Source organism: Denticeps clupeoides, chromosome 6 (genome assembly GCF_900700375.1).
Source record: "Denticeps clupeoides chromosome 6, fDenClu1.1, whole genome shotgun sequence".
NCBI lineage: Eukaryota > Metazoa > Chordata > Actinopteri > Clupeiformes > Denticipitidae > Denticeps > Denticeps clupeoides.
The window spans coordinates 16,216,384-16,463,086 of record NC_041712.1 but is presented as its reverse complement, the minus strand read 5'-3'; the positions used below and the strand labels follow the sequence as shown (position 1 = coordinate 16,463,086).

At 41.2% G+C, this 246,703-nt stretch overlaps 1 protein-coding gene across 7 annotated transcripts; it reads left to right on the top strand.

Moving 5' to 3' along the window:
• The first annotated feature begins 21,124 nt into the window (after positions 1 to 21,124).
• Positions 21,125 to 238,219, top strand: ntm (neurotrimin). 7 transcript variants are annotated; one of them, XM_028983216.1, is made up of 10 exons: positions 21,125 to 21,386; positions 174,750 to 174,840; positions 206,689 to 206,921; positions 223,823 to 223,948; positions 232,325 to 232,456; positions 232,879 to 232,999; positions 234,266 to 234,417; positions 234,583 to 234,618; positions 237,111 to 237,188; positions 237,512 to 238,219. In XM_028983216.1, the coding sequence occupies exons 1-10, from the start codon at positions 21,326 to 21,328 to the stop codon at positions 237,610 to 237,612; spliced, it is 1,131 nt and encodes a 376-aa protein (XP_028839049.1). In that variant the 5' UTR covers positions 21,125 to 21,325; the 3' UTR covers positions 237,613 to 238,219. The 7 variants fall into 7 exon arrangements, with proteins under 7 accessions (XP_028839049.1, XP_028839047.1, XP_028839048.1 ...); XM_028983214.1 differs by lacking the exon at positions 21,125 to 21,386 and adding an exon at positions 174,270 to 174,414 and having other exon boundaries at positions 174,497 to 174,840; XM_028983215.1 differs by lacking the exon at positions 21,125 to 21,386 and having other exon boundaries at positions 174,270 to 174,840; positions 237,120 to 237,188.
• Positions 238,220 to 246,703: the final 8,484 nt, after the last annotated feature.

The following is a 246,703-nucleotide window of genomic DNA, read 5'->3' as shown; positions in this document are numbered from 1 at the left end:
TTTACCTGCTGTAAAGAATACTTTGTTCTTATCGGTTTTGTATATTGTTTGCCTGCAGGTTTGGTATGTATCATAGAGTCCAGTCAGATGTGACAATTTTATAATAGCTAAGCTGCCATTGTTGTAGACCTTTTATTAAAACTACAATTTAAAGTGTTGCTGTTCAATAATCTGTTTTATAAAAGATAAGCTATTTGTTCATAAGGTGCAAACAAACTTTGTTAGTCTTGGTTGTAATGTGCACACGTCTCTCAAAGATCAAAAAAACTTTTGATTTACTCTTCCTGTTTATCCCCATATGGATAAAGTGTGTGTATGTCTGTGTGCCCACATATTCTGTGGTGGTTAGATGGAGAATCCAATGCAAAAACAGTGTCCTCAGTTTTGTTCTATGAAAATAGAAAAATGTAGAGAAAAATATGCACACACATACGGGGTGTCACAATACTCAAAAGAAGAGGGGGACCCAGGCACTGATTAATTGCAACAATACTTTATTCTCACCTTTAATTCAAGACACTCAACTCACAAATACAAACCAGATTAAAACATAACTAACTCCAGATGCACGCTGAGGCACGCTGCCTCTGACCATAACCAAGATTTCCAACAAACTCATGAGGTTCAGTACCGGAACCCGGAGCACAGATGCAGGCACAGATAAATAGGGGGCTATCTGGTGTTGGGATTCAAGGGGGTGTGGCCTGCAATCAGCGCTCTGGGAACAGTCATGAGTGTCCAGTTGTCCCAGGATCCAAGGTGACACAAAGTGTCATTTGTCATTGTTAAACACAGCACAGCACAACTAAATGAGTCCTCTGCATTTAATCCATCACCATCTGTTAACGCAACTTTCTTCTTCGTCCTTTGGCTTCTCCCATTAAGGGTCACATCAGATGTTTTTTCGCACAATTGCCCTGTCATGTGCACATGTGCACATGTCACTTCGGTCACATGTGCTCAGTGTGAAACAAACCTTCTTGCCACAGCTCGCATTGATATGCCATCCTGGATGAGCTGCACCACCTGACTTGTGTGGGTTGTAGGCTCTGTCTCATGCTACCACTAGAGTGAAAGCACTGCCAGCATTCAAAAGTGACCGAAACATCGGCCAGAAAGCATAGAAACTGTGAAGTGGTCTGTGGTCACCACCTGCAGAACCACGCCTTTATTTGGGATGTCTTGCTAATTGCATAAAATTTCCACCGGTTTTCTATTCCATTTGCACAACAGCATGTCAAATTGATTGTCAATCAGTGCTGCTTCCTAAGTGGACAGAAGTGTTATTGACTTGGATTTACATTGTGTTAAGTGTTCCCCTGAAATTTTTTTGGGCAGTGAATTTAGTGAAAAGATTACTCAAGTACTGAATAAATGTTTGATCGTAATATCTCATTATTATTTTTTAGAAAATATATTCAGAGAAAAAATATATAAATGTGCTAATTCTGGTATTTCCTAATAATAATAATAATAATAATAATAATAATAATAACTTATCGAAGTATGATTTGTAGTTTGTAGTTAATGGACTAAATCTGAGCATACAAATGATCATATATATATGTGTGTGTGTGTGTGTTAGCATTCATATATTAAATAAAACAGCGAAACAGTAACACTTATTACTAGCTAATTACTAAACTAGCTTATCGCACCATAAACAAAATGTTTATGAATTCTAAAAGGGTCTATACGAAAGACCAGGATTCTGTAATCTTACTGTAACCTTTGTTTTTAGCACTGGAGACAGTTGCACTTGGCATATTTCATTCCATGTTTGTGTTGCTATGGCGCCACGTTTGTGTGTGTGGTCTTGTGACTGTATGGCTATGTCTGATTGGTGAAACAGCATCATGTGATTATTATTGTTATTTCTGAAAGGTGAAACAAAGTGGTGGCCTAGCAGTGGTGTAAGGTGGCCAAGCAAGTAAATAAAAACAGACCCGTCATCAGAAGGTTGCCGGTTAGAATCCCGAACCGCCAATGTGCCACTGAGCAAAGCACCGTCCCCACACACTGCACCCATTGCACCCAGCTGCCCACTGCTCACTAAAGGTGATGGTTTAAAAGCAGAGGACACATTTGGTTGTGTCACCGTGTGTTGTGCTTGCTGTGCTTCACAATGACATCATTTTTTTTTTTTTTAGTCATGTGTTAGATCTACTGGCGGCATCTTTCCAGCAAAAATAAAGCATATCTAAAGGATTCCATTAATGGATGGATCTAATAAATGGTTTATAATAAAGTAAAGGGTTGAGTGTTGCCCAATGTAGTGTAGTTTCTAATTTACAAATGTACTCAAGTAAAAGTGAAAAGTATGGCGTTGTAAACCTGCTCTTAGAAGTCTGTTTTTTTCAAACGGTTATTCAAATAAATGTAACAGAGCAAATGTAACTTGTTACTACCCGCCCCTGAAAACGACATACATTTTAAACAAAATTCATCCCCTCATCAAAATCTCAGCTCAAAAGCCAAAGAGTCACCAGCAAAACCAGTATCCAAAGGACATTTGCAGGCCTATGCCATTTGCCCACAGGATGGACGTTTTTTTAACATTAAATTTCTCTAAAGCCCAAATTGAGATACACTTAGTTGAAAGTCACAGAAGGCAGAGACGCTAAAAACTACTTTTGACTGTAGAAATGCACTTTTGTCATAAGAGTGGCCAGCATTTTCCTTTTATTCTGAGTTTCTTGCATTTAGACCACCCTCTTTTGCCACTTTCACTGAGGCAGCTGCTGTCTGCTTGCAAAAATGGGTTCCTTTCACCATTGCTGAGCGGCAGAAAATATCTGTATTTTTAGCTAAATTTTAGAAATACAACAAAGCCTCAGTACACATAGAAAAGGTTTTAAAGGGCATTCATTGTGTAAGTCTAATTACAAACAGCATTTTTTTTTAAAAAACTCGCCAAACAATTTTTTTAAAAACTTGCCCAACCACATGATTATTCTCTCTCTTTTTATTATTATTAATATTTTAAAATGGGTTCTGGAGGGGTGGGGTGGAATTGTCATTCATTTGTTAACTAACAATAACTGAGCAGAGTTCTAAATGCAATTTGTACCTGTTTTTTTTAGTGTTGTGCAAGTATTTGAGAGACTCATGGACCAAAATTATGCAGCCAGACAAGTATTTTAATAGAGGTTGCACACATGGATTTGATGGTGATCTACAGCTCTTCAAATCTTACTCACCAGTCAGTGCATTCTACATAGAGAGAGGTTTCATCTCAGTTCTTGACTGATGTCTCCTGACTGCTTGGTTTTAATCTGTGTGCAACTTGAATGAAATCTGTATCAAATCTATGCTATTCCAAATGAAAGAGAAGTGAGAAGTCACCTTTCAGATTTATAAATCTTTTACTTCTGTAAAGCTTTTACTTTTGAAAAGGAGTAAAGAAACAAATCCATATAAGTGCCTCATGTCCTGCAAGCTAACTGATCATTTGTTAAAATTTCAGTTCACCTATGAAAAATCTGCCTGTAGACAAAATCACCCACAGAAGGTTGCCATGCCACAAAATTGTAGGACCCAATCGCAGATGACTTCCATAACCTTCAGTAACAACTCAAAAGGACAAAACGCCATGACAGGTGCTTACTTTGCTCAGTGGCACCTCAGTGGCACCTTGGCAGAGCGGGATTCTAACCGGCAACCTTCTGATTACAGGGTCGCTTCCTTAACCGCTGGGCTACCACCGCCCCGCTAGGCCAACACTCAGACTTGACTATGACTCAGACAAGGGAACACAATCATTTTAGTCACATCCAAGGCGATTGTGGGGTTCACAGTGAAATACCAGAAACCAGTGCAACCTTATAAAGTGATGGGAATCAGAAGGGCGTGGCCTACATTCATTGAACGGGGAATTCATGTCAGTGGCATGAAGTTCCATTTAATAACATGTTTATGCTTATGCATTTTTAGGAGCATTATTATGACAAAATATTTGTGATACTGAAGGTAAGGATGTCATAAGATATAAAGTAAAGTAAAATTTAGACTGTCCTATGATGGTTCATGATGGTTATTTGCTGGATATTTGCATTCTCCAGTGACTGCCTTGCGATATGCAGAATTAATTAAAACAAGAATAAAAAAAAAACGATTTTGCCAAAATAATTTTTCCTGGCTGATTCTTTTCAGCAACATCTTACAGTACTTCTACAGTGCTGATAATTTGGGTTTTTACTTTTACATCTTAAATCTCAGGAAAATTGTTTTACTGCTTCCAGAACCGGCCTTGGAAACCAAATAGACTTCCAAGTGCCATCTATTTATTTACATTTACATTCATCAAATTCCCTTACCTAGAGTGACCTACAATCAGTAGTTTCAGGAACAGTCCCCCTTCAGACACTCAGTGTCTTGTGATCTTCTGGTTCATAGGCGAGTGTGTTACCCACTAGGCTTTTAGTTTTGATTGCTTCTACACTGTAGAACAAACCTGAAGACTCCAAATTCATGGTTGGTTTCTCCACAATCTCCTTCACTCGTGAATAAGCATTTCATGAAGCTGCTTATGATGATGACAACAGTGTACAGAGTTGTCATGAAGACACAGAGAAGAGTCTGAATCTTTTTCTCTTTTTTTACAATATTCAAAAACTCAATTATTGTCACCATAGCACTGGTGTGTTGAAACTTCTGACTGGCTTATAACTATCTACGATTGCCATGTCCTGGACCTTCTAACACCATAATTCAAGACAATTTCATGCCAGCCGCTGAGTGCGATAAGACGCCTCCATTTTCTCACAGATTGCTGACAGCGGGGTGCACCCTGCCGGTCCCTCTTTTCAACCTATGGCTGTTGTGATGTGACTCTTGTGATGTCATAAAAATTGCTGAAGAGCACAGATTCACCTGTGTGCCAGACTCCACCATGTCTGGGTTTTGTCATTGATGGACGGAGCCCCCCTCCTCCAAACCTTAGAGAGGAATCTCGAGACTCTTATCACGTCAGAACTGCACGGCTTTGATGTCGACCACATCTTGCATAATCACAGGAACTGCGGTGGTGAAAAATTTACTGCAATTTAAGTCTCTACTGCGCTGCAAGTGAGCTCCAGTTTGGATAAAAAAAACAAGCCCTCTGCCAAGATTCAAACCCTGAACAGGCCTCAGTGTTTTGTTGTTTTGTCTGATATGCAGACTTTTTTTTATTATAAAAAATATTATGAACTAAACCATGGGAAGATAAGCTGTTGAAAGCAGCTCGTCAAACTATGTCGCATGTGTCTTGGAGGAATTTCTCCCCTTCAAAGTCATCTTCCCAGCCCAGGTCCAGCAGAGGCACCATGCTGGGTCCCCAGAGAGATGATCCCAGCAGGGCTCCACTCAAACACACACTTTAAATCCCCCAAAGTCTTTGTTAGGTTCAATTCCTCAAAACGTCTTGTTGGGAATGCTGACCACCCGAGGAGCATCTGTAGTGCTGCATTGTCGCATGTTTTGTCTTTTTTTTTTTTTTTTAAATCAGCTCTCTTCCATTATTCAAATTTAAAAAATACTATTCTTGGAATGGTTTTGCATTATTTTATTATTTTGGTAAAAAAATGAGAATTTTCGAAAAAATGATTTCTTTTTTAGCTTTATTGGTAACAGTTTGACATGCATGTTTCTGCATGGTCTTCTGCATGTTTCTACAGGTTTTCACTTCCATAAATAAGACAAAATTCTTCAATCACAGTTGTCTAATATACCAATCTGCTACTGCCACCTAATGGCCATTTTTGAATGGAGTGCAAGGGTTGGAAACCTCACCACTGCCACCTATGTAGGGTTAATGCACACTATCAGTAGGTTTGGGCACTCCTATTCATTTATAGGTTTTGCATTTTTTAAATTATAGAGCAAAACAAGATATAGGACTGTGCAGTAACACATCGGAGGCCATGTAATAAAAAAAGTTGAACAATTAAGTCCCTCCAAAAGCAGGAAGCATTTGTTGTGAGGGCAGCATTTCATATTCTTGACATCTCTCCATGTTATGTCCCAGGGTCTAGGGGTAGAGACACAACAAAGTGGAAAGGAGCGACGCCACACTCAGCAAGATGAAAAGTGTTTTAGATTTTGGCCAAAAATTAGGGGAAACCCAAATAAAAACTACACAGCTACACAAATTCTGCAGCTGTGGCCATGACAGCGTGGTCCTCAAGGAGTCAATTGTGCTCAAACCACCTACAATCCTGCATGGAACACACACAGGAAGAGAGAGAGAGAGGAAAACAGACACAATATCACAATGGGACATCACATGCCACCATTTTAAGTTAGACAATGGGGACGATTTTCCAACAATCCTGAAGGTTTATGCTAAACACTTTCTTATCATTCACATCTCATGAAGCGGCCTTTGATGATGACAATAGTGAACAAAGCAACCATGAAAAACAGATTCATCAAATGTACTTCATGTTCTCCTGCTACAAAAAATACTTGTTTTGTCCTTTGGCCCATAGAGTGGTTTGGGGGTGTTCTGTGTGGTGTGTGTTTCCCTTTCAGACTTTTTCTAGGTGGAGTTCTTTGCTGGAAATTGACGGGACCCATCCCTTCATGATCAGTCTACCAATCAACCCATCAGACAGGAGCGTTTAAGGACAACTCCAGCCACCAGACGGGGCCCTTGTTGTTGAATCACATGGGGACAGAGAGGCGAGTTTATCACTTCATCTGTCACAGAACAACCTCCTGGATCCAGTCTGGCTTCAGAACAGACTGAACTTCTGGCTGTTTCTGAGAAGCTACATGCAGCCAAAATTGTCGTCTGTACTTATTCTTCTTGACCTCTCTGCAGCAATAGACACAGTTAACCACAAGACTCTCTTGTCTATCCTGAAGAGGCTTGGAATTTGGGGCTCAGCATGGTAGTGGTTTGATTCCTACCTTGATGAGCGATCTTACCAAGTGACTTGGAAAGGATCCACCTCTGCCTCACGTAGACTCTCCACTGGTGTCCCTCAAGGATCTGTACTATGTCCTCTTCTTTTCTCCCTCTACATGAGATCACTTGGTGAGGTAATTTCCTCACATGGATTATCCTACCACTGCTATGCCAACGACACACAACTCATCTTCTCTTTTACTCCCTCAGATCTACATGCTGCTTCCAAAATCTCTGCATGTCTAACTGACATTTCATCTTGGATGAGATCTCTCATCAACTCAAACTCAGTCCCACCCAAACTGAACTAATCTTCATTCCAACAGATTCTTCACCACGTCAGGACCTTGCTATTTACCTGGACAATTCACAGCTCTCTCCTTCTACAACAGCCCGCAACCTTGGAGTAACAATTGACAACCAACTCTCCTTCACATCAGTAATCTTTCCCGCTCATGTAGATTCCTTCTGTACAATATCAGAATCTCACGACTGGACTACTGCAACTCCCTTCAAGCTGGTCTACCTCTATGTACCATCCGAACTCCAAACCTTCCCAAATTCTCCCACACCGCCCCTCTGCTACGTTCCCTCCACTGGCTCCCAGTTGCTGCACGCATCAGATTCAAAATACTGATGCTGGCCTACAAAGGCAAACATGGAGTAGCACCATCCTACCTCACAGCCCTTATTACACCTCGCACTGCACCTCGTATACTCCGAGCCTCCAGTACTGCTCGCCTGGTCCCTCCATCTCTGAGGGTAAAAGGAAGAATTCATTTAGACTCTTTTCAGTCTTGGCCCCTCGGTGGTTGAATGAAATATCCCTCGAGGTCAGAACAGTTCAGTCACTGAGCACTTTCAAATGGCAGCTCAAGACCGTCCTCTTTAGAGAATATTTAGATTTACTTGTAACCTTCTTATGTATATAAACTACAACAGAGTGAAAAAAAAATTGTATTCATAGTTGGGGGAATTGAACCGGAATTGGTCACAGAGTAGGTGCCTTTTGACAGTTAGTGTATATCTTTTTATGAATTTCTGATCAAACCAGCAACCATAGAGGGTGTGTGTGTGTGTGTGTGTGTGTGTGTGTGTGTGTGTGTGTAAAATTTCCACTCAACAGGGCTAGATTGGTTGCCATCGCAGACAAGATATGGGTGCCATTTTTACCGTCAAGGTTTTTAAAAAATTTGGTTAGTAGAGAGCCTAAACTCCTCTGACAAGATTTTAAACGTGTACCAGCGTATTTAGGCATCAAACATGGAAGTTCCCCTGAACAACACTTGATTCTTTTTTCCTGAGAAATTGGACATGTTTGAAGAAGACACATGCAGAGGTAAAACTTGAACCAAATGATGTTCTCTTTATCGCTGTTCCCACAGCACTGCAAGCAAATGTAACGGATGCACACCAGCATCCAATCACCCATGCACATCAGTTGGTGTCAAAACAGAGATTTTATTTCTGTGGGAACACAGCAGGGTACAGTCAGTGGCTAACGTTCACGCGCGTCACGGCCCTCCTCTCATCCCCTCTCTGCTCCCGCAGCACACTGAGGTAACTGCACGTGAACGTGAGCTATAGAGTGCGCCATTAATGTAACCCTGACCACACAAACAATGTGGAACCAAAATTTTCGTTCCCACACACAAATACACAGAAAAAAACACATGAACCCCGTAGCTTACAATTACAATAAGTTTTGTTGGAGTTCACGACATACATACAATTATCTTACATAACATCCCGGCCACACAAACAATCACAGTTCACACATCTGTCCTCATTCAAATATACATCCAGCGGGTGGAGACGGTACCTTGCTCAATGGTTCCTTGTGGACCCGCAAAACTTTGGTTACGAGGTTGCTTCATCAATCACTATGCCACCACTGCCCAGCCTTCCTAAACCTTCCAGGATTTATAGATGTAACCTCCCATTTACCCTGGGACAAGAAGAAATCAGCCAAGATTCAAATGTTTTGCTGCTATACAGCATATATTACATGAATAATTGCAATCAAAACACTAATAACTCAAAAATAACAGATTTTAACGATGGCCATGATGATAATTGTGGGTTTTTACATTTGACAAAGGATAAAAACTGGTTTTGGGAAGACCATTGTAATGCTTCAATCAGGCCACAAGAGGGAGTACGCATCATTTCTATTTACCTTATGCGCCTTTTTTTCCTGCACACGTTTCTAGTATTTGTCTTTACAGTGTTTCTTTGTATTATTTGGTCTTATCAAAAAAAAATCCTTGAATGCATTGTGCCATGCTTGCGCTGTGAAGATTAAAGACCAGTGTTCATTCATTGTTCGGCCGTTCCTGTTGCTACATTCCAAGTGCCAGTGTTCTGGAGATGCATTTTTTTTGTCAGTTCATTATGTTTGAGTAATGCCGGATATCAAATATCAAGAAAGTACAGTCATATTATGCTGTTCTGTAAGCACAATAAAATAGCCTTTTGTGAGTAAGCGGTTCGTTTGTTAGGGAAATGCTTTCAGGCTTCATGCAATTTGCATGATTTCTAAATACAGTTGGATGGTATTTGTTTTGCGTCATCTGTTCTCCAATATTCAGCAAAAGTTAATAAAAGCCGTGCATGGAAATGTGGAAATATGGTAGCATGTAGATAATTTCTGACAGGAGAAAGTTGTATGAAACTGCAGAACTACGCTTCGTCACCAGATATGCAGCTCGCTCAAATGAACTTGTCAGAAATATTTGCACTGTTTCCAGAGCTAAAATACGCTTTTGTTTTTTGTAGAAAATTACACTCCACAAATCACAGTGGTGATTGTGGGGCAGTGGTGACCTAGCGGGTAATGGAAATGGACCCACGATCAATTGGAATTGGATTGGAATGGATGGAAGGTTGCCGGTTCGATTCCCGAGCCGCCAAGGTGTCACTGAGGTGCCAGAGAGCAAAGCACCGTCCCCACACACTGCTCCCCGGGTGCCTGTCATGGCTGCCCACTGCTCAGCAGGGGTGATGGTTAAAAGCAGAGGACACGTTTCGTTGTGTTCTGTGTATGACAATCACTTCACTTTCACTTAAAAAATTACATTTTTTAACAAATAAGAAAATAGGCCTTTTTCAAATTGACCAGTTTTGACAATTTTGAAATGTGCTTTAACACTGTCACAATGCTTATGCCTCAGGTTTATGCAAATGGAACTGATTAAACACACAGAACTGGCTTTGTGTGCTCTTTCTGATACAGACACACCTCAAGGCGCCGTGCAACATAAGAGGCGGAAAGAATGACTAATGAATAAATAATCAACGTCTTCTTAGAAGACTGAAATTCAGACACTGCTGGAGCATGACAACAGGAAGCTAATGTGATTTGTGCAACTAATTCTGAGAGTAATTGCCGCACACTCCTTGGGGTCCTATGAAAATGCCTCTCCACTTATGTTCTGTTGAAAACGTTGTCCTGTGCAAAATCTACGATGGGTATTACAGTCGAATTCCTAGGAAAGCCTGAAACGGACGGTTCGTGGTTATCCTTTCATTTTCAGATTCACACAGCCAAAGAGTTAAATTCAGTTCGGTGCCCAGCTGATGATCCATGAGAGGAGTCTCCAGAATTTTAGAATCAGCACAGTTAGACACAGAGAGAATTCGTGAATTCATCTCTCTGAGCTGTTTTATGTCTTTGGTTCTGCTTTAATAATGTAGTCGGAACATATTTTCCCTCTAAAGTCCCACCATTCCCAGCTCCAGTGACCTGTGGATTGCAAATCCAGTGGTGCAGCATGCATGAGTCCATCAGGCTGTCTCCTCCAAACCCATTTTATTCCAGAACACCGGGTCTCACGTGTGCATATTCTTGGATTACTCGAGATTACAAAAATATGCCTGTAAAAACCCTGTAACCATAAAAATATAAAAATATTTTTTTATATTTTTATGGTTACAGGGTTTTTACAGGCATGGATTGTTCATGGAACGAAAAGAAAAACGGTGTCAGTATGGCAAATATTGTCTTTATCGCACAAACTGAAAATACATGGTGACAGAGCTTAAGGAGTGAGAACATTCTTTAAATTTTTTCTGCTGGTTCAATTTTGTTTTTTACTACTTTGTCACCTTCTCCCGTTCACCCTGCGAGTCTGTGGGTTCTTTTGTACGTCTAACTAAGCAAGAGCAGCTCCCATCGAGCTGTATTTTGCCCTCTAATGATATTTTGTTCATTTTTTAAAAAAGGAGGCGCATTACTATTGCACTGTATGAATAGCTGACCATACTTTTTTACTCCACTGGGCTTTAAATATGAATACAAAATCCGGAGAATTATATAAATATGAGTCTTGGTACGTAGCTTTGAGCTGCTTCTCTAACTGTAGGCTATGTTCTACCTTGGGGATTGTGAAATACCAATTTTTCAGGAAAATCATAAAAGACTTTTTGATTTTCCTTGTCTGCACTTTTCATTCACATTTTATGGGATGGGTCGGACGGAGGGGCAGAGTTACCGGGTTCTTCAGAAATAATTCCACCTGTGTCCAACAACGCTGGACGATGGAAGCAACACAGACAACTCAACATTCCACGACATTTCGGCATTGCTAGCAACGGAAACAAATTCGTAACGTTAATAATGTTGTGCTCAGTATTCTTAAATAACAACAAAGGAGCTGTCCAGGCCTGACAGCCAAATCTGCACGTGTCACATGAGTCAAACTGGAAAGTAACATTTTGGGATTCCATTGTAAACTACAATGTTAGTCACAAAGGGTAATTTAACCAAATTTAGGCCCCAGATGCCCTAAGCATTTGGTTGGGACATGGGAGGCAGGGGTGGCTCCAAAGAATTTGGCCTTTCACTGAGGGTGAGGTGAAATTTAGATTTCCTGACTATGTTGTCACTGTTTTTATTACACATTTGTCACATATGCTCACACGTCATCCCACAGATAGTCTTAATAGCAAAATCAGTAAACTAAAAATGATCTCCAAAGTGGAAAATCTTTCACTTAATATTAGAGGTTTTTATAACATCTTAATGTGCCTGTTGTGTTTTAGTGCAAAGGCATCAACGATTTTGTCACAGTCACTGGTCTAGAGGTCTATAGGCGCTTGAGTGTAGATTTTCTTGTCTGTGTCATATAAAACATTACTTGAGGAAAAGCTGTGGAGATCGTCGAGCCCACAACCTGGCATGTCTGCCAATTAACCCTGTACACATCCATCTTCAATCGACTACACATGTTGACATTTATGATGCAGAAAAAAACCTTTGATGTTCAGTTGTTTTATGTTTAAGTGCGGTACTTTTTCAGGCAGGGTGTGAAAGCTCTAAGGTCAAAAGTTAAATGCACTCTCCAATCATTGGCTGATTTTTTAGAATTCCTGTTCCATTTGATTTTAAAATTTTAATCAGCCTTTGAATTTAGAAGACTGATTTTATGGTATTGAAACTATGTATCTGGATATTTGCCTCCACAATTTTTGCTGCAAATAATTTTAGTGCATTTTTTCCAATTCCAATACATACAAAGTAAAACATTCAAGCATCAATATATCAAATAATATTATTCAGCATGCTCCAATTCAAATTGTGAAATTTAGGCTCAGAAACTCACCTGCAAAAAAAATTGTGTAATCATCCAGGAAATCGATAAAGCATCCAACCAATCGAGTTAAGCTACAACCGTCACGTGACATGAAGATGATGGTGGTTACAAATTGACTGGTGGCTATGTTAAAAAAGCCAAGTAAACTAGCTTGGGATTCAAGACTATGTTCTATCAGGACGCGCTCATGTTAATTGTGTTGGTCACATTTTAACCTGGACAACTGGGACATACAAATGAGAAAAAAGCTCAGGGCCCCAAGAATTATGGAACATATAAATATATAAATAAACACCTTCCCAATTTTTGCGGCATTGTTGAAACTTGAAATATGATTATTCTCTATGTGATGCACAGGACATTTTGATAACACAACTTACTTTATACCCATTAATTATCAGAACTATGAACAAGTGTGACATGTATGATATTCAGTACTAAGAGTAACAATACCATAACATATTTATTTATATAACAGAACAAAATAGGTAATTGCTGACCAATTGCTCATTCTTAGTCTGCTGGGTGATTACACAAAGATTTCGCACTTGAATTTCTGAGCCTGAATTTAATTAGTTAAATTTGAGTAAACTGAAAAGTTTTTCTGGAATTTTCTTGAATTTTTTTACTTTGAAATTATTGGCAAAATATAGACTGAAATTATTTACAGCAAAAAATTTAAACATTGTTTTTTTTGTATTGAAATATTTTTCAAATGCTAATAATATTTCAAAATCAGATGAAGCAGGTTTTCTTGTATAGATTTTCTAAATTATAATTTTAATTGAATGAACATAATATTTACAACAAATTTGCCATCCCCTTAAAACTTGGGGGGTTCCATGTGGGTGCTCTGGCTATTCCAGCATCCACTGTCCCTGATGGGAGGAAACTAAAAATGTCTTATCTCTCAACAAGTAATTAGGTTAAATAGGGCATGTTATCACAGCAAAATAAAAACGGTGAAAGTATGTGGCCCCTGTGATACTTAATAACCCTAATAATTCCAATCTGAACACAGCAAAATGGCTTTGTTCAATAGTCCATTAGTGGCCAAACGACCTTGTGATTAATTGAAAGAGCTAGTACTCAGCGGTCAGCCCCAAACCTCAGAGAAGGCTGCTGACCTGCTGCAGTACAGTCCCTGCCAACTCATCCTCTGATGTGCTGCAGTCTTCGTACTCCGACTCAAGGCCCCCTGGCAGTGGCTGTCTGTCTAATAATGGCTTCTAATCTGCACACACAACTGGACCATTTATTAGAAGACTTCTGGTGACTGAAGCATGTTCTGTTCCAGATCACTTTGTCCCTTCAGTACGTGACCTTTAGGGAGTGTTCATCAATTGTAGACATTTTGGGGGACCTTCTTATGTGTTTTCTTTTTTGACTCCCTCACTTATATCAAATATCATTTTTGACAGTTTGAAAACCACTTCTTGAAAATCCAATTGGCAGGCTATTGCTCACTGGCTCTGGTGTTATTGCTGTAAAACCGTAATTTTTATGTCTGTCGTTGTGTGTCAGCTCATCCTTTTTGAAAACTGTCATCAAGTCCCTCCAGTTTTGCTGACATCTCTAGTGTATCTGTTGGACATGACAACAATTAGATCCTGTCTGTCTGATTAGTTGACTCATAATGAGTAATAATAAAAAAAAAAAAAAAAAAACTGAATGAACATAAAGTCTTGGGTCCAAAGATGTTAAGAAATTTGTTGAAAGAAACTTTAAATTTTAAATGTATTTTATTATGTCATAATTAATGGTATGTCTCTATTGAGCAAATATGCACTCATTGTGAAAATGCACTTATTATGTATAGTAATGTGAAACGCATTACACTCCAATACAGACCAATACAGTCCTGTTTACCTAAGATTTGTAAAGGCAACAAGAAAATGTTTCAAATATTGATTTTGCAAGTTGCAAGCTTTCCTCATTTTTATGCATAGGGGAAGAGACAAAAAAAAACTTCAGAGCTATTGTTCTCTGAGATTTTATCCAATACTGTTTTCCATATGCATATTTTTGCTCATTGGAGGTTTCCTGAGAGTTCAGCCTCTAGCTCTTTTAGCAGATCTCTCTCTATGTAAAGAGTCATTACTGTTGCTTTCACTGTACTTTTGTGTGTGTGCTTTTTTTTGTGTGTTTTTTTGTCGATACTTCCTAAACTATGTCAGAGCTGCAAAGATTAAAAATCTTTAAATACTTTCACAGACTTTTGCTGGCAATTGTATATTGCACAGTATATTAGAATACAGCCCTATCTGAGAACATATCAGTTTGCTCTACTTGAAAACATTCAAATCGATCTGGCTGGAACGGTAACGTCACCAGAAGTGAAAACACACTGCAAGCATGCACTGAATATCAATCATGCAAGTACTGTGCCTGAGGACAGAGGTATCAGAACACTTGCGAAATCTGCATGGCTCTGCTTCGTTCTGTGTTCCGCCTCAACCTTAAATTATTAAAGAGGGGCTGAGAAAACAGCACTTTGTGACTTGCATTTTTCCCTGTGTGCACAATTAAAAAAAAAAAGCACCCTGACAATAGTGTAGCCATGATGCATGGATTAAGTCCATTCGCCCACTTAGGAGGAAGGCTCACTGCAGATCGATGTGAAGTGCCTGTGAGTGATCACCTTCACACAATGATGAAACATTTCTAACCTGATGGGAGTTTTGATTTTTACGGGAAGATCAACCCCAGGATTTCAGACCAAAGTTCTTTAGAACTCCCTGTGCCTACTGATTGTAAGTATCTCTGGACAAGAGTAAATGCAGTGACATAAAAAGCATAACACCAAATCAGAACACCAAACAAAAAAGACTTCTCAGTACAAACCATTTTTGAATTGATTCTGGTGCCTGAAACTGGACACGGCATATATTAATAAGGGCTGTACAAAACATTTCAATGGTGTGGCCTATTCACACATGTCACTATCAGGGGCAGTGGTGGCCTAGCAGTTAAGGAAGCAGAAATGTGTCCTCTGCCTTTAACCCATTACCCTTGTTGAGCAGTGGGCAGCCTCGACAGGCGTGTGGGGACGGTGCTTTGCTCAGTGGCACTTTGGCGAATTCGGATTCGAAATTGCAAACTTCTGATTATGGGGCTGCTTTCTTAACCGCAAGGCCTCCACTGCCCCTTAGATGCCACTGAGCAAAGCACCGTCCCCACGCACTGCTCCCTTGGCGCCTGTCATGGCTGACCACTGCTCACTAAGGTTGTTGGGTTAAAAAGCAGAGGACACATTTCGTTGAGTGCATCCTATGCTGTACTGCAGTGTTTCACAATAACTATGATTTCACTTTGATATGTATCGACTGCTTTGGTCTTTTTATCTTGTACCCTTTCACAAAACAATCCCAGAACTGTAATTCACTCTCATGGTTCTCATGGTCAATGATCATTGAACCACACTACACAACAGATCAAGGTGAACAGTGGTAGGACCAATAATTTCATGGGTTCAGTTTGTCTGCTTTTCAATGATGCCACTCTGATTATTCCCACTCTACAACACATAAAAAACACTCATTCACTCATTTACCACCCATAACTGCTTAATCCTTATCAGTGAAAGCTTTTTTTTTTGTTGGCATACTAAGGCATATGTGTCTTGGGAACAAGCCCAAGAAATGAAGTCACATCTGCCATCTGCACTGCATGTGGAGCTGATTTGCAGTCTTGCCTGGGGAAATGTATCGAATCCCCAGAGTTCCAACAGGTAATAATTACGTTCCTAAAGGTGCTCAAGCAGAGAGCAACAACAAAAGGACAGATGGGACTGAAAACCTGTGAAATTATGGATTAATTTATACTTGTTGCGTCACGGTTATTATTAACTACTGGTTTATAGTTAGCAAGAAACTTATGGAAACTGTGAGGATAATGGAGTACACCATAAGCAAAATATGACTGAATGCTCAATTATGTTAAAATAATTTGTGGATTGCATGGAAGAAACCAAAAAAAAACCCCATTGAATTCAAATGAATCACTTTCAAAAATGACCTAAAGAGGGAGCTAAAGAGCCACAGAGCAGAACCTGCTAACAATGTACAACTGGGCTCTTCACTTTATCCAGTTGCATCGTGGATTATGTATTCACTGTCAGTATCCATGACACCACACCTCACCGTACGATGTCATGTCATCTCAAAAGCCTGTTGTGCTGCGGCAAGCGGCACAATGGCCCTACAGTACCGCCGAGAAGATTGTGTTGTCAGTGTCTTTGTTGTGAGCGGGCTGGACAGATTTGCTCATTTTCTCCTTCTCATTTCTGGCTGACGTCGAGGAAAATGAAAAGAGCGGCAGAATGGTGGATGGCCCCAACCCAATGCTTGTTTGTCCCAGTAGCAGAAAGCACCCTGCACTCATTCTGCAGTGACTTCTGGGATACAGCAGACCATGCCTCCTCATTTATCACAGCTTCGGTGGAAGAAGATTAATTGCAACCACTTTTTTTTCTGAGATGCGCAATAGGAATTTCACATTATTTATTATGTATGAATTCATTCTGTGGACAACAGCTGGATAATGAGATTCATAATGTGGTACAAAAGGGCTTAGCTTGATAAACAGTAACAAATGATCAGACCTACCTGCTAAAGCTGAGGAGCAAGCTGTTTGAATGCATTGTGAAATGCCCTTTAATTGTGCTTGACAAATAAATCATAGTCTAAGATTAGCGGACGTTACATCATGTGCATCTCCCTAATTTTCATAAATGAATAGAAGCAAACAAGTCAGAGTTGGTCAATGGTTAGTCACAGCTGGGAGGGGACGAAAGCAAAGCCAACAAATTTTGTTCCCCTTATTTGTTCTGTGTGTGATGCCACTTAAAAAAAGCACTGAAAATCCCAACATTTTCACAGCCTTGAAACTCTTTCAGTGGTATAAGTGAAGTCCACCTACAGTCTGGGTAGTTTTTCACTGCTTGTAGTCCGTGACCTTTGGCCTTTTGCATTAGTGGCATGATTCTAGCCATAACACTATGACGACCTAATACTGAGTATACCTCTGAAGGCATGCTGCGGTATCTGGAACCAAACCGTCAGTAGCAGGTCCTTCAGGTTCTGTGAGCCGCGAGGTGGTGTCTCCGTGGACCTGACACATCCAACACGTCCCACAGGTGCTGAGTTGGACTGAGATCTTGATGATCTGGAGATATTGAGAGCCAATGCTTTATGTGTGTGGAGCTCTCTGGTTTTCGCCCACCATCCACAGGTATTGGTGTAGGTGTGTGTGAGTGAACGGTGCCCACGCACACACACACACCCTCGACTGCCCTGCCCAATGAGCATGGATGGACCCCGGCAGCTGAGATCCTAATTTGGACATTTATGGAGTGAATGAATGTGGTCATTACGTTATGGCTAATTGTCATATTTATTTCATTTGGGTTCATAGTAGCTAACCGCACAACATTTAATATGCGATTTGTAGTCAGTACTAATGTCCCACAACAATTAACATAAATGTCAGAAATGTCACTCCCTTCACCGGCGTCCCTTAGCCAAAATGCTGTGTCATTTACCATGAAAAATGGTTCATAATGAGTGAGACTCTGGGGAGTGCAGCACACCCATCAGCTGCTCGAAACATGAATTAAAAATTCATCAGAATTCAAAAGGCCTCGCTGCCGAAGTGTGTGGGGTAAACCTCGGTGAGGACCCTCTCTGTCTTTCTCCTTCCTTTTTTTTTGGCCTTTTACTTTGCATGTGTGTGTGTGTGTGTGTGTGTGTGTGTATGTTGGCGAGCGGGAAGCTTACAGAACACCGCTCCCCACCTTCTCCTGGAGGTCCTGTAATCCCTCGCCGGATCCCGGGGACACAGAAATGCAGATACGGATTAATGAGGCGCGGTGGCCGCTGTGTGCGGTGGCGCTCTGTGCGCGTTGAATAAAGATTGCGTTATTAAATATGCACCTCCTTGGCCAGACCTCTGAGCGCCGGTCTGTTCCCGGAGATTCTCGACCACAGGTTGCGTGAACGCATAACCTCGGTATTCCTAATCGCTGCGTCCTTTTTGTACAACACAAATCGATTTCGTCTAACACCCCTTTGGCTGTCATAATTGGCTTTAGAATTGATTTATTTTAATTTGATTTTTTTTTTCCCCTGCAGTTGTGACTATTGGTGAGAACGTGTGTGCATGCTAAACGAAGCATGCGGTGGTTCGGTGACTAATTGCGGTCGCCGCAGGAACAGGATAAGAGCGTTGCGGGTTCTGCCTGGGCTAGTGTGCATTAGCGCAGGGCGCTACCGATCCAAGCCTGGAAGACCAAGCATTTTCATACCACGCCGTCTCCCGGAAGCACTCATTTCACGCCGTCTGTCGACAAGTGGATCCACTCTTCATCCTTGACACTTCCCGAACCCTCGTAAAGCAGCGGCAAACCTACAGAAGGCCTGAAATATGCATGAGCCGCTGAGCATCGTAGGGCCTGCTTGTGGTTCTTCCTGGAAAAGATGTATGTATGGGCCGGTACAAACGACTTGAGGTGCCCATCCGCCCCGACAAATTGCACCCTTACGTTCTCTGCGGTTCCAGCTCCAGCGCGTCTCTTTCCGGGACCATTAGTGGGAGTCCTGCTGTGTCTGTGGAGGTAGAAGGCAGTTTCTAAGCCATGCGGGCGGAGCGTCCGTGTTGGCCAATGTCAACGAATATAATCATCTTTATTGCCTGCCTTCACAAAACACCACTTTGCCCTGCGAAAACGGCTCATTTTCCTGCCAGCGGCGTGGAGGGATCTGCCGGGATTTGCCACCAATTCGGAGAATTATGCGAGGGATTGCCTCAGCGCCGGGAGTGCCAGTGGGTTTGTGTCATTAGGCTTGGGAAACCTTGCTCCTCTCCCAAAAACTAGACACGACTTTCAGGCCGAGGCCCGATTTGTTTACACAATTAGGGCGGTGCGCTTCGACGCAATATTAATCCGCCTGCAATCGCAGCGCGGTTTTATTAACATGTGCAGCTATTTAATTGGCTGCTGGCCCCCCCCCCCCCCCCCCCCCCCCGGCCCTCGGGAACTGCGGCCCGTCTCGGAGCGGGTGGCGGTTTCCTTTTTGTTGCCCTGGGCGAAGGAACCTTCATCTCTCCAGTGATTATTATCATGCAGCGACTGCGCCGACTTGCTGCAGGGGGGCATCGCCGCCTGCGCTGCCGAGCTGTTACGGCTGACACTAGTGCCCCGTTTTTTTTTCTTTACCATCGAGAGTGACGGCTGATTACTGTAATTTACATCCACGTCGCATCGCAACAAAGGACCGGCAAACACTCTTACACTTTGCTTTCAATGGCCTCTGCTCTGATCAGCGAATGAGGATCGTGATTTCCGGAACATTAAAGTTATATGTGGATTACATTTTAATACGGAGCTATTTGTGAGGCCAACTGTTGCTTCCCCTTTAGAGAAAACAGCACTGCTTTGCATTAATAATTTTTTACCGGTAACCAGCCCAAAAACGCACAAATTTTACATTTACCAGACGACCTTATCCAGAGCAACAGTAGTTACAGGGACAGTCCACCCCCTGGAGACACTCAGGGTTAAATGTCTTACACAGGGACTCGATGGTAGGAAGTTGGGTTTGAACCTGGGTCTTCTGGTTCATAGGCGAGCGTGTTACCCGCTAGGCTGCTGCCAGCTCTCACCACAAATCTTCCATCTCAGGACGGAACTTGCTAATGTGGGATTTCAAAATTTTTCTGCAATTTGTATGAATATTACAAAACTAATACTGTCTAAAAACAAACAAAACACACCAAATATTGGTTATACTGTAAGACCAGCATTTACCCGTCAGCAGTTTAAAACGGTATCCAAGGTGCTCATTTTGTTCAGCCATAAACCTGGGAATGGAGCTGTCCAGTGCCTGAACTAACAAGGGGCCATTTTTAAAGGGATTACTGCCTGCAAAGTATTACTTTTTTATTTATAGAAAGGTATGAATCTGAGGGATATACATTCAGTTATCTAGTAGCTTATTTATACAGTATCTAGTCAACTAAGCCAAAAGGTGTGGCTGTATGGAAGTAGTTAAAAAAATGTAGAGTTATGTACTTAACAAAAAGTGGAGACCTGGCCTCCACCGTCACCGGACCTGAACCCAATCGAGATGGTTTGGGGTGAGCTGGACCGAGTGAAGGCAAAGGGGCCAACAAGTGCTAAACACCTCTGGGAACTCCTTCAAGACTGTTGGAAAAGCATTTCAGGTGACAACCTCTTGAAGCTCATCGAGAGAATGCCAAGAGTGTGCAAAGCAGTAATCAGAGCAAAGGGCGAGGAAACTAGAATATATATATTTTTTCAGTTATTTCACCTTTTTTTGTGAAGTGCATAACTCCACATGTGTTCATTCATAGTTCTGATGCCTTCAGTGAGAATCCACCAACGCAAATGGTCACGAAAATAAAGAAAACACACTGAATGAGAAGGTGTGTCCAAACTTTCGGCCCGTACCCGGTCCGCGCTCCGGGGGCTGCACCATCAGCATCAGCGCCACCATCCTCATCCTCAGCGGCGTGTTTAGTAAGCTGCGGCGCGCTCTCGCAGACCGCAGCCAATGTGCTCTGCTGAAGGAGGGACTTGTTGGCGCGCGAGCGCGCGCGCGCGCGTTGGCGACGCCGCCGTCACGGACGCAGACGCACGGAGCGGCGCCGCTCTCCCCTTCTCACCAATTCCCACTTATAATAAAAACAGGAGGGGGGAAAAAAAAAGAGAGAGAAATAAACCGAGACCTCTGGCCATACTGTCCCGGGAGGGTGGCATTTTATTATTCTCCCCGCGAGAAGAAGGAGAAGAAAAAGAAGCGAATAACTTCGCGTCGCCATGAAGAATCCGGTGTGTTGGGTTATCCTGTCCGGACTGGCCTTTCTTCTCGTCCAACAAGGTGAGGACACGAAGAACCTTCTTTATTTATATATATATATATAAAATAAAAAAAAAAACGAAAGGCTTTTTCTCACGCCGGTCTCGCGTTCTCTGACGGACGTGCGTGGGACCCGCGTTCGACGCGCCGAAGTGGCGGATTAAACGAGGCGACCCGGCTGCTCCGGCTTTTATTTCCCTTCGTGACCGTGCGTGAAACTTCCCCACCACGCGTTTTGGAGAGACGACTTTGGGGGTGGGGGGGGCGTTTAAAACTGGCCGGTGGTGGTGTCGAAATGTCGCGTTTCAGTCTGTGTTTCTTGTCTGGGTTATAAGACGTCAAGTGGCGCGTCTCGGCCGTGGGTGAGAATTGGACGTTAATCCTCGACAGCGTGTTCAGGTCATCGATGTTAAGCCGAATTAAGCCCTCAGAGGGGATTTTTTTAAAAACCACCACCACCACTAACATCTATAGTCATGTATTCGGTATTCCACTACAGTAATGTATTCAGAATGCTCGCAGTGGCGGCTGGTGGATGTGATGTCAGATCAACGTGAATATAAATTATTATGGGCCGTCGTCCGCATTGTCCCTCGAGCGCGTGGAGCTGCAACGCGCCCTTGAAAGTGGTCACGTGTTTTTTATTTATTTATTAATTTATTTTTATTTATGACCAATTAAGTGCAGAAGTACAGTGGCAATAAGTCCAATGTGGAACTAACCCCATTCAACTCCCCGGCATCAACATGCATAGTCTCTAATATAAAACAAAAAAACAAGTACATGTTCTAAATATTGCCCTTCATCAAATAATAATCCATTTTTGTTTTCACTGTTTGCTGTCTGCATCGATCCATGGTGGCGGGAGGGGGGGCACTGCAGTAAATGCCCAATTTACCCGATTAGAAGATCAGCATCGCGCTGAAACGACATCAAAGTGGTCCAGGTCCTTCACCTCAAAGCACTTTCAGTCCTTAGAAGATAAATCGCAATGTTCTGCTTTTCATCACGAGGAGCACTTCCCAGTGAAAACTCCCGCTCCAGCCTGTAGCCAAGCCGAGGCCGGGATGGAGGAAAACACTGGAAAGTTGCAGGAGGGTCGCCCTCATAGTAGGGGAAGTTGGTTGTCAGGGCGCCGAGGAGGTTTTTTTTTTTTTTTTCTTTCTTCCTTCGTTCTTTCTTTCGTTCTTCCCCTTCTCCCCCCCCTACTCCCCACCCAGCTCTTTTTCTTTTCGTTTTTTCGGACTCTCAGTGTGACTGCGAGGTGGCTCTGGCATTGAGAGCGTTGCCAGGATGCAGCACATATTCCTGCGCCGCTCGGGCCAAGATCCTGCAGGCCTGTCTATTGTGCCCTTCAGTTCCTGCGCTGCCAGCCCGTCTCAGCCGAGGCCAGAATTTTTTTTTTTTTTTGGTGATTAAAATCAAAAAACATTTTGGAGCAACAGCTGCCGTTCCATTTCCCACAGTGTTTTGCACCCTGAAATAAATAAAGAAACGAAGTGAGGAAAATTGCTATGCATGGAGCCCATCAGCCCCCGTGAAAAAAAAATGACGCGTGTCACTGCTACGGGACACATAATGGCCGCCCCTCCCCACCCCCTAATGGAACACAGGGAGCCGTACGTAATGCCGTTTACCGCGCCTCAACGGGTGACGGAACGGTCGTGACGTACGGCCAGGTCCGTGTCCTGGTGGGACGGTTCTATCCGTTGCTACCGGTGCCAGCTTTCATTTCACCACACGTGGAGTTTTTGTCATGAGAAAGTGTCCTCTAATGTGGAGAATCAAAGTGTGGCCTCGTTTTTTTTTTTTTTTTTTTCCGGAGTGACACTTGCCTAGCGCCTCACAGCACGATATGTTATTAAGCAAATTAGGCACATTAGGTGTAGATGATGACTGTGAATAATTGACATCAGTTAGAGCCCAGATGTGAAATTGCCACTTTGCCCGTTTCATCAAAAGAACATGCAGGTCGGATCTCAAAGAGCAAATTAAGAGGTGGAAGATCGAAAGATTTCTTTTCTTTTCTCTTTCTGGTCCTTTCAAATCAAAAAGTTATTGTTTGCTGCCATGTTCCTGAAACGTGTTTACGTGCCAAAAATACCCTTGGCACTCTAAGCAGATTAAGTTGACACATGCCGCAGGCTATTTATGTCGTATCCCCCTTCAACCCCTTTACCGTGCGAATGGCGCATGTTCGTAGACAGGCGTCACAAGGCAGGATCTGGAAATGAAGGCGGCGCGGCGCCGTGGGGGGCCGGTCTGCCGGTACGCGGCGCCTGATCGCCCCTCACGCGGCACGTAGGACGCAAACACTTTCAACCTGTAGCATTAACCATGCCACTTTATTTAAGAGTCTTGAATGGGAAACCTTTATTCGCAATAAAAGGAAATGATACCAGGCACGAGGGCCGAAAACCAAAAGGGGACCAACATGAACTGACCTGCCGGCGTGTGGCGATTGCCAGAACTGAAAAATTATGCACAAGTTTATTAACAACAGCGCTGTTTTTCACGTGTGGATTTTTAAAAATCTGATTCACTTTTTTTTTTTATTTTTTTTATCTGATTTATATGCGATTTATAGCGAACATCATGATGTTTAAACCTTGAAGTATGGACGTGTTCTTCTGTAAAACTATTAATAGAGCCGTTTCATGTGGTTAAGAGCAATCTGCCAGGTGCCCTGCTGACAAGTGCACCGTTAATGCGTATTCATACCGAGCGGGGAAGTCGAATTCTCACGATCTGCAGATTTCTGTTGGAACAGGCTGGTTTGATCACCGGAATGTTAAAGTTGGTTGGTTTTGTTGAGTTGCTGGGTGGCACTTTATGGGGTAGTAGTTGGCTGGGTGGTAAGTGGGGGAAGGGTTTAATCCATTTAATACTCAAATAGCCCTAAAAATGCCACACACACAACTACCAAAGGCGGGAAATGAAGCTTCGCTGTTCTGGACGTTTTTTTTTTTTTTTGTGATGATAAGAGGGGCAACATAATGCCACATGCTGGAGGTCACTTTAGTGGACAGCTGGGCACTTGACTGCAGGACGCCCGGCAGATTGCTCTAATCCACACGAAATGGCTCCTTCTCCATTTACTCTTTGGCCATTCGGTCACCGAAGACCTGCACAGGGTAGACCCTGGCATTAATGTCGTGACATCCATCATCCATTTCAAACTGTGACCAGTCTGCCTAATGCACTGTCCCGGCCTCAGTCCCCTGACAGTGGCGGCCGTTCGCTGTGCGCACTTCCCGACTTAAGGGGCAGCAGGACGGGACTTTACTACACTTCATTAACATTTCCCTCCACGGATCTGATCCCCCGCATGCAAACAAGACAGCCCACACCGTTAATATATGATAAAAAATGATTTTTGTTGTGACACTATTTAATGTTAGGACGGATGGCGAGACTGCTGAATAAATAGCCAGTCGGTTTTTATTTTATATATTCATTTTAAACCGGAGACGGAGATGCCAAGAATACTAATTTGTGTCGCCGGCAAATTCAAAAGCAAACCACACAATCGACGGCAGAAGCCATCCAACATGCTTCTGCTCACGCTGGCGGTTAAGTAAGTGAGCCTCAAAGTGCTGCTCTACATTTTTGCTGCATAACAATAAGGCAGTGAGCGGTGGCACTTTTTGACACTGTTGCGGAATTAAACAATTATTTGCCTGCTATGAGTGTACATCTCTGGGTTTTCAATTAATTAAAAAGAGAGAGAAGAATATGCTCTACATATTCATACATTCTTTTAAATATATTTTATTATCTGATTACAATCTGGACACTGAAATATTGCAGTAAGATGGTGAGTTTTGGGAATTTTGACGCCCTTTGCCAGAGGTCGCCAGAGTCTTGGTCATATTTATTCAAGCTGTTATTTGGCTTCTCTTCATGCAGCCGGTTTACTCAACTCTCCTGACCTCTGGGTCATTGTGATACACAGCAGCACAGCACACGGTGACACAAAGAAATGTGTCCTCAGCATTTAACCATCACCCTTGGTGAGCAGTGGGCAGCCATGACAGGCGCCCGGGGAGCAGTGCGTGGGGACGGTGCTTTGCTCAGTGGCACCTCAGTAGCACCTTGGCAAATTGGGACTCGAACCGGCAACCTTCTGATTACGTGGCCGCTTCCTAAACCCCTGGGCCACCACTGTAGGATGCAAAACTTTCTAATGCCAATCATCAACAGCTGCCTTCATCTGGTCCTGTTTGTATACATGTATGTATATTAATGCCACCTAAGCCATTTTATCATGCTTTTCTTTGTCACATGGTGCAGGCATGTAGGGTGGTAGTAGCCTAGTGGGTAACACACTTGCCTATGAACCAGAAGACCCAGGTTCGAATCCCGCTTACTACCACTGTGTCCCTGAGCAAGACACTTAACCCTAAGTTGCTCCAGGGAGACTGTCCCTATAACTACTGATTGTAAGTCGCTCTGGATAAGGGCGTCTGATAAATGCTGTAAATGTAAATGGCGGCGTTCGGTCTGTTCATTAAGTTGCCGTTGTAACGGTAAACACAGTTGATATTTATTAACCGTGGAAGCTCTTTTTTAGAATTAGTAGCAACGCAGTTTACTCAGATGAGTGGCATGGCGAGTCTTCACATTAAGGACCTGTTGAGAGTTAATGAGGCAACAGTACTGATTAATGCTCAGCGCAGAGGAGAACATCACACGGATACGCTCGTGGGTTGTCATGCCAACGGGGTGCTGGCCTTATATGAGCTACTGTTTGGCCACAAACAGTGTAATTGCGCCTCGGCGTAATCATCCCCTTAAACGGGAATGTGTTTTGGGAATAGTTTGACCAGAGCAGATTATGTGTGTACCCCTCCAGTGCAAGGGTAGAGATGTTTAAAGCTCAGCCCGTTTACTGTGGTTAATGAAATGCATATTAGACACCAAATAAATCCTTACCCGGTCTGGAGCTCGCCTGCCGAGGTCAAAGTTTTATCCCGTTTCAGGGAGCCTGAAGGTCCCCAAACACAGACTTGGCAGGCGAAGGCAGAACTTTTCCTGTGACTTTTCCCCCATTTCTTATCGCGTTTGGTATCTGATGCAATGGCATGGAGGGTGCAGAGTAGGGGTGTTAGAAAATGTTGATACAGCAATGTGTTGCGATATTTTACGTGGTGATATTGTATCGATACAGGGACATCAAATATCGATAATTTTGTTAACAAGTTTGGTTCATATTGGGTGGTGCATTCGGCAGACGCCCTTATCCAGAGTGACTTACAACGTGCTTTCATGTTACCATCAATGAAGTGATCAATTCCGGTTCACTAGGACCCCCAACTATGAATACATTCTTTTTATTCACTCTGTTGTAGTTTATACATACGTCAGACAATATGAAGGTTACAAGTTAACCTAAATATTCTCTAAAGAGGAAGGTCTTGAGCTTCCATTTGAAAATACTCAGTGACTGAGCTGTTCTGACCTTGAGGGGAAGTTCATTCCACCACAGAGGGGCCAAGACAGTAAAGAGTCTAGATGAATGTCTTCCTTTCAGAGATGGAGGGACCAGGCGAGCAGTACTGGAGGCTCGGAGTATACGAGGTGCAGTGCGAGGTGTAATAAGGGCTGTGAGGTAGGATGGGGCTACTCCATGTTTGGCTTTGTAGGCCAGCATCAGTATTTTGAACCTGATGCGTGCAGCTACTGGGAGCCAGTGGAGGGAGCGTAGCAGAGGGGTGGTGTGGGAGAATTTGGGAAGGTTGAAGATCTTTTTTTACATTTTCAGTTAACTGTAGAATATCTCAATATGTACAGTATCACAATATATCGTGATATAATCGCATCGTGTATGGTGATATGTATCAGGAGATCATTGTCAATACACACTCCTCGTGTAGAGGCAAGACTCTGTACTTTTGATGCTAAATAATGATATAATAATAAATAATTTATGTAAAAAAAATTCTATTTTGTGAAGAAGTCTGAAGTCGAAAGTAGCGTTTTTTTTTTATTCAATGCAGTGCCGGTCACATTGTCATTATCGAGCCTCCAGCGGTTATTCAGCGCGCAAGATTGGTCTGGTTTGAAGTGGATGCCTGCCTGAACGCTTTAAGCATCCTCTGCACTGAGCGGAGGATCGCGGTGTCACCGGGGTTCCACACTGTCTGTTCTTCTTAATGTGGAGGACTGACGCGGAGCAGTTCACCGCTGATTGCTTCCTCAGAGCTCTGCACTCGGCGAGGAGCAGGAAAGTTAGGGGCAGCGGACTGGCGGTAGATGTTAGCACAGCAGATGGTGACGTTGGTTGTCCGGGAGCACATGTTTGGGAGTTAATCCCTGCGTTTGTGATTACTGAGCGCCTGTCGCGCGAGCGGCTTCGGCCAGGGCTGCTGGAAAGCACAGACATTTCAATTAGTGCTATCAGCGATTGTGTCAAAGCCACACAAAGCCGTGATTAAAATGAGTGCAGTAATCTATGAGAGTGCCTTTAAGTTGGCTTTTAAGGAATTTGAAGCAGAATGCATATGTCAGAAAATGCATTATGCAACCTACTTTTGCGCTGTAATCCTGCATAAATAATAAGGAATAAGGGTACATGTTGTTTTTCCCCTTGCAAATGTATTTTTATTCTCACTGTACAGGCATTTTGTTAATAATAGGATTTGCTTTCAGGAGGGCATTAAGGGGGCTAATAACAGTGGCACAGTAGCTTGCTTCGTGGCCTCCCACCTCCAAGGTCGGACTACGCCTTTTTTCACCCTGGAGCTTGCACACTCCCCCCCTGTGCTGGCGTGGGTTTACACATGACTCTCCGGTTTCCTCCCACCACACAAAGGCATGCGCACATCCACAGCAATATGCATTCCATTTGCACATTTCAACAGAAACCATGCATCCATTGACTTTAAGCAAGGCCAGGGAGCCGGACACGCCTCGGTGCAGAGTATAAATCGGCGAATTCAAAGCCCTGTCAGGCCTTCAGTGAATTCCCCCTCACAGATGGCCCTGCTGGCAGGTATCCCACTGCAGACACCGGCACCGTGTGTTCGCTAATCAAGGTGCTGCTATTCCGAGAAAACATGATAATTGACCAAAGATGAGAGCCCGACGCCTGTGAATCACCTCCGCGTTGGCCTGCAATATCTCCTTCATCTGGGATTTGCTGACGGGGCTGGATTCTGTGTATTTGCTGTTTTTTAGGGGGGTGAATGGGGGGCGCTTCCTGTTCCTTAAAAGTCTTTCTCGACAAAATACATGCTTACTTTAGGGGTTTTCTACCCCCTCTGGGAAAGTCCATGCTTATTTTGGCGACGTGTCGCATACACGGTGTTAAGAGAATGAAGACACAGGTGCAAGGAAGCACACTAGATAAGATAGGACTCGTCCACAGTGTGGTCGCATGGAGGCATTAACAATGCAAAGGAAGGTGCTGCACCTCAGCAGAACAAGAAACTGTCTTCTGATGCTCTGGATAGTGCTTCACAAGGCCGAGAGATAATGATCCAGAAACACAGCGCCAACCAGTTCGCCATGGATAACACCGGGCGTAAACTTTTAAATAGGCCGAGACAGTCTCTCGGCTGGAAAAGATATTGTTTTTTTATTTCACGCCGAGCAGGCTTCGTGGGACAGTGAAGGTACATTACGTATCCCCCAAACCACCAGTAATGATGGCTGGAAACGCTCTGTCCAATTTTACCCTCCACTTCAGGTGGAGTTTAACAGCCCCTTAGTTTTGTAAGCAGTTGCACTCGAGAGCCTGCATTGCTGGGGAGTTAAAAATACAATTACGAAAACATTGAAATGTGAATGTTGACTCAGCAGCTCATATTGAAATATTTGCAAACCATTTTCACCCTCAGAGACTTTGCGGTGCTCATTGAATTTCATGCAGGCTTATGGGGATCCTCATAATTAATGTTCAACGCTTGAATGGCAATCTTAATAGTCTTTTTAGGTCAATATAAAAACAAATGTTTCTCATTAATCACGGGCCCTTTTGTTGGGGATTTTGTGTATTTTTATTATTTTTTTTACCTCCTTTACTTTCAATGGTGGTATTAGTCTAGTTGGGGGGTGGGCACCATTGAAATGGAATGGTGCACTGGCCCATGGCTTTTATCACATTTTACACATTTCTGGACGTGACCGTCACTGGACAGCGGCTACTTTAAACGCCGCCATCGCTTGGATTCGGATGGTTTGAAAGACTGTCTGTTTGGCGCAGGGAACAGATATGTTCTCCGTTCATTTGTTTTCCCTGTATGGGTGTTGTTCAGCATCTGTCCACTTGCCAGGTGCATATATTTCCCCGCGACGACCAATAAATAACCTTCACAAGCAACGGGCCGGGCAGTTTGTATTACTCCTCTTTCCAATTCTGCGTGATTTATTACTGTACGTCTGTGTGTTTTTCACACAGGTTCTAAAGGCACTTGTCAGGTCGCCGTTCCACCATTCACTCTTGTCGCCCATTCTGCATTGTTTCTATTTCTCCATTTTTTTGTAATGTTTCTTGAGTCAAGACACCGAACATCAACATCCATAATTTGACATTTGATGAACGATAATTTGTTGGTATTCTGCCATTTGCATCGCATTTTTTGAACGCTTCATACTCGGTGCAATTCCATCTCCTGCTTAAATCACAACAGATTGCTTCTGGCCCCATGATAACACATCTTAAACCTGACATTTAATCTATGTTCATTTGAAATAAACAGTCCCCCAACAGTAAGAAGTGAGATAACATTGCATATTGCATACTAAATGGAAATCCTTAATTAGTATGCAGAACAAGAGGTAGTGTTTCTTTTTCGTTTTTAGGCAAGTTTTTGTTGCAGAAAATGCTAATGCATATTGTGCTTTCTTATCCTACGGCATTTCATTTAGCACAGTATTCATATTTTCACAGTATTTTTTGTTTTAGTAATCTAATCTCAACTGTTCTATTTCAATATATTAATGTATGAAATGTTCTGGAAGGATGCATTAGTTGCAAATATTAATATATATGAACCATTAATATGTGAAGTAATATGTGTCTTGAGGCGCTTTATCTGCTGGCGTAACAAATTCAAACAAAGTTATTTAGTTATTTTGCTCTGCAGTCGGATTAAACTGAAAGCGGTAGGCACAATTCTGCCAGTACACAGAATGCCCCAAAACGCCCCATGCCTTCTATAACTTAATCCATCGGAGAAGCTGTACGGGTATCTACGTGTCTTTGTACATGGTCTCAAACACGCATTCATATCTGCGACACACGACGTATCTCCTGGCAGGAAGGAAGAGTTTCCTGAGCAAAGCGCCTTCCAAGATAAGGTTTATCACAAATCAGATGTAATCTCAGGATCGGCTTGCGAACGGTGTCCGCTGCACTGGATGAATTAAGATGCAATAACGACTTCCATGCTGGATCACGGTATCATTTCATTGAGCTAACACCGCACTAATGAAAGTGTCACGTTATGGACTCCTGGAGACTCGCCGCGGTTTAAGGTGGGAAACGTGGCGACAGCGTTACCGACTCTTACTGTCGTTCTTGGCAGGTGAAGTGCTGCCGTCAGCCGTATATCTCTTTCCTGTTGCTGCTGCCTGCTTTAGTTACAGTGAACCCCGGAGCCTGCGGCCGATGAAAAATCGGTGCGCCCATACATAATATGGCCATAATTCAAGGAATATCTTTTTTTCAAATGACTGCTTTTATTATTTATTCATTCGGAACTGCATAGACGCACACCCATCATAGATGATATGTTTGATATGGTCCTTCAGAGAGGCATATCCTAATGCGGTGTGGGATGCAACGGGCGTCACATGTTGACATTTCTCACAATAAAGCTTTTGTTATTCGGAAGTGGAAGTGGACAAATTGCCTTTGTCTGCTTATTTTGTGCAGAGAAGAGAGTGTAGGACAGGATAGAATTTTTTTATGGATTGTTACTATATAAGCCACGTTTGAACATACACACTTATGTGTGAATTTGGTGCTAATCTTTTGAATCGATTGTCATTGTGAAACACTGCAGCACAGCACACGGTGCACACAACTAAATGTTTCCTCTGCTTTTAACCCACCTTTAAAAGCAGCACCTTGGCGGCTCGGAATTCGAACCTGCAACCTTCTGATTACGGGGTCGCTTCCTTAACCGCTAGGCCACCACTGGCCCCTAATACTTGCTACTCATGCTACAAAAACTAACCTTCTGTCATTTAGACCGGGGTGATGTCTTTGCCGTTCCCTGTGTAACCATGCACTGTTTTATTCCCTGTTTTTAGCTTTTATAAAAGGCCCAACAGTCAGAAGTATTGTCAATGGGGTGAGAATACAGGCTAAAATAACATCGACATCTGGAAATCCTCCGTGTCACGCTGGTTTCTGAGCGTATTTTCCATGCTACTTTTTTAAAGTTGAACTCCAAAAGACTCACGCTGTATCTCTCCCCACAGATGCTGAGCCGCTCAGAACTTTTTTCCCCCCTCACCTTCCTGCAGGGCTTTTGTGCAGCTAGGTGCTATACGTGCGAAGAAAAACGGGCTTGTGGATGCAAAGGTGGCCCACGTGTTGCACTAGCCGGCTCGAGTTTGCAGAATGTTTAATTCCAACGAGAGGTGTTGCCGAAACGAACAAGTCGATATGCCGTTTTGATGCCACCGTAGTGCGTCTGTTGTCCCTGTTGTTTGCGTAGTAATTTGCCACATGGGTTCCTGCAGTAAATTCCGAAAGTAGATGGGAGTGATGCTCATTTATAATGATCAGGCGTGAGTCCTTGTAAACAGCCATAGGAGACTGCCGAAATCATATTTGAACGCATTAGTATCCGTATACATTCATTTGCATTTGTGAAATGGGTCTCTGGGCGCAAACCGAGGGGCTATTTCAGTCCTGCTCAGCCTTAAAAACACGCCAAGCATGAATAAACAGAAATCAATGAAGATGGACCTCGCCGCGTTCCCTTCCACTCGAACAATTATTAGGTGCTGTGTAGGGCAATTTGTGCAAAAGTTCAGAGAAATCCTGCTTTTCTCGCAGCTTTCACCTGATTGATTTTTTTTTTTTTTTTTGTGTGTTTCTTCCCTGGGGCGGAAGCGTGATTATCACAGAAAGAGGGAGTCTTCGTCAGTCTCCTGGGTTTATTTTGTGGTCGCGTGACGCCTGGCCGGCTCCGAGTGATTTAATTAAGAAATGCATCAGTCGTGAATGTTAGCTGGAGATTAAAAATGGGATTGCAGCTGGGACAACAGGCAGGACATGTTGACACACTCGCCCATGCTGTGTTTGTCCCCCCCGTGCCTGCTTCTTTAGCATTCACACGGTAGTTCAGCAGCTCAGCATACCTTTTATAGTGACTTGGAATATCAGGAGCCCCCCTTTTTTTAAAGGGGTGAAAACGAATGAGCATCGCAGCGAATGAGGGTCCGGTTTGCCGCAATACAGCTTCGTAATGCAAAGCTTCTTTTGGGCGCGTCGTCATGGAAGATTCATGTTAAGACATTAGGCGAAGGGGAAGCGCAATAACCGGGATGTTTCAGTGGAGGAGCCGGGCAATGGAATTAGCTCCCCTGGGGTGAGCTGTTCTTTTCTTAACTGAGAAGAACCTGAGAATAAAGGGATTTCAGCAGGAGCTCTGAAAGTGATAAAAAGACTGATAGCACATTAGCTGTTATTTTAAAAAGGTCTCCTTCATAAAGTCCTTGCAGTACATTTCCAGTGATGCCTTTTAGAACACGAAAGAGAACATGAAGAACCCTTTAACGTGTCAAACGTCTTTTAGCTTAAGGTCCTTTAAACTAAGCAGTTACATTCTTAGTGGCACAAAGTTGTGCGAACCTACTTCTGAACTATGTGATGAAGACTTTGCCGTCTCCGCAAGTTAACATGACACCCGGATCAATGAGTGATGAACGAGACCCTCCAAATGAATGCCTGCTCCGCCCTCTTTAACCTGCCTTTATCGACGGCCAGCAGAATACAGTGGAAGGGAATGAATTGTGCTCAGGGTATCAATATTAACCCGGGGTTCAGCTCAATTAAGCTATTTTCACGCAAGATGCAGTTGATTTGTAGGCCCCCATGCAAACTTCCTTCACCAGGGCGGTATTGACAAATCACTGATTCTTCCGGTCAAAAGTAAAGACATTATTCCCCCAGTGGCATTAGATAATGGCATAATTACATTGGAATGAAAGAATAATTGGGCATTTTTGGTGGATGCTTCGTAGCTCTCTAGAAGAATATTGGTTGGCGATTATACTGTAACATGTCCTGGGAGCCATTTGTTCTTACAGATGAAAACCGAATTGAACTGTGAAGATTCTGGAGAGGAGTGCCCCTAAATCTCAGTCCTGATGCAAATCAAATGGAGATTTAGGTTTTCATCATAGACCTCGAAAGGAGTCTGCATAGATTGCACATCCTTAAATAGAGATGACATCAGATTCAATCATTTTTTTTCTTTGCTTTTTCTGTGATTCTTCTGGTCTGATTTTTGTGGTCATAGAAGCAGGATATGACTTATTCTTCAGTCTTAAATGCCTTAGTTAGCCAATGCTTTATTAGAATGTTTTATTGGGCACAGAAATAGCAGGTTCATTCCTAAAACTGTCATTTTATTCAGTGCAAATTTGCATATTATGCATATGTGATGTTGGTTAATGCACATTTGAGATGACAGTTCTTGCTGCAGTCGTCAAAGTTTCAGTTTGAGAGAAGATTATATGGATCTGTTTTATATGGAAAATACGTGTGCTCACATTTGCAGCTGAAAAGTGCCGAGGAAATGCACGACAAAGTGATCTGAAGAAGAAGAGCAGAACGCGCAGGAAGTCAAATCTCCAGTCGCCCCAGGCAGCCTCAGTCAACAATGACTTTTTAAGCATGAGAACACAAGCTGGGACCAGAGCTAGTTTGGCAATTAATGTGAGCTGAAGCCCTGCCGATGTGAGTTTATATAATGACTTTCTGCACAAAAAAAAAAACTCAAAAGACAGTCGCATTCATCAATGTTCTCTAAAGTACGGATACTTGAACCTGTTCCTCAGGGCCTCCCTACCAGACTGCTTTCATTCCAACCAGTGCTTAATTAGGAAGCGGTGATCGTTAACAACCTAATGGAGCATGTGACAGGTTAGAAGCATAAAAAGTTCGAATAAAAAATGCAGGACTTGGAGGGTTTAGCAGCAGAGCAGGTAAATTCTGCTGCTGTAGCTTGGTAAAATTCAGTATCAAAATGTATACTGTTGTCTGAGATTATTGACACAAAAAATCTGCAGGGCAGATTTGAAAAAAAAAACACACAGTTTTGCCACCAGATTTAATGCGTTCTTGCAAACAAAACTTACTTTCTCAAAAAAAAAAAAAGTCAGTCCCAGGCTTTTGCGTATGGTCACAGTTAATCTGTGACTGGTGTTTTTCAGCAAACTGAACCTCGAGGTCCAGAGGATTTTTTTTTTTATCTTGAGGAGGTGCCAATTATTGTCAGTTGAAAAGAAAGATAGAAAAAAACGAGAGAAAAACCTGGTGCTAAGTGGGGTAAAATTTACAGCAATGCTTACATACTGTAACGTGGGAAAGTTGAAAAGGAGCAGAATGCCTGACTAATGATGGTTTTGAAGCTTTTCTTTTGAAGTATTCAGGTCAGTCCTAGATTCTGCTACAAGGCAGTGTGTGGTGTGTAGCTCTTTTTTTTTTTTTTTTTTTTAATATACACCAATCAGCCACATCATTCAAACCGACTGCCTAATATGATAATGCTGAAACACATCTAATAGGGGAGGGCGATATATAGAATATACTCAAGGTATCTCAGCGTGTTCTGCTACATTGTGACCAGGGGGGATAAATCCTAGTGTTATTCTCCTGGTGTGAAATTCTTAATGTTATTGTTAAACAGACAGCATGTACTTCGCTTTCAAGGTTCACTTCTCTGCTCCATCAAAGCAGACAGATCGCTCCCCCGTCCCCATCGTGGAGAATGAACATTTTGTACTGGAATAACAGTGGAAAGAAGCAAATCCGCAGAGATAAGCGATATCCCGCACAATTTCAGATACTTTAATTGTAGATTCAGGTAGACGACTTGGTTCCGAAGAAAAACAGCTAACTATTCTAAATATTCTTTAAAGAGGAATTAATTAAATTAAAGTGAAGTGATTGTCACATGTGATACACAGCAGCACAGCACATGGTGCACACAGTGAAATGTGTCCTCTGCATTTAACCCATCACCCTGAGTGAGCAGTGGGCAGCCATGACAGGCGCTTGGGGAGCAGTGTGTGGGGACGGTGCTTTGCTCAGTGGCACCTCAGTGGCACCTTGGCGGATCTGGATTCGAACCGGCAACCTTCTGATTACGGGGCCGCTTCCTTAACCGCTAGACCACCAGGTCTTGAGCTGTCGTTTGAGTATTTTCAAACGACAGCTCAAGACCTTCCTCTTTAAAGAATATTTAGATTAACTTGTGTACAGAACTTGTGTACAGAATCTACAACAGAGTGAATAAAATGATTGTATTCATAGTTGGGGTCCTAATGAACTGGAAGTGATCACTTCATCTTGAAAGCACGTTGTAAGTCGCTCTGGATAAGGGCATCTGTCAAATGCCGTAAATGTAAATGAGCAAAACACAGTTACCTGCAAGGTATGCCAAAAAGTCCAATGCCACAAAATGTTTTCATTTCCTGAAAATCAATCCACTGCTAAATTTTGGTTTAATGTTAAACATTGGATTACTATATAATACTTGGTTCAAAATTAAAGCATTTACGATATCCATTTATGCAATAAAGAGCTGGATTTAACATTAGCATACAGTGATTTAGAGGAAATGTGAAGCTATTGAGATATATATGATGTATCGTGATATCAAAATATTATTTTTAGGCCATTTATATATTGCCCAGCCCTAACCTCTAACCTTTCAAGACATGGGCTTTTAGGCATCTGGCACTAAGAAAGGAAGTACAACATCCTTTAAGATGTTAGACATTTGGGGAATTTGACTCCGTGAAGTCATAATGTTCATATTATTCCTGAACATTTATGCAGGGTGGCTGGGTGCATTATCCTGCTGGCACGAACGGGTGTTTATGTGATGGGTGGCACGTGTGATAGCATTCCACACTACATTCCTACAGATGCAGCGCCCAAGGTTTCCCAGCAGAACATTGATCAGAACATCACACTGCTTTTGTAGGCTTGCCATTTTCCCATTGTGCATCCTGCTGTCAGCTGAAGGACACAGAAGCAAACTTTATTAGACAAAGAAGCCTTCTTCCAGTGCCCCATGGTCCAGTTTTGATGTGCAAATGCTCACTATAGTCACTGAAGGCGATAGATTGGGGTTAGTGTTTTTCAGATTTTTCTGCTGCTGGAACAAGCCGTAATGTACTGTGGGATCTGTATCGTGACCAGAACTAATGTTATGCGCAGTTTGCGCTACAGTATCTTCTGTGAGATTGGAACAGGCAGGGTAGCCTTCACACCCCATGGGCATAAGTTATATAAAAATTATATATCACTCACTCATGCACTATCCATCAGTGCTTATTCCTAACTAGAGCCCATCCTGAGGTATTAGGTTCAGCCACCGCAGACATACTATACATAATACACAGAAGAGTCTTTCTAATATGATATGACTATCAGTTAGTTTAATAAATAGTTATATATATTAAAAAAACTAAAGCCATGCAAATCTATGTTTTTATTGTACAATTTATTCTATAATTCATAAAGCTCAAAGAGGTATATGGATACCAGATTGCTTAATAAAATCTTCATGAATTTTGTGTTAACCCATGGCTGTTACCTAGAAGGGCTTTCAGTCAATGTTTTGTACAATCCAAATTCCATTTGGCCCAAGCAAATAGCTGCCTTGATTGCATTACAAACAGACCCTGGGATAGTCACAGATTTCACTCATGGTATCAATATTCAATTAGTTTACGAATGACACTGAAATTGAACCTGCAGGATATTTTGCCATTGTGTCATTCTGTCTTCTCACCCACATGTAAGCAACTCTAGAGCCATTTGTCCTATTCCAGTGATTTGCACAAGATGCTATTGATGAAAATAACTATGGTTCTGTCCCATTAGTCACACTGTGCTTAGGGCTTAGTGTAAGAGAACAACTGTGTCCCATTTCTCAAAGAATAAGGCAAGGACCCGTTGCAATTAATGTACTTTTTACTTTTTGCTGAAATGTGCCACATGGCCCAAAATTTATCACCAGTAAAGAAGTAAGAAATATGGTTCATGAACAAAATTCAGATGAATTCTGTTAGCAATGTTAGACTTACTGAGGTAAAGCTCCAGTCACAGCTTCAGTATTTTATACTGCGTATTGCTTGAAAAGCATGGGCCAAATGTACAAAGCTTTCTGGTAGTTAATGAAAATGTGAACAATTTCCCACCGATTTTGCATTTAGCGGCCAAGCAGTGACAGAATGCAGTCTTCAGTTGTTTAAGGAGGACGTGAACCCGGTGGCCAGGTCATGGAAAAGCGCAACACAAGGAAAAGGCACTTATCTTATTTAGTGCTGTGGCACTGGGTAAACACAGGAAGGGGGCAAAGCTGATTTACTGTCAGGTTCTGCTCTTCAAAGCAAACTGTCCTTGTTCCTTAAGTGCCCTATATAGGTGTCACACAATGGTTTCCGTGGAAAAGGCTTTAGTTGCTATATACTGTACCGCCCTTCCCACTTGAGAAAAAGTGAAAAACTGTAGATTATGGCTAGGGTGCCATATCCATATGATTTTTTGTGCAAATGTAAAGGCTTCTGTTGCTATATCACGTGCAAGTGGGGATATAATAATAATAATTTTTATATTTATAACATGCACTGTTAATAGATTTGTTTGAGGAATGATTTGGCACAGACTCCCTTGTCACAGGTTGTACATGGTTATTTTGCTACAAACAGAGACACAAGTACTGGCAGGTAACTTCACTTCACAGAAAGTCTGGCCAGTAATTCCAAGAGGGACACTCCTCAGAACCAAGTCGAGGAACAAGGCAAAGTTCAATGTCCAGAGAAGCATCCAGTCCAAAGGATTACCCAAGTTCCAATCCAGAGGGCAAAGTGAAATAACACAGTGAACAAAACCCAGTAAACAACCCACAGAGGGGGCCATCAACTGAAAAACCATGGCGAAGTGTTGAGAGCCCGGCTCAGCATCTTTATATCCAGCTTGGCTCGGAGATGTGTGGTCATCTAGGGCGGGTGGTGGAGGCATGAGGCATGGGCGCCACCTGGTGGCTCGGAGGTTGATACTATGGATGATTTTATGAACAAGTACTTGATGTCTGAATTCCTATTAGATCAACAGGTAGCGGAAGAAAAGAGAAAAGCATTTGAATATGCCACTGGAAGAATTCCGATTTGGCAAGTCATGTTATTCCAAATTTCCCAAAGAAAGTCAAATATGACGTTCATGAAGAACAGTGGTTCTGCTCCACACCCAGCTACCCCGTGCCCTTAATGTGCTGACTTAACTTCAGACGGCACAAATGCAATCCTCAATCGAAATGCATTTTGGATATGAGGGCACAATAATAAGTGCACTCACAGCCAAAAAGTGTCAGTTTTAAACGTTGAGCTCGTGTTAGATGTCTTACGTGTTTTTCTATTCACACCCGTCAAAAATATGTCCGTTTGGAAACGCCCGCTGTTTGAATTGCCTCGCACATGAAAAGAGGCTCAAAGTCGGCTTTCAAGTTCAGCATTTTACTCCGGCTACGTGTGGTGACCCCCCCCCCTCCCTCTGGTGCCTGTGTGACTCAGCAGGGGTCTGCGACACTCGGTCTGATCCGCTCCCGTGCTGCACACCCACCCGCAGTGGCCCGCCGCCACACGCTTTTGCATCCTGAGTCTCCGCGTTTGCGACCTTGTGCTAATTTGTGCAGCCTGCGGTAGGCTGTGTTGCTGTACTGCTCAGCAAAGCTGGGGATTATATTTTCTGGATGCCACACGGAACAGTTCCTTCTGTTATTTGCTTTGAACTTATTAAGATTCCAAATTGGTGTTTGGAGATTGGATTTTCATTATCTTTTGTTATATATTTATATATATATTTGTCTTGATATACTACGTGAGAGAGCGAAACAGGTTGCTTTTGGGTAGAATGAGCTAAAATAATTGTATCACATTTATTGCCATATGTTGCCATAAATCAAGCCGTAAAGCCCAATGTAAGAACAATACTTACAATACAAAACCAATTTAATTCAAAGTATCATAATGGCCCATTTATTGTTTACTGTGGTAAGAGAGAGAAGACATTTAAAGTATTCCTCACAATGTGAAGCCCGCAAAACTCAGCATTAAAGACGCTGTCATTATGATATCTGCAAGTGTTCATTTTGAAATGTCAATGTAGCATCATGATTTTTTCTGTCACATTTTTCCATTCTTTCGTGCCCCCCAAACAGCCTCTAAGGCATAAAAGATAAGGCAGCAGGCAGGAACCAGGTTTATGATCTTTGCTGTTTTCTCTGCTGTTATATCAGGAGATGCGGCAGAAAGTGTCATTGATTTATAGTAATATAGGAACTAGAATACTTCGGCTCCTATATGTATATCGTTCAAGTTGCCAAACGTCTACACAGTTTACCGCGTAGAGCGTGTAAAAATCTGGTGTCCATGAAAAAGAAACATCCCTCTGTACTCCTCGTCTCTGCTGGGTAGATGTAATACGATAGGAAAACGGGGCCCCCAGACCCGCCGTAGTCTGTTTGAACTGTCAGCTGTACAGCCGGTGAGGCACGAGGAACAAATGAAGTGGGAGAAGAGGGCCCGAGATTATTCCGAGTGTCAACACACAGCACAACGTTGTTTGATGAGGAAACACTTTGGGTAGAATCTTCTGCTCCGAAATGTGAAAGAGGTCCCCCGCTGGGCGGCACCCCTCCTCCCCCTCAGCGACTGCAGTGCGAGGGCTTCTGGGAAGGACGTGTTATCCGCCATGGGTCTCTTCCTATTAAAACAAGGTGTGCTGTCTTTGCACCTAAACCCACCCACTCCTGCAGGCCATTGCCAGAATCAACTCGCTTTGATGAAGTTTCTGTTATTTAAGAAGTGATTTAAGAAGTAACGCCCACTCCACTTCCAGTGTCACATATTCAAAGGAACAGACACAGTTCTAAAGGCTTACCATCTAACAACCTAAAGATATTTTTACAACCTCATGTATTTACACCCCACAACAGGAGCACATACAGCGGTATGCGGCACAACAATACATTTAAATCTTATTTTAAATAAACTCCGTGATAAAGAATGATGATTGAGAAGATGTACTGCAGTAAAAATACCTGAGCCCCATTTTCAAAGCACTATAATAGATGTTATTGTGCCTGGGGGCGGGTCAAAGGCATTCTCAGGATTTACATATATAAATATATGTAACTAAATGGATTGTAAGGGAGAAATTGTCTCCCAGAAAATGACATTCAATGATGGTTAAATGAGTTTAAAATGGGAGGAGCCCATGGTGACAACCCACACCCACCAATACATCACACTCACACAAAATACAGCTAGCTGTGTTTCTGCTTGTCCAAAAACACACAAAACGGCATACTCTGTATTTAAATATGTGAAGTAGTTAACATTCCTCAATACCGAATACAAAAGCACAAAGTATGGCAACACTGAGCACAAGGTCCTGTCCTCCTCTCTCTTCTTCTATTTACCTTTAGTGAACATCTCACATTTTCTAGCAAACCTGCAAATCTCGACGATCAGCTTTGGGCATTTTTTTTTTGGCTACTGCGCCCCTGGAATTCGGAAGCAGCGCATGCAGTGCAACGTGATGTGGTTCATTATGTAAAGAGCAAGATGGCTGAGGATGGAGCCGAGGAGTGCTGTGATGTGGGCTCGCGACACTTCCACTAGTGCGAGCCGATGGGGAACCTATCCACTGGCGTGAGTGGAAGTGAATTAGGGGTGTCGGAAAAACCCGGACAATTCTAAAAATCGTCCGGACGCAATTTTGAGTACTCAAAAAAGAGTCACCCTATTGTAGCAAATAAAGCCATTGTGTAAGATAAGTTTCAGTCTGGCAATCTCAGATAAAAATTGATCGAAGAACAGAATCGTTCCACATGGCGAAGAGCCATATCGCCATAAGTGAATCCAACATTCCTGAACCCCCCAGTCTTTTTTTAGCGATTCACGTGTGCTGCACTTTTAAGAAAAAAAGTTTCGTTCTCGCAGACTCCTCTGAAGTTCACGACGACTCTTTGTGATCATTTCGTCTTAAAGCAGGTGTCATAATTCATGTGCGATTGTGCGGATAGACATCGGCGGCCTCAGGACCCTCAGGAAGGTACCGCATGTAAAAATAGGCCCATGAGTGGCGCACAACACCTCTCCGCAGCGAATGTTCAAAGGGCCCCGTCTCCACGCCGCTCAAGGGACGGCGGCGATAGCAAATTTATTCAAACGACTCCTGACACCGGCAGCAGAGTCAATAATCGCTTTAATGACTGTCTGGGCCTCGCAAACACTTTGTAGTTAGGAAGCAGCGAGGATGAAGCAGCGAGGATGAAGCAGCGGGCCACTCAATTCGAATCGTCCAGCCTGCAACTCGACTTCCCGCGCGATGCTGTCGCCTTAAACTTTTTTTTCGTTTTTTTTTTTTTTTAAAGACGCTAAGTGCACCTGCGCTCCACCCCCCCTCACCCATCCACGAGTCGATTATGCCCAATCAGCTTTTGGCCGGTATCTCCGTGTGCCAGAGCCTGGCTGATGATTTATTTAACATGGGCCCTCGTGGCGGACATGCACAGCCGCGGCCCCGCCCCCCCGACCTCGGGAGGCTCCGGCGGGGGGGGGAGGGTGTGCCAGGTGAACCCGACATTGTGAGACGATCATTCATCCTGACAGGCTGGAAGAAACGCTGACGCGCGAGGCTAAAGGTCCCGCTGGGTATAAATAAATAAATAAATAAATAAATAAATAACCCCGCCAATCGACGGGTGAAGACAACTGTAACCCCCCCCCCCCTTTCCTCGAGCAGCGAGCTTTCGAAAATTAGCTCCGCAAACGGAACAGTGCGGTGGGAGGCAGTGCCTTTAATCCCATTACGAGACGCGTAGATGAGCAGACTTCTGGTGGCAAATCTAATCTGTCGGTGCGCCGCGAGTAAGCACATTCTCCCCCCCCCGAGCACCTTGCAGCGCAGGAGAGCGTTCAGGCTCCCCGTCTTCTAGGCTCCGTAAGAAAGTCGGGCCGTCGCGGCGGTCTGTCCTTTCTGATTTCCCTCAAATGATGTACTTAAGCCCTGGTGTACAATCTGGGCTTTTCGAAATCCGTGCGGCGGAGGCTGTCGGCTTGCTTTGTGCGGCTTGAGCTGAACTTCCGCTGCGTCTCATTGGCGTGCCAGAAACTCGGCACAAAGGATTACAAACCTCTTACCGTCCAGTAGAAACACAGGCCGATGGAGAGGAGGTAGGATGTCGAGTAGTGCTCGGATCCTCAAGGAACATGGCGATTCGGCTGAAAGGGTCAGGGTAGCACCTACATAAGCAACGTGTTCCTGACTAATTCCTATTTGTCAGCGTCACCCCCCCCCCACCGAAAAAGATGATTTTATAGCATTTTTCTCTAACCGAGTGTAGTGGCCTTTGGATTTTTGACATTTCGCTCCTTTTAAAAAACATCCTGTCAACCAAGCGGCTTGCGGTGGTGACATATATGACGGCTAAATGGCAAGCAGGTTCCCTGTCACGGGCTTCGTGCGAGGCGCCGGCCCCGGCTGCTGCGGCAGAGGGGTGGATTGAAGCGTAGGGGAAACGCACCGCAGTGCAGCCGCCACTGCATTGCTGTGATAACGGGCATCAAGCTGATGCGCGGACAGATCTCGTTTAAGATATTGGCGGGGCTGCGGGGCTTTCTCCGCACCGCGGGCAGGCGTGCATCCAAGACACACTCGGCATGGAGGAAGGCCACGTTACATTCTGATCAAGGTGGGTGACACGCTTCGCGCCACCTGGGCAGCGGGGACGGCCACGGGTTCACTGTATGAATTTTATGTTCGGCTGCTGCACAGATGGATGAAAGACAAACCAAAACAGTAGGGTCAGACAAAATTGGCTCCCGCAATAAGCAATGATGATGTCCACTCATCCGTCTGAAAATTACAAGAGTCAGTTTCCAAGAATCTCTATACCACTAAACGTCTTTGTGAATTATTTTGTTCTCTCAGTGAAAGAAGCAACATTATTGCCTAGTGGGTAAAACACTCGCCTATGAACCAGAAGACCCAGGTTCAAATCCAACTTACTACCATTGTGTCCCTGATCAAGACACTTAACCCTATGTTGCTCCAGGGGGGGGACTGTCCCAGTAACTACTGATTGTAAGTCGCTCTGGATAAGGGCGTCTCATAAATGCTGTAAATGTAAATATAATGTAGTAAAAATACAGTTAGCATTTCTGGTGATACCATGTTAGTCCGCTGTTTGCCCAACATCACGTCTCTTGTCTATATAATGGACATGCAGTGGACTAAAACCTACTCTGCACTGTCCAGTACCTCCAAACATGGACAGATCCTCTATACCACACTTTGGACTTTTCTACCACCTGTTGGACAATTTTTTTTTTGTTGGACAAATCATTACTGACCTTGCACCGACACCTATTGCACACTCACTCTACCTTGGTGTCCCTCTCTCAGTCCCTCTTTCCCAATGTTTCTCCCCTTTTTTTCTCCCAGAGTTTTTTTTAGGGGAGTGTGCAGAAAGGGTCAATGTGTGGGGGATGTCAACTGTAGGGCCTGTCAAAGCCCATTGAGACATGCTGTATGTGAATTTGGGCTATATAAGAAATAAGTGTTGTTGTTGTTGTTGCCTCTAAATGTCACAAACAGCCAACCTTGGAATATATGTAGCCCTGTGGAACCCCGCTGTGTCATATTCGCAGGGGCCAAGAGAAGGCAATTGGGAACGTTGCCTCAGAAGATATGTGTGATCGCCCTGCCTGTCACTCCGCAGCCTCCCCGATGCTTATCACGCCGCGTGTGGTACGAGGTGAATAGCACTCGACTCCAGACAAGCAGCAGCAGCAGAAGCGGCATGGCGGGAGCAGTCTGGTGGCATTGCCGCGATGTAATGCGGGTCTGCCCACGTGCACGGAGGTCATGCTGCAATAAGAAACATCCCGCCACCATAGATTAAGGCCAAGAGAGTGAAGGATGAGAAAAAAAAATCTTCAACCATCCTTTACCCCGCGAACCATTATTAGTCAAAGCCATTTACAATTCAGGAATGAACAAATGAGCAACACAGTAATTGACTGTTAGCTAAAAGAGACTGACAAAAGTGTATACATGAATAATGTTATTAAAATGGTTAAAGTTTTTTCAGAAAAATGATTATGTATAATGGATATTATTGATACATCTGTAAAACACATAGGGCAAAGCCATATGTATTTTAATTATAAATAGGAGGAATGGACTTTTGAGGGTAAAATAATTGATAGCTCACTCACTACGTACAAACATTTGTTTCAAGATTATTTGCAACATTCAAAAAAGACGACTGACAATATTGCACAAATGTGGTGCCAAAACCCTGGCTGCCCACAGCCTCTCCTAATGCTCTGAAATCTGCACTTTTCAGCAACATTGAGATTAAATATTAAAGCGGCAACTCCAGGGACTCCCCTCTCGAGCAACATCACCACTCCCTGCTGGTACATGGCATGCAGGAGGATTTTCTAGCATGGTGGTCTGAGTGGCAAGCCGAATGTTAGCAGTTTTATTCTCGCGTGTCCACGGAGAAAAAGGACTTGCCCCGACTTACTGTAGAGCACTGTCCTCCCGTGGGACCCGCACGTGCCAACCTAATTCACTCGGAGCGCGCAGATGGATTGTAGCATCCGCTAAACACTTGATAGACTGGTAAATAGGATTGGCTGTGCACTTGGCAGGCTGTCCTGCAGCAAGGGCGCCGCGTCCTCAGGAGAGCGCGGGGTGGGGTCGATAAGGGCCCGGTTTTAACCTTGCCTGGAACGCTGTCTCTCTTGGAGCCTTTATAGGTTCCCTCAGATGTTAGATAGTAATTATAATGCATGACTCTGCACCGGGGTTTTTTTTCCAGGTTCTTCACTTCTCCTCTGAAACAACTGGCATGTCTTGTTTGTAACGTCCTTGTGTATTTGTGTGCACTTGTTCGAGTCGAGACACCACCGTATGTAAAAAGCATGGGCAGGGAGGCGGTGAATTGTGGGAATTGTTGGTTCGCCGTGTGTGGTTCGCCGTGTGAGGCGACTGAATGCTTTAGATGGTAAATAATGGCGTACAGTGAGTGCATAGTGCATGGTGGTCCATGCCTTGGATACGTGTTGGTATGGATGGGCTCACCTAATTAAGATTGCTGTACTATTTTGCAGTCATTCCTTGATGTTGCCCAATAGATGTTTTTCCCCCCCAGTAGCCTGGAGCAAACAAGCACAGAACTCATAAAATGCTAGGCAAAAGTTGAAAATGGTCATGTTTTTGGCTGGTCCTCTTAAATAGCGTACATGGATTTCATTTTTATAGTATTGGTTTCGAATTAGCATAAGCAGATGAATGTGTGAAGTAAAAGATTAAAGATTTGGAAGTGCCTTGCTGACTTGCTCACTAACTTTTACTAATATGTCTGCGGTGTTGGAATGCGTTCTCTGCATGAAGGCTGTGTGATTCATTCATAACGAGCTTCTGCATTCCGATTGGGCCTCGGCTCTCCAGAGGATACCAATTTTCTGCCGAAAACTTTGTTCTCTCCTGTTAATTATCGCGGGCCAATGTTTTCTGTGCCTTAATTAGAAGGCAGAGGCAATTATAAATGCACCCGTCAGCGTGATTACCTCCCGTCACTCGTGGCTCGCCAGGCTAATTTAATGTATTGCTCATTGATCTCTCGGAATTCATAAAGGCGAAGAGGCTCCCACTTCCAGCGCGTTTCCTAATCGGTGGCAGCCCGGCTCTATGTGTGTGATAAAATGGCAACTCTCACAGGGGCTCTCTTCGGGTTTTGAAGATGTCCTATTACTGCACCCACAGATCTGCCTCTTCTGCCATTACTGCTGCCTCCCTTGTATGGCCTGTTGAGTTTTGTAGTGCTGCACTAAGGACCATGTGATGCAGTGGTCTGGGGGTGTGGGGTTGCCAGAGTGAAAGTGAAGTGATTGTCCCTGTGAAGCACAGCAAGCACAGCGCACAACTCTGCATTTTACCCATCACCCTTAGTGAGCAGGGGGCAACCATGACAGGTGCCTGGGGAGCAATGTGTGGACCACTGCTTTGCTCAGTGGCACCTCAGTGGCACCTTGGCAGCTCGGGATTCGATTACAGATCCAATAGGCAACCACTGCCCCACTGGCCCTTGTTGCATGCATGCACCAAGGACCAGAACAGAATGCCAACAGGAAGAATTTTCTTACTTACTCACTGTCTGCCTTTTCTATTTCTTATCTGAGAACGATACCCACCCAAAGTGGGAAGAGTAGCTTGTCTGAACCTGCTGTTAAATTTATGTCATGCCCATAATTTCATACATATAAGAGACAAAGATAGTCTGTTATGCATTTCAGTCCAGAGTTGAACCAAAAATAATTCATTGTGTCTTGTCACATTTGTACCTGCCACTCTTCTTCTGCTTTTCGTGAACACATCATTGCATAAACCATGTGCTGCAATTCCGAAAATTCCAGCTGGCCTGTATGTTTGTGAGATATACATGATGCATTTTTTAAGCAGTAACAGCAATATTAAAATATGGGTTGCAAAATGCCTTTTTTTACAAAGACTGTGGTGATAACTTATTTACTTCAGCCTGGCTTTAAATTGCTTTATTAATCGCTCAGACCCTAATTTCGCCAGACCAATCCAGAACATGTCAGCAAGTGTAAGGCTGTGGAATGCAGAGGTTAATTGAGGGAGGGATGCAATGCAAGTTTGAAGCGAAGCAGCTCAAAACATCCGTTCTGAAAAAAAAAAAAGAAAAAAAAAAAACTGGTAAGCGCACGGTGATTCTATTGTTAACTGTTGTTGCTATTTGTGGGAGATTGAGGTCGATTGTGCATCGGAGCAGTTTAACGTTGGGAGGTTAAATAGTGTCATTCTGTGTATTTCTGGCTGCTCTGCAGTGACTAATACAGTTGCCGTGCATCACTTACAATGGCGCTATGTGGTATTAGTGTCTGGCAGCGTTTCTAAGCCCTGTTTCCAGACAGGAATTTTGAATGTGGGTCATTATCGGGAAAATGACGACAAGGGATGCTGTGCTACCTCTGAGTGTGACTCAGACCAGGACCTCGGTACGGTTGTTATATGATGGGCCATAGAGCTGCCCATGGCCTTTCATCATTACGTGCCACTATATTATACCTGCTGTCATTTTACTGTGTTATTCTGGTAATGTGCGAAAATCGCCCTCAGCAATCACAATGTTCAGACAGGGGATATAAACCATGGGATTAAAGCTCTTTGGTTAGAATTAAGATCACAGCTCCCTGTGATGATTTCGCAACACACCAATTTTGAACCATCTGCAAAGTATTTTTTTCTGTTAATGGCCTCTATGGTAATAATGTTGTGGTGGTAATGACTAACAAGAGAATAAGGGTGCTGCTTCTGCTGCCAAACTGTTTGTCCATCCATACTGATAGAATGTAACGAAGAATAATTGATTTAGGAATGACTGTTTTCAAGTATTGAACAATTATTTGTAAGTAGGGATGTCAAAATTAATCTCTGATTAATGTATTAATATAGAATATTTTGGGGTCTGACAATATCATGCAAAGTTCATACATTAAATTGGGCAGTGAAGGAGTTTAGGGCCACGTCTTTTGTGTCTGCATAATTAATTACTGCATAATATTTATTGTTCAGGCTTGTAGAGAGAGCAAATTAGGTGCAGCTAGAATTAAATGCACACAACAGTTCACAGTCCTTTTGTCCCATTGTTTTATCAATAAAAAGTTGCCTGTTTGAACTATTGAGATTACTAAAAGCAATTTACATTCAATATTGTCTTCCATTAAGTTTACTGTCAGGGACTGTGTTTTGTTTGAAATTATGACCAGCTCATCTCCCTGTCACCCCGTATCTGAACCTCTTTCCCACACTTGTCTTTTTAATTTTGCATTATAGAAAGGTTATTCTTAAAAATAAATCATGATAAATCAGGGTACATTTGATGCACAATTTGGAATTAATTAGTCAACTTTGTTTTATTTGAATTAATAATAAAAAACTTAGTTAACTAATTATTTGAGAGCTCTAATTTTTAAATCAGTAATTTTTAAAACAAACGTTTTTGACATTTAATAGTTGGATAGATTTTTTTTATTATCGTTATTAATGTTAACTGAGATTCTATTAGGAACTTGAATCAAATGGAGAGATTGTCTGTGTTAATGAGTGTGTTGAAATTTGTCAAGGAAGGTGCTATACCTCCCATCTGGCCAGCTGTGTGAGGTGTGCAGCACTTATGGGTTGTAACCTAGAGCCAAATAAATGAAGACCTTTGATGAAAATAAGACCTTAGCAGTTCTATTGCTTTCAAGTGGTGTCTTGAGGACAGGACATAGGTAAGTGCTGTTAGTCATTATTCACCCATCTGTTTTATATTTTACTTTTTATTCCTGTCTTTAGTAGTCATTGGAGCCTCTATCCTCAATTTCAATAGCTTTGGATTACTGGGCTTTGGAGAGATCCTGGAGAAAGGAATAATTTTCTCAGTCAAGCCGTTTCTCTTCCTTGCAAAAGTCTAGCGTGCTGTAATCTCTAAGATTTCTGTCGAGTGCAGTCCAAAACCCACTCCAAGGCTCTTTTTTTTCTGGAATAGGTCAAACCAAGTAGGTGGTTTGATGGTGGTAAGGCGGTGCTGCTGCAAGCGTCCTGCTCAATATCATTGCTCTATAAAGAGAGACACAACGCGCTCAGGGCTCTGTTCACTCCGGTCGTTTTGGCTGCCAAATGCCATTAAGCTGCAATACCGTTTGGCAGGAAAATAGCTGCTTTAACCGCTGACAGTAATACAGAAAGGAGAGGGTCAGTGTGTTCTTTTTTTGGAGGACGGTGTGCTTTGATCACATGAAATACAGAGAGGATAATTTAACCATATCTTTTGTTCCATATCTGAGGTTAGATTTAACTCTAGTAATTGAGCGTTTGTCCATTAGACAATCTGATGGAAGAGCCTTAAATAATAAATTATTCAAATATTCTAATTATTGCATAAAGCCTATATATCTATGTGTACTGCATATATAAATTATTAAACATAGGGTTTGTAGGCCTAATCTGCAGACATCTGATGTGGTCAAAATAATAAAAAAAATATATTTATAAAGTAATTTAAACCTGGACATCCTCCATGCAAATGAATCATTTAAGAAGTTTCTTATGAGTAGAGGCATGTTTAGTACAAACATTAAACCAAAATTCGGACATGTTATTAAGCTTTTGCTTAAAATGCAGAACCAAGTTCCATGAAACTAGAAACTATTGCTTTAAAAGCAAAATTTATGCTGGAAAATAACTCCAGCAGTGCCAAAATGCCTGTTATTTCCAGAATCTGCACTTTTCCTAGTCATTAAGTCACTTTAAGACGCTTCCTTTGATATCAAGCCATGGGTGTTGAAAGTGTGACAAGTCTGATGACAGAGTAACGCAATGTTCTTTGGTATTAGCAGCAAGGTGCTTGAGTCATACCTAGTGTGAACTTTGCAGTGAAAAAGGTGAGTTTTATATTTGACTGTAATGTTTTAAATCAAGTACTTTCCAAATTGGAAAGTGACTGGGCAATTATTCATCTGCTAACTGGTGCAAAATTGGATTTTGTTGGACCTTTTTGAAATGCTTGTATGCTGAGTAAATGGTGCCCTGAACACCTTATCTGCATGTGCACTGCTGATCATTTCAGAGATGCAGATTACATTTCTGTGCAGGCATTAAGCGATCACCCTGTCCTACTCTCGACTCGGGAGCTCGGGCCTTCACCAAAATACTCATGTTTTTCAAAAAAGGGCTTTTTCTTCTCGTTCCTGTTATTCAGTGTGCTCTTTTTCTTGTAGCAGTACGCCTTTTTATATATTAGAAATGTTCATTAAAGTATGACAGTTGTCACACGCCAAAGCAGTGATCACGGGATCAAGGATGAAGCAAATATTTTTCATTCTCTGTGCGCCTGACAGAGTCATGAAATCTGCTTGCGGGGTGTTGTGAATGAGGGTGTAAGGCCATAACGCTTGCATGTTAGCACTATGACACAGGTGTGCTTTGATGGTAGCACTGATAAAGGATAGTTAAAATTGATCTCTCGTTAAAAATTGGAATGCCGTGTTCATACATATAAGACTCTTGGAGGGGTACGCAATTGCTGAGCTAACTGTCCAGCTGTCTGTGTATTGCACCACATTATGCTCTCTGCAGAACCAACTGTTTTTTTGGCAGACGTGTCACGTCTTTGCTGCCAGCCAGACACATTAACAGAATAATTCTGGGTTAGTTTTCATGCACACTAACGCTTTCCATCACTGCAGCACTATGTAAACTATGCAGAGTCACATATGGACAAATACTGGCCAAAATATTTACCCAACATGCATCATCCTGCCCACATTGCTACTGCTCCTCATTCGGCGAGCCCCCCAGGTGATTTTCAAATGGATATTTTCAAATATTGGGTCCTGGACCTCTTCACACTTGGATAGAACTACAAAAGCCATGTTGTATGTCAAACATTTCCAAAGCAATTCCAGGTTGAAATGATTTCAGATAATTTCAGAAAATGTTGCATAGATCAATGAGTCTGAGTACCACTTTCCAATTATCACCAATAATGTAATAAAAATACAGTGAAATAGGCCATTTTAAATAGAGGAGGCACACATTTTATTCCTGATATGTATTTAGGATATGAACTGTAATACATTGACAATATTAAGAATAATATCCACAGTGCAATTTAACAGTAATCTCAAGGACTTCTGGTACCATCAGTGGTGCGTGTGCCACAGCTTGAGAACCAAAGGATTCAATTGGTCTTAGTGTAAAACATTCTTGTTTTGTAGACAGGCAGCACCATGTTCCACCAGATAAACAAACTGTCAGTCACGACGGACAAGGAGCCTGTCGTACACCTTGTCAAAATAGGTGCGAAAATATAGAAAAATCTGACTTTTGCTTGGTATTTTTGTCAGGGGGTGTAGCGGACCTCACATCATGGTTCTTTGATTATGTCACACAATGAGGGCCATTTGCTGTTCCCAAAGTTCATATGTCTGCGCCATGCTGGAAATTTGTCAGCTATGATTGTGTTAAAATCAGTCTGGATTCATGTAGTCTGGTAAGATGTAGTCTGGCTGTGGCGCCTTATTTTTCAGCACACTTTGACTTAATTGGAGGCTTAATGCATTCCCACTGGGTAAAGAATACAGACCCTGCATTATGCCATTATGAAATCTGACAAGGAAGAGAGAATTTAAAAAAATGCATCATAGTAGTTAACATTTATTATTATAATTTTTTTAAATGAAAATCTACAATGTTTACCTTTGTTTTGCCTGGATTTGCCTAGTGACATAGTATCAATCAATAGAAATTTGCTAGTTTTGTGCTCAGTGTACATTACTTTTTGCTGGGTTTTGTCATGACTGTCAGCACAAGAGATTTTTTACTTTTATGCAAATTAGACTTTGAATATAAAGCACTGTGCTGATCATTAAATATATCCAGTGGAGTTTTCCAGATGAGAGTTTGGATTTATTTACTTCAATATTTCAGAACATAGACAGGATACATATTGTTAGTTGCTAAGATGCTCATTGCAAAAAATGACCTAAGCAGGTACCCCCCCCTGTTGATTGCTTTAGGAGCTCTTTCTATATGTGCATGTTGGATTTGAGATAATAAATCAGCCAGTGAAATTAATTGGTTCAGATTTATGTTCAATACTGGGAGAGAGCTTATTGAACATGCAAGAATTATGAAACATTTACATTTATACATTTATCAGATGCCCTTATCCAGAGCAACTTACAATCAGTAGCCTTGTGGTTCTGGGTCTTCTGGATCTGGTGTATGTGTTACCCACTAGGCTACCGCCACCCTACATGAAACAATAACCAAAAAATCGTCCTCAACAGTCAGTTTAGTTCTGATCCTGTAGGTCTTGCAAAAATATGTATAGTTCATGATGAATTGGGAAAAAAGTAGAGGCTTGTCCCTTCCTCTTTGTGCAGTGTATAAACAATGTTGGTAATCCTGTGAATATGATCTGTAGCCTCTGAGTCACATCCAGGTCCACCAGCTCTGTAGCAGGACGTTTCTTATTATTTTGACTGATTCACTCTGCTTTGTCCAGGGTGGAAATATATGCAGACATTCACAACCAAAGAAAATATTGCTTCTAAACAACACCTTGAACTACTAAATACAAGTATAACTTCTCAAGTACACGCATTTCCACTTTATTCTCTGCACTAATATATAGTGAAGTGAAGTGATTGTCACATGAGATACACAGCAGCACCGCATACATTGCACACAGTGAAATTTGTCCTCTGCGTTTAACCCATCACCCTGAATAAGCAGTGGGCAGCCATGACATGCTTCTGATTACGGGGCCGCTTCCTTATCCACTAGGCCACCACTGCCCCTACTGTGTGGCCCAGCCAGTATACGTAATGCAGTAATGGAGAGTTATCACAACGTAGGGAGATTACGAAGCTCGTGTCCATTTTCAATGGTTGAAACTTTTCAAAGCTGCATTGTTTATTTTTGAGCATGCAAATGCACTGTGGAAAAATCTGCAAAATAACCTGAAATATCCTTGTGCTAAAATGAACATGAGCTCACTTCTCAATTGACACATTGGCTTGTGCTTAATAAATATACTTCAATTTATTAACTATATCAATCAATACAAATTCTTCTAATAATCTAACCTAACAGTGTAAGTCATTAACCTGGTATAGTTGTCTAGCATCATACAGTACATCTAGTGACATTTGGCTAGACAATTATGCAGCACATTACAAGGCACAGAGGCACAACATTCCAAAGAAGTGATATTTAATAAACATATGCAAACCTGGCATTATGCTCAAATATACAAACAAAAGAAACAGAAATGCTTCACCTTAATGACTGTGAACAAGTCAAGTGGTGCCACCTGGTGTCTTCAGGGCCACTCGTAGCTGGTGTCGAGTGACATTATTATTATATTCAAGTAGTTTTTGAATAATATTCAAGGAATTACATTTTAGACTCAGAACTTAAATCAATAAACCAATAAGTGGGAGCACTTCATCATTTAATCATCAGCCGGTTATCAGCCTACCAGGGCCACAATTCAATGGTAAATTACAGGTTGTTATTGCATCATTAGTTGATGTGCAGTCTTTTCATAGAAACAAGGCCTGAATGGTATTTATACAGGATTTCAAAATGGACTTTGGTATGATTATAAGTAGCTTATCAGGCTAGAGGATCAGGCTGTTTTGCCATCAATTGTGGCTAAAGCTCCACGACAGTTTTGCAATTGCACACCATTTGGCCTCTCTGACATCTGTTGGCAGAGCAGGCTGATTGAATCGAGTCCTCAGAAGGTACCATTCCACCGGTCCGTTCGGAGTGTGCCGCTCTGTGGCAGGCTCAGCCTGCTCAGCAGAAAATACAGTCAAGGACCTCTAGTAATCCTCAGACCTGTCTGCATATTTTGTTGCCACCACGCTAGGTTTCTGCTTGTCGTTCTTCAAGAAGAGCTTTTCTCTCTGCTGTCTTCGGTAGACACCCTCGCCTCGGATGTATGTTTAACCGGACTCTACCAAGATGATACGACACATTTTATAACCGGGGTGTTTATTTCCACCAAATTACAGAATAAAGTGGACCAAATTGCGATGAAATTGAGCCACGCCAAAATGATATTCGAGTATTGCATAAAAGCACAGCGCCTGACAGGCCAAATTGCCGAAGTCACTCAGAGCACTAACCACTGTAAAACGAAGCACCGTGTGAGGTCAGGGAGTGAGCAGTTTAGAATCAGGGCCTGCCAATCATGGTCAAACTTCTGGCAAGATGTGTCAAGCCAATAGGTGCTCCTGAATTAAGGCACTGAGCTTTCCGTACAGGTCCCAATACATCAGAGAATCTGGGAAATCTAATTCGGAATGGAAGCTCTCTGGGGTAGGAGCAAGAAAATGGAGAACCAGAGGCAGTAATTGATATTTTGTCAGTGGAAGAGATGATGTCTGTTAGTTCTGAAGTCTAGAAGAACTTAGCTTGCACACTTTGAATGACGCGTCGTGTTAATTATTGTACGCACTTTAGACATGAGACACTTCTGCTAAATGTCATTAGATTTTCACCAGGGATCTTTTTTTTCTTCTCCTTTGCTGTCATCTGTGAAATGAGACAGGCCTGCTCTGAGAAACATCAGCATGTTTTGTGAACAGTAGTCATGTTTCCCTCTGTGCCTCAGCCCCTTATTTCCTCGACTGTTGACCTTGTGGAAATTGGTGGCTGCTCCTCGGGGGCCTGTCTGCTCTCGGTCAACCCGCACAGCACATCATCCTGTTCAGTGGGTCTTTGCGGCTCGTTGTCAGGTGTCTGCAGGCAATTGGGAGCTCTGTGTGCACAGGCAAGCTGCAGGTAAATGACTCTTGGATGTTAGGTGTATTATATGTGTAAGCACTTTCAGTCAGGAATGCAATAACCCAGGTACGTGATTCATGGGATTTTTTTCCCCTAAAAGGTCTCAGCACGCCGCGGCATGTATCGTTCTGAAAGGTCTTTGTTGAGACAGTAACTGATGAGATGTTCCAGTGAAGTGCGGTGGGATGCTCCGCCGTTGTGATGAGTGTGTGAGCATGTCTGTGGTTTGCTTCCAAGCAGCAAGGAGGCGACCTTGAGGCTCAGTAGAGGTCTGATAGATATGAACGTGATAGCAGTGACAATCTTTTTGCCAATTTCCTGGATGTAATTAGAACAAAAAAGGAACATGTGGTGGGGCGGGTATCATCCAGCCGTGAGCCATGTATAGTATTCTTTCTGTTCTATATAATAACTGTCAGTATGCAATCGATGTTAGGAATAATCTATACAACCAAATGTACTTTTTACATTAATGACAATTAGCAGATACCCTTATCCAGAACAGATGTTGTGTTACCCACCATGCTACTACCACCCACACACACTTTACTCGTCCTTCTGCAGGTGGTTGGAATGTACTGAAATTATCAATGCAAGGAAATGCACAATTTATGCATTCCTGTAGCATAGACAAAACTACATTCCTTTTGGGAATACAGTTAATCTGTAATTAATTATGATGCACATTGCTGAAAAATGTTGTAGTCATTTTAAAAGTTTCCATCTAACTAGAATTGACAAAATTCAGTCAAAGTGTTTCTCAAAAGTGAGAAAATATCTATATATGGGTAACTGAACGCAAATTTCCTTATTTTTAAAAATTATATTATTATCGTCATACAAATATACATTCACATTTGTCTAGATATTTACAGAACTCTGTATATACAAGGAGTGTTTTTTTTTGTTACCTTGAAAACAAAATATTCAACCCAGTCTCTCATGTACAATGAAAACCCTTCCATATTCTGATTAACATGTGGTGTAATATTCTCCATTTTATGAATGTTGATCTCCATTCCTCTTTTCTTCAACTCATTTTTTCATATGCATTTGCAGTACTTCCGGCAAGAAACATGTTAATCAGGAGTTATTCAACACAAAAAATTATTGAAGCCAGAAAATGCAGAATTTCTGTGTTTACTGCTGCATTTTGAATCGTTGTTATGTTGCATAAACTGACCTCTTTGGAGTTTTAGATCAGAGGTAGGCACCTTGACATTCTGTAAAATTTCCTGTTACAACTCCAGAATTCATTGGTTCCTCCGTGGATGCACGCTGTCCAGGCCCTGGGGCAGGAAAACAGCTTTTTTCTCCTGATGCATCCCACAATTGTTCTTCTTGTGGTGGATTCCTGGGCACAGGCACCTCAGACTACCGGTTTATACCCTTTACCTTCGGAACTTATTTTATGCCCCTTCTGCCTGTTTGCAAAGTGGTTCATCACCAGAGTACCTTACTGAATGTATCTAAAAAAAAGTAGCTCTTGGAGGTCAAGTATTTAGAGAGCGTTCTACTGACATACAGAGGCTGCTGAGACATGCCCTGGTCAGACGGACATACTGAATCTCGGTGGAATTGGATTTCTCCTTTTTAGTAAGCACTTTTGAGTAGTAAAAAAGAAAGGCTTGTAAATAAAGGTCTAAGCTTGGCAAAAGAGTTCAGTTTGGTAGGGAGCAACATGCAAAATCGCAGTTAGGAAGGTGTGTTTTTTTTTTTTTTTTTTTTTAGCAATTGAACAGTGTTTTCAGTAGCACGTTGTGGGAACAACAATGCCCTCTGGCCCTGCTTATTCCTGACATTGAAATAGTGTGACGGAGCATTTTATAAGCTGTGCGTTATTGCATTTTCCACTCGCTGGTCAGAAAAACAGAAAACTTCTGTTCTGCAGAAGATGCCGGCACATTCTATGCAAACAGACTGAAACTGAGACCCAAGACCAAAAATATTCATAGACATTGGTCTCGGAGGTGTTCTTTGAGTAGAGAAAAATTCAAGACGTCTCAACAGACCTCCCATTACGCAGAAGTCTTCTAATGTTTTGTGAGACTTTCAGTGCCTCTGGCCAATACAGTCACTTTGTAGTTTTGTACTGTTTTGAATTGGACAAAGGTTTGCGGTCTAGGGTTTTGTTGTCTGACAGTGGACGGCCAGTCAGTAATAACAATAAAAAAAAAGCGGAGAATTAAGGAGTTTTACCAAGTCTGCTGAAGTCTGGAACACGAATTCTCATGTGCGTCCCACCTGCCCCGGCGTGGACCAAATGGTGATAGGAGCCGTTCTGCGTGATTAGACCTATGATGGCTGGTGGCTGAAGTGTAATGGGTTATGGGCCATTCACATCTTCACGCTTCACGCTGTCTGCCGAGAGGGATGGCTACCTCCGACAAGATAAGAATCCTGCCATGAGCCCCGTCCAGCTGTGACAAGGTAACGTCTGTATGTGGGGCTTTAATACGCAATCACAAAAAAAGCAGAACCTTTATATTTCTCTGGTTTACTCCAATATTGTGAACATTTGTCTGGAAGGCATTGTTCGTGACATTGCTGTCATTGTGCTAATGGTGTACAGATGGGTTAATAACTACATCACCGAAATTATTCTTTCAAATATTTTCTGTAAGGTCTGTAAGGCAGACTTTAACAAACGGAGTGTGCCCACACACTTTTCGGGTTTCATTTCATTTGGAACTGTTGCTAACAGGCTATCTGGAGCCCCCGGTGGAAATTATGCACATGTGGAAGCACGTGTCCACTTCGCTGGCAGTATAGTTGTTTCCGGTGAATTCCGGGGATCCTCCTTTTGGAGCTGGTGGGTGCATTGTGTTGTCACTTATATTTTAAGTGAAAATGCATTTCTCTCCGGGTCCCAAAATCGTTCTCATCTGGATTCTGCCTCCTTGTATTGATGTTGATAGGTGCATCTTAAGGCCGACACAGATATTAAATAAAATGCCTGTTGGGTCTCTGGTGCATATAAACTAGCTGCTCTGACTATGGAATCCAATTTACCAGAGGTATCAATTTCTGAGATTTGAAAACCATTTACTGGAAACCATTTTCTGCTGCAGTGTCTTAAACAAGACAGATTGCAAACTAATGCAAAGTTATAGTGCAATATAAATGATTGGAGAGAATTCCTCTTGGACCAACAGGAAAATTGTTGCTTTAGATGAATATGAAGAACAACAGAAGGAACCATATGTTTTCAGTTCTGTCGCAGAAAAACACGTTATTGCACCCGCAAGGTACCCTTTGCACAATTAGCGCAAACCAAAGACGTGATTGCAGTTGTTTTTGTTCTTTTGCTGTTTTGTGCTCAAATTGAGTCTTCTGTGATGAAGAACCCCCCCACCTCCCTTGCCAATTTGAATCTTTTCAACTGTACTATGCATTGCAATGTGTGAGGAAATGCAAGCAATATTGTCAGCTCCAAACTTTAACAAAAAGCTTTCAGAGCAGCAGGGTCTAAGTGCAGCGTGGGATTTTTAGTTTAAGGTCAAATACATTCACAAAATTGATACAGATATGTTTTTGCAAACTCTCTCTTCTCTTTGGTCTTTGTCTGTCATCTTCTGCGCACTTCTATCTTTAACATCTCCTGCAGCCGAACGTAGGTGTAGGTGCGACCCAGTCATAGCTGGCTCAAAGGGACTTGGACTGAGAGCCCAATAGAAGGGAATGAGGAAGTCAACAATGCGATCTTCTTATTGAACTACACAATCTGAAACTTTCACTTAATAAGACAAAGTATGTCTTTAACATAAGGATTAAGATGTATCCTTTCTTGGTCTGTCCCGCTGAGCATGCACTTGGAGTCTTGCGCAAGATTAAAGCTTTTGTTATTTCTGTTTGTAATTATTGTTGTTGAAATAATTTACCAACATCAATAAACACAAACAAGAATGAAACATGCCATTTTATGTCTGTTTATAAAGATTCCTATTTAAAGATTTGGTTTAGGGTGAAAGAAATAAACACAAACTGAATGGTAATTCAGGGTTAGTTAGTTTTTCCTTTTAACTACCAAGTACCGAGCAGTGTTTTAATTTGTTTATAGCAGAAAACACCAGCCCACGCTTAGCGTGTAGCGCTGTGCTTAGCCCCAGTTGAAAAATAGTGCCCTCAGTTAATTTCAAGAACTCTTCATCTGTGGCGTAAAGTTGGCAAGTTGTGCATTTTCGAGAAGACCGCAAGGTCAACATTTACATGCAGTTAAATTAAATGGCTGATTTAGTGGTGCTAAATTGTCCAAATGGGCCGCCAGGGCCGCTTAACTTTCTATTAGTGAGCATGATTCACTAGCTTTGCTGTTCCAGCGTAAAAAGGCTTTGTCTCACTTTACAATGCAGCTCCTTCGTGATCCGAGAAAGAGGATTGCAGACTTGCCCCTCTCAGCCTCTTAAAATTTCTAAACAGCTTTGGACCGCAAGATCATCAGCTCAGACTATTTGTTATGGAGTACATTTATGACCTGGGGAAAAATGGCGGGACGCGTCACCCACAGCTAATATGAAACAGGGCCAGATGTTCATATTCAAGAACACCAGTTCCAACACTGACGCCTTCATCGACAGTTGCGTGTTTGGAGGAGCAAAAAAATAAATAAAAAAAACATTAGTGTGCTAAGGAAAGTTTTGTTGTGCAAGGTAACCTTGCACAAGTTTTTCTACAGAGATTTTACTGAAGAGAAATCACTGCCTAGAAATTTTTCGTTTAGACAAAATATGTGATTAGAGCCTCTGTGCTTAAAATGCAAAATGCACTGCAGTTTATTTCATATTGCCTGTTATAAAAAAAAAAAAAAAAAAATTTCATATGTAGTAGAGACTTGCATGTGAGGCAGGACTGTAAATAGTTCTTAATTATCAATCAAGTACGAGACTGAAGATGTAATCGGGGAAGAGATTCCAGAAATCCAGAATATACTCTGAGCGCAGCGGGAATGCGCTTTCCTACTGAAAAGGTGTAATTAAAGTGCAATTAAGCCTTCTGCATGTAATGCGAAATAGCTGTTTTATAATCATCTAAAACACAAGATGTCAGATGAGGTAACAATCTCGAAATGACAGGTAAACAATCCAAACAATAAAGGCATTTGAAAAACTAATAGATTAATCATAAACACAGCGCTGTGGTGATTGTGAGCACATTTATATGCAAATAAAAGACGGGCTTGCGTCTGAGTGATTGACCTTGCAAGAAGCGTGGCTTCTTCCACGCAGCGGCGGTGACATGATAAATTGGTGTGCTACTCTGACCCATGACTAGGTATCTGTCTGCTCCCTCTTCTTATCTGTTCTTCCGCAAGTACAAAAAAAAAAAAAAGAAAAGAAAAGAAAGATACATCAGTGTCCCAGAAAAAAAAAAAAAAAGTGTAATTATATCAGTGGGAGGAGAAACCCTGCGAGAGAAATCTCATCTCGCGAGCGGCATGGGTTTCAGAATATGACCCTCTCGCTTGCGGCACCTGCAAAGTGGGACACGCGCTGCACCTTATGGGGAAAACAGTAACCCAGTGCAATGTTTTATTTTTATTTTATTTTTTTTTTAACAAAGCATTGTATTTGGATTGCTTCTTTGGTTTTGTGGTGTGTGGAGCGAGGCGTTGTTTCATATCTATAAAACGTAGCGGCACTTGCACATTCAATGCGGGGCATTCAAAATCTTATTGAGAGATTTCGCTGATCACATCCAAGAAATGCCAGTAGATGAAGTGCCACTTTTTTCCCCCAATGTTTTTGTCCTTGTAAGGGCAGTCAGTGCATAATCATGTCTTTTGCATGCTGGTGCTGACGGATCATTGGCGGCTTGGACTCTTTTATATTCCTGACAGCAAAATCCTGGAAAAGTAAAATTACTCTTGATGTGCCTTCAAAGCAGCAGTTGCAAATGGGATCTCCAACCCACAAGAGGTATTGAGCCGTGGAAAATAGAGCTGGGAGGCATCAGCACACTCCAGCGGCATCTCCATCTTTTCCTCGAACAATGGTTGAAATCAACACGTTAAATACACAGTGCGTCTGGAAAGTATTCACAGCTCATCACTATTTCATTTTATGTTACAGTCTTTTTCCTAAATGGATTAAATGCATTTTTTTGCATTTTTTTTTTAGCCTTTACTCAATAATTTGTAGATGCACCTTTAGCAGGACTTTCAGCCTCGTCTTTTCGAATATGATGCCATCTATCCTTGGCCAGTTTCGGCCATTCCTCTTTGCAGCACCTTTCAAGGTTGGATGGGAAGCGTCGGTGCGCAGCCATTTTAATATCTCTCCAGAGATGTTCGGTCGGATTCAAGTCTGGATTCTGGCTTGGCCACTCAAGGACATTCACGGAGTTGTCCTGAAGCCACTCTTTTGATATCTTGGCTTAGCACTGGGTGCTGTGCTGTAGTGTGTTACCTATGTGACAACTAGTCGCTTTCACAATGCTTCAGATTTTGGATGAATGCATGGAAGCCACATTCATTGGTTTTTGTTGAATTTGTGTTAATGCTCACAATCCATATTAATTGATCCTGACTTTTTTTGGGTGCTCCATTTTCTGTTATGTTTTTGCGTCCTGTCCTGTCATTGTGTCCTTTTGTTTCATTTAGTAAATCCCCTGTTTTTGTTACTTTTTTACCACTGCACTGCCGCCTTTCCCTGACAGATTGGTTGCTCTCGCCACCTGAATGCATGGCATGTTCGGGCAGCCAGACCTGCTCCAGAGATTCTCTGAGTTTGCTGAAGGTCTGAGGAAATTGCAAAGTGTCACTAATAGACGTGTGAGGAATCTCCTGCGGAATGGATCTCAGCAGCTGATTAATATTCCGGTCGTAGTCACCGCACTGTCCAGGTGTTGCTACGGCCTGATTGCAGAATTACGATAAATGTACCCCACGTGCACCCGTCACAATGAAAAATCCGCCCATTCACACATTACAGACTAAGCAGTAATCATATCGGTGGCTCTTCAGATAAAAATCTCGCCCAATGAAGTGCTTATTTGATCAAATAAGTTTTTTTAAAGCTTAAATTTGATTCCTTAACCAAATTAAACTGCCACGTAGGAAAGAGCCGTGAATAATTGAATCGAGATAATGATCAAATGTTGGATTGTTTAATCTAGTATCTAGTGTCACGTCGTTGCAGATTTCCAATTTGCCCAGCAATATGGCTCTGCATTTCCCTGTTCTGCCATCAGTGTTGTGTCTCATAATGACCATAGCCTATAAGAACTGCCGCTGTTTAAATAAAAATGATTAATGCACAGAAAAGCATACATATAATTTTATTCTTTACCTTTGATGTGTCTTTGCTTTGCACCTTATTAAATTCATAAATCAACATGACTGTCTCCGGCATCCTGGGCATCATCAGTATCTCTGCTTTTCTTTTTTTCGCCAGCTTCTTTGTCTTTTCGGCATGGCTTTTGGTCTCTAGTCTGCTGATAATATGATATCATTGATAATTTAGTGCTTAAACGAGGTGCCTGTTCCTTTGAGGAGTGAATGAATGAGTCTGAATCACACATCAGTCTGAATGTGAAAAAGAAACCTTTGTAAAGTCACCACACTGACACGTTTAAAGTGACAAAAGGTTAACTACCCAAACCCATTTTTTTCCCTGTCACTGGGTGATGCTTTTTTTGCCTATACCACTGATAATGTTTTCTACTTTGTTTGTTCCAACTGCTGTTTCTCTGACACTGCCAATTATGAAAATGACAAGCTGTCTTTTATCACATCTCTGAAGCTGCTCCTTGCAGGAAACGCTCACGGTCATGTGACGTTGACAAAATCGGCAGCAGATTGGTTTCTATAGTTCGAGATCTTTGCCCTGTCTGTTGCGTATGCGATGATTTTCTTTTAGTCTTGAGTGCAAGAAAAGGACATAAGCTTCTTAAAATGGTTAACGCATGTTCAGATGCACAGAGAGTGTGCAGATTAATAGAAAACCTGGAGCATGTGGATTAAGCTGCTTTTTTTATTAGCTCGTGAGCGACATTTATTGATTTGAAAAAGGCATTTGGAATAGAGGGCGTTAATTTGCATTAGAAGTCATTGCATAGTCTCCTGGCTGAGATCTAACTCATCCACCCAGAGAGGGTCTTCACTTTTTTAATCTTCAAACGCTCTGTAGCCCTTTTTGATTTATTTTGAAATAGTGTAAAAATAAATCTGGGACCAGCCATTGGCCAAGGGTTGTAAAAGTCTTAAGGAAATAGGAAAGAAGGGAGGCGGAGAGAATGAAAGAAAGAAAAAATATCTTAGGTTCACTTTTTTTCTCTTTGGTCGTTTCTATTAATATGCTGAAAAAGAGCATACATATTTCTCAAAGAAATCAGGCTTGGCTTTAGTACATTTATAATGGGGTCTCAGTAGACATTTTTAGTATTTATGACGAGCTGATGGATTAAGCCAAGCAAGTGCTTACAAGACCCCCCTGTTCCTGCTGTTCAGACTTTTCTTCAAAATACCATTTCACTTGAAAGATTAAGAGAGACTCGCTTGTCCATGCTCTCTGTATGCTGTTCTAACAGAATATTTTAGGAAGCTTCCCCTCCAAAATGTATTTCATGTGTGGCTTAGTTCTATTGTGTCCTTTTTTTGGGGGTCTAATTAGTTTTTTTCTGACTGTATTTGTAGTCCTCAGGTGGATTTACTGACATGCTCATTGGTTGAGCCCAAACTGGAAGTGCTATACCTCTGGAAATGGGAGGTGTTGAAATAGCACAGTGTTTTTGCAAATTTACCACATTCTTGCATTTGTGAGTGGCAGATGTGACATGAAGTCTGGTCATCCGCAATTCTGGAACAAATGTATCTCAACTGTATCTTCCTGCCGAGCATTTGCTCTTTCATCACATTTATTTGAAACAAGAGACTTTCGCATTTAACATACAAGGTCTATACACCCACAGGGTATTAAATATTTAATGAATGTTGAACATGAAACTGGAAGGGATAAAAATGCCTTTGATTTGAAGAGGCGGATTTGTGTTGCTTTACATTGCAGGTTAACCACCAGCCCACCGTTTTATGTGGAGATAGTTTAGTTTCAAAATTCATGAATAAAGATCACACCATTCACAAATACAAATGTCACAATATTGACAAATATAATTTACTTGATAAATAAATGTAACACCATTCACAAATGCATTTCTCGACTTTTAGCGCAAATTTTAGCTCAGTAACACCAACCGATTAACCTGAATTGTTAACCTGCATAACTGTTTTTGTGAGAATACCCTGATATTCACAGTATTTGTGGACTAAGGTGGTAGTAGCCTAGTGGGTAAGACACTCGCCTGTGAACCAGAAGACCCAGGTTCAAATCCCACTTACTACCATTGTGTCGCTGAGCAAGACACTTAACCCTAAGTTGCTCCAGGGAGACTGTCCCTGTAAAATACTGACTAAGTCGCTCTGGATAAGGGCGTCTGATAAATGCTGTAAATGTAAAATGTAAATGACTTGTGGTAGCCAATCAAATGCTTCCAAAGTTTACATCCAATTAAATCAACTGATGTTCCAGAATTTGATTTAATGTTTACAACATTGCGCTACTTTTGCAGCGTAACCAGAATAAATTTAACACATGCGTGTTCCGATAGACCATAACCAGCAGGGGAAAAGGCAGCAGGAATCACCCACATTTCGCCGACTTGATTGATTCCTTTTTGGTGATTCTGTGGCACAGCGTGATAAGTCGCAGCGTCCCGAGTGCTGCGACACACTGACAATTGTGCATCATGTACATTTCTGTTTTTGAGAATGGTGTTGGATTTACTTGAAAGTCACACATTATATTTGTGAATCTTGTTACATTTGTTGCTGAATAAAGAAATATATTTGTGAATGGTGTCATATTTATTGGTGAATGTTGAAACTGGACAGAACAGCTTGAAACTGCCAGGACAATTAGTATCGTCAACGAGTCTTCAGATTATGGATGTATTTATCCATATGTCTCTCATGGTTAAGTTATTAAAGCGTACAGCCATGAAACCTTGAGTTGAATTGGCCTTCAGCCGCGGGGCTGACTGACTGTCAGGGACCGGCTCTTCAGGCTGGGTAATTAGTGCTTTTTTGTTACGAATAATCGCCACGAGTCGTACGCATCTTGCTGTTGTTGTGGAGGAGATATTGAATGATCGTGTGTTCAGTTCCTCTGCCTTGTGTTAAAGGGCACCGAGCTTGAAGGTTGTTCGGAGGCCTCTGACAATGGATTCGTTCGAGTTAGTTCTTGGAATTATACCTGTTATCACAGGCGGCTCCCAGAAGTCAGGTCCAGTCGTTTATTAAACCCAGCAGCCCTCGGATCTTTATTGCGCGCCGATCCCTAATGAATGGGAGAACTCCAGACTCCCTGATTACCATTGATTCCCCAGCAAATTCTCTCACTTTGTTTGCTTTGATAGTTGCAGCGCATGAAAGCGTCCGGAAGATTGAAATTACATCTCCCACCGTGGGAGCCTTTTGTCGGGATAGGCGCTGAGCGTGATAATAAAGTGGCTGTGCCGCCGCTCTGGCACATTTACCTATGAGAACGAATGATCGGGGAGCGCGGACCGTGTTGTCGAGCCCTCAGCGACTCGCAAAAGAAAGGTCGATTTTTACATCGGAGGAATACGGCGTCGGCCAGGTGAAGTAATGGCTTCTCTGCTGACGTGGGATTGAGGGCTGCAGCGCGGCGTGGCTTAGTGCCGTTACACTGCTTTTAAAATGAGGAATCCATTGGTTTTTAATTATTAAAGCATTACCAACGTCCAAAGTGCAGTTTCGCTTTTTACTCAAAGCCAGTTAGTCTTTTTTTTTTTTTTTTTTTTTTTTTAAGAAAACGTCCCCTGGAAAGCTGCTTCGTGTCTCCTGTATAGCTGCTTTGGGAGTTCAAATGGAGAAGTTTTCCTCGGCGCAGACACCTATTATTATATTTACAGTCCGGGAGGTGCGTCTCCTTGAGCTTAATTAGGCCCCTAAACAGGAGAGGATAAAAATCAAAACTGCAATAAATATATAAATAAACATAAAAGGACGTGGATTTCAAAGACAGGATTCATTGTTGCCATCCCCACGGTCTTGTCGAAGTTTACCGAACCTTTCAGAAACGTGTAACTCACCAAATGGCATCTTGCGTAGACCTAAGGACGGGGATCTGCACTTGTGTTGTCAGATAGCTGGTGTGTGGAGCGGTTGCCCGATAGGCATCACGCCTCGGAGAATACAGACTTGAGCTTGCCTCGTTATGTGGCAGATTGCAATATGGGCCCCACGTCCCCTTCCCCGAATTCAGTGCCATCTGTAAAGTAGCCTCACTGAATACGAGGGTTTCCGCAGATAATAAAAATACGCCCAGGCAGGTTTGCCTAAAGCTACACGGCCTGCTGGTGGATGGCCGCGTAAAACGAGTGGAGAGCACATTGCTCCCATTTCGCGTTTATTTCAGCAGCATGGGCCACGCCGTTTGCCAGTGTTCGCTTCAGAACAGATTGAGTTCGATGAGGGGCAGATGAAGAGTGTGATTCCTGTGCGCGCCGTCCAAAACATTTGCCAAACTCAAAATAGTTCCCAAAAACCAACAGCGCAATTTAGTTTTGCTGCATGCAAGGTCGTGGCAAACTGAGACGAGAAATGATCTTTCTGGGAAGTACCCAGGCCATTCTTTTTTGGAGTGATAGGGACAGTGTTCTGTGTTGGCAAACGAAGGACTTTTTTTTTTTATTATTTTTTTAACAGGATTAGGATGTAGCTGTGAGGAGGCAAGATCGCATGATATGGATGCTGTAAATAGGTATGGATTTCAGCAAAGAGGGGCTCCTTTTGTTTTTTAGGAGGAACTGTGGGTAAATCGGCACGTTTGCATCAACCACTATCTTGAGGTTGCGCTTGGAGGCAAATGCATTAGCTGCGGCAAGTGAAAAAAAAACAGGGCCTCTGCCGCAGCCGTTATTGTCTCAGCGTGTTAATGTCTGAGAGCAGCGATTGGCACTCTTTCAGGTTCGTTTCCCCCTGCACCATGGTTCCACTGCATGGTTTTTCCTATATAATCCAAGTTGTCCGAAACAGGTCAGAAGTCTTGCGGTATCGTATGACGGACGATAATGCTGAATGTCAGAACCATCTATCTCTGTAAAGCAGCTCCGGCTTCGCCTGGGAATGCATGCCGGAGGTCTCCTTCGGAGCTGCGCATTCCTCCGCACAACTTCCATGCATAATCTGGAGCTGGGAGATGGGGTCCGTATGGGGGGGGTGGGGGGGGTTGACTTTCTCGCATGTAATCGAACCCCCCCCCCCCAGGTCCTTGTCTATCCCACTTAGAGAAATACACCAAAGAAGCACTTTCCTCAGTTGAACAGTTGTGGAGCAATTTCCGCCCTCCCAGCAACTCAGCGGGGGGCCGTGATTGATGTGATTCCCCAGGTGTCAGGAATCTGATGAGTTCCATCTACGCGAACAAAAACGGTGAAAATAAATACATAAATAAATAAATAAATAGATAAACAACATGGTTAAGAAGTGAAGGAATGAACCTATGGCTCCGAACACGGGGAGGTGAAGGACAACGTGAGGTTCAGCTTCTGGTCCCTTGGGCTAAAACTTTCCGACAGGTCTGGATCATCGGCTCCAGCGTTGGTGAAGAGCTCGAGTTAGGGTCGAGTGGTCAAGTTCAATTCACTCTCCACACGCACTGTTGGGGAGGGGATGTGGCTCTCCGTTCCAGCATTTATCTGCTGTTATCTGCACCAAATGTAATCAGCCGCCGTTTGTTCCGTCCACGCACAATTATATTGATTATCCCCCTCTAAAATGTGCAATTTTACACCATTGTTCCCGATAAACTGTATCTCGCGGATTGCTGCGCATTCTCAAACAATTTCCCCACACAACTGGGAACAGATTATAAAGTTCAACGGCGAAATAAATAATTTAGCAGCGGCCCATTGATTTCCGTTCAGTCCGAGAGGCCAATCAGTTGTGATATTTGATTCCAGGCTTCTCCCATCCGTGTTTATTTTCCATCAGCGGTGCTGAACACTAAAGCTGAAGTGCCCTGCAGCAGCGTAAATAACTCCAGGCTCTTAATTTGATTTCCGCGCGTTGTGATTGAATTCATACGTGCCCGTCCGCGTTGTTTCACCGGCCCTTTTCTTTCGAGCACCGCCTTGACATGATGTTAAACGAGTGCACCCTTTACGTATCGCGCTCAACATATTTCCCACTCTGCTTTTGTGCTCATCAACAATCTCTTTTTTTTGGACTAGTCCTTTAACTGGGTGAGTGGGGGTTACATAGGCATTACATCATGTTCAATACCGGATACCATACGTTCGCGGTTACATCACTTCTCCGTTCATTTTAGCCATTCAACATATTCCAGGGTTTTGCGAGTGTCACCAAAGGCAGGAACCTGAGTGAATGTGACAGGACTTGGAAATCCCGTCTGCATATTATCTCTGTGGGGAAACAGCGCTTTGCGTTAAACCGTGGAAACCCGGCTTTTGCATGCAAATGAGGGATAGAGGGGTGATAGTCTGCATTCGCAAATTGTTTAATCAGACATTCCAAGGGTACTGTGTCCTGCCAAATATCACACAGAATTATTTAATGCCATTAAAGGTAAAGCTATATAGCATTTAGTGGCCGGATGACTACATTGAATACGAAAGGTATAATACACCATTGACTTTTTTTTTTTTTTTTTTTTTGCTTGATTCTCTCATGGAAGAAATTTGCATGGTCCTTCAAGCTGTGCAATTCAGTCAGGCTCCTTAGCTGCGAAGAGGCTGTAAAGCTACACAGACTTTAGCCTCTAAACCATTTGAGTAGAGGGTGGTGATGCAAGAAGTGCTTCCATTTCTACCATTGGACGCTTCCTGTCTAGGTGTCCATTATGCCAGGCAGATTTCTTTCTTTATCTCACATTGTAACTGGAAATCTTCTGTGTGTCTTTAAATGGAAGCAAGCATCATCTCAACAGGGCCTCTGCAATCTAGGGAAATCTGGGGAAAGCATGGCTGGAAATTATGAATTTAAATGCAAACATGCATGATACAAATTACACCCATTACTTGGCTAAATTGCAATAAATTGAGGAAGAGTCCCTAACTGCATTGACACACTCAAATGTGTGTCAAACTCATTATGAAAAACAGAGGCTTTGGGTGGGATATATTAGGGAGCTAGTGAACATTTTTTCTTTGGAAGCATATAAAATATAAGATTTGTGATGGCTAAGTCTAACTTTCTTGGGATCTGGGGAATTTTTGTCCAAAGCTGCAGCTATTGTGGGAGTTTCAGATGCTCGTGATGCACGTGAGGAGATCGCAATAGAAAATCTACTATAGCTCAAAGAGCCGAACAGTTCATGGTTGCTCTGATAGGAAAGTGCACGAACACACAGTGCATCACAGTTTGTTGTATGGGGCTGAGTTGTCCCAAACTAGACAGAAGATCCTTCAATGGGCATGAGAACTAGACCACACTTTTAATCCCACTTACTAGCATTGCGTCCTTGAGCAAGACACTTAACCTTGAGTTGCTCCTGGGGGACTGTCTCTGTAACTACTGATTGTAAGTCACTCTGGATAAGGACACCTGACAAATGCTGTAAATGTAGAGGTGGCAATATGAGTGTTTGGTCACATTTACATGTATATGGACCTTGAGATTTAACAGCTTGGTGCCAGATACTGATACAGATACATCAGAGATTTAGCGGAGTCCATGGGGAACTAATCAGTTTTAGACAGGTTTGTGGGTATGGGAGGGCGGGGTTTAATGCAGAGTAACGGTGAGGTATAATCAAGTAACTATAAAAATGCTAAGTCAGGCTTCAGCTTAATGGGTTATAATGAAGTCTCACCCGTCTAGTCCAGGCAATGGGAACATGCTTGTTAATGCAGATCCCTCGATGCTCAGCTCCTTAGTGTAAGGCCACTTCTCCATGCCAGTTGTGATTTGCTGATAGATTTATATTGACAATTAATGGCTCACTGCCGCCTTCTCTTCCCCTGAGACGATTTGTTATGTAGGGGAGGGATTTGCTGTGTAGCAGAGACACTCTGCCCCTGGTTGAGAGAGGAGGGTACAGTCAAAATAAGAAGAGCCTGCATTGAGTGTGACGCGTGGACTGCCTGATGGGTTGAGTGACACTGTGCTGACCTTTTCTTTCATCCTCAGTACTCCCTACTTTAGCCGCCGCTAAATGCTCTATTGAACAGCACAAATCCTGCGAATATTGTCTTGACCCCCTTTATACCTAAGAGGCTTCAAGAAAGTAGAAAACAAAAAAAACTATATAAATATAACTTGTTATATTGCATCACATCAGGTCATATCAAATAAATTATTAGGAATAATCAGAAATTACTTTTTTTTTTACTAATTATGCAATGCAATTTAGACCTGCACTTTCATCGTACTTTTTTTTCATGAGACCATCCCTTAAAGAGGGCGAATAAGCCACATATGAAAGAACCAACCAGCTAAATTGCATTAACCTAAATTGCTTTTGATCTTGATCTGTCTTTATCTGAATGTGTTAAAAGGTTAATCACGCAACTCACCATGCAAACCTAGTTACCTGCCAAACAGTCCTTGGAAGATGGACTGGTAAACACGTGGCTTGTGTGTCTCAACACACTTTCAGAAGACGTACTCGGCTGCACAAAGGATAAAGAAGCTGTCATTCTCTGAACTACTTACAGTGTTATCAGCAGTCGCCTCAAATAACCAGTCCATCACAAAAGGGACACCTCGGAGGAATTAAAATTCTAAAAATACAGAGTGATTAACTGCTTACATCAGTCCAGTGGGGATTATTAACCTCAAAAATATGGCAAGATGTTTTATTTGAAAAACCAAGTGCATGTGCGAAGAAGTCTCACTGTCCACTGTGCTCTTTACACCATTATATGTGCAGTATAGATATAGAAATATGAACTGTTCATGTTGATGCACTAATGTATACCCAGACGTATATACACTCAGGAATTTATTGTCATAGGTTACAATACAAGGGATGAATAAAAACAAATTAAATGCAAAGTTCAGAATTAAAAAAAAGCTAGCTTAACATCTTAAAATAATCATGAATTTAATAAACAGCAGCAGTCACTTATAACAAAAAAACTCTCAATAAAATGACTGTGGATGGATTTAAAAAAGGGTTTAGTTTAGTTCTCTATATCTTCTGTTTCAATATATTCCTGAATATTGTGCCCCTGCCACTGATTCCGCTGCCTGATATTGCTGTCTTGAGTGTGTGTTCCTTTTGTTCGGCAGAAGGCCATTTCAAAGAGTTATTACAGTAATAAAGCATACCAAAGTGATGTTAACCATCAGCCGGTGAAAGCTGAAGGTCGGCGGCTGAGACTCAAGCCATTTGCTTTTAACAAAGGCCGGTGTAATAGGGATTTGCTGGGGCTTTGAGTCCATTCTGTTTACCGAGTCCCTGTGATTTTAATTGATTCGGACCGGGCGAGACACACAAAGACAGCTGACGTACCAGTTAATTGTCTGCTCCACGGGCGGGTGTTTCTTTTTTCACCAAAACATCGCGGTTTTACATAACCGGCGGAGCACAGGCTCGTTTTGTGTCACTCGTCTGCCTGTTTCATAAATTGACAACGTTCCTTCTGGATATCTTTTTCTGGTTCCGCGCCCGAACGTTCTTCAGACTCACGTGGAATCTCAGGGGTTCCATTATTCCTGACAAGCTGATTGGGAGATTGGCATTGGTTGCCCCTGGCGCGGCCGTAAATTCCCCGTCCGCCAGTCCCCTCCTACCTGTGTGGGTTTTTTTTTTTTTTTTTTTTGTGTATTACAGGGCTTCCTGGGAAATCTGCACATATCTGGTTGCAGATTGCAACAGATGACGCGGCTCATGAGCCGCGCGCCACGCTAGATGGATCGCCCCGACCCTCCATAACAGTCCCATTAGCTGTGATTTATTTTCCAAAGGCTAATCTGTCATAGCGACCGGCTCCGGCTACATACAGAGCCTCGAGAGTACCTTGTAGTCTTTGGCTCGGCCTCCAGCCACGCGCAGGCGCCGCGGCAGCTCTCGCGTCGCTCTGATGGTAGATCAATCCATCTACCAGCCAAAAGGCCTTGTAGCTTGCATAACAGCTACGAAAATAAGAGTCTCTGCAGCGCGGCAGGAAGGAGTTTATCATTTGCCGCGCTAAAGCGCTCAGAGTCTGGGGGATCAGAGCCTGCACTAAAACCGAGCGTAGGGCCGCCAGGCGTCCACAGATCAGACGGCGTTCATCAGAGAGCCTCCGATTCAGGAGGGTAGGAGGGCACCTATCAATCACGGTGACACGAGACTGGGTCACGTCTTAAAATAAATCAGCGACCGGCGTGCTTTGAGGCTCGCTGGACGGGCTGTCAACAGCAAGATTGATTGCATCATAATCAGAATTTGAAAGAGGCCTTGTATCGCACTTCGTCATTTTGACCAAACTCTTCTGAAAAAAAAAAACAAAAAAAAAACAAGATAAACAGAATAAATATTTCATAGTTCATGTTGGTTTGAGGAACAAAAAAGAATCCTCTGTGCTGCCGTCCACTTTTTTTTCCCCCCAAATTAAATCTCCAGGTTTGATCTTGGAACGCTTTTGAACAGCGGTAACACTGACACCATTACGCCAGGCCGGGTTCGCCGCATGTTGTCTGTGGCATATGAAATGAAGGTGATTTTTTTTCTCTCTCTCTCTCTCTCTCCCTTTTTCACCTCACACCTCCCCTCTTTCTTAGGCCTGGTGATTTATTTGAAGCAAGCCTGTGCTCTCTGCAGCAGGTAGACCCGTCCCCCCCAGTTCCTCCTGCCGCATTTCATTTGTCACGGCCCCCCAACTTATCTGCGCCACGCGCTGAAATGCAGCCAGTTGCCCACTGATAACCCTGCCAGAGCCAGGGCTCTGCTGCCGGCCCTTCTCACCGGGGGACGGTATGATAGTAAATCAAATCTGACTCCATCTTGCTTTAAGTGTTTCAAGTGTTAATTGGGATCCAGAACTCCTATGTGAGGCTCCACTGGAAAAAAAAAAAAAAGTTCACATAATTTGCCATAACCGCAGTCTGATGAAGGCTGTTATCATTCATTTCAGTGGTAATGATTTCATATATCGATTCTCATGAATGTTTCAAACCACCTGCCGTGAAGGAAGTCTTCTGATAAGTTATCTTCTAACCTAGCTAAAGGGCTACTTTACTGTTGTCTCGACAAGGTCCTCATGTGTTAACTGTTTTTTCGCAAATTAATTTTTGTATTTTTAAAAGTCCTCCACTTTATAAGGTTAAATTACACAATAATTCCATAATTATTCCATAAGTTCAACCCCTCATTGCTTTCAGGTCCGTTTTATTTAATGAGGAACGTTGGTTGGCTAATGATTCATAAAATGTTTTTGAATGATACCCTTGAAGGATTAAAATGTTATTAAATTTGTCATTATGATGTTATCACATGCTCGCTTGAACAGCCCCTTGGCTGCTTTGTCATTTCTTAGATGTGCTGATTATATTACAGATTCTACTGATACACATTAACAGAACTGGCATCTAGCTAAAATTAATTTTTTTCATCATTACCACAGAATACATTTGTGTTTTTGATTTTTGGTGGCTAATCGAGTGCTGTGAGAAGGTAAAAAGTGTCCACGATGCTTTAGAAGTGTGTTTGAAACGTATAAAAAGCCCTATAGTGGTGGCTACACCACAATCAAAACTGACCGTAAAATCCTGTGATGCATATTTTAAACAGGTCCGTTAAGAATAAACACTAAACTGTTTTCTAAATCTCTGTTTCGCCCGGAATTTTTTTGTGATTTTGATCAGTGTCAAAATATTATTCATTCAGTTCCTGAATTGGAAAAGACACATAATGTTGATATTAATAATAATGATGTCATTAATAACCCGTTTATATGAAAAATAAGTTTTTGCTCATTATAAAATATAGTGATATCATGCCAATGATCATTTTAACATTTTCCTGGCACTCTACTGCTACTACTACTGCTTTGCAGAATCAGAATCATGGAAAATAAGCTTTTCTCTTTTATTGTACATTGTACAACACATTTAATACACTGTAGGCATCTTGCCCTTGCCCAATAACAAGCCAAGCGCATACATACATTTCAGAATTCTGTTGGGTGAACTAGCGAATATGACATGTTTGCAAAAGTACAGCCCTGAAATTATCTGAATTGACAGTGGTTATAGAAGAGGAATACACATACTCACCTTGGATCATTCAGAGTGTTTCTATAGAAGCTCACCTGCACCAAATAGTAGTGTATAATATACCATTCTTATGTCTACCACTGTCATCAAAGCTCATTTTCTGCTGTTACATGAGTTCCATGGAAACCTTTCTCACAGCCAGTAGTAAAATTTTCAGTGCTTGTAGTGTGTTTCACTGACTGCAATACTGTCCTCCTTCTTCGCGTTCGAGCAGAGTGATTAAATTTGTACAAAGGTCCTGTCAGGCAGTCTATTTACATTCTGCCGGCCTTTAGGAGTATCCGTGGGCGCTGAGAGCTTTCAGAGCTTATTTCAGGTGGATGTGAAGTTGTGGTAAAATCTCTGGAAACCTTTATTCGCCATCAGTCCTCTGTGAAAGGCCTCAGTTAAGCAGATAGGGCGCTGCAGCTGTCTTCATAATGGTCCACATGTTCGTGGAAATTACTCTTAATTTGATCTTAGACGTCGACCCTAGTTGGCGGTGATGAGGGAAGGAGGGCTTACAGAGCCAGCTTTCACCGCTGCTATAGCTTGATCTGAGACACACACGTACTTCCTGCCCCCTTACATGCACCACTATTCATGTGCGCATTAATTTTAAATGAAATAAAAAATACTAGAAAAACTCTTGCCTCATTTGCAATGTATTTATATAAGGTTCTCCACATGGAATCCAATTGGTGTGCATGCTGGGATACCTCCAGGGGTGGATCTCATATAATTCTGATTGCAGTGTGTGCTCCATGCATGTACACGCTGCGTTACCATGTGACTTTGCTCATCCAGATACTATATCCTCACTCAGATTGCATTTTAATGCAAGGCACAAAAGGGACTGTCTGGCTCTGTCTCTGTTTCTGACTGCATGCTGGAATTGGAATGTATATCCTGACCTTCAACTATGATGTTGTTGGATTACATCCAATGATATGACCAGAACATATAGAACTATGCTAGGCAGTTGTGATTTTATTGTCTTTCAAACAACAACTCTTAACAATACAAAAGTACAGAACACACAAATAATAATTATCAAAAAGTACAAGTAAAATTCCAGAAACACTGTTATGTAAACCTTCTAGTGGAAGTGAATGTCACACATTTATTTATGACCTACTAAAAGACAAAGATGGAAAACGCATCTATTAAATTGGCACGCAGAGAATAGTGGAGCTGTGGAGAGCCCTTTTCTCTCTTTCTCTATACGTATAATGGCAATTTTGCAATTCTGCTGTAAACAATTTAGGTAAGTCAGTATTTTATCAATATTTGACAAAGGGTTTTTTGTTCCAAAATTGCTTGCAGCAACACTGTTTACTATTTTGCTGTACAGTGGTAAGACTAGTGTGCAGTACTTTTTGTAGGAATTTGAAGGATCAGATGAATAAAGTAACACCGTAGTAAGTCTCTAATACCTGCAGACAGGTAATAGCATTTGTTGCCATGCCATTGACTTTATTTTTATAAGCTAATAAATATATATGACTGGGAAAAAAAAGAAACTGCTATGGACACAACAGTTTTTGGGAGCATGAGAATTTATTATGTAATAATATCTGTTGTTTGGACTGTATCTCTCAGTGGAGGCTATGTAATATATAATTATAATTGCAATATATATTATTGCACTGCCTTAAAGGCTTTTATTATCAACAGTTTATGTGTACTGGAGTAGAATAGCAGTGTCACGTGACTGGTCACGCTGAAAAAGTGAACACTGGCTAAACTTAAGAAATATTTTATCATTAACGTAATGTGAATAAACCAAACAAACCTGCTGTCAGTAGCAGTATAGTAAAGTAAAAAATATTTACTCATAATAATAAATTAGACAGCTAAAAAACTCAACTTTGCAGCACAGCAGAGACTGTTTTTAATCCCAACCCGGGGGCCCTCTGCAGGGAGATTTTACAGTGTTCAGCTTTCCCCACGCAGCATACAAAAACATGCATGTTGTCAGAACTGGTGGCTCAAAATCAAATGCTCTTCCTGTCTTCAGCCTGAACGTTGCTAGAATAGGGGTCCTGTCCCAATGACTCTGACATTGATGAGCAAATGGAGAGGTTGGTGGGAGAAAGCATGCACAGAGATTTAGGCATGTTAGGCATGAACACATTATAATAAAAATTATTCCTACATGGATTGCAAATTAATATGCAAAGTTCTATGAGCAGAATACTAATTTCTTGCTTCTGGCAAAAGTGAAGGCTTACCCATTGCGCTCAACGCTGATATAAATAAAACTGGAATCAGCGTAGGTTACATAGCGCTACTTTACTATGCAGTTAAGTTATCTACTATGCAGATAACTTTTTCTATTTTGAGGTCATAAATAAATACATAAATAAATATTCAACTTATATATGTTAACAGAGACTTAGATATTGTATATGTGACTGCATATTTTGGCTGATGTTTTATGCATCAAGTACTTGGTAGCACAGTCAGTCTCCGACACTATTCTTCTACACTCTTTATTTTTGGGGGGTTGGAAAGATTAATCAACTAGTTGTCAATCAAACACAGCTAATTTCAAAATCCAATTTGCTTACTAAAACATTTACTAAGGGCTATGCCTAGTGTTACATCTGTTGCCCCAGAGTTTTTCCCATCTTGGTGGGTGAACACCAAAGCTTAAACTGAGAGTAGAGGCTACCAGGATTAACATATCTAGCCACACCAGGGGATAAAACTGGAGACTCTTCTCTCTCTTTTCATATACATCTCTTGATCTTATAGACAAATGTCTTTAATGCACAGCAAAGCCTAATTAACTTCAATTTCATTTAGATTCCTTTTGGAGCATAGAGTAGTATAGAGGCTGATAAATGATAAAGGGTAATTGTGTTTTGGCTGTGTAGGTCTCTTCATACTCTTCAAACACCGCTTATGCTGGCGTGTTATGTAATGCGCCTTTACTGTATAGTGTGGAGACTATAATTGCGGGTATGCTATTGGATGTCAACATCTTGGTCAAAGATTATAAATTACGGTATCATTAGATGTCACAGCGGTATATGAGAGACCTCTTTTGATCCTGGCATTTATTTTACGGCTATCAGGCTCCCTCTTCACAGACATCATGAAAAGTGCTAGGTTATCACCATTGACAATGTTTTTTTTCTTTTTTTTTGTAAAATGCTGCCATGGTACCGCTCTGCATGCTGAGCTAATGGCAGGCGCCTGTAGTATACAAATTGCATGTGATGCTCGGTGAGATAAACCGTTTCATTCTGCATCACCACATATCTGTTACGTTTCCTGTCTATCCTCCGTCCAAAGTCTCAGGTGGTTTGTCATCAGTCAAGTAAATTGGGAAAAAGGCCGGCGCGGTGTAAGCGTCATCTAATGGGGATGCGCAGCGGTGGTGGAAATCACACTGAGGGAATGTGACGCTGAACTTTAATAAAACTGTCAGCCCACACAGATACATCTGTGCTTAACAAGCCCACAGATGTAGTTAACAGCAAAAGAAAGAAGGAGCTCAAAGTAGATGTTTTTTTATGGTCCTAAGAGCAAATATCTATATATACACACACACACACACACACACACACACACACACACACACACTTTAAAACAGTTGTGAACATTTTTTAACAAGGGTTTCTTTGGAAAGATACAGCTCTTTCCAAAGAAAACCTTGTTAAGAAATGTTCACAAATGTTTTAATGTTGGCACCGGAGCAGTAATGGTAAAGAAAACAGACTGATACGGCTCTAGGCACCTAATTGCCCTTTCAGTGGTCATAATAGGTTTCAGGATTTATCGATCAGATGCATCCAAATAGCACTACTTGCTGTGGCATTTTCACTGCTATGTAAATACTTGCCGACTGCAAATGCTTTGAAGCTCAAGATGCATTTTTCACATCTGCACAAGTGTAAACACAGTTAAAGTGCATATTACAGAGATGCCGGTGGAGTACTGCTGGCACCTTTGTCGCAGTGATGCATCCTATTGAAAGTGGGTGCTTCCAGTGTAGTACATGGGGCTTGAGAAGTGCAGAAGTGGCCAGCCCTCTGAATAATGCAACAAACATGGGGACAATGTGAATTGATCTCCAACCACACATGAAGTACTGAAACTGAAATCCATGCTCCTAATTTCACTGTAAATATCATCTTTTTATACAATCATAGTGATTTACTTCAGTCTCTTTATCAGATCTTAGAATTCAATCCTAAACTCTGTTAAGACCTTAGCAGTAAGCATGTAAAGTGGTACAATATGGGGGAAAAAAGGCCATGTTGTGATTATTGAGGTCAGAATTGCAATATGCAATTGTTGCATGTGTTCAGAACGAATTGATGAATTTACCAAGGTGGCATTTGTCACAAGGTGGCATTTGTCACAAGGTGGCATTTGAGGAGGTGTTTCTTGCTTTTGTGCTATGAATGCGTACGTTGTAAAACTGGAACCCCCATGGGTGTTTGTGTTTGATTAATAACATAGCGCACAGATGTGTCCAAGGAATCACCTACTTCAACCTTCCCACAGTGATGACCAGGACATGTGAGGACATGACATGACCAGGACATGTGACCAAAAGGGTGGTAGTAGCCTAGTGGGTAACACACTCGGTTATGAACCAGAAGACCCAGGTTCAAATCCCACTTACTACCATTTTGACCCTGAGCAAAACACTTAACCCTAAGTTGCTCCAGGGCACATTGCTCCAGCAAGACTTTCTTGTGTAGATACAGTAGTCCCAGTAAATACTGATTGTAAGTCGCTCTGGATAAGGGCATCTGATAAATGCTGTAAATGTAAATGTGACAATAGATGAATAAATGGTATCATGATTCACCTGACTGGGTTATCTAGGATTTCAAATTACTGATATTGCTGAAGTGTTATTTCTTAATCACTTGGGGATACCTAAACATTGCGAATTTTAGAAAGTAAAAAAAAGAAAATTAGAAAATTAATAATGTAATCAGTCCCATCAGAACATACTGCGATGGGACTGAAGGAGTGGCTAAAACTATTAAAATAACGTTTGATAATTATTTTGTGCACCACTTGTCTTGCTACATTTTAAAAGCACAAATAAGCAAAAAAAAAAAAAACAGCAAAGGTTTTCTCTGATTGTTCACTCACTGTTTGTTCCACCACAGGGCTCAGCACCACAGACAGCTCCTCCCAGTCATTCAGTGACTACGGGGATGAAAAGTTGACTCCTGAGTGGACAGTATAGTTGTTGATCACATAGTCATTAGTATCACAGTTTTGAAAACTATAGACATTGGAAAATATTGCAGTAGATATTTGATGACTTTGAAATCTATTCCAAAATGGACTGTTACCTTGTGGGTGCTTATGCAACTACTACTGAGTTTTTAAATAAGTGTTTTAACAAAATATCATTCTTTGCTTTCTTTATCATCATGTTGTCCACGTTGCCTCGAGTAGACAAGTATGATCGTGCTTGTTTGTATGTCCAACTAAATTCAATAATTCTGACTGGCGACGTAGTGAATCTTGCATTTGCAAACACCCCATGTGGTAAATAGTATGATAGAAATATCTCTGTCTTTGTTGCATGATTAGACTTGTTGCAGGGACAGTCCCCCTGGACTTCTGTGGTCATCTGGCTTATAGGCAAGTGTTTTTCACTCACTAGGTCATTACCAGCATCTCATTTCACTTCCTGTGGTGCTTTCTACTGCCACTGCAGTGCATTGATCACCAGTATTGTGCTCTTTTCACTTTCTGTCATCAGTGCTGCTAACACCTCTTTTCCCAACACCGTGGTCCACCTCTTGCTCAAACTAACAATATTGTCCCTTTCAGACCCGAAAACTGCTGACATTACTTTAGGGCTATTGGTTTTTCTTTTCCCACAGCCTAAAGACCATTTCCTTGAGGAGGTTCATCAGGGACACAGTCTGCAGTGATTGTTAAACTTGATCACATGTTAAGCAGAAGGTTCAGGCAGGCTAACCCAGACCTGAATTTTGATGTTTAAATCAAGCAGGCCGCTGTATCGATCGTTTTTGTATCTCCCAGTTGCCAGACAGTTGTCAGCAGCTGCAGTGATGGATTTATGCACATTTTGATCAATCGCTCATGCGCCTCTGTCGTTTGAAGAAAATTCGCACATTTTATGTTGGTCCGTCATAGCTCTAATTAGATATTCTTTACTGCAAAGTGGTCATGCTGTCATGGAGTGATGTGCAGGCCCCAATGCAGGAATTAGTGATGACAAGTCACATTTTGAAAAGGATGAGGAGGTGTTCATGGATCAGTGTCCCTTTTGCATGGCTCATGGAATGTAACACACAGTGTATGTAATTATAGCATTGGCCATTAGGCCCTGCACATATAATCATATCGGGCTAATGCAGCAGGAGGAAGAGCAGGGACTGCTTTGTACCAACCATCATTATATTCCAATTACATCAGAATGTACTTTTATAGGTCACCATTAGGTATAACTTATCTTAAACTCATAAATATATGCTGAAAGCGTTATGAAAGTATTATTTAAAGAAAAATCAAATTAAAATTTTTTGTTTATGTGTTTTATGGTAATATCTGTTAATGATTTTACCAGAAAACGTGAAAATTCATTTCTCTGCTATGAAGCTGAATGCTGTATGGAAATGTAAGTTTGGGCATTTCAGCTCATCTGCATGTCTTGATCAAATATTTTAGGTTTAATGGGAGGACGAGCATATTGGCCATCCTCTGACAGAGAGCAGTGACACTTCCACAAAGGCGCTGGAGCCTCGGCACTAAAGCAGCGAGCCTGACAGTTGACGCTGAGAAGAAACACTGCCGTGGTGGAAACCAGCTGCGCCCTATCCAAGTTGAGTGCAAGGGAAATTGGGTATGACATGAGGCCAGTTCTAAACTCACACCCCGAGAACCCTGAGTGAAACAGTGTCTGTGGGTGCAGAACCAGTATCAAGTCAACTCTGTTCAGCAAAATCTTAAAAAAAGAAGATCTAAAGACCTTTGGAAAGTTCCGTCACACTAATCCTTTCTCTGTTAGCAGTCCTAAAGGGGCCTTGTTTCCTTGGCTGATATGTTGCTAGGCAGCCATTGCTTACTGGGAATGCAATTTTTGCCATACCAGTGTCGGAAGATATGCTGCACTGTGAAATGTCAGCACAGCTCTGGCAGTAATACACCATGACCTTAAGTTTGCTATTGTGATTATACTGCTATAAAGCTGTTAATTATAATAATGGCTCAAAACAATTTAGTGGGAAAATTTAAGGTTCTTAAAAAAAGTTATTAAAAGTTATTAAATGGTCTTTAATGTTTCAAAGTTATTAAATGTTTTGCATGCTCTCCCTGTGTTGGGATTCCTCTGGGTTCTTTGGCTTCCTCCCACCGTCCAAAGTCATGGACACTAGTTAAATTGGCAACTTGGAATTGTTCGTAGATATGAGTGAATGGTGTGTGTGGACTGGCGCCTAGTGTCCCATGATGGGCTCCAGTTTCCATGACCCTGAGTAGGCGGTTAAGGATAGTACTCTTATTGACTTTTAGGGAATGATCAATGATGCTTTCTTTTACTGTAGTAAAAACAATAAGGCAAACCAAATCCTACAGTAAACTCAACATGACTGTAATATAGTTATAGTATAATAAATTTTTTAGACCAGTAATTGTTCCAGCTTTGCAGCATAACAGGACTTTTTTTCTGTGTGATTAATCTTTGCCTGAAAACATTCATGGATGTTACAGTATGGAAAGGACAAAAGTCTAAACTCTACAGGTTCCCCAGCACCACTGACAAGAGCCTCAACTCTTCTCCACGCTGTGAAATCCAACACCTGGGTGCTTCTAGGATCTTTTTCTCCCCCCTGAGCCACATGAGAATACTGCTGTGGTGGCAAGTGCAGCTGAGCTTCAGCTCTGACCACGGGGGTGATTAATTTTCGCTCTTGTTTGCCAATGCAAAGTCCCTCTGCCCCTTTGTCACAGCGTGCTGCCTTCTCTGGAGGCCTGGTGCTTCTTGCTGCCGCTCGGGAAAATTCAGCCGGTCCTTTGAGGCCAGAAGCTGTCTGATTTTGTGCATGTTCTGGGCCTCACCACAGGCTGTGTTGTGTTGGGAACATTCCATGGCTTTTTTACTCTACATTTCCAGGGATCCAGTGACTAGGAAATACAGGTCCATTTGGTTTCACTCGACACAAACATTTGACATTAAATGTGAACGCCCCATATTTTTTCCTGCCATACATTTTAATTAACACAAACCTCTAGTCCTTAAGCAAGCTGGCAGTTTGATGTGTTGGTACACTAATAAGCCGTCACGGCAATAAGTCCTCGCCGGCACAGTTATGTGTCGCTGCATCATTTCGATCGTCCATCAGACCCTGTATGCTGTCGTAATCCGTGTCCGCCTCAACCCACCCACTCTTTCCAGCGGTGGGTAAAAGATGTATCTGTCTACAGGATGGCTGGAGGCCGAGGGAGAACATTCGCGGTTCTCCGTGACAGGTCGCTATCTGTAGATTTCCTAACAGGCCTTTGCATTCTGGCCGGCCCGTGGCGCGGCGGGCTTCATAAATACAGCGGACCCCGGCCGTCCTCCGCGGCTCGCCGTGTCACATTGATCGATGAGAGCGGCGGGCTGTGCTCCTTGCAGGCTGGGGGTCCATCTTCTGGTTGTGCAGATAAACTTATCTTTGGGGGGGGGGGTTAATCGGGGGAAAAAACGTAATATAGCGGGGAGTTAAGAGGGGGATTAAGCCACCTGCATCAGGAGAACGTGACGGGGGCTTCGAATAAACCCACCAAACGCCACGGCCTCGTTAACACTGTCCTTCAGTGACAAATTCCAGATTAAAGCTGCGTGTTTGCTGTCGACTTTGTGTGTGTGTGTGTGTGTGTGTGGAACAGCTTTATCTGCCGGATGAGAGGAGCTGACAGGAAACATGAGCCGAGGTGTAACCGTCGAGGTGCTCACTACAGGGATTTCTTCCCTCGGTGCAACACTTCCATCGCCGCTGTACTTTTTGTGGCGGACCACGGGGCGGAGGCGTGGCGTGCGCTCAGCAGCATGCCAATCAATTTGTTTATTCCGCGCGCGTCAATAGTGAGGACTAAGCTTGTCAGATTGTCCGTGTGACCTTTCGTAATTATGACATGATATTTAACAGATTGGATTTTTTTCGTGTTTCGGAGGTCTGGAAAGAAAGAAAAATCTGAATTTGTTGAGGGCAACAATTTATATGAGATGTGACAGGAGCATTTTTGCTTTTTTTCTGGCAGGGGTTATTATCCTATTTCGAGGTTGTATTCCACCATGGCTGCTTTTACAAAACTCAGAAGAGTTGCTTTGATATGCTTCCCTGTAAACAATGTAGATTATAAAGCCCACTGTGGATAGGAAGAAAGGAAATGAAATAGTTTGGTTATGCAATTCTCAAACGTGCAAATTTGTTTCACAGAGTAGATATTTATTAATCCAGGTTTTAATATGAAACAGAAATTAATAAAATACTAATGTCCTCCTTTTTTATGGCAAAATAAGATCAAATTGTCTTTGTGTTTGCATGGCGGTTTGCGAAGTTGTGAGTTCAAGTCCCAGCTTGGACCTGTGTCTGCTGCGCTTGTTGGTATTTTTGGAATATTCTGGTTTCCTCCTACAGTCCAAATGCATGAAAAGTAGGTGGATTGAAGTGAAGTGAAAGTGAAGTGATTAGTTGTCATGTGTAACAGGCCACAGCACAGCGCTGCACACAATGAAATGTGTCCTCTCTTTTTTTTAACCATCACCCTTGGTGAGCAGTGGGCAGCCATGACAGGCGCCCGAGGAGCAGTGTGTGGGGACGGTCCTTTGCTCAGTGGCACCTGGTCCGGTTCGGGATTCGAGCCAGCAACCTTCCGATTACGGGTCTGTTTCCTTACATGGTAGGCCTCCACTGCCCTGTAAAATGGCGACTTGTGTGCACGTGTGTATGTGCAGTGGGCTGGTGCCTCAGCCTGGATGAGGACCCGCCCTGCGCCCAGTGTCCCGGGATGGACTTGACCCTGAGTGAAACCAAGCAGAGTGAGAGTGAATAAGATCAAATTATTCAAAAATCCAGTCCAGACATTGTTAATGACTGTGGTTATAAATGACAACTGTTAATGAATGGAATATCTGCATGAATTTAGAGACCCATCAACAGCAACAATTAATTCCACTAATGCAAGTCTGTCGCTTTAAAAATGTACATTGATTATTACAAATCCTTTTCACAGATATCTTAGTAGAGCCAGAAATTTATTAAAACAATTTAATAAAGCATTTAGTAAGCAATGATGCATCATGAAATGTGGGTTTATCACTTCTAACTTTATAAAAAATATTGTTTTGGTTTTGCTGAACCTTTTTAGTTGTCTCCCATAGAAGTAATTTGAGTGTATTTTGAGTGCATTGTGTGTATGTGTATGTGTGTGTGTATAGCTGAACATACAGAATTTTGCCACCTGAGGCGGTGCCAGGTTCCTGCTACCTCACAGAGATTTTGTCACACCAGAGACTTGCACAATATTGCATAACACAGGCATATTTGATTTTTGCTCTGACACAATATGAGAAGCGACATCCTAAACCCACAGAGACAGAGATGAATGGTGCTCGATGAGTTGAGTCAGAACTCAGTACTTTGTCTAAAAAAGGGTGAATTATGCACATGGCGCCATCCAGAGAAACAATTGACCGAGATCCCACACCAGGCATTGGCTTAGCTGTTCTTTAAGACTTTTCATTCATCTACGTTGGCAATAAATCCATCCCGCAAAGCTCTTTATGTAGATTAACATCAGCGTTTTTCTTAAGCTTAATTTTGACCACATTTCTAACATTAATAGGAGAGTAACATTAAGGACCCTTTTTACCCATTAAAACAAGCATGGGGGTGCATTGTCTCTAAATTGTAGAGTGTTTTAAGGTGTTTCAACTTCTAGCCTTTTGAAAGTTCATTATGTCGGTGTGCTTACTTGACCTAGATTGGACTATTTCAAAGTGTTTTCCTGTTGACTTGCATAGTGGAATAATAATTTAATAAATGATCTTTTAATGGCATAATGCAGTAGAAGGCATCAGAATTGCTCTTATGAAGTGAATGTTTTAATTAGGATCTCTTTTATTAATAACAGTTTATGATTTTTATTTTTTTCCACGGATGAACTTTTTGTGCTTATTTCTTGAAATGATTTATTACTATGCTATAATGTATGTACACTAATGATATTATATTTTTATGTACAGTTTATGGTCTATCCAGCTTGATCAATATCATGATGAGGGGTGAGATGATGTCACGACATGTTAATTTTGCTGTACTCAGTATACTGTTGGACACTTGTCTATGACATGCCCATGATATCACAATAATACTCTGTAAGTGTTACTGTTGTCTGGTAAAGCTTTCAGTTCCATCCTGTCTTTTCTGCTATGAAACAAGAGTTCAAACTGTATATCGTTGTATGTAACACCAAATGTAGTATGGTGATATATTGTCATATTGATATTTTGACCCACGCCTAGTCATTATATGTAATTTGCTCCATAACTTGTTTGAATTGCTTCTGAGGTTTACACTCTCATGAAAAGTGTTGTGTTTTTGGTGAAAATACAATTTATAGGCCATTTCGATCAGTCCAATAAAAGTCCTTTAAAACTGCTCTTTCCATATTAATAGCATTATGTCGGGAGCTATTGACTTGCCCCAAACTGCTGATGTTTCAGTTCTCTGTATCAAAATTTTGTTAATTCTATTATTCCTAACACTGTGATGACATAATTGAAATACGTTTAGGATCACTCTTTATGAGATCCTTTGACGTTAGGCTATGCTGTGACAAAGCAACTGGCATCACTAGTGCAGGAACTGTATTGCATTGACAAGTGAGGACCTTTGAAGTATTGTCCTCTATCAGCTTTTAGAAGAAGAGCTTCTTATTGAAGTGCAGGAGAAAGGCTATTGTACTGGCTCCTAATTGTCTGCCACCTCTGAGCAAATTTACAATAAAATATCATAAACCCAGCACCAAAATATGGCTTAAAAGTGAGTGGATGTCACCCGGGAGGGCCTCAACCACTGAACTGGGGGGTGCTAGTGGCAATCAGATTAACATAATTATTCATTAATATGCAAATAAGGACAGATGTTCATTGAGAAACAGATGTGGTCTTCATGTTTAACACCAACACAATATGATAAACTGTGCAAGGAGGCAGCATTGACTGGGTGGAAAGCTTGGGTAATTTATGTAGGCCTAAATATCATGAGTGATAATTATTTCTGAAACAGCATCAACATCCCACCCCCCCAAAAAAACAAAAAACAACTTGCTATCTCCCAGCTTACTCAACAACTATAAGATGAAAGGAGATGTAATGAAAGGCATTCATTTCAAGCAGGGATATCAAATAATTCACGGCAATCAAACAGTCCTCAGTGTCCATCAGAACAGAGAGTGACTCATGCAGTGAATACATCAGAAGTACAGTTAATGGACTTTTATCAGATTTGGGATAGTGAAACCCTCTTGATCGGCCCTACATGACTGATTACTCACATATCCCCAAATTCTCCATTGTTTTAAAGGCTCATATACAGAGGTCAGCCATAACATTATAACCACCTGCCTAAACCCAAGCATCTTATGCTTTTCAGCCCTGAATATCTGAGGCATGGACTCCACTAGACTTCAGAAGGTATGCTGTACTATATGACTCCAAGCCATGACAGGTGCCCGGGAAGCAGTGTGCTTTAATCAGTGGCACCTCAGTGGCACCTTGGCGGATCAGGATTCGAACCAGCAACCTTCTGATTACGGGGCACCACTAGGCCACCACTGCCCCTGAAACTAACATGAGACTCCGGTCCTGATCCCCGACGCGGAGTAACCCCTTCCGGACCAGATCATGACAGTTTGGACCTATTTTTCAAGCACATCTCAGAAGAGGAGTTATTGGTTTGAGACTGGGAGAATTAGGAGACCAGCTTTACACCTCAAACTCCCATGAAGGTGCTAAGCCCATGAAGGTTTGTACTTGGTCAGCAGCAAGGTAGGCAGTATGCATCAAAGGATTATTCTTCCACGAAATTTGGTAGCTCCTGACCACAGTAGTGCAGGGACATCCCACAGTAGCTGCCATTTTTGAGATCCAGTCGCCTTTGCCAGAATTGCTCAAATCCTCATGCTTGTCTATATTTTTTTCTACTTCCAACACATTAACTTTAAGGACAAAATGTTCACTAGCGACGTAACACTGTATATCACCACCCACTGTCAGGTGCCACAAGTCAATCAATGTTCACTTCACCTGTCATTGATCATAATGTATTTATAAATATATCTGTCTTGCTGTTTATTCTATTATTTAGACAGGATTTGTAACCCCACACCACATTCCTCTAATTCAGTAGTGATTGGGGTTTGCATGTGTCTTGTCATGTTCCGATCTTCTCGAGAAACATACAGTTTACATAACGCGCCTTCCATCAGACAGTGTGTAGGTGACATCCTTGTCACCTAGCAGTGCGGAGCAGCTTGTCTTCTACACTGAATTTATTATCCCCCAGGTGAGGGACTTTAGTGGCGAGATGCATCAATAACACACAGCGTTCGCCACATAGCCAAGGGGCTCGACAGCAGTTTTTGAATGGAGGGTGGGAGGGTCTAGAGACACTAAACTGTGGCTGGTGGTTTGATCGCAACTCTCTTTTCTTGCATAGGCACTTCCAGATTCTATGTGTTTTCCTGCTGGCAGGATGAAGGGTAATTGTGAAATGAGGGCACAGGCTGTAGGCGGGAATGTTAATTTTATTTTATTTTATGACAAACGACTCTCATCCCTGTCATCATTCGGGTCACCCACCGGAGCAGCTATATCAGTCATTTAAGGAGTAGCTGGTGATCCAGACGAGATTTGTCCTTCCTCGCCAGTTCCTTGGTATTCTAGGGCAGGATGATTGTGCTTTGCAGTTCTTTTTGTGTAGAATTCTGCCTTTTAAAAAGTCATACATAATGCATACACTCATATACACACACACACACACACACACACACACACACACACACACAAACCCCAACGCACATACACAACCTTTCAAAGCCTGACTGCAGAAAATAAAATAACAGAAAATAGCAGAAAATATTTAGTTTCTTTAGAACCAAACACTGGTTTATAAAATGCTGAAATGAAATTGTTTGGTTTAAGTTCATTAAAATTTTATTTATGTATCAATTAAGTCTTTATACTGTGACCCTGAACAAATAATAAACAGTGTCTGAGGAGGGAAGAGACCTTTATTCGCTACCGAGATACATTAACATTTTTCACAGCAATAAGGAGGCTCATTATCCTTCTAGGTGACCAGTGAAATGTCTGAAGGGAATTTAGGAAGAATGTACATGCAATACTGTTGCGTACATGTTCTCCACTATACTTTCACCATTGTTCTCTGGAGTTGGTTGGGGGGGGTGTGGAGGTTGTCTTGATGAACGCCTAACACAGAGCTTTCTGTCTTCCACGCCACCCATTCTGCATGACCTTCCTGGTCCCAGTAACAGAAAACGCGTTGTTCTCTCCTGGTTCTGTAACGCAGATGAACAATGCACGCCGTAGAGTGCTTTTTCACTCTAATTGATTCTCAGGGCCATCTTTCCCCATGTAACAGTCAACAAGCGAATTCAAGAGAAGACATTCACATAGATTTCTTCGCTGTTGCTCATTGGAATTGCCATCAGAATGACAGTGGGCTCATGAATGGGTCTGACCAATCCAATAATTAATCCAGAGGCACCATATAACGAATTTAGATTGAGAATGTGAATATCCAGTGTTTTGCTCATTCACAGAATGCAATAAACGAGTTTTACTCAGATCTGGACAGTTTGCTTAAAGTGTGAGGGCAGTACAGTGGCTGCTAGAGGAAACAGGAAGCAAATTACTCTGCAGGTGGTTGCTTAGTTACAGGACATTCTACACACAAGGACCAGCAGTGGTGAAATGCAGTTTCTTTGCTTGGGCTGGGCATGAGGTGGAATCGCTACTGTATATAACAGTAAGTTAGTAAGTAAGTAAGTCACAAGTTCAGGCTTCTCTCTTAAAAATGAGTCTACAAACAAGGGTCTTCTATTGGGGTCAGCACATTATTTTTGGAGCTAATAATGACCCAGGTTAGGTTAATTTTCATTTTACACATGGTTTTACCAAAATGGCCAATTAATTGATAAAATGGATTTATCTCCCAGGTCTAGGCAATCATCCTGTGTTCAGAATTGCTGTTCGATGATATAGTTCCTCCTATAATGTATTTGGCTTGATTGGCAACTCATGCAAAACAGCTCAGCGAAAATGGGTACAAGACTGCACTGAGCGTTTTTCTGAACTTGGTGTAAGGATCATGATTAAAAGGAATGAAAAACCTGGAGGATTGTTAGCGAGCAGGCTCACCATCCCTTTTTTTCACTAAAATGAGATGCGGTGATGAAGTAATGTGTGTTTTTCGAACTTCAGTCATCTTCAAATGTAAAAAAAAAACAAAAAACTATATATAATTAATAAGAGTAAGAACAGGCGTCTTACAGTTTCTTTCCGTAAGTTAGCTGCAAGTCAGTAATTTAAAAGGAGGGAATTCACTGCACATATGACATTTATATAATCAATGCATGCCAGCAGAGATACTTCAAAAGGTATGAAATCAGTACCTTAACCACGCAGAAAAAAGGTTCTGGTTGGTCAGTGGCATCCCTGATCATTTTTGAAAAAAGGAAATGTTCTTTTGTAGCTTAACTGTCGGGTTGCATTGGACACAGAATAATTGTTTCTGTGTTGTTTTAAATCAAATGAATGGACATTTGAGAATAATCAGTTCTGAAATGCTTCCATTTTAATGGCAGTTGACAGCTTTCAGTTTGGCAGTCACTGTTGCTTTTTTCATCTAGTGAATTATGTTATCCTAATGCTATGGAATTTGACGAAAATATTTATGTAATATTTCTAAATATTTATTTTAAATTAGTGATAGCACTAACATTTAGCATTAAGTTAAAGATGTCAAGGAATTAAGTATATAATTTTTTAAGTGCCCATATCCATTCTTACTGCAATGGGCCCCCCAGTACCATAACTTCCACTCGTAGTTGAAGTGAGATCACTTGTTAGATTTGCTTTGGTCCCTTTGACAGACGTGTTCCTCAAGCAAGAATAAGGTGGCAATGGAAGCCTCCTGCTTCCTGTGCAAGCTTAGTCATGGACTTGTTCAAACCTTGCAAATTGAGTGCAGTGGGATTTCTCCTCACCCACACAAAGGCCACTTTGAAAGCACTTTAACTCTGAGCTGTAATGCATACTTTGATTATCAACTTTTTTTAATGGTGCATGATGGTGTGTTAATCATCTGATCTTAAACCTCCTTTACTGATGTTATGGCTCAAGCAGTACTGAGTCTGGTGTTCTGTTGATATTACTGTTCAGAGGTGACTTACTGAATATGTATGCTTGCCAAAAGGGTCGCTCCGAGGAAAACTGGGTTTTCCTTGATTTTGTTGAATGAAGTCATATTTGAATGTCAAATGAATGATAATTTGTGTGTCAGCTGGTGAGTACTGGGCTGAGCCCTTATCAATGCAATGTGGAGATATACAAGAAACTCGATTTGGTCTGTAGTACATATGTAGAAAATATTATGAGATGAGCAGTCCATAATGTCTCCCATTTCCAAGGCAACCCACAAATATGTTTTCCCATTTTTATATCAAGTGTCTGTGAAAATTGTGGCATGAATTAGTGTGACATTTAAAAAAATCTGTTCATTTGTTCATTGGAGAATACAGGAGATATTTAGATAACTGTGATGAACTAGTGCCAAGATAACTGGACCTTTGTTAGCTTTCGTGAATCAAAAAAAAAAAGTTCAAGTTTAGATAGTGGGTTGTACATTGATATTTGATGAAACAGCAACAGTCCCTGGAATAAAATAAAGATAAGCAAAAATAAAAATGCGATGGGCGCTATTTTAGAAGGGGAGCTAAATGCAGCGCTATATGCTGTGCATGGGGATTGTTCACTGGTCATTCATGCTCGATATTTACATAAATAGATAAAAGAACAAAGAACTGCTTGGTAGTTTCTTGATCTTGTAGAAAAATATTTTTTATTTATGCTAATGGTTGACGTCAGCGTGTAGTTCTGCTCTTACCACCAGTTTGAAAATAGTGCCCTATGTCTATTTCTATTGACTAAATGGATGCAGGGGTAGCGAATAATTCAGAACCTCTGGTGCAGCATACAGTTCAGCAGTGTTCAGCAGTTCACAATATCCACGGTGTGCAGTCTGGCGGAGGACTTATCCTTGAAGGTAGTGGCTGAAAAATGGTGTGGGCAGGATGTGAGGGATCACTGAGGCCCATTTTTTTACTGCTGTTCATCTTGTAGAGGTCTTTTAAAGGGGGAGCATCCAATGATCTTTTCCTCTGTGTGGAAGACGCAGTGCACTTTCTCTCGTGCCGTCATTGAACCGAGCCAGACGGTCAGAGAGGACGTGAGGACAGGCTTGATGACAACAGAATAAAACTGCACCACAAGTGTCTGTGGCTGGTCGGCAGGGTGAATTGGTTTTCTGCTGGACTTCCCAGGGAATGGAGTCAGTGTTGTTCTCCCATTTGAAGTCATGTGAGACGATGATACCAAGGAATGTGAAGGACTCCTCCCGGGTTTCTGCAGATCCATTTAAGTCGAGGGTGGAGAGGCTCAGGTGGTGTTTTCCCAAAATCAATAGTCATCTCCACAGTCTTTTAGTTCATTCTGTTCCAAGTTGTTGCCTCTACACCTCTTCATTGGCGTATTCATTTTCTTCCAAAATGTAGTATAGTGTCATCTGGAAACTTCTGAATTTTTACAGATGCATCCACCTCTATAGAGAGAGAAAAGAAGTGGGGACATGATTAACTCCCCCGACATTCTATTTCCTCTACTAAGCGTCTGTAAAAAACAAATAAAAAGTAAATCTCTCCTACCAGAAAGGGAAGTCAAATTAAAAGTAGGTTATATGGGACAGGGAGGTTGTTTTAGTCTGATGTCAGCAGGTGCAAACATACTGCCGGGTAAAGAGTCGGACTCCTAACCGAAGGGTTGTAGGCTCAAATCCTGAACTGTCAAGTTGCCACTGAGGTCCCCTTGAGCAGGTTATCGACCCCACATACTGCTCATCTAGTTCCTTTCATGGCTGCCCTCTGCTCACAGATGGGTTAAATACAGAGGACACATTTCATTGTGTGCAGAGTGTGCTGTGTATCACAATGACTAATAACACCTTCACTCATGATCCATTGACCTGGGTGGGAGTGCTGTGGAGCACTTGGAGAATATTCTCTTCTGAGAATAGTGACTGAAACCAACAGACAGGGATAATACTCATGCTGAGAAGAGGTGATCGGAATGGACATGTTGGTAAGAAATTATTTGTCTACTGAAAAACTTTTTACAATGGTTATAAATTATTTGTATTTGTCCATTCTTTCTTTATGTTTTGAAATTTGTCATATATAATTATCGCCGTTATTCTGGAGATGAAATATTCAGGGGTGATCATAGTGAAGACAAGAGAGTAATTACAGGTGTGTGGTCTCATCTGTGAAAGGAATGATATGATGGTTATAGGCACCTTAATACAGGTGAAGTGACGCTCCAAGGTGTGATCCTTGTAAATGGTCAAAGTGACCATTTCATAACCAAGAGGTAGACTTCTTATCCAAGCCTATGCATTTGAGAAGCCTGGTACCCTCACAGGTTTCTCCAGCACTGACCCCTTGAGACACACCACCAAGTACAATATGCCTGATTCAAATCCTTCAAATCTGAATTCAAACTTTTCATGCACTGACAAGTATTGATATGTGTCTGATGTCATGTCTCTTCCATTTTTGTTTTCTAGGCTCTGAGGGGCTAGCTCTCAAATACACTCTTACACTCGAAATAGGAAAAAATATTTCTATAAGAGCACAGTGATGAGATTCTGGGGACAACATAATCTCCCAGCAGATTGGAAGCAATGCAGGTAGCAGAGTAGTGTGCAGGCGTGAAAATGAGAAATCAAATCAAACAAATCAGGGGCCATCAACATGCACTGCCATATGTGAAGCTCACCTGATTTTTCACATCAGCACCAAGGCTCTGCTTTCCATGAACTTAATCAGCCACTTTCAAGACCATTTTTCCAGTTTATTTACCCAATTAAGGTCAGTTATAATTCCGCATTCGGGCTTTTGGTGTAATTGCTGGTCACGTTCATGGCCAATTCTACAGGCCTTTGCATGACTGCCTTTGCCTGGTGGTGCATATTAATACGTCAAGCTAAATCAGTCTTGCTGGACATCTCACGCCCTCTAATTGCTTAGGCCGACGTTCACCTTTCTCCAGACCTCTTCTGTAAATGAGGTCAAAGCTTGGTCCTCAACTGGAAGTGGATTCAATTAAGGCCATATATTTCAAATTACTTCAACTGCTGCGTTTTTTAGCGAATGACCCGCCGCGACAGAGCTGTGTTCAGAAGACAATTACGCTTCAACTTCTCCTGGATCTTGTATCGCTCTTTTGAAGGCAGGGGTTAAAGGTAGATGGGACATCCATGTAGCTTCTCTCAAATTTGGCTGCAAAAGACCCGAAAGGTGTGTGTGTGTCGTAAAGCTTCAGAAGTTAATTTAGGGTAAATGTAGCCCTTAAGATAATATTCAACATAGTGGTGGGCAGTTATGTTGATTTTTGAATGTAAATCAGGATATTAGAAATGTCCATAAACTGTAAAGTGAGATATCAGCACATTTATTCCTGCTAAAGTTTAGAAAATATACATTTAGAGAATATCCTGTACTACACACAGTTGCACACAGTTTTTGTGTCTTGGGTCTTCAATTCTTGCCTTCAAATTACATTCTTTTGAAAGGGAATCAGGGAGAAAATGCTGACATATTCCAAACTACGCCAGAACTAGACAGAAATACAGTTGCAACAGGTTTGTGATTTTCAACTTGAATCATTATCAGTAATGTTGTGTGTCGACAGACATCTATGCTTCACATGGGGCAGGCTCTTTGGTGTTGAGGATCAAATTAAAAAACATCGACAGAAAAAAAAGGATTTGTGAATGCTGAAAAGTACCGTAATATAATGACTTTCCATGCAATAAGTAAACCTGAGAATGCTACAGAATGTCTCACTTTGTGTTCTGGGTTTAGTTTATATATATAAGAATCATCTTACAGTGAATATTGCTAAATTGCTGAGCATAATTCTTGAATATAAGCACTGAAGGTTTGGTAGTAAATGTGTCAATAACAATAATGTCAATAAAAGAGGTCACAATTATAATATATAATCATGGTGTTATGACAAAGTTACATAACCAAACCAAACAAGGTAAACGAAAAGTCAGGATCTGGTGCTTAATGTTGCCAGATTGGGCCATTTCTTATTTAGTATGTTAAGTGGTCACTGCAGTTAAATACTTTTGCCTGTTTTGGAACGTTTTCTAGGTGACTGTGGGCTGAACTAGTCAGTTACTGCTCATTTTACTTAGAGTATTTAAAATATCTGAAGGTATTTGAAGAATATAATACCAGTGCATTACAGCAGAAAATCTATAACTGAAAACAGAATCTGAGGGACTGAACTGGAATATTTTTCTGTTCACCGTAGGACCCCATGAATGTCTGACTTTTGTTACATGCTATATTGAGTTTTTGCATGCTTTTCTTGCCACTTCAGGAGTGGCTATACAGTCATCCTCATTTTTCCCTCACAAACCTGACCATCAGTCAATACATGCTTCCATTCCGAGCCTGGAGTGAATGTAGGCAGGGATGCTCGACATCTTGGAGCTGCATGGTTCTTATTAAACAAAAAAACGTACATGGCACGATGGCCAGAAACGTACAAAACGTATCAGTAAACTAATATGCAGGAAACGGGGGTGTGAGAGAAACTTATATTTAACAGGCATCTCCTGTGGGTGATTAGGGCCAACTAGGCATCACACATGCCTTCTTAATTTTTACCAGTTGTAATAGGAATATCCTTTCCTATTTTTTCATCAGAAGTCCATACATTTACAACATGGGTGTAGCACAAAACTCTGGCAAATACGTCTTTGAGGACCACATTCCTTTGCAAGCTTCGTTTAGGTTTTCTAAGGACCCCCTTGCACATTTTGTAGCCCTGCTGCGATGGACATGGTTCAGAATGAGAATCGAGAGAGTGAGTGAGTGAGAGAGATAGATAAGATACAGTTTTTCTGTTTTTCAATCTGTTTTTCCAAATTGAAACTTCAATGTATGGATTCTGTAATTGAGGGAGGCCGCAGCGGAAAGGGATCCTCCCCACAGCAATTCATTTACAGATTTTTTTCTTTGTACATCTTTATTTTAAAAGAAAAAAGAAAAATTGTAGTTGGCCTAGCGGGTAAGGAAACAGACTTGAAATTCTGAAACGCCAAGGTGCCACTGAGGTGCCACTGAGCAAAGCACCGTCCCCACACAATGCTCTCCGGGCGCCTGTCATGGCTGCCCGCTGCTCAACAAGGGGGATGGTTAAATCTAAATCCTGAGGACACATTTTGTTGTGTCACTGTATGGTGTGCTGCAGTGTTTCACAATGACAATCAAAAGATACTTGCATGTAAATGAACATTTTGAAATGAAGCAGCAGTGCAACTGGATTAAACGTTTGTGGCCTTTTGTCCGTTCTCCAGCCATCACTGTCAGCACCCTGCTGTGAAAGGGCTTTTAAATGACGAGCCGAGGCAGATGCCTCTTTTCAGCCTCAACCTCAGTCGAGCTGAAATTAAGAAGCTCTGTAGCAGTCCGGAAATTGATTCCCCCTCGGCCCGACACCCACCCATCCGTCCGCCGCCGTTACGGCCCGTCCTGCTGGCCCTCGGACTGCGTTCGGTTGGCGCTCCCTTGCTCTCCATCACTGATCTTAGGCCCAGAAGCTCCTGCAGTGCCTCGTGTAGCTGTCTCGTCAAGTGCCCATTGACACGTTTTTAAGGGAGAAATGAGAGGGAGCGCGAATCCCCTCCTCTCCACCAATTCGTTCCACGGGCAGCACAAAGCGCCTGTGTGTCACTGAGTTGGCAAGGCAAAAAATATTATGCCAACAAAGTGCCCAAGCAGCTGTATGTTGAGACGCTGTTTGCTGGTCCCTTCTTTTGCCAACTTGTCTGTAATTGGACGAGCCTGGAGTGAATGAAAATGAGATGCCTGATGATTTGGCGTAATGCAATTGTCACATTTCCATATCTTCTGCAGCATGCGTGTTGAAGCTTGCAAGAACAGGGTCACCTCCTGAAGCTCTGGAATGAAAATTGCTACTGTGACAAAACTGGGCCCAATCAATGCTGTTAGACGAAATGCACCCTTAATTTAGGTGTCGTTTTTTTTTTCTTTTCATTTCTTATATAAAAGGTATTAAAATGTCAATTCAGTTGCCAATATAATGTCCCGCTGGGGTCCATTTGAAAGGACAACTGGATCAGAATGAAAACCAGGCTTTGTTTTCAGTGAATAGTTTCTCAATAAACAGGTACAGGTTTTTATTTCTTTGTATTGGATTGACTTTATTCTTTTGTCCAGTTTATGTACCTCTTTCATGTTTGATGCTTGTGATGGCTGTTCTTACAATTCTCATGTGCTGTTACATGGAGAGAAAATATATAGATTTATTATAGATATGGAAAGGAAAACTTGATCCCCTCTTTCTCTGCAACTATGAAGAGGGTTCATACATTGCCACACTTTTATACACCTCGTGCAATGGACATTTTCATTTCTGTGTGGAACCTGTAGCTAAGCATGCAAAATGACTATCTAAAGCACAAACACTGAGAATGGATACTCTGCAGAAAGTGCATTTATTACAAAAAGTTATAACTCAGCATAACTCAATATACAGTACAGGCCAAAGGTTTGTACACACCTTCTCATTCAATGTGTTTTCTTTATTTTCATGAAGCTCATCGAGAGAATGCTAAGAGTGTGCAAAGCAGTAATCAGAGCAAAGGGTGGATATTTTGAAGAAACTACAATATTTAACATGTTTTAAGTACATAACTCCACATGTGTCCATTCATAGTTGTGATGCCTTCAATGGTCATGAAAATATGTACCGGAGGCCCTTCCTGATGCAACCCTCCCCATTTACCCATGCTTGGGACCGGCACCGAGAAACATGCATCCCCAGTGGCTGGGTACTGGGGACTGTAACTAACTGTAAGCCTACATTATGCTCATCATTATGCGCATCATTATGCGCATCACAAATTTAGGGATATACACACAAGAATGTAGTATATGTTAATGAGGAGGTGAGAAAGACACTGCATACATGCACTTTATATATGGGTGGTAGTAGCCTAGTGGGTAACACACTCGCCTATGAACCAGAAGACCCAGGTTCAAACCCCACTTACTACCATTGTGTCCCTGAGCAAGACACTTAACCCTTAACCCAAAGATTGTAAGTCTCTCTGGATAAGGGCGTCTGATAAATGCTGCAAATGTAAATGTAAATACAGATGCAGAAACACTGATCAGGTTCACAACAGATCTCATAATGTAAAGATAACTTTGATAAACTTCGTTACTGCATGTGGTTTGGTATTGTATGCAGTAGTAGTAGTGATATTTTACATGTTTGCCACAGTCACCCACAGGGCCATATTTCGGTGGCTCTCAATGTGATGTCACCATCAGCGAATGACTGAAGTGAAGCACCAATGTTTGGTTTGCTAGCAGCTGTGGTCCTGAGATGACTACAGCGATTTGTGATGTATGACACCTTTTACAAGCGTAGAGAAACAAAGGAGGTGAGGGGACCTTATGATGTATTGTGCATTTATCTTCTGGCCATCAGAACTAATTACACTCGTAAGCAGTCCTCTTTCTTGTTCCTGTCTGTTTATTTCTGTAAATCCTCAGGGCAAACTTGGTGCTTACAAGCCCCACCAACGAGAAACTAAGCCCATAATCACATACTACATGTTATACTGTACGTTGTCGGTAATCGCGCTGGTTTACTGTTATCTTACTCGCGACTGATGCCACACCAACTCTCTAAAGGCCAGCGGCGCAGTTTCCTGCCCACAACCAAATCACACTGAGAACAGGCCGTGTGGCCCCATGGCTCATGGTGTCTGGTGCCGTGGCGGCCCTCAGGGAAATAACTTCACATTTCATGCCGTTGTGTCATTCAAAACGGCCGAACAATGCGGAGAGAAAGTGTCTCATCCGTTTTCATGAGGGGAGAAGCGCCAAAGCGCCATTCTGAAAGATTTCACACACACCTTCTGTGGGAGGCTTTAGGGCTAAGACTTGCTTTCAAGTGAATTTTGAGTGAATCTAATATATAGAGCTGACCAGATTTACTTGAGATACACATACACACACACACACACACGCACACTTATGAATCAATGAGGGGAGTCAGTGATGTTGTGTGTGAGACAACTTGATTCAAGCTGCAAACTATACTTGGGAACTGGTTGGAAACTAGGTCAGCATCTTTTGTTCACATGCCTGGACCCCTTTACTTTTCTTCAATAATGTGTAATGTTTAATTCTGTTGGATACATGATTTATGTGTAACACACTGTGCCATACCTCCTTCATGTCGTTTAAGGGGTTTTCTGCTCTTTTCTGATCTCATGATATTTTAATTTTATATTTGTTATTTACAAACCTAAAAAAAATCTAAATTTAAGAGATAGACAACATGGGAAAACATTACATGGTTTCTTAATGGGAACGGCAATAAGAATAACATTAATGCAAAGATGCAATTACTTGCCCTGGCTTAAATTCTTTAGAGTGAAATATGTTGGCCCATTGTATTATGTAATCTGCTTTTATGTTTTTGCACTAAGGCAACACTAGGCCTTGTTATATATTCCTGGTACATGTAGATCTCTGTTAAATGTCAGTTTCACGTTACAATGCAAAAAAAAAGGATCATGTAAAGTGTTTTTGTAGCTTTCTCATGGAAATATCCATTATGTGCTAGGCATGGGGCTTGTTTGCTACTCTAAGGAAAGGCATCTTCTGTACTTTCTTAAATAGGTAGATGAAACAGAATTTTCTGAATCTTTCTGCTCCTGCTCTAATGACAACCAGCTTATTTGCACAGCGCTTTTTAAATCCTGCTCCAGAGCAGTGGATACACATAAACTACATGCTTTTTAGGGAACTGTTGTAAAAACGTGCTAATAAAGAACACTTTTTTTTCCACTTCATAACTCATCAATATTGAGAAATCGACTCGGTACTGTACCAGTGAATAGTCACTCAATTCAAGATCTTTTAATGCTTTTGTTCTCAGATAATTTAGACTACGGTCCTGTTACAGAAGTAATTACCTCTCATTTCGATTTAATGAGAGCTGTTGCTCTGAATGATGCAATAATGTGCAGAGAAGATCAATGCTCTGTCAATGATGGAGCTTATGAAAGAGCTACTGTACAAGTTGGCAGTGTTGCTTACATGTTCAAATCCCACTTACTACCATTGTGTCCCTGAGGAAGACACTTAACCCTGAGTGTCTCCAGGGGGGGACTGTCCCTGTAACTACTGATTGTAAGTCGCTCTGGATAAGGGCGTCTGATAAATGCTGTAAATGTAAATGTAAAAATGTATCAAAATTGTCAGTCATCCAGCCGAGCAATTAGTTGCGTTTTTTCGTTTTTTTTTTTTTTAAGTAAAATTTCTAAATTGCACAATGTTCCCTTGAGAAGCCGGAGTGGGCTGTCATTTTGTCTGATGCCGTGCTGCATGTGTCCGTGTGGAATTCACAGCATTTGATGGGAGAAACAAGTCTGCAACATCTTGGCACTCAAAGCTTAGCTGCCCTTTGTCCTCATCCTGGAAGGACACATAACTCACACAAGCACGCACAGCCACCCACACAGTTACACACACAGAACACACATACATATTTAAACCCATGCACAGAGGCAGACTGTGTTGTCTTGCACACTAATGCCCAAAAAAAAAACACTCCTGGGTTATTCTCTCTGAAGTTCTTTCCCTTTGTAAACCTTTTGCCTAAAAGGCCACCTTCGGCGCTTCGTCTGCACCCATGTGCATTGTGAGTAATAGGAAAATCAAGTTTGCCGTCTTCATCTGGTATTGCGCGTTTACCAGCGTTCCCCGAACAGCTACTACGTTCGAACCCTCTGTCCCTCGATGGGAAAATACATATCCGCTCTGGGCCTCTGCAGTATGGAGAATTGCTTCCTCTTTTGGGGGGGTTTGTGGGTCGAGGGGGAGATGTTTGTGCTGAGCCGGTTACTATGACAACCTCCCAATTAAACAGTTCGGAATGCATGCAGTCTGTCAAACATCATTGGCGCGGCTTCCGCCCATGAGTAACCTTTTCATGAAAAATGTAGGCCTAACCCACATTGCACTTACGAACCAAAAAGCTACACTTCATAAAGCATGTAAACGCATCCGTGCAAAATGATAAATTCTAAAATTATACAGCTTAATAACACGTGGGTGAGAACTGCAAAGCTACTTCTGTGTTCAATCTGCACTGATCCGACGACAAAGGAGAGAAGGCTTATTAGCGGGCTCATCGCAGTGATGGAGGAGTAGAGAGACGGATTAGCTGATGAGGCCAGATGGCTGAAGTGGGGAGGCCAGATCGAGTCACTGCCAACCAGGACCTGCAGAGGGCCGAGCAGATGGGGAGACGAGATGATCACACAACCATATTAGGTTTGTTGTTATTTGCGTAATGGTCACTGTAATGATGCTAAGTGCTAAGGCCTATTGAGTCTGTGAATGTTGTGGACAGGCAGCAGTGCAAATAATACAAAAAAAAAAAAAAACGGCTTGGCTGGTGCCTTTTTCTTTTCGTGGGGGTGGCACAGCATGCGGCTTCAGCAGGTTAATTATAATCGATTACAATGCGAAGAGCACGTTGCTGAGACACCCTTTTGTGCAGAAGTCCGTAAAGCGTGCAATCTGAGTAAATTTTCTTTCAGCAGACGCGGTGTATCAGCCTAAGCTTCACTTTATCCGTGTATAAGACGCACATTCATGCAGCCTCCTCAGAACCTGGGACTTGTTCATCAAATCTCTTCAGGCGAAATAGTTGAGAATTAAACAAAATAAAGCGCAGCCTGCCTCGTTCTCAGGCTGCGAGAATTGACTTTTCCCCCTTTAATTTGAGCGTGTGTGGGCGTGTGTATGTGTGTGCATATATGCATGAATGTATGTCTGCGGTTATTATCAGAAGGCCGCTTCCCTGCAGACTGCGCTACACTTGGAATAAAGGAAATCTGTTGCGACATTTCTCATTTCAGCCCAATACATTTTTCATAAATAATTAAATGATTGAGATGGTGTAGAATTACATGCTGTCAATATTTGAGAGTGACCAAACTGGATTGAAGGTTACTTACTGTACCACGCAAGTGCCCTCTTGTTACTTTTGGAACTAAGCTCTTCTCTAGGGTACATTAGAGTTCTAAAACAAAGTTTTAAAAATAAATTTTTTTGGCCATTGCATTAACAATTGTTTTTTAAGGTTCACAACATAATTTATAACTGCAGCGTGGTGGAATCATTAAAAGTTACGTGCATTATGAAATGTGAACATTATGTTTACATGGCAGGTTGAGAATATGCAGCGTTGGCAGTTATGGAGGTGCCCAGAATGGCCCAGAAATCAGCTCGGCCCTGTTATATTGTGATGCCTTAATGTCACTGGACTAGCTAGGTTCTGCCTGTTCACATGTGTGTTACGTCCTGATCACCACAGGTGAAAGTGAAGTGATTGTCATTGTGAAACACTGCAGCACAGCACATGGTGACAGTGGGCAGCCATGACAGGCGCCCAGGGAGCAGTGTGTGGGGACGGTGCTTTGCTCAGTGGCACCTCAGTGACACCTTGTCGGATGTGGATTCGAACCAGCATGCAACAAACACATATTAGGTCCCTGTCATATTCTAAACCAATCAGAGATCGTGAAGGGCAGGACATTACTGTGGACGCGGATGCCGGCCAACAAGACTGTACATTATGACTCATTGATAGTTTTTTTTCTACACCTCAGACTCCTGTTCATTTTATCACCTCAGCTTCCATTTTAGTGCTAATCAAAACGCATCTCCTGACCTCGCCTTTTCCGCCCATGCCTGAGCCTGAGTGAAGTGATAGAAATGAAACATTTGGAAGCTGGTGCAAAAATCTCCAGCAACAAGGAGAATGCTTCTGCACTTTGTGCTATAAACAAAGAACAGGCAAATTTAAAGTGAAAGTGAAGTGATTGTCATTGTGATACACAGTACAGCACATGAAGCTCACAATGAAATCTGTCCTCTGCTTTTAACCATCACCTTTGGTGACCAGTGTGCAGCCATGACAGGCGCCTGGGGAGCAGTGTGTGGGGACGGTGCTTTGCTCATTGGCACCTTGGCAGATCGGGATTTGAACCGGCAACCTTCTGATTACAGGGCCGCTTCCTTAGCCACTAGGCCACCACTGCCCCAGACATGGAGATTTCATCTGTTTTGTTGCTACTTTTTGGGGCAGTGAGGGCCTAGCGGGCAAGGAAGTGGGGTCAAATCCTGAACCGCCAAGGTGCGACTGAGCGAAGCACCTTCTCCATACACTGCTCACCGGGTGCCTTTCCTGGCTTCCCACTGGCCCACTACTCACTAAGGGTGATGGGTTAAAAACAGAGGACACATTTTGGTGCCTTGAATCACTTCACTTGTTTTGTGGGACTGTGTTTACTCTCGAATGGGATCTCTTTACAAGATTACAAGTTACAAGATCTTATTGTTGGGAAAAACGGTTACAGTTTTCCAGCTCTGTTTAAAATGGATTTAGTGTGAATTAGGAGAGTTGCACTGGGAATTGTAGTGCATTTCTTAGGGTTTAATCAGAGAGTACATAAAAATTTGCTCAGCTTCCATTGCACTGGGCTGTATTCATTTTTCAGTTCATGAAACAAAGATCTCTGATTTACATAAATACTAGCCAAACTGAGAAATTGTCTGAAAGACTTGCTTCTGTTTGTCTTTCAAATAAACATTAAAATGAGATGAGCACTGGCCTTAGCCATCGATGGGAAAAATGAATCGGCCGGCTTCTGTCAGCCTATTCGCTGAACCAGAATAAGAGGTACATACTGGAGAGTACAGCAGAGGATCTTCCTGAGAGTGGCTGTCCTGCCAAAAGCTCTGCACAAGTTAAGCATAAAATCAAAGTCACACACACACAAAAAAAACTACCTCTAGAGTAGCGTCTCAGCAGACTCGGTTAAGGGCAGCATTGATGGCCCTTCATTCACAAAGCTGGTGCAGAATGGAAATGGCGCACCAAGCTGCTGATGTTGGAGTGAACTTCAGTTGCATCTTGAAGCACCTGGATGATTCTCGGAATGCTGTGAAATGCTGTAGTTAAGGACGCGACCCCAATTGAAACCTTGGGATTGAATTCCTTTTCAGTGGGCACTGAATATTGCATTCCAGTGAAGAATGTCGTAATTAGTTTTAGTTAGGGATGTGAATGGATTAAAAAATTTAACTAATTAATTGCACATTTTACCACAAATTCATTAATCCCAAGTATGACTAAAGTTTTTAATGCATATTTAAAAGTCTGACAGAGACGAGTGTGAGACAGAGGCTTAGATGGGTGGATGATTTGGTCATTTTTTTATTAACGGAACACCCTGCAAATAATATCTGAAATTAGTGCAAAATACTTTTGTCCTCATTATTTATTTTTTTGTGCCTAAATTTCATGCCCAAACCCCTTCACTGTCTGTCAGTCTCCATCTTTATGTACGGATTGTCTCTGGCATCATTTGGCATCAGTGTCATAGGCCAGACCCACACTGGAAGTAAACAAAATGCTGTTGCGTTAACTTATTACAGATGTAGAAACGAATTGCACTGAACAATGGGTTCATTTTAACGGCCCTAGTTTCAGTGTCATGACTATAAATGGAGCCGTAAGGAAATAGAAGAGTCAGATTCAGGTTACAGGGAGGTCAGAACAGGAGGGTAAAATATTCAACGATTTGGCAAACACATACCTCCCTTCACATGACCCACACGCCCATACGTGTTTTCCCTCACATAGCACCCCCCCCCCCACCCAAACATTCATCAAAAAAGTCAATTATTCATGTTCTTTCTGTGAAAATGTACAGTGGAAATGATAAGGAGAACAGCCTGGAGAGAGATGCATCTAGTTTGCCGCTTTTGGAGGATTCTGTTTGAACTAGATGAGATCAGTTGCATTTTCATGCTTTTAAAACGTGTTTGAAGGCTGCACCCGTGCTTTTTTTGGAGGCACCGGGATACTGGAGATTGTCAGGCTCCCGCCGCAGCGCTGCTCATAATCAGCCGCGTTGTTATCTTCAGAGTGTGATTCCTCCAGATTGAAAATAAATTGCCCAAGTCTCAACAAACCTTTTAAAGTTAGCGCACCTACTTCTGCAGCTGCCATGTTACCTTTGAGTAAAGCTTATTGTACCCACATGCCTTAATCGCCTTTTTTTCTGGAAAGGCTACGAAACACTCTTTTCTTTCTTCTAGTCAGTTTAATGATAGCCCATAGATGTCCTGTGCACGCTCGCGTCGTGGAGGTAACAAACGGAGTCGCGGGTGCACTGACTAAACCAAAGCTGAATTACAGGGAGTTGTTTACAGCCTTCCCTGCACTGGGTCAATAAATCCGTGCTTTCTCCATCAAGTGGGGGTAATGTCTTGCCATTTATTAAAGCCCTTGCTTGACTGGTAGAGTTTGCCTATTTACCAGCATTTTGGGCCAAGGTTTTTCTCAGATGCAACAATATGTGTGGGTGAATTGTGGGGATGTTAGATGAGATGATATGGGAGCAAATATCAGATGCGACCAGATGAGAATAATTAGACACGTACACCTCAGAGTGTAACATGGTTCATAGCATTTGTTTGCTACAAACCATCTTTATTAGTTAATGTTATGATCAATAATCATTAATCATGATTCATTTATTGCGTTGTTTTTGACAGCCCATCTTCTGGGTGTCAGAAATAGTTACACACCAGCAAAATGGAATTTGCTGTTCTTCTCCTCACCATGGCATAGCAGGCAGTCCTTTTTTTAACATATGTTTATTTCTGCAAATCCCGAAGACACACTTGACGTGACTTTATTGAACTCTCCCCATGTGCTACGTCTACTACAGACACAACCTCAAAGGTGTGAAATAAATATGCCTCTTTAGCGGCTCATTCATGTGAGCCTAATGGAAAGCCGAAAGGAATACAGGAACCCCTTTGTTGCTGTAAATTCCTACACCTGACAAATTCAAATAATAGAAGTCAGCGCATAACAACGGGCGCCTGCTCAACAATAAACACGCCTTGCTTATGCTTCCATAGATGCATATGTTATTTTTCTCCATGCAGCACCTCGACTGTCTCAGCGGGTTGCCAGGTACTGTAGCCAAGAAGTTATCAAACTCTGTTCATCTGGGGAAATGACAGGGAGAGAAGGAGGGAGAGTCGTGCGCGGCACTGAAAATGTTTTATGTTGAAGGAAATAATAGGTTTCTTTGGGGAATAACGCAGCGGACAGCTTTTCCCTCCCCGTTCATTTGCATGATGTGATTTGTGACATAAGCAAGTGGGTCAGACACCACATTTCTGAATTACGAGATGCTAAATTGCTTCACAGTGCATACGCTGCAAATGCAATTTCTGCCATTAGACGGGGAAATTAATGTTTAATTAGCTATTTTAAAAAAGTAATACTGTCTATTATTCTACAAATCAACATGTACTTTGTTCTACATATAGTTGCTGTTGACTGATATTGATGAACAATAACTGTAAGTCTCCCCACCCCTACTGCAGCAGCTTCTTCAGATCGATTCCCTCAGGCAGAGTGAACCGCGCTTTGGGTGTTTTTTTACCCATCAGCCAATCACCAAAGCCTTCAAGCGTTTGCTCGGCTGTGTTACGGTGCCGTGTGTGCGGCAGGCCTCCGGGCCTGGAGCTGAGGAGCCCGGCCCTGGGCGTGCGCTCTGCTTACAGGGTGCCTCACAGACCGCTGAGTCCACCTGCTCACTGGCCCCGTGGTGATGAGCACTGCAGTGAGCAGAACATCTGAAGACAATATATCTGTTGCTAATTTAAACAGACAGAAAGTTCGAGAAACTGCTCACTCAGTAATCTCCTTTCAGAGGTGAATTAGATGCAAGCTGAAACTGAATAGTAATCTGTTATCAGGAGATGAAAAAACGACCAAGGACACAACCCCAGGAACCTTCAGGCATAAAGCAGTACTAAACAGCACTGATTTATTAAATCATGTAATTAAGCTACAATATCTTATCTTAATACAAAATAATATAACAACCATATATCAACCATAGTATATCTTAATACTCAACTTTACTCAATAAAGCAAGAATTTAGAACTGTGCCAAATTGATACAGAGAAGAGGGTCTTGATTTTTATTAGAAATGCCGGCACTGTTTGCACACAAGCTGAGCTTGCACAAACCGGCTAAGTGAACACAGTGTGCTTTCCTTGCCTTGATGTTTTTTTTTTCCTTTATAAGAAAAAGTGAATGTAAATTTACTTCTTCCATTTTCTCATTCTGCCTTTACTTTGGTAAACTTGTTTCTTTCAGTTGTGTTAATATCAGGTTCTCCAAAATGCAAATGTCTGTCTCAGCATTTTTCTAAAATAGTAGACCTTTGAAGTTATTCTCGGATATTAACAGTGAAACGAATACAGAATAAAAAAAACATGACAGTTTGGAAACCTGTGGAGATTTAAAATGAGGGAAAAAGAGCTAAAATTCAATTAAAATCTTAGTTTAAGACATTATGTAGTTGTTTTTACTGTGACTATAAACAGAATAAAGCTGAAAATAACCCCCCAGCTGTGCAATCGAGGAAGATATAAACCATGCAGCTCATATCTGCTTTGCCACCTTGTTAGGTTATTACTCTGGAGGAAATGAGAAGAAGAGCTAACGTCTTAAGTTAATTTTCCAAGTGATCAGAATCTCCAAGAGCCACGGGGCAATTTCACACTGGGAGTGACTTCTCAGATGCACCTTTTTTTGTTTCATAGGGAATTTGCAGAGTGCTTTGTGGTGCCATGTATTACAGTGATCACTAAATATTCCCCTCCAACATCACTGCTTTCTGTGTGTGTGTGTGTGTGTGTGTGTATATATATATATATATATATATATATAAATCTCAATGGATCAGGTAAAAAAAAAACAGGTAAAATGTTATTATTGTGCTGACTGAGCTGCTATGGAGCATGAACATTGTGCAATAGGGGTCAAAATGTGAGACCAGATATGAGCTACAATGTTACCTGTCCTGGCTGAGGCATTAGCTATTCAGTCATTTCAAGATTTCACTGGATTTTTGTGAGATTGTTGCACCATGAAATGATAAAAAAATATATGTAAATTACACGAAAAAACAAGTATGATAAAAAAAAAGGTAATGCATGTTGCTATGTTGTAAGGCAGTGCATGCAGTGCATTAAGCGTAGTCCTTTGTATGTTTTATGTTACTGCATGTGATTCTAATCTGCCATATGTTTGTGTATTTATGGCCAGTTAAGAAGGTCACCATTCGATCTGTTAGACGAGTGTTCGGCATACTCTTGGTTAATGCACATGCGTAGATCAGAAACAGGCTATGTTGTGCATGTGCAGAGCAGATCTGACTTTTGACTTTTACTTCATGCAAGCAGCATGTATGTGCCCAACAGACTGCCAAATTGTTCCGATGCCTATGAGTTCAACATGCCGCAATCTGAATTATTAGTACTAGTTTTATTGTGCATATGTTAGAGTAAATGTGTCACAATAGAATACAACTGTATTTGTCAGTGCTATCAGAACCGCATACTATACGCAGGTATGCTATTTTCATCTTGAACCGATTGATACAGCTATCAATTTGCACTACCGGTATGCTATTCTGGCAAAGTATGTTAACATGTCAGAACATGCGTGCGTACACTTGTTACGATTTTTCAGTCATGCAATAATTCCTCAAATCTGGATGAATCACAAATTGATTGTGTGTCTTATGCCCAGACACCTCTTTTTGGATTTTTCTGCACACGAAATTGCACAATTGTCCAAATCAGCACGTTTTGCTTTGTTCGGCATCGCTAGTGATGTGGGTTCTTCTTCTTCTGCTTCCATACTGCTTGTGTAGTGCGAGCAGACAGGTCGCATCCAAACATCGGACCGCAGAGTGTGTTCACATATATCGTGAGCTTTGTTTTCACATTGAAATTTGGTTGCACAAATTGAGTTGGGCACTAACCAAATGTATTTAGCCAACATCCAGGAATATGTACTTTTGATTTCCTCCTTGATGTTTTAGTGAAGCAGTCGTGTGGAGCTACGTTGGAATAAAACTGTAATTATACAAGACACCATGTTGCCACACAGTAACGTATAATAAAAGTAAATATGTGTCTTTGAAACAGGACGTAAATGAGATTTTTACGTTTGGCTATAGTACACTGTAGTTATGTTGTAGTACAACATAACAAGTAAACTTATACGGTATACATGTTTCTTGGTACAACACTATGTGGTAATTTGGTGGTTTGTATCTGCTCTGTTGTCATTTTTCTGTTTTCTAGTTACTTGACTTACATGAATAATTTCAACCTGGTACAGAGCAGAGGGCATTTTGTGTTCTTTTTCAGTTTTAAACCCCCAGAAGCCAAGGGCAATAACCAGCCTCACTGGGGGAGCCCGTCATGCAACCCTGTCTTCAGGGATGCCAAGTGTCCTGACACTTGAGATATATTCAGAGGCAATAGAGCTCTGAAGCACTAGGATTTGGGATATAATTGTATATTGTCTTGGGGGTTCTTATGAACCAAAGTCCAGGGCAGGGGTCCTTGAACCTTTTGCTGCTACTGAACAGCGTAAAAAGGAATCACCGGGACACTTTTGTAAATTGTTAATTATGTATTATCCTTAATAGAGGAGAGAAATAAGAACATTATTCAGGACTTTTGCGAACTGCTGATGTAGGGAACAGGGGAGATGGGCAGTAGGGAGTCTGACTGAAGAAATTGACTTTTATTCTGCCTTTATTAGTGAAGAGTTAAGAGAATTTAAAACGAGACACCCTGTAGCTTGGGTGTTAACATGCTGCTAATCTGTTTTACAGTCATTTTTTTCTTCATAATGTTTTATTTATTGTCAATGCACAAACCCATCCTTTACAAGTTGGAAAGGGATTTCACTGACTTTTCACCGCAAGTGTTATGCTTGCCTGCTTGGAACATATGAAAAAGGATCTTCTATTATAGCGTAGTTTTGTTTAATGTGTAGATAATAATACTTTTTAATCACAGAGGCATACAAGAAATGATCTTGCCTTCTCCAAACCAGCTCAACTGAAAGCTCTTGAGTCTCTCACCACTATGGCCTTTATAAATATGAAGATATATAAAAGTGATAATATGGACTATAGAACTCTTTTAATGAATTTCTGTTCATATTCCACACAAAAAAATGCTTGCAGAGGTTATATGCATATGTAGGACTATATTTTCAAGCCATTTTTGAAGACATATTAGATTTGTCTTTAAATGTCAGATTCAGTAATTTGGCAATCAGATTTCTTCAATAAAAACAATGATAACACGTGATCACTAATAACACTGATGAACAACTTTTATCAGGAGGACAGTAACCGAAGTAAAAACAGAACTGTCTAGAACTGGAATCAATTTATTGAAATCTCATTTAATTATGTTAAGTAGTCCCGCAGTCAGATAGTTTTGACTGGTTTTGTGAGTTTTTGCACCTTTGTTGGTAACGTTTATGCTGAAATAATTAGGTATCTGGCAAAACCATCTGTCCTATTTTACATATAGACATGAGCATCTTTACCTAATACAGAATGAGCAAGTGAAGTGTATGACAGCAGTCATACACTTTTAAACTTATTTCTAGGTGACAAAAATAGTTACACAGTAACAAAAGCAAGACATTGTTTTTTTAACAATGTATTTGTTTATATCAATTCAAGTAAATCCTGAAGAGCTATCTGACATTAGATTAGCATTGTGGCATCTCATAAGCATCACTGTGTTATTAAAGCAAGACATGGCACATTAGAAGTTGGACCCCCAGCTTGGACCAAAAGTCTATCCAGTATAGACTAGCAGTAGACAAAGAGGCAACTGAGGAGCCTGTGCCTTGCATGGCTGTGCTGTGAAAAGCACCACACAATAACAATAGTCGGGATACTTTACTTACTCCTGGGGATTATAACAAAAAGCCTTTGTTGAAAGGGCTTCCATTATGGCATGTGGGAGACACTGGAATCTGGAGACACAAACATTGGGCTTTCTTGCCCTGTGTGTTGTGCGCTCAGAAAATGTGTCCTACTGTGAAGCTGTCAGGTGGTAATGGCTGTAGCAGAAAACATCAGAAATGAGCTGTCGTTAGCATGGACCTTTCTGTGCTCAGATTATGTGAATTAAAGGAATGCAATAATAATGTAACTATTGATAATACTTGATAATACCAGGTATTATATACCTGGTATAACGTAAAAGATTTGCTTCTTTCGACGGTAACTCAGCATCTTTTGAGATCTCCTGTTTCCTCCTAAGAGTACATCATAGTAGGTTTGGTAGTAGATTTACAAACCGGATTCCAAAAAAGTTGGGACACTAAACAAACTGTGAATAAAAACTGAATGCAATGATGTGGAGATGGCAATTGTCAATATTTTATTTGTAATAGAACGTAGATGACAGTCAACAAATCCCAAAAAAGTTGGGACAAGTGGCAATAAGAGGCTGGAAAAAGTACATTTGAGCATAACGAAGAGCTGGAAGACCAATTAACACTAATTAGGTCAATTGGCAACATGATTGGGTTTAAAAAGAGCTTCTCAGAGTGGCAGTGTCTCTCAGAAGCCAAGATGGGTAGATGATCACCAATTCCCACAATGTTGTGCAGAAAGATAGTGGAGCAATATCAGAAAGGTGTTACCCAGTGAAAAATTGCAAAGACTTTGCATCTATCATAATCCACTGTGCATAACATCATCCGAAGATTCAGAGGATCTGGAACAATCTCTGTGCGTAAAGGTCAAGGCCGTAAAACCATACTGGATGCCTGTGATCACCGGGCATTTAAACGACACTGCACCACAAACCAGGAATGCTACTGTAAAGGAAATCACAGAATGGGCTCAGGAATACTTCCAGAAACCATTGTCAGTGAACATAATCCACTGTGTCATCTGCCGTTGCCAGCTGAAACTCTACAGTGCAAAGAAGAAGCCATTTCGAAGCAAGATCCACAAGCTCAGGCATTTTCACTGGGCCAGGGATCATTTAAAATGGAAGACTGTTCTGTGGTCAGACAAGTCACGATTCTTTTTGAAAATCTGGGACGCCATGTCATCCGGACCAAAGAGGACAAGGACAACCCAAGTTGTTATCAACGCTCAGTTCAGAAGCCTGCATCTCTGATGGTATGGGGTTGCTTGAGTGCGTGTGGCATGGGCAGCTTGCATGTCTGGAAAGGCACCATCAATGCAGGAAAATATATTCAGCTTCTAGAACAACATATGCTCCCATCCAGACGTCATCTCTTTCAGGGAAGACCCTGCATTTTTCAACAAGATAATGCCAGACCACATTCTGCATCAATCACAACATCATGGCTGCGTAGGAGAAGGATCCGGGTACTGAAATGGCCAGTCTGTAGTCCAGATCTTTCACCTATAGAGAACATTTGGCGCATCATAAAGAGGAAGGTGCGACAAAGAAGGCCCAAGACGATTGAACAGTTAGAGGCCTGTATTAGACAAGAATGGGAGAGCATTCCTACTTCTAAACTTGAGAAACTGGTCTCCTCGGTCCCCAGACGTCTGTTGAGTGTTGTAAGAAGAAGGGGAGATGCCAGACAGTGGTGAAAATGGCCTTGTCCCGACTTTTTTGGTATTTGTTGACACCATGAAATTCTGAATCAACATATTTTCCCCTTAAAATGATGCATTTTCTCAGTTTAAACTTTTGTTCCGTGATTTATGTTCTATTCTGAATAAAATATTAGAAGTTGGCACGTACACATCATTGCATTCAGTTTTTATTCACGATTTGTATAGTGTCCCAACTTTTTTGGAATCCGGTTTGTATGTGTGTGTGTGTGCGTGTGTACTAATTGCTTTTGTGTTGCACAAACCAATAGCCCCTTATAAAATCAGTGTCTGCTCTTGGACCATGATTTGATCTTTGAACTCCACATGTTAGTAAAATGCTTTTTTACAACCAAATGCCTATTCAAGTGCACCCATTTTTTTTCAGGCAGAGAAGCTGATGCATGCTTTCTATTCCTAGCAGGCTTGATAACTGTACAGCTTATTCAAAACTCTGCAGCACAATTATTGACCAAGAACAGGAGGAGAACCCACCATGAATCAATGGACAAGCACCTGAGTACTTATTAGACATGCTTTTAGAGTATACACCCCTGCCAGGTATCAAAATTTTTAAGCACTTTTGAAAAAAATCTCTTAGCTTAGTATTTTTATGACACTTACCTTCCATTGTCAAATAGTTTTTTATGTCATTGATATTACAGCTATTTGCATGAAAAGTGCTACATAAATAATGGTCGATTTATAAGTTAATTAATTGACTGTACCCCCTCAAAAAAAAAAACAGAATTAGCAGGTTTTGCAAAAGATTAGTTTCTTCTAAAGCTATACTGCTCTTAATTTTGATTCTAAATTATTTTTTATCATTTTTCTATGTGAGTTAAGGTGTCAAGTATTCAATTAAAATGCATTTTAAATATTGTGTAGCTCTCAGTATGTACTGTACTGATGTATCTGTTTTTACTAATGTATTTGTCCATCTTTCTTATGTATAAAGAAAAATATATGTATTCCTGCGCCACTTTTAGTAAATTCAGGGATGGTAAAACAACAAAGCTAGATTGTGAATCTGGTTTTCTGGCATGAGCCTTTTTACATTTACATTTACATTTTATGGCATTTATCAGATGCCCTTATCCAGAGCGACTTACAACCAGTAGTTACAGGGACAGTCCCCCTGGAGCAACTTAGGGTTAAGTGTCTTGCTCAGGGACACAATGGTAGTAAGCGGGATTTGAACCTGGGTCTTCTGGTTCATAGGCGAGTGTGTTACCCACTAGGCTACTACCAGGTGAATGACGCTGCTCAGTCTGCTCTATTCCACTTGGGTACTTTTTTCCCGGGTGTCATGAGTAGTGAGATTACAGAATTGTATAGAATGACAAAGACACAGTTGGCCAGCAGCAATGCTAGGCTCTTGTCAGGCGACTGTGCTAGAAGTGGACTAGATGAGAGTGCAAGAGAGAGAAAAAAAGATCTCACTACCATGTTGGTGGGGCATGGAGCAACAGATGCAATCTGTGCAACGGACATAGGCACTCTGCTCGGGGGAGTAGCCATCACTCTGATTAGAGTCAATTTCTGATTTTAGTTTTTTTCCCCTCTGTAATCAGCATGATAGTTTCTTCCTGCTCTCTTTTTGGCACTTTGAGAGGACACAGTGTTACTCATGACGCAACTGTCCTCTTTTTCGTGGTCTCTCCAGGTGACAGATGTCTTTTAACAGAGGCTCCAGGGAGCTTTTCTTTTTATAAGGATGGGATCTGAGACAATATACCCTTTAATAGAGTAAGGCCTGCTTGGTTGCCATTTCCTTACAGTAAATGCAGGTTTCGGGTTGAGGATGTGACTGTCAGTCATCATTTGATGCTCCTATTTGCACTCGCATGTTTGGTCTCTTGACATTATATGTTTCAAGTCCCCCCTTCCTCCCTAATTTGATAAAACGTTCACATTAAGCTAGCGATGACTAAATGAGCTTTCACTCCAAATTGAGATTCAGAGCGCATTCCAGCCACGATGCTTCCTTTGTGAAATTGCCATTTAATTAGTAATGAGGAATAGGACATTAAAGGCTAATAATCTCTAATTGAACTTAATTTGATTTCCCGAGGGGATTCGACTGCATGCGGCATCCTGCAACAACAATATGCGATAATGGAGCTGAAAAGATGGTATGAATATAAACACGGCCACGGACGGCGAGCGGCGATATAATCGTCCCGCGTAATGAGACTTCGAGATAGAACCTTCTAGAGAGCCGGACTCGCATCACTAATACACCACTGTCAACAGACCTACCAAACGAAACTTGCGCCACTAAAACCAATCCTTGAAGCACTCTTGAGTTCCACTCGACTATTAATACTGCCAGACAGGTAGAATGCTGACGCCCTTGCTTGCTGGTCATTACTCATTTGTCCTACGTGATTAATGCTTAAACTTGACATTTATTGAACACACCACTACAGCATCGTCTATAATTAAGTGGGAGCCAGAGCTTTGATATTAGCGATTTTCCCATCTAGAAAGGGCCACGCCTTGCGCTGCCCCAGGATATCCAGAACTGTGGTTTATGGCCACTGACACCCATGCTACACAGGGGAATATTAATGAACACATGATATCAACTAATGTGGTGTTTATTGAAGCTGAAAAATATTTTGGTACGTTACTCAAGGCTCCTGCCTGTAGTATTACTGAGACAATCACAGGTGCATCCACTTTTCCTCAAAATCATGACTGGCAATATGCTATTTCAAAAGCAATGAGCAAATGCAACATCTTAATGTGACATATTATCTTCCGAATGTGTTACAGAAAAAAAAAGTTATCATGCGACTTCATTCATTTAGAAAACTTTGTCCACTTAAAATTAGTCTATGCACGTTGTCATCATTGTCATCTTCATTATCATAATGTACCGTTAATTTGGAGAACCCAGACAGGTAGAAGACAACGGAAGGATGATGGAATACTCTGGAGCAGCTCAGTCAGGATGATATTAACTTACTGTACGCTGATGATGTGCTAAAGGCCTTTTCATTCGATCCGCTCCTGTCCCATCACTCATGAGCTTTCACACCTCAATTAGATTTCTGGTCAGGAAATGTACATACCTGAAGCTGGGATGCCAAGATGGGAAGTTAATATTGTTGTGGATGAAAGGAAGCTTGTTGTGTTGAGTGCCTCAGAAATGTCAATAGCGTCTAAAAACCATAAGCCCAGCTGTCTGGGCTCTGGGTCTTATAGGCTTATTACACACCTACCCACTCCCAAAGTGCATCGCAGCATTTAAAAATCATCAGTGTTCAGCCCTACAACGAATGGTGGGGGGAGGAACACAGTCAACCCTGTTGTATCTACACAATTTAAACAGGGCATCGGAACCGTTGCTGGAACAACTGCAATGCAGTTGTTTAATATTCCTCCCCGTGGAATATAAAACGGCGGTGTGTCTATTCTGAGGCATTCCAATATAAGGGGGACCACTAAGACACCTATGCCCTAACATGACAAATCACTGCAGAGCAAGCCCATCACAGTAAAGCCCATGACTGTAAGTCTTTGCGAAAAAAAAAAGAGGCTATTTCGCGTCGGAGGCTGGAGTAAGATTAAGCTGTGGGTGTTTGTAATATCAGGCATAGGTGCACTCAAGCATTTGGAGGTTTTAAATCAGGCATGAAATTAATTTTCGAACACTTTCCAACAAAGGTGCATGTAATAAGGCCAATATGCATTGTATTTTGCCTCTGTCGAGCCTTGAGTGCCGCTGGTAGTTGTGTGTAGAACATCTCGGCTGTAGAAAGTCTATCTCCAGTCCCCCTGTGCCCGCTTGGCGCAATGAAGAAGATTTATTTATTTATTTATTCATTCGTCTGGCACTTTATGTAAGTGCCACAGTCACTCAAATCTTTTTTTTTTTTTTTTTGCTTGTTTGTACAACGCTGGATTTTGAGCACTCTGCCAACTCTGCTTTTCCCCCCATTGTTCTTTATGACCCTCTTTTCTCCTTTCGTCAGCTTCATGACGATCTGAGCGCATCATGTTCTATCTGAAGCTCTGTTAAAATGCCTCTGCTTTATCTCGAATAGGTTTTTGCAGGTATAGGCCATGCTGTGTTAAACCTTTCGCAGTTCACCAACTCTGATCATTTCTTCATACTGTTTTTTGGGGTTCCCTTATTTACTTCAAGGAGTTGAAAGATGTTTGTTGCAAATATATCGACAAGAGGCCTTTAATGTGGAGCTGCACTACCGATTTAATGAATAAGCAAAACATTGCATGCTCTCCAGCAGAAAAATAAAATTTTAATTATGGAAGACTTGAGCTTAAAATCGATTTTAGTCAGACTGCTGTGCACAGTGCGGTGAACAGAAATTTCATAATAATCAGCCCCCGACAAAAACCGAAATACCGTAGGTGATTAGGTAAGATCTTAATTAAAACCTACCTGTTGTGGCCATTGAGGGGGGACAAATTAAAATCATTACATAATACTAATTACAACAGCAAATGCTGATTATGGTAATTAGCTTTAAATGGTTATGGCCGTCCTCCTCGTCGAGAAGTCAGGCACCGGGTGAAACTTTTTTTTCAATGTTATATTGGAGTGGCTATTAATATATGCCATTAGCTCCGACTCTGCGTTTACGTTTTCCCAAGAGACAAGAGAGGCGCGCGCCTTCCTTCATGTTCACGTCGCAAGTGACAGCTCCTGGCTGAGGAGGAGACTAATGTAGGACAAAATGGGACAGAGTCTGAGACACGGGCGTCCCGGGGGGAGGTGACTGGTCTTCAAAGCTCTCGTGTGATTATTGAACTTCATTGTTTAGCAGGAGTGTATTTATAAAATGTGATTCAGTAGGCCATGCGCCAAATAGAGCTGTACCCTTTACAGGCAGAATCCTGGAAGTTGTTATAATTATTGATTGATTGTTGCCTCGCTGCAACTTAGTTAAAATAACAGGAAGGTCTTTGTTGCCAATGAGGGAGGGGGAAGCAGTAGAGGTGTTGCCTGCTAGAGTGAAACGGCTCCATGTCCTGCAGTGAATTTGATACGTTTGTAGGATTGATTTCACCTTCTACTAGATTCAGATTAACGGATTTATTAGTAGGAGGGGAGGGCAGGAGGGGTTGCTGAACTCTGGGGGGATGTCTGATGGGCTCACTCGTGTCCTGGAGAGAATGGAGATGAATGTGGTAATGTGGTGCCGGGTGCACGAGGCGCTACAGGCAGGAGGGCGAGGAGGTGGGAAGTCGGTCAGAGTCCGGAGTATCGAGTGCTATCCTCCTACAGAGCTTCAGATAGAAATTTGGATGGGGAGATATGGTACATACGATTTAGACGGAATTCGGGAGGGGGGGGGGGGGGATCTAATGGAAGTGCATATAAAAACACATTATCATGCTTAATGAATCTTCTTTTTTAATATGTTATTTTCTTTTGTTACATTACAGCAGCATGCCAAGTGCTTCTTAAAATGTCCTTGTGATTATTCCAAATGATGAGTGAAATATTTCAAGTGTGTGTAATTTGTATGCCGCATGTATTTTAATTCTTCTCACCAACTGCCTGTGTTTCTTTGTTCTTGCTTCTAGGTAAGTGAAGAAATTGCAAATATCACATTGTTTCTCAAGGAGGACAAGCTTGGGGTTCTTGATCCATCAGCTGGTCTGCTGGTATAGTAACAGGATTTTTCAGTAACACTAACACCACAGCAGGATGCTGCAATACCATTTCTTTCTTTATTGTCCTCTGAATGTTGTAATAATCTTGATATTATATATATCTCTGTCACTTTAGAGGAGGGTTCTAGAGAACATCAGGGCATTGCAGAAGACTTGAACAGATAGCAGGGTCTGTTCTAATTACCTGGAAACAGTTTCCAAGTTTAAGGTAGCGTGAGTAGTAATTGCTTCTTTAATTATTAAAGGCTTCTTAATGCTTGCGTTTCTGGGATTTATGGACAGCAATAGTCTGTGCAGTTACAATCCTGACATTAAACTCTCCCAGTTCGGTGGGCTTAAATGAGGGATCCATCACTTGGACAACTTTGCCATAAATTCCTTTAATGCAGGTGGGCCATTGTTAAAGTGAGACCTGCAGATAGCGGCCATTTTTCAATTACAGTGCAATTGGGAGCAAATTACCTATCACTTCCCTAAAACGTGCACAGTAAATCGTTGGATTGGCTTAATCGAAAATTATGAATAAAGGAATTGATGATTGCATCCAAAAGTGGCCCCGTTACGTGATTAAAAGCCACACATCTAACCATGGATAATGAAGGAGAAGTGCATTATGAGTGTCATCATTTTCCAACAGAACACAATTGACTATTGTGTCGCTCTCTGTTTCTCCATTAACTGCTGCAATGTGCACATCACTCACTTGGTGCCAATCCATAAATAGTCAGTTGCTAATTTGCAGAAATATTGCATTAGGCACAAGAAAGCATGCATCAAAATAGTTTTAGAACTAACCAGGAGCTTCTGAATGGTGTTTGCCTCTTGACAGTGATGCCTTTCACCAGATTTGGTGCACAAACTGACACACATGGCCCTTCATTTAAGTAAAACTAACAAGATTCACAGCAAATCCCTTTGTCCTAAAAGGTGCCTGTAAATATCCAGATGCTGGAAATCTAAAGTGCCCCTTTTTTTCCGGCCCCGTTGTGCTTCAGACCTGTAATGTTTGATTGATGGACCCTTGGGGGAAAGGATTTTTTACGGCTTGTCTTGCACCTCCAGCACAGAGTGTCTCTTTGCCCCCTGCAAAACAACAGTGACATAAAAAATAAATAAATAAATAAATAAATAAAAATGGAATGCCAGTGGCGGATTGTAATTGCCTTCACCAGCCAAGGTCGTTTTAAAGGGAAAAAGTCGTTAGCCGAGGCCCCGTTCACTTGTATGCTTATCAGTGGCTGAAATGAGCCTGCTGAGCAACACAGCTCAATCTCGGTATAGACAGTCGATATCCGTCCGCTCGGCTCGCTCTGCTCCGTGAACCCGAAGCCTCTCCCTCCATCAGAGTTGGTATCAGAGCCTCTCTCCGGCTGAACCCCTGCACCTTGGAAAAACAAGAGCGAGACGGGGGTGCAAAAAATAAAAAATAAAACCTGTCATTCAGTGAGTGAAATAGACTTGCTGCAGCTAAAAAGACCAACATTGCCGAAGAAAGCTGTCGTTTCAGGGTGAGAGCATCCGGGAGCCTGGCAAATATGTGTCATAGCTTCCAGGACATGTTTAGGGCAAGTTTGATGTCAAAACTTTTTTTCTCTGATAGAGTGCAGGTGCTTACTTTTTTGTCATGTGCTCAGACTCTTGTCTTGCTGGTTACTGTGGGTGTTTTTCACTTCTGGGGTCGGCTCCTTGGGAGGACGTATCTGACACTTCCATTGGATTTTTGGCCCCCACGGACCATATCCTTGTATGATTGCAGAATATGAACTTTGTTAAATGAGAGACCTTTGGCATATGGATTACTTCACATTGGCATTGTGTGACCTTGGGTGTGGTCACCTTAAGAGACAAATTACATTTTTACATAGGATTCTGATGGCCAGTGCTGAATATGTTTCAAATTCAGAAAACAAGAACGAAGGCTCATTTATGCTCAGCGTTAAAGACGTATTCAGATGACCATTGATTAATTCATCCTTTCAGAAAGCTCCGAAAGCTGAAAATCATTCAAAGGAGTCACAAAGCAGATATGGTGGAGCTTTTCAGAAGAGCCATATAATCATCCCTTCACCCGAGCACCAGGGATGAAATTTTATACAGAACAGTTGGGCAGGAATTAAATGTCACTTGAATAGTAGTGAAGGAGAAATGGTGGCTTCTGTCAGATGAACAATCTGACATCAAATGCCATTCACTGGATGTGTAGCTTAACTTCAACGACGATATGTGTATATACATGCATGGTTATGCTTGTTTTTTTTATGCAGGTAACATAAATGATCCTTAAGGTGTGACGCGGTGCAGGTATAGAACAGTTTAGCTGACGTAGATCCAAATAATGGAAAAGTAGCAGGGCAACACTTAGATTCGAGGAAGAGCTCCTTTTCTGAGTGTCTAGTCAGAGCATAGAATTGTTTGCCCGAAGGCTTAGTGCTGCCTAAAACCCCAGACTCCTTCAAATCTTAACAAGACAACTATAAATTATTAGTTTAATTCCCTACAAGCAAGCTGGATGGGCTCTTGTTTGTAACTTCCTCATGCTGTTTTTATTACGATCAAGCGTACGGGTTTCTGGGATGCACTCAAAGGGGGTCGCTGATCTTTGAAGGCCTTGTTTCACCTCGGAAGGATGCAACCCCCCAAATAGAGGCATGCATTCCGCTGGCTTCTGCTGAAGTACCGACATGCATATATAAATGCATCCGTTATTTTCTTAAATGCATCGTTCTCCTCCAGACATAATTACGCTATTGTGAAAAGAGACGCCCATGGAATAATTCATGCACCTAATGTCTCGCGCTAACTCTGCACATTCCCAGCAGATAATAGCAAGTCATAAATAAGATGTCATAGCATAGCACTAATGAAACAGGTTTCCCACAACGTAGGTCCCCTTATACCCCTGATTAGTTTAATGGGGCTTCGTGGCCAGATCATTTTTTACTTTTTTTTTTTGTTTATCACTGAGATTACATGGGACATGTGTGGAGCTGATTTTTAATCAAGTGATTGTGTTGAAGTAGAAAATGCTATTCTAAGGGGACTGTAACAAGATAATAACAGCATTCTCATTTACTGTTAAATCATAAAGCAAGTTATGTAGCAATTATGCTGCTTTATTGTGACAATGTGATCTGTGTATTTATGGAAATGTCCCCCCCCCCCTTCTCTACATCTTTTTGATGCGTTTATCTGCCAATGCCAGGTCGCAATTGGTAAATTGTGTGTGCACGGTGAGGACTTTATTTGGAAATGCAAGGACGGCTGTCGTGCTCTGGGGTAATTGAGGTAGTCCCCCACTCCCCCTCTTGAAGAAAATGCATTCATTCCACCGCGCGTGCAAATATAAGGCCGGTGGCGCTGTGCGGTCAGTCCCCGCCGTCTGGGCGCTTCTGGAATGCTTTTCCCTTTGTGCTCTGCTACAGAACGGGAGACCGTGAAGCTAACTCGCCTCGGGGTTGCACAAGAGCCCCAGAATGTGAGTGCCTTTGTCTCACACGTACATAATCCCTTTGTGCACGTGTTTCTGCGGTTAAGTAATGCCCCCTCGCCTTGTGTGTTTACCACAACATTCTCTGGATGTCCGTCGTGTCCAACCCACCTTCTCCTCCAAACCTTAAATCAGCCTTTTTGTTCCAGGAGCCCCCGTGCAACATTATTGGCATGCGTGTATTCTAGTCACATTCACATGCCAGAAGGAACAGAGCCGCTCCAGGCGCATGCTTCATCTTTATCTGACGCGGCACGTTCTCTGTAGGCCATTGTGTCTCGGTGCGGAACTTAACTTGGGCAGAATAGACTCTGTAGGAAGCCAATTCGTCAGCGCTACCCAAACACACCCACACATGCGCCTTTTTCTTTATCTCCATTACATTGTGGAAGGTGCAGTGACACGGTGATTAGCCTGTAATGAACTCTGGTGCAGGCCGAGGGCCGTGGGCATTGTTTATCAAGTTCCTTTCCCGACCGTGCGGCGCTGGCTTCGAGGTCTCTGCACGAAACGACGACCGCGGTGCAACACCGAACAAAAACCACTGACACTTCAGATCTTAGCCACGACACTAATCAAAGAGATGACAGCGCTTAGTGCGGTGGGCTTGTAGGTCCCTCCATCTGTGCTCAGGTTGCGTGGGATGCACGGAGAGGGCTGTGGTTTTGAGCTCAGCCTACGCTCATAAAACAAGCCATTAACGACGCGAGAAAACAAGCCATTAAATATCTCAATTTTTCTATTAGAACACGGCGACAGTGCGGCAACTGTACTTTTCTGATGAACGTAGGTCGTTTATCAGCCACGTGGAGAACCCAGCAAGGCGCAGAAAAGAAAATAGATCACACGCACACACATAACGTGGACGTAAAAGGTGCTATTCATTTAGGCAGCGTGGCTCCTGAGCATCAATACGTCCAGGAGCCATAATGAAATCACAATGTGGGAAGAAGAGAGTCTGGAGAAATCAATGGCGGCTAATTGAAAAGGTAGGGATTGTAAACAATGCGGAGGGCCGTCTCCGTAGGTAGTTTCTCCTCTACCAAACCCCCCCCACCCAACCTTGATCAACAATCCACCGCAGTGTTTCACAAAATCGAATTTTGGCCGGGGAGAGAAAAGGGGCCCGTGTGGGTGGCTGCACTCCAGTTTTTTCCTTCGGTGTATGTTCTGAAATAAAGGCCGTTTTTAATCCATTTGACAAGTGGTATCAGTGCCATGCAAGGACTTCATCTAATTGCAAAACAGCCTGATTGAGCTGAGCCTCAGGTGACGGTTGTGCACTTTACCATTTCAAACGCTGACCCCTGAGATGCATTTGCAGGGGTCCCTGAAATTGACACCACAAGCTAATGAGCTCACCAGAATATGAGGGGGCAAGGAAGGCAAATTCATAATTAACCTAAAACCATTAGTTTCTGCTTCAACTGTCGCCTTGACCTTAAGTACGGAGGGTTGGGTCAGAGATCAAGCTTTGAGTGAAACTGAAAAAAAAAACAAGTGGTGGTGGGACGGGGTGGTAGCATCATATTTGAGTCTTCATTGGAAATTCAAAAATCCACATGGAAAGCCAGATGCTTTCTGGCAGCCTCACCATGGAATTTGTGTGAGGTTACAAAGCTATTCAGCAGTGATTACTTTTTGATTACTTTTTCACTCCATAAGGTGTTTTTTTCCTCTCAATAACACTGTCCAGTAGAGCTGTGCTATGTCATGCTGTCTGATAACAGTTTTTACGTGATGTGGTACACATATTACAGCCATGTAACAATACAATTCATTTACATTCACAGGCGTTCACAATATCACAAGTCCAAGTGCCTTGTCTGAGAGCAACGTGTCAGCCTCTGATAAATCTGATGCTGACGGGTCAAGGTCATTCGAATTAATTGAAATCAACACACATGAAAAAAATAACCTTAAAATTGTATTTTTGCACAAGGCGGGTGTTAAATTCTGGAAGTAAACACATGACCATAATTTCATTAACTTAAATGTATTGCGTTTAGCAGATGTACCTATTCCAGAGTGACTGACAATCAGTAGTACAATCAGGACAGTCCCCCTCGAGCAACTGTCCTGATCAAGTGTCCCGCTCAGCTCCTGTCACTGAAATGAAATCAGACATTTGTCCCGTTCTTCTTGTGCTGCATTAAACTGCTGTGAGGCTAAACACCTCTGTGTCTCTCTCTAAAGACTCCACCCAGGAGATGATGAAATGATTTTATTGCCTGACGTGTGCGTTCCCGGATAAATCTGCGGCTGTGAAAATGATACTGATCGGGTTTATTAGAGTTATTGTAGCGCCAACGATAATGCTATCTAGGAAAAGCTCATTAGCATTAGGCATTTGATGAGTAGCCAGCATATTATTAAGCCACTTCACCAGCTGCAGCTTAATTAATGCTGCATACTGATGGAGGAGCGGCGCCACGCGCCGTGTCTCTCGCTCAGCCCCCAAACGAGCCCGTCCCCATGCTGGACCAGGTATGGCCACTGAATTCAGAACAATGTCAAATATTTCTTTCGCGAGTGTTCGGGGCCATCCCAGCTTAATATATTTCATTTTTGGAATCTCATTACTCCAAACAGCCCTGCAACACATGATTAATGGCACCCCTCTAATTATACATGCAGTGTTGGAAGGCATTTGATGATCTCATCTCCAAGGATATTTATCACGTTTTATTGCCAGCAGTGCTCAGATAATGTCTTTCCTCACTCCCGTCCAAAAAAAAAACCCAGCAGCGTGGAACCCACCGAACGTTGGCGCCGCGGCCCTCCGAAACGAAGCATTTGTGTCTGGCTTTTAATATTGACCGCCGCTTCTTCAGCACGGCTGACTCAGAATATATTTAACGTCCACCCTGAGTCATTGATGCGAACTGAAAGCAGGCAGGGGTGTTAAATGCGCTTAAAAAAGTACAAGGCATACAAAACCGAGGTCATCCGGGGCTGCGTTCGGCAGCATCTCGGACAATACGTGGTGACAGACTGCCTGTGCTCAGCAGGTGTATGCCCTCCACGATGGCACTGGTGACATTGGTCCATTACCCTGTTGGTGTAATTGCTCTCCATTGGCAGTCACTGTTCGTCCGGACTGCATAATATTTGTTGAATTCTGTTCACACAACCTGCCCTGATTAATATTGTTTTAATTCTCTCCCCAAAAATGCAGTACACTATTTCACTATTTTCAAACTGTGCTGAGGGGTCCACATGATAAAACAAGAAAAAAAAAAAAAAATTTGTCGTTTTTGTAAATATTTCTGTCACCCAGACCACAATCCTTCATGGTGTTTAAAATGTGAGGAGCCAGATGATTTACAGCTCTCATGCATGCTACTTCCTCATTTTCCATCACTTGCAACTGCACCTGTTAGTAAGCCACATGCACAAACACCATTGAAGATGATGTTTTTTTTTTCATTGCATATACTTATGTATGCAAATACTGAAGCCTCAATCTTGGCTTCGAAAACAGTGCCCACAATGTCGTTCATGCTGAAACTGTGAAAAGTCCTGATTATCATGCGTCTCGAGCTGCAGTAGCAGCCGTAGGTATAGAGACTGTATATGTACTCTGGGGGTCACCTGGTGTGTTGAGAGGATAAGTCGGGAAAGCCTCTACCCTAAGCTCCAAAAATATACACAAGGCCCACACGATTCATGTTGTTGACACACTGCATTATGAGCAACACTTCTGCTTGACAGTAATGAGTGGTCTATATGTTATTTTTTCCCTCCTTTTCCAGGAATGCAACTTCGGTTTCATGCGTGACAGCACTCATAGGTGCACAGTGTGTGTGTGTGTGTGTGTGTGTGTTTTTAGGTGCCCCTCTGCGCCCACGAGTGCTGTATTTCAAGCACTTCCTTATGCACTGCAGGTATGGTGCAGTGCCATTATCAGCTATGCTGTGTTTTACATTTCTGCTTTTAGGGAGAAAAGTTAAATCACAATTTAGCCTCAAAAGATGAGTGAGTCAATTCGTCATGTTCGGTGGTGGACATGGTACATCTCCATGCTGGAGTTGCAGTGCATCACTTTCATTTGCTTTTACTTTCATATTTTATGCACATTTAGAGTTAATTCTAGATCTGAGTCTTGAGGTGATTTAAAAAAGTCAAATGACATCTAAATCTTATACATTGTCAATCATATTTTCTGTTTTCATGTGCTGTAAACCAAATGCAAACAGGTTGCACTGAAAATCGTAAAAGAAAACCAAATACCATATCAATTCTCTTAGGCCCTTTAAAGAAACCAGTCTGAGCTGTCAAGTAACTGACGGGCTGATGCTTCTATGGACCACTTTCTGTAGGATCTGACTATTGGACACTGGGGACACTCTGCACGACCTGCCAAGGTGCTCTGATCCAATCATCTAGCATCACAATTACACTCAGACTCCATTTTTCCCACTTCCAATATACTTTGCCCCTGACAGAAGCCATTGTAATGTGAAAATCTCTGTTATTCACTTCACCTGGCAGTGCTTTCAATACAAAGTACTGTATGGTGTCTCCATGCATTTATACATAGGTACAAAAATGTTACAGTTTACTAGGTAATGTATATGAAAGTATATGGTGGCTCACTTAAAGAACCCCACACCATAACTCAGCACTGTTTACCATTCGTTGAGGAGGTAGAAGCGAAAGCAATGGGGAGACATAAATCTCTGGTGAAATCTCATAGATTGCATTCGAATGGGCCTTTAAACTACCAACTGGCTGCCGAGCAATCCATCCAACCTGAGCTGTTCTTGAGTCTCCACTCCAGTTGACGGTAACAGCAATGCTGGTCCCTCAGTCAGAAGACTGGCCACTTTTAATGTGCCTTCAGCATTTATCTTCATGCAAACAGGGGCTGGCTTCTTCCTTTCAAACGAAGATCAAGAAAGGGACACGGGTCTTATCAGTTCTCTTTCGAGACAGCGATTTTATCATGGCTGCACAGTGTTCCTAAGCTGTTTGAGGTCATCTTGCCTATTATATCCCTGTTTTTATTGTGTACATCACCTTTGATCACATAAGGGACTTCCAGACGATCAGAGCAGATTTCATGAAATGTTTCACTGGCCTTTTTTTTTTATCAGATTGTGAAGGATGTTGTCAGGCTGGAAAAAAGGAAGCTGAGGTTTCCACCTAAAGCATCAAGACAAAAATGGTCTTCTTTTTTCTCTCTATAGCAACTTCTCTCTGTTAACCAACATGTCAGCTCTAACATTATTGCATGCGGCAAAGATGTCATGGTCCTGAAAAAGCCATGTTGCTCTCTGGCTTCAGCTGTAAAGCCCACATTGTTCCTGTGGCCTTTGTGGAGAGATGTGGGAAAAATCGGCTGGGTTTGTTATTCAAGAGTACATCTTTGCTGAATTAACAATAACCATGAAAGTAAAGTGACTATTTTATATAAAGAAGAGAAAGTAAGGAAAAAACATCTTGACTTGCAATTTAAGGCACTAATTGAAAAACGGAGAAGAGGAAGATCATTAGCTGGGAAGGCAGAATGGTAGAACAAATTAAATTTCCTTACCCATGGATGTTTGTAATGAAAATGAAAGCCATTAGAAGTAGGTAAACTGCAATCACATGGCCTCTCAGAAAATGCTGAGAAAGAAGCCGTGACCCTCTGATTCAGGGGAGCAATGGCAATGTACAGCAGCACCATCATCTGAAAAAAAGGTCAATGTCAAGAGGTACATTCTTAACCATAATTTCTTTAGGTAAACTGTGTCAAAAGTTGTCATGGCAGCAGACGGGCTGCAGCCTGGAACTGTAAGGGCTTTAAAGTACTGTATTGTTTACTAGGCCAGTCGCTTTTTGATTGAATGTGATTGAAATGTCATTGTTTACTATACGTCAGCTCTTGACCACCAGAAGGCACCACCCATAAAGCACTGTGGAGGGCTTCTTCTTCTGCATTAGTAGCGTTAGTCTACCTGTCTTGTCCTGTTGTGTGCATGACTTTCACCTACACCTTGTTTCCTCAGTCCATTGTCTTGTGCATCTTCATGTTTTTGCCATTATTCTTGCATTCCAACTTATTTGAACCCAGTAGAATAACAGTAGTTACCAGATGGCCACATCCAGAGTGACTTACAATCAGTATATACAGGAACAGTCCCCGTGGAGACACTCAGGGTTAAGTGTCTTGCCAACCAGATTAAAGTAGCACAAGCAAAATGGTCATCCATACTGATCCAGGGGCCTCACTGTTTGGTTTGTGTTTGGTTGTGTGTCTGTGTGTCAGCTGTTGTATTTCAAGATGCTTCACTTTTTGGTTTGTTTTCAGTTGCATGCAACTTAAGTGCTTGAATTGACTTTCCAAACATGCTGCATGAACCAGTTCATGGGTACAGCCGGCCCAGCACTAATCCATTCGTTTTCTAAACCTGCTTATCCAGTTCAGGGATGCAGAGAGCTGGAGCCTATCCCAGCAATCTTTGAGCACAAGGCAAGAACAGCTGCAGTTGTTGAGGGAACCAGTCAATCATCAAGTGATGCCCCAGCCCAGGGCAAATATAACATCACCATCTCACCTTACCCCCATGTGTTTGGAACAGAGAAAGCCTGGCCCGGTTCTCTTTGAAGAACCTGGAGGAAACACTGGGAGAACAAACGTTGCAGCAGCACCACCGCACCAATACACGTCATCTGTTTTTGTAGCCCACTTGATAACCTAGTTTATAGAAATATCCCTCAAATCCCGCTGCCACAACCACCCCAGCCCCTACTTATTAATAATTCCTAATGCTGTCAGTCATAATATCAGGCTACTACACCCTGGCCAGTTCAGGGAAACCATTTATCTGTTGATTTAAAAGGTCATTTCCAGCTATTTCTGATTTATATATTTTTTCATACATAAATCCCCTTAAGCTGCAAGACCCATGAACAGCTCCAACTCAATGATTGCATGCTGAACTGCTGCAACTACCTGTAAAAATGCCTTCAAGGATTTTGAAAGGGCTTTGCTCAATAAATCAACGTCAGCATGCTGTCATTGGGGCTCTGTATTGGCAAGAATCTTCTAATATAATACATATTACAATACAAGGGTTACAGGTTAAACCCAAAGGCAGAGAAAGCAATGACACCATCACGTGCATGCAGATTTAATAATATTATTAATAATAATAATAATCATCATCATTATCATCATAAAAAAGTTTAGCCAAGTGCAGGCTCCAGAAAATAAAAACTTCACATAAATAATATGGATTTAACTGCTTGAAGGACTGCAGTGGCTTATGTGTTATGCATTATAACCCTTGCTGGTTACTACACAGAGTAATGGTATTCATTATTTAATACACACACACACACACTGCTTGTAACCCATCACCCCTTGGAGAGCAGTGGGCACCCATGACAGGTGCCCGGGGAGCAGTGTGTGGGGACGGTGCTTTGCTCAGTGGCACCTCAACTTTCTGATTACGGGTCCACTTCTTTACCCTCTAGGCCACCACTGTCATAGGTTCTCTCCACCACCATAAGTTAGACAACAGGGATGGTGGTTTTACAACAACAAGGTTTATGCTGAACACTTTCATATCATTCACATGTTAATCAGCATTTCAATAAGATGATGACAATTGTGAACAAAGCAGTCATGAAGTTTTTTGTACTAGATTATTCAAAATGGCGTCCATATTAGTTTCCATACAGTATACAGAGATGAGGCAGCATTTATTTTTACAACCAAGCAGTCAAATGAAAAAACAACATAATCTCTGTTAATAAATAAAATAATCTCTGTACAAAAGATGCACCATCCTACTTGTTCATTAAGGCAGATCTCTAAAAATCAACACTGTGTGTATGCAATGTCTGTCAGGTTTCTTTTACATAGAAACCAGAAGAGTACAATTAGGTATTTTTTCATGCAATTTGAATATATTGTCAATTCCCAGCATGTCAAATACAGCTACTTTGAAAATGTGATCACTGTCTCATTATGTAAGTAGAAACTAATTAACACTGTAAAGTTTGTAATTTAACACTTTATTTATGATATAAGTACCTAGTATTACCCAGCTTTTGACCTCACTGAAAAACCCAGCCCCTTAAACCCACCTGCCGGATAAATCAGACTGACAGGTACCCTGCCTCATGTGCAATAAAATACCCAACCATGCGGCCGTGCACTTCGCTCTGCATCAATTTGCAAATGATACTTTCCAAGGCATTTTACACTTGTGTCTGTCTCGGGCTTATTACGCTTACATGGTGTCAAGTAGTGATCTACAGCGTCAGCTGTGACTAAAGCGTCACCTCAAGTGCAAATGAGCTGCGTTCTGCAGCCCTCAAAATTCCTCGTTTACGGTGATTTGTGAGCAGGTTTGTTTTTTTTTCTTTTGGAAAAAAGGACAAATATGAAGTGAACTCTGTAACTCTGGAGGGTACAGACTGCGCTGCGATATGTGTAAAAGATGTACCATATGGTACAACGTTCCTACTTACCGTAAGCCGGGCCATAATTTAAATGAATTGCAGTCATTTGGCTTGTGATTTCCCCTACAGACATAGAGTACTCTATAATTTGCTGAAATTAATTATTGCAAAATTAAGGTCTCATTTTTCAACTCTGGTCGAGGGGTTTTGGGCAGAAATGGCCACAGATGATGGATGATGTGAAAAGTTTCTTGTTCCTTTTATTGCTCGTCCTCGCAGACTCACATCCCAGGAAGTTTTCTTATGATTTGCTGCCCTTGCATTCGCTGAGGCCGAAGGAGAATTTGAAATATTTGAGGTAGAAGCTTGATAAAATAGAATGCTATAGATTTTTCATTAACAGACGAAAAAAATAAATAATTAAAAACAGTTTCTGCTCCAAAAGCCAACGAGCAATAATGGCTGTTCACAGAGCTAGCTTGACTCATCAGATCTCCCCATCCTCAATAAATGAAAATGAACACTTTCGGCTCGTTAACCTTTCTGTCGCATTTTCTTTGGCATGGCAAGCCTTTACCGTCCGTGTGAAAATTAAAGCAGCGTTGTTGTAAATAAGGAATGTTGGGACCCAGTAATGGGAACTGAATGGGACGCTGTAATGGGGCAACGCCGGCTTATTACAACATTATCCAATACTGTTGGCAGTAACACTTCTCCGGGGGTAGACACGGATGGGGTCCATCACGTTCAGACGACTTCATTTCCGCGGAAAGTGGGATCCTATTATCAGCAGGCCGAACTGTTTTAGTGTGCCTGGCCCTCGTTCTGATATATCTAAACCAGAAACAATGCAAGTGCTTTCCATTCAGCAGAATGATGATAATCATGGATGATACATGGGGTAAAATTAGTGTATAAGTCATTAGCAGCAATGTGCTTTATCCATTTCCACCTGGTGCAGTGCCTTGAAGCTCTGTGGTACCCATCGGATGGCTGGAGCCATTTTTTGTCCTCCGATGGTGTGAGGGGCAACGGAGTGGTCTGCTAGGCCCACTGCAGCCAAATCCGAGCCCAAAGCGTAAAAGCCTTACACAGTCTGTGTCATCAAACTTTAAACATGTTCCTCTGCTCGATTCAGGGGCCATTTCTGTTTTTTTTTTCTTCTTCTTCTTTGTGAAGCCCCTGCTCTCTCCGCTGAAATCTGTATGAAATGTGTGTCGTTCATTTCCTTACAGCGGGATGCTCCTTTCATGTGAGATCAGGATTAAATGGAACACCTCTGTGGGGAATGTGAGTTTTAAAGTTGATATGGGCCTCAATTAATATTCATAAGAAAGTAAAAGTAAATGGTGGTGATATACAGTAAATGAAAATCCTGCAAATGAATAGTCGGGCATGTTTTTTTGAAGAAAAAAAGTTGGAAAGTTCTCGGCCAGTAATGCTCGCGGCGGGGAAAAGAGGAAAAAAAAAGTCCGGAGCAGAGACAGAACGTTGCGGTGCGCTCCGCCTTTCTTAGATGCTTTTCTGCTTGTCTCCAGTGTCAGGTCTGGGCACTGTAGGTCCGTTTCTGAAAGGCTGAGAGTGGAGGGGAAAAAAAAAAAACATGGCTTGCCAAAAAGCTTTAAGCCAGTCTTGACCGCCTCACCTGGCTGCTGAGCGATGTTGTAGTGTGTTGCTGCTCATATTTCTCCTGCCCTCGGCTCAATGGGGGTGACTGTGATGAAGCCGCTGGTAGCAAAAAAAAAAAAAAAAGATTTTCAATGCTGTCCAGCTGAGCTGTAGGGCCTGTTGCTCCATGGCACAGAGAGACGGCTGGATCACATGTCTGTGCCCCACATCCTCATCGCTCCGAGCCAGGGCCGTCAGGGGTGTGCCGGGCTGCTTGGAGATGATCCCTTGGCCTTTACTTTCAATTAAGGACTCAATTAATTAAAACCAGTGCAAGCATACATGCACACCAGTGTACGAGAAGTGAAAACCTGCTTAACTGGGCACCAGGGAAATTCACCTGATACTTTCAGGTCAATCTTACGCTTCTTTAGAATTAATGGAGGTATTTTTTAAATTATATGATGAAAAGAGCATCATCAAGTGTGTAGATATTTCTGAGGAAGAAGGGAAAAAGTCACATTGACATAAAAACAATGCGCCACACTCCTTTTTTTGGTTAGGTTATACCGCCATCTGTCGGAGGATTGCTGTTACTGCAAGGCAATAGCCAGGTCACAACCTCCTATAAACAGGCAACAGGCTTTGAAGTTCTTATGTTATTTTTATAAAGCTGTTTTACCCTGTGTGTTGAGTGGAATTAGTTTTGTGTTCATTTAAAGCCGTTAACATTCCTCTTTAATATTACCCACTGACAAGGTCAGTGTATAATTTATTCTCTGAATACCTTAGAGTCCTCAGAATACATTATTTGCTTGGATTCTCATTAGTCTTCATGTTTCTTTTTCTTTCATGAAGCACTCTCAAGACCTTAATTTCAAACTTTCAAGAAGTTATAGCCCACAATAACCACTCGGCCGACCTCTGGCATTTTTTTCTGAATTAATTTCTGTGCGCAAGGTCCATCTTGCAATAAGATCAACAGATTACTTGTCGTTTAGAAACATCAGTGTTTTTCACAATTTTGATTCAAATTGAAATGGCAACGTTAGCCTGGGTAACATCTGGTAACTGACTTCTGATTGGATCATGTAATTATCTGATGGAAAATGAAACACATTCATCATCAAACAGCATACCTGGTTGTCAGACTGTTACGTGCAAGATTTAAAGTATGATTCACTGTAATCTGCAGGAGCGATTGCATCGATAGATATCATTTATAAAACTGCAATACTTTACCGCAGTAAACAATGATGAGAAATCAGCCCATGGTTCCACACCTCCCTGATTCCACTAAAATGCACCCTGTAGGTTCAAGTCAGGTTTTGTTTCACGGGTCTGGATGCAAATGCTTGTGACCCATGATGAACTCATTTTTAAGTGCTGTCCTAGTTGTGTCCTAGTTGTGCATTTAGTCAATGGGAAAAGAAAGCCTTGTTCAGCAGACTGTTTTCTGCTGGGACTGCTTGCCACTTGTAATTAAGGAATAGTGATATGTGAAGGAAGTTAGCAAGCCTTGTACAAGGGCCCCTAATTTGTCGTCGTAAAGATGGGACGTTAGAGTGGTAGACCAAAACACAGACTGTTTGTCCCCCCCGACGATAGGCTGACTGATTCCCTGTCTGGGGAATAAAATCTGGCAGCTGCAAAAAGTGGCTAAGGAAAGTGGATAGTTAGAAAGGAAGACTGCTTCTATTTTGCACAATTGTGGTTAAGTTGGACCATGCCAAATAAGTTGGATGTGTCGCATGCATTCAGCCATATCACACCGCACCCTCACAATATGTGAGATATAAAATATTGCAGGTACCCCAATATTACCTTAGGCTGTCTATTCCGTCTTCTGTTTCTCAGTCATAATCGAAGGTTATGAAGGGTCAGACCAAAATTCCAAATCTAAGTGGTCACCTGCTTCTGGAAATGGTATGTGCTGAATTCAGCCACCTTCAAATTAGGATGAAATGAAAGATTATCTGTCTTCTACTCAAAAAAGTTTGAGTAGTGTCAAGAGAATAATGAGTTGTGAGTTCTTTAAACATAGGTGGTAGTAGCCTAGTGGGTAAAACACTCGCCTGTGAACCGGAAGACCCAGGTTCGAATCCCGCTAAATACCATTGTGTCCCTGAGCAAGACACTTAACCCTAAGTTGCTCCTGTAACTACTGATTGTAAGTCGCTCTGGATAAGGGTGTTTGATAAATGCTGTAAATGTAAATGTAAATGCATAGGACCACCAGAGTGAGTCCATTGGGTTAATTAAATTTGATTTTTGAGTGGTTCATTAAATTTTTATTTTCAAAGTAGTACAGTTAATATACTCACTTTTGTTGTGTGTAAAGAAGTATTGACAGAGAATCACTATCAATAAGAAATAATGTTTAAATTAGCCATAAAATAACTTTCTGTGTAAATTAGTTAAATTGGCCTATGCTTGGAGAACATGGAGATGAAAATGTTCGTCATGAGAAGTTACAACCACCCTAACCATGCAAGGATTTTTACTGTACTTTCTAGAAATGTTGCTTTATTCAAAAATCTAAAATATAACTTTTGGTAATAAACCTATAATAATAAGTCAATCCACTCTTACTGTAGTGCACTTAAGTCATGTTATGCAGACGGAAACTAGCAGTTGGCAACTCAGCGTACCCTTCGCGTAAGACCTAGCGCTGCTAATTACTATGGAACCTGCACATAAACACATGTAGCCACATTTGTACTGATACCCTGACTAGCCTTCTGCTGCTGTGGGACTGGCCATGTTCTTCCAAAGCATGTCGGTGCTCCACATTTTCATTTGTATCTTAGCAACTGCATTGGCACGCAATGTTCAGTGAAGGTTGAGGCGAAGGTTAATGGACCGGTGGGGACTCTTCCCATGTGTCTTGCATTATCTCCCCCTAACACTAAAAGGCAAGCGGAATTGGTACGTTTAATGGGATTTTCTCGCTCTTCCTCCGTCTTAATGACACATACATCATTCTGTCACTTGATCGATGCAAATATGTATATGCCCTTTGGTTTGCGCTCTGCTGCCAGGCTCCGGAGTGATAAAGAAACTTGAGGTGTAATAGGAAATGCCATGGTATGCCGCGACGCTGCTCGGCGGCCAGGAGAGTTAATTAACAACAGCGAGAGGTGCACGGCGGGCCCGTGGAAGCCGCTGGAGAGGGTGTGCCCATCACTCCCCTCAGAATATTTTAATTTCGCGCACGTATAGATGGGCTCGAGTGAACGTATTGTGGAAGGAGGAAATTCGTCTTTCTTCCCGTCCCTGGTGAGGCGGTCCCCAGGCTGATGAACGGCAGCTATTCTGCACTGTCGTATTCTCTGCGCCTGCCGAATATTAGGCTTTGTCCGCATTTCCGAAAAGCAGAAGCTATTACGCATTTATTTAAACTAAGAGCCCTTTTCTTGTCATACGGACGCCGGATGAATGAAAGCCTTGCTGCTTTGTTCCTTGATGTACTCAACCAGTGTGATCAACACATTTGCGGCGTGATGCAATTTGGTGCTAAGATGCAATTTCCTGTTTGCATCGCAGCTTGCAGCAAGGTTCTGCGTGAAAAGGAACGGCGCTTTTGGGACCCTTGAGAGTGCCCTGTTCGCGTGTTGGCCGGTGACTCCCGACTGATGGAGTATTGACCAACCTGACAGGTGCTGAGTCAGGAAGCCTAAACGGCCAGTGGACGTCCTGTGGACGGGGCGTGGATCAGGTGTTGATGCAGGGTGAATAGAAAGGCCAACGACTGGCATTTCGTACCTCATACAAATTGAGACAATTCCTGCACACTGTCATTGAAGCCCTGGAGAACCCTGGATAATAAAGACCTCTCTATTTAGATGCGGACTCTCGCTAACTCACCCCAAACGCATTTCCTAGCAGTCTTGTCTAAATGATAGGTGCATTGATATTGATGGTGCATTGGTTTTGCATCTGTTGCAAACACGGAAAGATTTTCTTTAAAATGAGTTTTTGGTTTCTAAAAAAAGCCGCATCCACACGGAGCATTGTCTGAAATGTTGTTGTCCACATGGTGACACGGAGAGCATCCCCCCGACACACCTGTAAGTGGCGCTGTAACTCCCGGTTCTCGCGTCTTGTTTCACGTCTAAGTCCCTACCGATGTGTGTCAAACGGCCAGGACATGTCTCTACTCTCCAGCTTTATCTTCTCATTAGAGAGGATTTCGTGGAGCCGCTGCAGCGCAACCATGAACATGTTATGCGCCATTGTTGTATGTATGACGCGTTCGGGGTTATAGGTCAGGTTGGACGCGTGGCTTTTTATATGAAATTAAAAAGTTATTTGCATATTTTGTTACATATTTGTTGACACACAGTGTTTCTGTGTTCATCGACGTTGATAGGGTTTAATACGTGTTTAAAGTTTGGAAATGTGGCTACAGTGGAAAAACCTGCACTCAAATATACTTTCAATCATTTTGTCCATTTTGAAACTTGGAACATGTAATTGAAACAACATAGTGTGGCGGAAGAGGCTGGCCAAAGTCATGGGACTGGCACTTCACGGGACTTCAAGTGCTATGAGCAACAGGTCACTAGACAATTTTAGTTGGAGTAGCCAGAATTATTTTTATAGTGCAGCAATTATGTTTGATACGTGAACATTTAGCAGATTCAGAAGCCAGTGATGTGTCTGTGTGAGGGTGGGGTTGCACCCAGGGTCTTGGGATAGGCTCTGGCATTCGCGTCCCTGAGTAGGACAAAGCGGTGAGTGGGAATAGTCCAAACTCTGGAAATGGAATCAGGTTTTATCATATCCGATCAGCTCAGTGTTCCCCATCTCCCACCACAACTGCACGTTGCACTTTATTCTTTTATTCAAGTGCTTTTTGCATGGCCTGTTCGGAGGGGACTCGGGCGCGGGACGAGCCCTCAGCACAAATTGAGCAGCAGGAGCTTGACAGTGCAAGGATGTGCCATTTATTATTATTATTCTCTGTAAAGGTTGTACTCGGGCATTTTACATTACATTTACAGTATTTATCAGACGCCCTTATCCAGAGCGACTTACAATCAGTATTTTACAGGGACAGTCTCCCTGGAGCAACTTAAGGTTAAGTGTCTTGCTCAGGGACACAATGGTAGTAAGTGGGATTTGAACCCGGGTCTTCTGGTTCACAGGCGAGTGTCTTACCCACTAGGCTACTACCACCTCAGTCAAGTGAGGCGAGGACCGGAAAGACCTGGCATGCTGGGAGGAAAAAGCGCGAGAGCGGGCGGAGCAGCGGGTCCTTGTAAGACCGGGGCTCTCACGCCACAGAAGGAGCGCGGCCGGCGGGTGAGCCGAGCCCCGAGGAGGCTGACAGGCCTGGCAGATGATTTGTGTTGGAATCCTGCTCCTTCGAGACACCGGCTGTGTTAATGGAGGGAATATTGGAGACACAGTCAGCGGAGTTCAATGGAGTGAAAACTATTAGCATCTATCAGCACAACACCAGACTGGCAGGCGCAAGGACGCCAAGGTCTGCTGTTCGTATTGTTCCGTTGTTTTCTTTTCTCCCCTTGATGCTTTTGCCTCTCAACAATTGTGTCAAATTGACAGTTCTTCCTGATCAAGTTCGGTAATTATTCCCGAGGGTTTTTTTTTAAATTGCAGCTTCTTCCATAGGCCCAGCTGTGCAGACAGCGCTGTCAGGATACATGATGGGGACTCACAGTCAGCCATTCTACCGTGATGGGGCTGTCATTCCCAAACACACCTCAGCCTGCGCCTGCCTCCCCCTTTTCTGCTGAAAAGAGACCACCGCCTAATCATCAAGTTGTTGTTTTTCTGCCTCTTTTTTTGCAGTTTGTGGGCTGACATTTGGAACGTGGTTCACAGAGACGAGAGTTAAATGGTAGGAAATCCAAAAGGTTCGTCTGCGGAAGTGGGGAGGGATTTGTGGACATGGAATCCCGTATAATCACCCACTGCCATAGGTGACGAGCAGAGTCGGTGCCCTTTAGTGAACAGCTTAATAACTCCTCATTAAGAGGGAAATACTGTGCTGATAAAAGGGCCCTAGGGACGTACTAATTAAAACTCAGTCTGCACGAGGGTGGGTCGGGCTGCCGCCAAGTAGGCACCCAAGTTCCTGTTTGAGACAAAGGATGTTTGAACGCCTCATTTCATGCATTGTCCTTTTAATACCATGGACATCTCTTTTTTTTATCCTGGCTTTTAGGCCCTTTTTTGATTTTAGGGTTGGAGCCATAATGCAGTATTGTTTAATACAAAGCTGAAATCCTCTCTTGTCCACTTGGGGGCAGAAGAGATCCACTGCTGGCAAACCAATGGCCTGTGGCCACCTCCCAAATTGTTAACGGCCCTGTAGTGTACACTCTTTATTTACTTCATGGTTTTCAATTATGAAGATATATGACAGTGCCAGGGATTTCTATGCATGTGAAGGTGGAGAGAAGAAAACAACTACAACAATAAAAACGTATGTGGAGGGTGGAACGCATCCCCCCACAACAATTTTGGCGTTTGTCCTGTCAGCCACGATGCTGACAATTATTTTTATTAAAATTTATTTTTTACCACATCGGCACGTAATTGATGTGTAATCAACCCAACATGATAAATTACGCTTTCGGCAAGTCTTGTCAGACAGATGACAGTGTCCCAGAATTTGAATGATGTGATACCGAAAGCAAAGCACTGCATTTTTTTTACAGGACACGTTCATGTTGCCGCACTGGGCCGGAATTGCTGCGATGAACAGAAGTTGCAGTGACTTTGACCTGCGTCCATTTTTTCTTTCTTTCTTCCTTTCTTTTCTTTTTTCCCAACACACCAGAAGAAGCCATGCATTACATTCAGAGCATCATCTGATAAAAAAAATATTTGATCATTGTGCAGTATCCACGAGAGGACACAGTTTAACAGCGGGGGAAATGGCTCGTGTCACACTTCCTGTCACTCATTAAAACTTACAGATCTCCAGCGAGGCCGGGGCTCCGTGTGAAAAGAACAAAATCAGCACTGCTGCCATGGTGTTCATATATCGGAATTCTTAAAGTGCTAAAAGGCTAATTAGCATGAATTGAATAGAACAAGCCTAAGGAAGTGTTAAATGCTTTCATGCTGCATTGCATATTTCTTTGCATATGTTTTCACTATATTTATTTAATTGCACTAGCTGGCACTGATTTCAGGGGCAAGGGCTATTCATACCATTCCTCTTCTCTGAAAAATTGATTTAATGACAACGCACACTGGCCGCAATCGATGATGTAGAAAGCAATGTGCATTATGAAGAAGAGGAGACAGATAATAAAGGATCACTAAGTCGTTTCCATCTGCCTGGTGCATCTGAAATACCCTAACCCCCCTGAAGATGCTAAAAGCCACATTGACATGCATCTGAAAGCATCTTTTGCTCTCTTTGTGCTGTCCATCTAATGGTCATTTATTAGCCATCTTTAACATTTTTTGTAGTAGCTCAGCATTGATTAAACGGCCCATTTGTGACTCTTTGACTCCACTTGAGGGCTGACTGCATGCAGTTTTGGAGTCTGTAACGTGTTGCTGTAATTACACCGGCACTGCTTACTTTTTATTCTATGAGACGGGCGGATAAGGAATGTTGTGCTTATTTATTTATTTTTAAATATCCGTACCTTGCTATTGTATTTATTTAGTGTTAAATTGATTATTGCCTTTATACTAAATGCAACCACACGAGGTTAAACGTTATAGGCACACCTTCAATCTAAATCACTTTTTATGGGTGATGAGATTATTTTAGCAAATTAGGGTGGTAGTGGCCTAGTGGGTGACACACGCGGCTATGAACCAAAAGACAACTAAGTCCCCACTTGGTTACCCCACAAAGTAACCCCACTTACTGTCACTGTGTCCCTGAGCAAGAAACTTAACCCTAAGTTGCTCCAGGGGGACTCTCTCGGTAACCACTGATTGCAAGCCCTCCTGGATTATGCCGTCTAATAAATGTCGTAAATGTAAATATTAAAACCTTCAAACTTTGTGAGAGATAGTTCCTGAAATGAGTTTTCTTTATAATGGCACACACTGACAATGCCACACTCCGGGTCTGCCTGCACCCGCTGATTGTACTGTGAAGCAGAGATAAAATATGATGAGGTGATAGAGCAGGCATCAACCATTAGAGGAGCCTTGGCATTGCACGACTGGTTTTCTCCAAGCGCAAGGAGGGCACAGGTGTTGGCGAGGAACAGATTGTGCGATGGGCCTGTGATATTGTGATGAGAGGACAGGGGAACCATTTTGGAATTCAGGCAGCATGAAGCTGGCCTGGCTGCAGTGGTCCGAAGGGATGTCTGGATTCATGGGTCCACACAGCTGTGGCTGGCAACAGCAAATACCTCCAGCTCCCACCGCAGATGCCAGTGCTCAAAATGGACATGCTAATGCTCATTGGTTTAACCTTGACCCTAGAATAATAGTATGGCTCTCCCAGAAATGTGACGCAAAGCTGGGAGAGAACTGATATCTGCCTGCCCGTGTTGGCTATTTAGTCAAATTGTGTGTGTGAACATGCCTGTGGCTCCCCAGCTGATGCACAATACTGCTATTATAGTATTATTTGCTTGGTTTCATTAGTCCTTAATTAGTTGTCAAAGTGAGTATACGGTGAAATATGGACACATTCACCCATTAATGTGTTGTTCATATGAAGTAAACATTGATTCAGAAAGCTCAATGAGAAAGAAAAAAAGGAACGTTCGGGTCCTGGCTCTAGCGGGTCCCAGACCCTAGTGGTCGCCATTGGACACATGAGACACTATACTGAATGCATTTAGTTATTTGTGTTTGTTGTGTTCACCTGTGCTTAGTCTTGTTATATTGCTCCACTGTTTCTTATTTCCTGACCTCCCATTTATACTATATTCTGTTTCCTTTGTGGTTACTTTACCTACACCATCTCTACTACACATTCTATGTGTTGCCTACACAATAGCTTTATGGATTTCTACCTGGTTTCTGTTTGTGTAAATAAATCATTTTATGTTCACTTGCAACAGTGTCCTTCAAGTCTATGCAGCCTAACAAACTGTTTTGTTGCATCTACTACATCTTCTAAGCTTCAAAGCTACGTCAGTAATATTAATTATTCCATAGGTATTCCCATTTGGCATTTTGATTAAAGAGTCCCTGTGACTGACATTTTTTCACATTGTGGCAGTCTGACAAACCTCCACATCCACCTTATTATTACATGAATGATGTTGCTTAGGAACAGAGAGATTATAGATGGAATTATTTCTATTTTTTAATTATGTTTTTTTGTTGCAACAGCCATGAATAAAAATTATTGAACACACTGTGGTAAGGTTACAACAGTAGGTCAAAGTATTCCATGATACCTGGTGTGCTGATTATGTTAACTGCAGAACAGCAGTCCCAATATCTCATGGTACAGTCCTTGTTAATATTGATAGTGAAATGTCAAGTACCCTTGATGCAATATATGTTTTTTTTGGTTTAATAAAGTCCATAACAATACAAACAAAGGACTCACAAAGGACTTTAGTTTGAAGCATTTTTTATTTGTTTCTAATTTCCCTTGTCAAGTGGACCTCTACTCAAGTTAGACTACAGCAATTTTGTGACAGTCAATTAGTCTGAAGTTTCACATTCTGGACTGGGCTCAAGATAAAAAAAAAGCCATTATGTGAAAATAATATGTGATGACATTCTCACTGGTAATCAACGCCTGCTCTTCATCACTGTGAGCTGTATAGTGTGAAAGGAGGTGCATATCCTGAGTATCATTACATTATTTTGCCACCTATATTTAGCTATTCATGTTTAATAATTCTAATTCAACTGTAGTACATAGGTGTGTTTTGAAATGGACACTGCTATATTGTGGTCACATCAGTACATATGCTAAGCAGTTTAATATTGTTTATATTTACACCACAGTTTTACTCTGAACATTAATACATGCTGAATGGGGACTGTATCTGACTATCAAAACATTTAACCATACAAAACTTAGACTTTGGACGTGTTTGAATTTGGTGTTGTTACATTGTATATTTAAATAAGAAAACACTAATTAGCTTGTACAATTGATTTCTTACTGTCATGATGTGGTGTTGATATGTTGGTAGTGTTGGTCTTAAAATGTGTTTATTGTGTAAGAGTGAAGAGTGTAACAAGATGAAAATTCATCCAAATGTGTTTGTAGGTCACATCATCTGGGAAGGATCTGCTATGCAAATGTGGTTGGTCATCATGAGTGTGTTTAGAATTTCGAGGGTTGTTTGCTTGTGTTTCCACTTTCTTTGAATTCCATTGAGGTGCCACTTTACTAGGTCTCAATTGAGAGGGGAGTGGAAATTAGAATTTTTTTTCTTCTTTCCGTTTTTTTTTTTCCTTCTGCGACAGATTATGCATCATGGTTTTTAATTGATCCCTCTGGGGTGGGATTTGCAGTGTTTGTGGAATTTTCGGCATGCTGTGGTTTGAACCCAGAGCAAACACAGGCCTCAAATACCTGACTGGGTGGCATTAATTGGCTATACTGTAGCTTCACATTTAATATTCAGTGTTTTATCTGACAATGCATTGATTTGGAGGGTGAATGCTAGCATGCCATGTTGAATGAAAGCAGGGCAAGTTAACAAGAAGACAGTGGAGAGTTGTCCCAGTCTCCTCTGAATCCTGTTTAAATACTCTTTTCCTTTCTTTCTTTCTTCCTTTCTTTTTTTTTTTTGCTTCTTGTTCAACTGGATGTTCCAGTCTCTTTGGCAAGGCGGATAAAGCGCTGTTGGAGTGCGTTAACCTGTCCGACCTTTTGTTGCAAGCATTGGAGATTAGACTCTTTAGTCTCACGCTTTGGGCATTAGACGGCTCCATTCTCCATCCGTTGAGGATATTTCTCACGGCTCGTCATGTGACACTGAGCCAGTTTCCTGTCGGCACTTCAGTTGACATGATGCACATTGTGTTCTATCTCTACATCCTTCTCCTGATGTGCTTGTCACACCATCCTGCCTGTGTCTTGCCCTGCCATTCTCTGCTGATTTGTTTCCTGCTTGAAGTATATTAATTAGTGATATGCTTCCTTCTGTTTGGTGCATTATTTCTGTTTTTGTTGTGGCTGTTTGTCTGCATGACAGTTTGAGGGATTCAAATGTCCACAGTTCCAGGAGACAGAATCCCAATACACATTTTGCAGAATTTGGCAGCTCTGATGTGACATCTCTCCAGCCTGCTGCCATGCTTACAAGGGCAAGGTGTTTTCATTATGTTACTAATTTCATATCATAATGAACACCATGCATGCACTATTTTCTACTTGTCTAGTAATGCGCGTGAACTGTGGAGATTCTTTGTCAGTCTAAGGTCAAAGGCGTCGTGACTACTTCAATGAGTAAATAGATATGTGATGTATGAAAATGGGCTGGGATGTATTAAAATGTATTCTATGTATACATCATTAAATATTTTCTATTTATTTATTTATCTTTTGGCAATATAGCCAAAGATATTTGGCTATATTGAATATTGCTATTGTTTCTAAACTGTTGTACTTGACTCCATTGACCAGAAACAAATTCTTTGTATGTGTTCAGTCACATACCCGACCAATAAACTGATTCTGATTCTGGTGTTCTGGGTGACAGAAATAATTACACAAAAAGGATAGTTATTTTCTGTTCTTGAAGATACATCCTGAGGACAGTTTTCCAATGTGAAAATAGGGCCATGTCACACAACCAGGGAGGCTTTCTTGGTGTGCATTTATTGGCAAAATTTCATAAACATCATGTTCAATAGTTGGCTCATCAGACTCCTTGAATCAAAGAGCTTATAATCTGTCTCCATATTTGGTTTGTTAACAGCCGTGGTCTGGAGCCCACAAGGTCCAAACCAAGCCACGGATCAACCATGCTCCTAGTGCGCACCTCTGCAATATCTGGTGATCTCAGCAGAGTTAGCAGTAAAGTGCTGACATGGCCTCGTTCATGAAGTTGTAATGTGACCTTGAAATAGTACATTGTGTTGTTCATCTTTTACGGGATTTTTTACAGTCCCAAATCTTCCACAATTTCAGCTAGAACTGAGCCTAAGATTTGAAACTCTGATTTTGATTCACAAAGAAACGCGTGGCGGGGTAGCAGCGCACAGAACTTGGTGCAGGGGCTGTCTTTAATCACAGGCTTGTGCGAGTATGTGATCTCTGTATAGCAGAATATGGGAGCGGCAATTATTCTCCTCATATACACTGACAACGGAACAAGAAACGCACCTTTGCCAGCCTCGACATGCGAGTGTGTCCGTTCAGAAGATCTGACGGGGCGGAAACGATCTGAGATGTCACTCTTCTGCTTGGCCGATAAAGAGTCTTTCCGCCTGCATGTATCCGAGCAAGAAACAGGGATGTGTGAAAGCCCCAGATCACAGCACGCAGCGTGGCATAAAGCCGGCGTCGAGGACTGCTGTAAACATTAGTCTAATCTTTCAGAGTCAGCACCAGTGGCCATGCTTGATTTAGTGAACTTGAACCATGGGGCTACAGGAAATGGGTGCACGTCAGCTTTGGATATGAAAGGGAACATTCTGGACCTAAATCCCCATTCATCCCTAATAAACCGGCCCAAGGGCAAAAGTCAGGCGCAGCATTGTAAATGATAAATAATCATAAAAAAACGTCATTTCAAAGTCGCCTGCTCAGGAAATGATGTCCCTGAAAACAAAGAATGACCCTCCATCAGAATCAATTAGATTTCGATTTAAGAGATTACTCAGTTCTTTTATCCGTTAAATTAGTGTACTGCTGCCTGGTGAAGTTTTAATTAAAATTTTGATTAAACAACCTTAAATATGAATCGTGTGTAAGATACGATCAGAAAAAAAAATACAAAAAATCAAATCAACACACTACTACGTGCCCTGTGCAAAATTCTGGTCTTGTGTCTGGTGGCATCTGGAGTACCGAATCAATTTGACCACAAGCCATGGTCATGCACGCTCACCTCTGGAAACAAATTCTCTCAGAAGTAATTATATCAGAAATAATTGCATTAAATTTAGACTACGGTGCCACACGTGGGCACAAATTGGAGCCCTTGCTGATCTCGCCAAATCGCCTCTATTCGCAGTGCGTCGGTTTTCGCAGCGCCGCGCGTCGGCCTTTTCACAGCGCCGCTGATTAACGCTTTAAACAATGATTTTTTTTTTTTTTTTTTGGAAATAAGCTACTTTTTAAGGAATCCCTAGCTTAGTGTTCACATCTCCGGGGAGGCACTAAGAGCCTTATAATCACAACGGGTTTTGGCGGTGGAGGAATATACGTCTTAGGGGAGTGGCAGAGCATGGCGGCTCCCATCTTCAATCTTTCTCGGGGAAAGTGGAAGAATCATGGGTCATGTAATCACCTTGAAGTTTGCTCTGCACAAACACAGAGGAGGAAGAGAGCGAGCGAGAGCGAGCGAGAGAGAGAGAGAGCAGACCTTATTATACTGAAGTAATCCCTCATTATGTTATCCACAGGCACTGCTTTCCTGACATGCTCAGCGCCTGCTTATTTTCATTAATCCTGTAGTCTTGAGCCTGAAAACTATCTGGGCGCAAGGATGAAACACTCTCGGTGCCATCTGCTCTGAACAGCTAATAAAAGCAACATAGTCAGGCTGCTAAATTATGCCTTTTTATGATTATGGTGGGAAAGCTTTTTTGGCTTTTTTTTTTTAGGGTGCAGTTCTCTGCCTATAATTCGTTCACCAGGTGTGGTATCATGTCACTGTAAAGATTGAGGATAAGGACCAGGTTTTCCATTTTTTTCCATTTTTTTTTTTTGCCCAATGGGGCAGTGGTGGCCTAGTGGTTAAGGAAGCGGCCCCATAATCAGAAGGTTGCCAGTTCGAATCCTGATCCGCCAAGGTGCCACTGAGGTGCCACTGAGCAAAGCACCGTCCCCACACACTGCTCCCCGGGCGCCTGTCATGGCTGCCCACTACTCACTCACGGTGATGGGTTAAATGCAGAGGACAAATTTCACTGTGTGCACTGTGTGCTGTGCTGGTGTGTATCACAAGTGACAATCACTTCACTTAATGATTTGCGAGGCATGAAACATTAAATAGTTACAGTTGACACACTTTTTTATATCAGTAATATGTTAAATAGTCAACTGCAATCTACTCCACCCTTATCATATCAGACAAACCGTACCATATTGATCCAAATCATAATACGCATTTGAAAAAGTGCTGATGCCTTACAGTTGACGAATTTGGAGTATTTGGTGTATCTACCTGATACCTAGTGTTTATTGCACTTTTTATATGCATAAATGAAATACACATTAATTTTTCCATGTTACTTTTAAAAGTGTTACATTTAAATGTAACCAGATTGTAAAAGGCGAAAGAGGACAACAGTTTACCGTATCATTCTTATTTGCAAATAAACATTCGTGATATTTGTTTATAAATAAGATTTGATCTATAAAAATTATTCTGGAAATGAGGAGGCGGGCTTGTCTTTTATTACATAGCAATAAAATTAATGATGATGAGGATGATGCAGGTGACAATAATGAAAAATGAATAATCTTGTGATCCCTGCTGCAGCCGCTCATGAATTTCGCCACATCGCTCTTGGTGTTGATGTCACGGTCGTCACTCTCCACTCTGCTGTCCTTGGTGGAAGAACTCTTGCGAATAAACATACATTTACATGCCGCTGGTGTAACTCAAATGAATTAATAGTAAACTGATCTGCGTTACTCTTGTAATTTACTATGGCAGCGTATAGGCCACGTCTACAGCTGTGCATGACTACTGACGTGTTGGTTAATAACAGTGACCTTTGTAAAATCGAGCAAATTGAGGAAACCAGTTTTAAACCTTGGTTCACTGCGATTTCCGTTAAATCGCTCTAACATTTCCATTTTTTTTCCTTTCTATCTCTGGCAACCATTTCCAGTAGATGACAGGCTTGAATGAAAAGCTTTAAAGGTCAGGGATGTTTTACTGTATTGCTTGAAGGAGTGGAGCAGTGCTCCATAAACATGGAGGGCTTCGCTATATATATTTTTAATTTTTTTTTTTCGAAATTCATGAGCTGTTCTCATGCCCCACTTGTACTTGCAATTAATCTGTATTACAGAGTGTTGAGAGCGCACCAGTGTTTATGAATGCTGTTCATCACTCCACGTTCTACGCTCTCTCCACATTGGATGGATGTTTTCCATGCTGAACTGCCACACTCCTATTGACTTCTTCGATACGTGGGACACGTGGGAGTCTGGCCTTTATGTAGCATACAAACCACACTCTGTGCCGCCGTGGAAACCACAGCGGGGAAGATGGATGTGACTTGGGTTCCATCCGCCATCGTGGAGGAACACACCGGTCGACGGGGGGCGGCGCGGCCATGGCTGCCCACAGCTTTTGTGTGTCTGTCTCATTTCACAATTCATCAGCCGAGCACAACTGTCACAGCGCTGGCAGCTCCACCGATCCATCAAGGCCTGTCACCTAGCCATCAAAACTGAGAGATGAGACCTCAGTGTTGGAATTCCATTAATCCCAGCAGCCAGCCAGCCAGTCAGCCAGCCAGCCAGCACCTTGTACAAGCCTCAAAGAGATAATAAAATCATATCGGCAAATCAGAAGCGCTCCCCCTGGGATGTGCTGAAGTATTAAAGCTGTATTGACTGACAATGTTTTTCTTTTCAGTCCTTTTGGGGGTTCATTGCTGAATGAAATATTTGTTCCCCCCAAACTTTTTTTAAAACCACATAATCTATATATATATATATTTATTTTTTTATTCCGCTCGAGGGTTTCCCTCAACCACCATGCGCATGAATGCTTTGCAAATGCATGAGAGGAACATTTCCTGATGTTCCAGAGATAGAATCCTTTTAACTTTTGTTCCTGGAAATAGTTAATATTGGTTATATTGTTAACATTGGTTAAATAGTTGTAATGACTTTGAATCAAGTATATTACCATATTGGTCTTATTTTAAAATAAGACAAATAAATGTTATATTTGGCACATTGGCACCACATTTTCTGTCATATATTTCAGACAGTTTTGCCCAGTTAGTTAAATGTTTATAGATAATGAAGGACACACAGCAATATAATTAAAAATTTTTTGTGTATATTCATTTGACATAATATAATCTATACTGTACATTTGCAAAATCACCTTTGTGGTTGAATGCACTTTCAAAGTTATGGTTATACGGCAGTTTAATATCCCATAGGAAAAAAAATGCATTGTCAGAAAAACAATTATGGAAAATGAATTTTTTATTGTATTAGAATTCAGCTCTATTGCTCGAATAGTCCGTGTGATGTACAGTTGTTTGGCCTCGGGTAGGTTAGGAGATCTACTATCATTTTAACCAATGGAAAAATCCAGACATGAATTTGGGTTCTTGCTATTTATTCTTGAGCTGGCTCATTGATTTTTTTTCTCTCCCTACATGGGGTTCTCTGTTTAGTTTTGCCAGGAGACAGCCTTTTCAGGGACCATGATCCAAATGAATTTAGGCCCTCCTGCAGTCTTTCTCCCCGCCCCTGGTGACAGGATTATGTTCTGCCACAGCTCTCTTTTCACCCGCCGGACAGAAACCCCCATTCAAAATTCACACACGGTGTTTTAGTAGGTAGAAAAGATGAACAATGTTGTCTCATCTCCTGAAATGGCATTACTCGTTTTCCTTAATCCTTCAAATGGACCTTCGGGCAGTCAATTTGCAGCCACCGGAGTGTGAAGCGCTATAATGATGGGTTATTGACCCATTTGCTGTTTTGGCGACGAGGGCAGGAGCAAACTTAAGAGTTCCTATTTTTCACACGTCACTCTTTTAATACTATCCTCTCTTTTCTGTTAAGCACCAACATAAATTTCAATACCGTAGACCTCCAGCCTGCATTTGCAAAATGTGCGAAGGGTTGCCGGGGTTCACGTTCACATTTTTTCAGTCACACGGGACATTATGAAGCAGCAAATGAGTTCATTTATCATGGCTGTGTTTTGAGATGATTTATTAGCTGAAACAGTGCGGCTAAGAGTAAACGGCATATGTGCTTTATGTATTTCTTTTATTTTTAAAAAGGCTTTTTAGATTGGCAAAAAGAAAGAAAAATTGAGTCTATTGCTTGATAGTCCAATAGCACCATTTCTTTATTACTTTATTCTCTGCTATGATAAATCCCACTTCCTACAGCACTGATTTTATTTGATGGGATGAGAGTATAGACAGATGCTGCCTCATTGTGTCCTGGTGGTATTTAGTTTGTCCTTTTTTCTGTTCCCGCTAACCTTAAACAGAGACTTAAATACCGCAAGGGTAATTAGCACTGACACTTGTGTGTATGTGTGTGTACAGTAGGCAGTACGACTTGATAAGGTCAAGTGTTTTGATTGCTGAGGAAATCTTTAGAGGCAGAATGACCGAATAGCACAACCCCAATTCTGTCCACTGTTTTAAACATGTTAACCCGGGTCTAATTAAACAGCATCGAGCCATCATGCGCATTAGATGTTGCTTAAATCTTACAACAAATTGCTAAGTGACATCTATTAAAGGGAATTTAGACCCATTACAGGTGCATCAATAACCCTGCAAATAAATCAGTAGAGGGCGAAAAAAGCAGCCGCTGTTATTAATCTTTTCTCTAGAGGAGCCTAAGGCCACCAACCAATTGCCTGTAGCCTTGTCCTTTTATGCTGATCCAAAGTCAGTGTTTTTGTGGAGTTTGTGTCGTAATGGATAAGGGGAGGATTTGGCATTGGTGTTTAAAAAAAAAAAAAAAAAACACAGCAGCATCTCCCTGGAGCGCTCTCTGCACCCCGCGCTGATTTTAAGCAGCGTTTATTTATCACCCAGACCCCTGGGAGGGCGCTGTGGTACTGCCATGCCTGCCTGGGACATGACAGATCTCTGCTGTTACTGCAAGCGGTATTCTGATGAACGCTGCACACAGAGGGGTTAAATGAGGAACGCCGAGTTGTGTTTTTGGATGCGCAATTGGTGACGGCACAGGGTACCCGCATGCATTCTGGCACGTGGCGTGGTTGTTGCATACAAATGGACAGGTGTCCCCACACCAAAGGAAATATTATGGGATGGAAGCCATACACCGGAAATGAATAGTCTGTATTAGTATTGGCTCCTCTGACGTGGTGATACCTACAGTGAAAGTGGAGCAGGGCCCCTGCTAACACGTCCATTGCATGCTCTGACAGCGCTTTTTGCAATCGGAAATTCTCCGAGAGGAATCTTCAGGAAAAGGGTAAATTTGGAACTGCGCTTTCGAGACCCTGAGCTGCACAGTGTCGGGAGGGTTCTTTCGGATTTGAGCTACCTGACAGCTGACACACAAAAAGCATGACTCCTGAAATAGCATGTTGTGAGTGATACGCTTCAGAATGAGAAGCGCTAATCTGGCAGTCTGGACTGGCTGAAGCCTGAAGCAGGGGGGTTCTGGCTAAAACCCTTGAGTGATAAACATGTTAACCCAAGTGCATATAGGAAGGAATATTACATTTTACATTTATAGCATTTATCAGACACCCTTATCCAGAGCGACTTACAATCGGTAGTTACAGGGACTGTCCCCCCCTTGAGACACTCAGGGTTAAGTGTCTTGCTCTCGGACAGAATGGTAGTAAGTGGGATTTGAACCTGGTTCTTCAGGTTCATAGGTGAGTGTGTTACCCACTAGGCTATTACCACCCAACACCCGTGAATATTACACTCATATTACACTTTTTTACCAGACCTAGGAACCAGTGCCATCTGCGCTGTCTTTGTAACCAAGAACCAACAGCCCATGGGCAGAACAAAGAACTTTGTAACTCAACAGTGATCCAGAAGGAACCTTCCCCAGGCTGTTTTCAGACTGTATTCCAGTACAGAGAGAGACAAGCCCTCCAACACGTTCCATTGTCACTTGCCCTTGGGGATATTCCGACCTCCATTCTGAACAGGATTTTGGTTCTCACCAAAGTTGGTGCAAGGCTGCATGTCTCTAAAAATGTATACTTCAAACAGAATTGCATCCCAGCATGCATTTCAAAGACCTTAAACTGTTTTTTTTTTGTGCTTTATTTATATATCAGTAGTACAATTTCCCTCTGGGGATTAATAAAGTACCTTCAGTACCTTTGTGAGTTTGCCCACTAACAAAGAAATGTTCAGTCAAATAGTAGGTTTATTTCAACAGTATGAGACAGAACAATAACAGAAAAATCCTGATAGATGCAGTTCAGAATAGCTATAAATTATATTATATTTTCATGAATGTATTTAAAAAAAAAAAAAAAAATGTGAAGTGATTGTCACATGTGATACACAGCAGCACAGCACACGATGCACACAGTGAAATTTGTCCTCTGCATTTAACCCATCACCCTGAGTGAGCAGTGGGCAGCCATGACAAGCGCTCGGGGAGCAGTGTGTGGGGACGGTGCTTTGCTCAGCGGCACCTCTGTGGCACCTTGGCGGATCGGGAATCGAACCGGCAACCTTCTGATTACAGGGCCACTTCCTTAACTGCTAGGCCACCACTGCCCCTGACAGTATTTGATACCTTTTGCAAATGTGCTTTAGTACTTGGTGGCTCCCGAGTAGCTCCACATTATTTTTGAAACTCCAAGACGTGAGATCTTGCATGGAGGGGGATTGGCAGTTATTTTATGGTCCTTCCATTTGCGAATAAGTGCACCACCTTCTAGCACAGCGACAAGGCCATTCCAGCCTTTTGTAGGTCCATAATCTTGTCCATATCATTCTTGGAAAACTCTTTTGGAACCTGGATAGATTGATTGCTACTATGGACGAGTGTCTTTTATAGAGGTAACAAGTTGAGAAGCTTCCAATGTCAGCTCCATAAAATACAAAAGAAATCTTGTTGATTGATAGGGGACCAAATACGTCATTCATGAAAATGCAAATATTGTAATCTATCTATCTACCTATTACATTGGTTTTTAATTACAACATATTACACTGAAGCTCATGTTAAACTGAGAGATGATGACACTCATGTGTTGATTGATATGTAGTACAACATACAGCCATTGTAGTACAACAGTTTTCCAGTAAGTTATTATTTATGATCATTGTACAAATGAATGTTCTGGTCAGATATTCTCTTAATCCTCTCGATTGAATTTGTCTGATCCAATAGAAGAGCTCCTGTAACTGCTGTAACTCTGAACTTTGTACTGAAAGATGAGGCAATGCAAGGGTGGTAGTAGCCTAGTGGGTAAGACACTCTGATGAATCATATTTTTTATGTGATATTAACTGTCATGCACCATGTGCATCACTTAGCTTGGGAAGATATGGCACAAGGGATGCACTCCGAGGAAAGCAAGGTGTGATGCTTGCCTAATGTTCTGCTGGCAAACCAGTCCTGCTGGTCAACAGTTTTTCTGTTATTGTGTGAAAATAAACCCAGGAAGGATTGATGGAAACAACAGTGTGTTTGATTTGGACAGAAATCTGGAGAACATTCTCAAACATCTGTTGGATGTGTTAGAGCATACCGCTCCCTACCTTCAGAGGTCAAGTGGAGTCCATGCATCAATAGGAGGGCCTAACTACTTCGCATTATGGCTGATCAGTGTTGAGGAAGTGCCACTCATTTGATCTTCACTATAGAACCTTCTGGCACTAAAAGCACTAATACTGGCAGCCTATGGGCAGAAATAAATGATCATTATACCAACATATAAATTCTCATAAATAAAATTCATGGTATTTAAAGATGTGCATGGTAATTAAAGATGCATTACTGAGGAAGATTGGGTTCATGCATTGGGCATTTATGAAGTGGACATTAAGTCCACACAAACTTAAGTCCAGTACATAAAGTTTGTATGTTTACTTCCATAATATCCCTTTACATTATTTTCCCGGGTAAATCACAGGAAGCTTGCTATTTGTACTACACGGATGATGGTATACTTAAACGATTCTATGTTTAATGGCCTCAGCGGCTTGGGGGGTTTGGGTAGGTGGTCAATCAAATAAATTGCAGTCTAAATGCCACAAAACCCAGCAGCATTCAGATAGAGTGTAGCTTGATTGCATCCCCAAAGTGCAGGTCCATGTTTATTTATATAGACTGAGGCCAAACAATCATGAAGTTGGCTTCTGACCACCTCATGGAGAGTAGAACTGATTGCTACCTACTACTCAACTTCTCAGACCTATTTACCACCCATGCTCATTCGTTTAAAAGAAAAGTGGCTATTGTATAAAGTTTAAAGACTTAATTGTCATTGCACAATCATACTTAGTACAACAGTACAACGATATTGAGGTCCCGTCCACCATCTATCTATCTAGAAAAATGGCATAAAAGAATAGACGATTAAAAGGTAGTAACATCAAAACAAATATGTAATAAATACAAATCTGTACATGAGTGAGCAAAACAAGTCAACAGAGTGAGGTAGTGTACTGGTGTGAATTGTAGTAAATGTAATGTAGTAGCAGCAGAGCAGATGCAGTGTGTATGTTTGCAGTTTATGTGTTTGAGTTTAATGAGTGCCATGAGTGCCCTGAATCTTCTGCCAGAGGGCATCATCTAAAACACCGCATATCCCGGGTGTGTGGCGTCTCTAGCGACACTGCGTGCCTTCTTGAGTCAGTGAGTGTTGTAGACGTTCTTTAGGGAAGGAAGCAAGTGACCAATGACTTCTCCCTGACTTATTCCACACAGAGATGCAATATGTCAACACACTCTCAATGGAGCAGCAGCAGAAGACTGTCAGCAGCTCCTTACTCTCCTGATGATCCTCAGAAAATGGAGTTGCTGGTGTTCATTCTTAATACTGCCGAGGTGTTGGAGTTCCATTTCAGATCTGCACCCATATGCACACCCAAGAACTTAAAACTGGTCACCACACCCTCCCTGTTGATGTAGATGGTTGTAGGTTGCCATCCTGAAGTCGAGGATGAGTTCCTTGGTTTTTGAGGTAATTATGAAGTTGTTTTCCACACACCATCCGACATTCTCTTGACCTCCTCCCTGTACACTGTCTCATCGTCATTGGAGATGAGCCCCACAACAGTGCTGTCATCAGCATACTTGATGACACAGTCATACAAGTACACCATGTACATAAGAGAAATTAGTAGTACCCCGTGGAGATCCAGTGCCTGAAGTCGGCCACAATTATCCCACTGGCCAAAAAGACCACCATCAGTGGCACTGACAGCGGTCAAAATTAAGTGTTTTGACAGACTGGTTTGTCACCACATCACATCCTACCTCTCACCCACACTTGACCCCCACCAGTTTGCATACAGAGCTAACAGATCGCCATGATCACAGCACTTCACACTACCATCTCCCACCTGGAATCGCAGGGGCGCTGTTCTTTGTCAACTTTAGCTTGGCTTTTAATACAATACTTCCAAACAGACTGACAGACGTGTTACTGGACACTGGCCTTCCCCTTTCCATTTGCAACAGAGGACTGGGACAATGAAGCATTAAAAACCCTGGTGACTTTTCTGGTCAGCTGGTCAGCGCATTCTCTGAGGACCCTCACAGTCACCCTGTGTGCTTTTCATAGGGTTAACTTCCCTTAGTTCACCCCTCACCTCGTGCTCCTGCAATGTGACGTTGGGACTGCAGCAGACTGATGTTCGGGCTGTGGCTGCCTCGGTTCCAGCCACCTTGAATCATGCTTCCACACCAATAGATATACCATGGAACACAGTGAACACAGTCACCAAAAATGTAGAAAATATGGGACAATATATTAGTGGATTAGAACTGGATGTCAGACTGCAACCGGTGAAAAGACGAAGCGAAAATTGGTCAGATAGGCTTCCAAGAGACCTATACCAACCGGAACTTTTGCCATGTACTTGCTTTGTACTACATATGACAACAATCTCCTGTATTCTCCAAATTGTCGGTACTATGGGTTAAGGCTGCAAGATGGAAGCCTTAATGTCCATGCTAATCTAAAATTCTCCCAATGGCATGTGAGAAACCATCAAGATAAAAAAAAGAAAAAAAAGAATAACACACACACATTGAGATGTTGAGGTATTTTGCTTCCCTTCAGGTTCAGATCTGGGAAGATGCAGGGAATTGTGAACAGTTCCAGAAACCTTCAGGCTTCTGCTAGAAAGCAGAAGATGAAGAGGAATTTTACCTTTCAGTACCCCCAAGAATACATCCAAATGAACAAAAGATCAGCTTCACCAGAAGAATATTAAAGTGTTGGAATGGCCAAGACAGAACCGAGACCTAAATGCAGTAGGAAATATGTGGGGTGACATGATTGGAATCTGGCAGATTTGGGGCGCATTTGCAAGGAAGACTGGGTAAATGTTGCCAAGACAAACTCCCACCCAATAAGACTGCTTCAGGTGCTTCAACAATATTTTAGGGTGTGCAAAATTATGCATCTTATTTTACATCATTTTTTTGGTGTTTTCATCATAGAAATCGGACATTTTAAATGGTGTGTGTTCATGTATGTACATATATGAACATAGTAAGCATGGGTGTGTAAATTAATCTTATAATCGATGCATACATGAATAAATTATAATGATTATATCATAATGACTTAGTGATTTTAGTGAAGTAGTCCTGATAGTGACAGTGGCTGCGTGATCTGAGTACAGCGCTGCTCTGGATAGAAGTAAATCTCATCTGACTGACATTTGAAAACATGATGTAATGTAGAAAAAGTGATGGGATTCACCACCAGTGAAGAGTTACACCTCTAACAGTAAGCAAGTTTCCCTACACATGAATATCGGATGACAGATATAATCATGGCTTGGGATGATTCAAATGTTGCACATAAATATCTTACAAAAAAGTCAGGCTGTACAACCACCATTTTCAAATATGTGATATGGATGTCCATCAAAATTGGGCAGGCCCTGTTTCATCGAGTTTCATATTTCCCTCAAAAGCTCTGGTCTTGGTGCCGGTCAGGTTCTCCTACAAGAACAAATAAGGAACTTTGAAATGGGCTTGCCAATAACTCTTTCTTGGAGAGTGTGAAAATCAATACTCTACACATCTCATGCTTTGTGCCACTGGCCAAAATTACTCTGGAGTTGGGGGCTTAACGGCACCACCAATCACCACTCGCTCCAGCACAGATACAAGCACACACTTTCACACAGACAGAAAATCACAAGCAATACTTGATGTGTTTTGCTGAGGAAATATGAATCGCCAATGTGGATCAAAAGAGACAAACTGGACCATACCGGATCGTAAATCTGTGCATCCTGCTTGTGATTTATTATTCCGAGGTGTTGGTCATCACCTTGAATCGACTTTGTTTGGCGATTTACGGCTCTAGGATTGCTCCGCATTGCAATATTTTAAATTGAACATCACCTGACCCAACTTACCTCGTTTTTTTTGCAAGTAAAAGCAGGCAGCTGGCCAGGAGAGTGGGGAATGTTGGAGAGGTCAGAGAATGGAAAAGAAGAGGTCAAGGTTGCAGTGGGAAGTGCACATTTAGCATATTCTTAATGTGCAGCGGCACGGGCCATTGTCTTATGTGCAGAGCGTTCCGACCACCATTTATCTGTGGGGTTTGGAAATTTTTTAATCATTTGAATTAATCTCTGGGGGCGGGGTTTGTACTTGTTTATACATTGGGAACAGAAAAAACTTTAACATGATGGCTAGAACTGCTGGGGTTTTGGTGGCAAAAAAGGGGACTTACTTGATATTGAAGGGAAAGTGATTAGTCGTCACATGTGACACACCACAGCATAGCACCCATTGTGCACAGTGAAATGTGACTTCTGCATTTTACCCATCCCCTGAGGTAGCAGTGGGCAGCCATGACAGGTGCCCTGGGAGCATTGTGTGGGGACGGTGCTTTTCTCAGTGGCACCTCAGTGGCCCCATAATTACCTGTGGTCATAATTATGGCTGAACTCACTCTGGGTTCTCTGCTTCCCCCTGCCATCGAAGGTGGGTTTCCGCTGCACTCTAGCTGAAGGTATGACTGCAGGTTTGAATGTGTGAGTGTTAGTTGTTTTTGTGCCCTGTGGTGAGTCTCTGACCTGTGGCCAATATACCAGGGTGGGGTCCAGCAGCCATGGAGAAATATATATATATAAGTGTGTGTTTGTATATATAGAGAGAGATGAATGAAATGTAGCATGGAAACATTAGCTTTTCCTTTAGTTCCTCCTTAGAGACTTTGAAAGCTGACGCTCTCCTCAGGCTTGAAATGCGCGATTCACGACTGTTTGCAGCGGTTTAGACACGTTCATACGGCATAAAGGAGCGATTGGGCATGCAGTGCAGCGGGACCCTGTGCAGAAAGCCTCTTCTCGACTGCAGCTCCTTTCCCCCCCTGTATCAGTCCGCACCAGCTTGTGCTGTATGCAATATGGATTTTTCCCATCTGTTGTGAGTCTGAATGTCTCCTCCCATTCTGCCTGCTGCTTTGACAGCACAGAAGACCATGTGTCGCAGAGAATAAGCTCGCCGAATCAGCCATTTACCTGAGTTTTCACACTGAGCAAAAGACATTATTGCAGAAAAAAATCCGTTTTGACTGGTGACTGCTTGTCTTACCGCATCTGACAGGAGTGCTTCATGGCATGTGTGTGTGTGGATATTTTATTCCAGGAGTTCACCGTGGTCTAGATGTGTATGAAGCAGAATGCTGACTTGGGTATACGTGTCGGAAAATTTTAATAAAAGCTTCTAACACACAATCAAAACTCAAACCTCAACAACTCTCAGCAGAGGGTAAGTTAACCCGCTTTACACTTGTGTTGCTACCAACACACTTGGACCACACTGACAAACAGCATCCATTCTGTAGGTTCCTAATATTTTTTCCTCAGACTTAAGTGAGTTGTTGTCTCTGGTGCTCATCCTAAACCTTCCTAGGGATAAATGAACTTGCAATGTTCTTCAGCAGGGAGCTAGAACACCTAGCTGGTCTTTTCAACGTAAAGCACAGCTGACATTGCTATGCAGCAATGCAGACTCCTTATTAAGTCTGAAAAAGGCACGATGCCATGAACAGCAGATGTTTCAGAATACCGGTTGTTGAGGTGCAAGCAGATGTCCAGCGCAACGTCTTTGCAACTTCAATGCAAGGACTTCATGTGTGGGTCAGAGTGTGTCACTTATGGGCCACATTACACTCATTGCTTCATATTATGGTCTATAGATTGCTTTACACAGGCCTTCGAGACATCTGGTGACATCGTGTAAGATTCTGGTTTCAAGAAATGATGTTACTCATTTGTTATGTTACCTTCTGATTAATTCCTTTGGCAAGCGCAATTTGTATTTGCACCCTCATCTCACCGTAATCTGATTTATGTGATTATGTAGTGGAATAGTTCATCACAGGGATGAAGAATAGAGCATGTCAGTGTTACAGTGTCATGTTTGATTTATAAAGCAATGTTTGTCATAAAAAGGAAGCGGCCTGAGGGCACAATGTGTGTATTCATAATGCCTACGTTGTCTTTTCATGATATCCTTAAATTTAGTTTTCCTGTTGAGAACAAAGCCACATTTTGAGCAGCTCAGGAAGTTATAGCAGTTCATCACCACAACCCAAACAAATTAGCATTTAAGTAATGGCTAGTTTTAATGCGGAGTGATGGGATGGGACAGTTTGGCCCAAACTGTCAGTATGTGAGCTTTGCTTTACTTTACTGGGTTTGGTCTTCTGTCAGATCTTCAGCTGTTTTCTTATATGATGAATGGCTCTTATTTTGAACTGATGAACTTTATCCTTCATTAATTTCAACTAGATGCACATGATTTGGTTTTAGTTCTGACATTTTTTTGTTATTTGTTATTATGATGTTCATATTGTCATCAATTACAATACTCTTATGCAGCCTAAATGACTGACTTGGTCATAATTTATTACTTGTCATATTGTTTATCACTCCTCTAGTATATTTTAATCTTCACTATAATTTGAAATTGTAGTGGACATTGTTTTTTGACATTTAATGTATGCAAATGTGCATTTTATTTAGGAAGGATTTTATGTCACTTGTTGTTCAGCTTGATGATAGGGGTGGTAGTCTAGTGGGTAACACACTCGCCAGGTTCAAACCCCACCATTGTGTCCCTGAGCAAGACACTTAACCCTGAGTGTCTCCAGGGGGACTGTCCCTGTAACTACTGATTGTAAATCACTCTGGATAAGGGCGTCTGATAAATGCCATATATGTAATTTTAAATGGGTTTCTACTTTTGGCAAGACGGAAATATCAGCAGGTGTGTATTGAAGATTGCACAACTATTCCTTCAACATTTCAGACAGACCTTGACAGACCTTTTCCTTTCGAAAAGAATAAAAAATAAATCAGACACCATTCACTTTCAAGGACCTATCCATGGCCTATCAGCAAACGTGAATATAGTTCTCACAAAGCCGCTTCTGCCAGACAGAATGGGGTGGAGGGGGCTGGAATGTGGAGGTATTTGAAGATTTTTATTGCAGAACTGGGAAAAAAAAAAAGTGCAAAAGGACACCCTCGCTGAGGACACCTGAACTCTCTGAAAGCACTCCACATTATTACCATCACCTTTGCACCACTATTTTGAACGCTCCCTTTCAAGGCCTTCTGCCTCCTGGAGCACTCGTGGAGGAAAATGTGATAATTCCCATAAAAGAGAGTAAATATAGAGGTGAGGAGATGTGCTCGAGATGTGTGAGACAGACGTCGCCTGACTCATCTTGAAAGACATCTGTGGCTTAAAGACTCTCCAGCATAGCACGGGAGGTGATATTGCAAAAAAAAAAAAAAAGAAAATCACACATATACTCGCACACACTCACACACACACACACACACACAAAAAAAAACCTTTAGAGCTTAGCTTTGAAGCATGTGCTTATACTTCAGTAGTCTGATTTCAAGTGCAATCTTCTGGATTTATCTCCAGAGGTAATTCACAGTAAATGCTTCGCCATAATATTTTCAAAATAATGTTTAGATGTGGAAGACTAGATTTACCTTAATCATGAAAATATGTTTTTTCTTTATTCTGCTGGATAAGCGCTGACAGCAAAGTCCGTGGAACCCAGGAATACATATCAGCACTCAGTGCCATGATGAAAGCCATTACAGCATGTTGACTGAATGGAGGTTGATGCCAGTTAAATGAATCATGTCAACCATATCTAAACATATTACTTTTTTGGTATAAAATGACACGCTAGTTTCAGTCTATGATGACAAAGAAGACATTCCTTATGCAGTGAGTAATAAATGCAAAATTTACAACAATAACAAAAAAAAATCCTTGCTCAAATGTGACATGATATTTATTTCCAATGCAATATTTTTTCTGAGGACCAAAAAAAATGTGTCTTTTTCTTTGTGGATTTGTGCCTTAGCAAGGTCTGATGCTAATAATCCGAATGTCCTTGAAGCTGTGTTAAATGCCTGTGTGATCAATAAAACATTTTACAGTATGAAACAATAAGACCGTGTTCGCAGATGAGCAAGGACTAGAAATTCAAGGTTATGCTTTGCAGATTTGAGATCATGTTCCAGTGGGAATTATTTTTTACCACCCCAAACAATCAATCAACATCCAATTTCTTTCCTTTAAATGAAAAAGACATTGGGCTTGGTGACATTCATTTTTCTAAATTAAATAATAGGTAGAAAAGCTTGAATTATTTAAGCAAGGTGTTTAATGTGTTTTCAGAGTACCAGGTTAAGAGAAATAATAGCAACCAATTTCCATAATAAGTGATTGAATGGGGGTGGGGGGTGGAGAGAGAGAGAAAATGAGGCAGACAGTCCAGCAGAGGAAGACAGAGAAGGAATGGGGTGGGGAAGAGACGTAGGGACAGAGAGAGATTGCCTCTGTGTGGGCAGGTTGCCTGAGGCACTAAAATGAGATAAAAAAAAAAATCGACCGAATTCCTCCAAACACACTCTGCTGGTCTGCAGACAGCGGGTGGAGAACTAGGCTCTGCTGCTTAGATGCTTACATTGTTAATCTTCTGGAATGGGGAGCTGTGACAGTGTTCACATGTCATAACATGACATCAGGTGTCCATAAATAAATTTTTTTAATGCAAATGTAAATTTGCAAGAGCTTTTTAATCATCGGACGGAACTAAGAACATTGGTGGCCTAGCAGGTACGGAAGCGGACTCATAACTGAGGCATTGCAGGTTCAAATTGGAACAGCCAAAGTGCCACTGAGGTGCCACTGATCAAAGCACTGTCCACACACTGCCCCCCGGTCCCCTGTCATGGCTGCCCACTGCTCCACCAAGGATGATGGGTTAAAAGCAGAGGACACATTCCATTGTGTGCACCTTGTACTGTATCACAATGACAAAAACATCCAGTTTCCCTTTTGTTTCACATTATGAAACATGACACTATACATCAATGTAAACTAAGGCTTTGTACTTTTTAATTTGTGTTTTAATGACTTTTTGCTGGTTTCAGTGTCGTCTTATGATTTGAGCCTAGACAAAATACAAAATGTAGAGAGCAGTCCCAAAATATTTTTTTGTAATGCCTGTTAATTAGTCTTGAACAAGGATGGTTGCCTTATGTTCTGACCAATGTAGCAATTATTTGTCCACCTCTTCAGTAACTTCTAACTTTTATTGAGGATAATTTTCTTGTTTCTCTGCACCGTTAACAGTTAACACAGAAAGACCAGAATGCTCTGTAAATGAGACAGGAACCGCACTGAATGTCGGACCCTCTGAATTCATTCTAAATGTCAAACGTTTTATGTAATGGCTGGAAGGAGACCTAAACTCCTTCAGGGGCTTTAAAAATCATTTTTGCTTGTCAAATTGCAGCGTAACGTGTCATTCAGCACTAATGACAGTGTCTGATATGTTCTACATGAATTGCATTGAATGGCACATGATGCTACCTTTTTTTTTTTTGCTGGACATTTAATAGCTTTTATTACAATCAGAGACTATTCCATTTCTGAATACCCAGTTTCACAGTTAAAATGATTTGGCCCTTTCTGCGCGAGAATTGAACTTCTCCTTCCCCGGCACTGTTTGAAAACATCACAGATTCACATTTAGCCATATAAATGTGAATCTGTGATGTGTATACACACACACACACACACACTTGGTTTGGACACAGACCTACTCATTTATGGGTCTTGCATTATTTTTATTACAGGCTAGAATCAGAAAATGAATGAAAATTTCTGACAGCTCTGAAGGTTTATGTTGAACACTTTCTTATCATTTCTCATGTTAATGAGCATATCATTAAGCGGCTTTTGATAATGACAATAGTGAACAAAGCAATTGTGAAGGTAAAAAGAGACGACTCTGAAATAACAGATTCATTAAATAAACTTCACTTTCTGTTGCTACAAAAATATAAAATATGTTTCTTGCATTGGACTCTTCATAATGGCTGCATCTTAGACTCCATAACTGCCACAGATTTGCACAGCTTAAAGTGTAGTCCTTAGGTTGATATTTGTAGCACTCATCACAAGATTTTACATTAATATGACATGATTATCAACACAGGCCACCAAGATACTTGTTCAGTCCCTAGTAATCTCGAGACTGGATTACTGTAACTCCCTTCTAGCTGGTCTACCTCTGACTGCCATCCGGCCTCTACAACTACTACAGAAGCATGACTGGTTTTCGACCTTTCCAGATTCCATCCTACCTCACATCCCTTATTATTGGGTGGAAGTAGCCTAGTGGGTAACACACTTGCCTGTGAACCAGAAGACCCAGGTTCAAATTACTACCATTGTGTCCCTGAGCAAGACACTTAACTTTAAGTTGCTCCAGGGGGACTGTCCCTGTAACTACTGATTGTAAGTCGCTCTGGATAAGGGCGTCTGATGAATGCTGTAAATGTAAATGTAAAGGTATATACCCTTATTATCCAAACCTGCAATACTGCTCACCTGGTCCCTACACCGGGACCAGGTGAAGGTACGAGGAAGACACTCATCTAGAACCTTCGCTGTCTAGGCCCCTAGGTGGTGGAATGAACGTTCTCGCGAGGTCAGAACAGCACAGTCACTGAGTATTTTCAAATGACAGCTTAAGATCTTCCTCTTTAGAGAATACTAACTAAACTGAAAGAGCTTCAGTTGGGGTCCTAGTAAAGAAGAACTGAACTTGTAAGCATGTTGTAAGTTGTTCTGGGGGTGCCTTCCAAATGCCGCAAATGGAAATGCAAAATGGGACTACAGTTGAGAAAAAAATGTCAGCTTTGTCTTGTAAAGACCAGGCCTGATATTTAGGTCTCAACTGCACAGAAGACAATATAAGTTCATATAAATGTGAATTTTGCTTATGACGGAGACTTTTTTTTAGCACAGGGGTGGGGTACGATGAATTCTGAAGCCCACCTCCACTGTCAGTGTGGCTTTGATCCAGCAAATGACGGTGAGAGAGATGAGCTTTGAACATCGTATTCCACTGCTGTGTTGCATTAATTCTAAATCTAGACTGCAGAAGATTGCCAGCATTGGTGTGGCTCACTTTCTGCCTCCGTTTTTGACAATCCCATTATGTAACATATGGCATTATAGCAAACAGCCCACCAGATTGTATGACCACATAACTTTCTCAGGTTTATCTCGGTGTTGCAAATACAATCAGGACAGCAGACAAACGTCACACTTCACCATTCTATCTATTGCACGTTCTCTCCGAAATGAAATGCAACAGTTTAATACGTGCAATAAATCATGGAGGGTTTAATCCGCCTGTGATATTAGAGTTCTTCCCCCCTACCACCCTCCTCTTATTACCTCTAGCTCTCCCTGGACTTCGGAAGTGAAATAAATACCTCTGACAGGTTTACTACTGCAGGCCCAGTGCATTCACGTTTGACCTGAGTGTGCTCGTGCTGTGGGTATATAAGAAATGTACCAGCAAAATATATATATATATATATATATGTCTATGTAGGTAGGCTGGGTTTAATATTTAAATTTTTTGATTTTCCTTCACTTGGAGGAGGGAAAAAAAAAGTAATCTATTTTCTAGGCCACACATATAAGTGTATGGCACTACAGGAAATAGTCTGGTGCACGGTCCTGAGCCTACGGTCACGCTTTAAAGAAGGAAAAAAGAAAAGACAAAAAAAAAAACAAAGAGATGAGAGAAGATCCTTGAGCCACAGCAGTGACAAATTCTTCTCTCTCTTCACTTTGCCCTTGGAGAGCAAAGGAGAATAGGATGGCAAGGAGCGGAAAAAAATAAAAAGAAAAGCTTAAAAAAAAAAAAAAAAAAAAAAAAGGCCCAGGTAAATCAAAAGGGAGGTGGCAGCGTGCAGATTCCCTAAACCAAACAAGTTGTTCCAAGCTGTGTGTAATTCACTCCCACAGATGATGGGTTTTACAGCCTTTCGCCTGTGTTATATCCAGTAGGGATCTGTAAATCTGTCATTTAGTGAGTAAATTCCCCTTCTCCCCTCCTTTTCCATAATCTCATTTGCCTGTGGTGCCAGTGGTGCATCAAACGCGGATGACTTTCTTTTTTCTTTTTTTTTCTTCTTCCTCCTCCTCTTCGTTGCTGGATGCTGGCGCTGCCGTGCCCGGGAGTAAATCCCACCTGTCCCTCATGAGCTGCTCCATCAACCACAAAAAAATCCATTATCTGGAAATGTTATAAGAGCCTAATGGAGTCCTTATCTTTATTTTGCAGCGGGGAGGGGGCATTTTCTTTTAATTACATACCATACTAAAATATTTTATGGTTATCGTTATGGATTTTGGGGTTTATTTATTTATTTTTACATATGTTTATGTCTGTGTCGAGCGTAACAGTTCAGGGTGTGCAGTTTTTTGAACGGCACATTCCATTTTCCGCTCGGAATATTGGTTTGCATGTGTTCATGGCCGCCTCTGAGCAGCTCGGTGCACATCAGTGAGATAAGATATGCGCCATGGTGGGGATGGATTTCAATCTGAGATATTAAAGGCCTGAAGCTAAATGAAATTGATACACAATTAGATATATTATTACTATTCTTTTGAGAAACAAAAATGCATTGGTTTAAAAAATCCATAATGCATTATCATAATAATAATAAAAATAATTATAATAATTCTGCATGCTCATATACATTGTAGAGGTGAAATGGAATGCTGTTTTTAATGCATGGCTGTTAAGCATGTTAGTAACACTATGTCTGAAATCTTTGCACCATGTTGGTCCAGACAAAACAGAAATGTGTTGGGCTTTTAATTTGTAAGGAAGAATATCTAACAGGACAAGTCTATTTAAGTCAATGCTGTGAATTCAATGGGAGAAGCTCATTACAGCTTGGCACTTTCCGTCTGTCTGTGGAGGATCTCCATGGTGATTAGTGGGAGCGCTGGGGTGGGGGTGTTTCATTACAGTGAGAAATGACGTTGCAACATTTATTTAGTCTCCTTAAAGTGAGTGCGTCATAAAGGAAAGTACTCTTCTTTTTTATGCAATTAGACTATAATAACATTAGTTATAATTAATATAATAAAATATCCCTGATTGACCTTCATTTAATTATGATATGATTTTCACTCAACTGCATTTAATTATTCTTTTTTTTTTTAAACTTCCTAGCTTCCTGGACATTCACATAAAAATAACTGACACTTCATTATTAAACTCAAGTAAACTTGTGTGTGTGTATAATCTACCCTGTGTGTGTGTGTGTGTGTGGTGTGTGTGTGTGTGTTTGTTGTTTATGATCACTTTATGTCTCCACTACATGCTGGACTTTCAGTTCTGATGTACGTTGGACTTTGAAGGACTTATTGCCAACAAGCGTTAATCATGTGTCACATGCTCTTTGCACACGGCATATGAGCTGTTCTGAGGCTTGCCGCTCAGCCCACGCCCGCACCAAAGTTTAGGCGCAGGAGTTTGCAGCCCTTGAACATCTATGTAAACAACCGTGCAATGTGGCTCTGAAGCTTGCCTGAATGAATGCTTCCCGAATGGCAGCTGGGAAGGTACCTGTCTTTTGTGGGTATTCTTATCGCTGGCAGCCAGTGCTGAGAAGGCTGCCATTACAGTCTGGTAAACATATTCAATTCCGCCAAATTGCACAATGCGAAATAAAAAATGTTGTGTCGAGTACAGAGCGCTACACGTTGAATCATAATTGACATCTGCATAGCATGCATGTGACATATTTTCGGAGATGACATGTCGGATATTTACACAACACACAACACAAGACTCTGAAGGAAGGCGGAGCTTCTGGTAAGAATACAATAATTCAGTGTAATATTTTTGCAACATCATTTAAGGTTGTGAGCTGGATGTAATGAATTTTTCATTTGCCCAAAAACTTCGTCCTTGAATCTCAGTCTAAATAGCTGCTAGTAAACTTCTAATGCCTCCTAATTAAATATTAAAGGCCGAGTTCAGACTCTTATCGGTATTTAGTGATAATAGATTTTTTTCCTAAGTGAGACTTCAAAAGCTGTGTAATTACTGGTAATTTAACTGATATGCTTGATGATTTTCCATACTTTCTCATCTTTCGCCAAATGCATGTTGATCAAGCGAGAACCGAAATGTGCAGCTACAGCCTGTTTCAACTGTTGCTTATTGCTGGTCACATGAGGGTGTACTTAACCACATCGAATTGTCTGTCTGTTTGTCTGAGGTAAAAGCCATTTTCTCACTCTGCCCAATGTTCGAGCATTCTGTGTTTAAAAAAGCATTCATTCATCTCGGTGTAGGTAAGACCCCGCCAGTGCATTCCACCATCAAGCCACTTGAATTTCCTCCCTGAACCACAGCCATATAGACACCTATGTTTATGGTCAGTTTGTTTACGCCTAATTATTGCTTTTCCACAGGTAATTATGACTGTTTGCAGGGCAAGGAATTTAAAAAGTATCTCAGTTTGTATGTAGATCCTTCGGTGCAGATTCAACTATCTAAATGGCTTGGTGTGAACTCATATGTCTATATTTTTATAAACAGTGACCAAGCGATACCACATTCTTTATGAAGGACACAGACATCTGGAACACAACAAGTTGGCCAGACTACTGAGCTACTACTCCGCATTAAACTCATCTTTTACTGGCCATGTTATATTTACCACATTGCTGGTTATACAGGCATAATGTATTAGTTATTCTAAGTTTTAAGCCTTTTACAGCATGAAGGAGTTGAAATTCTATATCATGTCATGACTAAATTGGCTTTTAGGGGATAACAAAAGACTGATGAACCAACCAATCATCCAATCAATCAATCAATCAGTGAATCAATGATCTTCCGATTTCAAGGCAGTCATTAAACCCACTGACACGCTTCTATCATACAGTGCATCTGGAAAGTATTCACAGCACATCACTTGTGTTACAGCCTTATTCCAAAATAGATTAAATGTATTTTTTAAATTCTAAACACAACACCCCATAATGACAATGTGAAAAGATTGAAGTTTTGGCAAATTTATACAAACTAAATAATACTAAGAAATCAAATGGATAGCCTTTGCTCAATGCTTTCACAGCAGTTACAGCCTCAAGTCTTTTTTGAATCTGATGCCACAAGCTTGGCATCTGATGCCACCTATCCTTGGCCAGTTTCACCCATTCCTCTTTGCAGCACCTTGAAGCTCCATCAGGTTGGATGGGAAGCATCAGCGCACAGCCATTTTAATATCTCTTCAGAGATGTTCAATCGGATTCAAGTCTGGGCTCTGGCTGGGCCACTCAAGGACATTCACAGAGTTGTCCTGTAGCCACTCCTTTGATATCTTGGCTGTGTGCTTAGGGTCGTCCTGCTGAAAGAAAAATCACCCCATACAGGCCTGTGTGGTGAATTGCTGCAGAGATGACAGAGTGAGCATCGGGTTCTTGGTCACCTCCCTGATTAAGTCCCTTCTCTCCCCGATCAGTTAAGGTGGCCGGCCAGCTCTGCATGGCCCTGGTGGTTTTAGACTTTAGACACTGTGCTGATTGGGACCTTCAAAGCAGCAGAAATCTTCCCCCAACTTTTTCCTCATGACAATTCCTTTGACTGTGGGACCTTATATAGACAGGTGTGGGCCTTTTCAAATCATGTCCAATCAACTGTTTTTTTTTCCAAATGTGGACTCCAATTAAACTGCATCTCAAGGATGATCGTGGGAAACAGGATGCACCTGAGCTCAATTTTGAGCTTCATGGAAAAGGCTTCAAATTCATATGAACTTTGTCATTTTTTTTTTTTTTTAAGAAATTTGACAAAACCTCAAGTAAACTTTTTTCATGTTGACATTATGGGTTATTTGTAGAATTCTGAGAAAGAAAAATTATTTAAGTATGTAACATAAGAAAATGTGGAAAAAGTGATGCACTGTGAATACCTTCTGGATGCATTGTACATTTCTGCCTATATTAGTAGGCTGAATCAGTTGAAAAGAAATTCTCCCACACAGCATTGAAGGTCATCTGAAATGTCCTGACTCTCCCTGGTGTGTGTCCGTGTCACGATGGCTGGAAACGGCGAGGAAGGAGGACGCATACGCACAACGTCACGGGACAGGGGGTTTGTTACGTGGGGAAACATCACCAAACAACGACCCGACGGTGAACAGAAATGGACAGGGCAGCTTTTACACAGGTGAAAACAATCAGGAAACATAATAGCACCGGACAAACACGAAATTCCTGTCCAAATCCCGACCTGGAGAAGCCCCATTTGGATCAAATGCTCACAGTGTGTACAAGTCAAGCCATTTGCTTTAGGTTGCCCTGTGTACGATTTGGACACGTGGTGAATTCATGCTCCATCTCCAGAAATCTGGGGTGTTCTTCTGGTAAAAAAAAAAAAAAAAACAGATCACCAGCCTTGATGCTCTAATTGGCCACGATCTCTTGAGGTACACAGCGGCATTATGAGACAGGACAGACTTATTTTCTGGGTAGCATGCCTAGTACCTTAGTAGCTCAATATTATATATTATATAAAGCAGTATTCAGATGTCAAACATGATCAAACATTCTTTTCCTACCAAATCACAGAGTGGTAGTAGCCTAGTGGGTTACACACTTGGTGGCCAAAAAGTCACAGGTTCAAACCCCGCTTGCCCCTGAGCCAGACACTTTATGTTAAAATTGTGGGGGAATCTAAAAGTGAAGTGATTGTCATTGTGAAACAGTGCAGCACAGCACTCAGGACGAAATGTGTCCTCTGCTTTTAACCCATCACCCTTGGTGAGCAGTGGGCAGCCATGACAGGCGCCCAGGGAGCTGTGTGTGGGCATGGTACTTTTTTCGCCTGTGCCTCCTCCTAGCATGACTGGCACTCTGGACAAGGGTGTCAGCTTAATGCAATAAATAAATTTGGGTGCTACAATTGAGCTGATGCCAAGCACGTACAGTGCTTGGGTGCTACTTTAAGCTAAGCAGTCAATCATCTGACTCCTCCCATTTTAAACTAAGGTACTTAAGATTGTGTTCTGGGTGACAGGATTTTTCTTTCAAGTTACAGATATCTACCAAGCATTTCTTTCTCATCTCATTTGTTAATGTAAATTCTGATAAAGCCTTTGACCTTGGACCAGCGAACAATCCCCATATTGTTCATATTTCCTTAACATACACTTTAATCATGCATTACTATCAGAATGTAATGTAGGTGCACACATAAAACTATGATGGTTTTAAACAAGTGAATTCATGGCACATGAGTCAATATCATCTGGTTCCATCTGACTCCTTGACTGCTTCCCTTTGAGTAAATCCTTGCCAACACTGAAGAGCTGCTCACATGCAGTGCTGGCTTGGAATCCTTTGCACATTTTTTGGCATAGATGAGAACCCAGTTAGTGGGGAAGTATTGCTTCATCCACGTTCTAATCTTTCTATTTTCTGCAAGAAGAAGTGTTTCATATGTTTTGCTGCAATAATGAATGACAAAGGAACTCTGGCAGCAAACTGTCATTTACCCAGTTGCGATCGGAGTAGAAATACATGTAGTTGATGTTCCCCGCAAGCTACAGCAAAACTACAGCACTACAATTTACTGGTGCTTTACTACTCACTCTGACACTGTGCAACATACAACATTCAAGGCAATGATGTCATGCAGCAATGTTATTTTGTTACCTTCTGATGCTTTTTGAGGTAAAGCCTTTGAAACTTACAATATTACATCCTCTGATGTACACATGATCCTCAAGCGAACAGTTCCGCTGAAGACTCTCATGCTGTTTTATGCCTGGTAAAATATAAATGTGACTACTGGAGGATATAGAAAGCTTATCATTCCATAATATGCCTTCTATTGGATAGCACTCCCATAACAATATGCAGCCCTCACTGCGTTTCATGGCCAGGGTAGTGTTATCAAAGTGATGTACAGTGTTGCGCTAGCTCCAAGCACAGTGCTTAGCGCCGAGGATAGAAAGCTCACATATTGTCCCCTTGGACCGCAGAATGTTCTGCCACTTGGTCTCAAAGTCTTCCACATGCCTGCCGGCAACTCTGCACGAGATTGGCTCCGTTTTTTTAAATTAAATTAATAACTTTCTTGCTCTTCCAGCAATAAAACACCCCCCCCCCCCCCCCCACACACACACACACACACATATATCTCAAATTTTGAAGAATCAGAATGGTTTTTACACCCCCCCCCTAATTCCAAATGTGTCAAAATGTCCTTTAAGCTGCGTTTACATGCCTTGACACCCGAACCCTTGAGACTGGTGCAGACATGTAAAGCAGCGCTACTGGAACTTGTGTATGTCAAAACTTGTTATGTTACAGTTATACAAATGTAAATTAGAGGATACAGTATATGGTATGCTGTTCAAAATATATTCCACACCACAGATACTGGTACTCCACATGAAGCCAGTATAGAAAATGTAGGAAAATGACTGGAGAGTAGAGTATAATTTATGAGCAACAAGTAACAAATACAATACCACGAAAAAGTGTGGGCAGCCTTACTTAAAATCCGTAACTGTGAATATTTAAGCGAACATTGTGGATCACTGATGACATTTTGTGTTTTTTTTCTTGTGTTGAACAGTTTTGTACAGCGTGATATTATCTTATTGAGCTGCGTCCTGTCTAAAGTCCAATCTGATACAGATTAAGCAACTTATAAGCATTCTGCAAAATTACATTTACATTTACACCCTTATCCAGAGCGACTTACAATCAGTAGTTACAGGGACAGTCCCCTCTTGAGCAATTTAGGGTTAAGTGTCTTGCTCAGGGACACAATGGTAGTAAGTGGGATTTGAACCTGGGTCTTCTGGATCATAGGCGAGTGTGTTACCCACTAGGCTACCACCACACACACACAAATTAAAAAAATTTATGGAGAGAAGACTACAGAAAGATAGAAATAAATACATAAATAAATATTTATTCCCAGTCATGACACCTCTTTCAATTACCATGCATTGTATTCTGTCTTATTTACATTTTACACAACCTTCCAACTTCCATTTTGCATCCAACTTCGGGTTGCATATAAATAAACCTTTGTTGGACTTCTATACACAATTTTAATCAGTTTTATCTTTACGCCTTGTTGGCAATATTCCTGTCGCTTAACTGTTAGTGTGGAAAAAACATTTTGCCATCTGTCGAAACATTTTACATTTCACAAATCTTAAATGTTTTCACTTCTATCCCTTTACATCAGGAGTCATCACAAAATATTTCTGCCTGTCCTTGTAATCCTGGTGGTGTAGTCATAGCTTTAGCCAAATGCTTTTTGACCTCATGACAAAAGGTACAAATTCATAAATACGTTTTGTTTGGGACTAGGCTTAATCTGACCTTATAAAGTTTTATATGTTTGAGTAAATGTAGCTATTTAGCAAATACGTATTAAATTTATAGAATTATAGAATTCTATAATTATAGAATTCTTGTCAGCATTGCCAGTTTTGCATTCACCTGCTGAAACCTAGGTAGTTCTATGACTGCTATTGGTGTGACATGAAAAATATTTTCTTTATACATAGTATGAGCCTACGTTTTTTATTATTAGACCAAATCTTTGAAATGTGAGTATTCCTGCTGGAGTGTGGCCATTTTATGGGTTATGACCTTCACCACAGACCAGTGACCAGTGATGTTCTAAATCTATGCCAATTTGAACCTGATCACAGCAAGGCTTCAAGGATCCAGTATTTGGGCATATCCCAATTCAAATGGGATACGCTGTTAGTATACATATTAAATATTTGTGTATGTTTAAAATAGAAATTATGACTTTTAATCTTAGTTAACAGTCCTGTCCTGCAATTGCATGCTTGCTGACAGCTTATCCATAATAGTGACATGGATTCACCTTGGACTGGATTGCATGGTAAATGACCTGCTGACCTGTTTGTAGCTCTTGTAGATCCCTGCTGAAACACATCTGTTAGGATGATGAGACAGATGACAGCCCATTAAATTGGTGATTACAACAAGACAAATTTTTGCTTAATTTTTAATTCACATGGGAGGAGAAATAGTATGTGAGGCCTCATTTACCCATTAAATAAGAATATTTTTGATTGCTTTTAAATGATGGCTATATTTTCAAAAATTCTGTAATGCTTTGACATTGGATGCAATAAATAATCTGCTTGTTTGTATCTTTGTCATTCAGTTAATGAAGAAAGTTTATGAAAGATCAATAAATTATTGTTTTTATTGTTGTTGTTCTCAGCTGAAGTGCTCGTAGATATTTCTATACATTTTAATGCATCAGATGTTGTGTTATATGAGTTGAGGATGTATTGAACTTTTCATTGTTGCCATTTGCCTCATTGTGCTTGCCGTAGATAGCCCCATTTCACAGTTGTTTCTGCAGAGCAGTGGGTAGGAGAAAATCCTTGCAACAGCCACCCAGTAGCAAATACTATTCTCCGAGACACCTCGCTATGGAGTGAAAAGATGGCACAGCTCACATCCGGGCAGATTATTTGAACAGTAGGTCACATCGCTGTGGAACAGAACGGTGCTTATGATGGATGTGCCACACAAGAGCCCCTCTCTACAGGCATTAAGAGGAATTTGGAACGTTCAGGAAAGTATGTTGAAAGTATGTGTGTTGAAAGTGAACTTTTAACCATATAAGTGAATTTCAAACAATATCCCAGTTGTCTTCATTTAAGCCAGTTAGCTTGTTTGTGTATCTCTAATTTACAGCATTTAATCCATATACAGAATTCACATGTTAACAATGATTTGTCATATCTTTTAATTTGTCATACTATTATCCACATCTTGCATTAGGAAATATAATGTAGAAGTTGCTGCTTGGTTTCAATTCTAGGCATGTAATGGACAGCACAAAATTTAGCTCATGACTAGTCACAGTAAGTTTTTTTCTCTACCCCCAAATTAGGCTTCAAATGAAAATGAGAGTCTGGGACCTTAAAAATTCATAAAGCATTGCATAAATATCTTTCTTCAGGGATCAGTGTTTGTAGAACTCCAGAGAGTCTGCCCTAAATATTGCATATTTTTTTATTTTAACATGATTCAGAGGCTTTGCTGGGATCAGCCTCTTTTTAATGTTTCAATTTTGGTTCTGAAAGAAAAAAAATGAAACCATAAAATGAAAGCCATTGTAATTGTTGCTGATAAAATATTCAGGGGATGCATTCATTTAACTCTTACCCCACCAGTTTCCAAGAGCGCTCTCATAGTGGAAATGCTGTCATGAATGTGGGTTGATGGAAATTGATGTCCAAAACTAGTCCAATGTAAATCAAGGTGTTTTTCCCCTCTGACATCATTGAAAATCCAGCGTATTCAGGAAGAACAGTGTATACCACCACGCTATAGACAGCTGGGAACAAAAGTCCACAACAGTAACACAACTATTGAACATGTTTGTTTTTTTGTGTTATGCTTATACATGCTGTAGATGGATGTAATTTCTAATGATCTCAACATTTCTCTTTTCTGTCTTACTGTCCAGCCATCATGTGAGTGCGCTACTGAATGCTTGGCCAGGTCTGTTCGGTTGCCCTGCGGTTAGCGACGTGCCTTCAGACCTCCTAGGTTGTGAGTTTAAATCCCACCTTGATCCTAGAGTGTGCTGAGTTTTCAGGCATCCTCTGCATTTAACCCATAAAAGGCACCCGGGGAGCAGTGTGTGGGGACGGTGTTCTGCTCGGTGGCACCTCAGTGGGTGGTAGTAGCCTAGTGGGTAACTCACTCGCCTATGAACCAGAAAACCCAGGTTCAAATCCCACTTATTCACAATACATTACATTTACATTTACAGCATTTATCAGACGCCCTTATCCAGAGTGACTTACAATCAGTAGTGATAAACTGACTGGCATCTGATAAATGCTGTAAATGTAAATGCACCTCAGTGGCAACTCAGCGGCTCAGGATTCAAACCGGCAACCCTCCGATAAGGCATCTGTTTTCTTACCCGCCAGGCCACCGCTTCCCTGTGTGAGAGTGAATGGTGTGTGTGTGTGTGAGTGTGTGCTGTGGTGGGCCCCGGGGTGAGTCCTTGCCCTGCGCCCAGTGTCCCGAAATGGACGGGTGCAGCCATGAGTATCCGGACTAAGCGCTTATAGAAAATGTGTGAGTGAGTTAATATGATTAGAGTGACCGAGAAAATTCTCCTTCATTAAAATTGCACCTCCAGGGGTTCAGAAGTTTATGCATATTCTGTTTATCCTGTTCGCAAAACATTTGACCATTTCTATGCATTTAATGATTTATTTTTTTGTTGGCAAAAGTGAACAATATCTCCCTTAGTTTGCATACATTTACATAAATAATCAGTGCATTATAATGATTAGGCTTCTATTAAGATCACTTGCTGCTGCCATGACAACAGCCCCATCCTCTCTGTGCTCGGCTGATCCGAGCAGCGTCCTTTACTCTTACTCCACCCCGCACTTACACCCCGCACTTACACCCCACACTTACACCCCACAGTTACCAACCGCACTTACACCCGCTCCTCAGCCCCCAGGAGCGGCCATAAGGCGCGCGGTCGGGACGTCGCGGAGAGCCAATCACAGAGAGCTGCGCACGCCTTTAAAGGGCTAGATAGGCTGGCGCCGTCAAAGTTGTCGCAGGGTAGGCTGTTCCGTCGCTGAAGGGTTTTTATTATTATTTTATTTTATTTTATTTTATATTATTTTGTTTTTTTTTATCGAAGGCGGGCGTGTGTGTGTCGGAAACCGGACTGAGAACCACACACATGGTGCCCGTGCGCCTCCGTTGAGCTGCGCCGCCGAGCTCCCCGCAGGCTCCTGCTTTCTTGGATTAAGGAAGTTGTCCTTCTCTTCGGCGGGGACTGCGGGACTACCGACGCGGACCGGGCGGCGACATGCGCGCGTTTGGACACTTGGGCGCCTGGTGGAGGTGCGCGACGCTGCTGTCGCTCAGGCTCATGTTCTTTCTGCCCGCAGGTCTGCCGGTCCGGAGCCAGGGGGACTCGCAGTCGGACAACAAAGTGATGGACAATGTCACCGTCAGACAAGGAGAGACGGTGTTCCTCAGGTACGCGCATTTCTCCCTCCCTCCCTCTCTTTTTGTCGAAAACTTCGGTGACACAGATGCTTAAATGTCGCATAAAATGACAACACGGGTCCCTTGCTAATGTGACGTTTAACCAGACCGGAGAAGTTGGTTAAAGGTGAGGACGGATGATATTAATCTGATCAGCATGGTAAAATCTGCCTGTCACTGGATTTAGCCTGATCACATTACACTAGTATATTGCAATTGATTCAAGAATTACATTATAATTTATGATTAGATGTTTGTCAGGAGGAACCTGAATGTCTGAACAAACATTGAGAAATTAGAACGCAGTTAATGATACTGAACCAGTTATTAATCAGTTTGCTTGTTTAGAATGCTAAGAAAAAAGGCGTATCAGTTTTCAGTCGTAGCCTGGTGCTGGAGTTGGTCTCTTTATGGTGCTTATCAGTTCAGCATGTGTAATTACCATTTACCGTACTAATTACTACAAATGACTCATTTCCGTCAGGCACACAGACATCCTACTCATTTTTAGACACAGCCTGGATGAGGGGAGAAACAAGTGTGAATTGTTCTCAAATTGAGGTAGATGTTTTGCAAGTTGCACATAAATAATATGAATAAATCATACTATGAACCCATCTGCCAACACTAGCAGTAATTCTTGGAGCTTAATTACTGGTTGTGACAATTCTATTTCATTTGCTAACTATATATATAGTTTCCTGCTGTGTGTTAAGAAAACCAAAGTATGCTAAACTGTTCCATAAGTTTTATATGTTACTTGTGGTACAATTAGCTGACTTTGTTTTTCTGGGTAACCTTGTACTTTTTTCTGGGTAACCTTGTCACTTATAATGCAAGACAAATAAGCCTAGACCCGGCCTGTGGTCTTTATGCTATATAAGTATGCAATTATGGGTTTTAATTATTCCGCTATAGCAACATGTTTTGCTGCAGAGAAGCCACTGATATTCGAAGATATTGAAGTGATGTTCTCTCATTATCTCCCTGGATTTGGATTTTGTGACTAGGATGGGACTAGGATGTGACTAGGATGTCACAGTGGTCTTTCAAATAATGTGACCGACTTTAATAATGAATAGAATTTCATAGCCCTCTTCATGTGAAATGTCTCCTTGTGCTAATTGAAATCGTCACACACTCTTAGCATTTCACACACGTTGCACATTATTAAATCAAACAGAGACCTTGTTGTCATCTAGTTATCAAATACCGGCTGCCATTATTTTAAAGTTCTTGCCGTTCTTCCCATGGCTGCCTTCCAAGTTCTTGACGTCGGGGACATTGCTGCTTGTTAGAGTAACCTCAGAACTGCACTTCCATTCTGCTGCTGTAGTGGGGTGGTGCCTTTTTATCCCTTTCAGGAATTCATCCCGTTTCTATTTCAAATGTCCACACTTGAGGTGGATTGCTTTGCGTTGTCATGGCTGCAGCTGCACCTCACAGAAGACAGAACCTGACAAATTTCACATTTCGTCGAAAGTAATTATTGCCTTAGCGAACTAGGCTTTAATTAAAAATGAGACTAATGGAGAGGTCTGCTATAAGCAGCTAATGAATTCCTTCCCAGCAAAGTCTGTATTTGTGATGAATCGAGAGGAGCCAGAAGCTTGATCAATTGACAGAATAAAAACAAGACCCTTCATATGCATAGAGCATATACCGGATAGCAATAGATTTCACAAAAATACACTTCAAATAAGTGCCATAAAAAAAAAAAAAAGATCCAGCGAGATAGTAATACACCTGGGGTGTTCACGGCCTCCTTCAGCTTGCCATACAGAGTTCTAGGCGCCACATTTTCCTCCCCACATATCTGCCAAAGCCAGCAGTTTTCCTAAAGAGATGCCCAATCATGAATGAGCTCAGAGATGCTTCACTCTGATCCCAGCTGTGCGATATGCCTCGCTCAAGTTGGTGGCTTTTCTTTCCCCGCCTTTTCCCCCCGCTCTGCTTTTACACGCGTTGCTTGGTAACTCTTCTTGAGGGGCCATATAAACAGAAGCCGTAATCTGTTGTCTCAAGACACTTTTGGTCAATAAGTGGGAAAACTGTTTTTCTCCCATTGTTGCCCTATTACCACATATATATGTCCGCACAGCAGTGATATATGGCCTTGTGTGACCAACTAAGTCCACAGCTATGATCAGATTTTGTATACTGCTCTGTCTGTCTCCCTCTCGCTCTCTTCTGGCACTTGGCCTAGGTTGAACTCACCCTAGGAAGACTTTTGTGCAAAGATTGATTGAAAATGAAACTCGGCCGCAGGGCGCTAGGTACTTATGGAAAAGGTTAATCAAGCACTTCACAATGCGAACCAGGCAGCAATACCCTTGTACATAAGTAGCTTAGTGTAACAGATGAGGGCCATTGTTTTGATGCTGGTGGATGAATACACAGAATTCAACTATGCACACCCACACACACACACACATTAACAACCCTGAAAAAAATGGTTATTTGATTTGCTTTTGAAGATTAGTAATTAAATGTTTTCTCAGTCTGCTTAGTCCTAATCAGGGTTGCAGCTGCCAGAGCCTGTCCTATTGGGCGAAGTGTGGGGACTCACCCATGGTGGGGCACACACACCCACAGTTAAACCTAATGATAATTCAGAGTTGGCAATTCACCTTTGGATGGTGGGAGGAAACTGGACAACCCGGAGGAAACCCTCACATATTGCTATTATTTTATTTTATTTAGCATTTCCCTGCCGATTGTAGGGTGGCAGTTTTCCGAGTTCTGTTTACTGCTAAACCTTTTGAATGTTCTGTGTAAACCTATGGTGAGATTGGAGATGTCCCTTTCTGTTCTCTGTCATCCGCTCAGTTTCCCCACCTAGTTCCTGTCTGCCTGCTTTATATTATATAACTTTGTGAGACATGTTCCTAGTAACCCTTTTTTTGTGTGTACTTTTGTACAATAAAAGACTACTTGACAACAATCCCTCCACCCCTGCCATTAAAATGGAAATTGGTCAGTGGATTTATTTCATAGATTTTTTTTACATATTTTGTAATGACCATAATAAGATTTTATGATGATCAAATAATGGTAAAAGCAAAGAAGTTTGTAAAACAGACTTCGTGGGTTATGGGTTGAACAGGTTAAGAAGCCTAGGAGCCCACTAATGAGTTGTCTCTGATTTGTCACTTTATTCCTTTCCTTGTTTGGCTGCAATGCGTGAACTAAGTTATGAGAAAGAACCCACCTCCCAAATAAGGACCCATGGGTAAAAATGAAGAAGGTGCTAATTTGATTTCACAGAAAAATGTTAAAGATTCTCTTTGTAATTCCATTTCCCCGTTCTTTACATCAGTACACTCCACACTGTCATCACAGGATTTCATGCTTTGTCTTTGAATCCAAATTAGCATAATGTCACCATGCAGAAGAAAGAAATGACTGTCTATTGTCAAAAAATATCGGATGGCGTGATTAATTTGACACCTGCAGTTAATATGCATGAAAACGACAACTTAAATTGTCAAGATTTTTTTCATCTTTTCATGCAATCATGAGCAATACTATCAGGTATATCTCCTCAGTTCATTTGATATGTCTTTCCATTGGCCTTTTAATTGTCCTGAAAAAATGAAATAGTACACAAAAGCATTTTCCCCCACCGTGTTCTTCATTGACTGCTGTCTTCCCAGGAACTGAGGCATACAATAAAAATTCACTACATTGTATGCCGCACATTGTGGCTGTGGAGCATTGAGATTTTAATATTGTCGACTGTGATAACAGGCTAGAGCATTCACACTGCCTGCATTAGCAGCATGGCAGCGGGGTATCACCTAAGGTTTTGGTGTGAAGTCTGTTTTTCATGTGCACTGGATGGGGTTTGCAGTTTTGACGCTCATATAGACATTTTACTAGCAGCAAAATATTTTTTTTCCTACTTTGGCATACAGCGTCTCAGTCTAAAAATAATTAAATCAAATGTTGGTAATGATCAACAAAGGAAAATGTATTGGATTGACTGTCGCTGTTGCCAGTAACCAGTCAGACCAAACCTGCTTATCGTTCTATTCACAATGCGTCCAGTGTGCAGCAGGGCTATACGAGATTAAAAAAGTTAACATGGACCATTGTTTGACCTTGGCTCATACGCACCAGCCAAATCAACACCAAGGCCCATCATTAGCCTCATTATACTCATTGTGTTGTAAGGATTAGGTGGGTGTATTCATGGGAGACCCCATATCACTCGCTGTACATTAAATTGCGTGGCTGCAATTTGGCGAACTATGAAAGGAGCCCGAAAATCGGGTTGTCGCGGCGTCTCTTGTTCTCCATTCGAACATTTGGCCGCGCTTAAGTAAAGCATTCCAGTTTTGCTGACGGCGTTATAGTAAATTCCGTTATTTTGATGCTCATCAAGTTCCTGTTGAAAGCAGGTAATAGCCACTTGTGCTGTAAAAAAAAAAACAAAGTACAACATGCCAACTGATATAAATAGAAAATTGACCAAAAAGGAAGGGGGGGGCATAGGAATGAAACAAAATTTGCTGCGTCCCAAGCATATGCAGAGGAAGCTGCTTTTTTGTTTATTGAAATAATCTCATATCTCCAGTGGATTACAGGAGAGTGGATTCACTAAACTACGTCCCATGGCCGGTGTTTAATCTGCGATTGGTATATGGATTTTGCTTGTCAGGCATGTGTTCTGCATGTTTAATTCCAACAAAATAAAATAAGAATGGCCTGATGAAAAGCTGTTTCGCTGTGAATATAAAGCGGATGTTGTTCGATAGTGGCATGCAGCGTGAGTCGTTTTTAAAATGTGTCAGAGGCTCATCATGCAAATTTGCATAAAAAGAATAAAAAGAATACACTGCATGGGTGGAGTTTAAAGGAAAATAACGTAATATCACTTGGCAAGTGATATTATTATAGCATATTGAAATAAGGTGGAGCCTTGAGCTTTAACCACAGGGCCCGTGCTCGCTCCACCATTTAGGCAGAGACATCGTGGCTTTGTTTGAGGCCAGAGTGGTTGCAGCGATAAAGTTCACGTCTGACAGGTAGCCACACGAAGTTGCGTCAATCAGTATAAGCTTTACCGTAGTGCAGCTGTGTGGTTCAGAGAGCGTGTGTGTGGCAGTCTGGTGAAGCCCTACTCAGAGGTGGTGTGGATTTGTGCCTGGGCATTAGTGATCAGAGACATGATGCTCTGGATAATGTTCTTAAGGGTCTCAGCTCCACCTCCTCCACGGGGCAAGGTTATCTGCACCCAGGAACACAAGACTCACACACACACACACACACGCCCAAACTCAATGCACTGTCTCACAAATACAGTCCATAAAGTCATAAAGTTAGTTCATTCAATCTATACTCAAATACGATGAGGTCTTACAGTCTCACACACACACACACACACACACACACTTACACATATATGCACAATCCCTCACTCCCATAGACTATAGTCTATATTGAGGGGAAATGGATAGACCTCGTCCTATTTTATGTATGACAGTGTCACGGCACAGGTTGCTGAAGAGTAAAATTACCTTAATTACTGGGTCGGAGCATTGTTATTTAAAACATGATTAAACAGATCGTGAAAAACAGATTAGACTCAACACAGGGTGACGCCGTTCCTCTTTCTTTTTTTTTTTTTATTCCTCGAACACGGTCAGTGATATGCGGAAGTTCAGAACGCTGTCATTTGCCTTCCCTCATTTGGCTGAATGAGGAGGCTCCCGGGGTTGCGGTTATATTTAGCATGCGCCTGTGTTGGAATTGTTTCTTAATGCAAGGCAATTTGCTAGAGGACCTCCAGCTCCTCTCAGTTTATTTCTCCGGGGAAGCTTCTCTATCATTAACACAGCGGAAGAGTGATGTTAGTGGTCTGTCTCAGGATAAGAGGGAATCAGATGGTATTTAAGACATATTATCTCTTCACAAATGGCATTTAGATCACTGCGAGCCGAGCCGAGAGATTTACCCTCCAGTGGAACAGAGAGAGAGACCTGAGATTATGGTCTCTGGGTTTTAAAGCACTACTGGCTTTGCACACAAGTTTCTTAATGGTACTTTTCTGCAGAACCTCAAAATACCAGTCAGATACAGTGATAAAGCGCATATATATGTCAAGGGGTTTTGGTTTCTTTTCATTCTTAATTTTTCACTCGTCATTATTTCATGTACTATCATTAAAGGGAGAGTAGTTATCTTGATTTAGAACCTCAATTGATGAAACAGTCCACGACATTGATACCTTGGAACAGTGTATTCCCCATTACCTATTACTTAGGGCTGCCAATAAATTCTAAAAAAAAAAAAAAAATCACATTTTGCCGTTAATTAGTCATGAGTACTCACAAATAATTACAAATGTTTACTATAACACAATGTCGGTGCCAGATCCCAATTTGGATCCAGTGCTATTCTTTTCCAGGTGGGCAGAGATAAATGAGCACTGAATGAGCTGCCTTTGGATATTGAAATATATACTCAAAGCTTGTAGAATGACTTGTAGAAAGCACAATATGTGTTTGGTCATATTTGTTTTGTGTAGTACACACGGTTTGTGACATTTTGTCATGTGGCTGCCACTGAGTTCTCGAGTCAGTGGAGATATGGCACCAGAGCTGTAGAAAATGGGTATAAGACAAAACTAGTGTGTGAAAAAGGCTGAGACAGACAGACGAGCTCAGATCTGTTTATTTTACATTTTTTATTAAATACCCTGCACACTGAAGGGATGTGTCATCTGTATCAGCCCTAAAAACTTCTCCATCTTAATGAAGTGATTCTCTCTGGCTTGGATGAATTTTGTGTCTGTGTCATAGGTCAGACCCCATACAGGAAGTAAAAAATTTCATTCTGAATAAAAGAAAATAACAGATATTTTAAAAGATTTTTAAAAACGGTTTATTTAAGATAGACTAGCAAAGCCTGTTACATTTTCATAATGAAAACTAACATAATACATATAGTGTACAGTATACTGATCACTGTTACTCAGTGTAGTGATGAAGCTGTCATACTGGAATACAAGTGTTTTATTTTACAATACATGAAAAGGCTGCATTGTAAACCGCTTGTTTGCCCATGCTTCACGCTATCTTGTGACATTGTTTTTTTTTTTTGTTGTTGTTATTTTTAAGGTATTATTTTCATTATTACAGTACCAGAAAAAACTACATGTTTCGTGTCCATACCCATTTTTACAGCTTGTTTAATATTCATTCTTGCTCAAATTCATGAAGGCTTTTTTTCCATGTAGTAGATCCTCAGGCGCAAAACCTGAGCAGCAGAATGATGTGCCAATTGGTCCGCACAGTGTCTTTTCAGACATTGGTAAAATTAGTGTGCGGTAAGTTATTTGTCTTTCCACAGGCTATAAAAATAGTGTACATGGACAATGCTTTGTTTTAACTGATAATATAAGTATAATAAATATCCAATATTAATACAATTTTTTATGATGCATAGATAATCTCATACAGTCTTTCAATACTCTGATAAGGGATCTGAGGAAACAATGCAATATATTGCATAAGAAAAAGTAAAAACATATTGATTATCTGTTTAGAGCGGCACCTTTCAAAGAATGTCACTCTGTACACCTGTCAGTGTTTTTAACCATGATGCTGTTTTATTCATGCATGCATTCACTGCATGTTTTATAGCTGAACTCTGTCTGATTCTAATAGCTCTTACACAGGGTCATAAATCTCACTTTGGTCACACGCACACTTCTGTGGGCATAACTAAAGGCCATAGACTGTTTGTCATGCCGCTGTCCACACTACTACTCTAGCTGCTATGTATTATTTATATGAATACACTATTAAAGAGGGTACTGTAAGAATTCCGTTGCCATCAGAAATTTTATTTTATTTTATTATTTTTTTTATGAGGGGAAAAAAAGTACTTGGTCATTCTGGCAGATTATGTTGGAGGTAACAGGTGATGTTTGTGTCCTGTGTCATAAAATGCATAGCAGAGAGGGATATGCTTGATCCATGTGCCTGGAGTACCATCTCACTGAAACACAGAGGACCTGCTGAAGAGCATTTCTGTTCACCTTTAGTCCCTACTGCCTCAGCCAAGCTTAAATATTCATAGCATAACAAGTTTCTCAGGAGTTTGACAAAGTTGGGGATGATTGGTATGAATGTGTTGTCAATTTGAAATGATATGTTGGCAGACGTAACTTTTTCGCCAGGAGGGGAAACATATCTCCATAGCCGTGGAAGAAACATATCTTCAAATTTAGCATAATGAGTATTTTAATGAGGTTTAGGGTCATGGATGTGGTATGCTTTCAGGCTACAGCACGCTACTCTCAGATACAAACATATGAATACTATTTAATATGTTAAATATGAAGTCTGAAGGGTTCAGCTTAACCTTTTTGCTGGGTGTTTTAAGTGTGGGAGTGCTGTAATTCCACAGTGTAATATTTGGAAATGTTCAATCAGAATAACAGTTGCAGTATTGCAGTGTTGTCAAGAAATAGCCCTCTGATTAAAGTTACATGTTGAATATGTCATTATTGTTGCATATATATGAATTTATCACATACACTGAAAAAATGAAAACACTGGCTAAACTTAAAAAAAAAAAAAATCAGTGTAGTTACTACCCAAGACTATCACAGATCTGGTTATGTGTGTGAAAGAAAGAGAGAGAGAGAGAGAGAAAGGGAGTTCTGCTTATAGAATGATTGACAGGAGATCAATGGGTGCAATACTGGAAGGATGACCCACATATAGTAATCCAGTTAGCACTTACTTCTTTGGCCTCTTTAGTAATGTGGCCTCGTCTTCTCTGGTGACATTCAATCTCTTTCCACTTTAGCCACCATCGTAGAAGCAGAAATATATTTCCATATGTGGGTCGAGCACTCATTTCTAAAGACATTACTATTATCACATTTCATCATGTTATTACTGCTTTGCACGAGTAAGATATGTGGCACATCTGCCTTTTTAACTGCCTTTTTAAAAACCTCAAAACACTTGATAAGGAAGGGTGGAAAATGGATGCATTTCATTTGCAGCTTTCACAGTGAAAGGGAAAGGATTGCACAGCACATAATGTGCAAAATGTGTCCTCTGCATTTAACACATCACGCTTGGTGAGCAGTGGGCAGCCATGACAGGGGCTCGGGGAGCAGTGTGTGCTTTGCTCAGTGGCACCTCAGTGGCACCTTGGTGGCTCAGGATTCAAACCAGTCACCTTCCGATTACAGGTCCGCTTCCTTACCCAGCCACAGCGGGAACTCAGATAAGAGTTGGGGTCTCGCACAATTCACTCAAACCAATGGCCAATTTAGAGTCACCAATCGACCTTTTGTGCAGACCTTTGGGTGGCAGAAGGATGCAAAAGGACTAGGAGGACTCGTGCCAACACAGGGAGAGCATGCAAAACTGGAGGCTGTATTTAAACTCACGACCTTGGAGGTGTGAGACCACAACACTCTATCTAATTATCAAATTATACTACTTTACCATCTTTTATTTAAGCTTCCATGTTTAAATAAAAACTACTGTATAAATACTGTACAAGTTTAGACCTTTTGAGTTTTGTTTTGGCCATTGGACTCTTTCTCTGTTCTTTTTTCATTTATCATTGAACTTTCTACCCATTATGCATTTGTGTCTCATGTAATCAGTCACTGCAGGGTTTTTAATATTACTGAAGTATCGACTCCATCCTTTGTGCTGAATTCAGTTCTGTTCACGGCATCACTGACGATCCCAGAAGAGAAGTTTTGGCTGATAACTTCAAAGGCCATATTGGTAATTGGAAAAGAACACTGGTTTACTGACTTGTGAGGTTCTTATTATTGCCGGTCTGCTTTTGGTGCAACCTGCGAGCCACATCCGGCACCTGTGCCCTGGCAGACTTATCACAGTCATGAACAGATGCTCGCAATGTAAAGAGATGTTAACTGAACAGAGCAAAATCCTTTCAGGGCTTTCAGTCTTAATGAAATCTTTGAACACTAGTCGATGGTTTTCAGGGCAGAGTGCCGAAAGAGTGCCCATTTTTGCCTTTCCCCTTTGTAGAGGCATTCTGCAGATGTCAGAGGATTTGTTTGTCAACTTACAAGTGGTCATTACCACTCAAATTATACTGGCATCTCAGTATTTTGCTGGTGACAATAAATGACTTTTGTGCATTTTGTGGCATCTCTGCTGGACCCAGCAGTGCTTCTTGTGACAGACAGCTCTTCCATTGTCTTATACAAGAAGCTGAGACGTGTCAATTCACCTAGAGTGGTGTGTGGGCATAAGACCAGATTTGGCTGCAGGTACTATCTCTGTGTTCACCAAAGTAGATTCTATTTGGGTGTCACATTCACTAAAAGCTTCAGCTTTTTGCAAATCGAATGCCTCTTATTAGTATAAAATGGCATCTCAGATTGCTGATATGGGCACTCAGCATATATTATTCAGTACATAAGTCATATGGTATCTGTATACAGTACAAATTATTTAATTGTCAATCTCAGTCTTATGTATAAGGAACAGTACTCTGGACCTGTTGACCATCTGCAAACAAATTAATGGACATGCTTGTTGTTTTATTGTTTATTGTACAGTTTATTGTTTGTTCAGTTAATGTAAAATTTAGTAGAGCTCAGTGTGCAGTTGAATTTTCAGCAAATGCCTAGCACTGGTTAAGCTATATATCTGTTAGTCTAACAGATGTTTGTCGAATGTGCCTATTCTCAGTTAATAACATACAAACATTAGTTCTTCCAAAGTCATAGAATTTCACGTACGCATTTATGGTTTTCTTTGTTGGCTACTCCCCAGTGTCATTTTAAGAAAATTACAGTATTTCCTGCATATTATAGTCACCTAAGATTTATTCAACTTTTTGAGATACAGATATCAAGATAGCACAAAGGAGAACCTTAAAAAGGTGCAATGTTGCAGCACTTCATTAATATGCCAACATAATGCTCAGCATCATTCTTTTTAGCTCTGTTGGTGCAATACCGTTCATACATATGCATACGTAACATTACTGGTATATTCACAATGTGACTCAAAGAATGAATCACAGCTGAAAAATTGTTCAAATTGGTCAGGCAGCTAATTCAATGATTCATAATAGCAACATTATAGCTTAAAAAATATGCAAACCATTTGGGAATACCCTTTTTTTTTATAACAAAGCTTTATAATCCTTAGATTTTGTTTTTTACCTCAATCGCTTTGACACAATTAACACATTTGAAACATCAGTCTGTGCAGCTGTTAATTTAGTGCCCCATTTCCCAACAAACATTAGCGTTGCTTATTGTGTTGACACCTACTGCCATTATGTCCACACATATTTCATAAGTGAAGATGGTTTGGCATTGTGTTGAAGCTTCATGCATCTATTAGAATTTCAGGCCCATCACTCATATTGTACTAAAATAATCTTTGTTCTTCTAATGCTTCTCTTTGAAATGACAAACAGCAAATATAAAGCTAAACCACAAATTAAATTACCACAACAGTGTAGATTGGCCTCACCAAAATATGCGTGTTCTCTATATAATTTCTCTAAATAATTAGTTCATAATTATTGGCACATACACTTTATATTTCATTGTAACAATTGGCATCAATAACAGTGGTTACTGGGGCAGTAGTGGCGAAGCAGGTAAAGAAACGGACCCATTATCAGAAGGTTGGTGTTTCGGGTTCCGAACTGTAAAGTACTGTCCCCACACACTGCTCCCCAGGCGCCTGTCATGGCTGCCCACTGCTCACCAAGGGTAATGGTTAAAGGCAGAGGACACATTTTGTTGTGTCACCGTGTGCTGTGCTCTGTATCACAATGACAATCACTTCACTTCCAATTTACTCTTCTTATCATATCATATGAATGTTTCACAGTCAGGTGATTAACAAATACTTAAATTAAAAGCAGTTTGCAATTAGTCCAGATATGGATCCCTGGAATAGATTTGGCTGCTTTCAGGAGCGAATTTCACTGAGCAAATGTATAAAAAGGCAGTTCAAGACCTGAGCTGCAGCTTGCCTCTTTATGGCTTAAAATCGCTGCCATTTGCTGTTATCTTCCCCCAACCCTCCTTTGTACAATTGAGAACCTTATCGCTTCCTATATAACGAGCCCAATATGTTCTGTCTCTTTTAATTTCAAGCTTATTAACAGGGGATGAAACGAACTGCACAAAATTAAAGGGTAGAATTAGCATTTGGTAGACATGATCCTCTGTGAAATTAGTTGGAGAAGGAGCAGTTACAACTGCTTCGGAGACTAATTTCCATGCAGATCATCGTCTTTGTTTGTGTGTTTACTGTAAGGGATCTGATCATCTTACCACCGGGCTTCGTTTAACATGGAGTATGTATGCAGTGCACCCCCCTTGCCTCCTTATATTTATGCATTCAGTTCATAAAGGAAGCCTTTGTTGTCAAATGGTTGTCATTTGAGCAGAGCTGTGATTTTTGAAGCGCAGCTGTACCGGTCTTCACAGTACACAAACATAACAAGACGTTTTTCTGGGAGTGAAGGACAAATCAACAAGCTATTCAGCAGCTGATGACGCTTCAGGGACAATTCACCAAACAGCTTTATTTTTTGATTGCGGCTTTGATTTGTCTACTGAACATATTCACTTCCATTGTGCCTCAGTCTGACAAATGTGGCTGGATTCCACAACAATGAATTTATAAATCCACAGTACATGGGTACACAAATGGTCATTTTAAGCTAAATTTTTAAATAATTTTCTGTAGTTTTCAAAGTGTATGGATTGATTTTGTTAAACGTAAGTGCATTTGAAATCCTATTGGCTCTGTTTGCGGTGGTCTAGCATTGTAATCTCTCGACCATTACAATAGTTTTATATTTTTTTAACTGAAAAATGCATATTTATTATAATTATTTTTATAATTTTACTATAAATATAATTATTAACTATAATGGTTTTAATTATTATATTTTTAATTACTCTGAAATCCAGAAAACAGAATTGAATACGATGCAACACTTAAGGCTCTTGGCCCAGATTTGTGTTGAAGCTCAGGTCCTATCATCAAGTGTTTTTTTTTTTTTTTTTTTTCAGTTTTATCCTTCATTTTTATAAAGCCATTTATCAAGCCTTTCAGCACATCTATGACCCAAAGCTGTTTCACAGGAAGGCAGACAGATCGAGTACAAACTGTTACGGAAGAAGCTGCGGATTGTCAGTGGCGAGGCGGTTACCCTCTGCCCTCTCCACTGCAGCTCTCTGAATGGGTGCACCCATTGTAATGACAGTTATGCCACTATGGCAGTTACAAGTACTGAGCATTAAATACAGACTTGTTGAAGTTCTTGCTTGTTATGAATTCTAGCGCTCACAATTAGATCAAAGCCAATTCTCGAATCAATATATCTATATACTTGTTTCCAGATTGCAGTTTTATTAAATCTTAATAATTCAATCTTTCTCCACTACATTAATGACATTTAGCTGACGCCCTTATGCAGAGTGACTCACAACTACAGCCATATGATTTCCATGATGCAGAAAACCTGAACGAAATTGTGGAATCCAACAAATAAAAAAGGAATCCGGAATTGTGTATAATTCATGGTATGTTTCTGGTAGATGCAGCCCACTACATGTGATTCTGGTTGAGGCAGGACTTTCGTACACCAACACATTATAAACGCATGGTCAGCCGTGGTGAAGAGGCTGTCAGTTGCCATTTGCCCAATCGGTTCCATGCATGCACGTGCATATTCAAGAGTTAGGCTTGGCTAAGAAAATGTCCTCAGAAAATTAAGGTATTTGACTCTTAGTGCTAAGTTTAGAGTGGAACAATACCCAAACTACTTTTTATGAATCGGAAAAAGAACAACTCTTTTGTAAGAACATATGTGACGACCACTTACAGTCAATAATTCAAATCAGAAACCTAAAGCAAACTAGTGCAAGCCAGTCAACCTAGTGCAAGCCAGTCATACATACATACACACACACACACACACACACACACACACATATATATATATATATATATATATTACTAGTAGTAACTGCAAAATGCAATACATCTTCAATAACCCATTATAATAAATATGCACATAAACATCACTGAATCAACATGTACAGGCTTTTGTGTTCACGTTTAATAAGTAGTCATGACCATTAAATTCTAACCGTACCATTTTTCTGTGTTTTGCCACATTGTTGAAAATATCTAGATGTGACAGTATAGGGGAAATGTAATTATGTTTATGAGGTCTTTTTTTCTTGTTCCACACTCAGGAAACTCACCTGAGGGACTTGCGGTCGAACTAACTCCTCATCACTAAGTGCTCTTTTCAACATGTGCTTTATTCTATACATTCAACACCCCTACTATCATCTATAGGACTGTCAAGCTGAACTCGAATCAGCTAAAAGAAAAAAGTGCAACACAACACAAAAAATAAGAATTGACTTTTGAAATGTGTGTATTGATTTTGAATGTGAATAGATAGAATCACAATTCTAATGTGAATTGATTTTTTGCACACCTCTAATTCACATATGCACACACACACACAAGCACCCCTACATATACATATGGACAGTGGGCATACAAGTAAATTTACCCAAACCTGGAGTCTAAGCCAAACCCACAGGAAATTTTCTGCAAATTACCTCTGCAGTCTATCACACTTCTGCAAAATCCATTACTTAAACTTGATGAGTGGGCAGTATGAGGGTTTTTTTTTTAATCCTGGAGGATTTACTGTTAGACTTAGTGCAGTAAGGTAAACAGTGTAACCAGCTGAAAATGGTACGCAATCTGTGCATGACGTCAGTGCAGTGGGCCTATACATGACTTTGGCCTGATAGCATCTTAGCTGCAGTTTTAAAGAAGAAACCTAAAATAGGACATGGGTGTTTCAAAAAATGGAGGTCTGGTACCCTCAGACTGAAAGCACACTAATATAACAATCATATTCAAAAATGCAAGTAGATTGATCCCTCAAACTACAGATCAATTACCTTGTATAATCCAGGGATACTTTAATGCTAATAACATTCTAAGGTACAGCCAACATGGGTTAATGAGAGGTAGATTCAGTCTCATTAATTTACTTGCTTACTTGAGAACACAAAGGAAATTGACCAAATCAAGGCCTATGATTTAGATAGATTTCCCAAAGGCAATTGATGGAGATTTCCAGAAGACCTGTACAAGCTTGGACTGAAAAATAGTTAAGAAATGAAAATGAGAGATTCCAAGCTACAAACAGGGTCTATTGTGGGATACATTAGGGTTCAACTGTAGGACCAGTCCTAGTCCAAATTTCTATATTCATATTCTCATAAACATATATGGCCACCTGGTTAAATTTAAGACTTGACCGGTAGCTGGCAGACAATTTTTACACATGGTCATATTAGCACTCTCCCTCATGCCAGTCTTGATCTCAAAATGTAATGTTATTCTGTTCCCTTATGACTCATGAGCAGAGCTGAAATCTTGAGCTTCAGGGGTGTCACAACCATGATGGCATGACAAGGCAGGTGAACGGAGATGATGACGAAACTGGACGAGGAAGATGGACACAATCACACTACGTCACAAAACCAGGGTTTAATAGGTGAAGAACAGGACAGGGGAGACATCTGGCAACTGGTGAACGTGTAACACAACAAAGAACAGAAATGAACAGGACAGCTTTATACATTAGACACAGGTGAAAACGATTAGGGAACATTACACAGGACTAACGTGAAACTCATGACAAGGGGTAAGAATCCATGTATGTAAGGTTCTAACAGGTGTGCAGTAAGAGGGTGGATGAGGGAGTAGTGCAGGCTAAATCTATTGATTTCTCAAATCAACCAACTTTTTACTCATGCATAATCAAAATCTCTGGCAGCCATTGCATAAGACCAATCAGAGTCATGTTCCCCTTATTTGCAATGACTTTTGACCCCACACGTGTGAAGTTTGACGTCAATATGACGGATTTCCACCAACTGAGTGCACTAAAGGCCTTCACAGATTGAACGCATCCAGCACGGCACCCCATTGTTTTCTATGGGATGCACACCTGAAGAGCGTCTTGCGCTGAGCACAGCAGAGCGGCTAGCAGTGTGCGAAGCAGCGAGTGACACTTCCAGCTGCACAGCCAAACAACGCTCCACGAGCCTCTGCAGACTCCGGCTGCTGTAGGTCTGCCAGGTGTGTAGAAATATCACATGATACCTATAAACCTACTTTCTGAAATGAAGAGATATTGTTATGAAACACATCAGTGATGGTGTTAACCATGCCTACTTTTTGAGCCTGTGACAAAGAGCATTTGGTTTAAAAAAAAATATCAGTCTGATGATTTTCTTTAATTCATGCAGGCGTTGTAATATTTTACCCCAAAGTCACTGTGAGTCTGTAGATGAAAGAGGGCATGGATATAATAATGGTTCACTTGTAGATATATTGAGGTTGACCCCCATACATTAAGGTCTTCGGAAATATAGGCCCAGTTTGACCTGTAACTGCAGTACCTGTAAACATTTAATTACTCAGTCATGGCAGTTTAGTGTTGTCAGCCGTTTGCACAGCCGCCTGCACTGAAAGCATAACTGAGACATAACAGCTCATGCATTACAATTCCCAAGTGGCTCCAGACTCACTGCTAATTCTCAGACCTTGCGTCTCAGAGGAAACTGATTTCATTCATCAGTGCAGTGGAACGGCCTTCGGATTCTCTGGGGGTTTAAAGGGTGTTCCTTTGTGGCACTGGGTTCCTTTACGGGTGACATTGTATGGACTGGCTAATGAGATTAATGAACTTTACAGCAGGTCTGTTTGAGTCAACCACCTATGTGTGTGTATTTCCACACCATCTATTTATTTAAATATGTAGTTTATGTATATATTAAGGAAGCAGGTAATGAAGTCACAACCAAAAGGCTGAGGTCCCCTTGAGCACGGTACCATGGTATAACAATGACACAATCACTTTTATTCAACTTATAATAACAGTGTAATATGGTAGCACTTGTAGTATTTGTATTATTTTTCATGTTAGCATTAGTACTATAGCCAAGTTCATCCTTCATTTTCTCGGTTGTTTACCCATCATCATCTTCTGTTCTCCTGCCCAGTCAAAATCGATGGCCGTTGGGAAAGGCCAGAGGTCACTGCAAAGCCTGACAATTCCACTCTATTGATTTTCATAGACTAATTCAGGCTGCATATGGTATTATCAATACCAGGTGCTGACACGCTTCCAGAAAAAAAAAACGTTGTTTGCAATCACCTAGGTAGCGGGCGGAGGGGGGAGCTGCCTGTGGATAATTACAGAAGTTCTCTACTGTTCCCAGTGCCCTGGCCTATTGTTTGCATGTTGAAATTGAGCCAGCAAATAAATAAATAAAAATGAACACTGGCCCGATGCATAGTTGAGTGTAAGGGCATTATTACGTATTGATTATGCCCGGTGCTTGGTGAGACAAGTCATGCAACTGCGTTAAAATAATAATAGAAATTGTCTGTCTGTAGTGTGGTTATTTTTATAGTGCAACAATCGCTCTACATCCATTTCTCATTTATACACAAAATCCTTTTTTTTTGCATTTGCAATACACTTAAATGTCTTAAGAGAAACTGTGTTGTAGTCTGGGTCGTTCAGCAGGATCAGTGTTCATTTATCAAGCAAAATAGCAATTATCAGACTGAATACAGCTTCAGTTCCTGATCTGTAGCCCACCAACCTCTACTATAATCCTGGCTATACTTCCAGGGAGCAATTATACCGCAGCACACTACATTTTCTTAATGCCTCCTCCATGTCCCTGTGCCAACTTTTCCATCAGCTTCAGCTGATTAGAAGATGGAAGGGTAAGACCATTTATCTAGAGGTGCAGAGAGTTATGCTATTGCAAAAAGTACTCTGATGAGAGTATTATACCATAGAACGTCATTCTCTCTAGCTGTGAATGAGCCTTTTGAAACCTTGGGAAATACATAGGCTGGAGCATATTATTGAACATGTTGTGTTCAATAGTGTAGTCGGACCAAATCCTGCTGCTGCTGTTGTGCCCCTGAGCAACATAAGTGATGCTGTGTGGATATGTGGGTTGGGCACAACAATACTACTGATTATCTTTTTATTTTATATGTTGATAAACATGAAAATGTATTTTCATTAGAAACACTTTTTATTGATCACTGCTGAAATTATAACAAAGTAATACTGGATATTGTTTATAATAAAGAAAAAATACAGTACAGGCCAAAAGTTTGGACACACCTTCTCATTCAATGTGTTTTTAGCACTTGTTGGCCCCTTTGCTCACCCCAAACCATCTCGATTGGGTTCAGGTCTGGTGGAGGCCAGGTCTCCACTTTTTGTTAAGTAGATAAGTCCACATGTGTTCATTTGTAGTTTTGATGCCTTCAGTGAGAATCTACCAATGTAAATGTTCATGAAACTTTTGGCCTGTACTGTATATGAAAACAAAATTAGCCCCAAAAAAATGCCAATAGGTGTGAGTGTGAGTGATTGGGCTGGTGCCCCATACTGGGTGAGTCCCTGCATGGACTCCAGCAGATGAGACCTTTCGGAATGTATATTTTTAATTTTGCTGTCGGTAACCTAATCATATTCGCAGGTTCCACTCACTGGCCATTGTGTCCCTGAGCTAGACTCTTGCTTTAACAGTAGCTGAGTGAGATAAAACTGCAGAAGACACATCTATCTGTGGAGACCTTTTTCAACAAGAGTTATATACATTATGCTGTGACCACAGTGGAAGAGTTTATTCTTTCATCACCTGTCACTGTTTTTCCTTCCTTGATTGACAGGTGCTCAAAACATGTTCTCCTGAATAAATAGAAGAAACAAACGAGCGTCACTGAGACAAAGTTCTGACAGCAAGGTGGTGCACAAATAGTCGGCTGTCAGACAGGCCAGATGTGCGATAATATGTTTTGTGTGTTGTGAAAAGGATTTTTTTTTTTTTCGTGTTGGATTTTCCGCATGAAGGCTGCACTTTCCCACCACTAAAATGCCTGAAATGCCTGAATAGAAGAACAAAACTTACTTCAGTTACTCCTGGAATATCAATATGTCAAATGTTTGTCAGAAACAGGATCATGTTTACAGGCCAAGCATGTTAACACACGCAAGGAATTTGGTTGCAGCTGTTGCAGTTGGTCAAACAACACAGGACAATATACAGTACAGAAAGCAATATAATATAATCAACACACAAAAAAACATTGAGGATCATATTTACAGACAGGCAGAATACAATGGCAGGAGACAATGGTGGCAAACCGCTGAACTAATTGCATCCCGGCTGTCTTTCAGGAAAGATCTTGGGTACAAATATTTAGAAGAATATTTGTGATAATACATAATGTGATGAACAAAAAACCACAAAAAAACAGTGTGAAGACAGCCCTCGTGTCAGCTTGCTACACACGTTACACAACAACTCATTTTACGTTCTTCAAACGCTAGACAATTGCTTTTCCATTTAAACATATGGTCGGCCGTTCTTGAGTTCCTGCAGCCCATCTGTTGAATGCGGGGATCCTGTGAAGACGATTCTTATCAGACAGATAGCTGACAGTCATGCGGATGGAGACGCAGGGAGACAAATGATTTATTATCCACCGAAGATATTACCTGCCGCCTGCACCCGCACCTTCCCAAATCAAAAGGAGGGCAGTTTATGGGGAATTGTAATGCTATTCAGAGCAAGCCATGCCTGGCACTTTGCAGATAAATGGGAGAGCTATTTTATTACCAGGTAGTTTTAACAGCCCTCTTTTAGATTTAGGGAGCAGTATAAATCATAAATCGTAAATAGAGTAATGGCTATCTCAGTGTTGCTTACTTTGTCAAAAGAAAGTGGTTGAAAAAGCCCAGGTGCATAAAAGGAATGAAGCTGGCGCCTCCAACTTGCAACTTTTTAAAATATATTTTCATGCTGTTTATAACATTTTATATGTCATTAAGTTCAATTAAAACAAGTTACTTTGGGGTACCTTCCCAAATTATTATTAGTACATATATTTAATTAATAGATTTACTCTATTAAAATATTTGCCATATTTTTGTTTGTTGTTTGATTGTTTAAATGGTTCATGGGTCTAAAAATGGTGTGTACCCTGTCAATAGCACAGTGCCATCCAGGGTTTCAGATGCATACTGCTAATTTCACAAGTTTTATGCTACTTCAGCTATAACTGCTGGGTAGATACACACACCCACCCACACACACACACACACACACACAAAACGTCCATCCAGGAGCGTATAGAAGAAATAATAACTTCATGGCAAGAGCTGGGCTGCCATCAAGTTTATTTGAATATTTGTCATATTTTTTTTCCATTAAATTTCCTGCCATATGTTTACATAAAAGACACCATTTTAGCTCTGCAGAAAAATAAGCAACACTTCATTCAGCGCCCTAATTAGCTATGGCCTTAATCTGCCCACATGTAGGGTCAGAATCATGTTAGAATAGTGGATTCCGAGACCATTGACTGCCTTCAGTGATGATGATATCATCCTGACAGATTTTTATTCAGCTAATTGGAGGTTTGCCACAAACACAGCAGGTGTAAAATCAGGGGAAAAATATTCAGTTCTATTCATGTATATATATATATCTTCTAATTAAAACTGTCTTCATGTTTAAGATATGTGAAGATATATCTTCAATGCATCTTCTTGCCTTTGTCTGAGGCTGTGGCACTCTGGAACATCTTCACACTGCTCATCCCAGCCTTGTCTCTGAAGGACACCAAGCATGGTTGTCAAGACACTCGAGTGACCCCTGGTCCTCTCTTTTTAATCTCCACCCTGGTCCCATGCTAATGACGACTTGTGGTAATCAGATAAATGTCATGCTTGGCGGACGCCTTAAATCTTCTCGTTGACCTAGATACAGGCCCCAGTAGTGAATTTTAATGTCACTTCCATACAAATTTTAACCTCTTATGCTCAGCAGGGCCCATTAGGTCTGTGCCGTGTCTTTATTCCATGTAGTTCCTGAATAATAAAGAGGAGCTGTCCATGGTGGTCAGTGGAGACAGACTGACAGACGAAGAGTCAGGCAGACGGGCAAAGATGAATGCAGGCCTATAAATAGTGCAAGGTATGGGTGGCCTGTGTGTAAGCATGGTTTTGGGGTCATATTTAGCTGCTCAAGCCAAGGCAAAAGGACTACATAGAAAATTATAATTATAATCAATTATAATTCAGAAAACCCTTTTATGACCGGCCACCCCTAGTGTAAGGTGAAAGGTATAGCATGTGGGTTATGGCTGCTAGGCAACTGCATTTATCCAGCATGTTGGCTGTAACCAATAAAATGTTTAGGCCTGCGAGCAGTTGTTTCTAAATCACTTTTCTTAAGACATCAGTCATCTTCATTGCCATTGTGTTTAGTTCTGATGGTAGACTGTGGAGAATGTGGTATAAATCACAATAATACTCTTGTTAAGTGACATTTTCTCCGGGTCCAGCTGCTCCTTCTTCTGTTCCCAGAGGAGAACATCAGTGGCTGAACCTGTAAACCTTAGTTAGCCATTTTCATTATTTATGAGCAGCACAGAAAATGACTGACACCTGAAACATGGCTATGCAGAAGACACATTTATTTGTACAGCATTTATCAGACGCCCTCATCCAGAGCCACTTACAATCATTAGTTACAGGGACACTCAGGGTTCGGTGTCTTGCTCAGGGACACAATGGTAGTAAAGAAAAAGTAAAGTGACGTGATTGTGACATGTGATACACAGCAGCACAGCACACACAGTGAAATTTGTCCTCTGCATTTAACCCATCACCCTGAGTGAGCAGTGGCCAGCCATGACAGGCGCCCAGGGAGCAGTGTGTGGGGACGGTGCTTTGCTCAGTGACACCTCAGTGGCACCTTGACGGAACTGGATTTGAACTGGCAACCTTCTGATTACGGGGCCGCTTCCGTAACTGCTAGGCCACCACTGCCCCACTAGGCTACTACCACCCTACAAACACCCTATAAGATGGATTTCATATCAGTTTACTTTATGGGTATCCTTTATGGTCATCTTAGTGCTGTTATTTTCATTTTGGACAAATCAACTACTCTGTTTAAACAAAGTGGGAAACAACACTCTGTCATGCTGAAAACAGGAGCAATCGGTTTGCTAATCTATAGCACTCACCCTTTGACCTTGTGTCTGCAACCGTTTTCAATACACCCCCCATATATAACTACATTTTTTGAAGAACGATCGCTTCAAACAATTCCTTTTATACTGTAGTCCTCCTTGTTGTTTGACCGATTTCAGGACACAAAAACTTAACTACTGCATATAAACACTGACATGGGGCTCATAAAATCACTCCGTGATGTATAGGACACCAAGCCTGATCTCTTTTTTTTCTTTTGACAGTGGAAAATGGAGTTGGCAGCATTTAAGATTTTCCACGCGGTCTGTTCTTCTTGCCCCGAGCTGCTGAAAAAAACGTTAACCTTGTTCTCCACGAACCTTGACCCTGGCTCAGCCACGGACCTCTCTCTGCAACCAATTAAAGAGTGTCATCTTTCTTCTTCTTTTTTTTAAATGTGAGGTGGAAAAAAAGAAAAGACTTTGATAGATCATGCATGCTACACAGGAGAAGCACTCAGGCAAGAACTCGGGTCGGTCCACCCTGGCACCCGGCAGCCAGCCTGTGATCGATGAAGAGGTAGGAGTGGCTGTTATTTATAGGATCACAAGGTAGACTCTTACCTTCCTCTGGCATGTCTGCTGCTTTGTGCCAACTAGAGGACAAGGTGGGCTTTAGAGTTGCATTGTTGCAAGCATCGTAACATGGTTCCCCTTCCTGAAAAATGTCCTTGATTCCAATTTCTTGCCTTTTCTATTGACCAGTTCACAACAAGCCAGCATTTGCTTAAGTGACTAATTTAGTCAACTAAATTAAAGTGTTGTGTTGTGCAGTGTTGGCCTAGCGGTTAAGGAAGCGGCCCCGCAATCAGAAGGTTGCCGGTTCGAATCCCGATCTGCCAAGGTGCCACTGAGGTGCCACTGAGCAAAGCACCGTCCCCACACACTGCTCCCCGGGCGCCTGTCATGGCCGCCCACTGCTCACTCAGGGTGATGGGTTAAATGCAGAGCACAAATTTCACTGTGTGCACCGTGTGCTGTGCTGCTGTGTATCACAAGTGACAATCACTTCACTTCTTATATGGAACCATGCTATTTTGCAAAATTCCAGTTCAACAAATGACCCACTTTAAAAATTCATGTGCACTTTCCTTTCTGGAGATGGGACCTCGCAGTAATGTCACTCTAAGCCCTTCAAGAATTTGGGAGGTGACTCTAAAAACGAAGCTTTGAAATCTAACTGATCTGACATTTTCTGAGCCGACCAATTTAATCCAACCAAACATTTTATTGGACAGCGGGCTGTTCTCAGTAGTGTTGGTGCAGAGTTTTTTTGGTTCCGATGTTAGGTTTCAGAAGCTGTTTTTGGAAGCAACTGTTTTTGGAAGCAGTTGACTAAATTAAACTTGAGTTAAATTCGTATAGGTTTCATGGGTCCTAATCATCCACAACTGTTGGTGCAGGGGATTAGGATTCTTCAAAAGTAGAGTGTGTGCTTCACACCTCTCTTGCACTCCTGGTTCACTATCTGTTCACTGTTTGTGTTTAGTCCAGGTTTTTAATTTTTCTATATATTTTGTAATTCTACCCATGTTCTGTTTGTTCTGATCATCGCGGCATTATTAATAATTCTAATATCAAACCCCTTTCTTGCGCAATGTTTTCCAACCTCCATTGCATTACAATAAATAAGGTTGTAATTGAAGGATTTATTTAACCTTCTCCTTTAGATTTTAAATAAATTATTTTTCATATATATCCACATTGCCGAAATGTGTTACAACAGTAGATAGGACGGCCTAGCTCTTTGGAGCCATTTCTTTATTTTTTATTTATTCTTTTGTGAGCACCAGCCTGGCTTCACCATCACCTCCACTCGCAGTGGCTCAGTGACTTGAGAATGCTAATGGGTATTATATGCAAAGGGCACCTTCATTTGTGTGACTGCACATCAAAAGACAAGGTGATTTTGCAGCTAAGCCATAATCCAGCCTCTCCTCCTGCGCGACTACAAATCAGAGGGCGCACGGGGCCGCACAATGTTGGTCACACTTCTTTTTTGGCCACGCAAGTCCAAGCGATTTACCTAATTGTTCATTAATTGCGTTGATAGTTTTCTCTCCCCTCGCTTCAAATTCCCCTCTTTTCTTGGTTAGGTGACTTTCATGCTTTTAGTGTGCAATTATAACACAATTACAAGTTTGTCCAGCGTAAACAGATGTTCTGACATGTCATGCTACCAGGGGAAATGGAAAAGACATGTTCCAGTCATGCATTTAGATCATTTGGTCACAGGTTTTGTGTTAATTAATATTTTAAGCCCCTCTGTTTCAATATTTAAAATGTATATTGCCTTTTTTCCTCTTTGTCACAGTCAGAGAGACACATTTCCAGGGTGACTTTTACTTTTGAATCTGAGATGTCTTGTCATTTTTAGGATGAAAACATTCAGGGTTTTATTGGAGAATGAATTAATGTTTGTAGCTACCATTCATTTCTGCAATTCACACAACAAAACTCTATGACTGCTTTTGTATCATCTACAAATGTCTTTCTTGGCCGACCTACGATACCTGACAGCTCCAGAGTTGCATTTGATGTTCAGAGAGAGAGAGAGAGAAAGAGCGTGAGAGAGTAGGGTAGAGTGTTGTTTGCCTTCATATAAATGGCAACATTTCAGTCAGCCCCGCTTGCTTCTGTCAGATTGGTTTGTTTTCAGTGTTTAACACTGAGATGGAAGCCGTGCTGAATGGGGAACATGGATAAGGCTTGGGGGGATGAACTCCTGCAGCGATAATATCCAGCGTCCGATGCCACTACAGTGCAGATCACAAAGCAACTGTTTTGTATCAAAAATTATTGTGAACTTGAGGTCTGTGTGTGTGTGTGTGTGTGTGTGTATATATACAATCAAACATGGCAGTAAGACACCAATGAGTTAGAGATGACAACTACATGTACTATTATCTAACGCGTCCATATTATGATATTACAATTTGCTCATAAGCATAGACAGCTTAGATTAAAAGTAATATTGTTTGCTACTGTAATGAGAAAAACACATTAAACAAAGAACAGCTATGGTTTACCTCTTTCATTGCATCCAGTGAACTGCAAAAAGTGAACATGGGCTAAAAAATGTAAGTAATCTATGACACATTAGCCAGTGTTCACTTTTTTCACTTTACCTAAAAAAGCAAAAATTTCATTTTCAGCATAGCTTTAATATTATCTCTCTTAAGCACTGCTTTTCACTGTTGGTAAGGTTTCATTTAGGACGTAGAGTAGTGGGACGAACGGCTGCTCAACCCCACAAGCTCAGCTAAGTCTGAGGTGATAACCATAGTAACTGTAGTCCAGACACCACACGGGCCTCAATAGGTTCTTAGAAAGGTGGAAATCAATGGGCTTCGCATAGTACTGAGAAAATCTGTTCTCAGGCAAGATCAAGGGGCACCAAGCCTATGGTTCTGTTTTATGTTTCTACTGCTACCCCTCACAATTTGAACGTCTAAAGACTGATTAAATGATCAATTAGATTACATTTCCTAGGAAGTGTTAGTGTGATGAATTTTCTTTTTTTTAATCCTACCCATTTTAGATTGTCTCCAGATGCATTTACGCTTGGTAGTCAAATGCATCTGGGGATTTCTGTAGAGATGACAGAATATGCAAATCAGCTCATAACACAGGAACCAGTGACACGATGCATGGGGAGGATTTTCAGTCACGCTGGGATTTGGGAATTATTTCAAGTGCATCACGGGCATGTTGATACCTCTTTTTTTTTTTTTTTTTACGTGTCCAAGGCTCATCCTGTCGCACTTAAAATTGTCGAGGCTCATGAAATGGTTTAATGAAGGTAAACAGAATCTTAGTTCCAGTGACAGTAAGTTGGGCCACATGCAAGAACTGTAAGCTCTGTAATAATTCTGTAAAAAAATTCACTTAAAATGTTGTTAGGCAACCATAACCTAATGTGGATGAACTACATTAGTTACCAACACAAGGATATTAACATTATTACAATTTATTATTAATATCAGTTGTAGTGTTGCCTTGGTTTCATTTAATTAATATTGCAAGCTATTTTCAAAAGGCAAGCAGCTGCATATTGCTGTTAAAAACCTTCATGTTGTGCCTTCTCACGCGTTAACCATGATAAAATGTCTGTAACACGCTTCATCCCGAGGCGTATTGCTTTATTAAAAATTAAATCAGGGAATGAGAACGAGGGAAACGGACTGTTATATTAGCCTTGTTGTATTACCACATGCAGGTAAACAGCCATGTTTCAGTAACTGGAGCATCGTCGGGGAATCAGAGAGGAAGTGTTCGCACCTTGTCATAAACCTTCGGGCCACAGGATGCGCCGCAGCCTCCGGAGGGCAAGAGATAGAAAAATGAAAGCCACCTTCAGTAATTGTTCATAAGATGACACCAGCACACACAACAGAGCAATTTTCTTTCAACTCAGACATCATCATGAAAAGAATTTGCATCCGTCAGAAAAATACCGTCTTCTTCCCACTGAGTTGCACCTCAAGGGGAAGTCGCAAATTGGGAAGAGCCAATAGGCTGACAGTCATGGCAGATCTTGAATTGTCTTGTTGATGCTCGTGAGCGCGAGGTCATTTTGTTGGATGAAGTGGTTTTAAGCGGAATTGCCGCCCTTGCTGGTGAGGGCTCAGCGAGCCTTATATTGTCAGAACTATATCGTTTTGGTAGAATCCTAGTTTAAGGCTTAGGCCCATTAGTCTCTTCACATTCCAGATGAATTTTGTTCCTGAGTCCTACTCAGATAGCGAAGACAGACTGGTCCTGATTTGTGGAAGATTTTTACTGCACCTATTGTAACAGCAGGCTCAGATCCATTAACAGATGAATGCCTGAGTCAGAACTCACATCACCAGCATGCATCTGAATCACAGATCTGCATAAAATATGGGGGAGAGGACTCGCCTGGTTTAACATATTTACAAGGACCCTTACTCTGGTCCTTTCTTCTAAGGACTGAAATCCCAGCTTGGTTCTGGTCTGACCCATCTGCTCAAGAGTGAGTGTGGGCTTCACAACAAGTGTTTCAGTTCAAAGACACTCACTTTCTGGCTATATAACCTAATTTGGTTAAACCTATTTGGAGTCTAGAGAAGTGAGCAGTGGATCATCTTCCTTTTTTTCAGACCAAAGTGGGGAGAAGTGTTTGCATGAGTAGCTGCTTCACAGGTCGGTCAGAGGTGCATCTCAGGGCGGCGTAGCCCCTCAGAACACAGAGCTGAATTAGTTAGCAGGGAGTGGACGTTGAAGAGTAAATGACACCCTTGAAGGCATTGTAATTGCTCTTATCCCTTGTTCATTTGCTGGCAATGAAAGCGGGCAGATGAAGGCCACGTAGGCCACATTGTGTCCATTTTATGCAATCTAATCAGACGGAATAATGTTCTTTTCTCTCTCTCTCTGTCACACAGACACACACACACACATACACAAGTAAAGCAATAGTATGTATTTCCTAGTAGTCTTTTGCTGGAACAGCCACAAGCTAAATATAAAATATGCATAGTGCAAGATTTCATCTTTTTCTGTAAACCAGCCAAATTGTATATGAACGTCTTGTATACAAACATCTCCTTGCCATCAAAATTGTATCTTCATCTTTCACTAAAAGCATTTCATAAAAATTAATGAGGAGCTTTGCTTTTGCTGAACTCTCTAGAAGCTGTTGACACGGCACGTCCATCTTGAGTTCAGAATTTCGAATTTGACTAGAAAAACCTGTGTGTTTTTAATCATATACAGATGTTAGTGTGTCATAGCTAGGTGGGACAGAGCCAGAACGGCTGAAGTTGTCAGTTCCTGGGGTTTCATGTCATCATCCTGTCTTTAGATCTTTTTTTATTGCGCTGAAAGGGGAGTCACTTTATTTGGATTAAATTGGTCTGCTGTGTGGCTTATGCTGATAAGGGAATATAAGGCTTGCTTGTTTATTTATTTCTATTTTTTTTTATTTAGGCTAGTTATTGTATGTACAGTGTGGCAAAATTCCAAAATTTGGTGCTCTGTTCGGCTGTTGGACTTGGCCTTTCTTTTGTAGTTTGTTGTATGAGAATTTACAAGACATTTCCTCAGATTCCAGTTATGTGTTGTGATTGGTTTGTGGATTTTCCCCACCATTATTAGCTGTTCCATTAGCAAAAGAAGAGCACTGATGCTAACACTGGGGATGGAAAACATCATCATTTAGACAAATGCCTCCGACAAACATCGGTGCTATCCCACATGAGATTAAACCGCTTTCAAACAGATCAGCGAGTTTCTGACTAAATTAACCAAATAACAAGCAACTTATTAGGCCAATTGTTATCCGCTCACTAAGTATCCGAAAAACATCAGTCTGTTAACCTTAGTTGGCAGTTGTTCATATACAGTCCCTGACAAAAGTCTTGTCGCTTATCTATTTTTCAGAAACACCTGCTATTAACCTGACTTTTAATTAATCAATTGGTGTTAGAAATAGCTCATATGAAAAGCTAAAACCAACTGATGTTTAATGCATTGAAATGAATTAGTTTTTCTGAAAAAATATTTATCATTGAATCAACACAGAAAGGTCACATTTTGGCAAGACAAAAGTTTTGTCGCCTATAAAGAAATTGAACAAATTTACGGCAAATACAAAAATATGTCAGCAAATTAAGTAGTGGTGCTGTGAGATCCTAATTTAATATCTTGTATGACTTCCATGAGCTTGAAGGACTGCATACATGCATTTTGGCCATGATTCATACAATTTATTGATGAAGTCATCAGAAATAGCAAAGAAAGCAGTCTTGCATGCCTCCCAGAGTTCATCAATATTCTTTGGTTTGGTCTTCCTTGCTTCCTCTTTCATCCTACCCCATACATGCTCAATGATGTTCATGTCTGGTGACTGGGCTGGCCAATCCGGGAGCATCTTGATTTTCTTCGCCTTGAGGAACTTTGATGTGGAGATGGAAGTATGTGATGGAGCACCATTCTGCTGCAGAATTTAGCCTATTTTGGGGGTTGGGAACATAAAAGGTAGCTTTTTTGGTATATATACCAAGATTTTTTGGTATTTCAGACTATTGATGTTGCCTTCCGCCCTGCAGATCTCTCACACCCCCCCATACTGGATGTAGCCCCAGATCATGATTTCTGCCACCAAACTTCAGTGTTTTCTGGGTGAATCTCGGATCCATGCAGGCTCCAGGTGGTCTCTTGAAATATTTGCAGCAACTGTGGTGTAATTTATGTAATTTAAAGATTTATCTGAAAAATCCACCTTCTGCCTCTTTTCCAGTATTCAACCTTGGCAATGCCACATTGTTTTTCAATTGTCTTTTGTTTAGTGCTGGCTTCTGGGCACTGATTCGACCATTGAGGCCATTTCTAGACAGAATACGACAAACTGTTCTGGTTGACACAGGGACTTCAGATGACCAGGTCCTCCCGAGCAGTTGTCTTGCGAAGTGTGCATGACCTGGGCTTGTCAAAAACGCCTCCAGTCTCTTCAAATCTTTTTTTATACTCTGTACTTGATGATGAGACACATTGAAGTTGTCTGCCACATCAGTGGATCTGGTCTTCAGCCTCTTGATAATCAACACTTTAGTCTCAGGGTGAATCTTAGGCATGTTTGCAGAGGTCTAGTTGCAGTTGATGTGAAGGTCTAGTGTACTGGGGTTCTTTTATACACACCTGAGACCTCATTCATCCATTATTAGTCACCGGTGAAGCTCATATGACAAGGCGACAACACTTATGTCTTTGCAAAAAGACTTTTTCAAAGTTTCATTTTGCGCTGAAACATTAGTACTAAAGCTGTTGGCAATAAAATGAGCCATTTTGTGGCTCAAAAAAAAACCTCTTAATTAAAAATTACCTGCTGGCAGTAAAAACTTTTAGCTTCATTTGTTTAAGAGTTTTAACTTCTCACCAACCACAGTTATTTCCTCTATCGTCACAATGAAAGCAGTACAAAAGAGAAGGGCGACTAATTTCTAGCAGCTAAAGTGCACATCGTTAGGGGCCTAATCGTTTATTGCAAAGTGCTCCCCCATTGGCAGCATTTTTGAAAGCGTGATTGAAAGACGTTTTGAAAAGGATCAAAAGTCTGTGGTGTACAACGCAGTAAGCATGCACAGCTAATTTTCCAACATGCAATGTTATTAAGTAGACAAATTGTCACTGCTTGCCGCCATCAACTGTGGCACTTAAATTTAATTTTTTTTTTTTTATTTCACTGGACAGTTTTTAAGTCTGTGAATAATTGACTGTGAATAATTATCATGCAAGCCAGATTCATGTATGCATTTATTCAATTATTTATATATCTCTAACTACTTTCTCAGGAGTTTTGCTCAATTATGAAGAAAATGTTTCCTCAGTTTGTGTGTGTTCATTGTTTGGGCTAGTTTCAATACCCTCGAGAGTCCACTAATGTGCAATATCCCAGTGCAACCTTGCACATTTTTCACCCAGCCATGTGTCTTTCTATAGTTATTACAGGCAACAAATCCTTGAACAGCCTCTTGGTTACATTCGCCATGGGACACATTTGTCAGAGTGGATGAGGATACATGATGAATACTTGTTTCTGAAATCCTAAACAGAAATAAAAATAGAGCAACACTTAAACGTTCCCCAAAACGCTCCAATTTTTATTAATAATTTTTTTTTTCTACTTGTGTCTTTCCATTGCATCGCAAACTATCCCAGTGGGCCACCAACTGATCCTCAATGACTTCAATTCTCATTGTGCCCATTACGCTTCGTACGGGGACACAGTTTTTTGTGCCTATCCCCCAGACAGCACATACCCTTGACTCTCCCTCTGCCAGGCAAAGAAAAGTACAACGAGTCACGTTTACCCCAGTGTACTGCTTCTTGTGCTTTCCGCATTGGCCCTCGCAGTGCTGTAGTCTCGCATAATGAGAGCATGGCTGGCATGCGGCACGTTCTGAAAAATGGGGATAATTTCTGATTCAGGTTATTCTTTGCCCGGCCTGGGTAAATTTAACGATCGTTTAAATATAAATCAAACGGAGTCATTGTGCCAGACTCTGGCCCCCACATCATTTGAATTTTGGATTGTTCACATATATTACTGTAATTGGGCTGCTGTCTTAAGTGCTAACTGAGCTGAGGCAATTAGGGCTAAAGTCAGGAAGGACATCTTGCAAGCTTCAGTCATAAACAGCGTAATATAAAATGGCTGTGCACTTAATCAATAAACTTTATGCTTATGTGCATCCAAAGCACTTTTTTATATGTATGGATGTATTTATTTTATTTATTTATTTATTTCCTGGCGCTTTGTGAGAGAATAGATAATATGGCCATTTTGCAAATAGCTGATTAAATGCTTCTTTGACTGAACTCACATTCTCACAGCTGTGCTTTTATTCTTACATAATGTAGATAATTTCCCCCCATTCCCTCCCCATCATTCTGTAATATGTTTCTGCTAATTGAAAAAAGCAACTTTTTATTTACAGTTTGCATACTTACATGGGCAAATGTACCACAAATTGTTTCATTGGCAAACGTAGCGCAGATGATTCATGTCTTTTCAACTTGTGGGCCATCGTTATTTTCAGAACTTCAATGAATTTCCCTACTTCATCTTAACTCAGAGCAGACCAAGTGCTTTACATGGTTATGCTGCTTGTAACCAAAATAAATTGGCTTCTTTTTCCCACAGTTGTGCCCAGGGCGATTTTGTGACACACACTGCCTGGCTGAACAGATCGAGTATATTGTATGCCGGAGAGGACAAATGGTCAGTGGATCCCCGGGTCAGCCTGGTGACACTCAACCAAGAGGAATTTTCCATCAAGATCGAAAATGTGGATATGACAGACGAAGGCCAGTACATTTGTGCAGTTCAGACCAGCAGCAAGCCAAGAACAACGTCTGTGCACATCATCGTGCAAGGTAGGGTTTGTGTTATTTCACCTTTGGCCATGTGCAACGGGTGACAGGTTAATAGAAAAACATAATTAAATTATTGGAGATATTCCTTGTAGGGTCCCTGGAAAGGTCAGTGTAAATCAATAGAAAGTAATGGTGAGTGATCACCTTTATGATGACTTATTCCCATCTATCCTGATGGGAGGGATATCTTCTAGGATGATGGTGTCCATGATATAAGTGTCACTGAATGGTTGATGAGCTTGAAAATGGTATAAATCGTGTGATGTGACCTTCAGTCAACAGACTATCCATCCATCTATCTATAGAATTTTATTTTACCATGTTAACAATCGGTATGAGTATGGTTACTTATTATGTGTATTATGATTATTTACCATAAAATGAGTTGCCAAGATAAAATAGGATGAATAAATAAATAAAAATACAGGCAGCTTTATGTAATACCATTAACATTAGCATGACAGTGAGTGCTCCCAAGATGATCTTCAGCCAGAAAGCCACATTAATTCTACTTTCATTAAGGTTAAAAAAAGCATGATCACCACAAATCTCTTTGAACCAATTTACAGTATTGCAATGTCATACTCTTTAATGAAGTGGATAATTATGCAATTAATGCTGATCAACAACATTATACCTTTGAGATGGTAATCAGTGGAACCTGTAGTAGGATGATTGATGACAGTGCCACTCCTGGGTACTGAGGCATTGGGGCATTGTAACAGAGCTTTCCTCTGACCCCCCCCCTTTTATCCATTTATTAATTGAAGGACCAGCAGCATCTGATTAATGAGAGAGGCCAATTTTTTTCCTGCTCACACGGAAGCTGACCTTAATGGTACTTCAACCGACTGTGGCATATGAAGCACAGTACAGACGGCTGTTTAATTATCACAGCTTCCATTTGGGAAGAATGAGGAAGTGGGATTGCTGGATCAGTTTTTGCCTTTTATTTGATAATGAGAAAGGTTAGGATCTAGACACTGAAGTCAGCATGCCCAATCAGAGACATTCCCTCATTATTGGTCTTGTTATAGAAATAATGAACAAGAACAGAAAAGAAAAAAAAACCTTCAAGAGAACAGAATCACAGCAGGGCAAGGTTCTTCAATTCCATTCCTGGGGGGCAAACACTAACTGCAGAGTTTTACATTCCACACCAACTGCTGAAACACAGTTGATTATACCCATAAAGGCTTTAATAAGTAGGTGATGACCTGAATCAAGCATTAAAAGCTGGGGAGAAGGTGCAGATTATAGGTCATGAATCTGATCAGTTATTGAAGTCTGAGTGGGATTCAGCTGTGGGGCATCATGGTCATGACTACAGGCAGCAGATTATTTCATTAAAATCATTCATTGATAGACAGATATACAGAAAGATAGATGATTCTTTGATGGTGTGCTATTAAACGTTCATGATACGTGCTGCATTGAAATGTAGAAATACATATACATACGTTCCACACTGTTTATATTTTGTTTTGCTTAATATTGATATAGAAAAATAAAATAAAATGAATTAAACTTTCCTTTCTGCTAAAACACTTATCATGATGCTAATAACCTAAACTAGACTGTTCACAAGGCCTTATGAATTTTTAAATGTATATATTTATTGTGACTGAAACAACAGCAATGATTTAATGCAATGATTACCTTTTTCATGAAGTTGAATTTTTTTCCCTGTTGAAGTTATTTTTTAAATGTATTTGTCTAGAAATCTGGCTAAATGAAAGTTATTTTACTTATTTTTATTATCATAGCTAGATGTCATGATCTGACTTCGAGGGGGGGCTCTGTCTCAGTGGTTCGGTATAGTCAGAGTTTCGCTTAGTCAATGTTGTGTTCCCGATTGCCCTGATTGTATGCATTTGTAGTATTGTAGTAGTATAAATGTGTGCCTATTGTATCTTGTCCTTGTCAGGTCATGACAATAAAGGCACAGATAATGAAAGTAAACCTTAATCCTCCTAAAAGGTTAACAGTATGTCATCATATAAAGAATGGTAATTGTAGAAATGCAATGCATTTTATTCAGGTTGTCAGATTTTTGATATCTTAAAGCTGTTATCAGAAAGTACAGTTCTTATGTGTCTGATAAACTGTTCTGCAAGTTGAAATTAATCATCATTTGGTAAATCATGATTTTATTCAAATTAAAGTTCTAAAGCACAATTGCACAGTTTGATCCGCACTAAGATAAGATAAGATTATCCTTTATTAGTTTTTTTTTTCTTTACAATTTACAGTAGATTAAGAAGAACTGTATTACAATGGTTTGAGTGTCAATATGAATTTTGGCCTCAATGATTCCCCAGTGGATTTGCTCAGCTTTTGTGGTCTAAAAGCATGTTGATAACTTTTTTCACGTAGGAGGCATGCCGGTTGTTTCTGAGGCCTCATAAAAGTGGTGATGCCGCACACTATGGTCCAGCACCCATATGCCGTTCCACCTGCTGGAAACAAGCCCTGGGGACTGATGCCCGTTTGAGTATTCATGCAGAGAGGAAATCTGTCTGCTGGCTCTCGTAGGGGTCAGCCTGGCCTTGAGGTTTGGGCAGGCCTTCGGATGTAACCCGTCTCAGTTTGCTTTAGATGGGACGCTGCCTGACTGCCTCTCCAGTCAGATGCAGTGCAGCTGAGGGTGGCCAGGTGTGGCCCAGCGCTGGTGACAGGGCCGGGGTCAGCCAGCCAGAGTGTCGTTTGAGGATAGTGTACTCAGCACATTCACCCATCCCTGGGCAGATACTATACTTCCCTGGCTGCTCCCAGAGCTTCCAGCTGGCCTCGGCGTACCAGGTGCATTTAATGGGGACAGACTGGTTCTTTTGGACTCAATCTGTTGGCCGCTGGAATTGAAACGAAGGAGCAGAATGGTTCTGCTTAGCTATCATTTCTGCTAATGTTTTCAGGACATTTGCCCAGTTGTTTCTATGCATTGCCTGGTAAAGTGGACTTTTTATTTATTTAGCTATTTATTTAGCTATTTTTAAGTTTGATATTTATTTTTTTCAGAAACAGAAAATCTTTGAAAAAAGAAAAACCATGACGTTTTGACTTGTGGATAAATTTGAACTCCACTGGCCCTAGTGTACAGTTTCATTGTCGATATCAGAATCTTCCATTGTAGATCAGATATTATTTTATCCGAAAGGAATCTCTAATTAAATTAGTCCCCAGTCTGTGTAGACCTTGTGTCTGCTTCAGGGGGTTGCATCAAGTATCTGGTGAAATTTTTTTCGCTCACTCTGAACACTCTGACTGTACAGTGGAGGACACAATTCGCTTAATCGGAAAAGCGTAGGATTTCTGATACCTTCTTTAGTCACAAGGTGAACTGCTTTTTATGCCAGACATGTCACAGAACCCCTGCTCCCCGCTGGCTGAGGGAACCAAATTTCCCAGCCTGTGAAGGTAAATACACTTCAGAACAGATTGTAAACCACTGCTTGGGGGAGGAAGATTTTTGACACATTCTTTTATAAATCTTTTATAATATAGTGAAGTGTTCTGCACACAGATATTTAAAAAAAAACATTTATCTCCTGTGCATCTTCTCTAACAGTCTTGACCACAATACTGCGTAAAATCACTAATTAATAATCGTCATTTTCGATTTGTCATAGTCCGGCATTTATTATTTTTATTTTTACTGCATTTATTATTATGGTACTACCTGTGCTGTCAGCTAAACACATGAGTTTAGTAAACAGGCCAATGAAAGAGCTGCGCTGTTGCTGTGGCAACAGTGGGTCAAAAAGCGGCTGATTGAGAGCGCTCTGCGATGCTTTAACAGAAAGGTCACACTCTATGTAGTGCCTGGACACAAATGCACGGGGGATTTACTACAACATGCCACTACTCTAATAATAATAATTTGTCGTATTTTAATGCAAATTTTAATTTCACCATCATCATGATCTCAGATTATGCATTTAAAAAGTAATTAATAAAATGTTCAGTTTCCACAGTGATGTCATAATCGAGCTAAAAACCCGGGATGCACACAGAGGGGTTGGACATGGAAAATCAAGCATCTAATATCTACAGAAGATTCAGATCATAAAATGCATTGCTGTGCGTGAAAACAAGAGTCTGCACTGACTCTGTTCAAACTTGTCTGAGGCAAGCGAGTATGGTAACAGCACTCTGGAGTCCTAATTTCAACTGCCTGCAGATGATAAGTGAAATATATAAGTAACCGCTTATGCAAAATAACACCCTTAGTCCTTGTTCTCTACCCTGGAGTATGTTGAGTCAGACTGATTAACACTAAAATGCTTCTTGAGTCACAAACACACACACACACACACACGCACACACACATATATATATTCCACAGTTCCACCGTAAACAAAATTTCTAGGTGACATTAGAGTAGAGTCACCACTGCGAAAATGCTTAATACCACCGAGGTTCTGAAAAATCCTGTCTAAAATCCTTCTAAATTATGCAACTCATCAGAGGACTCAATTACATGCATCACTTTATTAACAGAGGGGTTTTAGCAATATTATACTTTCACGAACAATTCAGGGATTGTGCGCAGTAGTCAAATGGCTGATTTCTATAGCCACATGTCTTTTTTATAGCTTTCTTTATTGTTTAAAAGTAGACTGATATGAAGGGGCGCAAACGTACAATTACATATCTTTTAAACATGCATCTGTTCTGTTCAGATTCTGTACAGGATTTGATGTTCTAGACTAAGAGCTCAATTCAAGATCACAATTTTGACAAATTCCATTCGTTCTCACTAATTTGTCCAGTGAAGTCCACAGACTAAAATTAGTAGCAGGTTTTGATTCGCTAAATGCAATTCCTAAGCGATTAAGCTTTTTTTCTCTCTCTCTCTGTCGCTTTCAGAGAGCAAAGTGTTGCAACCCGTGTGAAATTTGAGTGCTCCATCCAGCAATTTAGCATCTGTACTCACACTGTAAGGACATGATAATTATATGGATGAATTTGATAGGTCTATTGAAAAGCCACAGTTATAAAAGTGTTACAGCTTGGTATTTTGCTAATAGGACATGTTTTTTATTTTGTGAATATGCGTAGCATTTATGTGCATAATTAGTCTTAAGACAAATTACTGCAATTGGTTAAATGTTGATTGTATGATGGAAGGGATGGTATGTACAAATTTTCTCGTTATGAAATAGGCATGGGATAATTTTTCATGCAATAAACGCTGGTCAAGGTTTACAACAGATTAATTCCAAAACTTGCAAAAATGGCTTGGTCGTAGCAGAAGGAGAGTGCCAAAAATATATATAAATATAAAACACATTTCAGGTTTTGCAGGTTGGGATGTCTGAGGCATGTTTTATATGTTAATAAACTGTTAACAGCTCTGGTGTCTTTGGTTTCAGTCTGGTAATATTACCAAAAATGTGCTAAAATCCGATAAAGAAAAGTTTGATTCTCTCTGAAGGCATCAAAACTATGAAAACCACACAGTGTGTGTATCCTCCTATACACTCCTACAAACACATTCATTTATCTATCTAAATATTTATTTATGTATTTATTTGGGGGGGTTGTCATTTAACTAGGGAAATCCTACAACAGCATGTATCTTTGCATACCTATTCTTGTGTTGACGCATGTTTTCCAGCAGATTTGTTCGTGTAGGAGGACACACTGCGGCGATGATGTCTGCAGAGGTGGAACATGTTTATCTGTCAGCTCTAATTCACTGAAAGCAGAATACCCCGACTATGAATAGAACACATTTTTTTCAAAGTACTTTTTGTTGCATTTTGTCCGTTAATGTGCATTGTTCATTGGTCAAGGAGAAGCAGAGATAACTCAGACTAATCTCCACAAACTGTACAGCTATATTTATGAGAAGAGTCAGGATCTGCTCCAGGCTAGAGGACAGCATGACACACTGTTTAGTTTGTCTCACTGCAGTGACTTCACTAACTCAGAGAAGCTGAGAGAGCTTCTTCTTCTTCTTCTTTTTTAACAATACTCCTTTCCAGTTGGTTCTTAAGTTTTATCGCTAATAATAAGATAGACTGTAAGCAGCCTGTGAGTGAACATATGTTGGAATGTCAATAAAAAAAACAACAATAGGTTTGTCCTTGAGATTTAGATTTCACCCAGTGCTGTCCAGGATTTAACTCGTCACCTCTGCAAAAAAATTTCAAATAATTATTTTGGTTTAATGCAGCATTGGTGCATGCAAAGCCCCTCCCTTTTTTATATTAATTGAACCACAGCAGCATTGTCATTTCATTGTCTCTAAAGCAGCCATGACCAATTCATACAACTTACATAATTACTGCAGTAGTTGATGAGAATCGCCATATTTTCCCAAGACATTTAGTGGCTGTCATGTTACCAAAAAGCTTCCCTTTTAGAAAAAGAAAGAGGAGAAAATCAATTATGCATTAAATGAAATAATCAATCACTAAGTACAATTAAAATGTATTGTTGTCAAGAAATCAGACTACTTTTGAGCCTTTGGGAATTAACACACTAACTTGTTTTGCTTATGCCCATCTTTTAGGTTCAGTAAAATAAAAGGCCTATATTCAGCTATTATTTTTAAATAATTAATGATAAGGGAAGCCTTACATTCTTCTGTTCTTATAATCTGAGCATCTTTCAAATAAATACTTTAAAAATATATATTGACCTATATTTGCTCTACCTGCTCTAATGTATTGCTGTCTTTAAAGTCAAATTCCAGTTTGTTTGATAAAGTCCAGTTTGTTTTCCAGCCTACAAAAGAATCAGTCTTTTAGACTTTTCTGGGGCTGCAGCTCATACTTTTGTTCTCATTTTTCACTCTACCTTGCTTATGTTTGCTCCTCATGATTATTTTATTCATGGAATGCAATCCACCCATGATTTACTCATCAATGAATGTTTCAACTCAAATTGAAGATATATGGGTAATTTGCTCACTAATGTCTGTTGTCCAGTATGTACATTGGTGGGTGTTTTGCCAGCATGAGTAATTAAAATCACATCAGCCTTTCCCTGTGCATAGAATGTTTGTGGTACCTCGGGATACCACTGTTTAGAATCCCACTCTTCAGTAGGCGCTTCAGTACCTTTCACTTTGTTGTGCTGATCATAAGTCCGGTTTTGCGTTTTTTGTAGGTTTTGTTGATTAACAGTTTCACATGATTCAATGGCCACAGTTCAATTTTTAGAATCAGGCTAATGTTAGATTAAAAGCAGCAGAAAATACATGACATTTTCATGACAGTTTAAACATAATGAAGGCATGCAGGCTATCTACCATTCTCCTTTTAATGAAAATGTAAAAATCCTATATGTATGAGACATAATCTCTCTGAATTGTGACATTTAAATGTTAGAGACAATTGAAATACCTTTTTTTTTTCACAACTGTAGATCTTTACCCTGGGAGATACCCTGGGAGATTTGCTCTACACCACTCTTCGCATTGCAGGCATTTGAAGGCTGTGCTGTTTGAAACCATCAGATGGATCAGATGAATGAACCCAGAGCCACCTCAATTCTCTCCACAACCCCATTCAGTCAGCACTTATTTGTAATCTCTGAAGGCTACGTTATGTGGTTGATTGCCTTCTATGACTTGCTCCATTAGAATGCATACATGGTCATGACTACCAACTCCCATTATCCACAAATAGCAATTGTTATCATGGCTGACTAGGATCCACCGTTGGGCTGGAGACGTCTCTAAGTTCATCATACGTTGAATTACTGTAAGTACTTCACATAGTCAGGAAAACCTAATGTTGTCTTGCAATGTAGTCGTTTTTTTTTTTTTTTTTTTCCAGCCCAACACACCATAACCACACAAAATGGAGAGGAGGACATGAGCAGATTACTGTCTGGAAATGAAATGGCAATAATTACGTACCTAATAAATAATAAGGTACGTGATATATGATTGCTTAATAATAAGCAATCATATAGCTCACTACCACGGTATTGAAATCTTGATTATCTGCATCAGATTTCCAGGTTGTCATGCTCCCAGTTACTCAGTTGTGAGAATTCAGCAACTTAGTTAGTTAGAATTAGAGAATTCAGCAACTTAATGTTGCCCCAAAGTTCTCTGCTATCCATCATCCTGTCAGGAATCATTCCCACTCCCTGTCGATGCGTTCTGACTTTCACACAAGACACTTGCCAAAAAAGAGAATATGAAGTGTCATTGTGAATGTCAACAGGGTTTAAATTGAAACAGACCAATGTATGATTGGCCTTAGAAGTATCCCACTTTCACTCAAGTGAGCAGTGGCCAGTTAAGACTAGGTGATGATTGGCTGTCCATAATTGCATAATTGCCCTGGAATGATGATTCAAAATGTAGGAGGCAAGCCTTTTCTGTGTTTTTTGCATCCAAAAGCCTTGAAAAAAAATTTTGCACATATAATATTTTGTAATGGTTGACTGAGGAAATACCATGCTAATTGTCGGTGCCTGAAAGAGGTCATCATTTGCATTTCCAATTATGACATTTTGCTCTAGATTCTAAAATTTTGGCTATAGCTGTGAATCAAACATTATGATTTGGTTAATTTGTGATGGAAATTTATATTGCAAATTCCAACATTTTATGTGGTTGCTCAATACTTTCTATTAATTACCCAATGAGCAATTAAAGCCCCAATGTGCCCTGGGACTGCCTCGCAGACAGCTGTTCACAGATCATGGTGTGGCATCACGGTAACAACCCACTGCAAAACTTCCCTTAAGGAGTCTGTCAAGAGAACAGTGACACAAAAAGCGGTGTCTGACAAGTATTACGATGCAGCTCTAGATATATAACTTAATTTTTTTTTTTCTACAATGCCTCAGAATACCAGAAGTAATAAGTAATGACCTTAACTAGGTCACTTAGTGTAGTTCGGAGGTTCTGACTCTAATGATGATAGTCATGGCATTCAGTAGTTTTGATGAATAATATTTATTTTATTGCCATTTCGTGATTTTTTATGCTGAAGCATGCACAACATATATGTTATTTACAACTAATTAACAATGTCAACTGATAAAAGCTGTTTTTTGCAGAACCTACTTTTGCATCTATAGGCATGGGAATCAAGGCTAGAAGCTCCTATTTGGAGCTTCTGAAAGTGAAGCGATACACTGCAGCACAGCACTTGGTGCACACAACGAAACGTGTCCTCTGCATTTAACCCATCACCTTAGTGAGTGGGCAGCAGTGTGTGGGGAAGGTATCTTGCTCAGTAGCACCTTAGTGGCACCTGGTGATTTGAACAACCTTCCCATTACGGGTCTGTTTCTTTATCCGCTAGGCCACCACCACCCGATTGTCAAGTGTAGTAACCAGTTTGTTTATGCTAAAAGCCTGAGACGCATCTGGGCACAAAGAGAATATCCTCCGGTGCTTTGAGCCAAGGCACGCTTTCATATTGCCGTAGACAACAGTAGCCAATTTAGAAGTGCATTCCACACTATTTGTCAGTTGTTATTTTGCCGTTTGTGGCTCTGTGTAGGCTAGAACTGTTTCACTTAGGATCAACTGAGCCCTTAGACTCTGAGCAAATTGAGTTTCACTTATGATCTTTCTTATGAAACCAAACATCTGAATATGTTCTGAACCAGTGCAGTTTTGCACTGCGTATTTATTCAACATTTGTCACAAGCACATTCTACTTGTCAGCAGGGTGGCGTTGCCTTCTCCTATTTCATTTCAGATGGTGTTGTACATCTAAATCTGACAACAAGACAGTCATCTGTCTGGCATAAGCATGAACAAGCATCATTGCTGTAAAGGACCGCTATAAAACTGAATAATCCTGAGCGATGCGGGTAATAATTTGACTTATTATATATGATCTTCTTGATGTATTTAAACACGCTGACATTACATGCTAAGTGTGCAGATTGTTTGCTAGTGTCAGGTCAACAATGTCCTTCAGGTCAACAATGTCCATCTTCCACTACCCTTGGTTCTATTGAAAGTGCCTAGTGTAATGTGAGCTCCCCCAGCCCCTCAAATAACACTTTACAATCATGGTTTCATAGAAATGGTATTTGGATTCTATAGGAACTGCAGTGCAATTAAAGGTTTACGTGGCACAGTGTGCATTATAGTACAATAAAATACAGGAGCAAGCAAAATAAATACATTTGCAAATGCTGCTTATATGCATTTACATGCAGTTATTAATACCTGGAGTAACTAGTACAGCCGACACAATTAATGAACTCAATGTTATAAATTTAAGACATCAATATAATATGAAAACCATAATGTTTACTCATGTTTATTCATGTTGATTTCACATCTCCGCTTCCATGCTAAATCCAAGGCTCTGCCTCCTTACATCTAAATTTGGTAACATATTCTATTGACTCAGGAAACCTTTGAAGCTTTGAAATCCCCTGTAAAAACTGGAGGGGAAGCTACAACTCTATTAGAAAGCAATTTAACATGGCTTACCTCACACAGAGGTTGAAGCATTCCAGTCTTCAGGCACACACAGGCAGATCTCTTTATTGGATGTGTGACAGCCTGTGCAATAAAACTGAGCCTTTTTTTCCCCACAGTAAGCATTTTATTGGCTTTGAATGTAGTTTTTTTGTCCACTGTGCTAGTTATTCATACGGCGTGCAGGAATATGGTTAGGGCAGATAGCGGCTTCTTATGGCAGAGATACTTCAGCGCCTTTTAAATGCCGTGCTGATAAAGGCTTGTACACAATTCGCTATTTATTACGGCGCGGGCGATTCGGTTATTGTAATCAGTTGCCTGGCTCACGAGCTGGACGTGGACGTCATTTTAAAAGCATCTCGCTGAAAGGTTACAGCTACAGTGTGCCGTTGGGGACATAATTGTTGATGGAACAGGCCACTCTTGATGCTGGGGTATTGCGTGTATGATGCGGTAAAAACCACACACACGTTTTGCTCTCCGCGCTATCGCGTTCCAGTTGCTGCTGGTGTAGCCGCCACAGTCTAATAGATTTCCAGCAAGGCTGCAATTCTCCTCCGTGGGTACAGTGATAGCAGTCTGTCATTTGCTGGGAGTGAATTTGTGAAGTGTTGTGATGTGGGATTTCTGCCTTAACGCCTTGCCAATTACCTCCGTTCTGTTTTTGGAAATGAATTCATGCTGTTGAGCTTTTCTTAGAAACCCGTGGTGGCAGTCCTGTCCCCCCCTGCGGGGAAGGCAGCAGGAGATAGATAGATAGCATGTTTTTCAGCTGTTCTGCATGCTTCAGTACAGCCAATATTCTATTTTATTCTATTCTATTCCATTCTATAACAAGGTCTCCCCTTGTTCCTGTTACCTGGCGATCCTAATTTATGGCAAACATATAAATTCATGCTCATCCATCAATTCATGCATCTTGGAGGCATATGTGAGCAAGTTCATGACAACCCCTGGCCATGTCGCCAGATTTAGAATAGATTTCTATCGACAAACGCTACACTTTCGTGTACCGTTTTGAGGACCCATATTTACTCATTAATCTTTTTGCAGAAGAAGACAAAGATTGTTTTGTGACTCAGAGCATCATCCTATGCAGCATTTTTGGAAAAAATTTCAACTTAAGATGGTTGAGAATTGCGTAACCTCATGTGTGTCATCTTATAGTTTTCAGTTTTGTTCTACACTGAAGAAATAGTCAGAAAAAGTGAATGACCCATAAATGAATATTGCTAAATATTAATGAATACATTTGGAAAAGCTGGTTCAAGCCTAGAAAAGTCACAGTTTAACCTCCTCAGTGCTTAAAAATGATAATACATCCTCTCCTGACCCCGGCAGCGTCACAGTGTTAAAAAGTCAAAACTGTGCCTGATATGTTTAATTCAACATGACTTTTACAAACTGAATTTGGTTGTAAAATTGTTCAAGGGGGATATAGCATTCCAGTGGATGCTGAAAGCAGGTCACAACACATCAATAATGTAGGTTGGAAGGAAACATAAAAAAACATTAATGATATTTAAAAAATTGGATCTATAAGAAAACTGTTAAACGAACCCTTAACACACAAATTAAACAAGTTAAGGCGAACTCTCCCTGCACTTTTTCATGTGCGGGCAGAAGGGATTTGAACAGATTTAAAATAAATTATTTATAGGCAAATGTCTCCAAAGGAGCAGCTCTTGTCGGGTGTAACTGAACTGGGATAAAACACAACCAGTGTGCTTCTATTTTGATGCACACAAAGCAGCGATCCTCAACCTTTGCTAAAATCTGTGCGGCTTTGAAATGGAAATGTCCCTATTCTGGAATGTAGCGCCATTTCCGCTGCTTCATGCCCCCCATGCCTTTATACGGATAAATAGATATACTCATTTACTTGGGATGTGACTCAATATTAGTTATCCTTTTCTTTTTTCTGCAAATGTGCAATATGTACGTTCGCACTCTATAACTGCCATCATGTCTGTGCCTTCAATATACAGGGACTGTGCAACTGATGTCTCTCACATGAAGCACTTGTAATGCAAAAATGTTGCGGCATGTATGGTAATCAATGCAGAGTTATGCCGTGCAAACACTGAGAGTGAAGCAGAACGTCTGCAGGTTCTGCCGGGTTCCCCAATCAGGAATGGAGCCACAGAGAAGTTCTCTGGCTTGTTAAGATCTGATGTGTTGCATGGTGCAGGAAACTCCAACCGGTAAATAAATAAATCCATAAAAACACTGGCTGTTCAATTTTGAATTCATTTCTCATATATATTCCGGACACTCCAGGAACACAGTCAGGTCAGTGCCGTGGCGTTGCTCACATGAGAGATGTCCCCAGTGGCACCCTTGCGGAAGAGCCGGTGGCCTTGACCAAGCAGCATTTCTGCTGACTCAGCTGTCTTCCGGCGGTGAGGTCATTTCCTGCAGAGGGTGTGTGTATTTGTGTGTGTGTGTGTGTGTGTGTGTGTGTGTGTGTGTGCACTTTCTTTTTTATTAGATCCACAGGGCAGATCATGGGATGAATTCAAACAAGACAATTTACTGTCACTTGAAGTCCCTTTTAGATGGAAATTTGCTGAAATGCATTGTGATGGGATTCCACTGTGGTGTCAAGGACACAGTTTGTGCACAGTTTGGTTCTTGAAAAAAAAAAGTTGTGTTACTTTTCACAACTTTAAATAAATCAATGAATCCAAAGATAATAGTTTTAATATAGGGTTATTTTATTATTAATCCATATTGCTAACTATTCCCCTATTCATCTCCAGTGTGTACTTTGCAGTATATTTATAATAATGTTCTGCTGGGATAAATTGGCCATATTCTGTAAGTGGGGCAGCATTTTATATAGGACAAAGAGCTCATGTATGCATATTATTCTCTGCTCTATGACTTAATGCGATATTTTAATGCCTTTTGCTGTGTGCTAGTTTGCTGAGTGTTTCTTTTTTATTGCGGTCTGAAAAAGCTACACAAAAGCAGGGATTAGCCCTCAGCCAGCGCACTCCATTTTTTTTTCTTTCAGCGATCAATAAATCAGTCAGGTGGAATGCATTTTGTTTGCATTTTTGATGCGGAATAAAAAAGCAATTATGTCTGCTTTTTTTTTTTCTTATAAATGCACCTCTTTTGTAATGAGCCTCATAAAAGGGAAAGTGGAATGAATTTGGGCTTCTCTTTGTCACCTCTTCAAACACGCAGTCATACTCCAAAGGTTTGAAAGACCCGTGCTGTCACCACCGCCGACGCGATGAAATGCTCACGCAACATGCCGACCTCTCTGTTTAGCACAGGCCTGTCAGTCAGCAGTGCCGGGACAGAACCCATCTCTGATGTCTGTATTATTTATTCATTGACTGATTTATATAAGACACCTAGAGCTATACCGCAAAAAAATCATCTCAGAAATGACACGAGATGTTCATTATTACTCGGATGAAAGCTGCAGGCCTGTGTTCTGATCGCAGGGACCAGCACGTTAAAACACTGCTGCCACTGCCGCCTTTGATTCGGCCGTTTTATAAAATTCCTGGCTCAGCAGGTCCCTCTCGACGCACCGCTCCTCTTGGAGTACCTATTCCTTCTAACCCTGATCTCATGTCTTGTTTAAAGGTTTGGACTTAATTTCTATAATTTTACACAGGCTCATGCCTGCATGGTAAATAAGCGGTCATGTGATGCGTCCAGATTAAACTTTTTTTTTACATTTATGGCACCTAGCAGACACCCTTATCCAGAGTTACTTACAACCAGTAGTTACAGGGACAGTCCCCCTGGATAGTAGTAATGGGGGTTTGAAACTGGGTCTTCTCGTTCCTAGACTACTACTATAAGGGCGAGAAATAAGCGAAAATATTTTGACCATGAATAAATTATGTTAATAATTCTTGACATTAGGCAAATGAACTGCGTGCATGTTCACATTTGCATAACATGGTGAGCTTTTATCGAACATGTTCCTTCCATTCTGTCTGGAACAAAAGATTTTTATTTGTACAAGATGGTAGGCGGAGTCAACGGTACAGTACGCCCACTTTTTGCTTTCTGACTAATGAGCTCTAATTCTTTGGCAGTGCGCATCAGAGATGGTGCCTAGCCGCCCACCTACACTAAACCGTGTAACTCACGTCTGTACGTGCAGCGTTCAACTATTTACATCAAACCGATCATTTCCCCACACGTTTCCTTTTCCTGTGGTAAAGTCAGATTCGACGGCCTCCACCACCAATGTTGGGCTGTAAACAGGTTCGAGCTTGTAAACAGCTGTTCTTGTCGGGCTCGGGCTGGGTCGGGCCTAACTTTTAAGGCCCGAATACAGCTCTTGTCCTGGTCCATTCTGTATTTTCATCCATAATTGGTCCGCACAATCCGATTTGGAACATGAAGCAGATGCTTGTCACACGCTGTATCCACCGTAGAAAGTGTGTGCAGAGAGGGTCGGGGATTAAAAGGCCTAAACCAGCTGTGGCGCTTTGATGCCTGCTACTGCAAAATGTCTCAGTAAGAAAAGAGGAAGAGAGTAAAAATCAAATTAGGATCTTCCTGAAAAAACCTGGACTGTTGAACCACAGATTCACCAGCTCCAGGGCATCTCATTATACTGGTTAGGACATGTGGGTACTTTGTTGAATCTTTTACATCCTTGTACCACTTGGACAGTCTCAGGAGGACCATCCGAATACCCTGAGCCATTCAGGCATATTAGCAATGCAGAGTGTAATGTCAGGAACTGTGGGTTACTAAGGGTCAGTGAACGACATAAAATGGCTGAGAAAAAAAAGGTGGGATAAAGGTTTTCTGTATTTCCCATGATCCCAAAGGATGAATTGTGTGTTTGAAGACTTCTGATTTGCTCACTGAGCCCATGGTGGGCCACTCATCATAGTAAAATCCACAGAAAATCAGTCTGTCAATCCAGAAGGTTTCACAGGAATGAATGTTGATGTTGTACCCACACGCTGCAGCTCGCTGGAAGCGTTTCTAGATAACGATATAGCCACCACAGCAGCTTCATTAGAGCATTGTCTAACATGCATGTTAAGAACGTCACTCCCTAAACCCATAATGCTAAAAAACTTAATTACTTAATGTAATAACCTAATGTTTGCAGGGTAATGAATAAAAAATAAGTAATAAGAAAAAAGACCATTTAACATTTTGGTTATTCATTTAGTTAAAACATATATGAAGATTTATGATTTTAATAAACCTTTCTCTAATATTTTTTTGTTTTTGGATAGGACTTGAAGTCTTAATTTAAGTGTATTCAGCTTGTATTCTAATCATGTAATGTAAAGTGCATAGAGATACTGCTGTGTGTATGTGTGTGTGTATGTGTGTGTGTGTGTGTGTGTGTGTAGCTGCTGGTAAAACAAGGTTCTGACTACATTAACAATAGGAGTTTGGTAACAGCCAGCACCACTGCAGATGAGCAAAACTTGTACACAACTTAGGGCTGAATCTGACATTGGCTGAGATTCACTTCCATGTTAAGGTTATGCAGACAAGCCACAATTCACACATCCCTGAAGCAAGGATATGCAAGTGGGTGCTGTTTCTACAGAACACATCCACCTAGCAGCTCATGCATGCAATTATTTCAGATGCTGCCCAAATGCTTTATTAAGCGTGCTTGCGCACACACACACACTGGCACACACATTCTTACACATATGCACACTCCACATTTGCTATATTGGAAAAAACAAAGGTCATCCTGCATTTCCAGAAGCAACATCATGAAGATAGGAACGCTTTTTTAAGCTTCAGCAATGTTCGCAAAACACTGTTGGCAATTTAGCTATTTAGCTTTATAATAGCGCTGAATGTATACTGTGTAGGTGTGTGCGTGTATTACAACACAATACAGTTCTGCAATATGTTTGAAAAGAGATGAAAACTGAAGGTAAATCTGAAATTCAACCGTAGTCCTTGGGTCTTTGTAAAGGATTTCTGAAATCTGGTGAGCCCAGGGAACCACCACCCAGGATTAACGATGAAGTGTTTGCTATCTCGAGACAAATTGAGACCTTGGAAGCCTGGGATGTAGGTGGCGTTAGGCATACTAGCAAGTCGTGTTTTGCACAGCATGAGTGGGTCAGTTACTGTAGATAATCAATAAGTTGCATGAGGCCAAGAAATTGACATCACTCAGGAGCTGTGGGGGGTGAAAAGAAAACATTTTCACATCAGTGGGGAGTCTACTTTTTTTTTTTCTTCTCTAAACACAAGAACACCGTCACTACCCCTACAAAATGTATGTATTTGCTCCCAAATGAAAAAAGCTAAATTGCTCACATGGATTGAGTCAATGGCATTCATTTTATCAATTGAATCATTTTCAGAATGTACTTCAATGTTATTCATGTTGTTTTTTTTACGTTTTTGTTCTGAAAGACCGTGCATTTTGAAAATGTAGTTCTTGACCACTCCAACAGATGGTTATGCTCCAGTAAAAAGCAATTTTGTATTTTTTTTGTTCCTTCAGTCCCCCCCAAAATCATGAGCTTATCTAAGGACATAGTGGTCAACGAAGGCTCCAATGTCACCCTGATGTGTTCTGCCAGCGGGAAGCCGGAGCCCTCCGTAACCTGGAAACTGCTGTCTCCATCAGGTAAGAGATAAGAATTTCTTCTCTCATCCCCATTTACTTATTTCATTCATTGATTATTTTATCCTTGGCACAAAAAAAAAACGAAACAGCAGGATTATTTTATAAAAAAAACTTTGTTTTAAATAACCGTGTCCTGGTAATTACAGGTAATTGCATTGTGATAATTGACTCATTAACACACGAGTGTTTGCATGCGGGGAATCTGAATTAATTTAGAGCCGATTTACATCACCGGAAACGCTGTGCATAGAAAACTGTAATCACATTTCTGACTGTGCCGTTTTGCCTACCGCTTTTGGGAGGAGCTCATGACTTGGTCGGGCTTTCAGGGTGTGTTACAGAAACGACGAGACCCCCCTCCTGTCTATGGCGTGTTCTGCTTCACGTCAGTCCTTACAGCGGAGCAAACAATGATAAAAACTTGCATATAAACAAGTCAACAATTACTGTTCTCCCCCTCTCCCTTTGTGTACCGGGTCTTGGAATTGAAATGTTAATGTGACATGGCAGCAGCTGCACTGTTTCTAGAAGATAAGTGGAGAATGCTTTGATGGTCTTCCATTCATGGCAAGAGTGTTATTTCACAGTCCTTCAGTTGAGATCATCTGTAACTTTGACATCCAGGACCACCACATTGAGCTCTGCTGAGATTCCAATTAATGTTGTTTGTACTTTTTTACTATACTTAGAAAAATAATAATAAAAAAATGAAAAATGTATATATATATTTGTAGCAGTGTGGAGAAGTTTATAGATTTTGTTCACAGAATTAAAATTTAAAAAGCCAAAGGGATATATATTTTAAATTTTAATTCTGTGAACAAAATCTATAAACTTCTCCACACTGCTTCAAACACATTTGGGACATGCTCATTTTTTCTATCCTCCAAAAACCATTAAGCTCCTCATTAGCAGCCCTAGTTCTTGGTTCGTGGTTCTCTAGAACCACATAAGAGTTTATCCTAGTCCTGGCCACTCTCATCCCCAATTGTAGAATACGAGCCAATTCTCCAAATATTCATACAGCAAAAGACATCAAATGTGGAAATGAGATTTGAACATCTGCAAATAATATTCACCAGCCCTGATTAATTTGAACTTGTTTTTCACAGCACTACTGTGAACATCTTGGTCCTTTTCATGAATAATACATTTGTGACTTGGCTGACCTGGAAGTGCTTTTCTAAAGATCATCTTTCTGCTGTGTGCTCCATTTCAAGCAATACTTCATGAGTCTTTCCCCTTGGCACTTTCTCCATCCCTCTGCTTACTGTTCCTCAGTCACTCTGAAGACGTGAACCCTGGTTTCATCTGTAATTATGTTGGAAACTATGCTTATTAATTTAAATCTATAACTTGAGCTACATGCAAAGGTTCTTACCTTGTAAGTGTAAATACATATCTTAAGTCACAGTTAAGTTAGACAATGCTGACTTAGACATGTTCTATTATATACTAGCATTTTCCTATAAAGAGTTGTTTTAACATTTACATTTTTAGAGGTCAGGTTTAATTTTTTTTCCAGACCTGCACCACCACAAACTACAAACGGGGTTTAGTTGTGAGTCTAAAGTCAAAGGCATCCTCAGCATTTACAGCATTTACATCCAGAACGAGGAAGTAGCGTGCACAAGAGCTGTCAATCATCTATCTGTGTCTGGAAGAAGATGATCGGTGAGTAACAAGCCCTATGCTTAGCAGTGCTGGGCCCAGGACCAGTTTGAAAATAGTATCCTTTGCATCCTTTATGTAGAAGTTTGTCTACAAGTCTGCCTGTAGTTTCCTGCAGGTACCGGCACACTGCAGTTGACCTAGGATGAAGGGTACTTGGATCCTGCCTCAAACGTTTCCATGCAGTCTTCAGTGCATATCCTAGGGTGTAAACAGTCACTCGGCACTTCATTGTTGGTCATGCTTATGAGCGAAATTGAAGCGCATAGCTGCATTTTTTGTGTCACATTGAAAGCAGTAACCGGCACATTATTATTCCACAGCGGAATTGTAGTAAAAGTAGAAATCCCCCAATAAAACAATCCATTTTCTGAAATATTTTTTTTAAGCAACCTAAAAGTAGTCTGTTTTAATTTGACATGCTCCATGATCAAATAAAAGCTCTGACATGGTGCTTATGTTTATTTATCCCCCTAACAATCCCCGACTGGAAGCATCCATTGAAATTCATGAAGGGGATTTGTTCTTCCTTTAATCACAAGCTACAAACTGAGCGATTCAGGGAACTTGGAGGCATGTGGGCATTTGGCTTTAGGCGGGGGAAAGGAGCGGTAAACACCCTATTTATAGTTTCCCTTGAATTTGCCCAAAAAGAGTCAAACTGCTTAATTCTGTGAAGTTGTATTCCGTCTTTGGGTCTTAAATGGTGTGAATGCATTGAAAGCGGTGGGTGCAATTTTTTTTACTCAAATATTAAGCTTCCTTTCCAATACATAAATAACCAAGTAAATAAAAGAGGAGTTGGTGAAGACCTATGCTGAAACTGTTATTCCTTAATAGTCCTCATGTGCAGAACATTTGGAAAGGCCAAGTGATCCCTGCAGCAGGAGCCATATCTCCTTCCACAGTTCCTGCATTGAGAGCTTATTCCTTTTCCTCAAGGCAGACTTCTTCTTTCTTTTTTTTCTCCCTGCAGATGACAAAAATAAAGTGTGAAATAAATTTATATCCAGGGGTACGGAGTTTTGGAATAGACTGAACATTTGAAGATCCGTACTCCATGTGGCTTGTTGCATCGGGTTTCGTGTGTGCCGCTGGGTTGAGGCGGTGGGTAAAAATTTCCATATTAGTGCAGATTCTCCCCAGCAGTGTTAATGAAGGTAATGGGAACCCGATAGATGTGGATTAACCAGAATTGCAGTTGTTCTGAAGTGTGATTAGTGCCATTGACAGTCTGATTGTTAATCCAGAATGAGCTATTTACATTCATACTGTTAAAACACTAATTTTATCATTTAGCAATTATTTATTCAAATAGTATGTACTAATAAGTATAAATAAGAATAAAATGTACTTATTCTAGTTAAATGAAACATGAACATATTCATCTAATTGCAAATAGAACACTGAGTAGATCCACCTTATTAGAAGCGGTGAAGGCCAGTCTTTTGCCACTATCCAGTATGCCCTGTTCCATAGCACATGGGCTTTTCCTGAAGAGGATTTCCCCACATATTTAGTTTTTTTTTGTGGTATTTTTACATTCATGACTGTTTTGTTCTCATTCAAAAGCCACTTCATGAGATGCTCATTAACATGATTGAATGATGATAATAATATGCCTACAGGACTGCTGGAAATTGTCCAACTTGGTCAAGAAAAGCCAGGGGTGGCAGTAGGCTAGTGTGTAACACACAAACCTATAAAGCAGAAAACCACAGAAAGCCACAGGTTCAAACCCCACTTACTGTCACTGTGTACCTGAGTAAGACACTTAACCCTGAGTTGTTCCAGGGGGACTGTCCCTGTAACTACTGATTGTAAGTAGCTCTTTGTAAGGGTGTCTGCAAAATATCCTAAATGTAAAATGTAAGACAAGAGTGTCCCATTTTTGCCTTGTTTGTTATATTTTATGTTTATTCATAACCTGATGTGTGATATTTCATAATCCTGTGTCTTCAATTTAATGTAAAACATAAATAAGATATACAATTTACATTTACAGCATTTATCAGACGGCCCTATCCAGAGCAACTTTGGGTTAAGTGTTTTGCTCAGGGACACAATGGTAGTAAGTTGGATTTGAACCTGGGTCTTCTGGTTCATAGGCGAGTGTGTTACCCACTAGGCTACTACTCTAACCGTATATATATATCATATGATGTCATGTACACTTTATCAGGCATTAACATGCATGGGAAGCACAAACCTATAACAGCAACACACTGCTTTCCAAGTGTTAAAAGAGGAAAATGTCTCTATATGGAATGTCTGCACCTCGTCGATAGTGACAGGGTTTGTATTGTCACATTAAGGTCTATGTGGTCTTCATATGAAAGATATTTTAGATTCAAAATAGTGGGTTTTTTTTTGTTTTTTTTACCCTATAGATCAGAGCTCTCAGAGTCTATGATCTAAGCAAAAAAGGGGGTAAAGGGATGTTTTATTCACTGCCTGTTCATGTGTAAATGCTGCATTTGATTCGGACTGAAGAGAGATCCTCGCTGTGGTCCAGCTTTTAATAATTCATCTCTGGGATCTGGTATGAAATATGTAAATATGGCCTCTGGCTCTGCGTACAGTGTTTACCAATAATAATGAGCCACAGTGCTTTCCATGTTCGTGACAGTCGAGAAGTCTCCAGGATGCCGCAGGGACGGTCCATTACCAATTTAAGACCCTTAAGCTGTGTAGAACCACAGGGAATTTCACAATCGGTGACAAAATAGTGAAGCTGTTGCCGCTGGCACAATCTTCGAAACTGATGAAGGATTAAAGGAACGCGGTGTTCGTGGCTGTATAAATTATTATCTACGATTAATTCATACCTTAGAACCTTAGAACCAGTGTCTGTCTTTGCTAACAAAGACATTTAAGATATCAGGCACATTTAAGATATCAGGCGTTTAAGATATCAGGCACATATATTGATGTAAAGCTCAGTAAAATGAGTTTGAAGCAAAAATTTTAACTATTTTAAATGATTATTTATGATTATTATCATTTAATTTATTATATCTATCTATATTTTTTATTTATTATATACTCGTCCTATTTCTGACTTGTAAAACTTCTAAAAGGTCTAGTAATATCATCAGTAACTGTTGTGCTTTCCTTGTCTCATTAAGTTCATATAAAATGACTTGATGGGTCAAATGAAAGTGAGGCTGTCAACACACATTATCTCAGCTGACAAGAATTCCGATATGTGAGAAAAGCCTCTTAAAATAATAGGTTCCTAAAGCTATGTGCGTGTTGTTTATGTGAAAGTTACTATTCTGTTATATTGCAAAGTCACTTGCAATTTTAGTGCAATTTAAAACTAAGCATGCATGAATAAAAATTGCAGTTTTTGATTCATTATAAGATAGTATAATTACATCGATACAGCAATAATCCATTGCTCTTTTACCATAGTTTATATTATAGGACCACTTGCCTAAAGTGTCTCAAGTGGACATTTGGATTTTACAAACTGTCACATTAATAGGTAAGATAATCAAGTATTTGAGCTTCCAGGGTAAGAAAATAGACCAGTGTGTGTTTGTTAAAATTAGTACATATTTGATATGTGTCTAAATACATATTTATTATCCTAGGTCCTTGCACAGATAAAATCAAGTGAATGTGCGTGTGTGTCCTCGTCTGCATGACACTTTGAGCTGCCCTCTGGGTTGATACACTCCTCGTGCCCTTGCCTGTTCTCCCGGTTTCTCACATCAATATCTTTGCCAGAAACATACCAGCAGCACGGCTCTGCCGGCCCTCCGCGGAGTGAGTGAGCGGAGCCCACGCTTGATGTGTGATGGTGTGCCCCCACTTGAGAGTGTCCACCTTCACCTCGCCATACTGTGGGCTGCGCCATGAGTCACTGATTTTATTTCCAGATTCCGGTAATTTTGGCGAAATGGCAATTTGACAGACTTGTAGGGTCATGGGGCTGCTTGAAAAGTGAGTGGAACAGCGATGCAGCAGCAAATGGGGCATTTACAGGGTCATACTCAACCAATTAACAGAATTATTCTGAGTTATAGCCTATAACTATACAGCAGTAAATATCTCCAGTATGTGCATCCAGCTTGCTTCTAGCATTAATTTCACACCTTGCACAGAATTTATTTTTTGCTGAATTTATGACAGTTGATTTATTCATGTTTTTTTTTTTGTCCTTGCTGTGAGTGATAGTTTGTTGCAGTGGACCTTGCACAGAGCAAGCCCTTCTCTGCCAGCTTCACAGCACAAAATGCGGTTGTCCAGCTGATGCCTTCAAGCAAATGAACTTTCCTAGGTGGCAAATACAATAGGTGACTGGCATACAAAAGCAGCCAGTGTTATTCGCAGGATAATGGCAGCGCTGCTGCGTCCTTTCATGATTCCAACACCGTGACGTGATCCATCATGGCAGCCGTAAAATGCAGGGAATATTGATGCATTATGAGTGTAGAACTTGTGATGATTCTGCTGTTGACGGCATTTCTCGATACACCTGATGCCACAGCTCTGTGTTATTGTCTAATATGCTGCATAAAGCACTCAGTCAGTCGTGTCATTTAAAAATGTCATTATCATAACCTGTCTTTTGAACTAGCATTAGATCTCCAATATGATATTTGCTTTGACGCACAACAACAGCTTTTATAAGAAACCATCAGTGTTTGGCAAATAAAATGTACCTCTTACCATAAGAATGACAAAATGGATTGTGATCAAATTTATGAATATAGAAATAGCATGTAAATCGCACATAAACAATATCATACCACAAAGGAGAGGAATCCTTTCACTGACAATATTTGACCATTTAAAATCCAGTAAACTTACCTTATTGAACCACAGCTGCCTAAATGTCATTGGACACCAAATCATTGTTCATAAGACATTTTTATCAATTCCTTAAATGGGTAAACAGTGGTAGATTAAGGTTTTAATCCAACATAAACGACATCCTGTTTTAACTTCTCTAGAAAGACCTCATGTAAAATTTGGGCTATTTAGACATGATTCCTTAACTATTAGTTGTTAGTAAAGAGAACCCATTACCTACTGCTGCCATTAGTGCCGGATTTTACCGTTTTGGATGTCTTGAGGTACTGTCATGAACCAGTGAGCATACAAGCTATTATAACCCTTGATGGCACTTCACATGTAGCAGTGGAATTAGTGGTGACATTAACGGTGAAAGTTTGCGGTGCCGAGGGCTTTGAGCTCCCCTAGACGTTCCTCAGGTAAGTAAAGCTTCCTCATTAGCTGCTCCTCCCAGGTGTGAGTCTTTCCAAAACCCACTATAGTGAATAGATGTGCATTGTATTAGTGTCACTGCCAGCGCCTGGGAATTTGCTCTCTTATATTATATATTTCATTTTTCATGTCAGCCATGTATGCACCTTGAAGTTTAGCACCTCACAAGACGCAAATAGAAAGGATAATTTCCCACCGTCCCCTGAGCCAAACATGAACATTTGAGATTTTCAACTTCCAAGCCGTTGGCATATGCATGGCTGAAACATCAAAGTTGTAGACCACTGACAGACTCACAAAGTAAAGATGAACCCATCTGCTCGGTCCTAATTATTCCCAAGTGTATAGCGGCTATGCGCCTGTCCCCCCAAACACAGATCTACATATTTTATTGTATTACAGCACGGAATCAAAATCACATTAATTAGACGCTCTTTATCTTGGTCAGTGTGGGGAGTAAGTGTGGATTTCATGCAGATGTTTTCGATTAATTGAAGAAACCATCAAATTTTTCCCCATTCCATTTAGCTTTTCTTGTTATAAGGAGCTGAAAAAAAAAGATATTTCTGTACAGTATTCAAATTCTCATGTTAATTTTTTTAAAAGATTCACTTTAGGCCTGGACAGTCTGCCATGTACCACCACCATTGTATTTATTTATTTTAGATTTTTATTTCTATTTTCAGTCACAATCGAAGTCTGGGATAATGTACACTGTTGTGTCACAAAAAAAAGAAAATGAAATGATGAAAAAAGAAAAGCATGTGCGCCTGCCAGTCTTTGATTGTCGTGAATTGAATATTACTGTCCCGGACAGATTTGTCAGGGATAAGGATGGGTGCTTCGGATTTGACTGGTGGCTTCCTCTGCTTTTGAGGACGCCGTGTTTTTTTTTTAGCCAGATTCGCCGCTGTGCTACATTCCCAGCATTTCATTACAATGGGCTTAAAGACTCTCCAGGGGAATGTTTGACGTCTTCTATTTTTTTCCCCACTCATCCTCATTTTTTATTTTTTTTTGTCCTATATTTCTCCTTCTGTGTCTTTATGTTGTAATTTCATTCATTTGAGAGAGCAGTGACCTTCCGAAGACAGGTGTTTTTAATATCAAATTATACACGGCGCTCAATCAAATAATGGCACTTTTTTCTAAATGCCTTTTGTCGGAAAAATAAATGACATGCCACCACGGTTAAAATCGTTATTAAAAGTTATTTCTAAAAAAAAAAAAAAAAATGTGTATCCTAACTTTGCATTTGCATGCGTCAACAGCTCCCCTGAGAACGTACAGTTACAGGGCGAGGGTTACCGTATTACAGAACAGCAGAATGACAGGACGTGCAGAAACCCGACTTATCTGCCGCCCACCCACCGATGGGAGCGCGTCACTAAAGCCCGCTACCACAAGGTGACCCCTGAAGCGTAAGTGGATTTTTGTGTAATTGCATTTACCCCTCTGTCCCAACAGGCCACGGTCTTTCGTCCGACGACGAGTACCTGGAGATCCCGGCCATCACGAGACAGCGGGCGGGAATGTACGAATGCACCGCGGTCAACGAGGTGTCCACAGACGTCCAGACGGTGGAATTAACAGTCAACTGTAAGCGTTGAGTCATTTACCCCAAACCTCCGCAGCCGTCTGTCTCGGCGCTCTGCAGAAACAGCTTTATTATTCTGAACGCTGCCAACAGACAGGCTCCATACGCTAAAACGCTGCAGGGCTTTATTCTTCTCCTTATGTTACCATTATTGTTACCATGTGCTTATGTTACGCTACCACAAGGTTTAACGTGTGACTACAGTTCGCATTTGCATATTTAATTCTGTATTTGCTAAGCGTGCATTTGTTGTAATAATTCTTTAATAATTTTAGGAATTTTGTATGAAGCCCTTCACCCGCAGTAATCAAAATACGGAACACGTTCACACAATGCATGCAGCAGAGATATTTCTGTTTGCGATTCCCCACGGAGGCCCTCTCTCAGATAACATGTAAGCATGGTGCGCTCCTCCTGTGTGCAGATGCTCCGAGTGTGGTGGAGGGGAAAGACGTCGGTGTTACTCTGGGTCAGAGAGGGGTCCTGCAGTGCGAGGCAGATGCAGTGCCACAGGCAGACTTTGAGTGGTACAGAGATGACAGAAGGTAAGAGGACAGCATGGTGGCCTGATTCTTCCAAAACTGAGTACCAGCCACGTCTGATGGGTTTTATTAAATTAAGACACACACACAATCTTCTGGTGGGGCACACAGGTTAGCATGGGCTGTGTTCTCGGCATTGCCTATTTTCAACACAGAGTAAAATCCCTCTCAATCTGGCAACACTGAGCACAAGATCTTGACTCCTCTAATTACCCCCAGTTTCTGTCCTCATAATAAAACTTGACAGATATAGAAAAATACAATGATAATTATCTTGGGCCCATGTCCACATATTTGATTATCCGGACATTTTTATATATTTTAGTTGGTGCAACATCTCAGCTTTAAATTGAAACTCCTAGATCAGGGGTCATTAGCCCTCTTCCTGGAGGGCACTTATCCTGCATGCTTGTGGGTTTGCTCTTTGCTCATTATCAGCCAGCTCTTGAGATGAATTGGGTGTGGTAGAACATGGAAAGATCTAAACCATGCAGGGCTGCAGCCCTACATGACAAGGATTGGTGTGTATAGGAGACTGTTTTAGTTTTATAACATAGCATATAGTTCACAATTCTGAATGTACCAATTAAGAGTCGTGTTAAGTAGAATTAAGATGACTTAGCCCTTGGCAAATTAAATGAAACTCTTAAAATAACAATTACAGCTCTTGCAGGGGGAAAATTGCTGTGTGGATTGTAATAGCCCAGGGTAACAAACTCACCAATGACCCAGACAACCACAAAGTAACAGGGTCAAACTCTGCCGAGCAAGACATTTAACCCTTTATTTTGCACAGGGGACTTGAAACTACAGATTGTAGTTAACTCTGCAGTATAAATGATCATTATCAACAGGGCATGAGCATGCCTGACTGGTTTATGAATCTGAATGTCATGTCGTCAGCATCACCATAAAAATATTTTCAGTCAAGAGATTCGGATCAGGTAGAAGAGCGCTTCACTAAAACGTAAGTATCAGTTAGTGAACTGTGGACCTTCATAAAAAAAAGAAATTTGCTGTACATTATTCGTATTTTAGAATCAGTGCTTTGTCAAATCTTTGTTCACACACTCTGGGTCTTTTAAAAATGGACCTAAGCCCACGAAGGAAAATGCAGCGCAAAGCAGGACTCATCACTTTGATGTATTTTTCCCCCTCTTTCCAGGAATGTTGATGTTGTCAGAAATTAAACCATTTTCAAAGAGGCTCTGATGATGTGAGGGACACATCTGATGATTCAACTTCTTCCATTTGCTGACTCCTCTGCAGGATCTTCAACGGCTTTGATGGTATTGAGATTGAGGACGATGGAGCCCTTTCAAAGCTGACATTTTTCAACGTGTCAGAGGCGGACTACGGCAACTATACCTGCGTTGCCATCAACAAACTTGGTGCCGCAAACACGAGCATCGTGCTGTATGGTGAGTCCAGCACGTGCTAAATGCTGACAGCTGCAGGGAATGTACTCTTCTTTTTTAGCCATTACAACTTGATCATTCTTTTTTTTAATGATTTGTATTATTCCTTGTTTGTGCGGTTAATATTCAATTGATTTTAGCTATGTTCTCTTTGTTCTTCTGGTGTAGAAATTATTGAGCCCACTAGCTCAACACTATTGCAAGGTTAGTACTGCGCATGAGCTCGGTGTTCCACTCAACCCACTGCTCAGTGGATTTTTTTTTCTGCATGCCTAATAAACATAACCATTTTCATACTAACCACAAAGTGACATGACGCAGACATCACGGGTGTCACCACATGGAGCCATTTCCTCAACATGAAGTGTGCAGATAATAGCCTGGTGCTACCAGAAGTGATTGTCATATTGCAAATGGACGGTTGGCACTTCTTAATATGAAGTTCATGGGCCTAAAATTTCATTCTGAAATGGCAATTTAGCGCCGTGAGTGACGTCTTAAGTGGCTACAGGAGTCACTGTTTCCTGCTTCTTTTTGGGGTGGGGTGGGGGGTTCTTTGTGGAAAATGACGAATGCCACTTCATCTCTGTTTTTTTTTTCTGTTCCTTCTCCCAAAACCCTCACCTGGCATGGCTTCATTTCTAATCATGCATGCCCTCATCGTTTGTGTGTAAGTACCTGTCCTGAGCTGACTGTGTTTTGTGTGTTGTGAATAGTTTGTAATGGTTTCTGAAGAGACTTACTGTTAAATAATGCAAATGTTTTAAAGGCAAGATGGAGTTCTAGGGGCAATTTGCAGTAATTTAATAGGGTGCAAATTTATTAAATTGGGAAAGTCTGCTACATTATTTTTTTATTCATGTTAATACACCACAGGCCAAAATTTTGGGCCCAGCTTTTTTAAACAAATAAATGATAAACTGCTTTTTCAAAAACAAATATAACTGACTGGTTTTCAGTATTTGAACAACCAGAACATTGGGGCTGAATAATCTGTTATTATCAAGTAAGTTTAATGCATAGATATTTACACAAATGTAATCTGTGCTAGTGATAAAGGCATGACGTGGTGACTTTAACATCAATTCAATCGCACTTACAGTGCATGTTGTTTCATTACATTTCAACAACCAGACACAAAATATTGCTTTCTTGAAATGACATTTTGAAAGAACAACTTATGATAAAATGAATACAGTATATATGTACATCAAGGTTGGGACTAAACGTCTGGAAGCTGCTGAGGCGACTCTATCATTATCTAGCATATCGTCCAGCGATCTGCAGCATGCGCGTAAGACATTAAAGCATCTGAGCAGCTGACCTCTCCACTCACAGTCATGCCTTTATATGAAACAATCTGGACTGTCAGACTGATGCTCCTGTATCGATTCGTTCTACTAGCACACCGTCAGATGCAGTTAGAACCAGTTGAACCGAACTATTGAAACACATTAAGCTACAGTTTTATAGAGTTTTTTTTATAGAGGGAAAAAAGAAAAAATAAGCACGTCTTCATGCTTTAACTGTATCCTCGGCACAAGTTGATTAATTGCTTTGATTTCGATTGTGAGAAGCTGTTATTATTCTAATTATCCTGGTGCGGAACTTTGAATAATCGAGTGTGGCAACATAATTGGATGGTTGTCCCAAAAGAAAGGGTTTTGAACGTCACCAAAAAAATCCTTGGGAAATTAAGTCACTCTGTAATACCCATCAAAAAAAATAAAAAATTAAAATCACAGGCACGGCCCATATAAGCCATGATCTATTTATTACGAACGGGATTCATTTCAGCAGAGCCTAGAGAAGAGTGGAGCAGACGTTTCTTTATTCTGTCTACAAAGCTAATTAAACTAGTTTTAATTCAACCTTTGCCTTTGAAAATTATCTATTTAACACTGAAGGAGCCCCTAACAAATTTTCTGGTTACGCACATTGATGTAACTACTTTCAAATGTACAAAAAAAAAAAAAAACACATTAACAAGTGATACATGCAATAAATTGTAACACTGATCTTAAATATCATAGTATGTAGTATGTAGTAACTTATTGAGATTACATTTTATTTTATATAAATGTCACCAAGGCCCAATTAATTAATATGCTGATTTAGAATTTTGCATTAATTAGCATTACTTATGTGCCCATGTTGATTAATAATCTGATATATGTATAGTCACCATAGTTACTATTGTCACCCACATGCAGGGACACCTGCAGCCTTTGAGCTTATTTACGACACGCTGCGTCTAAGGTCGAGCGAGAATGGCTTTTCGTACTCTGCAATAATGATAATGGTCGAAGGGTCAATGGGGTCTAACAGGCCCGAGAGGAGCGCAACAGCTGCTCGGATGCTGCAGATTTTACTTTAGCGGTCATCGGTGGCGCTGGACCGTTTCTAGTCCACGAATGATCTGTTTCCAGCCGCATGGCCATGTCTGACAAACTGTGACGTCTCAATTGACTCTAATGGGTAAACAGAGCGCCGAGAACAACAGATAATCTAGTTTGAATTGGTCGCCTAATGGCACCAGTAGGCATTTATCCAAAGGTGGTTTGTCTGCTGACTCAATTTCTCACATCATTTGCTTGTGAGATGCAGCTCAGTATCATGTGTTTTTTTTTCTCTTCTTCTTCTTCTTCCTCTCTTCTCCATATTAAGTGCCTTCTTTCGTACAATCTCTTTTTTAGTGGATACAGCGTCTGTGTTAGAAATGACTTCATCAGTTTTAGAAAAGGCAGCGTCTGAAACATACGCGATATTGGAAGGTTTGTAACGACCAATTTAAAACTATTATCCTGCCGGACTAATCATTAAAAAAACGTGATTGACAGAAAGCAGTGGAATGCTAACCGAGTAGATTTTAACATTACTCACAATGAGTGTAGAAAGCTCCAAGGCCAGAATCCCTGCTGATTTGTCTGCCACTGACCCCTGCGCTCCCCAGACAATTACACCGCAGAACTAACATGGAGAGGATAATAATGACTGATCACAGGTCAGATTAATTGCAAGCTGGTGTAAGACTGCAGGGAGGGCTTGAAGAGGCCTTGAAATCCCCGCCAATATAAACGATTTTCCTCTCTGGCAGGACCCGGAGCAGTGCAGGATGGGAACAGTGCCACGACAGGAACCCACACACCGGCCTGTCTACTCCTCATGGTTGCTCTCCAGCTCCTCATGAGGTTTTGATGCCAAAGGGGGGGCATCAGTTATCTTCTGAAGGGAGGGGGTGGGGGCGGTCGCCGTCCGCGGTGATCAGGGTTTTACTCAATCGAGCTATTTTGTGGCTAAATGTTTCAGTTCGCGTTCTAACGGCATGTGACAACAAGGTAACTCAATTGAATTGACCCTCCTCATTTCAGATGGGCAGTTTTGCCGCCAAATGCCATTAAGTTCTAATGGCAATTGACTGCAAGACGGCCCGTTGGAATTGGACCCCTGGACACACAAACTGCTACCCAGAGTGCACTGGCTTCCCATATTCTGACATCTGAAATAATATACAGGAATATTTCTTAGGGTTTGTTTGGGTTTGTTATGTAACTATGCCGTCTTTTTCCCCCCCGCAATGCTCTATAACCCTTTTTATGTGTTGATTTGTATGCTTTACAACTAAAGGTTAAATAGCGCCGACTCTTAAACTGTGTGCGGTGTAAAGAGTGAACAAGTACTAAAGTCAAGTGTGTTCAAGACAGAATGAAAATACTCACGTTTTTTTGCTTGTCTTTGTATCAAACAACGTCTAAGTTGTAAAATTCTAAAATTATAATTTTTATCAAAAAAAAAAAAAAAAAAACATCCAAACAAAAAAACAGAAATTGGTTCATTTGGTTGAACTGAGTCCTAGACTGAAGGGAAATTAAACTGAGCCTCAAGCCCATTCACTTCCCTACTGGCAGGTTTTCAAATTGTGAATTTTTAAGTTGATCGTGCTAATCTCTATTTTTTAGTACTGAATACTTTTTTTTTTATTTGTAATTGTTAGGAATGTGATGTCAGTCCTCTGTCTGCCCTGGAATAATAATATTAACAGACACTGAGGCTATGTAGACGTGTGAAGATGTTGCAGTGAAAACTGATCTTTCTACATAAAAAGGGAGAAACAATCCATTTTGTTGGCTGAGTATGATTGACTTTTTTTTTCTTGTAATTTATTGCAAGAGTTTTTTAAGTCTTTCTTTTTCAAATGTATAAAGATAGAATGTACACACACACAGAGAGAGAGAGAGAGAGAGAGAGAGAGAAACTTTCTAAGAAGCCCCCATCTAAATTAACTGTTGCTTACATCTCAGGGCTTACGGGTCAGTCATTCCATGAGCAACATTCCTTTGCACAGGCCTAGCCCAAAGAATTAGCAGCTAATAGAGAAATTAATATATATTACAATGTAGTACACAAGGATATTTCCTCAAATGACCAACTCGCCATAATTTGGCCCAGGTAAAAACATACATTTCTGCAAATAAATAAATGAATGAATGAATAAAATATGCATTATGTGCATTTTGTTTCTTTTTTCTATTTTATTTTTGCTGGTTTTAAATATATGTCACCTGGCCTTGCAGTCTTGCGCTTATTTTCTGCATACATGATTGAGTTGTCAGAGATATTATATATTATTTTGTCCATTGTAGGAAACACATTTCAGAAGCTCGTTCTGTCAAATGTATTCAGAATGAACCATATTCAGACAGGCTGTGTGATTGAACAGAGCTTTAATACAAGCACAGTGTTGGGAGGGAGATTTTGAACGAAAAGGACCAGCCCATGTTCCTGTTCTGTCATTTTGTGTAAATTGTGATAAAAAACGCAGAAGGACGTGTGCATTCTTTTACTATAAGGGCACCGCTGTCCAGTGCAACAGCATTCCAAGCACAATATTTCATTTACTGAGGGGGGCTGTTACGCAGAGAGGCCGATTCACTTAATAAAGGGAGCCCAATTTCATTCATTCCATTCATTAGCAGGAGAAACCGGCCCGCGATGCAGGACGATGCGGGCCTGGCATGCATATGAGCATCTCCTTTAAATGGATCAAATGATATAAAATGAACTCACACATATAATGTGAGTATTAAATTGAATTTTCTGTGGATTTAAGGTGGGGTAAAACAGGCAGATCCTGTGGCTATTTAAATGACTGGACCTACGTCACACTGCAATTGTAGGCACTGTGGTGTTTACGTCGAGCATGGTGCAACATGACCTTCAGCTTGTTAATGGTATTACACCACAGTTTTAATCTTTAATCTTTATATTTACAGCTGTGACATTAAAGATCTCAGATGAAATGGTCCAGTTATGATGCAGCAGTTGTCAGGCAACATCATTCAAGCAGTAATGTGACGTTGCAACCGTTTACAGTAAAAATATGGTGTAATGGTCCTGGCAAGATTTCTCAGTCATCCAATCTCAGTGTGGTATAATATTCATTTTGTAAAAGAAAAAGCTAAATATGGGCGCAAAATATCATTTAATGTCTGTAGACAGTATCTGTGATTTTGGGCCTGGGTAACCAGATTACATAGAAAATTATTTCATTGATATTAAAATGAGTTTATAAGCAAGAAGGAACTGCGTTCACAATATTTGTGAATGTGCCTTTAATATTGATTTTTGAGTACAAACAATCAGCTCCTGGGTACTTGCAATTAACAAATACAACTAATTCACACACACACACACACACACACACACACACACACACACACACACACACACACACACTCTTAGTGCTCATCATATTTCAGTACTCATACAGTATGAGTTACAGTTATTTTCGTGAACAAATAAAACCTTCTATGTAACAGATCAGATTGGGGTATGCTTCTGTCACAAGGACGGGTTGGACACGTATTTAGTCGTTTCATGAATCAGAGGGTTTCCGAGTGTTGCCCTTGCTCCTCACTGAAAACAAGGGTTTTAACAGCAGCAGCCTGTAATCTGCATGATCGTTTCTCTAATCACACCATCAAATTTAGTATGAACAATAGCACTCTCTACATGGTGATACATGTGAAAAATGTAAGGTTTTCAAGGTCCCTGTTTCACGGAGATTTTTTTTTTTTTTTTTACTTCAAAAAGAATTTTGATTCCCTGTAATGTAAATGATCGTTGCTTAATTTTTTTTCTCTATGATGATTGTGTGTTCATATTTAAAACTGACAATAATAAAATGTTCTATCTACACATTCTTTAACCATCCTGCTCTCATCATTGTGATCCGTCCCTGCAAATATATGCCACTGAACACATGAACTGTTTGAGACGTGTCTTATGTATGGAAGACCCACCATCTGAAAAGAATGGAAAAGAATCACATCACTAGGATCTTGGATCTGAAAGTCTTACAGTGCCACTTGTTGACTTTAAACTCCCTCTCACACCGCCGGGTCATGGTTTTAAATGTGCGCATCTGCTATGGTCTGGAGCAAGGCATGGCTGAGACACATCTAAAGTAGTCTGTGATTTAACAGGTACACACTAAAAACACACTAAAGAGGAGAGATTTGGAGAAAACAACTTGTTGTGGTCACATTTTTCTTCTCCTGCACCTTGCAGTCTGTTTATGCAGAAATAAGAGGTGAGTCGCTTTTTTTTTTCTGTCACACTGTTCCATTCCACTTTCTTCTGAAGTGCAAATGCGCTGCTACATTTTGTTCTACCTGCAAAATTGGTGCTATAACAATACTTTCAACAACATGTTGGGAACCTTCTACCATCCGGAATTGCATAATTAATTTATAGAAACCAAACCTCATACATTTAAAAACTAAAAAAAAGAAAAGAAAGTTCTTCAGACTTCTTCATATGACCTCTGACGGTGTCCTGTGGTGCCTGACAGGTGGATGTCAGGGTGTACAGAGAACTGGGAGGTTTGGAGGCCAAGTCAGCACCTTCAACTCAAACCACTAACCACCAGGCAGTCCTTCTGCCAGAGGTGGACATTTTGACATCAGAACATTTTCAACTTTTCTAACCAATAGTTTGCTAGTCTGAGCATTCTTGGGGTGACTTCTTTACTGTTTGGCGGAAATTATTATTTTTAAATCCACGCCAATTGTCTCTGAAGGGGTGTACATGTTCTGCACAATGTTTAGGTTGGTGATATGTGTCAAGGAATCACTTTAGAAGGAAACGGCTGACAGGCACTAAACATTGTTACGTGAAACACAGAAAAGCTATGCAGGAACAAAGCAAATGACATCTGTGCTGACAAATGAAGGTGCATCATCTTCCTGGCAAAGAAGAAATACACATCCAACAGATAAAAGGTGGACAGGACAAACGAAGGAGAAAAGATTTGCCCCAGATGCTCCGGGAATACCTCAGACGGTGCATAATCGGAGTTTAGCAGCATTACTGCCAACCATTTAAATCCAAACCTCAACAACCATGTCGGCCTTGTGGAGGAGCTGGAGTCCATCCCAGACGTCTTCAGGATCTTTGGGCGCGAGGCTGGATTCGCATTGTCCTTGAGAACACACGCTGCCACGCAACATGTCCATCTTATCTTCGGCGCTGTGTGAGTTTGTTAGTGAACCCACCCTGGGTCTCACATCTGAAGTCTTGTTGAGGAGAAACAGCCGCTGCACCAGCAATTAAGCGATGGCGCATATAGCCTCAACTCAAATACATTACAGCCACTCCAGATCTGGCTTCTGCTCAATCCAGCTGTTGGTTTTGTTGCTAAGCAACCTGAGCAGGCAGGTAGGTAGGCAGCAGATGCTTGTCACTTTATGCGGTGACCATGAACCAGGTAAATAAGGCCAAATGGTTTTTAAAGAGATGCCGAGTGCCGATTTCTCCAGCTGCCCTCTCAGTCCAGGATTCAAAAACTGGAGACTAGAAATAGTTTTTTTATGGTTTTTATTTATGAATAAAAAGCCACAAAACAGTTAATTTCCAGTTTAAGCTCACTTGATCTTGGTTAGCTGATTCTGCATCCGAAATGAAGAAGCCTGAATAACGATGTGGCAGTCATTTAGCATGGACCTCACCCCCGCTGCTGTCCCTCCAACATGAAAGTCAGGCTGCGCTCAAAAGAGCGAAACAAGGGAGACGTCGGCATTTGTGCATGAAACATGTTGCGGATCAAAAAAAGATATAAAAGCCCAAAAGAATCAAAAACAAGCGGAGTCCGGTGTGTTTTCTTCCTGTAATCCAGACGGGCGTCTTTATCTTACGTCCCAGAATCTTCCCTTTGGACGACATGCACAGAGGTGATTTATTTACAAAGCACAAGACATGAATAAATGAATTTATTTGATGTGACATTTGGTAGTTGGCATCCATTTAACTTGTGCCCAGATTTTTTTTTTCCCTTTTTAGATTTTCCATTTGTTTCCCACAATGGTACACTAAGGTGTCCTGGGAAGGAAGAGAGTTTACTGAAGATCAGATTTAGCGATAGTGATTTAGTAATGAATTCACTGAGCAGCACTCAGTGTTGTCTAGACCACTGAGAAAATCAGTAGAAGCCAGGCAGCCACAGATGGATGGTGTAGGGTGTGGTATCGATGGTGTAGCTCTTTATACTGTACTTGGTCACCCCTAACCTCTAGCCAGCCCCACATGACCGACATATTCTTCAGGAGAGGTGGGATGGGTCAGCCTGTTACGAATCGGACATCTACTGAGGAACATTGTTTAAAAATGAGTAGATAATGCAGCAGCATTTTGTAGAGCTGCACCACCAGGCAAGAGGCTGGACCCCCCCCACTCTCTACCAAAAAAAAAAAAAAAAAAGGAGAGAAGAGAAGATGGATGAGTTTAGGAGTGAAATGTCCCACCTAATTCACCCACTTGCAGCAATGGCTGGGGAAACCTGATATTCTTCTACTGGCCTTCTTCTGAGAAACTGTCCGGATGGGATTTTTGCTTTTAAATTATTATGATAACATGAAGATATGATCAAATACGTAGTAACTATTATTTAATTAGTTAGTTAGTTCTAAAGCCACAAAAGATGACATACACCAGAAACAGACCGAAATGAAATGCACATGCTGCTAAATCCCACAGGAGTTGGTGCCGTTGGACCTGGTTCTTTGTACCGGAATATATGTACTTAACTCAATTAACATCATGCGCTCGCATAGTTGTTGGTTGTAAATCACCTTCTGTGAGATACCAAGAAACAGGTTAAGTCCATATTGCCGCTTCTTCACAGAACGCCTGGAAGCAACTTGCTGTGAATTATAAGCGCAGAATGATCTTAATTATCACGCATCCATGTCCTAACCACAAATAATTACATTCAATTTGACTTTAGACTCTCTCATTGATTATATGCAAGCTATTGTAATGAGGGAGTGGGCGGGAGGTGCGCTGAACAAGCGCAGAATAAACACAGGATGAAACAGCCATTTGGCTGGCGCCCAACTCAACTGCTGTTCTGTCTGCCCAGGCCAACACGTTGTTTTGGAATAAAGAATCGCTGTGCTGGCTTTAAACTTTGGGTGGTCTCCATGCAGCATGGCAAATAAGCGCCACTAGGGCCAGATTGTGTGGGGTGCTGCTGAATTAAAATAGGATCGGAGGATAATTCTCTGGCAAGTCACTGTCTTATTTCAACGATAAAATGATAAAATAACACGGGGAAATGGCTCGTACGACTGATGGCAAACTCTCTTCTTCTGTTGATGTATGGATTTCCATTGATCTTATATTTTGTAAATTTAGGCTTTCAGTAATAAAGATGTAGAGTCTAGTCTAATATCCTAATGTACTACATTAACATAATCCATATTCATATTGTATGTCCTGTGGTGTGCTTCTCGAAGCTCATTTAGCAACTTGCATTGTTGGACCTATTTATTTGGATGCTCGTTGCTTACCAAACCTGCATTTACTGCATTTATCAGACACCCTTATCCAGTAACATACCATCAGTAGATACAGGCACAGTCCCCCCTGGAGACACTCAGGGTTAAGTGTCTTGCTTGGGGACACAATGGTAGTAAGTGGGGTGACTTTGTGTCTTCTGGTTCCAATTTTAATCCATCTCTTTCCTCACAAGGAATCGTTCAGTAATGTTTACGATGGATGGATGGATAAATGAAGCCAGACGGCCATTTAGCATGGTTATGTCACATGGTTATACCATGATTCCTGCAGTGGGTTCATTCAGATTCAGTGCAGTGCCATGTCACACAACTATTGAAGCATTTTCATAACACCTAACACCTTTACCAAAAACGGCCAACTGTGCAGGAGTATAAACACTCAAGATCCTTGCAAGGTCCTTGGATGCCTCGCCCGCTGTTTATCTTCATGACAATAGAATTGCCATTCGTTCCACTGCCTTCTATAGAAACAGCTCGCCTTTCTTCGCACCAGCCTCTTATCTAGCAACAGTCAGCATGTATTTTGCGTGACCACAAAACATGTCAATCGGAGATTGAGACAAATTATGGCTTAATACGAGTCATATCTGTTGCAAACTGAAAGCGCTTTCATGAAACAAATGACAAGAACAGATGTGGGAAAACAATTATTATTAGGCAGAAAATATTCATTTCAGTATAATGAGCCACTTCTTACTCATTCTGGAATAGAAAACATACAAGTTCGCAGGAACATGCACAAAGACTTTACTGTGATGATGTTGTCTCATTGCAAATATCATGATCCATAACTAGAGCACACTCACTGTATTAATGTTCCACATAAACCTATCAAGTAAGAAATGATTCGAAATTTCAAGAAAAATAAATACAAATCTACATGACAGTTCCTTATTTTATACAGAGAGCAAAATAGTATTAATACAAAAAGAAATACATCAAAATTGCATTGAAAAAGTGATTATGCAGTCATTTCATTTTCTCTTTTCAAATCAATTAAAGCTGCAGTTGTGTGTGTGCCTGCCAGACAACAGATGTTGACAAAAAGTTACAATTTCAGAAATATATACATGAGAAACATTAACAAAAGAACAGCAGATTTTGTAAAGACTGTGATCCTGTACTGAAGACAATGAGCAAGATGAGTACTTGCTCAGTACTGCATACTAGAGTAGAATTAGCCCCCTCCCCAACTCACAATTTGATCATCTGTCCGTCAAAAAAATGTAGCTATGTATTAATTATGAAATAGATTGTGTTTTAATATTAATAATGCAAGCATCACACATTTCTGACATTGATCAGTACTGGATAGCAGCTACAGATACTGAAAAGTCTACTTTTACCCAGATAATAACATGATAAATAAAAAACATTAAATCAAAATCATAAAGAACAGTAGTCATAATGAAAATGAATAAAGATTCATGCGAGGTTGTCTGACTGTAGTGTAGGTCTTGTTGACATGTTCTTATGTTACTGTGGATGAGGAATGACCCGACATAACTTCTGCTGGTACAGACCAGACCTTTAGGGCAATTAGTCTACTAGTCTAGTTTTTATTGTGGAACACACAAATACTATATTAATCTAATATAATCATAAAAATGTTCTTTTTACTGTCTATTAAGTAAGTGGTGACTCTGCCACCATCTGTGCCACTGCGCAGCAGGCCTGTCTCTTCTATTTTCTTCTATTTTTGGCTGATGGGTTCACTCAGCCGTCATATTGGGACCCATTATTTTAAACGGTCACACCCTTTTAACAATCAATGGCAACACCTTGAATGCTAAAACCTGCAGTCCTCCTGAGCTTTGTCACTCTTTAGAAGATGCTGCTAAAACAAGCAGTACTGCAAAAAAGGTGTGGCTGAGATGAGCAGTATGGGCTGAGGCGTGATAAAAGCATTTCAGGACTTTTATCTTGTAGACTTAGAGTGTTGCACTTTATTCTAAGAGCATAACTTTGTTGTAAAAAAAGTAAAATGGTGTTTTTTTTTTAATTGCAATAAAATATTCATTACATGTTATAAAATCGGATGTAATTGGACCAAAATGTTTTTTGGCTACATACGTGACACAGAATTCTGTATAATACTCCCCGTCATAATACTTAATGTAATAAAAAGCTAGAACCTTAGGATCAGGCTTTTTTTTAACTGGAGGCTCAGTTTTAGCAAATAATGGACTGTGGCCTTAAGTTCCATACCAGATTCATAGCAATTCTCTGGGTTTAATGTAATACAATATCTTGAGTCACACCAATAATTCTAGATCGAAATGATCTAGAAGCCTTCCCAATTATTGTCTTCCAATCATCTAGATTTGGTAATTATCACAGTTCTTCAGACAGTAGCCGGGACTCATTAGTGTGGAGCACTGGCCGAGTGCCTGGCTGCCACGGCAACATGGGAAGTGCTTCTATTTTCTGAA

Excerpts from the sequence above, each read along its gene's own strand:
- ntm (XM_028983214.1), top strand. The coding sequence starts at position 174,668 with ATGCGCGCGTTTGGACACTTGGGCGCCTGGTGGAGGTGCGCGACGCTG. Across the intron at positions 234,418-234,582 it reads CACGAGCATCGTGCTGTATG|AAATTATTGAGCCCACTAGC; the intron begins GTGAGTCCAGCA and ends CTTCTGGTGTAG. Across the intron at positions 237,189-237,511 it reads AACATACGCGATATTGGAAG|GACCCGGAGCAGTGCAGGAT; the intron begins GTTTGTAACGAC and ends CCTCTCTGGCAG.